This window comes from Pristis pectinata, chromosome 3, assembly GCF_009764475.1.
Source record: "Pristis pectinata isolate sPriPec2 chromosome 3, sPriPec2.1.pri, whole genome shotgun sequence".
NCBI lineage: Eukaryota > Metazoa > Chordata > Chondrichthyes > Rhinopristiformes > Pristidae > Pristis > Pristis pectinata.
In genome coordinates, this window is record NC_067407.1 from 113,210,526 (window position 1) to 113,456,078 (window position 245,553).

General features: G+C 40.4%; 2 protein-coding genes across 12 annotated transcripts in view; both read right to left on the reverse strand.

Annotated features, from left to right (window-relative positions):
* The window catches only part of mrps10 (mitochondrial ribosomal protein S10), an 18,004-nt gene extending 5,671 nt beyond the window's left edge, over window positions 1–12,333 (reverse strand). Inside the window, exons 1-5 of the mRNA XM_052011705.1 lie at window positions 12,249–12,333; window positions 10,957–11,015; window positions 7,238–7,310; window positions 5,251–5,390; window positions 3,752–3,860 (exon numbers count right to left, since the gene is read on the reverse strand). Coding sequence (XP_051867665.1) covers window positions 3,752–3,860; window positions 5,251–5,390; window positions 7,238–7,310; window positions 10,957–11,015; window positions 12,249–12,299 — 432 coding nt within the window. The 5' untranslated portion in view covers window positions 12,300–12,333. The remainder of the gene's footprint in view (window positions 1–3,751; window positions 3,861–5,250; window positions 5,391–7,237; window positions 7,311–10,956; window positions 11,016–12,248) is intronic.
* A 7,754-nt stretch (window positions 12,334–20,087) lies between these two features.
* LOC127568539 (transcriptional-regulating factor 1-like) lies at window positions 20,088–222,321 on the reverse strand. 11 transcript variants are annotated; one of them, XM_052012408.1, is made up of 18 exons: window positions 222,263–222,321; window positions 220,188–220,366; window positions 105,434–105,537; window positions 95,038–95,156; window positions 90,757–92,472; window positions 86,150–86,196; window positions 84,468–84,612; window positions 78,419–78,640; window positions 71,904–72,267; window positions 70,091–70,151; window positions 61,415–61,554; window positions 59,715–59,818; window positions 58,312–58,387; window positions 49,690–49,778; window positions 38,517–38,630; window positions 26,738–26,911; window positions 22,240–22,442; window positions 20,088–22,065 (listed from the first exon to the last, which is right to left on the reverse strand). In XM_052012408.1, the coding sequence occupies exons 5-18, from the start codon at window positions 92,164–92,166 to the stop codon at window positions 21,756–21,758; spliced, it is 3,459 nt and encodes a 1,152-aa protein (XP_051868368.1). In that variant the 5' UTR covers window positions 92,167–92,472; window positions 95,038–95,156; window positions 105,434–105,537; window positions 220,188–220,366; window positions 222,263–222,321; the 3' UTR covers window positions 20,088–21,755. The 11 variants fall into 11 exon arrangements, with proteins under 11 accessions (XP_051868368.1, XP_051868366.1, XP_051868371.1 ...); XM_052012406.1 differs by lacking the exons at window positions 220,188–220,366; window positions 222,263–222,321 and adding exons at window positions 145,617–145,790; window positions 204,706–205,132; XM_052012411.1 differs by lacking the exons at window positions 220,188–220,366; window positions 222,263–222,321 and adding an exon at window positions 204,706–205,132 and having other exon boundaries at window positions 105,515–105,537.
* Window positions 222,322–245,553: the final 23,232 nt, after the last annotated feature.

Genomic DNA, 245,553 nt, shown 5'->3' on the forward strand with positions numbered 1-245,553 from the left:
GGTACTGTTAGGGTGATGGCCTTCCAGAGGAGAGCAGCAACAGCAGCCACATCTGTGGCAGAACGACAGGCTCTGATGTACAGCAGGGGAGGGTGGAGATAAGAAAAGCTGCAGTAATAGGAAACTGCAGTTAAGGGGACAAATAGGAGATTCTGTAGTCACAGACAAGACTCTAGGATGGTACATTCTCTCCTGAGTGCCAGGATCAAGAATATCTCCAAGCAGTTGCAGAACATTCTCAAGGGGGGAAGGTGAGCAGCCAGAAGTGGTTATATACATTGGCACCAATGACATAGGTTGAACAAGGGATGAGGTCCTGCAGAGTGAATATATGCAGTTAGGCAAAAGGTTAAAAAGCAGAACCTCAAGGGGTTGTAATGTCTGGATTACTCCCTGTGCCATGTGCTGGTGAGGGTAGGAATAGGGCATATGAATGCATGGCTGAGGAGCTGGTGCAGGAGGGGGTGATTCAGGTTTCTGGACCATTGGGATCTTTTCTGGGGCAGAGGCGACCTATACAAGAGGGATAGGTTGCACCTGAACTGGAGGGGGACAATATCCTGGCAGGGAAATTTCAGGGCATCGATAGGTACATGGGACTGGGATATTATAGCTATTACAGAAACATAATTGAGGGATAGGCAGGACTGGCAGCTTAATATTCTGGTGTATGGATGTGATAGAGATAGAGGGAAGGGGGAGTTGCATTTTTTGGTGAGGGGGATTCCTGGGGTGGAACTTAGAAATAAGGGGGTGATCAAATTGATGGGATTGTATGATAGCCGCTGCTGCCCCCCCCCCCCCCCCCCCCCAAATAATCAGCAGGAATTAGAGGAAAACGAATGTTGGGAGATCGCATATAGCTGTGAGAATAGTAAGTTATAATAGTAGGTGATTTTAACTTCCCTAATATTGACTGGAACTGCCATAATGCTAAGGACTTGGATGAACCAGAATAAATTAAGTGTGTCCAGGAAAGTTTTCTCATGCAATATTGAGATGGCCTTACTAGAGAGTGGGGAACAGTCAATCTCCTATTGGCAAATGAGGCAGAGCAAATGACTGAAGTGTCAGTGGGGAAGGAGTTTGGGACCAGTGACCATAACTTTAGTTTTCAAATAGTTGTGGACCAGTCCTCTCTTTTTCCATAAGTTAAGGTACTAAATTGGGGAAGGCTAATTTTGATGGCATTGGACAGGAACTTGCAAAGGTTGATTAGGAGAGGCTGTTTGCAGGTAAAGGGATGTTTGGCAAGTGAAATAGGGGAAGTTCAGGGACAGCATGTTCCTGTTAAGAGTGAAGGTCAAAGTGGCAGGATTAGGGAATCCTAATTTACAAAGGATATTGAGGTTCTGGTCAGGAAAAAGGAGGCAAATGTCAGGTATAGGTAGCTGTTATTAAGCAAATCCCTTGAGTATTAAGAGATGTTGGAGTATACTTAAGAGGGAAATCAGGAGGGCTCAAAGAGAACACGAGAAAGCTTTGGCAGATAAATTAAAGGAGAATCCCATGAGATTCTACATCTATATTAAGATCAAAAGGGTAAATAGGGAGAGAGAATAGGTCCCCTTAAAGATCAATGTGGCTGGCTATGTATGGAGCCACAGGAGATGGGTGAGGTCTTAAATGAATATTTCTCATCTGTATTTACCATGGAGAAGGACGTGGAAGCTATGGAATTCTGAGAAGAGAATAGTGATGTCTTGAAACATATCCCCCATACAAAAGAGGTGCTGCCAGTATTAAAGCACATAAAGGTGGATAAATCCCCAAAGGTCAGAATAAATGGATCCTAGGACATTGTGGGAAGGCAGGGAAGAAATTGCTGGGGCCCTGGCTGAGATTTCTGTATTGTCATTAGCCACAGATGTGGTACCAGAAGACTGGAGGGTGGCTAATGTTGTGCCATTATTTAAGAAAGGCTGCAAGGACAAGTCAGGGAACTACAGACTAGTGAGCCTAACATCAGTGGTGGGAAAGTTACTGGCAGGGATTTTGAGAGACAGGATCTGTCTGCATTTGGAAGGGCAAAGACCGTATGACTTGTGTGGGAAATTGTCTCTCACAAATCATGTTTTTTGTTTGAAGAGGTGACCAAGAGGATTGACGAGGGCAGGGTAGTAGATGTTGTCAACATGGAATATAGCAAGACCTTTGACAAAGTCACTCATGGTCTGGAAGGTTAGTAGATCACGAGATCCAGGGTGAGTTGGCCAATTGGATACAAAAATGGCTTAGTAGTAGGAGTCAAAGGGTGGTAGTCGAGGTTTTTATCCCCCAGATTGGAGGCCTGTGACCAGTAGTGGGCCAAAAGGATTGGTGCTGGGTCCTCTGTCATCTATATTGATGATTTGAATGAGGATGAATGTGGCATGATCAATAACTTTGTGGATGATGCCAAATTTGTGGTATCATGGACAATGAAGAAGGTTGTCTAAGATTACAACAGGATCTAGATTAACTGGGAAAGTGGGCCAAGGAATGGCAGATGGAATTTAACTCAGACAAGTATGAAGTGTTGCATTTTGGGAAGTTGAACCAGGGTGGGACTTGCACAGTAAATGGCAAGGCCCTGGAGAACAGACTTAGGGGTACAAGTACATAGTTTCCTGAAAGGTGCGACACAGGTAGACAAGATGGCGTATGGTCAACTTGCCTTCATTGGATAGGGCACTGAGTATAAGAGTTGGGACGTCTTGTTACAGCTGTACAAGATGTTGGTGAGAGCACACTTTGAGTTTTGTATGCAATTCTGTTCACCTAGCTTATAGGAAGGCTGTCATTAAGCTGGAGAGGGTGCAGAAAAGATTCACAAGGATGTTACTGGGACCGGAGGTCGAGTTATAAGGAGAAACTGGATAGACTGGGACTTTTTTCCCTGGAGCATAGGAGCTGAAGAGTGCCCTTCATAGAGGTTTATAAAATTGAGGAGCATAGATAGGGTAGGTAGTTGTAGTCCTTTTACAGCACAGGGGAGCCTGAAACTAGAGGGTATAGTTTTAAGGTCAGAAGGGGAAGGTTTAAAGGGGACCCAAGGGACAACTTTTTTTTTTATAAAGAGGAGGGTGGGTAAATGGAATAAATTGCTGGAGGAAGAGGCGGGTATAATTACAACATCTAAAATGTATCTAGGCAGATACATGGATAGAAAATGTTTAGTGATATGGGCTAAATGCAGGCAAATGGGACTCTCAGGTAGGCAACTTAATCAGCCTGGATGAGTTGGGCTGAAGGACTTAGTTCCATGCTCTATGAAATTGGTAAGGAATGCTTTGAACTGTGAAATCTTACCACAGTAAAACTCTTCTAATCTGGCACATTGGTGCCAGACTAGTAGCTGTAATGAATACTCTCAATTAACTCTTTCTTAAGACATTACACAACAGAATAATAAACTTTCCAGCAAGTTTAAAGGGAATACATCGACTGGGGAGTGCAGTAACTATCACCTGCTGAGCCAGATGGTGAATCATTGGGATTTCCAAATCCTCAGATAACATAATTTTACTGCATCACAAAGAAATGCTCTGGTCATTTGTGTCTGCTCTGCCATTCAATGGAATCATGGCTGACTATCCAAAATTCTGAATACAGTAAAACAATAAGTCCATGCTAATTGGATAATGGATCAAGTATTGCAAAACAAGAAAGCAAATGCAATACAAAATTAATTTGAAGTTTGAATATTTTCATCTATCAGTTGAATATTTGTCGTATTTATTATGTCCTTCGAGCTTTGCCTTTTATTTACCTCTATACATCTGTAGTGTGTCCTCATCTCATATTGAACTCTGTGTTTCTTGAAAATGTGAATAGATTTGAGAAGTGTCAATCTATCAATTTTCCTTGGAGGCTCATACCTTAAAAAAAAGTCAAGTTAATTAAGTATCATGTTAAAGCATATTTAGTTCCATTGACTTTACAAATGCAAGCTATCAACTACATTTTAATGTTCAAAACAATCATGATCTGCAGTATTTGCAGAAAGGATAAATATTGCAGGTGAGGAGAACTAAAAATAGTACAAACCCAAAACAGACCAAATTACACCTATTTTCCATGTTTTGTTGTTGGTGTGTAATTAATGGAATCCATGGAGAACAGTTACAAATACACTTTCTGCAGTGTTTTCATCAATCTGTCAAAAGTCTAGCATGAGATTTGTGAACCCCACTGAAGTTCTCTCCCACTATACACACTTGAATTTTGTCTTTCTGAATCACTGCCGTTACAAAATGTAGACAACACAAAGTAAAAAGTAAACGAAAGCATCTTTCATTGTTCATGCACCACCTGACTCTCACTATTTATCTCTACCAACAAATTATTTTTGAAACTTCCATTTATTACCCCAGGTGGGAACAGGCACAGTCTAGGTGCTCATTTCTTATTTGTACATGAATATTTTGGGATAAATAAATAGTAGATAATATTTTTGTAACAGTAGTGGGACTACTGCTTTTCCTGTCTGAGATCTAGTTGCCTTCCTACCACTGGGATGCAAGTACCTTGCTTGCATTAGTTCAACACCTTTTAATTCCAAGCTAATTTGAGAGAAAATTAACCATATTTTGTCTTTTTCTACTGATAATGAGGATGTTAAAGTGCATCTCGAAGGAGAAGAGAAAAGTAGAGTTTGATAGAATTTAAGAGCTTGGGACGTAGACTACTGAAATCACATCAAAGGGTGGAAAAAAGAAGTTGGCCTTGCCAAAGAGAGCAGAGTACAGTATCTTGGATATCCTGATATGGTTCCTCCTGATGCAAATTGAAAATCTCACTGACAGATTGACCACTGTGTAACATTGATTCTACTTTTTTTTTCAGTTGGAGATTCAAATGCTTAAGTGTAGATGCTGAGAAGAGTTCCATTCTTGACATCAATGTCTCTTGAATACCACAAAAAAAAAATCACAATGAAATAAGCCGTTTTGGGAATATGAAAAATGACAGCTGTAATACTTGGAGGGTCTGGCTTTGTTTTAGTAAAAACATGATTTGACCGAAAACTGAATGCTTTTTCCCCCCACCATAATTTTATGTGTAACATACTATCGACTTGGGACATGGTAAGGGAAGTCTGCACAATTAAACTTGTGGTGCAGATAGAGTATACAGCATTTTCCTTGCCTGCATTATTGAAGTGCATTTGAAGGAAAGGAATACAAGTCCAAATTTGAAAATAATCCACTTGGCATAAAGCTAAAACATTGCAACAAAGGTGTTCAAAGGAGCAATTAAAACACTTACACTTTATCAACAGTGATATTCAGCTCTTTAGCAGCAAGTGTGGCAAAATATTCATAGCTATCCAGTACCATTTTATCGTGGCCTTTTACCAACACACAGATCTTCTTGTAAAGTATATCAAGGTCATCTGTTACTGTTATCTAAATTAACATTGAATCAGAAAAATTACAATTAATAAGTTATTGCAGAAATAGGCTCTAAAAAGAAATGTCAAGTTCCAAAGCAGTCAAATATTCTAACACCTGACCAATTTTTGTTGGTACATATGACTTAGCAAGGAGAATTTATTTATAGAGCACCTTTCATTTCTTACAACAATCCAAAAAGCTTCTCATGAATATTCCCAATTCATTTTGTCTAATATAAAGTTACTAATATTTAGGCAAATACAATAGCCACTCTGCACAAAGATACAAGATTCTCAGCTGTAATCCCTCATCAGTTTCCGCAAACTAACTGAGGTAGTGTGACGTGGCCTTGAAGATAGTGGAAGAAAAAAATTCAATAGGGTAACATGATTCCAATCACCATCTTGTAGAACTTGGATTGACTGCATGTATAGATGGTTCATGAGAAAAGACAAAGGCCGTAACCGAATGGTTAACATAGCCCATGGATTCACTATCCAATGCCAAATGAGTATATTGTCCTGGGGTAACTGTTCTGTGGATTTTTATCCCAATATATGGGGAAATTAGATTAACTTGTTGAATCATTTCCGTTGTCCCTAATGTTATAGAAATAGCATACAGTTACAAAGTTGTTCAAATTAGTTTAGACTAAGCTCGAGTATTGAAACATTGATTAAATGATAACCTTTGAAAATAAAGATTTCATTTTTTTCTTCTACATCTACTGGTCTGATTACATTCTTTTTGTTTAAAAGATTTCCAGTAAACTGCTGAAGCCTTTCAACTTAAATAAGATAGAAAGCCTGCTTCTGTTAGCTGAATGTTAATCTAGAGGAAGTGGTTGACATCTGCAATGGATATCAATTTAGGATACTGCAAAGGAATATTATTAATGTAGAATGGTGGGATTAAAAAGCACTACATGAAAAGGTTAATACCAATACCCTTTCTAGAGGAGGAGAACTGTGGCAGAAATTCACAGGAAATTAAAGCTTTAATTGCTTCTTTGGAAATCTTTTTAACATTTTTCTCAACTCAAACTTAAGATACAGTTAATTATTAATTCTATTTTGACCTTAACTAATGTCTATCAGAGTACTATATGCATAACTAAGCTTCATGCAAAAGTAGAAGCTGGGGTGGGTGAATGGGGGATACGATGCAGATTTATTAAGCTGTTGCTGCCTTGAATGGGGAAATAAAAGCAGGATAAGATTTTTAAAAGTAGGTGTTTGTTAAAATAATGGATTTTGAGTGATACAATGGGTGTTTGAAGTTATGCAATAGTGGAAAGCAGTACATAAATAGCTGACAGACTTCAGAGGAGTTAGGCAAAAAAAAGAGGGCATTGATGAGATTAGATGCTAGAGATTCAGAACAGGACAAGAGAAAGTTCTTTTCAACGAGTTGAGGTTGTGGAATTTGCATTCAGGGCTGAGAACTAGCATTCAACATTAGATTGTATAAGTGGATTAAGGATATGGGAACAAAGTGAGTAATTGAATATTTGCTCACATGTATGGTAAACACTGGGAGGACAGAACTAAGAGACTTGTTTCTTCGTTGCACACTGATAAGAATTTGCTGAAACATTATTTCAAGTATCTTCTGCAAACAAAAACTCAGCATTTTTTTTAGAAGGGACCCAGTTAATTGTGTTTCTCAAAATGCAAATAACTATACAAAATTCTTTTTAAAAGTACAGCTGGGTTTATTCTAATTTAGTCCCAAGTTAAGTAAAACTACCCAATTTGAAATGTAACTCCAGGTTTCACAACAAATCAATACTTAAAATGTATAGCATAGATCTTTAAAAGGGTATCCAAACAATCAGCAAAAAGTACAGGAATCCTTACCAAGGGAACTGTGGAATAGTGTGAAGATGCCCAATGGATTCTTGATGACACAATTGGCAATGGCCTTTTCCTACTGTAGCCAAAACAATGTATACAAAATTAAGTTCATTGGGAAAACAGCATCACAATTTTGCTGAAGCTAAACTGTATTTCAAAAATTCCTTTAAAGACATCTATTTATATAGCATCTTTCAGTTTTCCAGTCATCTCAAAATACTTAACAGTAAATTACTTATGAAGCTCATTACTGTATAGCAAATGTAACAAACAACTGGCAAGAAAGTCCCAGGAACAAAATGCAAGATAAATGACCAAGCAATGTTTTGTTAGTATTGGTTGAAATAACTGCTGGTCCAGATACCAGGGGGAACCATCTTCTCCTCTTCAAAAGTTGTATATTGTCACTTTATATCTGAATAATACTTAAATTTCATTCCAAAGATAAGTTATGGAATCATAACGTCCCTGCTGCTCATTGCACCAATCTACACTAATCCCATTTACCTATATTAGGTTGGTAACCTTCTATGCCTTGGTAATTTAAGTATTTGTCTAAATGTTTCTTAAATTTTGTTAGTATCTGCCTCTACCATTTCTTCAGACAATGTATTCCAAACTCCAACCACACTGTGTGAAAAAAGATTTCTACTATCTACCCTATCTATTCACCTTATTATTTTATATACCTCTTGGCCTTCTCCACTCCAGCCTATCCAGTCTCTCCAATCCAAACAACATTCCAGTGAATCTCCTTTGCACCCTTGCCAGTGCAATCATACCCTTCCTGTAATGCGGTGACTAGAACAGCACACACTGCTCCAGGTATAGCTTAACCATTGTTTTATAAAGTTATAACAGGACGTCCCAGCTCTGAAATTCTTCGCCACAGATGGAAGACAAGCATTCCATCTGCTGCCTTCACCACCTTATCCACATATGCTGCCACTTTCAGGGATCCATGGACCTGCACCCCAAGATCCCTCTGTTCATCCACACTCCCTTTGGCCCTACTATTTATGTCCTACCCTTGTCTTGCCCTCCCAAAATGCATTACCACACACTTGTCAGTATTAAATTCTATTTGCCATTGCTCCATCAAACTTTCCAGCTGATCTATAATCAGGCCTTAGACAACCTTCTTCACTGTTTACGATGCCACCAATTTTGATATCAACTGCAAATGAATCTTAGAACTCTCACTTCCTGTCTCTGAGGTAAGAATGTTGTCACTAAGTCAAGGTAATACTTTTGTTATTAACATACCTTGGAATATCCTTATTAATTTATGAAATGCAGACCACTGGCTTTGCACCTCTAATAATCTTAATTGTGGAACTTGTTAAAATTTCAGCAAAACTTACAACTGTAGAGGATTGTTCAATTCTTTTACTTTTAACTTGCCTGTAGTCTTCTAAAGCTGGTAGTAAACAAGAATAACCCTTTCAGTGTAAAAGAATAAATATGCTTAACAATTTTTCTTAAGATTAGAATAAATTTAGGCTGATTATGTTTGACTTTTGGATCATCCCAATCACAACTCTCTTGCTGCCATCCCAGGCTCAACTGCTACATGGATGTACTCCACACCACAATTTCACAACCTTAACTGTTTGCTTCCTTAACTGTCTATATGATATTCACCAGTAAATGAAAATAAAACTGCAGATGCTTTAAGTCTGAAATATGTCTAAATTTCCTCCAATTAAACAGTGAGAAAACCCTTTTCCACTCTTGTCTCAGATGCCCCATTATCTACCAATTCAAGTTGTTTCTAAAGATGCTGTCTCAGATTCAGCCAGGATCTGTGCAACCTTGGAATAATGCTTCATGCTAAGTTCAGGTATCCATCCCATATTCTTTTGATAGATAATATTATGTAGGTAGAAGTGGCCAGTAGTTCATTTGCTGCTGAAAAATTTTGCTACTTCTGATGTTCTTCTGACCAGCCAGCCCAAACAAACAAGCTCATCTATGGATCAGAGTTCCATATTCTAACACCATTCATTATTGACCTATCATTGCTCCTGGTCCACCAGCATTTCAATTTTGAAATGCTGTGTAAATGTAGGTCATTGTTACTTGACAAAGAGTGAATGAGTACATGAGCCACTTTGCTGGTGTTGCACATTCACAGCTGCAATAACTCAGCACAGATAGCCAACACAGGACTTGGACAATATCCAAACTTGGTGTCGCAAACAGCAGGCAAGAATAACAGCACTAAGCCTTCAGAAATATCCACCTTTGACATGGAAAGGCCTAATCCTGTCATCTTGATTTTAAAAGACTATACCTTTGACCTTTCCTAATGAAAATATATCCTGTGGTTCAGCGAAGTCCTATGTAAATTGCGATTTTGGGGAAACTGTAGATTCCTCAGTAAGACCTCTACCACATTTTGGCCTGAACCATCAGTGCCAAGTGCCACCCTACACACTCCCCTCACACACACACAATTTTAGCTCTGGATACAAGGTGCAAAAAAAGAGACTGCAGAGTGACAGCTGTGGTGCAATGGGAGGTACAGCATGAAGAGGGACTTGTGCGTGCAATCCAGTTCAGCTATCATCAATGGAGAAAGTTGCAGGCAAAATGGACGGCCTGTGAACATTTCAAAGAGATAAGCCACCCCTGAGCGGTAGTCAGTGAACTACCAGGGATGGATTGGGTTTAGTAGTTAAGACTATGCTTCTCCCAGCCAGGCTGCAAGAGGAAGGGAAGCAGGTCTCTTCCTCTAACCCCTGGTATATGTTGCCCCACTCACCACGGATCCTCAATGAGGTATATAAGCTAAAGGCAGCAACTGACTCTCACCAGGAACGACAAGAAACACCACTGTTGGTATGGAATATTTGGAAAAAAATTATTTAGAGCATTTAAGCTGTTTCTTCCCTTTCCTGACCCTGTCTCACCTATATGCCTCCAAATACAAATATGCCTACTGATTTTTACAAATTACTACTTATAATAAAGTCGATATTTTCCAATTTTGTCTGCAACTCAGCCATGTTCATCCTGCAATTTAGTGGGGCCTTATTCATCATTAACCTTAAGCTTAGTTGGACCTGCAATCTAAATATCATCGATACAAAAGATTTGCAAAACAAATTAATGATACGCGTAATAAGCAGGTTAAAAAACAATACCACCCAGAAGGATTAGGGAGGCGGAGTTAATTTTTGAAAATACAAGAGATTTACTATTTAACAACGTAACATTCCCCACCAGTAGTCTGGTTTTTAAAAAATTACGACTTTGTCAATTTGTTTGATAATGTCTAAAAGGTGTGAGGGAGGTGCACAACAATCAGCAAAAAAACAAGACAGATCACCTCAAGTCTTTTGATCTAATGCCACTGCTATCTGTGTACCCAAAAATATTCAGCAAAAAACAAGACCGATCACTTCAAGTCTTTTGATCTAATGCCACTGCTATTTGTGTACCCAAAAATATTCAGCAAAAACAAATCTAAGTTTATAAAATTAGTGTAGAAGTTGTGTATTTTTACTACAAATTTGCTGTTCATGATAGTACAAAAGCATCTCCAAACCAATGCACATTGAGGCTCTCTCCTCCAATACAGGCCAAGTCTTTATTTGGTCTGCAATAACATCAAAGCACTTTCTGCTAATATTGCATATTTATAAACACACAATAAAATTGATTTATGTCATTTTTTTCCCCAAGAAATCTCATCATCTAAAACCTTTAAAACTTACCAAAGGCATACTGCTATCATATTATTGGCAGCATAATTCAAAAGTGGCACACGATCAACCTGAAAGCCAATATTAAAAAAAGTCATTCAAACACATGTACTTTTACTGTTCAAATTAAATAGAGCTAGCACCGAAGTCCCTTTTTCTCCAGGACACATAGCACTGTTTAAACTGCAACATTTACAGATATGTAACATTAGTTCCTCCTGGTTACAGTAAGTTGAACATCTCTTAAATGATACTCTTTCTGGGGAGAAAATATCTTTGAGAGGAAAGGAAAGAAATGAACATTGAGCAAAACAAAACTAAGGAAAACTTGCCTAAAGGCAAATCAAAAAACCTACAGAAGCAAGAAATCTGAAACAGAAAACTGTGGAAGAACTCAGCCATTCTGGCAGCATCCTTGGAAAGAGAAAGAGTCAATGTTTCTGATCTGCGACCCTTTGTCAGAGTTCTGATGAAGGGTCACAAACTCAAAACATTGATTGTTTCTCTTTGTCTTGCTACCTGACTTGCTGAATTTTTTCAGCATTTTCTGCTTTTGTCTTAAAGCAAGGTTTTTAAACAGACAAAAGGAGGAGTGATTTCTTAAGGGAGTTCCAGAGGACAACATTATGATGGCTAAAGGGCCAAGTACTAATGTAGGGGGAGGAGACCTTTGAAATATGCAAGCAGTACTGACAGGAAAAGTTGTGGCAAAGCGAATCAACACAAAGCAGAGTATTTGCTTCTTTACGCGAACAACGCAGTATAAAATAATGAAATCGTAGGTTTTGTGGCAAGATGTACAGAACAGAAAAATTGAAATGCAAGATCTCAGATCTTGTGCTTCATGCAGAGAGTCCATTTGCATAGCCCAGTGGCAGGTATGAGGAAAAGCGAGTAAGACAGTCAAAACAGGGGGGATCGTCACAAGAATTTAAAATTATGAAGCAAGGGGGCAAACTGGAAGGAAAGCAAACTGTTTGCGGTAAGCGAGGATGATCCGGAACGAGGGAAGAGAAGATTGAAAAGGCAGAGATTTAGGGTCGAAAGCAGGAGAAGCTCGGTTGGGTGGTGGGGGGGGGGGGGGGGGATCGGGTGGTCAGATCCGAAGTGGTGACCGTGCCACACCAGGACCCGCTGCCCTCGGTGGACAGAGGATGAAGGGGTCCCACAACAGCGGGCGCACGGGTTTCACACGGCACAAACTCGTCAGCACCCGGCGCCGGGGCTCTCAGTCCCGACCTCGGGAGGCCACGGAAGGCGGGAGCACTGCATGGAGCGAGGGTAGAAGGACGGCGAGTCTTTACCCGGAGCAGCCGCCTGAACACACCACACGCAGCCCGGGCCACCGCCGCCATCTCGTCGAGCGGGCCAGCAGCACTACTTCCGGGTGACGGAGGCCGCCCAATGACGGTGCACAGACCACATGCACAGGGTTCTCCCCCGTCCATCCCGCGGAAACTAATTACAACACCGACATCCAACTCTACCTCGACTGAAACAACGGCAGATGCAAAAAAAAAACTGCAACTGCAAATCGCAAAATAAAAAAAAATGCAGCCATTACTCAGCTGACCGGACAGCACCTGTGGAGAGAGCATCAGCGACTACCCTTCATCACTGACCACGGTCCACGATCACCTGAGTATTGACTGGAGAGTATTGTAGCTACGATCAGCTGGAAAGTACTGTAGCTAAAGCTTTTGTCAAAGAATAACATTTCACTTAAAATATGACCCACATTCCCCTCTTATTTTCCTGGCTGAATTTGGAGAAGATCCCTGCTCAGAAATTAGAGGGAACCCGAAACCCCATCACTCACGGTCCGAAACTTGCAGCTTCATGGCTGATGTGCAGCAGATGTGTCGTCTTCCCCCATCTCCTAGTTTACTGAGATCAACTGCAGTTCTTTTCACACGAAGGATAGCAGATCCTTCCATTTCCTGTTATATGGAACACACAATGAACTTCTTTCCCTCTACGTCCCTCTGATATGGGTCATTCCAAGTTATGGGATTTTACCTTCTCCATATGGTGGTGTATGATTTTTTTAATACAAGGTTTTTGTTTGGAAGCTTTCGGGGAAGTTCTTTTGCCATAAACAGAGCAGTATGTTGTTACTTTGCGTGCTGTATCCAGTTTTAGCTTGAGCTTTAGTTTAGATATGGGTTTGCTTCTTTTAAAATATTTTTTTTCTGAGCTGGATGGCACTGTGGATTCCATTTCGCCGACGACTGCCACCTCCATTTACTCAATGCATTTCCAATATCCATTTTACACATGAACACCATCATCTTCCGTGATACGGATTCTCCGGTTTCCATTATTTTGTTTTGCTCTTTTCATTCTTTTTCCTTCATTTTCTCCGTTTGTTCTCGCTTTTGATTCGCCAGTGGTTGAGCTTCACATAATCTGCACTTTGATCCATTTGCAGGTCATTTTTTTCTCTCTCTGTGAATCATGCTCCATAACATTCATACAAAGGTTGGTTTTTGAGCATTTAGGCTTTTTTCATAATCTGTATACTTGTATCTCCTGTGCTGTGGCTGTATCTGTAGCAAGTGCAGAAGTGAACTCTATTATTCCAGTTAAAACTTTTTGCATATCTATATGTGCTGAGCCCCAAATGACTTGGTCTACTAATGTTCCTTTAATCTACATTTACTTACGCCTAATCATATAGTTCCCCTTACAGTAATTAAAATGTACAATATAATGCCCCCTTTATCAAAGGGGGAATATGAAGTAGTAAATGTGCAATAGAGACTAGGGATGGTCAGCACTCGGGTGGGAGGGAAGAGGCAGTCATGTTGGACAAACTTAATTGAGTTTTTTTGAGTAGGTGACAGATGATTAAGGGGGGTAGGGCAGTGGACGTTGTCTACATGGACTTAATAAAGCTTTTGACAAAGTCCCTCATGGTAGGCTGATCCAGAAGATTAAGGCACATGGGATCTATGGAGACTTTGTAGATTGGATTCTAAATTGTCCTGGCTATAGGACATAGAGGGTAGTGGGGGGGGGGGGGGGGGGGTCTTCTAATTGCAGGTCTATGACCAGAGATGTTCTGCAAGGATCAGTGCTGGGACCATATGATTTGGACAGAAATGTAGGTGGGCTTATGAGTAAATTTGCAGATAAAACAAACATTGATGGACTTCTGGACGGTGAAAAAGATTGTTCAAGGATTCAGCAAGATATAGACCAGTTAGAAATGTGAGCAGAGAAATGGCAGATGGTGTTTAATCTGGCCAAGTGTGAGGTGTTGCACTTTGCTCCTTTGGGAGGAAAGCATGCAGAAAATGGTAGGACCCTTAAGAGTATTCAGACACAAGAGAGATTGCAGATGCTGGAAATCTGGAGCAACACACAGAAAATGCTGGAGGAACTCAGCAGGTCAGGCAGCATTTATAAGGGAAATGAACAGTCGATGTTTCAGGCCAAGGCCCTTCATCAGGGCTGGTTGATGTTTCAGGCCAACTTTAGGAGTATTGACGTACACAGGGATCTTGAAGTGCAAGACCATCGCTCCCTGAAAGTGGCAACACAACTAGATAGGGTGAGAAAGAATGCGAATGGCATGCTTGTCTTCATTGGTTAGGGTGTTGAGCATTAAAAGTAGGGGAGTCATGTTGCAGCTGTATAACACTTTGGTCAGGCTACATTTGAGGCACGGTAGTGTAGCTGTTAGCGTGACGCTTCACAGCGCCAGCGACCCGGGTTCAATTCCCGCCGCTGTCTGTAAGGAGTTTGTACATTCTCCCTGTGTCTGCGTGGGTTTCCTCCGGGTGCTCTGGTTTCCTCCCACATTCCAAAGACATACAAGTTAGGAAGTTGTGGGCATGCTATGTTGGCGCCAGAAGCGTGGCGACACTCGCGGGCTGCCCCCCCCCCCAGAACACTATGCAAAAAATGCATTTCACTGTGTGTTTCGATGTACATGTGACTAATAAAGATCTTATCTATTTCTAGTTACTCTGTTACAGGAAGAATGTGGAGGCCTTGGACAGGGTGCAGAAGAGGTTCACCAGGATGTTGCCTGGATTGGAGAGTATTAGCTCTAAGGAGAGGTTGGACAAACTTAGATTGTTTTCTCTGGAGCGACGGAGTCTGAGGGGTGACCTGATCAAAGTATATAAAAGTATGAGAAGCACAGATAGGATATAAGTCAAAGTCTTTTTCCCAGGGTGGAAATGTCAAATAATCGAAGGCATAGCTTTAAAGTGAGAGGGGGAAAGGTTTAAAGGAGACTTACGTGGCAAGCTTTCCTTTACACATAGAGTGGTAAGTGCCTGGAACACACTGCCAGGGGAGGTGGTGGAAGCAGAGCTGATAGGAATGTTTAAGAGACATTTAGACAGGCACATGAATAGGCAGGGAATTGAGGGATATGGAATATTGGCAGGCAAATGTGCAGTTTGAATTGGTATCATGGTTGGTATCTTTGACCAAAGGGCCCATTCCTGTGCTGTACTGTTCCATGTAGTCAGTTTTCACCTGTGTACTGAAGTGACCTTACTTTACATCTCCACTGCCATGAACATCATTGAATACATTGGGTAGGCAGGCGGATGACACAATATCAAATCATAGATGTGCAAGAACTTGACTTTAGCAAGAGTATCCTGGAAGCTACCCTAAAATCTTACCCAAAATGTTTCATCTTCAACCTTTTCCATTTCGTCTCTGGAAGTTTACTTGGGACCTCCATAATGCACAGCTTCAATTTCATATTTGATCCCAAGTATAATCTGAAAGCTCATTTTGTAGCTAAGTGCCACAATTGCCTATTTTCACCTCTGCAATATCACCCACATCTGCCCTAACTTTGCAGTACTGCTCCAAAACCTCATATGTATTTGTCACTTTCAAGCTCAACCTGACTGCAAATCTACGGAGCTCTTCCAAGCTTAAAGTGACACTCATTCCTGTGTTACAGTACTTTGAATACTATTTCCCTATCAGACTCCAATTCCCCAATGTGCTTCTTCCACAATCACAATAACTTCAAAATTTCCTGCATTTGCAACCTCCTCCTCTTTCCATATGCCCATGATTGAACACAGAACAGTACAGCACAGGAACACGTCCTTTGGCCTACAATGTTGTGCCTAATTAAGGTAATGACACCTAATTAGACTAATCCCTTCTGCCTGCTCATAGTCAATATCCCTGCAATCTCTGCATATTCATGTGCCTAAGAGAACCTTAAATGCTTCTATCATATATGCCTCCACCACCACCCCTAGCAGCACATTCCAGGTACCCACCTCTGTGTAAAAAAATCTTGCCCCACACATCTCCTTTGAACTTTCCCCCCTCACCTAAAATGCATACCCTCTGGTATTAGCTATTTTGACCCTGGGAAAAAGATGCTGGCTCTCTATCTATTCCTCTCATAATTTTATATTCTTCAATCATGTCTCCCCACAGCATCCACCGCTCCAGAGAAGAAAACTCCAGTTCATCCAACCTCTCCTTATAGCACCTGCCCTCTAATCCAGGCAGCATCCTGGTAAACCTCTTCAGCACCCTCACCAAAGCCTCCACATTCTTTGTATAATGGGGTGATCAGAATTGAACACAATACTCCAGATGCAGCCTAACCAGAGTGTTATAAAACTGCAACATAACTTCCTGACTCTTGAACTCAATGCTTCAACTAATAAAGGCAAGCATGCCATATGCCTTCTTTACCACTCTATCAACTAGTGCGCCACTTTCACAGAGAAAGATTGAATTTCTGACTCTGGGCTGTTTTCCATTTCTTTTCCCTGCTCTACTTTCAGCCTCAGAGCCTTTTGTTTTGCCATACACTTTGGGGAAACTCCAGCTATTTTTCATCACTGTGCTCTCCCCACATTAGTCACCTTCCTTAAATGCTCAGTGTTATATTTTCACTATATAGCATTTAGGATGTTTTATGACATTAAAGAAACCACGTAATTGCAGTGTTTGTTAGACATTATTATTTTCACGTTTACTACCTCCATCATGCCTATGCTTCAGTAAAAACATTATTTTTCCTCTTTGTTAAGGCACAGTTGTATTTCTGATCATGAACACTGGAAAACAGAAACAGGTTATTTTCAGTGATGACGAAAAGAAAAACAACTGTGGGCAATGTGACCCTGACTAACTCATTAAACTACATGTATAATTGGATCAAGTTCTTAGTTGTAATGAGCTTCAGGTGTTTGCCGTCTCCCCACTGATGCTGCATTACCATTGACCTTAAAAGGTGAACTGAAGCTAGTGTGGAATGTACAGGACATTCCACATTCTGAATGCTATGCTTACTGCCAAAGTATTATTACCATTTAAATTAATTAAGTCAATGCAACTTCCTTAAATCTAACTTCTTGATGTGTTTAAAATAAAGAAGGTAAAAATTTTCACCTTATTGTATGTTAATCTGCATCAAGCATCAAGGTCAGGCACAGGTTTGACGCACACTGCAATGCTCCTTGAACAACTCCAAGTACAGGACCTGTGTCCAAGTGCTGTTTCCATTGAATACACCAGACGTCCACATTATCAATGCTATTTATAGAGGCTTGGTAATGTTGCAACTAATTTTACTTACCTCCAGGAGAGATACTTTAATCTCAACATTCCTCCATCTCATTCATGCTTAAAGTTTACACACTGTCATTTCCTGCAATTAATAAACAGCAGTCTATTATAATGAATGCACAATGAGGATAATGAAAAACATTAAAAAAACTGTAAATATTCTCATATCCCATCAATTATGGTATAGTTCAATTCCAAGAGGTAATTCATTGTAAATTAATATTAGTGCTTTTTCTACACAATTAAAAAGCTATTTAAAATGAAAGTTATTTGAGCTCCTTTACTTTTGTTGATGTATTTAATTCTTGATACCTCCCCAATATTGTATAATTTTGAACAAAGTACTAAGTACAATGAGGTCATTATTTATGCTGAATTATCGAAGGCAATAAACTCATTTGTCCACAGTTACTCTTCAGAAGAGTGGAGGAAAAATTCTGATGCTTTTTGATCACCACTGGGCACCTGAAAAATACATGGGGTCTAAACTTGTCTGCTGTTTATTGACACAAAAAAGGCTACTTGACTGTACAAATGTAAGCTGAGTGCATGAAAAGCACACAAGATCCAACCGCTATTCATGGTATTTTAGAAAATAATAAAAAGTTTGTATTTACACACCACCTTATTACAACCACTCGAATATCTAAATGTCTCCAATTTTTCATGAACATACTGCACTTCAATATCATCTGATAACACCATGTGGGGTTCCATGTGTATGCTGATGACACCCAGTGCTAACCACCATCTATCTCAACCCCCATACTGTCTCTAATTTGTCACACTCCTTGTCTGATCTCAAAAATTGAGTTTAACTCTTCTAGTACTCTCTTGGAAGGCCAGTCTCCCATCTTCATGAACATAACCTTAAGATCATCCAACAATCTGCCAGAAGTCAAAACTCTACTGTCGCATTCTCCCATCACGGTTGTGCTTGTTGGCCTACAATGGCTCCTAGTCTGGCAATGCGACTTTAAGATTCTTATCCTTGTTTTCATATCACCATAGCATCTCTGATGTTTATTAGCTCCTCCAATTTTGGCCTATTGCACAAATCTTCAGTTTGATCACTTCATTGTAAATGGGTGTGTTCCCAGCTCCCTCAGCCCCAAACTCTGAAATTCCTTCCCTGAACTTGTTCACCAATCTATCCTTCTTTACAACACTTCTTGGAATCCCCTTTGTGCTTTTGTTCACCTGTCCTAATGTCTTATAAGGATCAGGGTTAAATTTTGTTCCGTTATCCTCTGATGAAATGCTTGGAGCATTTTAAACCATTAAATCACCTATTTAAATCCAAGTTATTGTCACTGTTGTTCAGAACCATGGAAATATTTTTGTAATGCAATCATTCCACAAATAACAAATTAGATAATCAGTTAATCCAGTTCATGTCAAAGTTTCAAACCATTTTGTTTTGTGTAAAATGAAAAGCAAAAAAAACCTGCAGGTGCTGGAAGTCTGAAATAAAAAACAGAAAATGCTGGGAACAATCAGCAGATCAAGTAACATCTGTGGATAGAAAAGATAGTTTCAGTGTGAAACTGAGTTTACTGCAGCATTGTAATAAGTAATAGGAAACATCAGGCAGACAGGTTAATATCTACTATAACCAGGAGCAAAGGCAAGAGAACAAAACTGTTACAGTAACTGAAAGAAAGACACTGACAGCAGTAAAATACTTTGAGATGACATTGGAATTAATTTTGTCAGACTGAAATACCAGTGCATTGCATTAAAACTGTAAATTGAAATAGTATATTTAATGGTTTCTACGTTCATTGATGAGACTGACATTCAGCTCTCCATTTTGACTTGGAATATGAAAATAATATTTTAAGAATAGGAAGTAGGTCCCCTATTATTAGGTCCCCTGTTGTCAGGGTGGTTAGTGCACTATGAAATGTAAAAAAAATGTAGGAAATATGGTGTAGTGCCTGGTTGTACTTTCTGCTCAGTTACTAACATTGACAACAATAGAGGTTGTAAGGTGGGACCAAGCAAGAACCAGGCAATCAATTAATTAAAATTTTCCATATATATTTGTTTATACTCCCTATCTCAAAGTTCCAATTTTAAATACAACTGCAAGGAAAAGGATGAAGGAAGCAGATGGTCCATAGACACCCGTCTTGAATGGTACAAGAATTGGAGAAAATAATTCAGGTGAATGCAACTCCACTTTTCCAAAATGACTCATACCTCTTGTGCAGACAAAATAAGTACTTTAAAAAAACATGGAGGAATGCCTCATCATTGTCTGAGGTGTTTTTAACTGTTGTAAATGACTTGCACCAACACAAAGATTTTGTCTCCTGAAATTCAGGAAATATATGTATATTCTTCTTTGACTGGCATCCAATCAGGAAATGAGATACTGGCTCATTTAAGGCAGAAAATGTGTTTTCTATTACCTAATTCTTATAAATATGTAACATTTCTTTCAAAGTGCTGCAATGCTATTGATACAAGTTCCATAGAAGCAGTTAAGAGTTAACAAAGCATTTCTTCACATATTACAAGTTTCTTAAATCTTCATCATTTTCCTGACTCCTATGTGGGGATAATGCTACAAGTACCTTACCCAATTATAACTATTCTTCACATACAGATCTATTTGGCAAATGATTCAAGTGTACGGGGGTGATGCACAAGAAGCTAACCCTGTGTTCATTGTGCCTTCACAAGCATATGTTCCAGAAGGAAACATTAAGTCTAAACAGAAATTGCAGCTAGTTTTTTGCATCCTTCGGTCAAAAAACACAATCTCATTTGAGAACCAATCCAACCCAACCCAAGGCAACGAATTAACTCAAGATCTGCCACAGAGCAGACTGTGCCACTCATTTCCATACTAAATTAACAAGGAAAATTAGGCTATTATAATTCTAAATAGGCACATTTTGGGAAATATTTGCAAATTCTGAGAGCACATACAACTAGCTGGTATCAACAACAAAGACCTCAAGGTCAGTTGGTTATTGCATAGCATAGGATGAATTAGATCGTGGGAATCTAAATGTAATGTATACACTGAGTGTCATGATATGGCCAAGTCAGATTGGTTAGAGGAATTTAGTCTATAGGTTAAAACATCTTCCTTAATGGAATTCTCTTTGAAAATAACTTTTATTTCAGGTACTTTGGAAGGCAAAAAATAAAAATAAATCACTTTCTTTGATTAGTTTAATAGGAAAACAAAAATCAGTTAATCCCATCACATTTCTCTAAAAAAAAGAACCTTGGGTACATTATTCAAACACAACTTGCGAAAGTGAATACTAAATTCACAAGAAAATACTGCCTATTTCAAAGATGCCATCATTTTTAAAAAAAATTATGCAGCCTTCCCAAGAACATGGCACAAAAATCTTCCAAAAGTTTTTTTTTGGCTATACAACTAAAGCATGTTACAAAGTGAAGTCATTCACTGATCTATACATAGTGCTTCATTCATAACGTGACAAATACATCTCATTCAGTTATAGCTGAAAAGTGACTACAAATGTATGGAAGAGTCTCCACACATACTTGAAAAAAACATTTACAGTGCAAATATAAAAAAAATAAATTACATTATGGAGTAAAAGGCATGCAATCTGACCACAATCTGTACCCCCAAATTAATAAAATAAAGCTTTAATAAATTTGTACAACATTGTAATAACAGAAAACAGCCCCAGTGAAAGATCTGCATTCTCTTAGTCATTTTGACACTTTTACTTTCAAAAATATTTCGCTTTTGCAATAGAATTTTGGGATATAAAGTATTTACACCATACCTGCTAGATAACACCAAGGAACAGCAGTTAAATAAATGCGTAAACAAATCAGATTTGACAATTTAAAATATATATAATTTTGAACCTTATTTACAGCTTTTTTTGTTTCATTTTATAGAAAAGTAGACAATTTAATTTCTGAAACTTTCACTCGACAAAAAACCTTTTTAGCAAAAAACCCGTTTGGCTTCAATGCTTCGAAGTAACTCTTAACAAGCAGCTAGAAGGGAAAATAATAGTCTGTAAGGCTTTGTTTAGCCTACGTAAATGTATTAATGACAAAAAGCAAGTCAAGCATCTCCATCTATGTGCAGCTCTCCTGGGAGTCTTCTGCATTCTGCATTTGAACTAGTCTTAGTACTTCCTGATGACTTAAAAACACAAATCGTAGTTTTGTCCAATTTATTGTATTTGAAAATTACTGTGTTATTTTGAAAATTGTTTTAAATACATTTACAATTCATCATCTTGGAGAAATTCTCCATCTTCTCCATCTAAAAGTAGGTCTGTATCCATGACATTTGATTCATCCATTACATCTTCTAATTCCTGAATGATGTCATGATCGTCTACTTCCAAGTGTCGCTTTACCATGCTCATGTGATCTGGATGAAGTAACATGGGTGCTATTGGTGAAGCAGGCCTGGCTATTGTTGCTACTTCAGCAGCTGCAAGAGCTTTCTGTGTCTTCTGACGCTGCTGTTCCTCCTGCTGTCTATGAGTTTTCATGTGAGCATTTCTACTTTTAATCTTGTAGAACATCCTGGAACAAAAAAAATCACACTTAAATCCATGTAGAAACAGTTACATTTAAATAAAAACACTATTTTTCCCACTTAATTGACTATGAAACTGAAAAAAAGAATGAAATTATGCAAAATTCTCAGATAATTAAAATACATGTAATAGCTGGAAAACAAATAATCATCCAACTTACTTTCCACATTCCTTGCAAGGGAAAATTGTAGTAGCATCTGTTTCACCACTAGTTGTGCTGTGCGCTGGAGAGTTCTTGACAGATGTGTAGCCAGGCTGAGATCCTCCTGTTTTAAGTTTAGCCACAGACGCCTGCTTTGGGACCTGGTTTGAACCACCATGAATCCGTGCGTGACCATTTAAAGCCTGTCGGGAGCTGAATATCTAAAGGAAAGGAGAAGCAGCAAACAAAAGATTAACTGTAGTCAGCCTAGTGCTGGAACTTGAAGTCAGTTCCACAATAAAACACATTACAAGTTTAAAAAAAAATCACGGGGGGGGGGGCGCGCGCGGGGTGTACTAGTTGAAATACTAGTTAATGTAGAAAATTAACAAATGATTTAAATGGGTTGGACCACACTTAATTACAGCCGGCAACTTTGTAGGGAATTATCTCTGTTCTCCTACATTCAGCAGGCATGCACAGATGAACTTAACATCCAGCCTCTCAGCTTTAAGCCAAGGATGGCTGGTGTAAGAAGCATGACACTATTCACTTGAGTAAAAAGGTAAATGTCTCCAAGTGGTATACTTATTTTACTTTGTTTTAATGTTTCTATTAATTTACATTATTTTAGGGTTTTATTAATTACATTTATTTTACTTTTTTAACAATTTAAACAGTTTCTAAATTAGGAAAGATGTTAAAAGATTGTCAGGGCACTCAGAGAGCAGGACCTCAGAACACGCAACCCAAGGCTCAGCTGCCACTTGTAGTCAACTCCACTTCACTGGATGACTTTCCAATGCACGGCCTTGTGTATCTGGAACAGATCAGTGTGGGCAGGCAGAAGCTGCAGGTGATGAGTTTGGGCAGCGGATTGAATCCAGGACCATCTGGTCAATTGATTATTTAAGATCTTGCAGAAAATGTACATCAATGATAATTTTCATCATATTAACAGTTATAATATACAAGTGAATAAATAAATCTTCCCAATGCATTTTTCCCTCCCAAAGCATTTTAAAAACTGTTAGTTATATACTTAGAGCAATGGTTCATAACTCTATGAGAAGGCCTAGACTGACAATCTGAAACACATCTGAGATCCATTGATGTGGTGTCCTGAAATGACTAAGATAACTGTGTCGATATCATTCCCATTATGTTCTAACAGTTAGTTGTTCATGAAGTTCAGCAATGGAGTACCAATTTCTTTAAGTTTTCCTACAGGTACTTTGGGAAATCTCCCCACTGAACCTATGCCAAGTTAGAGCCGGCAAAGGTTCTGTGGAAAGGAATCATTCTAAGGAAAATAGGTTTTGGGTAAATGAGTTGACATAAATGTACTTAAATGTATTTAATTGTACCTAAGTGTTATTCAGTGTTCAACTTTTTTTTGGTGAATGATTAATTTTTACAACTTTTAAAAGTCTCCACATTTTAAAAGCATGTTTTATTGAAGTTTTGAACATTTTTGTATGTTTGTGAAAGTCAGAAATATTCAGAGTCTTTTAACATTTATGACAGCCCTACAAGTCTGTGAATGTGGCTCAGCCAGTTGTCAAACCATGTATGTATTGAAGCTCACAATATTCAGCAGTAACACCTTGCACTATGCCGGCCCTTGCTAATCAGGAACTGGCTTTAGAGCCACTATAAGGGAATGGCGATTATAAGCAAGTATATCTTGTCCAACATGCACCAGATTTTCCAAAAAAGATTACATTCCAGTAACATAGAAACCAACTGTAGCATTTATATAGTGCTTCATAGAACTAATTACTTTACATTGCAGTGCTCATTAAGCAGGGAAAAACACATTCATTTAAAATATTTATATGCCTGTATTTCTTCAATGAACGTCTTATAATTTGGTGATGGGGCACTCAATGCATAAATGTACGAGTATATACCTTGCACTGTAAATTAGCCAGAGACAATATCAAACAATCAGAGTGTTGAAGTGAGGTATGCTGAACTTTTGTAGCTATGATTGCCAGTTGCCTTCCTTGTCCAGTGGTCACTGCCCCGGCAAACTGCAGTTGGCTACTGCCGGTGTAACGTTCCAAAAAATTATCCAAATACAGCAATGAATATTAATAGCCAGGATCAGTTCACTTGTGTGCAGGACAAATGGTACTTGTACCTTTGAAGGAGCTTTAATGCCCCGAAGTGAATGGTGCAAATTAACAAATTCTGCTCTTCCTTTCAAAGCAGAGCAGAACATGGGATTTCCTAATGAAATTTGGAGTCTGGTATTGAGGCAACATTTGAACACAATGTTATGTTGTTTGACATTAAACATTCAAATGGACTACAGTAATGAAAGTGTAATACCAAAATTTCCACATAAAGCTTCTATGTAGGTACTGTGCACTTAAAGGACTGACCAGCAGATGGTACCGTCGTTCCACATCCTGCTCTCCCAACATTATTACATTTACAATGTCTACATACACAAAAGTCATACAGACTATTTGACTTCAAGGTTTCAAGACCAGGAAGTTATGCTAGATCTACATAAAACGTTAGCTTGCTTCCACCACCATACTCTACAATCAACATAAAGCTGTACATAAGGTACATTTGCAGTCCTGAACTATTTGCTTTTTTGGTATATGTAAATGACTTGGATTTAAATCAAGAAGTTTGCTAACAAGACCAAAAATGGTAGTGTGGTGAGGAAGAAAGATCTAGGCTTCAGGAATTCATAAGACCATAAGATATAGGAGCAGATTTAGGCCATTCAGCCCATCAAGCCTGCTCTGCCATTCAATCATGGCTGATTTTATCATCCACATTCTCCCTTCTCCCCGTAACCCCTAACCCCCCTTATCAACCTCTGCCTTAAATACACCCAAAGACTTGGCCTCTACAGTGAATTCCACAGATTCACCAACCCCCGGCTAAAGAAATTCCTCCTCATCTCAGCTTTAAAGGGACATCCCTTTATTCTGAGGCTGTGCCCTCGGATCCTAGACTCCCCTACTAATGGAAAAATCTTCTCCACGTCCACTCAATCTGGGCCTTTCAGTATCCGGTAGGTTTCAATGAGATTTCTCCCTCATCCTTGACCAAGAGACATCCTACCAGCCCAGAGACATCAAATATATTAAGCTTTTCATTCCTGGGATCAATGGTTAAGTGGACACAAAAGTGATAAATGGAATCCAAACCAGAGCAGTGTGAGAACAAACAAAGCAAGGGAACATGTGATAAAGCGTAAGATACTGAGAAGAGTGGAGAATCAGGGATGGCAGAGGGGTACTCTTGAAATTAGTGTCCACAAATTCCTAAAGGTAGCAAGAAAGAAAGGTAAAAGAATGGAACACAAGAGCAGGGAGGTCATGCAGGAACTGCAAACACCAGATAGGCCACAGCTGAAGTACTGTGTACAGGTCTGATCACCACAATAGAGAGAAAATGTGACAGCAGAGGAGATTTGCGAGAATGTTTAGACAGGAGGTTTGATAGAGGTGTACAAGATCATGAGTGGTTCAGATAGGGTAAATGGAAGGAATCTGTTCCTATTAGCAGATACTGCAAGGGCAGGGGGGCAACACAGATTTAAAATTTTGGGCAAAGGATACCAGGGGAATGTGAACAAGAACCTTCTTACTTAACTAGTAGTTAGGATCTGAACTTTACTGTATGGAGGTTGGAAACAAAAACAGAATTAATCAGTGCTTCAAAGGGAATTGGATCAGCTCTTGAGAAAAAAGTAATGTACAGGGTTAAAATAAAAAAAATGCAAACACTGGAAATCCAAGTTAAAACAGAAACTGCTGTACTCAGCAGGTCAGGCATCATCTGTGGAATCAATTGCAGGGTTATGAGGAGGGGCAGGGGAATGGATTTGACAAGACTGTTCCACCAGCAACTGGCATAAGTGCAATGGGCTGAATGGTCTCCTTCTCTATGCATCTCCCTCCAGTCTGAACAATAGCAATTCACCGAAACTGTTGTTCATCCCCCGGCCAGTTTCTTAAGTGGTGCTGCTATAACTACCCTTTTCTTCCACGGGCTTCAATTTTGTTATCAATTCTAATACATTGTACTTCATGAAGGACCTTTTGGTTTTCCAATGAACAACATCAGATAAATACACTCATCCACTCTGTTTCCTCATCAAAATAGTCAATCAAGTTTGTCAAATACAGTTTTCCCTTAACAAATCTGTGATGGGTCTCCTCCACTTAATTCATGCTGACCCAGCAATTTGACCAACACACGACCTACGTTACTGAAGTGGAGGCGGGTGGCGAAGGAGGGGTGGATTGAGGATTCTAAACTTCATCTGGGGTTATACTCCTATTTCAGAAAACAATGGACTGGGTCCAACCATGTTCTTGGAGGACTATAATACTTAATTTTGTTTTGGAAATGTGAGCATTGAGAAGGGGCGCAGTAAATGCAAATCTCTGAAGCAGGGAAAAATGTCTGGGAACTCCACCAAACTAAAGCTTTTTATAGAGGATTAGATTCATCTTACATTGAAGCCAAAATTCATACTTACTGCACCACAATTCGGCATTTCACACATAAATGTAGGTCCTTGAACCACTGGCGGCTCCACAGGAACTACTGGCAGTTGCATGGGGGACTTTGGTGCTTCTGTTTTCTCCTCATCTCTATCTGATTTTCTGTCATCATCATCCTCATCCTCCAATTCTTCATCTTCATCACTAAACTAAAGAGAGGAAGCAGAAATTATAATTTATCATCAAAGAGAAAGGAAATGTAATTAAATCTGTAAGGAACGTTTTATGGCTGGAGTTTCCTGGAATTATTTCAAAGATGTTATTGAATGTGATTTATAAACTTGACAGGTGCATACAATTTCAGATGGGAATAAATTCCGTCAACAAACCAGGGCATTTTGAAACTGCCAGCAAAGTGCTGTGCTTATCTTCATATTCCCTTCTGACATAGAAAGAGTCCATTGTGGCCCACTGAGTCTATGCTGGCTCACACAGCAATCCTATCGCCCCACTAATTTTCCCTGTAACCTACCTTCCCCACATTTCCACCAACCACCAGATTCTACCACTTGCCTACATGCTAGGGGTCATCTACAGTGGCCACTTAACCTCCTAACCTGCACAACTTTGGGGTGAGGAGGTAACTGGAGCACCCAGAGGAAACCCATGTGGTTACCGAAAAATTGTGGAACTCCACACAGACAGCACTTGTGGTCAGGATCAAACCCTGGTCACTGCACCTGTGAGGTTTCAGCATGAACTGCTTACATTCTTGAGTATCTTTATAAATGCAAATAGACAAATGCAATGCCAAGTTTTTAAAACAGAAAATATTATACGCTTTGATACTGTGACATTGAAACCCAATGGAGCTACAACACACTTTACTGCAGAGTGGCAGGCACAGGTTGTTTTAACATAGTTGTGTGCATTCAATTTGTAGCACCTACCACCAGGTTCAAGGACAGCTTCTATCCCACTGTTATAAGACTATTGAATGGTTCCCTGGTATGACAAGATGGACTCTTGACCTCACAATCTACCTCATTATGACCTTGCACCTTATTGTCTACCTGCACTGCACTTTCTCTGTAGCTGTGACACTTTACTCTGCATTCTGTATTGTTTTATCTTGTACTACCTCAATGCACTGTGTAATGAATTGATCTGTACGAATGGTATGCAAGACAAGTTTTTCACTGTGCCTTGATATGTGACAATAACAAACCAATTCCAATAAATGGAAGTTTGGGATAACCTAACTGCTCTTTTTGTTTTAAATTTACTTAATCTTTGTTCAACTCTTTTCAATCTGGAAAGTGTTCTGTACATTGCTTTAGTGTGACTCAGCTAGAAAGGGAGAAGAAAAAAAAGTAAAGTACAGGAGCCAATGTTTTTACTCTTGACTGCTATACTGCAAATCCTGCAGGAAATGGGCAAGGCTGAATACAACAGCACAGCGCTTTGATGTGATGATTAATATAAAGGCTTCTTGAGCAAAGATGCAACCCTCAGCACTTTTTTCTCTCTGTTAAGGTAGCTGGATTCCACCAAGGAGTCCATCAGTCATGGTAGCAGAGATTTACTGTAGTCAGACTCATTGCAGCTGTGTGCTGCTTGTGACCCGAGTCACTAAAAAAAAATCTGGAATTCTTAAATAATTAAAATGTTCATGGTAGCTAGAAGTGTTTCATGCAATCACTCATTCTACAATTGACTGAATATTTTCTGGATTTTAAAGTTTAAGTATAGATAATTTAATTTCTAGCTGTTTTCTCCCTCTCAGTTCTAGCATGTCCTGTTCTTTTTTTTAAATTATTCTCTAACTACCCTTATTTTTCTATTACATTGATGGGTTCTAAAATGTTGTTGCACCTGCACAACCTCAGTCCCCACCCTTTCAAAGACACTCCCTTTGTCCTCTCCTTTCCTCCCCCTCTCTGCAAATTAAACACACATTGGTTTTCTCACTTTTCCAGTTCTGATGAAAAGGTACTTGAACAGGTACATGGATAGGAAAGGTTTAGAGGGATATGGGCCAAACACTGGCAAATGGGACTAGGTTAGACGGGAATCTTGGTCGGCATGGACACATTGGACCAAAGGCCCTGTTTCCATGTTGTACGACTCTATGACTCTGAAAGAGTCATTGGCCTGTAATGCTGACAATATTTTTCTCTCTCCACAGATGCTACAGAGAGACATTCCACCACTTAGTTTTTATTTCAGATTTCCAGCATCTATTGTTTTTTGATATTCAATTATAGGTAGCATGTTGGATGATATAATTATTATTTGAATATCATTGGATGGATAGTAGGGTGGTGCAGTAGTTACCGCTACTGCTTCACAGCTTGAGAGACCCATGGTTGAACCTGATCTCAAGTACTGTCTGTGTGGAGGTTTACATGTTGTTCCTATAACTGTGTGGGTTTCCTCCCACATCCAAAGATATGCTGGTAAGTTAATTGGCTAACATAAATTAATCCTAAGAGGAGATAAGTGGCAAAAAATTAAAGGCGAGTCAATTGGCATTGAGAGAGAGCAAGTTGCAGGCCTACAGGGAAGCAAGGACAAGGTGAATGGTTCTGATGGGATTGCTGCACTGGGAACCCGCATGGGCCCAATGGCCTCCTCCAATGTTGTAACAGATAAAATGCCCACCTATATACTTAGCTTTATTAAATATACATGTTGAAATTCTTATCAGTAGTTCAGGTGAGGAATCCAATAAGTAAAGTTGAATTGCAGCATGCCTCATGAGATCCTAAATCAAAGACTGAGCTTTGGCCTTTCCTAATTGACATAGTCCAGCACCAGACTGTTTCTCAAGCCATAAGGGGGAGGGATAAAACTATAGCCTGAGACTGGTGGATTTTCACATCTAGGTTTGAATTTCTTTTTAAATTTTATTTACAGTGTTGGAACAGGCCCTTCCGGCCCAACGAGTCCGCGCCGCCCATTTTAAACCCAAATTAACCTACCCGTACGTCTTTGCAATGTGGGAGGAAACCGGAGCACCCGGAGGAAACCCAAGCAAACACGGGAGAACGTACAAATGCCTTACAGACAGCGACGGGAATTGAACCCTGATCGCTGGCGCTGTAATAGCGTCGCGCTAACCACTACGCTACCGTGCCGCCCCTAATTTGGAAATTACATAGACTGCCGTGTACCCTGATCTTGTAGTTAGTTGTGAACTTACACCCATATCTGCAAAGGCAATTGGAACACACCTCAGCAAAAATATTGGTAATTTAGAAAATTTGCAGCCAATGACCAATGACTTACATTTGTTAATGATTCCAATTTCACACCCCAATCTTGTTTGAAAGCACACCTATGTGATTAATGAAGCAGCTCTTGCGAAATTACCACATATCTGTTAATCAAGTTATTTATACTGTTGACTTAAAAATTATAATAATTTTCAGATATTGGGGTGGGGTGGGATTGGGGGGGGGGCGGGGGGGATAGAATTCATTTCCAAGCAACCATCCTGTATTTTTCAGGGCAAACCTATTAAAAACCAAATGCAAGATCTGGAAAAAGTACATATTGAAAAATTCATTACCCAGTTAACACTGCCTTTAAGCTCCAATGGTCTCCAATAAACTCTTTAAAATGAAATAATTTCTCAATTACATTTACAGATGTACTATCCAGTGACACGAATCATAACAGAAACTGTTAAGGGTCCAGAGATCAGTTAATCAATACAAATATTAAATGTTTTTAAAAATGTTATTCTATTTAAGAAGGAGCTTTCCATCAATTTCTAAATATGAAAGGTAATTACATTCACATCGGTTGAACAGCCAAATCCCAAAGAGAAAGAATCTTTGCTCTAAGGAAATGATCTTGGAGTGATACAGAACAAATCAACCCAGGTCACCACTGCCTTTTTGGGTTTGGTCTAAGTGATAGTGACAAAGAAACACAGCAAATGGGTTGACAATTTTTTTTGATGGTTGGGAGACAGCTCTTCTGTAAGAATAGATCTGGGTTTCAACTTCACAGTAATGAAGAGGGTCTTTGAAACTTTTACCAAGTTAATTTTTACTTAAACAATACACGCTGGAATTTCCAGGAATTGGTAATCACACGTTGTAGATTCAACTAAGTTCAAGTAAATGCTGACCTTGAATAATTTTAGTAAGAAAACTGGTATTCAAAATTTCAATCATTCCAAAATTTATCCTTTTCACAGATTATATTGACAGATCTCACCGTAGAAATGAAAGAACATAACATAAGAAATTTGACGAAGATTATAAAATTTATGAAAGAAAAGTTCACTTTACTAATTTCTCTCAGATCTCATCAGAAAAACTGGAAGAGGCTCCAGGAATGTAATCATACAAAAATATAGCTAATTATTAGACACGACTCATTTTGATAATATTGCAGCAGTGAAATTTAAACCAGCCTAAAAAGGTTTGGAGAGAACAAATCCAACTACTGGAGGAAAGAAGTAATGTATTTCTGTGGGAATGAAGTATAGCCCAATGAATGGAAATACATCGTTGGAATTCAAAGGAATTTGCATATTTAGTTAATATTTTCTTTTTCACTTGGCCTGTTGTTGCTTTAGAAATAATGTTAAGAAATTATCAACACTCTCAACCAGCATATAATTGAAAAAAAAATCAATAGTGCACAGAAGTGAAGATCAGTCACCTTGAAACATAGAAATTAGGCCCATTTGTACACAACTTTCATATATAATCATGAATAAAATAACTTAATCTACTGTTTCTAGATGAAATCATGCCCAACAGGAAATTAGCTTGGGTACTTCTGTACACAATTCATCTTAGTTCTCTGATGTTTCTCTAGCAACCGTTATACACCTTACGATGTCATTAGTGATACACTGCACGCTTCCTTCCTTACCACACAAAACTGAGCTTTTGGGTGCAACCTACAACCTTTGTTGAATTTTCACTGATAAACTAGAAACTGATTTGCTGAGGTCACTAATTAGGTATCAGTTGAAAGCCCTCCATTCGAACATCAATATTTTGCACACAGCATCAGTCAGCCTCAGTTTTTAATACCCAGTATATCCAAAATTGCACTAATGGTTATTCCAACACTAACTGGAGCCTTCTTATATGATGCACATCACAGCCACTTGTTGCCATCTCTGCCTCATTGATTACCTGAGTTATCTGAGCCTCAATGTCACCTGAGTCCACTCGTGGCACAGACCTTGATCAAGGCAGATGATCGCATGGGAGGGGGTTGGCACCTCACATGAACAGAAGATCATGTCCACCTCCCCAATGTTTTTCCTCACTTCCACAGCAGCTTTTCATAGTGAGAGTGCCTTTAAAGTCCAACATGCTTCCCAATAATCAGTGCAACAATCAGGAAGTTCTCTTGGAGACACAAGATACTGCAGAGCAAAAAACAAACTGCTGGAGGGACTTAGTGGGTCAAACAGCATCTGTGGTGGGAGAAGAACTGTTGATGTTTTGGGTTGAGATCTTGCATCAGGGAAGTTCTCTTATTGGGAACTATACAAGTTCCAGTTTTGGACTTCATTCTGGGTGGAAACCGTCATAATGCTTTAAATGGCGTTTTGGCCAATTTCTCAACTTATCTTGTGTGACGGGATTCGGCTTTAGTGCTCTATTCAGCATGGGTTTAGTGCACCAAAAAATGTGCCAAGATGGACACATTTCTCCTTTCACAGATGCTGCCTAGATTACTGGGTATTTCCAGTATCTTCTGTGTTTTTTTATTCCTGTTTTCACCATTTTGTTTTTGAATTGTCTCTGAAAGAAACTAGACTCATGAAACTACTACTGGCTTGCTACGAAAGCAAATTGCTGGAAACAGCAAGGAAGTCAGCATCTGTGGAGGGAGAAGGAGTTCATGTCTCATGTCGTTAACCTTCCATCAGTACTGGGAAATGTTAAACAGGTCTTAAGATGCAGTAAAGGAAGGACTGGACAGAAAGGGAGATATCTGATAGGGTAGCAGGCAACAGAGGTGAAATAACAAAAGGGGGAAATAATGCCAGATAGCAGAAGCCTGAAGGAGTAACCATGGAATATTATACACCTGAACGAATGCAAAAATGGAAACAGGAACCAAAGTTGTCTGGAGTGGAATAATAAATACATAGCAACAGAAGATGCTAGAAACACTCAGCAAGTCCGGCAGCATCTGTGAAAAGAGAAACAGGGTGAGTGTTTTAGGTCAACAGAACTGGCAAAGAGAAAACACAAGTTGGGTTTAAGTTGCAACGAGGTCTGAGATCTCAGAAAAAGTGGTGGCAATGAGCCACAGGCCTGCTGTGATGCCTATATGTCAGTTTTAGCACTGTGGTCAAAGGCAAACTTCTGCGAGGTATTTTCACATGTATATTGTCTATCGCAATGGATGCTAAAGTTCAGCAAGTCATTTTATGCTTCTAAAAAGGGGCCTGTCATCAATAAATTTCTAAGCTAGAGTCTCCATGATTTCCACCTCCTCCACTCTCCAGGGACAAGATGCTGTTTTGGTTCAATAGCAATTCAGAGTAGTACACTGAAGGATCTGCTGACACAGTGTGATGTACTATTTCACCAGTCAGGCTCTGTGGTGGAACGGTTATAAACCACAACGACAAATCCAGACGTTGCATTTCCTGTTCCCCTACAGCCGCATGCGGCTCAGAAGCAAGAACTCTAGTTGGCTTCAAAACTGTTCCAAGTTGCTATTTAAATGTAAACTAAGTTTAGGTCATTGCTTAGAGTAACAAAAAAAATCAATAGCACATATACCGAGTCAACTTAGAGCAGAAACAGGCATTTCCTGAAACAGTAGGTGAAGGTTAAGAATTTTATGAATGAGCCATTACGTTGGCATGGATTTTTCCACATTCCCGACAGCTTCCAGATCAGACTCCCTCTCCTCTGGCTTCTGAACAAGTATGTTTTCCTGGACTGGTCTCTCTCCATTCATTACTGGCTCCAAGTTGGAGTTATGTTCTCTGGTTGACTCCTAACTGGAATTAAATATTTTAGGGCCTTTTGCCCAGTTCTGCTGCCAGTTCTCTTCCAAGAATCCCCACCATAAAGTAGTTTTAGTCTTCTCTCCATCAGGTTTCTGTTTGCATCTTTCATCTTGTTCACTTTCACTGGTTTCGGTTTCCATTTGGTAATTGTTCAGGTGTATAACCATTCCGCAGTTACATCTTCTGCAGACTTTTGTGATCTGGCACTATTTCCCCCTTTTGTCATTTAATCTCTGTTGCCTGTCACCCTATCAAACATCCTCCTATCTGTCCAGTCCTTCCCTACCAGCACCTCCCTTTACTGCATCTTAAAACCTGTTTATCTTTAATATTTCCCAGTTCTGATGAAAAGTTAATGACATGAATTATTAACTCTTTCTCCCTCCACAGTTTCTGCCTTCCTTGCTGTTTCCACAGTTTATCTTCATGGCAAGCCATTAGTTTCATGATACTAATTTTTTCATTAATATCAGATTAATTAATTCACTGAATTTAAATTCCCCAGCTGCTGTGGAGAAAATAGGTGAATAAAAGGCGCGGTTGTTTTCAGCAACTGGTTAGAGTTAGAAAAAACAGAACCAAAAAGGTAATAATCTGTGACTCTTACCTGAGTCACATGCAAATTGGCACAGGGTAAGTAAGATCAGAGAGTTAAATGCATGGCTCAAAGATCGGTGTGGGTGTTGAATTCATGGGACATTAGCACCAGTATTGGGGAAGGAGGGAGCTGTTCTGATGGGATGGGCTCCACCTGAACCATGCTGGGACTGGGCTCCTGGCAAATCATATAACTAGGGCTGCAGATAGGGCTTTAAACTAAATAGTGTGTGGGGGGGGTGGGGGGTGTGTGTGTGTGGTGGATTCAACAGATTGGAAAAGTATAGTTAAAGTAAAAGGGAAGGAGAGTGCAGGAGAGATTACTGAAGTCTCCAGAATAAAGAATAAGATAGGAAATTTAGATAGGGATAAAAATTTAACTTCAGGCAACATGGAGACTAATTTGAGAAGAAGGATGGTGAATACAGGAGTGGAGGTATAATATCTGAATGCACGCAGTATATGAAAGAAGGTAGGTGAGCTCGTAGCACAGTAAGAAACTGGCAGGTATGATGTTGTGGGCATCAGAGTCGTGGTTGAAAGAAGATCACAGCTGGGAGCTAAACATCCAAGGGTACACATCCTATCGAAAAGACAGACAGGTGGGCGGAGGGGGTCGGGTGGCTCTTTTGGTAAAAAAAATTAAATCAAATCCTTAGCAAGAAGTGACATAGGATCAGAAGATGTAGAATCCTTGCAGGTCAGGTTAAGAAACTGCAAGGGTAAAAAGACCCTGATGAAAATTATATACAGGCCTCCAAATAGTAGCCAGGTTGTGGGATACAAATTACAACAGGAGATAGAAAAAGCACGTAAAGAGGGCAATGTTACAGTGATCATGGGGGATTTCAACATGCAGGTAGCTTGGCAAAATCAGGTTGGTACTGAATTCCAACAGAAGGAATTTGTAGAATGCCTAAGAGATGGCTTTTAAGAGAAGCTTGTGGTCGAGCCCACTAGAGAAAAGGCAATTCTGGATTTGGTGTTGTACAATGAACCAGATTTGATTAGGGAGCTTGAGGTAAAGGAAACCTTAGGAGGCAGTGATCATAATATGATTGAATTCACCCTGCAGTTTGAGAGGGAGAAGCTAAAATTGGATGCATTGGTGTGACAGTTGAGTAAAGGTAACTACAGAGGCATGAGAGAGGAGCTGGTCAAAGTTGATTGGAAGGGGACCCTAACAGGAATGACAGTACAGCAGCAATGGCAGGAGTTTCCGGGTGTAATTCGGAAGGCACAGGATCAGTTCATCCCAAAGAAGCAGCAACTGTGGCTGACAAGGGAAGTCAAAGACAGCATAAAAGCAAAAGAGAGGGCATACAATATTGCAAAACTTAGTGGGAAGCTAGAGGATTGGGAAGCTTTTAAAAACCAACAGAAGGCAACTGAAAAACCAATAAAGGGAGAAAAGCTGTAATTATGAAATGGAAGCTGGCCAGTAATATAAAAGAGGATACCAAACGTTTTCCCAGCTATATAAAGAGTAAAAGAGAGCCTAGACTGGACGTCAGACCACTGGAAAATGACGCTGGAGATGGGAACAAAGAGATGGCGGATGAACTGAATAAGTATTTTGCGTCAGTCTTCACTGTGGAAGACACCAGCAACATGCCAGAAATTCGAGAGAATCAGGGGGCAGAAGTAAGTGTAGTTGCTATTACTAAGGCGAAGGTGCTTGGGAAACTGGAAGGTCTGAAGGTAGATAAGTCACCTGGATCATATGAACTACACCCCAGGGTTCTGAAAGGGGTAGCTGAAGAGATTGTGGAGGCATTAGTAGTGATCTTTCAAGAATCACTAGAATCAGGAATGGTTCTGGAGGACTAGAAAAATTGCAAATGTTACTCCACTCTTTAAGAAGGGAGGGAGGCAAGAGACAGGAAATTACAGGCCAGTTAGCCTGACTTCAGTGGTTGGTAAGATGTTAGGGTCCATTATCAAGGATGAGGTTTCAGGGTACTTGGAAACGCATGATAAAATAGGCCGAAGTCAGCATGGTTTCCTTAAGGGGAGATCTTGCCTGACAAAGCTGTTGGAATTCTTTAAGGAAGTAACAGGCAGGATAGGCAAAAGAGAATCAGTGGATGTTGTTTACTTGGATTTTCAGAAGGCCTTTGACAAGGTGCCACATATGAGGCTGCTAAAAAAAATGGGAGCCCATGATATTACAGGAAAGGTACCAGCGTGGATAGACGATTGGCTGACTGGCAGAAGGCAAAGAGTGGGATTAAAAGGGGCCTTTCCGGTTGGCTGCTGGTGACTAGTGGTGTTCCGCAGGGGCCGGTCTTGGGTCCGCTACTTTTCACGTTATATGTTAATGATCTGGATGATGGAATTGATGGCTTTGTGGCCAAATTTGTGGATGATACAAAGATAGGTGGAGGGGCAGGTAGGTGTTGAGGAAGCAGGGAGTCTGCAGAAGGACTTGGACAAGTTGGGAGAATGGTATTGGTATATTATTGTCACTTGTACCGAGGTACAGTGAAAAACTTGTCTTGCATACTGATTGTACAGGTCAATTCATTACACAGTGCAGTTACATTGAGATAGTACAGAGTCCATTGATGTAGTACAGGTAAAAACAGTACAGTACAGAGTAAAGTGTCACAGCTACAGAGAAAGTGCAGTGCAATAAGGTGCGAGGTCACAACAAGGTAGATCGTGAAGTCAGAGTCCATCTCATTGTATAAGGAAACTGTTCAATAGTCTTATCACAGTGGGGTAGAAGCTGTCCTTAAATCTGGTGGTACGTGCCCTCAGGCTCCTGTACCTTCTACCCGATGGAAGAGGAGAGAAGAGAGAATGTCCCAGGTGGTTGGGGTCTTTCATTATGCTGGCTGCTTCACCAAGACAACGAGAGGTAAAGACAGAGTCCAAGGAGGGGACAAAAAGTGGCAGATGGAATACAGTGTAGGCAAGTGTACGGTCATGCACTTTGGTAGAAGGAATAAAGGCTTAGACCATTCTCCAAATGGGGAGCGAAATGAGAAATCGGAGGTGCAAAGGGACTTGGGAGTCCTAGTGCAGGATTCCCCAAAGGTTCACTTGCAGGTTGAGTCGGTAGCAAGGAAGGCAAATGCAATGTTAGCATTCATTTCAAGAGGACTGGAATATAAATGCAAGGATGTAATGCTGAGACTTTATAAGGCTTTGGTCAGACCACATTTGGAGTATTGAGAGTAGTTTTGGGCCCCATATCTAAGGATGGATGTGCTGGCGTTGGAGAGGGTCCAGAGGAGGTTTACAAGAATGATCCTGGTAGTGAAAGGGTTAACATATGAGAAACATTTGATGGTTCTGAGCCTCTACTCGCTGGAGTTTAGAAGGGATGATGGGGGGGATCTCAATGAAACCTACCGAATATTGAAAGGCCTTGAGTGGATGTGGAGAGGATGTTTCCAGTAGTGGGAGAGTCTAGGACCAGAGGGCACAGACTGAGAATAGAAGGACGTCCCTTTAGAACAGAGATGAGAAGGAATTTCTTTAGCCAGAGGCTGGTGAATCCATGGAATTCATTGCCATAGATGGCTGTGGAGGCCAAGTCATTGGGTATATTTAAAGTGGAGGTTGATAGGTTCTTGATTAGTAAGGGCGTCAAAGGTTATGGGGAGAAGGCAGGAGAATGGGGTTGAGAGGGTAAAAAAAAACAGCCATGATCAAATGGCGGAGCAGACTCGAAGGGCCAAATGGCCCAATTCTGCTCCTACGTCTTATGGTCTTATTAAATTCCCTTGTTAAACAGATCAAATAAACAACAATGCCTATTAACCAATGCATTAAGATATTAGTGTGAATCTGAAGTGCTGTTCCCTCACACACCAGATCACAAACCAACAATGTCAGATTCCTCTTTGAAACAACATTAATGTTTAAAGGACTGTCTGTCAATGGTCAAAAAACCAAACAGACTTGATGTTTTTAGTAAGATAAACAGAAAATGCTGTAAATATCAGTGGCGCAATGCTGCCTGGCCTGCTGTTTCTTCCCCCCAGCATTTTCTGTTTACACATCAGATTTCCAACATCAGGCACCTCTGCCTTTTGTACATATTCATTACTCTGTCTATATATTCACATGTTCAACTGTTGCTTAATGTCCAGTAGCTAATTAAGAAATGCTCAGTTTGAAAATGTGCAGTTGTCAAGTAAGTTTTATAGACTTGTAAAATGTTTCACCATTATCTTCACATGATGATTATGACTCACCATTCCCTCTGCTTCCATTTCTGCAAGGCGTGTTCGGTGCTTTCGACCTAATCGCAAGACCTTTTTCCAAGTGTAGTAGTATTCCACACATTGTGCCACTGTCTTTGACTTTACCTGTGGTAAGGTGACAAAGTTATTGGAGATGCATCACAATGAGCCCACAAATATCAACTAAAAGCAGAAATTAGACATTAACCTTTAAAATATGATTGTTTAATATTAAAGGAACGTTACATATGCACATTGCGTGTAATCTGACACAAATGTTGATATTTGCATTGCTTGAAGAAGAGTGATCCTCTTTTACTGACATCACATTCTTTCCAAAGATAGTGATCCATAGTACCAGATAAGTCCATTCCATGTTCTATAATTTCTAGGGTAGGGACATGTTTGGCACAGCTTTGTGGGCCGAAGGGCCTGAATTGTGCTGTAGTTTTTTTTCTATGTTCTACATCCAATGTTGGCAGCTTCTTCAGCACTGGAATTCTTTCCCTGAATCATGTGAAGCTATGCAGCTATTTTTGTTAAACTTACATGACAAACAAACATAATTTAAATCTATGAAAACACACGCAGTAATTGTTATTGCTATTTTCTCTCCCACATTCACTGCAAACACCCATTGCTGACTACAATCAGATAGTTGGTGGGCTTGCTGTATACACATTCACACAAAATCGGCTGCACATATCTGCCAAGATTAGCTTTTCAATGCCCATCCCATAGCCAGTCAGCCCCTTGTGCCTGCTCTGCCATTTAGTGAGATAATGGCTGATCTTCCATCTCAGCATCACTTTTCAGCACTAACCCCATATCCCTTGATTTCTGTAATATCCAAAGATATATCAATCTCTGTCTGAGCCTCCACACATCTCTTGGGTAGAAAATTCCAAAGATTCACTCGCCTCATCTCTTTCCTGAATGGCCAATCGTTTATTTTGAGACCGTGACTGCCAGGTTCTGATACCCAAGTCAGGAAAAAACATCACTATTGCATCTACCCTGTCAGTCTCCATAAGAAAGAAATCACCTCTCATTTTGCAAAACTCAATACAGTTCAGGCCCATTCTGCTTAACCTCTCCTCATAAGACAATATTCCCCTTCAGTCTCCCTCCTTTCTTAAATAGTGGAGTTACATATTTGCAACCTTCTAACATGAAGGAACAATGCTAGAATCAATAAATTTTGGAAAGTGACAACTTGAACATCCACTACCTCCATAAATACCTCTTCCAAAACCTTGGAATTCAGGTCATCAAGTGCTGGGTATTTATCAGATTTCAGTCCCATTAATTTATCAAATATTATTTCTCTGCTAATAGTAATTTCTTTCAATTCCCCATTCACTTTGTTCTCCACCACTTCCAGGAGGTTTTCTATGTCTTCTGTGCAAAAAGCAAAATATTTGTTTTCATATCTCTACCATTTCCTTATTCAGCAATGTAATTTTTCCTGGCCACGTCTGTAAGGGACCCACATAAACTTTTGCTCATCTTTTCCCTTTTCGTATTGTGTTTATGTTTCTTGCTAGATCATTCCTGTATTCTACTTTCTCTTTCCTTATCCATTTCTTGGACTTCCCTTTCTGAAACCTAAATTCTTCCCAATCCTCACGCTTATTGCTCTTTATGGCAATGTTAAATGTTTATCCTTTGATCTTATACTATCTCTAACTTCACATTAGTCTCAGTGGTCCACTTTGGCTGTTGGACTTTTGTGCTTTAAAAGAGATGTGTTTTGCTGTAAACTATGTATAAATTCATTAAGTGTTAGTTATTAACCATCTTCCCTTTTAATGAGGTTTCCCATTCTACCGTAGATAGCTCATCCTTTCGTAGTATCCTTTTGTTTAGACTCAAGTCCCTAGTTTTAGTTTGAACAAAATCATTTGCAATCCTCATGTAAAATTCCAACACATTACGATCATGTTTCCTTACAGCCTTTAACTAACAATTGAACCTTTCTCACTGCACAATATCAGATCTAACTAGCCTGTCTCTGAGTTCCTCGACACACTGAAAAATTCAGTAAAAACATGTCTTATACATTCCATGAAATTGCCCCCCTACACTTACTATTACGAAGCACTCTGGTGAACTACTGCAATGCAGTCGGTAGGTAAGAAGTAGGGATTCTATTTAAATATCACAACCATAGAAAGGCAAAGGAGGAGTGGATTGGAGTACACTGTTGAAAAAGAGGGTAAAATGACATTAAAACCAGAGGTCTGGTGGGGGTGAGAGGTTAGGACTAATGCTCACTCTGGATTTTTTTTAAACAGGTAAAATTTTGATGGTCATCACTAGGTGCAGTAATACACACGTGCCTGCACTCAAATGTCCACGTCCATTCTGACTGCTCTTGTGGGCTGAAGAAAATGATGAAATCTCCTGTCCTCGAGTCTGGAATCTAGGTGACCTCCCTAATGAGGCAGTGAGGAACAAACCGTGGGATGCTGTAGAGATCAGCAACCTGAAGTGAGTCGGAAGCTGAGAGCAACCATAATCTTCATGCGCAAAGCAGTCAAAGAACATATGTGAGACAGTTTTAAAGCCTGCAGAAGGTCACAGATCTTGGTGAGGTCAAAAAGCCAATCTGAGTGCTGGCCCTCTTGGTAGCAAAGATCCAGAGGAAATTGGGTTAGTAAAGCATGGTTGTTATATGAGTAAATAAGAACTGCTGCTTTGAGACAAGCAAGATTGAAAATCTTATTGCATTCAAATTTTGGCCCTTGTACTGCTGCTCACATCACTTAAGGAAGTTCTAAATGGGAGGAGAAAAAGTGACTCCTTGTTAAACTGTCCATGCTACTACATTGTTATACTTACCTACCAACCTTTAAGCTAAATAATTTTTCCCCCACTTCCCACTTACAATTGTTGTCCTTAATTTGTTAACATGAAAGGTTTTCTTTGTTCTAATTTGTTTGGAGCTCATGATCAAAAAAAAGTGCACGTAATTTTATTTTTAGAACCTCAACAAGGCAATTTATTCCAGAGATCTCAGAGGACTAATTTTGTCTAAGACGCTAGTTCGCATGAGTAAAACTGAGGCAGGTAGGGTCCCTAAAGCAACATAGTTGGAAAATGATCAACACCATTACACTAGCAAAAAAAACAAGCACAAAGACTGATGCATCAACATTGACTGTCTTAGTCAGGTCAATTATATGTTTCAGAAAGATTGGAGTCTTGATCATTTAAATTATAAAGAACAATCAGGCAAAGTTTACCAATGCCAGAGTTGCTCATGTTTAAATTAGGAACTTTTCACTCTGCTATTGCTCAGCTAACTTAGATGAAACTGGGAGTCAAACTGGGAGTCAAACCTGGGACCTTCTGGTCTGTGTATTGCAAAGGCCTTCTGCTTCACCACTGAGAATTTAGGAATTAACTGGTTTTCCCTGCTGCATCAATATGCTGTGCCAATTATATCTGAATACTAATTTATTCCCGTACAGGCAACTCCTGTTTGTGGCTGACGGTCAGATAGTTATGCTTCCCTGTAAGGAAGGAGGGAGGGTCAAAAAGCCGATAGCCATGTTACCTGGAGATGCTCCTAATGGCCAGCTACACACAGTGGCTTAAGCAGCACCTTGAGCGCAGGTTGCCTACCAGTCCTTTCTTAGCAATGTTAACCTAAAAGGGAAGGGGAAAAGAAACTCTACTAACTTAACTGCAATATAAAGACTAATTTGTATTTTAAATCTGAAATATTGGAGTGATCAAAATGTCTATTTACAAAAAAAAATCAGTAGAAAACTTCCATGTGAAGTGCAAGTTTGAAGGTACTTGATGTAAACCAGTAGGCCTGAGTCCAATCCAAGAAAGGAGTGAATAAGAGTGAGGGAAAAAGTATCCTTTGGCTAGCCATAGTTGCAAACAAAATACAGATCAAACATCTGTGTACAGAACCCAAAATACAGATTAACTGCCTTCATTCTGTGCAAGAAATGCTTTCACACAATGATGTTTTCTGCTTGGCTCAAAGATCCAACAAACACTTAGGTCATGTTCTTCATATTAACTTAAATTCAAAGTATCCTTGGCTCAATTTCACTTTGATGCCATTCATCCAACTTGCAGCAAATCCTCATTTTCAGGAAGTGAAAAGAAGTTGATAATACTTTTGGGACAACAAAATGAACCCACAGCCAAAGGAAGAAAAATGAGTGAAAGCCATTGAAAGCATGCAGGCATGTGAATGTTTGAATAAGGTGGGTATTCAAAATTGTAGTCTGGATGTTCAAATTTACACACCACAATTAGAGTGATATTAACCGATTAGTGATTAGAATTTCAGATGAAGGATCGTCAATCTGAAAACTCCCCACAGATGCAGCCTGACTTGCTAGCAATTCTAGTATCTTCTATTTTCATAACCAAATGTTTTGCTATCTCCTTATGGAATCAGTCAGCGGACAGTTATTAAATGCTTTGCCTAGGAATTTGATCCACATAATCAGGTAACAATTTGCATTGGAAAGCAAAAAAGACTGCAGATGCTGGTTATCTAAAATAAATATAGGAAATGGTGGAAACACTCATCTGGTTGGATAGTATCTACAGAGGGTGAAATAATTGGTGTTTCAGCCCAAGGACCTTTCAATGGCATGCTGAGTATTTCTAGCATTCTCTGTTTTAGCATCACAAATGCATGCAGGAGTTTATTAACTTAGTGATCACATTATTTATTTCACAATCCAAATCAAGCAAGTATCAACAACCGTTAGTTCTAAGTTCTCGTTTTAAAAAGCAGCCAGAAAACTGTAATATTTTGATGATAATCTGAAAGTGAAATACAATAAACATAGACAGCTATGGATATGCATTCAAAATGCCAAAATGTGCAAAAATGACTTAAGATACTGAAATGTGATATTAAAGTGGATTGCTCTTCTTAGCCAGGGCAGGCACAATGAACGGAATGTACTCCTTGTGTTCCATAAATTTCCCTGATTCTACAATGGCCAGTAAAATGATCGGGACAGAACTCATTTATCACATCCAGTTGCCTGCTCTTGTCACTGAGTACAAGGACAGCACATATAAATTAATCTATTCTGACAGATAGTAATAAGTGCTGCCTGATCCTCAATGGTGAAGACGTGTGACAAACGTTTAATGAATTTTTACATAGTTTACAGCAAACATACATCCCTTTAAGGCACAAAACCCCAACAGGAAAAGTGAGCCACCACAAATAATGTGTGAAATTAAAGAAAGTATTAAACCAAAGGAAAAGGCATTTAACATTGCCAAGAGCAGTAAGCCTGAAGATGGGGTAAATTTCAGATCTCAGCAAAGGGGGACCAAAAAATTAATAAGGAAAGGGAAAGTAGAATGTGGACCTAATGGGATGCAATGCTGTCTAATTTGGGGAGGGGAGGAAAACAAATACAGATTTTAGGAAGTCCTGGACAGCCAGTTGACCTAGCCCTGGTTTAGCCAGTTGTCAAACCCAATGAGGACATACAATGTTTCTGAATCGGCTTGACTTTGGAAAATATAAGCTAACTGATAATTACTAAGAACCCTCAAACCAGTGTGAATATGAGGGAATTACACCAAGGTCCCACTCCACTGCTGGATTCCAAGAGAAATCCAAAACTGGAATGCAACAGGGCATTAACAGCAAGGAGCTGGTGAAGTTCAGGTGGTAATTCTGTGTTTGGTGGTACCTCTACAGGTGTGGCATGGAATGGCTTACATTACCTAGTAAGTTCCAACTCATTACATTTTCTTATTTGATAACTGTAATAACCAGAAGTGAACAGCAGCTTACAGGTCCAAAGCCTCTAATCACACAGCTAAAGGCACTGAGACTGGTGAAGGAGGAGGTAAAAAAATACCAACTAGAACTTCCACTGATGGCAGAGGAATGGATGTCTGCCATTATAAGACAGTTAGGAAGGTGCTAAAACTTAGTCAAAATGATTAGTTACAGGGAGACTTTTTAAAATGATAAAAATAAAATGCTTTCAGAAGGAGTTCGAAAGTGTAGTTTCAAAGTAGCTGAAGGAAACTTTGAATCAGGAAGAATGGAATGGGGTTGGTTTGAATGGCAGAATCTAGTGACCCTGGGAGCATTAGATGGGACCAAAAGCTGAGGGAAATTGAAAAGATGGAGTGGAGCGAGTTGCAGAGGTGGAACTATTTGATTTGTTGATCTATAAAATTTAAGGTTAGAACTCAGTTTTGGGCAAACAATTGGTCAAGGGTTCTCATATCTTGATTCAACCAGAGAAAGTATTGTGAATAGGAAATTGATTGCGAGGGAGCGAAGCTGTGATCTGAGCTGAAAAGAAATTGCCATGGTGTTCCCAATGGCCACATGATGTAATGACTTACCCACAACAGTCAAAACAATCTGCAAGAGCAGGTCACAGGGTAGTAAAAAAAGTAGAAGGGGGTGTTACCTGCACACTTGTATAAGCTGCCCTGGCCTGGGGATAAAAATCACTAATTAACAGCATTTAAAAATTGAAAACATGAAGACAATGAATTTAAATCATAATGAAACAAATGTCTATCAGTAGAATGGATACTGACCGCATAGAAGTCAGATAAATAGTAATAAGTTAAATCTGTGTTACTTCTAACCTTAACGGCTTATTTATCCTGGCATGTCACTCAAGCAATAAATAGTCACCTGTTATCAACAAATAAGAAGTTTCATTTGGATTGCTTTTCTGCTATGATTTGCATATCCTCTGTCAGAGGTTCTTCAGCTCACATATGCAAGTCATCTATTATATTACAAATGATCTTCATATTCTAATGGTATGGCACTTGTGGAGAGTGAACTGGGCTGTACATCATCTCATGTAACGTTCATTGATTCAAGCTCTTTGTCAATTCAAACTGCAGCATGGAATGTTCGTCACATTCTTTGATTTTTACAGTCATCAATTGCCTTCCACATTTGGCATCTTTCTGCATTCTGTGTAAGGCTGTTTTAAATTTGTGAGTCAGCCAAATTCATTTGAGTTATTTCTATTTTTCATACCCGATACTTAGTTCGCTCTACACATCACCGATTTTTTTCCCACTCATCCTTGTCTCTGCATGCAATCTTCCCCTCCCCCCCCCCCCATTTTTTTCCTCCCTATCCTCTCTCTCCTTCTCAAAATACCTGTAACATTGACTCCAATCATGGAGTTTTTTTTTTAAAGCAAAGGAATTCTCCAACCTTGGCTGATTCTCTCACCACTCTGCAGGCTTCTGACACTCCCAGGTACGGGCTTTACAACTTGCTCAACTGTCTGCCATCGTGCGACTCTGCTCCATCATCCTCTTGTGCCCAATCCACTACCACCTATCCTGTATCATCCACCCCGACAGCCAAGTCATTTGGCATATGTCAGGATTGCAGTAACGGCACCAGAACTTAACAAGGCGCAAAGTAATATCAGGGTTCCTGCTAGTGATCATCTGTACATAACTGCAAAACTAAATTCTGTTAGAATGTAATCAAATAACTTTAATTTTGTTTTCCACATCTGGTGGCTATAAAGGAAACAGCTTTCATTAGATTGTCATTGTTTTTAAACTATTATTTTGCCATTTGATGATAATGGCATCTACTGTTCATGAAAAAAGTAGTCTCAATAATGTACTCAAGCACTAAGCTCTTATATAATTGCAAGCGCTAACATGCAGTGCAACAGTCACCAAAATACCACCGAACCCTTCAAAATAATGCCATCAGGTAAGATTGTAAGATAAGATAAAACATATCCTCCTGTAATTGCTCTATAAAAGTAAATGTCAGGGAACTCATTCCTAATCAATAGTACAAAATGGTAGTGATTTCAGTGTGTTTCATACAACCTGCCAAGGATGAATTTCCACATAGTGTTGTTCATTGTACAGTTTGTTTGTTGTAAAAAGTCAATTAATTCACAGTTGTGGGTTACAGTAATGCCTTATCTTGAAATGTAGCTAGTTGGAACCCATCTCTACTTCAGCATTAATGTTTAGCTATGTTCTCTAGATAACAGCTCACTTTTGGAGGGAAGAAAGAGCAAATAATTATCAAGAGTGATTCAGGAAATTCCTCAAGTTATCATCTCCATTTTTAGTATTATTTATAACAAGAGAACCACAACACTTATAAGGCCTAATAATCTGTGTTTAGCCAGTACACACAGGCTGCTTACAAAACTGGAGTATCGGTAAAAAGTGTGAACTCCCAAATTAACAAAGTTCCCTAGCAACCCAATGCAAAAAATAAAGCAGATAGCAGGACCCAGTATAATACTAGGTAAGGCTGTTGAACTTTTGAGGGTTTGAGCAGCGAAAAAAAACTGGCGATGCTGGCAATCTGAAATAAAAGCAGAAAATGTGGAAGTACTCCGGTCAGGCAGAATCAGTGGAGAAAGAAACAGAGCAGCGTTACTGGTCGGTGACCTTTGTGTCCTGCTGAGTATTTCCAGCATACTTCGATCTTGTAAGGCTTTGAAGCGCTAAATGTTTCATATATTGGAATTACATCGTTGGTGGTAGCAGTTATAGTTCACACTTGGTTTGCAAAATAAAAAGTTAAAAAATATTTTGTAGTAAAATTAATGAATATTTCTTTCTCTCAGCCATAAAAATTTTAAGATGGTGACAATTTGTAAACAAATACACGGGAACAAATAGTGCTGGAAATGCAATAGCACGTGAAATACACACATCATCATTTGTATTCCAATCGGTCAGAAAGTTGAAGAGAGCAAGTGACATGCTGTGAGATGAAAATCTCTTCAAATCTCTGGTTGATTTATACCACTGTGCAATTTGCTTCGTATAAAACAACAACGTGCTCTGATCCTCTCTGTTATTTTTAAGGGTATTGGATTAGTTCAATTGCTCAATACACGTCTTCGAAGGTTAGAGCTGGAACATTACTCTTCTTAATACAAGTATCTTTATGGAACATAAGATTTATTAATGTAATAACAAGCAACATCTCTTGCCCAGCAACAGAATAATTTTGGCCCATTCTTATATTGGTCCCAGATGCTATACTGGATTTCAATAAGACTACGATTGATCTGTGACATACCCTGCACTCCTTAATGTTCCTTGATTCCTTTGATTAAGAATATATCAACCAGGATCCATTCACTGAATATCAATTATCATCTGCAGAAAAAGTCCATGTGCTTGTTTCCCTAAGACATTCCTGATAGGATTGGCAATGTCCTTGAAGACTAAATTCCCCAACCAATAGTAAGAGTTTTATCCTACATTGTCAGTTCCCCTTAATGCCCTGCAAACCACAATCAACTCCTTAAATTTCTAAACTGCGTGGAATAAATCAATAGCTGATGTAACTTCTTGATATAATTTAATACCGAGTCCTATTATCAATCTATTAATCCAAGCTGCAAGGTTAATATAAGATTTCTTTATTAGTCACATGTACATCAAAACACACAGTGAAATGCATCTTTTGCGTAGAGTGTCTGGGGGCAGCCCGCAAGTGTCGCCACGCTTCCGAAGCCAACATAGCATGCCCACAACTTCCTAACCTGTACGTCTTTGGAACGTGGGAGGAAACCGGAGCACTCGGACGAAACCCACGCAGACACAGGGAGAACGTACAAACTCCTTATAGACAGTGGCCGGAATTGAACCCGGGTCGCAAGCGCTGTAAAGTATTACGCTAACCGCTACACTACTGTGCCTGCCATCTCCTCGCACCGCAAGTAGTAAGGATATATTGACCTTGCAACATATCTTTAACTGTTACTGTAGGGCTTTTTATTAGTTTTCATTTTTAGCTTGCTTTTTCTCGCCTGTCTAGTCCAGCACTTTTCTCTTTTACACAGCTGGTTAAGGTCTCAGAGACTAGCATCAGAAATCTAACTCCATTTTATGTCTGCTACACGACAATATGCAAACTGGATCAGCAATTCCATCTGCAACATCAGTACTCTATCCAACCTCATTAGCCTAAAACTTCTCTCAAACTTTCTCAATGCAGTAATACATCACATCAACAAGTTTCCTGTTGGACTGAAGCTACTCTACAAGTGGGAAACTGTTCAACGTACATCACCTGTATCCCAATACCAGATCACTCCAACCTGCAGTATGCAGATGATACTAACACATGCACATGCTCAAAGGACAAGCTGCAAGATATCACTGAGCTGCTCACTGAAGCTGATGCAAGAAGGGACCTTACACTAATCAAAGCCCCTCAAGAGTACAACATTGCCACCTGATAACAAACATCTACAACAAAACCTTGGGAAACAAGAAACAACTTTTCACACCTTGGGAGCTACCTCTCAGCAAAGGCAGAACTTCACCATCAACTTCTGTGCATCAGAACAGTCTTTGGGTAGCTGAGCAAAACATGTTTTAAGATCAACATCTCAAACCCAACAGGGTCCACTGGGCAGCAGTGAACCCTGGCCTCCTACATACTTCTAAGAGTTGGACTACTATGGCACTACTATAGCCGGTGCCTAAAAGGACCTTAGAAATGTCACCAATGCTGTGTCGACATAATCCTCCATATGCTCTGGCAGGATGTGAATCAAGCTTGGTGTCACTCCTAGGCCAACATGCCCAGCACTGAAGCTCTAATCACACTCATCAACTTGCCCAGTACCAGACTACCAAAACAGCCATTCCAAGCTCAGTCACTGCAAGAGACAACAAGGTGGATATCAAAAAAATAATTCAAGAATGCTCTCAAGACCTTTTGAAAAAAATGCAACAATCTGACTGACTTGGGCCAATCCCTGGCCCGTGACTGCTCAAAGTGCAGAAGGATCATTCAGAATCTCCATCTGGGAGCATGCAGAAGCCTAGCATAAAACAGTGAGATGAGCACACCACCTCGCAAACCACCTACCCACCCGCGGCTCCCACAAGCACCTCCTGTCATGCTTGTGGCATAAGCTGAGAGTTCCACAATGGCCTCATCAGACACCTCTGAACCCACAGAACTGGAGCAGAAGCATGTCAACATTGACCCAGAGGGACTGCCTAAGAAGAGTTTGCCCTTCCAACCAAAAGAAGCTGAAGGGAGCAGGAAATAAGTTAAACCAATCCCATATCTGAAGAGCTGCTGCTCCAGCAACACAGTATTTTTTGACAGACTCCTACACATGCTTATTATTCTTTTAAATACAGCACTGGACAAGTCCTGCAACAATTCTCTTACCATTTTCTGAACCAGGAAGAAGTCCTTGTTATGTACACTCAGGGCTTTGTTGAACAGCTTCCTTTCCATTGTTGTCCATTTGTCAGAGCCTAAGAACAGAAGAATAGAGTTTATTATACACAGACCATTTCACGACAAGAATGTCTACATTTTCCAATTACTGTAAGTTCCCAAATACAAGGAAACAGTCAGTGCTTGTGTCCTGAAATTTGAGTTTTGCCAGGCTGACACTAGCCTCAATCTTATTATGTGCCTTGTTGTTTGGAACTATTTGTACTCCAGACCTTTTAAAAAAAGAGCATCATATTCAGCTATACATAGGAAAACATCAACAATACAACATAGCAAATTAAAATTACACACCAATGACAACTAAATTTTATGTTCTGCCAGCACAATCAATAAAATATAACAGTAAATTAATTCTGCATGATACATTCCATTGTGCTTTCATCCAAGAAGAATTGACAAACAGCAAAATAGAGCAAGATTGATTATGTTTGTGTTATTTCAATCTTCAGGGAAAAAAATTTTAGAATTGATTAATGGCCTCAGGTTATGTTGCAATTTAGAGCAGGATCTCATTTCACCAAACTGAAAAGGTACTAATAAAATATGACTGAAATATAATGTAGGGGATGATATGGAGCATGTAATCTGTAGATATTTATTACATCATTCTTTCCAGTTTTGTCACAAAATCCTCATTTTAATGTACCTAGCTTTGCTAATGTCTGCCATGTATTAGGTTAATTACATAGTAATGTGACACAAATTAAAAGACACATAATCCACTACTTTTGGCCAAGCTCTTGCCCCCTAAAACAAATGTAGAATAGTTTGGCATGAATGACCCTCTAATGCATTCCAGTGAGGAATTATCTGGTCTCTGCTTTTCATTGTTCCAAACAGAACAGTTAATATCCCAAAACTCATCTAGAATAAATAACTGCATTAGTCAATGAGGGAGACTGAGTCATTATAATGGGCTAGAATTTAATGTTGCCAAAGATGAAAGACAGACTTTCCAATGCCCGTTTAATTTTGCAAGAGAAGTTACTGGACAAGGGAGAATGAAATGATGGGGTGCTGTATAACGACACCTTAAGGCTATTTCCTTAGCATGATCTCACCGAGGTGCTTACAAATGCAGCTAGACAGCCCTGGTACTGAACGAATTCTATTGCCACGAAGGCCAACATACTATTTGCCTTCTTTAACTGCCTGCTGCACCTGCAAGCTTACTCTCATTAACAGCAGTAGAAGGACACACAAGTCTTACTGCACCTCCCCCTTTCCCAATCGATCAATGCTCGGACATCAACTTTCCTGTTTTTGCCAGCAAAATGGAAACCTCACGTTTATCCACATTATCTGCCATACGTGTGCCCATTCCCTCAACCCATCCAAGTCACACATGTAGTTCAGTAAAATATTGGCAAGTAATGAGCATCAGCAGAGATTATACATTCATGATCATCTATGAAGTATTCCAAATAGAGCAGGCTGCAGGAGGGCTCAGTCTTAATGAGATTCCCTGGAAAATCACCTCTCCAATCCTATATCAGGTCAGATCTGGCACAAAGTCAGAGATGAAAATCAAAATAATTGCAGGATGTGGGAAAACTGAAACAAAAACAGAAAATGAATGTTTCTAACATTTTCTGTTTTTAACTAAGAGATCCCATTCAATTCACTGGAGATCATTGGTCTGTGGAATGGTGAAGGCAATTTCTTTTAAAAAAATAAGTTTGTTTTAGTTAAATTTTTGACTCAATGTAATTTTAAATACTTTTTTAAACAGTAAATTTTATTACTTACATAAATTGTAGTAGTTTTTATTGTCTCTGTGATTCAAACATATTTAAAAATAATTAAAAAGCCCCATGGCCTTCTGCCAAAGTTGTTCAGAGCATTCTGGCGAGGGACTTCTGTTGTAAACTTTCCATCCTATGGACCTTTCCACATAACTCCAGAGTCTGGAGGGCCAGTGAGATCAGCCCTCCACTTCTGGCTCAGATAAATGTGGGCAGCTTCACACAGTGGGTAGTGGGTCAAACCCAGGATGATCTGCACCATTATCTCTTGACCAACAGAGCCAGAGTTACCGAATACAATCTTACTTTTACACTGAGAGTTGGTATATTTAGTCTCAAATTATGTTCTGATACGGAGCCAATAATGTGTACACAAATTCTATTTATTTCCCTTCTTAGTTTCCTGCTCTTCTGAAGAGGTTGACATTTTGATGAATAGTGCCTTTGTCCAGCAGCCCATTATTCACAACAGAGGCCTAGTACTGCATTGTGTTGGTAGACTATCCAACTGAAGGTTGAAATCTGAACCAAAACCCGTTTTATCCACTGTCTCCATATCCAGTTCCAAGAGGGTTTAGCAAACATTGAAGAGGAGCAGCAAACCTAAACTGAATATGTTGTAATTTCCTCAACACTAACGGAGGATGAAGAAAAGTAAAAGAATCAGGAGATAGAAATATCACAACTCAGTTCATCGAAAAGAAAATGGGGCAGATCATCTGCTATCCTGAAATCAATGTCCGCCAGTCCCTTGGCCATGCTGTTCCTTTCCCCGTCATCCAGAGCACAACCTTCTGATGGGAGGCTGACTCCCAGATCATTGATGTCAGCCAGCTCATCACAGCAAAACAAAGGTCTCTCTCAGTGGAAGTGGTGAGCTGCAAAACAGAATGCTTTGACGGCTGAAGAGGCCCCACCGCTCGACTAATTAGCTATAAAAACTGTCAGAGATATTGAATGTTTGTAGATGAATTTGAGAGCCACCTTCAAAGTCACTCAGAGCCCATTAAAAATAAAAAAGTTAGAGAAAAAAATAAAATTAAAAAAAGACAAAAGCACACACACACACACACTTAAAATCATTTAAACTAACATAATTAAATGAAATAAAAAGCTCCACTTTCTGTTGACAGCTGATTTTCCTTATATATTTATGGGAACCACTGTATTTGCACCAACTTTAACCTGGCCCAGGCTCAATGGCAGATTTCCCAGCCTGAGAGCTGCAGAAGATTGATGTTGTGCTGAAAGATTCCACATACCACCAATGTCCTAGAACTGGCAGCCTACTGGACCTAAGGTTGTGCTTCGGGCAATGCTCCAGAAAAGCCCAATTATGGGCATGTCTCCATGCAGATCCATGAAGTTCATAGCAAGATATGCCATGATGTTACTTTCATATCTATGATCAGGGGGATAGCAGTTCTGACCCCAACAGTTAACCCTTGATATACGAATCTTACTGAAAACGAGCAAAATATGTTAAAGTTATTACAATTTCTACTTATGCATGCTGTACAGCAGAGGAGATCATTTAGCCCATCGTCTATAGCAGCTCTCTGTGGAGCAGTCCAGTCACTCCCATTCCTCTGCTCTATTCCTGTAGCCCTGTAGATTTATTTCCCTCAATTTAGTTTTGAAATCACTGATCTCCTCTGCTTGCACAATCTTTCAGTGAAATCCAGGTTATTAGCACTTACTGACTGAAAAAAAACTCTCATGTCCCCTCTGTATCTCTTGCCCAAATCCTTAAATCCACGTCTTGTAACATTGGCTTTGTCCATCTTGTCTAAACCTGTCACAATCCTGTACACTTCTTTCAGATCCTTCCTAAAATGTGGTGACCACAAGTGCATGCAATACTCTAGTTGTGACCTAGGCAGAGCTTTAAAGGTTCAGAACAACTTCCTTGACTTTGTATTCAATACTTGCTTTTAAGAAGCGCAAGATCCCATATCCTTTGCAAATTATATCCTGCTACATTCAGAGATGAACCCCCAGGGCCCTCTGTTCCTGTACAAGCTTTAGAATTATGCCAATCAGTCAACACTGCCTCTTCCCAACCTTTCTGCCAAAATGTATCACTTTGCACTTCTCTCCACTAATTTCCATCTATTACTTTTCTACCCGTTACACTGGCCTATGACCTATTGCGTTTGACTGGTAGGTTTGCTGCATCTCAACATTTGGCAACATCAGCAAATTTTGAACTTCCTTTGCATTCCAACATTCAAGTAATTTACATACAACAGAGGTTGGACAACCGACCAAGCACTTATCATAAAGTAGAAAGTAAAATATGAGTTTAGAATTTCCTACCAAGAAATCACACACAGCCTCAATACAGAAGAAATTACAGCATTTTTTTTAGTAATGGACTTTTAAAAAATATTTTATACGATTAAGTTACTAGATATTTCATTCAAATGCTGTTGTTGATTTTAATTACCACAGATAAATTCCTGTGATACCATTTATGGAGAATAACCTATTACTGTCTGTAACTGTTTCATTTTCGGGAATTAAATCAAAGCATTTAAGTTTTATGTGGTGTCATGTTAATGCAAATTCAATTTAATTTAATTTGCAGCAGCTGAACTACAACTGGTTTTAATAAATCAGTTCTTTTAAAATGGGTTTACGTTACCACAGGAAATGGGAAGCAAGGAAAAACTAATCAAGCTGCTGACAGAGGAACAGAAAATGTTGGGAATACTCAGGAAGTCAAGCATATACAAAGACAAAAATAGAGTTGATGTTTCAGGCTGATGACCTCTCATCAGAACTCTCTAGTTTGTCCCTGTTACAGGAAGGGACTGATTTCCACCTTAATTTCTTTACTTTAAAAAACTTTATTTATACAACACAGTAACAGGCCCTTCCGGCCCGACGAGTCCACGCCGCCCATTTTAAACCCATGTTAACCTCCTAACCTGTATGTCTTTGGAATGTGGGGGGAACCGGAGCACCCAGAGGAAATCCAGGCAGACATGGGGAGAACGTACAAATTCCATACAGAGAGCAATGGGAATCAACTGGCCAACCTTCTGTTGCTGCTGTGATGATTGACCTCCGTTTTCTTTCTGGATGTTTTCATTACAATTAACATAGAGTCTGTTGTGTAATCATCTAGTTTCTACCTTTGTTAGTAATGAAGCTGTTACTCCTCAGATTTTCCACCACAAAGAATTCTACATTTCTGTTACAACTGAAAATAAATACATTAATTGCTTCTCCACTGACAAACTCTAGGCTACATGCAATACTCCAGAGAGTGCAAGAGGCATTGCAAGTTATTCATGTATAGAGTTTTCATGTAAGTGAGCAATGGAGGTAATTCTCTGAGTCATTAAACTCTGCAGATGCAGAGCACTTGAAAAGGAACGAGTTGAGAGGGTGACACAGAGAGAATGAAGTAGTAATTACGAGGAAAGGATTTAGATTTTTGAATTATTAACTTAACTAGTTTAGGTACAACTATCAGTCATCCCAACTGGATATATTTTCAAACTTTTCCATTTACATGACCAGTCTGGAAGGAAATAATTCCAACAAAAGCAGAGCTGTACTGTTTCTTTCAGTATATCTGCATACCAATTATGAACATTGTCAATAGACGTTTCCTTAAAAACCAATCAAATTCTACAGCATCAAAGTACTGCAGATAAGGAAAATTTAAATGCCAGAAAATTTGGAACAGAAAATGCCAGAAATATTTGGCAGGGCAGAAGTATCTATGGGGAAATAAAGTTAATGTTTCAGTAGAATACAACCAGATGAGTTACTTCCAGTACTTCCTTTTGTTTTTAAAATCTTGAGTCAAAAACTAGCAGGAGTGAGGAAAATGGACAGAGCTGAGAAACTGCTACCTCAAATAGGAATTAAAAAGCAAATCGAATTACTTATCTGGAAGGAAATTGGGTCCAGCCAAAGTGTAGTTCACCAAACAGATGCAGTATATTAGTTTTAATGAAGACAAAAGAGACTGCAGTTGCTGGAACCCAGAACCAACACAGTACACTGGAAGAACTCAGTTGATCAAGCAGCATCGGCTGAGGCAAAAGATACAAGTCGATGTTTTGGGTGGAGATCATGCATCAGGACTGAGAGGGAAGAGGAAAGGTTGTCAGTATGCAGCAGTACAGGGGAGGGGTGGGATAGAGGCTGGTAAGTGATAGGTGGAACCAGTTTGTGGGGGGGGGGGGGGGGGGAGGGAGGGGGTTCAAAGGAACACAATGGGTGATTACACCAAATGCAGTATAGACCAGATTGGAAGAGGTGCAGGGGAATCTCTGCCTCACCTGGAAGAGCTGTTTTAGGTGCCTGGATGGCGGTGAGGGAAGAAGCGAAGGGACAGGTGTTACACCCCCAACAGTTGCAGGGGAAAGTGCTAAGAGACGGGGAGGGGAGGATGGGAAGGGATGAACAGACCAGGAAGTCACAAAGAGAGTGGTTCCCTGTGAAAGGCAGAAAGGGAAAGGGGGCTGATGAAGATGTGATTGTGGTGGGATAACATTGGAGCTGGTGGAAATGGTGAAAGATGATGTGTTGGATGCAGAGCTGGCTAGGTGAAAGGTCAGGATCCTAATTAACCAGTGGTCTAGTTACAATATGTACATCACTGTTCTATATCTTTTCTTTAGGAGCACTGATGTAATCCTCATCTTCCACTGGCAAAGGAATGGAGGACTGCAGTAAAAACTATTTCATCTGTTTAGGAAGAATAAAGCTTTACTGTAAATGTTGCAATGCTGCTCAAGGTCCCATAAAAGTCTTTTTACACTGTATATTGATGATTTAGATTATGGAGTAAATGGTTTCGTGGCTAAGTTTGCAGATGACACCAAGATAGGTGGAGGAGTATGGGGGTCCTCGTACAGGATACCCTAAAGGTTAACCACCAGGTTGGATCGGCGGTAAGATAAGCAAAGGCTATGTTGGCATTCATTTTGAGAGGTATAATATATAAAAGTAAGGATGTTTTGATGAGGCTCTACGGGGCACTGGTAAGACCTCATTTGGAATACTGTGTGCAGTTTTGGGCCCCTTTTCTTAGGAAGGATGTACTGATGTTGGAGAGGGTTCAGAGAAGATTTACGAGGATGATTCCAGAATGAAAGGGCTTACATACGATGAGCGTTTGTCAGCTCTTGGACTGTATTCATTGGAGTACAGAAGAATGAGAGGAGACCTCAGAAACATTTCGAACGTTGAAAGGACTGGACAGAATAGATGTGGCTAAGTTGTTTCCCTTGGTGGGTGAGTCCAGGGCAAGAGGGCACAGTCTTAGAATTAGAGGGTACCCATTTAGAACACAAATGAGGAGAAATTTCTTTAGCCAGAGGGTTGTGGGTTTATGGAATTCGTTGCCACATACAGCTGTGGAGGCCCGATCATTGGGGGTGTTTAAGGAGGAGATTGATAGGTATCTAATTAGTCACGGTATCAAGGGATATGGGGAAAAGGCTGGGAATTGGGGCTAGATGGGAGAATAGCTCATGGTGAGGTAGTGAGCAGACTCAATGGGCCGAATGGCCAACTTCTGCTCCTTTGTCTTGTGATCTTCTGTGTCCTCCATAGATTCACTAGTCACGTTCAATGCTCTATTGGTGACTTGACTGCACAGAGCAGCTGGCAGATTTTCCCACTGCTCCTGCAAATCCCCCCATCTCCAAACTGTAGGCCATCACCATCTGATGAGTAAGCTATTGTTCAGCAACATTGATGTAATGAAGACTGACTGTAAAAATGCCAAGCTTTGGGCAAATCTCACAAGCAAACACAGCATATGTCCAAACCATTATCTGAATTATGTATTAATACAAAATCCCATTCAGTCAGTTTCAGACACGAAGCAAAGAAATGCTTATCCATCTGATTTTGTTTAGATGTTTGGCAAAGATCGGCTACTTTTGCAGTTTAGGTTATTTATCGTCGGAAAATAGGGTGGCACAGTGGTGCAGTTAGTAGAGCTGATGCCTCACAGTGCCGGAGACCTGGGTTCAATTTTGATGTTGGGTGCTGTCTGCATGGACTTTGCAAGTTCTCCCTGTGACCATGTGGGTTTCCTCTGGCTGCTGCTTTTTCCTCCCACATCCCAGACAATGGCTCCTAATTTTTATTTGAAAGGGACCTCTGCTTACAGAAGCACTGATACTGGACAAGCAGAGTGATAAATCAAGGCCATTGGCACAGTCATGAGATAGTAGTGAGGTGAAATGTCCGCCTTCGATGTGTGTGTAGAAACTGCCCTTGTTTTCAGGTGATGCAGCCGAGCAGCAATATGTAGACCAAAAATCAGTGAACAGAGCAAATATGATGAAAGAAGGACTTGCCTGATGTGTTCTTCTGATAAAGGGAATGCCATTCTAAGCAGGATAGCAGTTTCTACAAAGCCTTTGCCTCGCACAAGTAGATCCACATGTCCAAGTATCATGTAGGGTATTGATTCTCTCATTAGCATAATCACCATAAACTGATGTCTAAAACAGCTAATCAGGTGAAGCAAAAAACTGAAGATGCTGGAAATGCAAAAGCAAATAAAAAAGAAATACTGGAAGCTTTCAGTAGAAGTTCCAGTTTCGATGAAAGGTCCTTGACCCAAAACATTCATTGTTCCTCTCCCCTCTGATGCTGTTTGACCTGCAAAGTGTTTCCAGCATTTCCTGCTGTTAGTCATCACCTAGAATGTTCTTACTACTAAGTAAATAACAAGAGCGTTTAAGAGTCATGACAGATAGCTGTGAAGTCCTGTAGCACAGAGGACACCTTAACCAGTAAGAAATATGTGGAGAAAACTACATACCAGCATAGTGATAATCTGCTAATGGATGGGATTTGGCTTTAATAGGCATCTTCATCAGCAAAATCTCCACAGCCATCTAGCACAACAGGAAACAGAAATATCTTAAAACAGAAATTATTTATTCAATGTTTTGACGTGATTAAGGGATACAATAAGCAAGTGAACCATAAAAGTCATAAAACGTGTCTTATTTTAATCCTCTGAGCCTGTTTCTCCTCGAGTCTATTACTTCTGGCAAGATTTTTGCACTATTAAGGTTATTTACATTCTCTTGTGCTGCATTAAAATGTAACACTTAGAAATGAGTGTTTCCTGGTAACAGACTATGAAATTTCCAAAACCATAGAAAAAAAGGAAGTTGGAATAAGTAGTTTCAGCTATGTAACGACATATGAGTTTGCACATCATTATACTGACAAACCACCACAATCTGCCTCCTTTGTCAGAAATACCACATAGAAATGAACAAAAATGTTAAACCAAATATTACCTGAATTAAATCAACTGGCTATTATGCAAATTGCGTTTAAACCATTATTCCATCCTGGAAGTTCAACCAATGCTCATCAATCCTTCCTTTTGGAAAGTCATCAACAGCATTAGAACACAGCACTATATTGCTATATTGTAGAGATGTTGCAGTGCAAAACATCTTCAAATTTAGCAGCTAAATTGGTAGTTTTGATTCAACACAACAAACAGTCAGACAAAAATCTGTTTAATTGTGGAAAGCAACAGATATCTGCATTTCACATAATCCCCTATTCCATTTAGTGTACTCTTTTTCTTTTTAGCTTCCCATTTTTGATTGTTATTTGGTAACAATATCTGACAGTTTGTGTAAAAAAAATTATGAAGAAGTTGGACTGATGATGTTATCCAATTTATCCTCTTGGCTTTATATAGTAATCTAACAATAGGAAACAAATGATCACACCCTAAATGTTAACCATTTATCTGATGCTAAATATATTGCAGATTGCCAATATTTATTATCTTTCTTGATATTTTTTCAATTCTCCTTTTAGCCATGCAAAGTATACAAAAGATAAACGTGGATGGTTTCTACATAGCTATCATTTGGTAAAATCTACAAAGAAACAATTTAACCAGAATTTTATCAGCTATTCAACAACATTGTTTTATTTATAGAAATAAATCACAATGATCTTGAAGAATGCAGGTTAAATACAAAAAAAATGAGCTGGTGTAAAATCAAATTGAAGAAGCTAGCTTTAATTATAAACAATGTATAAATATTCTAAGATTTGACAATAACTTTAATTTTCCAATGCAAACGTCAGCTATCACTGCACTGCTAGATTTGAAAAGTAGGCCATGCATGCTCTATATCATCTCAGTTAATTACAAGTAATCAGAGTTTGTTTTAATATTGCACTCACCAAAATGTTCCCGCCTGCCTCAAAAAGACAATGCAGGGCAAGTTCTGTATTTGTCCCACCACCTGGTAGCACACTAGAGCAAGCCATGTTCAGCATATCTTCCACTATATTAAAGAAAATTAAGTGTTCATTATTTCTAAACTTAAACAATATCACTGATTTCATAAGCAAGATTAAATACTGCAAAATTATATGATATGATTCGAAGAAGAGATGAATTCTCCTGGTCTACAATTAATCCTTAATCAATATCATTTGACAGATCAATTGATCAGTAAGTAGTGGCCATTGGATCTGCTCTGCAAAAACTGGCTGGATTTTACCAGCACAACTACTTCAAAAATACTCTGCTAGCCACCGAATATTTTTGTGATCATTTGACAATATGGAAAGGCAAGATTTCTTTCAGCGGTAGAAAAGAAAACATAACTGTGGAGTTTCCCTTGAAGAAAGAGAATTGTGGTGAAAGAGATTCTTAAGATGAAGTTGCAATTAAAAAGAATGCAAGAGGTTCAATTGAGCAAGTAACCAATGACAGCTCAAATGTCTTGCATACACTGAACTTAAAATATTGTGGTTAGTTTCCACACCACCCCCCTACCCCCCCAACAGTTGTTGAACTTTGGGCAAAGATGCATTTTCAGTAAAAATTATTTGGTTTCTTTGGATAACGTCTCATTCACATAAAAGTTAAAACAAAACTGGGTTGACAAATCAGTAGTAGATACTGTACTTAAAAGGTAGAATTTCAGACTTGATGTTCAAAGCAAGACATATTCCTGAACAGAGCACCACTGTCAGAGATACCAAGCAAGGAATATACAATATTTTAAAGGGATGAAAATGGGCAGGTATTAAAACAAAACCCTCACCATTCCCCCAAAGATTGACTAAGGGATGATACAAGGCTTACGAAGGCAGCCATCCATTCTTCTCAGAACTGAATATGCCAAGACACAGGTTAACAAAAACAATAATTTTATCGCGTACTCCACCCTGGAGCTCTTATTTCCTCCATTTAGCAACTCATTTTTAACTATGGTTATCCCAATGCAAGGGGCAACAATAGAATGTCAAAGTACCTATACATTGTATAAACTTGTACAGCAAGTGTTCAGCTAGTCTTTTTGCATCTCATGTTCATAGGTACCCTTCTACCTGGAGAGACAAAAATCTGTATGTTTCTCCATCCAGTCCAGAGTTATCAGGATGCAGTATCTTGCTGTCATTCCCATTGAAATTAGCCAACTCAGGAAACAGATATGAAAGCTGAGAGCTTTCTGTTCTGCACAGCCAAGGACAACACAATTCTATCTCAGCTATTTGGACCCATTTCTGTATTTATTTCTTACTAACAGGTACAGTAACAAGTGGATGGGAGAATGAGTATCCTTAAAAAAAGCCTCACCATGAAAGTCAATGAATATTCATTTTTGGCACAGAGCGAGTACAGTCTAACACTAGGTTGTAACTGAGTTTGAAAGAGAAAATCACCAAAATAATCGCAAGTGACATTCTGAACCACAGTTACATCAAATCAAAACCAACATAGCTGTTGTTGTGAGTCTCCAAGAAGCAATAGAAAGATTTAAAACTTGTACTTAGTGGGAGATTCAAGCAAGTCTTCACTTGACAAAAGCGTTTCCCATTGAAGCCATTCTGTGTAATAAGCGACAATGCAAACTATTATCCATTAATACCTTTTTGTTGTACTTCTGGGTTTTCCAACTCACACCAAGGCTTCCACACCAAGTCTGCTTTACAGACATCTTTTTCAGCCAGTGACCTGTCCTGCAAAGTTGGGATCGCTGCTTGAAACCGTAACCCCATGTTGATTCGCCTTAACAAAATATTTTAAAAAGTGTGAGCAATGTAAACAGATATGAAGTGGTAACAAAATTTGTGAAGAGATTTAAGATTTATTAGCAGGACTCACATTTTACAAACTCTCTACTTAAAAAAAATTAACCTGGTAATAAATCAACAATCATTGCTAATTCATAAGAGACATTTCTGTAATTGAAGTAGAAACCTGCATCATTGCAATAGCAAGGGTTAAATCAACAAAGTAATAAAGGAAATCAATTTGAAAGAGTTACAATTTCTACTGGTACTTGTCTTTTACAAAGCCTGCCAGGTAATCAATTTTGTATTTCATTTTGAAATGAATGCATCTTCCCACAGAATCGGCCCGGGAGACGTTGGAGCAGAGGATCCTGACCAGGTACGGACTAAGTACTTAAAAAGTTTGAGTGTTTACGCGGGCTTTTTCCCACAAAATCGGCCTGGGAGACGTTGGAGCAGAGGGGCCCAACCAGGTACGGACTAAGTATTTAAAAAGCTCGTGTGTTGCTGCGGGCTTTTTTTCTCTAGCAGAATTTAGAAGGTCCAATAAAAAGGAGGTCGTGTCAAGCGGAGCGACCATTGTTGGAGTGGACAGAGCCAGAGTGAGTGGCTTTGGCACAACAGGCTTCGGCATCAAGAAGCAGAGGCCATCTGCAATAACACTGGTGAACAGCTGGTAAGTAAGGGTAAGGTTTACTGTTATTGTTATAATTTTTAAGTAGACTACAGCTAGGTAGTAAGAAACATAGTTTCAGATGGAGGGCAAGGTGATGTGCTGCAGCTGCATGATGTGGGAGCTTGTGGACCTGCTGGGGTGCACGGTGACCACACCTGCAGTAAGTGCTTGAGGCTGGAGGAACTTCGGTTCAGAATTGATCAGCTGGAGTCGCAGCTTCAAACACTGTGAAGCATCAGGGAGGGAGAGAGATATGTAGATGCTGTGCATCGGGAGGCAGTCACCCCACTTAGAGCAGGTACTTCTAGGGTCCAGGAGGCAGATAGATGGATGACTGTCGGGAGAGAAAGAGAAAGGGAACAGGCAGACAGTGCAGAGGATCCCGGAGGCTGTTCCCCTCAAAAATAGATATTCTGCTTTGGATGCTGTTGAGGGGGATGACCTACAGGGATCAAGTGGCAGTAGCCAGGTCTCTGGCACTGGGACTGGTCCTGCTGCCCAGAAGGGAAGGGAGGAGAAGAGGAGGGCAATAGTGATAGGGGAAAATCGATAGTCAGGGGAACAGAGAGGAGGTTCTGTGGACATGAGTGAGAATCCCGGATGGTATGTTGCCTCCCAGGTGCCAGGGTCCAGGATGTCTCTGATTGGGTCCACAGCATTCTTGAGCGGGAGGGAAAGCAGCCAGAAGTCGTGGTACACGTTGGTACCAACGACATAGGTAGGAAGGGGGATGGGGTCGGGAAAAGTGAGTTTAGGGAGCTAGGCAGAAGGCTGAAGAACAGGACCTCAAGGGTAGCAATCTCAGGATTGCTGCCAGTGCCAAGTGATAGTGAAGGTAGGAATAGGAGGAGATGGCAAATGAATGCATGGCTGAGGAGTTGGTGCAGGAGGGAAGATTTTAGATTTTTGGATCATTGGGATCTCTTCTGGGGAAGGTGGGACCTGCACAGATTGGATGGGTTACACCTGAACTCGAGGGGGACTAATATCCTTGCAGACAGGTTTGCTAGTGTGATTCGGGAGGGTTTAAACTAGTTTGCAAGGGGGATGGGAACCGGAGGGATAGGTCAGTAGAAGAAGTGCATGGAGTAAAGCCAGATCTAACATATAGAGAGGCTTTGAGGAAGGAGAAGCAGAGTACAGGGTATAAAAGTAGTAAGGTGGATGGGCTAAAGTGCATTTACTTAAATTTAAGATTTAAGATTTCTTTATTAGTCACATGTACATCGAAACACACAGTGAAATACATCTTTTTGCATAGTGATTTGGGGGGCAGCCCACAAGTGTCGCCACGCTTCCGGCGCCAACATAGCATGCCCACAACTTCCTAACCTGTACGTCTTTCAGAATGTGGGAGGAAACTGGAGCACCCGGAGGAAACCCACACAGACATGGGGAGAACGTACAAACTCCTTACAGTGGTGGGATCTGAACCCGGGTCGGTGGCGCTGTAAAGCATTATGCTAACCGGTATCAGGAATAAGGGTGATGAACTGAGAGCTTGGATAAGTACATGGAACTCTGATATTGTGGCTCTTGCAGAGACTTGGCTGTCACCAGAGCAGGAATGGATACTGAATATTCCCGGATCTCAGTGTTTTAAAAGGGACGGGGTGGGGGGGGGGGGGGGGGGGGGGGGTGTGTGGAGGCGGGTGCGCGGGAGAAGAGGAGGAGGGGTGGCGTTACTTGTTAGGGATACTATTACAGCTGCAGAAAAGGTGGATAATGTAGCAGCATCCTCAGTATGGATGGAAGTTAGGAACAAGAGAGGAGCAGTTACTCTACTGGGAGTATTCTATAGGCCCCCTGGTAGCAGCAAGGATACCGAGGAGCAGATTGGGAGGCAGATTTTGGAAAGGTGCAAAAATAACAGGCTTGTTATTATGGGAGACTTCAACTCACCAAATACTGAATGGCACCTGCTTAGTACCAAAGGTTTAGATGGGGCAGCGTTTGTTAAGTGTGTCCAGAATGGATTCCTGTCACAGTATGTTGACAGGCCGACTAGAAGGAATGCCATATTATATCTAGTATTAGGTAGTGAACCGGGTCAGGTGACAGATCTCTCAGTGGGTGAGCGTTTGGGGGACAGTGACCACCACTCCCTAACCTTTAGCATTGTTATGGACAAGGATAGGAGCAAAGAGGACAGGAAGATATTTCACTGGGGAAGGGCAAATTATGAGGCTATAAGGCTAGTACTTGCGAACGTAAATTGGGATGATATTTTTGAAGGGAAATGTTCTATGGAGATGTGGTCATTGTTCAGGGATCTCTTGCAGGATGTGTCCTGCTGAGGCACAGAAAGAAGGCAGCATACATAAGGTTTAGGCAGCAGGGATCAGATAGGGCTCTTGAGGATTATAGGGTAGCAAGGAAGGAACTTAAGAAGGGGCAGAGGAGAGCAAGAAGGGGACATGAAAAGGCATTGGCGAGTAGGGTTAAGGAAAACCCCAGGGTATTTTTCACTTATGTGAAGAGCAGGAGGATGACGGGAGTAAAGGTAGGACCGATTAGGGACAAAGGTGGGAAGATGTGCCTGGAAGTTGTGGAAGTGGGTGAAGTTCTCATTGAATACTTCTCTTCCGTATTCACCAAGGACAGGGGCCTTGATGATGCTGAGGACAGTGTTGGTAAGGTTAATGTTCTAGAGCATGTTGATATCAAGAGAGAGCATGTGTTGGAGCTGTTAGAAAATATTAGGACAGGTAAGTCCCCGGGGCCTGACGGAATATTCCCCAGGCTGCTCCGTGAGGCGAGGGAGGGGATTGCTGAGCCTTTGGCTAGGACATGAGTCCTTGTTGAAGGACGGGAATGGTACCGGAGGATTGGAGGGTGGCAAATGTCATCTTCTTATTTAAAAAGGGTAGTAGGGATAGTCCAGGGAATTATAGACCAGTGAGCCTTACATCTGTGGTGGGCAAGCTGTTGGAAAGGATTCTTAGAGATAAGATTTATGGGCATTTAGAGAAACATGGTCTCATCAGGGACAGCCAGCATGGCTTTGTGAAGGGCAAATCATGTCTCACAAGCCTGATAGGGTTCTTTGAGGAGGTGACCAGGAAGATTGATGAGGGTAGTGCAGTAGATGTGGTCTACATGGATTTTAGTAAGGCATTTGACAAGGTTCCACATGGGAGGCTTCTTCAGGTCAGAGGGCATGGGATCCAGGGAAGCTTGGCCGTGTGGATTCGAATTGGCTTGCCTGTAGAAAGCAGAGGGTTGTAGTGGAGGGAGTGCATTCAGATTGGAGGGCTGTGACTAGCGGTGTCCCACAAGGATCGGTTCTGGGACTTCTGCTTTTTGTGATTTTTGTTAAGACTTGGATGAGGAGGTAGAAGGGTGGGTTGGCAAGTTTGCAGACGACACAAAGATTGGTGGTGTTGTGGATAGTGTGGAGGATTGTCGAAGATTGCAGAGGGACCTTGATAGGATGCAGAGCTGGGCTGAGAAGTGGCAGATGGAGTTCAATCTGGAGAAGTGTGAGATGGTACACTTTGGAAGGACAAACTCCAAGGCAGAGTACAAAGTTAATGGCAGGATCCTGGGTAATGTGAAGGAGCAGAGGAATCTGGGGGTCCATATCCACAGATCCCTGAAGTTGCCTCACAGGTGGATAGGGTAGTTAAGAAAGCTTATGGGATGTTAGCATAAGTTGAGGGATCGAGTTTAAGAGCCGCAAGGTAACGATGCAGCTCTACAAAACTCTGGTTAAACCGCACTTAGAGTACTGTGTCCAGTTCTGGTCGCCTCATTATAGGAAGGATGTGGAAGCGTTGGAAAGGGTGCAGAGGAGATCTACCAGGATGCTATCTGGTTTAGAGAGTATGCATTATCAGGAGAGACTAAGGGAGCTAGGGATTTACTCTTTGGAGAGGAGGAGGATGAGAGGAGACATGCAAGAGGTGTATAAAATATTACGAGGAATAGATAGAGTGGACAGCCAGCGCCTCTTTCCCAGAGCACCAATGCTCAATACAAGAGGGCATGGCTTTAAAGTAATGGGTGGGAAATTCAAGGGAGATATCAGAGGAAGGTTTATTACCCAGAGAGTGGTTGGGGCATGGAATGCGCTGGCTGGGGTGGTGGTGGAGGCAGGTACATTGGTCAAATTCAAGAGATTGCTAGATAAGCAAATGGAGGAATTTAGAATAGAGGGATATGTGGGAGGAAGGGGTTAGATAGTCTTAAGCAAGGCTTAAAGGTCAGCACAACATTGTGGGCTGAAGGGCCTGTATTGTGCTGTACTGTTCTATGATTCTATGATTCCCAATCATTATAAATAAGGAGATGTAAACTGACAAATGGAATTACTCAAAAGACATGGATGTTATTAGGAAGATTAACATCTAACATTCATTCCAGATTCTTCTGAACTCATTACATCAGCAGGTCATTGGCAGTAAAGAGTCAACTGCATTGCCGTGGGTTGGCCAGACTGGTTAAGGACAATACATTTCTTTCCCTAAAGAAATTAATGTTTCTACAAGTTGGAATTTTCATGGTCACCATTGCAAATACTATCTTTTTAATTCCAGTATTCAGTTAATTAACTGAATTTAAATTCCCCAGCTGCCATCGTGGGATTTGAACTTGTGTCACTGGGTCCTCAGTCCAGGCCTCTGGGTTGCTTCTCCTCCAGTATCTTAAACATGATGCTACTGTACCCCTAGATAAATAGGTGCAACATTTCTAATTTACCTTGATTATAAACTGCCAACAGCTAAGGGTTTAACTAACAACTTTTCCAATAAAACTACTTCATTAGAATAAAAAACTATATGATACAAGACTGTAATATTTAGAGTCTTAAATCAAACTCAGCACTAGGATAAATAAAAACTGGAAGTGCTGGACACTCAGAACAGGTCAGGCAGAACCTGTGGAGCAGAGTTAATGTCTCAGGTCAAAGCCCTTTCAATTAGAACTGGAAAAGTGAGAAAACAAGTTGGTTTTCAGTGCAGATTCGGTGGTGGAGGAATAGATAGGACAAAGGGAATCTCTCTGATCGGGTGAGGCCAGGTTTGCAGTGGAGATGCACTGTTTTTTTTAAAGCTGCCTTGACCGATCGATTAATGAAGAGGGTGAGAAAAAAAAAGGACACAAAACAACTGAAATGCAGGTCAGAACTGAAACCAAAAAGAGAATGCTAGAAACACCCAGTAGATCAGACAGATTTTGTGGAAAGAGAAAAGGTGAGTTAATGTTACAGGGGATAACCTTACTACAGAAATGGACAGTTCTGATACAAACAGAAGGAGAATTATCCAAAGTCGTTGAATTCAATATTTAATTCCAGAGGCTGAAATTGGTCTAGACAGAAGATGACCACAGGCAAATAGACCAGAGTGGCAGTGGGACAGAGAATGAAAGTAACAGCAACTGGGAATGGAGGGTTGTAGACCATGTGCAGGCAGTCGGGATTAGTTTAAATTGGCATCAGAGTCAGCACAAACTTTGTAGGCTGAAGGTCCAGTTCCTGTGCTGTACTGTCTGATGTTCTAACTGGAAACTCCCCTTTCAGCAGGCTGTAGAGAGGCTTCTCTTTGCAACGCTATAGTCCACTCTTCCATCTCCCCTTCTCATAGCACTTTCCCATGCAAAATCCTCTTTTACCTCGGCAGGCACGGCAGTGTAGTGGTTAGCGTAACGCTTTACAGCGCCAGTGACCCGGGTTCAATTCCGGCCACTGTCTGTAAGGAGTTTTTACGTCCTGCCCTTGACTGCGTGGGTTTCCTCCGGGTGCTCCGGTTTCCTCCCACATTCCAAAGACGTACAGGTTAGGAAGTTGTGGGCATGCTACGTTGGCGCCGGAAGCGTGGCGACACTTGCAGGCTGCCCCCAGAACACTCTACGCAGAAGGTGCATCTCACTGTGTGTTTCGATGTACATGTGACTAATAAAGATTCCTTATCCCTCTCGCCATTCAAAAGCCAAAAAGGTCCTTTCAAATGAAGCAGCAATTGCCCTGCACTTCTTCCAATTTAGTTTAAAAAAATACATATCAACAGCTTAAATATCAACAGCTTCTTCCCCTCTGCCATTGGATTTCTGAAGTCCACTAACACTACCTCGTTATTCCTCTCTTGCACTACTTGTTTATTTTTGTAACTTACAGTAATTTTTATGCCTTGCACTGTACTGCTGCTGCAAAGCAAGAGATTTCACGATGTATGTCAGTGATAATAAACCTGATTCTGGTCTCCTCCACAATGGAGAAACTAAACACAATGGTCAATTGCTTTGCAGAGCACCTAACTTTAGTCCGCAGGGACAAACTTGAGCTTCCAGCCTCTGCCACTTCAGTCTTCCAGCCCACTCACACTCTGACTTGTCTGTGGTCTCCCAAGGCCCAATGTAAGCTTGAGAAACAGCACCTTATTTTCCCTCTGAGCACATGACAGCCCCCAGGACTCCATAAGGAATTCAATAATCCCAGGTAACTCACTTCCTCTACTAGTATCAGAACTGGCAGGTTCCACTGGAAATCTTAAAAAGAAAAAGCTGAAGCTGCTGGAAATCTAAAGTAAAAGCAGAAACACTCAGTTGGTCAAGCAACATCTGTGGAACTTTAGTTCTGATGATAGGTCTTGGACTTGAAACATGAATTCTGTTTCTTTTTTCACAGATGCTGCCTGACCAGCTGAGAGTTTCCAGCATTTTCTGTTCTTTTTTTTCCAGATTTCCAGTATCTGTAGGTTATTTATTTATTTGCAGGACTGACACTGCACTGCATTTACCTATTTCATGGTATTACAGCAAAGGGTTAGAAAGATACATGTAGTAAAGAATCCTACAGTGTGGATAACAGAAGGAATCAGCTGGTTCATGCAAGATGTACAATTAGATTCAGTATGTTTGGAAATGTCAATGATTTATGCTGGTTAACTGTCTCAAAACAGGCTCTAGGCTATATCGGTTCCAATTCACTGAGAACTGGACTTGGGGTTAATCAGCTTTCAGGTTTTTGTCCAAAACTTAATATTTTAAATTGTTCCTACTGCCACTGTCATCAGTGGCAAACCTGCTTTCATGAAGTGTTGCATAGCACTAACTGCTCTCTACAAAGCCAAGTCAGGGAGTACCTCCACTTCAATTCTACTGCCAAATACATTTCATTTTTCAAATAGAATTGAAATACAAACTTCACACGGCATCCACGGACAACACTAATGTCTGTCAATTCTTTTAAACTACACTGAGCAGTCCAAGTTCCTTAGTTTATTTAAATGTTCATGAAACAAAGCTAGGAAACAGCCATTTCGTCAGGTTCCCAATGCTGTTTCATTTCTGGTTCTCATGAGGAATTATTTTATACAATGTGTCAGAAACACTTGGTAGAATCACAGGACGTTGGACATTCGAGGAGAGGCTGTCTAATTATTCCCAAACACCTAACATCTCCCCACTACCCTGGCAAATCTTTCCCCAATTCCCTTGCAAATATTCTAGAATAAGCTTCAACTAGGAATTGAATTTCAGATCTCAACTTGCTGGGTAAAATATTTTTCTACATCTCACCTCTTTTATCAATCTGTGTCCTCTAGTCGCTGACATTTATGTCCAGGAAAGAGCTTTTCCCTTATTTAGTCCATCAAAAACCTTCATGATTTTTGAGTATCTTTGTTACATTTCCCCCTAAGCTTGTGTGCTCTAACAGCAATAACAACAGCCTTTCCAGTATCTGAAATACCGCACCCTTGGCAGTGTACTGCTATATCTCCCTGTCCTCATCCTCCAAGATGAGACAGTGCAGCACTTCAACAGGAGTTGTTCCTTTCCTGGGTTGGGGAGAGAAATGCACCAGCAAACAGATTTCCCTACTACATTATGATACTTAAAAGTAATCACTTACGGTTCAATGTCAACAGTCTGTTCCCCAGGTCCAGGGGTTATTGTTGTTGCATCAATGCTATCTGAAACCAGGGCAAAGCAGTAATAAGAAGAAATGCTTAGGGCATCTGTCATTTAAAATACAACTTTTTATCTATAAAATTAAAACAAAAGTCAGCAGTTGCTCCTTGCTAAAAAAGGTGAAAGTTTTTATGTTCCATCAGCCTAGTCATTCTTGAGAATATCTGTATTTTATATGAAGATACTGATCAACATAGAGTCTGGTGGAGATAATTTAGTCATCTGAGCCTCTTCAACCATGTAATTGTATCAGAGCAGATGAATATCTTAACTCCATTTATCTATCTTTGCTCCATATCTCTCGGTAAATCTTTTCCTTAATAAAAACTACTTTACCAGTTTTTAAGAAGAATTTTTAATTAACTGACTATTCCCCACATCTTGCGTGAAAGATTTCTGCTAATTATGTGTGAAATGGTGCTTACTCATTTAATTTTGAATGAGTTCTCTCCAATTTTAACATTGTGCCTGCTTGTTTTGACTGATCATGAGAAAGAACAGTTGAACCCTATCCATTCCATCAAATCCTTTTACCTCTGAACACTTAAATCATATGATCTTCAAAATTGAAAAATACAGACAGGTTAATGTAACCAATGCTCATAACTTAAGCCTTTAAGCCCTTCTATTCTAGTGAATCTGTACTGGGCCCCAAGCAAAGTCAATATAGTTTTCCTGAGGTACAGCTACCAAAACTAAACAACATACTCTAGTTGGGTTCTGTTCAACTAAAGCATGATTCCTTCCTCTTCAATTGTAACCCTACTGTGATCTCTTAGTCTTGATTTTATTTTTGTACATGCCTAGGCTTTTAATAAAATATACATGGAATCCTAAGTTCCTTTGCTCCCTGAAGTACATGAGTGTAACATAAATAACTCCACTCCAGTTAATCGTAGAGTTTGATCTGAATTTGGATTTGTACTGCAGTTATAGTTTTATCCCGAGTAACTGATAGATGCAAAACACATCAAAATGCATCCACAGTCAAGCAGTGCTGAGTCTCTAACTCTATGGACAAAGGTAAAACATGGGTAAGTTCACTATATGAAGGTACTTGGCTGTAGTGAATATAGAACATAGAACATTACAGCACAGTACTTGGCTGTAGTGAATATAGAACATAGAACATTACAGCACAGTACAGGCCCTTCGGCCCACGATGTTGTGCCGACATTTTATCCTGTTCTAAGATCTAACTAACCCTTCCCTCCTACATAGCCCTCCATTTTTCTATCATTCATGTGGCTATCTAAGAGTCTCTTAAATGTCCCTAATGTATCTGCCCCCACAACCTCTGCCGGCAGTGCGTTCCATGCACCCACCACTCTGTGTAAAAAAAAAACTTAGCCCTGACATCCCCCTTATACCTTCCTCCAATCATCTTAAAATTATGCCCCCTCGTGTTAGCCATTTTCACCCTGGGAAAAAGTCTCTGACTGTCCACTCGATCTATGCCTCTTATCATCTTGTACACCTCTATCAAGTCACTTCTCATCCTCCTTCTCTCCAAATAAAATTTATTCAACATAAAACAGATCAGAATACAGGTCAGATAGTGGACTGTTCAGGTCTTTTGTAAACTGTAAATTGGAACTAGTTAATCTGCTGGAGTTGGAGAATACTGTTAACTGGCAAAAACAAATCAGAATGACAAAAAATAACTAATATTAGAAAGCAACTAAATTAAAACCTACTTTCACAAAGTGGATAATTCAAGAACTGGACAGTGAAGTTGTACATAAAATACTCACTAGTTCGACCAAGCAGGATACGTGGAGTTAAAGGGGTGATTGGCAGTGTTGGATAAGTGCCACCGTGTGAAGAAGAAATGACACTGCTGAAAAGGCCAGAGCCCTGTCTCACTGGACTTAACATTGGGGGTGGTGTGTAGGGAGGGAGCTCTTGGGTCCTGTCCAGCAGGTGATCTCCCATGACTCTTGGTGAGCGAAGCTGACTTTGGTATAGCGTCGCGCCTGGATACGAAGCAGAGAGGTTGACTAAAGGTGGAGGGATGTAGAGAGGCTCTGGCCTGTGTCGATATTTCTTCTTGTCTTGCCGGGATTTCAAGTTATCTTCTGAATGTGGATCGATGGGTTGACATTTTCGAACAACCTCCTAAAATGTTCATAATTTGAATTTTATTGCTTTTCAGAGAATATTAAACATGTCTAATTTAAAATTGATGTCATATTTATGCATCTGACAGTAACTGCATAACCACAGCAAATTATCAGGAAACATCACTGTATAGGCTCCCTTTTAAGTGAAGGCAATGTCCATTCTATACCAACTGAATAATTCCTTATTGTCCCAACATTAAAAATAAACCTGTAATCAGTTAATGAGGTTTGAAAAAAAAGACAGTAAGGAACAAACACACACACCCATGGAAACTGCAAACCTCAAGCATCTCTAACCACAATAAGACCAATCACAAATCAAAGCAAAGTTCTCAAAATCAAAATGTGGCATTTGATTCTTTACCTCCTTCGATACATCAGTATGGAAAACAAAAGTTAACAATGGAATGCAAACACACCTCTTCCAAAGCTTTATTAATAGGAGCAAAGAAGAATTTTAGCTATGCTCATTGTAACATGCAGGATTAACAGCACTTTTTTTCAAACACAAAGAAAAGACATCAGCATGAGAGCATAATCCATTGACTTCAATGACCTGAGAACGCATCAGTGTTACAGATACACACAAATACAAGCTTTCCTTCCATATTTATGCTGCAGATAATAGTTGCTTTAACACTCAGGAATGGCTGGACTGTGGACTTCAAAACTCAAATGTTGTTTTGGTTTACAACAGTTACTACTACATAATGCAGCTTGCAAATGATATCGGTTTAAGGCCTCCCTTCAACTGAAGGAATTCAGTTTAAGGAGAATCAGCTCACACCAGCAACCTGCAACTGGATGATTTCAAAGTGTGCCTGTGTGTGTAATTGTGCGTATATGTGTAATTGTGCGTATATGTGTGATAGGAGGAGGCCATTTTGCCAATAGAGTCCATCGTGATTTCAAGAAGAACAAAACCCCGTCAATCCCATTCTTCCAGTTTCTATCAAGGACGGGATACAATGGAATTTGTTTCAATCCCATCAAGTTTATTTAATTTATGGATCCCACTTCTCATTTGAAGACTTAGAGGGAGACACCACCAAGTGAATGATGGGATTTATCCATAACATTAAATAAAACATTTACAAAAGTTCACCTTGAGCAGCAGGTGAGGGAAATTAAGTAAATATTTTTCCATGTGTTCTGAAATCGCAACAATTAATTATTGGACCAAGAGGTACAAAAAAGATTAAATAAGAAGATAACAGGAATGAATAATAACAGGATTTAAAATTGCGAGCTGCTGAACAATGCAATGAAGTGGACAGAGATGAAAGAAGAATCTCGTTATGAAGTCCGAAGATATGGGAGAGATATTAAATACTTTACACATTTTTATGAATACTGGTTTGTAGAAGGAAATTTAAATATACTACAGGCATATGTTGTTTTAAATTACAATAGAAAGAAACTGGTCCTAAAAAAATTACATTACATAGGTGGTTAAGTGATCAGGTCCTGGACTCTAGACTTGTCATGTACATTGAGAGGAGACGATACATTTTTCAATCCATCTTTGATCTGAAAATTCTGGAGGACAGTCAACGTAATTGCCATTAAAGTAGAAGGTAAGGATAGATCCAGCAACCAAAGACCAGTCAACTTCATGTTAGTTGTAGGCAAATTCTCAGCATACATGGTGCACTTGAAATTAGCAGTTGGCAGTGAACATCCACCACATATGAAGTCACATTTGAAAACAGAACTGTAAATTTTGGAGAAGTGAATAACTAAAGATGGTAATGCAACAGCTATACTTCATACAAGTTTTAATAAGGTTTCAAATTATGTGCTTCACAGGAGGCTTGTGACAGTTGTCCAGATATGACACAAGAGTGAAAATAGCAACATGGATGTAAAGTTACCCAACATAGGAAATGCATATTACAATCTGTTGCACAAATAGGAGAAAAGTTGGACATGCTTTATCACTGGGATCAGTACTGAGCCTTGTTTTCCGTGAATGTTAAGCATTGAGGCGACACAAAACCAAAGCTTACTATCAACACAGAAGCAGAAAGTTTGGCAAACAGGTAGACAACCTTCAAAGGGCAGAGGGATTAACAAGACAATCAAATATGTCACAGATGCAACTTAAGGTGGACAAGTCAGAGTCAATTCAAGAGTGTGTATTTTGGGAAAAACACTGAAAAGTGGCATTGCAAACAGAAAGAACCAAGTTCAAATATTGATGGGGGTAGGTTAGGTGGTCATTTTAAATTGCTCCTGTTGTACAGATAAATGGTAAAATCTGGATGGAGTTGATGGGAATATAGAAAAATAGGTTACAAGGAAAATGTCATCCAGCATAGATTCAAATGGGCCAAATGGCCTCCTATGTTGCAAAGAAATTAGGAAAACAAAGCCACAAAACTAAAGCAATAACAATTTGATTTTATAAATGAGATAAAGGGCCTTAAAGCAAGGAAGTTTTTGTGAATGTATACAAGGCATTGGCTCGTTCAAAAGTAGAATGCTATGTTCAGCTTTGGAGGATTTTGTTTCAGAATGCCTTCATACTGAACCACTAATTTGACAGAACAATATCATGCATTGAGAAAGCACAGTAGTGAGATATATGAGATACTGATAAAGAAAAGGCTGAGAGAAGACTTTGGGGTGACTAAGATTATTCCTCACAATTGGGAACATCAGTGAAAAGGGGACATTAAATTTAAATTCATGTGTATAAGGAGAGACATTTTTGTAACACAGAAGGTTATCCAGCACAGAACAGTTAAGCAAAAACACCGCATCTTTCAACTATGCAGGTGAAGAAATATTTCAAATCAGCCACCAGAAGTGAATAAATCAGAGGTTAATTTTTGGGTCACTGACGAAAAGAGTGGCACAAGAATAACATGGAAAAGTGTCACACCTTCCTCTTCCCTCTGAGATAATATCTTGTTCTCATCAGATTGGCTGCTTGCTGTGATAAAGCTGTTACCTATTGGACTGGATATCTTGATCAATCTTCATGAAAAACTTAATTCTGCTCATAATCTTTGTAAATAGAGAGTGGACATCCTTAGATATCTTAAGTACCTGCTGCTGTTCTTCTCCACTTCCTGACACTCTCTTAAATTGAAATCTTTGCTAATTCATACTGTTGGCTCACATTTCCTCCCCCCACCCCCGAGTACAAAATGATCTCAATAAAATTCCTCCCTCTATTGTTGCATTCAGAATCTCCTTTGTAATTTGCTTCACTAATAGATTCCTTGGAAGGCAACCTTCAACCTGCTCAGGTCCTGTCCTTATAGTGGGGGCAACCATGGTCATCACTTTCGTTTTCTGCATACCTGTTTTCATACAATCTTAATTGTATGATCCATCTTTGAAATTGTGTTCTTAGTCTGAGAATGTAACCCCTAGTGCTTGACTCACTAACCAGGGATACATTCTCCAAGCATCCAGTTTGTCAAGACCATAAAGAATTTTGTGTACTTCAATGAGATCATCCCATATTCTTGAAACTGGGTTTAGGTTGATTTGAAGTAAACTGAGCAGTAGGGGAACATTTATGTCTTGCAACCCCTCTCTGTGGAACATACGCAAAGGTACCAGGATTGAGATGGTGCCACAGAGCCAGCAAATTTTATAGATTCACAAATCTAAAATGGTCATTTAGGCAGATGCACGAGAGCAGTTGGTGCCCCCTCCACCAGGTATCTGCACAAAGACTTGATACAAGGAAAAAATATAAATTAATGGCCAATGCAACAGATCATTGCAACAATCCTCCATCTAAAGCTCTTTCACAAGATCTGCTCTGACATGAAAGAATTCACTGTTACTTTGTGCTTGCTTTCACAGAGTCATAGGGATCTAAAGCACAGAAACAGGCCCTCAGGCCCACCAAGCCCTTGTTGACCATCAAGAATCCATTTTTACACTAATCCTACCCCAACCCATTTTGTTCCCTCAACTTTCCCCATCAACTCCCGCCAGATTCTACCACCCACATACACACTCGGGGCAATTTATGGCAGTCAATTAACCTGCCAATCTGCAATTTTTTTTTGGGACGTGGGAGGAATCTGGAGCACCTGGTGGAAACACACAGAGACACATCGAGAATGTGCAAACTCCACACAGACAACTATGGAAGTCAGACTTGAACCAAGGCAGCAGCTCTATCAGCTTTACCACTGTGCCACCCATTAGCACCAATGATTGTTTACCCTTCCACAATCAAATTCTGACTCCATATCAGAAATGACTCCTGGTAAACAGGTTGCATATGCAGGACAGTTTATCCAGAGCACAATGCCAGCAAGAAATTTGTATTTGGGAGTATCAATACTATTTTTGTGTTATTTGGTGAAACAAGGAAACGAATGAATAATGTCAATAATTTTGGAGAGTTGATTACATTGCTGCAAGCTTCATCTTTCCAGAACTAAGTAAACAGGTGGTTAGAAATATAGGCAGTTATCCTAGTTACTCGCCAAGTGAAATGAATCACTCCATGAAATGCTGGTTCTGCTTTATAAGGCTGGCTTTGTTTAGACTGTTTCTAGGTAATAAAACAGTAAACCAGAAAAAGAAAGATAATCATTCTGAAAACTAGCAAAGAATTTCATTGTTTTAATGATGACATCATGATAACATCATGAGCATAAAAAAAGTAAAACATTTGGAAAATGTCTTCAAAACACCATTTCCATAAAGGACAGATTCAAGCATTGCTTAAAGACAGAGGTGCAAGGATTACTGAATCTTACTGCTGATTATGTTGCTTAGTTGCTATTCGAGAATGACAGACACTGATAATACAATGAGTATTTTGTTGTTGTTTGAGGTGCTGAAGTAAAATACAATTCAGTATTCTTCATGAGCTCTCTGGAAAAAAAAACGGACAATAGAGCTTCCTACCAACAAAGCGAGAAGCAATTGAATTGCAAATGTAAGAGTACAGGAGCCACACTTTTCAAAGTCACATCAAGGTCAGAAAGACAACAGCATGCAGAGAAAAGCAAACACAGCAAAAATTAATTTGCACATGAATCCCTTTGCATTCCAGGAAAAACCATTTTAGAACCACAAAATAATTAACAATCCAGATCACGTTTGCAACTGCAGGAGTTGTGTGTCTATACACTGGTATCTGGTTAGAGCTACCCTGCAAAGTCACCAATTTGTTATAGTGCTCTTGGTTCTCAAGTCCAACCACTCACTGGTGTTTACCCCCAAGATTCATTGCTATGCTAGAAACCTCGCACAAACACCTGCCCTCTGCTGGTGTTCCTGCAGCAAAGAATCACCCACAGTTGGGTGTGGAGAGTTGACTTGAGGGCTGGAGTGAGCTTGTGGCTGCTCAAGTGCTTAAACGTGGGGCTCGGGGCGAGGCAGGTGTGGGCCACTGCTGGGGACCATGCATTGATAGACCACCCATATCCAAGCGTTTGTCTCATCAGCACCCGTTGGATGTGAAGCTGCTTCTATCTCCCTCTGTTTGGCTGCACCCCTCTCCCCAGCCCAGAGATTTCTCCATGGTAACAAGCTCAATGGTGAGAGCAGTGCAGCCATTCAGAGGAGCAGGCCAGACAAGGGCTGATGAGAGCGACCACAGGATCTGGGAGGTGTGTCAACACACGGTGCAGGTGCTGCTCTTTCCCAGCAGCTGCCCACCTGGGCGAGCCATTCATTTCAGTACTGAGCAGCTGCACTGCTCAGAAGGCCCAGCCAACACCAATGCTCACAGAGCATCTCCGCACTGATTCGTTGCTGTAGGAGCACCAGCAGACGGCAGCAGTTCTCACCAGGTTGCACTGTTATCAACACGTTTTTATTATATATCTAACACTATAATTACCGCCTTTAGTGCTAATTTCATTCTTGTTCCTGGGAACGCACCCTGAGCCCTAAGCGAGGTACCAGTGTATAAATTTTGATATACTTTCAAATTAAAAACCAATGGTCCCTTGCTGGAAAGATCCATTAATTTTATGCTTTATGATTCTAACCTGAGTTGACAATCCAATTTAATGGCCCTTTTCAATAGGCATTTTTAGTAATAGCCTGGGGTGATCAGAAACCCTGCAGCATGTGCCACCATAGTTTTCCATCAGCAAGCAAAGGGTTTCAAACAAAGCAACACTGGCAGGGTCAGTAGCAAGAATGGCAGCACTCACAGAGGATGAGCAGGATTGGGCCACTGTGGGAACGTGTGGTGGAGAATCAGTCATCTTCATGAGGACTGGCATCTCGTCATCTGAAACAGAGTTGGTAGGCTTGTCCTTGGCAATGGTGGCCTGCTTGCTGGCTTCAGCAGGCAGAGGCTTTACAGGCACAGAGACAGGCATGATGATGGGCATGAGGTGATCCACCTCTTTAGGCTGCTTCTCTCCTTCATCCTGTACAGACAACCAAAGGCTTTCAGCCTCAGATATAGAGGGGTCCTACCAAAGCAATACACCTGAGACAGATCAGACAGGATCGAGCATATTCATTAAGTAATATACCCTAACCTTGTAAATGCAGTTCTACCACATGGAGTGAATTTTTAAATACTTAATTTCAACATGTTGGTTCCAAATGTATATAAAAGTGAAAGACCTGTGAGACATTTAATGATTGGTTTGGGTATTGCAGTCTTCTTTCTGTTTCCAATGACAATGCATATAAATAAGGTGTTATATAAATTGTACTCAAAGACAGGTAGTACAATTACATTACTTGAATCTATCAAACACATGATAATTTGTTCCAATATTGCACTATATTTTAATGCTGCAAATGAAATTTCAAACACCAATGGATTCAAATCATTTGTAGATAATTCATACTCTCAATAAATTATTATTACTAAGCAGAGTAACGAACATAACAGAGTACAACCTACCTGTTTGTCCAAGGTTCTCTCGACTGCTTTAGAACTTAAGACTTTAGCCTAGCTCTGAACATGTAAGACTGAGTAAGAGCAGTATTATTGGTATTCTTTTATAGGATGCAAGTGTTGCTGCCGGCAAATAAAAACCACGCTTAGAAGTCAAATTTTTGGTGGCTCATCCGAAATCAGTTTGCTCTCATAATTTCTTTGCTTATAACTTGTCATGGCAATTCACTATCAAGTATAAAGTGCTATTAAGTCATGAAATGTGCTGTTGTTTTGAATTAGATAGTTGGGGGGGGGGGGGGGAAGACAGTGAGGTTGAGGATGATGGTGGCAGGATTGTCCCATTATCCTTAAGAAAGCAATACTCAACCACTCCTGTTCACATTCCAGTACACCCAATAGTACACGCATTTATAGTAAAAGCTGAAGATAATCAGCAGACATGATAAGGGTCGGTGACTTAAAATACTAACTCCGTTCCTCTCTCCACATCTGCAATTCTTCACTTTTACACAGATATATACAGGATGAGGCTCAAGTTGATGCTCATGCAATTTTCATTTCACTTTCTGTAAAGTCATTATGATTCTGCATTTTAATTACTGATTTGTTGACTGTAAGAATACTTCATTCTGATTAGCTGCTAAGACTGCTCAATACCTCCACTTATCCTGAACACCATCGATTCCTTGTTGATGGTGCCACAGTAAAACTGATGATGGAATAGTGGAATTCAGTCCCACAGCTCTCACCAATTCCATTGGGCATCCTTTCCCTCTAATCCCAAAATCTAATCTTACCAAAAACAAATCAGATCAAATGGCATTATAAAAGCGCCTTGACAGCAAATGGGACTGGGCATTCTGAACCATTAAATTTTGAAGATATGGATAAGGCAAGGGCAAAAACTGAAAAGGAAAACAGAACAATAATAATATATTGAGAGTGTGATTAGTTTACAAATTGATCATACCTTAGTACAAATATTCACCCAGTTTTGAGACGAGCGCGAAAAGGTGCCAGTGGCTGCCGACTTTTAAGAAAGCCGCCCATAAAGATTTTGAGAGAATGTGGGATCAAATTCCACTGCTCTGATAGGAGCTTTACTGTGGCATTATTTACAAGGGATGATTGGCCTTCAGAACAAGTTGTCAGGAAATAAATAGCGAAGTTAAAATTACATTTCTAATGATTTTACAGGAAGTGAAATGAAGATTGTGCATACACATGAGATTACAGTAGAGAATTAATTATCATTAAAAATGTTCAAAAAATCTTACATTCTGTGAATCATGGAATGGAAAGAATGACAACCACACATGTAAAAGTAGTTCTTCAGGGCTGGTGAGGTTGTTCAGTGGTTGAAATGACAGAACACTTAAAAATGCAGCAGTGCTTCATTCTACAGGCCATTAACATTTTAAATGATTTTTACAATATGAATAGTGGGTAAAATGTTGAGGTGCACAACAGATTACTGATTCTATGCTGTATCTACAAAGACTGCAAAAGTGGGGTCCATTGAGGAGCAGGACTGCATTGACAGAGATTTCCAGATTTTGCATTCCATTCTGCATGTGTGTATGTTGGAAGTTGCAGAGTTATATGCAGCAATGATGTCAATTAATGACAATTTTGCCATCATCAAAACTGCAAACTCTGGACTAAGGCATTTACTTTCGATTGTGGCTAAACTGAAAATAGAATTCAATCTGATCAGAATGGTTTTCATTATCCTTTTTATTAAAGGATCTGATTTCTTGCAATATTTTAATTACCATGTATAAACAGCAATGATTTGCTTTAAGAATAAAACGTAAAACTTTTAGTTTCTATTTGTGCTGGACAGTTCTGTTCTTCAGATATTCTGACTGAATCCTCCAAGGAACAGAGAAACCTTGGGGAAAAAAAACCTAATTGCTTCTATTGAATGTTAACAGTTTCATTCAATAAAATTCATTCCTCCAAGGTGATTGCAGAAGAATTGCATACAAATGCTACATCTGGTCCTTCCCAGACTCAATTCTATAAAATTCAAATAGACATCAATAAAATAATGGTTTGCAGGTAAAAATAATTTCCACATTAGAATCTCTAGATCCAAACTGGCAAATTCTACCAATATTCAACCTCATCTTTTCAAAACACTTGTGCAGAGATGTATATTTGAGCAAGTGACTGAACTTTGAATATAGATATTCTCCCACCCTCAATTCAAACCAGGGCTCTTCTCGCCTCCAGTATCTTCAATAGAAGCACATTCTTTTGCAGTCTCCCTGGTTGCATCAAACAGTTCTGATGAGTTGCTGTCAACGTCAAATGTTAACTTTTTCTCTCTTCACAGATGCTGCCTGACCAGCTGTGTACTTCCACTCTTTTCTACATTTATATCAGTTTTCCAGAATCTGCAGGTTTTGGTTTGATGCGTTTTCTCCCTCCTCCATTTCAGTATTCTCAATTCACCCTGTCACTCTTCCCTCCCACTCTCACACCTAGTCCTCCAAGTCCTCTTCTGATGAAAGATTCTGGCCCTCTCTTCCTCACCGTCACATCAGTGTCCCTCTTCAGTTCACTGTGTGCCATTTCTCCTCCCTACTTATCACTCTCAGCACAATTCTACCCAGGTCCAGCTGCCAACGACTGATGAGAAAATGATCATTTATTTAAAAAAATTTAATGAGAACATGTAAATCCTGCGGTCGTAACAACTCCCACTTTCAGATGCCACCACAGAGTTATTTCTGTTTGCAACAGGGCCATTGAAAGTTTTTTTCAGAAATGCAAATAGCATCATCATGAGGTGCTGACAGCTGGCATAATTGTAATGCATGTTGCTTCCAGCTATTGAAACAATAGGCATGTTAAATGACACTGTGCTATACTCGACTGTGCTGCAATGGCAGTTTCTTCAATATCTGATTTATTCTACAAATTGCCTTATTGCAAACAATTACACTGAAAAGGTTGATGGGAAACAATGATGAACCCACTTGTAGAGGTAATAATTCAGACAATATAATCAAGAACTAACCCCCTTGTTCCATTCCAATTGGGAAGTATGAACTTAATTTTTTGTAGGAGTGGGTGAACATATGAAACTCTCTCATTTGAATTATCTGGCAACCGACAGCTGTGAAGTCACAGAGATGTAGTGATATTATATCTCAGGGCACAGGCAATGCCAGCAAGGTCACACTTACTACTGACGTGTAGTTTCTGTTAGCGGTGTTGATGTAGGCAAAGCTGCCACCAAGCCACTCTCATACACTCGGGAACAGAAAATAAGACTACACCGATGCGATGTCCAGTCCAGAAAATAATCGGGATATTACTCTGAAATAAGATTGCTCTATTTCCAAACAGGGGTACATTCGCATCATTAATGCAAGACAATAAAGTGCTCCAGATTATTGGAGTTTTCAGAAAGTCAATATTTTAATGGATGCATATATTGAAACCAAAAGTTTCAGCCAGAATAGAAATGGTGGAGTAACTTCCTATGAATTGTGCCTGTAGTGTATGCTGCTGCAAGTAACCGGGATCTTATGTAATGATCCTCCATTTACACTTTTCTATGAAGAAATAATCCATCTTTTATTGAGAAACTTTGTTGTAGCTTGAGTCACCAGTTTAGTATACTGTTGTGTCGTGACTTCTCTTTGAGTAAACAGACTGCTGGAAAATACAATCTGTCTGGGGCAACATCATTACGAAATTCAATGAAACCACTAATCTCTTTGCCTGATAGTGTTGTCAATAGCTGGTCAATGTCTTAATAGATAATATATTACTAAGGCCACATCTGGCAATGGCACAATGCAAAGGTTTTGTCTAGAGTCTTAACGTTATACTGGAGAATAATGCTAAATATCCCCTACCTAATCTCATGTCAGATTCATCCATGTATGGGTATTCAAAAGCATGCTTGCAGTGTCAATATAAAAAAAAGTGGCAAAAATGATTAGCAATTATTATTGCACAGATCTCCCATCACTGTATATACTTGGGGTCTTTTGAATCATAGAGTGAACAGTCCCTTTGACCCAATTCTTCCATGCCAACCAATTTGCCCACCTGAGCTAGTCCCATCTGCCTGCATTTGGCCCTTATGCCTCTAAACCTGTCCTGTTCACGTACCTGTCCAAATGTCTTTTAAATGTTGTAACTGTATCCGCGTCTACCGCTTCCCCTAGCAGCTTGTTCCATGAACCCACCACCTATATGTGAAAAAGTCGCCCCCTCAGGACCCCTTCAAATCTTTCACCTCTCACCTCAAATCTATGCCCTCTAGTTTTAGACTCCCCTACCCTGGGGAAAAGGACTCTATAATTCAACAGTGCGTGCAGTCCAAATACTTTACAAAACAAAGAAATATTCTCTTGCATAAACTAACCATAATTAGGAAGACCTCGAGCTAGATTTTATTCATAGAATTGAGTTAAACCTCCGTCCGAAGACTGGTGAAATAAAGAAACACTTAAAAATTGTGATATTTCTTATTGTTGAAATTGTAAAAATTTAAATTCTGGTCGTAATCCTTTACCTAATCTTGAAGTTTTTTTAAAATAATGCAACCTGTATGATTTTTCATGGAGAGTTCATTGTCCTAATTTTGTGTGGATACAACTGACTTGAATTGTACAGAGTAAACTTATTTCCTGGTTGAGTTTTCATTTGGTGCCTCTTTAGCAAATCCACTCCCTTCTTTTACGATCTCTTTATGACTAACTTCAGTCCCTTTGGTAATAATTCCCACAGTCAGAGGTAATGCAGCTTTCAAGTCCAAGCTCAGTGTACCGTCAGAAAGTTCTGTGCAGACAGAATTTCCCAGACTCACAAGAGACCTGTAGCTGTACCTCCAAGGCATTAGAAATTTATGAGCCAATGCTTAGAAATGAACATGATTGAGAATATATCAGGTTTAGTCTTTGATCAAGTCTGACTGAGCAAGCCTTATCATGCAATAAGTGGGGCACATTGCCTAACTATTGTAATTTGGTTAGATTTAGTAGTCTTGTCTACTTTCCAGTGACTTTTGCACTTGTGCATTGACATCTGCTGAGAACAGGATCAGATTCGGCAATAATTCATTTGATTCTCGGATCGCAGTATACAAATCAATGTTACTAACTTCAATCTAAACAGATCCAAGAGAAAAAGTTTAAAATAGACTAGCATTTGAATTTATTATAATCTGCTCATTTTACAGCTGGTTCTACACAGTGATACTTAGTCCTAATTTATACATTAGCAGAGCAAACAGGAAGCAATGATTTGCACATATAAACAATCAAAGTATTTGGATATACTTTCCTTATACACGAAATAGCAGTATGCTTACTGACCTGTTTAGGAGATGTCCTTTGACCACCATGAGACCTCATATGGCCATTCAAGGCAGGTAGGCTCTTGAATTCCTTGTGGCATATCGTACATATCAGCCTGCTTTTAACATCTATCCTTTCTTGGAAAGGAACTCTGCTTTGGCCACTGTTCAAAGATATAAAGCAGCATCTATGAACAACATTACCTGGCCACTTCTAAAGAGTTAAATTCATATATTAAATTGTCACAGAGCATTGCTAAAATTGAACAGATTATAATACTGAAGAAGCATGCTTACGATTAATCACATGCACAATAAAAATGTCTAATTTCTTAGTGGAATCATAACTCATTTTTAATAGGGGCTGCTTCTATTGTATTGGAAACCTACGATAACAAAAATCATTTACATAGCATCCTTTAATGTACTAGAACCTGCTTTCACAGGAACATCACTGAACAAAAAACTTATTGACAACGTACACAAGGAGATATCAGGACGGAAGTCCAAATGGGAAAGAAAAAGTTTTCTCTCTTTCCCAGTTCTGACAATGATCTGAAATGTCAGCTTTTTCTCTTTTCACAGTTGCTGCCCCTGACTTGCTGAATGTTTCCAGCATTTTCTGTTTTTATTTCAGATTTTCAGCATCTGCAGTTTCTTTTATTTTCATTCAGGCGATCAAATTCAGGCGGTCAAAGAGCAGAAGCTTTAAGAAACATTTTGAAGAGGAAAGAGAGATAGAGACAAAGAAATTTCCTTTCCTCTGAGCTGAGGGCAGTGTGAGCTGAAGACACAGCCACTAATTAAATGCTGTGATGAGCAAAACAGACAGCAGTTACAAAGGGTTGATAGAGTTTGGGTTAACATATCAACTGCCTTGCCAGCCCCATCAAATTCTGATTTATACGCTTAATTAAGTCAGGCTTCTATCAACTTGGTATCGAGTTTGTTTTTAATAGATTACTTTTTCCGTTGAATATTAAATAGTGTATATTATTTACTTTTCAATCTTTGAAATAAAGCAGCCAGCTGACACCAAGTATGAAACAAAAATGTAAATGCTTCCAATCTGAAAGTGACATGAACTGACATCCCAAATATTTAAGTCACAAAGCTTTCTCCCTCTGTGAGAAGTTCCCACACTGGTCAAATTCCCAACTTCTGCACTCTGTTGAAAGTGCACTCTCTGCAGCATAATTTAGAATATTAATCTACTTCTGTGCATTAAAACTACACCTGGTTTAAAAAATGTGGAAAGAACAAACTACAACAAGGGTCCCAAATGCAGTTCGTCTACCTCCACAGCACCTGTCAAATTCTTACAATTTCCTAATAGCTTTATAATTAACTGCACTTCAATATAATCAAAAAATGAGAACTAAAAATTAAGACTAAGGTCACTGATGCTGCAAGAGGCTATTGAACAATGCAAGATATGTCTGGAATAAGGTGGTGCTGGGATGTGCTCTAGTTCAGAAGAATAGAAATAAATGAGGTTGCCTTCGTTTTATGAAACACAACAATTTCTCCACTTTCTTCAACTTTATCCAAGAATGTGCAGAATTATTTTTTTTTACTGCTTTTTTTTTATTTAGGCATTGCTGATGTTGTTAAATTGGAAGGACTTTGTATGAGGCATTGAATATTGTGCCAGTAAAATGGCTTCCTAGATTGCTACATAATGGAATAAAATGACAGTACCTGTGTTCAATGGTCAAGTCTCCTTGCTTCATGTCGGTCAGAGAAATCTGTAAAATGAATAGCACATCTTTCCAGTATATTTTTTCAGCATATCATTTCCTAAACAATAAAATATCCTCATGATAAATAATTTAGCAAAGTTAAATGCATTTATTTTACAAAAAAAGGAGAAAAATAGCTCTCCTTTATGTTGAACTTCTGCAGGTAGTTGATATTATTCTTCATATCACAATTTATTCTGAGGTCTGTCTGTCTGTCTTTCTCTCCCCCACTCCCACTGTAAGGAAGGTGGTGTGGTTGAAGGCCTTCTGGAAGTCCAAATACATAACATCAACTGGTTCAGCCTTATCTACTCTGCACGTTACTACCTCAAAAAGTGCCAACAGATACATCAAACATGATTTCTCTTTCATAAATCCATATGCTCATCTGGCTCTCCTCTGGTTATGATCCCTTCTTCAACAAAAGTAGGAGCCCTGGCAAGTTGGCTAGATAAGGCATGAGTGTTAACAGGTCTACTGTGGGAAGTGCAAAGTCACTGTATATTGGATAATGAAATAACAATACCCAAATACAATTCATCCAGTCATCACAGGCTAGAATACACCAACTAACATGATCTGCTCAGTAGTCAAGAACAAATCCTTTGAAGAACCCCTGTGCAGCAAATTTAATTCTGCACATATTCTACACAACTCTTTTGTTTAACATTACATCAAAATGCTTTTACTTCCATCGTCAACACCATAGTATGGTAATAATTATACTTTATAAAAGTCTAAGTTTCCAATGCTTTTTTGACAGGGAAAAGTAAACAAGTGATAACTTCATAAGAACTGCTTAGTAATAAAAGGAATAATACAAATCAAACTTCATAATTCGAGTAATTCTGTAAAACAGGAAGAAATGTAAAGGATATACCAATTAATTAGGTAAAAAGGTTCCAATCTTGATTGACAAGGAGTTAACAGTGAATTTTTTGTACAAAGTGGTTTCCAAACTGGTACAAAAGAAAACAGATCCAATGAGGAAACCCCACACTACCATTTGTTGCTATTAAATGGGCTATTAGAAGTGATTATACCAAAGGCCAAAGAAATATGAGTTGAAGTAAGACGATTTAAAAAAAAACAAGTAGAACCATACACTCAAGGCCCTGGAAATGTGGCTGTACAGACCATGGTGGTTGGTCAACAGAAGATGGTGCATTGCTTTCCATTTGCTGAAGGGCACAAGAAGTAGAGGTGAAGTTAAGAATTCTCAAGGAATTAAAACAGAACTATTTCAAAAACACCGAGAGTTTGTGATGCGATAAACAAAGGCTTTGGGTGTAAAGTATCCATGTTTTCTTTTATTTTGTTCTCAGGATGCGGCTAACAATGCAAAGACCACATTTGCGATGAACAAAAGAACATCGTGAGATGATGTACGACTCAGATATCACTAGTTCCAGACCATTGCTGTAATTTTCCTTTGAGGTGGTACAGAACAAGTATAGTGCATCCATTAGATGATACAAACTGCAACCAAAGAACACTTGGAGACGCAAGAGACTGCAGATACTGGAATCTGGAGCAAAGTGCTGCCTGACTCAGAGTTCCACCAGCAGTTTTGTTTTTTTTAAAACCACAGAACACTTGCTGTGGAGAAGCAGATTTGGAATTTGGTGGCAGGCACACTAATAAAGGAGACACCTCCGTCGTGGTCTGTGTTGAGGTCCTGGAAATTTTACAGTTGAATGAACCCAGGTAAGGATATTCCTAGCTTGAGGACTGTAGACTGTAAAAAGGTTAACCTGTGCTCCAAATGGAAGTTGCCTGGTTTGGCTGAGAAAAGGAAGTACAAGTGGAAATAGTGAAGTTCCATGCATAATCCTTCATTCTTCATTGGATACAGAAATTGAGTAAGAAGAGTAGATGGATGCAAAAAGCATCCTATCTGGATGCATCACGGCTTGGTCTTGGTATGGCAGCTGCTCTAACCGTGACCGCCAAGAAATTGCAGAGTTATGCTGAGCTGTGTGCACATCACTGAAAGCAACCTTCCCACCATGGACTTTGTCTAAACTTTTCGCTGCCATGGTAAAACAGCCAGCATAATCAAAGATCCCACCCACCCTGGGCATTCTCTCTTCTCCCCTCTCCCATCGGGCAGAAGATACAAAAGTCTGAAAGCACGTACCACCAGGCTCAAGGACAGCTTCTACCCAACATCATAAGACCATTGAATGGTATCCTAGTACGATAAGATAGACTGTTGACCTCACAATCTGCCTTGTTATGACTTTGTACCTTATTGTCTACCTGCACTGCACTTTCTCTGTTGTTGTTATATTTTATTCTGTATTCTATTACTGTCTTACCTTGTACTACCTCAATGCAGTGTGTAATGAATATCTGTACGAACAGAGGGAGAGAGAAGCTACATAGCCTCTAGCCCAACATTGGAGCCAAGGAACGTTTTGGAAATCATGACTTTGGAGCAACTTAACTGTTATTTTGAATGCAATACAGCAAAAAAGGATATTTTAAAACAATTTAACTGTTCTCAAATGAAATAAAATAAAGTTGACAATGACAGTTCGTTTAGTTCCTAGTTAAAAGGGTGATGAGAATAAACTTGTTTAGAAAATTAAAGAGGGAATGGCACATTTGTGCGCAAAACTGAAAACAGAGGTTAGATGTAATCTGCTGCTTTTTCCGCCTCCCCCCCTCCCCTCCCCCTCCCGCCCCCGAGGTTAGAAGAAAATATACAATGTCCCCTAGCTCAGTATCAAGAACAATGTCCTTTTTGATACAAACTAATAGCCTAGACTTGGATGAAGGGAACATGGTTTCAGTTTGTAGATGACACAAATTTCAGAGAAGTCATAAACCATGAAAGGAATAGTAACAGGAAGCCAGAGAAGATGGCAGCTGAAGAGAATGCACAGAATTGTGAAGTAATGTATTCTGGGAGGAAGGAGACAGTGCATTGTAGTTAAACACATCTTTACTGCCCGACAACAAGCTGTATAGGGTAAATACTGAAAAACTGCAGGATGTCTGTGCATCTTCACAGACCAACATCTTCAAGCTGCTCAATGCAGCTTTCTGTTTCCAAAAGCCATGCTGCAGACGCTAAGAGGATCTAGCAGATTTGCATTCAGCACTGAAAACACCAAAGATGTCAAATATCTGGTTGAATGATTAAAACTGTGAAGAGACCAGGATAAATTAATAAAGCTGTTGAAAAGCACGATCGATCCTTGCTTCATAATTAGGGGCATGGAATACTAGGCTAGATAAGGTTATACAAAATCTTTGTAAATAAGGTTCATGTTTCAGTTATAACACTGTGTCTTTGGTCCCCTATACTGAATGGTCCCCTGATGACACAGGCATCTCTGAGAGGCACTGGATAAAATGTGCAATCTGGCTTTAATGAAATATTAGTCAAATTTGTACACGAGAAGAATGAACTTGAAAAATATTGCAAGTCATGTGGGGGAAAGCAGCTAATGCAATAGAGATGCCAAGTTTGTTTTACAATGACAGGAAACTACGTGGCGATAAGACTGAAATTATTCAAAAAATTTGGATGAACAGCTTGAGTCAAAAACATGCAGTTAGATTCCAAACGTGCAAAAGAACAATTATGTGACTATTTGGAAATGTGATGTAATTTGAGCTAGAAAATCAGAAAGCATATTGATAAGTCAAGCAAGTATGAGTCAATTCATGAACACAGCTCAGAGATGAATGAATTTCCACCTGGAATACTGGAACACAATCCGGGTTTTCAAAATACAAGAGTAATTGATACTGCAGCTTCAAAGCAGATTAGTTTGGACTATCTGTGCAACAGACAGTGTGATTAAGAAACCCAGATTTGCTTCATTTTCTCCCTGCTTTTAAAGCAGTTGATAGTATGAGATGTTTTAACTATGATAATAAGACATTCAGTTTGAACTAAAACTGAGAATTGAAATGAAAAACAAATATAGAGATAGGCCAATATACTGCCAAGTTATAGTGCTGGAAGCTTAAACTGCCATGGAAAGGAAACAAGTGAAGGCTAAGCAATAAAGATAAGGATTAGAAGAATATTCTGTAATGCAAGTCAATTTACTTCCCACGTCTGGTAATTAAAGTAAAAAGGGAATGGGGGAAGGAAATCATTTTCAATCTTTCATCAGAAGACAAAATTGAACAGAGTCTGTGATTTGGATGTTTGTACACAAGTTGTGTAAGGCATGAGCTCAAATAGTTATTCTTTACTGCTGCCTGCTTTCTTAAATCCATAATCATTACTGCCTTACCAAGTGCTTGGGAACCTCTTAAAATTTAACATGATGCTATTTCAGTATTTGCAGATAGATGAGAAGGTATAATCTTGTATTTTATATATATTCCTTTGTAGTCCATAAGTGAAGTTTGCCAACAGATTAAAATAATTTTTTTTTGTTTTAAATTATACAGAACATTTAAAATTATAATTATCCTTTCAATGAACAGACTGCTAAAGAACAAATTGCTACACATTTGCAGGACAACTGAAAGATAATAAATATTTTTTTTTCAAACTTTTAGTTCAAAATTTAAATTCAAAGCTATCTGGAATTTTACCTGAGACCACGTATGATTATGAGATTGCTGTTGAGATACCTTGACAGGTGCGTGAGGAATATTAGGTGGTGCTATAAGATGTCTTTGGGGTACCATAGGAGCCCCAGGATGGCTCATCTTACTTAGTTCTTTCCGTGTCGCCTCGTCTGTGACCACTGAGGAAGAGGTGCTTGTATGGAGGCCAAGAGACGTCTGAATCCGACTATCAACGTGGAGTTGTTTCTGTTGCATAGTTTCTTCTGGTTGCTGATGCAACTGATTTTGCTGGTACATGTGCCGATAGTGTGGCTGATCTTGATAGAAATATTGAGAGGGTGCAGCCATCTGAATGTGTTGAGAAGGGTGGGATTGTTCTTGGGAGTACTGTGGCTGCTGAATGGACTTGTGGTTTTGGTCTCTATGATAAGGTGGCGGAGGTTGCATCTGCTGCTGCACCGGTTGCTGTAACTGGCACAAGATCTGCTGCGGCTGATAGAACTGCATCGAGTGCATGTGACGCTGCTGCTGCTGCTGCATGTCCGGCACTGACACATGCTGCTGGGACTGCTGCTGATGAACGAAATATTGTTGCTGCGGCAGCTGCTGAATTGGTTGAGGCAGCACCTGCTGAGCCTGCAGCTGCTGGACATGCGACTGTGTGTGCTGTAGCATTGGCTGTGGTTGCGACTGCATTTGGGCCAATTGCTGGAACTCAAAGTACATCTGTTGCTGCTGCTGCTGATGGATTGCTTGCAAATGTTGCTTCGACTGTGCAATCGGAAAGCCGTGATGCATTTGCTGCGTTGGAGCATGCTGAAATCTCTGCATTGAATGGATAGCAGCCTGTTGCTCAGCTGGAGTTTTCTGTGACAAAAGTTGCCGGAGAGCGCTGTCCCGAACACTCTCGGTTGTCGCAGCCTGGCTCGGCAGGCTTGAGGCAACGCTGTTAGCCTGTTGCATCCTGAGGTTACGATTTGTAAAAACCTGGGTGAAGGAGTCCAACTTGTGCAATACGTCACTAGTCAATTTCTGCGATGACGTGTCATTTGCCGGAGAAGAAAATGAGTAGGAGTATCCATCAGGAGCATCGGCCTGAGCAGAAGAGGTCCACATCATGGAAGGATTACTAAGGTCATTCTGCATTTGAATGTGATTGCCAGCACTGGAATGAGGCCAATTACTTGGCCTTCGTGGTTCTATCATAAGGCTCTTGGTAACTGCTGGCATGGTCCCTGCGACTGCAGCTTCCCTTGAATCTGAAGGAAAATGAGGTGAAGCTGGAGAAGACTGAGATGTGTCCATGCCTGTAGATCCATAGCTATGATTCATATTTCCACTCAGCGGGCTGGATTGTGGCTGTTGCGAATAGTACCTATTTTCTGTACTGTTCACTGTGTGATTCGACTTAAAGGGGGGTTGGTCTCCCATCATTTGTTCTTAAGGCAATTCAATGGTTAAACCACAAATGGATTGCCAAATTTCTTGCAAGATAATGAAAACAAGACAAAAAAAATAAAGGCTTGGAATCCTCAAGTTCCCTGAGAAATATATATATATATATATTTAAAAAAGATACATGGATTTCAAACTGTTAATACAATATTCCTCTCATTTCACGTCTGCAATTCTGAGTCTCGTCATCAAGTCAAGTAGAACCTGGATTGATGCATCACATCTTGATTAAATTGTCTGTGGCACATCGCAAAGTCATCCATTGAAAGCAAAACTTCAACATACCTGCAAAGGAAGTAAAAAGAAGTCAGTGGCAAAATGACACTTTTTTGTTAAATACTCAACAGTTTCTTCCCTTCCACTATCAGATTTCTAAATGATCCATGAACACTACCTCATTACAGTATTCCCTTTTTTTTGCACTAATCATTTATTTTTGTAATTTATACAGTTTTATGTCTTTGTACTGTACTGCTGCCACAAAACAACAAATTTCACATCATATGTCAGTGACAATAAATCTGATTCTGATTCAGAAATATTTTGGTACTCATTAAGGTGAAGGCCATTTGGGCTGGAAGGTAAACTTATTTTACATATAGACAAGACACAAGGTAAAGCTTCCTTTAATCCATCAGTATAAAATGTATTTGCTGTAGGTTTGTAAGATAAGTTATTATGTAGCAGTGAGAAATATTTCCAAAACTTGCCACACAATAATGAGCAACACCGTAATTCATGTCAGTTTTTTTTGCTGTTGATCCAAAAAATGTCCAAAAAAGTTCACTTCATATAGGGAGGGCCTCTGCAATGTGCTCAAGGCTGATGGGAGCATTGGGGGGCAGGGGTGTGGGAGAGGACGGAGGGGAGAACACTTGCATCTCTTCAATCTGAGCTAAATTTAAACCTGGGTCTTAGAGATGAAGGCTGGTGCCTTACCAATTCAACCACATTCCCTGGCAACACATTAATTTAAAAAAATCTGACATGCCAATAGTTTGTGTTATTAGAGGCAGAGAATTGAACGTTTTTGATAGCATCATTAATTTCTGAAGCACTTGAATGCTTATTCAATTAACCATACATTTGAAGTAATTTTTCCTGCTGCCCAGAGGAAGATTGGGCTGATTGTGTGGCAGAAATGATGGAGAGGCCATCAGCACTCACCATAATCATGGAGTCCAATGTACGGCATTTGATACATGCACACACACAACTAAACACAAAGGAAGTTGTGGTTAAATTGCCTTGCTCATGCAGCAGCTGATACCTGACTGAGATATCAGGGTCTAGAACTGCCTTGGCACTGGGAAAGGTGCATTAAGTGTGTAGTACACACTGGGTCAACAAACATCAGCTGATACTCTTCTGTAGCAACATTCAATTGCAAATGAGGCCGTAAGTAATGCATGTAAGAGCAGCCTTGCATGTTTATTGCCCTCAGCAAGTGGAGGAAACAGGCAGATCTCTGGTCTTCGATGAGGCTAAGGGGGGCTGATTGCAAGAAAGAAGTGCAGAGCTTGGGGCGGGGAGATTACAATCTGTCCTAAAAATAATTACTCTTAATCACATCTTTATTTTCCGCAGTTTATTTAGCATTTCGTACATAATTTTTTATTGAATTAACTATTCAAAAGAATTCTGGCTTACACTCTGCAAGTCTGCAATAAGGATACTTCACTCTGATTGGTTAAGAAGATACACAGTTGTTTGTCCTGTTCATACCAGTCCCACCACACCTTCCAGTGCAAAAACCCAAAGAAACTTTGTTTAAGAGCAATGAATGACTAATTTCATTATTCTTCTGTTGAGCTCAAACGAAGCCACAGTTATTAGCTGCCTGTTACTGAAGCATGGTGCTGTAACTGAGAGACATAACGTCAAATCATGGAAGACACAGCATTTTGTTGTGACATCACTTTAACATATTCTAGATTAAGTCCTTTTCCCAGGCAACAACCAATATCAAACATTTTCTCCTGCAAGTTCAAATTCAGCAAAGATATTCATGTTAGTGCAGACGACAAAACAGACTTAAGGAGGGTTTGAAATCTGCTGTGTTGCAGCTAGTAAAACTGTTTTCATTATTTGCTGATACCTCCTGCTTCAGGGTAATTCATGTACCAAACTCCCCTGAAAAAATTAATGGCCACAATGCAGCATTCAATATTTTCACTGACAACAGCTGTAACTTAGTTGGCTGCACTTATAGTTCCGAATCAAAAGGTTCCAGGTTCATGCAGCACTCCAGAGACTTGGGCATTAGAATCTAGACTGATCATCAAACGAGGTATTGAGGCAACAGCATGCCTTTGGATGAGGTACCTTCTGGATGAGATGTTAAATAGCAGCCCTGACTGTCTCTCGGGTGGATCAGATGATCCTATGATGCTAATCCGAAGAACAAGGGAAGTTTGTTCAATGTCCTGGAGAACATTAATCCCATAATCAACTCTTCTAAAACTCATCAGGTCAGAGTTGCTGTTTCTGACAGATTATTGCGTGCAAATGGCTACTGCATTTTCTATAATACAGTTGTGATGGCACTTCAACATGTACTTCATTGGCTATGAAGCACTTTGGAACATTCTGAAAAAGGTATAAATTGTTCGATATGTGTACAAATATGTACCAACTTCTTCAATGTATTGAAGAACTCTTGGTATGTTTGTATAACTGATGAGTATCCTATTTGTTCAATTGAAAACAGAGTCAAACAGAAAACTGCATCATACAGGATCCTTTTCTCCTTGATCAGAGAGGCTTTTTCATAGAAGGTGAGGCAGCACATTATTTTAATTAGAAATCTTGTAGAATACATTGTTCAATGGTATCAAGCAAATTACTTACTAACTGGAGTGCCTTTCATGCTCACTCTGCCAGCAAAAATTATGAAAAATAGATGGATGCCCTCTAGTAACGCGAGGATGTTGCTTGGCATTTAGTTCACATTGAAGAGCTAACATTGCCTGCAATAAAATTAAAGGAGATTATTTAAATTGGTAGGCTATTGAGCCAGAGACACATAAATCCCAGATCACAAAATGGACAAAGGCTATCCCAGCAGTCAATGAAGGGGCAAAAACTACAAATAACATACAGATCATTTTAATATCAAGTGCATTTTCTCAAAACACTGAACATTTAAATAATTAGCTCACGAGCAATAACAAGAAAAGAAAGTGTGATTAAAATTAACTTTATACCTCACTACACTTAGTTTTGGATACAATTCCTTGCAATTCACATGCATATATTTGTGGATCATCTTCCCAAATTAAAATATATACGGGTCCTCCCCAGGTGACAAACGTTCGACTAATACACATTCAAACAAGCACTTGGGAGACCAGGCATTATACATGTTCATTTCCGTCTTGTGAACAGTTCGGGTTACTGTCATATCCAGGGCACTGCAAACTTCTCTTGCTGCTTCAGCATAAATTAACCCTTTAATATGTAAGAGCTATATCTAGACTCATATCATTGTACAATTTATCCAAATCACGTGACAGACCCCCGAGTTCAAGATCTGCAACAGACAAGGTGACAGTACAAATCTCTCCCAATTTTACTAAATGTGTGCATTTACATACATACAGAAAATGACAAAGAAAGGAACTCATTTCTTAAATTTAAGTTTCTAGTTTCACCGAGGGGAAACAAACTGATAACAACAAGCTTTATTTGCAAGTTATAGAACAAAGAATAGTACAGCCCTTTGACCCACGATGTTGTGCCAACCTGTATAAACCTACTCCACAATCAATCTCACCCTTCCCTCCCACACAGCCCATAACCCTCCATTTTTCTTACATCCACGTGTCTATTCAAGAATATCTTAAATGCTCCTATTGTATCATCCTCCACTACTGGTAATGGGTTCCAGGCACCCACCACTCTCTGAGTAAAAAACCTACCTCTGACATCTCCCCTAGACTTTCCTCATCTCACCTTAAACGGTAGCCATCGCCTCCCTGGGGAAAAGGTGCTGGCTGTCCATTCTATCTATGCTTCTCATAACCTCATACACCTCTATCAAGTCGCCTTTCATCCTCCGTCACTCCAAAGAGAAAAGCCCCAGCTTGCTCAACCTTTCCACATGAGACGTGTTCTCTAATCTAGGAAGCATCCTGGTAACTCTCCTCTGCACCCTCTCTAAAGCTTCTGCATTCTTCCGATGGGGTGACCAGAACTGAACAGAATACTTTGTGATATCCAACCAGAGTTTTATAAGCTGCAACATTACCTCGTGGCTCTTGAACTCAATCCCTCAACTAATGAAGACCAGCACACCATATTCCTTCTTAACCATCCTATCAATTTCCATGGCAACTTTGAGGGATCTATGGACTTAAACCCCAAGATCCCTCTATTCCTCCACACTGCTCAGAATCCTGCCATTAACCTTGTACTCCACCTTCAAGTTCGATCTTCCAAAGTGTATCACTTTACACTTTTCCAGATTGAACGCCATATGCCACTTCTTTGCCCAACTCTGCATCCTGTCTATATCCCATTGTAACCTACGACAACCTTCTACACTCTCCACAACACCTCCAATCTTCGTGTTATCTGCAAATTTACTAATCCACCCCTCCACTTCCTCATCCAAGTCATTTATAAAAATCACGAAGAGCAGGGGTCCCAGAACAGATCCCTGCAGAACACCGCTAGTCACCGACCTCCAGGCAGAATACTCTCCATCTACTACCACCCTCTGCCTTCCGTGGGCAAGCCAATTCCGAATCCACGAAGCCAAGTCTCCAATGGATCCCATGCCTCATGACTTTCTGGATGAGCCTACCATGGGGAACCTTCGCAAGTACCTTACTAAAATCCACATACACCATATCCACCGCTCTGCCATCAATTTCTTTAGTCACTTCCTCAAAAAATTTAATTAGGCTCGTGAGACACGACCTGCCCCTCACAAAGCCATGTTGACTATCCCTAATAAGACTGTGCTTCTCTGAATCTCATAAATCCAGTCCCTACGAATCCTTTCCAATAGTTTGCCCACCATTGACATAAGACTCACTGGTCTATAGTTCCCAGGATTATCCCCATTATCTTATCTGAACAACGGAACAACATTTACCATCCTGCAGTCCTCTGGTACCACTCCTGTGGCCAGGGAGGACTCAAAGATCATCTTCAATGCCCCAGCAATCTCCTCCCTCACTTCCTGTCGTAACCTGGGGTATATCCCGACCAGCCTCGGGGACTTATCTATCCTGATGTATTTTTTTTAGAAGCTCAAACGCCGTTTCTTAACCTCAACATGTTCCAGTACATTAGCCTGTTCTACGCTGAGCTCACATTTGTCAAAGTCACTGTCCCTGGTGCAAAATGAAGCAAAGTATTCATTAAGGACCTTCCCTACCTCCGGGCACGTTTCCCATTCCTGAGCGGTCCTACCTTCACTCTCGTCATCCTCCTGTTCTTTACATATGTGTAGAACGTCTTGGGGTTTTCCTTAATCCTACTCGCCAAGGCCTTCTCATGTCCTCTTCTAGCTCTCCTAAGTCCCTTCTTAAGCTCTTTCCTGGCTACCTTATAACACTCAAGAGCCCTGTCTGATTTTTGCTTCCTAAACCTTAAGTATACTTCCTTCTTCCTCTTGACTAAATGTTCCACCTCTCGTCAGCCATGATTCCTTCACCCTACCATCCTTTCCTTGTCGCAGTGGGATAAACCTATCCAGAACCCCATGCAAGTGTTCCCTAAACAATCAACGTTTCCCTGAGGACATGTGTTCCCAATTTACACTCCTAAGTTCCTGCCTGATACCACCATAATTAGCCCTCCCCCGATTAAAAACTGTCCCAAATCATCTGCTCCTATCCTTGTCCATGACTATGCTAAAGGCCAGGAAGTTATGGCCATTATCTCCAAAATGTTCGTCCACTGAGAGGTCTGTCACCTGACCAGTTCTTTGCCTAGTACTAGATCCAGAATGGCCTCTCCTCTAGTTGACCTGTCCACATACTATGTCAGGAATCCTTTCTGAACACACCTAACAAATTCTGACCCGTCTAAACATTTTGCAGTAAGGAGGTGCCAATCAATATTAGGGAAGTTGAAGTCACCCATGATAACAACCCTGTTATTTTTGCACCTTTCCAAAATATGCCTACTTATCTGCTTCTCAGTCCTGATGGCTATTGGGGGGGGGGGGGGGGGTCTGTAGAATACTCCCAATAGAGTGATTGCTCCCTTCCCGTTTCTGACTTCCACCCTCACTGACTCAGTAGACAATCCCTCTACGACGTCCTCCCTTTCTTCAGCTGTGATACTATCCCTGACTAGCAATGCCACTGCCCCCCCACCCCTTTTACCTCCTTCCCTATCCCTTTTGAAACATCTAAATCCCAGAACTTCAAGCAGTCAATCCTGCCCTTGCAACAGCCAAGTCCCTGTAATGGCCTAAAGTTATGCACAATAAACAAGTCATTAAATTAAAACTCAGCAGTTATGATTGAGGAAATTCTTGCAATATTAGGGGACTTGAAAAAACAATTTGGAACATAAAAATTAAGGAAAGAGATTTTCCAATTCTACTTTGTAAGAAGACTCAAAATAAAAGACATGCTCTTCATCAGCAGAACCTATTCAACCACAGACAAACCTTGGATGGGCTCCCAAATCCCTGACTAAGCTGCCAAAGAAACACTCAGCATCATTACATATTGAGGTTGTGTCCGTCACTGGTTAAATGTTTCTCCTTCCACAAATGCTGCCTGATCTGCTTATCGTTTCAGATTTCCTAACTTTGTAATTCTCTTGCATCAGTTGTGGCTCCGTTAGTAGATCCTTCTGGCTTTATCTGAGGGCAAAGACTGTAGTGCAAGGGTTTACACTGACATACAGTGAGGCACCAAGGGACAGCTGCTTTGTCAGAGATGCTTCTTTTGGGATCAGGCATCAATCCAAGAAAACATCTGCTCTTTTATGCAATTGTGAAAGATCTCAAGGGACTATTTTGAAGAGCCTGAAGGACCTTGACAGGGTGGATGTGGAGCAGATGCCTCTTCTTGCGAGAAAACTTAGAACTGGGCATCACCATTTAAAAATAAGGGGTCACTCACTCAAGACAGAGATAAGGCAAAATTTTTCTGAGGTTCAGAGTATTTGGAACTCTTCCTCAAAGGGTGGTGGAAGCAGAGTCTTTGAAATAACTTCAAAGCAAAATTAGATGATGAGAAAGGAAGTGAAAGGTTATTGCAGGTCAGGGTGAATAGGATTTCAATCAGATCAGCCATGATCTTGCTGAATGGTAGAGCAGGCTCGAGTCACGAGATGGCCGAACTCCTGTTCCTTACTCACATGTTCCCAATTCATCCCCGGTGCCCCAGGAACAAGCATTCCTTAACTAATGTTCCTGGAAGCAGATTTCTGCTCACTGTCACCCTGCTCTTTATGGGAGCTTGCTGTGTACAAATTGTCTGCCATTTTTCCCATATATTTTTCATGTAATGACAATTCCTTGCGGTGTCTGTGGGCAAATGACAAATGGCAAGCTTGATCCGGGATTTGGTCAATCTGCAGGAACACGGTGGTGTGGTGGTTAGTGCAACACTATTACAGCATAACGCCATTACAGTGCCAGCGATACTGGTTCAATTCCGGCCAGTGTCTGTAAGGAGTTTATGCGTTCTCCCCACGTCTGCGTGGGTTTCCTCCGGGTGCTCTGGTTTCCTCCCACATTCCAAAGACGCATGGGTTAGGAAGTTGTGGGCATGCTATGTTGGCGCCAGAAGCATGGCGACACTGGGGGCTGCCCCCAGAGCGCTCGATGCAATAGATGCATTTCACTGTGTGTTTTGATGTACGTGTGACTAATAAAGATTTCTTAATATATTTCCCAATGGGATGGGGGGGTGGGGTGGGGGGGGAGAGGGGTGGGGCCTGGCAGGAAATTCCAAAATGGGCCACAACCACACTGAGGAGGCTTTATGAATGCGAATGTGAAAAACCCTGTTTATTTTTCCCAAAAGGCATAATGGAATATAAGAGATAGAAGTTGTAAGAGGCCCTTTAACCCTTCGTCACTCTGTAAGATCATGGCTGCTCTTTTGCCTCAGTGCCAGTTCCTTGCACCAGCCACATATCATTCAATTCCTTTAGAATCATACAGCACCAAAATAAGTCCTTCAGCCCACTGAGTCCACGCCTAACATTGAGCACTAATTTGTAGTAATCCCATTTTTATTCTCCCCACAATTCCCATCAACTCCCCCCCAACATTCCATCACTCACCTACACACTAGGGGCAATTTACACAGGACAATTCATCTATCAACATGTGTCCTTTGGATGTGGAAGGAAACTGGGACACCCGGAGGAAATGCATGAAGCTACAGGGAAAGACTAGACTGCACACAGACAGCACCAGAGGTCAGGATTGAACATGGGTTGCTGCAGCTGTGAATTGGTGGTTCTACTAGCTGCTAAAAAAAACAAATCAATCTCAATATTGAATGTGGAGACACAAGAGACTGCAGGTGCTGGAATATGAAGCAATAAACAATCTGCTAGAGGAACTAAGTGGGCTGAGCAGCATGTGCGGAGAGAAAGGAATCGTCACCGTTTCGGGTCAAAACCCTGCATCAGGACCGAGAGTGGAGAGGGGAGATACCCTGTCCAAAGACTCTACTTACCATCCACACATTTCACCTACCCCACCTGGAATTGGTTCCATCTGCCTTTCACACCTCCCCAAATGGTTCCCTTTATCACATTCCTTACTTAACAGATCCCAGCACTTTGTGTTTCGGCTCATCTCCCTCGAGCAGCCATTTCTCCATTTCCCTGCGCCCCCACCCCACCCACAACCACCTTGCTCCAACTTCCTCTATTTTATGTCTGTCTCCATCTATCATCCACATGTCACTTCTCCCAACTCCACCCCTTCCCCACCTGGCTCAATCTGCTCACCATCCTTCACTACCCCCAACCCCCCACCCAGGGTCCACCAATCACCGTTGGGACCTGTCTCTCCACTCCCACTCTCCTCTTTACACTGGTCATCTCCCCTCTCTGGTCTTAGTCCTGATGCTGAAATGTCAACAACTGCTTTCTCCCAGAGATGCTGCTTGACCTGCTGAGTTCCTCCAGTGGATTGTTTGTTGCTCAGCTTTGAATATTCTCAGCATCCACTGTTTTCACAGGAAAAACCCGAGCATAAAAATGGATAAATCCCCCTGAGCTGATGACCTACATTCTCGGGTTTGGTCGTGGAGATGGTGGATGCTGAACACATATTTTGAATGCAGAACCTCAAACATCCTGCAGCAGTGCAGAGAGACAATGCTGGAGGCAGATAAAGATCAGAACTAATTTACATGAGTTAATGCACAGACTGCCAACCGTGCACAGCATAATCCATCCAGCAAGAAATAATATGAGATCCAGGAAAGGGAAACACAAAGAGAAAATGAAAACATATCAAGAGCCTACATTTGCATTGCTACTTTCATGATCTTGGTAGCCCAAGAATGACATTGATTAATTAGCTTTGTTTAAGCATAGTCAGTAATAATGTTCAAAGAAGCATCCACAGGAAGCCTCTATAATCAACGACGTGATAAATTCAAGTAATTGAAAACATCTGGAATTTAAGAAAACGCTAGACTCAGTAATGATAACCATCAAATCACTAGACTGTTGTAAAAATCTGGGTTCACTAACGTCCTTCAGGGAAATAAATCTGCCGAGTCTGACCTGTATGTAACTCTAGACCCACCAATGTGGGCAAGTCTTGATTGCTTCTTTAGCTTTGGAGCAATTGGGGATGGACAATGATGCCTTAGTATCTTATATACACACCTCCTTCTGTGATATTCATCTATGATGACAATTTATACAGACTTGGTCTCCTCCTTTAAAACTTGTATCCCAGTGATAGTTAAATATTAAAGTAATATCCTTGTTTAGCAATGGTATGGTTGTACTAAAAACTTCCACTCACAGGCATCAACCTTGAAGGGAGATTGATTCAATGCTTCCACCTTCTTCTTCACAGCTCCTCCCATCCCTTCCTCTTTCTCTCATTTCATCTTCTCATTTTCCCCCCACATCTTTTCCATCTCTTACCCATCCAAATAGCTATCCCACATTCCTAAACGCGGTCAAGTAAGGAATGAAATAAATCCTATCATGGAGAGCCTTGAAAAAAAGAGCTCAACATGTTGTAATACAAAACACCTTGGATTAAGTCTACAAAAAATGCACATTTTTTATACAACTGCAAAATTGTTGTGCCACACACAAAAATGGATTTGTGGCAAATGGTAACCAAGATAAAATGCTTCACCTTAACATCAAGTTCAAATTGACACCATACAATGAAATAAGGATGAAGTCGCCTTAAGCAAGAAGCATACCTGCCAGTTATTACATACGGAGAACATACTGTGTGTTTTGGGCATGGATTCCTCTACAGAATTGTAAAGAGATGATCCTGAAGATATATACCACAGCATAAATTTGTTTGTTCACTCCACAAATAACAACTAGTCTGCAAAGTGCTCCCAGCAAATATTATGGTTACAGATTTTCAACGCTTACTGCTTAAATTGCTTGAATCAAGGCACAAGCTGAGACCCAACTTTTTCTAAAGGTTTCTTTGTTCCTGAAACACGAATTTGTGCTTGCATTTCTGGTTTTCAGAGCTATTCAAGAAATAAAGTGCTTCAAGACTCGAGGTTCATTATCATGCAAAAATTGTATGTCACCAATGGCACTTCTGATCTTTTTTAAATCTACCAACAATTTAATTATTTGTTTCAATTCTGATTGACTTTGAATGTTTCTGAGTATCAGGGTCATTCAGCAGCACAGACCTTTCCGACCGTCAAAGGTTTCCTCAGAAGTTTCATGGTTAGGGCTTGTTCTAGCTTGCCCAAGTGACCCAACCATGTTGCCCAAGGCTGGGATCTCTTCAGTTGGGACCAGGGTGTTCCTAGGCAGTACGTTCTTCTTCAGGGACATGCATAGGTTAGTAAGAATCATTTAAATTAAGATTTTGAAGTGACATGTTCAAGTTCCAAACTGAAGTGGCTGCACAAATATTTCCATTGGAACTCACTGTATGAAGTCAAAAAATCCAGACCACTGTTTCCAAACTTTGAAGGCGGCAAAAGGACAGAATTTCTGAGGGAGATAAGGAGCAGGACTTTTAAACTCCTGAGAAAGTACCATGGAACGTGAAAAGATGAACAGTTGGGGACAACCAGCAGACGACACAGTGCATCTGATGTTCAGAAGAATGGAGGAATTCCAAGAAGCACTAACTACAAAAATCACTGATAGCAAGGGATAAGAAAAATTTTGCCTAATAGTAAATCAAGATAAAGAGCAAGGCTAGGAGGCAAAAGGTGGTAAAAATAAAAACTGTAAAAATCAAAATAGCAATTTAAAAGGACAGAATACAAATTATTTTGTAAAATACTTTATACAAGTATCAAAGGCTACAGAAAATCCTGTGAGCAGTTTCTCTGGATGTGCCTGTCCTTTCCTCATTGTATTCCCACTGGAAGATTGAACACCTTAAAAATGTTGCCTTTTTTGATAGGGGAATGAGCCCATCCTTTAGGTGAGAATTTGGAGATTGTCCTCTTGGCAACTTACTAAATGAAGCATTTGACAGGAAGAGAAAGGAGAAGCAATAATGAACTAAACTGCACAATCTTAAAGAGGGCACGGGGCAGACAAGCCTGGGGTTTCGAATAAACAATTTTTGAAAATGCTAATGCAATCATAAAGCTGTTAAAGGGCATCTGGGATGCTTGGCTAGTGGCATGCAGTACAAAAACAGGAAATATATGCTAAATCCTTAAGTCACTGGTCAAGTCTCCACCTCAATGTATGGGTCTGGTAACACTAAAGAAAATTTCTTATCTTTCCTGCACCTTAACTGTATAATTCTGCACTCCCTTACCCTGCTCAACAAATATTTGTGCCACTCATGTTACAAGGAAGATGATGCACTCTTGGAGTATGTGTAGAGGAGATCACCCAGGAGAGGAGACTTCAATTATATGGAGAGGACAGATGTTGAGATTCACTCTCTCCAGTGTGTGTGAGAGAGAGAGACAAAGAGAGAGAGAGAGAAACAGAGAGAGGGAGAGAGAGAGAGAAACAGAGAGAGGGAGAGAGAGAGAGAAACAGAGAGAGGGAGAGAGAGAGAGAAACAGAGAGAGGGAGAGAGAGAGAGAAACAGAGAGAGGAAGAGAGAGAGAGAAACAGAGAGAGGGAGAGAGAGAGAAACAGAGAGAGGGAGAGAGAGAAAGAAACAGAGGGAGGGAGAGAGAGAAAGAAACAGAGGGAGGGAGAGAGAGAAAGAAACAGAGGGAGGGAGAGAGAGAAAGAAACAGAGGGAGGGAGAGAGAGAGAAACAGAGGGAGAGAGAGAGAAACAGAGATACCAGCCTGCTAGTTTCTATCAATGAATGAAAAACAGTAACTGTGTCTGTCACTACAATCCACGTATGGATTTTTGGAGTAATCCAGTGGAGTCCACTCTGTCGTTAACCTGTAGAAGGAAACAGGTATTTGTGTGGACAGCCACGATTCGAATGCTTTTCGGGGTGGCAGATGCTTCGGGAGAAAGTGTTGGAGTAGTCACTGCTGAGTAGACACTGAGGTGTCGTTTGGGTTCCAAAGTGGAACATTTGGATTTCATACTTACTCTCTATATTCTCTCTACGTTTTGCCTTCAGTCAACGATGGCTTTTGAAGAAGTCTTTGCTCACGTTTCACCTTATGGCTTGCTGAACTGAACTTTGAGAACTATTCCTGGACTTGGAGTTTGGGAATTTGCCACACACACACTTCGAGTTTAGTTTTTGGGGTTAATGTTTAAGATTTAACATTTTTACTTCTAACATTCTAACATTTTTACTTTTATTTTTCTTATTATAAGTAGTTATTAATAAAATAGTTTTTAACACATATACATGACCTGGGGTGTTTCTTTTGATGCTGGTTCGTAACATTACCAATATCCTCACAGCCCAAAGGCGGCAAGAACAGTGGGACTACATGGTGTTAACAGAAACATTCATCCTGCATCACTAGTCTGTGGTTTGTGGGCCAAGAAGCACATTAATAAATCACAATTTGGCTCGTAACCTGTTATGGTGAACCATCACCGCCCAGTTGCTTGTCCGTTTTTAAACCTCATTCACGCACTCAAAAAATTTATCTACATCTTGCTGAATCCCAGCATGTGGTTCACCTACCCATGAGACTGAATGCACTATCAAGGACACCACTGTGGTTTGACCGTAAAATCACACCTTTCATTCAGAAGTATCTGTTACCTCTTGAGCAGAGATGCTTTACACTGAAAAGAAACACAAAAGTGAAATTTGAAATATTAACTGCTTTTTAATAAGGCTAGTTTTGTTCTTAATACATGAACACAGCATTTCTAATTTGAGATTTTCCCAAATAAAATATTATTTCTACACAATGCAGAGACTAGACACGAATTGCTTTTTTCAAACTAGTAGTCACTGCATTGGGTTTCTACTTACATTATTTTTATTTATCCAATATTTAGAATATGCAAGTAACATATTCAATATATCAACCTCAGGCAAGTTCTCTGATCAAGACAAGTTAGCAATAAGAATATTTGCAAAACCCAGAATTAAAGGAAGATAGAATCATTATTTACAATTGTTATTATGTCAATTTTATTTTAAAAGATGTGTTCACTGTCTATTTCCTGGGCAAATGCAATGCCACAAGTGATAAGGAGCAATGGAAACTGGAGAGGTTTGTAATTTAATCAAATTGGCCTCAGAACACAAAGAAAAAGCAACTATAAGATAGTTAGCAATACACAAAAAGTGCCGGAGGAACTCAGCAGGTCAGGCAGCATCCATGGAGGGATAAAAAGTTGACATTTCAGGTGGAGATCTTTCATCAGGACTAAATAGTTAGATGCTCCACCTTCAGTTCCCCGCATGTGCAGGTTATTAAAACACATGACAAGGCTCATTTCCCAGCTAAAAACTTACAAAAAATGTTTGTCCCAAGAGCTACATCTTTAACTTTGAAGGAAAAGCGGATAAATCAAGCATTCTTAATATAGCCAAGGTAGGTTTGAATATAAAACAGATTGTCACTTTATATTTTTTTTTAAAAAGCACACTATGGTTTGTAGCTTTCAGCCTAATTCTTGCTTTAGTAAGAAAGCCATAGAATTGTCTTAGCACAGGAGGCAGCCTTTCAGTCCATTGATGAAGGGTCTCGACCTGAAATGTCAACTACCCATTTCCCTCCACAGATACTGCCCGACCTACTGAGTTCTTCCAGCATTTTGTGTGTTGCTCCAGATTCCAGCATCTGCGGTCTTTTGTGTGTTCAGTCCACTGTGTCTGTGCCAGCTTTTTGTAGAGCAATCCAGGCAGCTCCATTCCCCTGCTATGGAATGACAACTCCTTCAATATAGGCCAATGATTACCACAATTCAACATTCAGCTTCTGGCCCACTAATTCAGCTTTCTTTGCACAGAAGGCATCTTTTAAAGAAAAATCTGTAGAGACCAAAGATTTTGCGACAGAATTGGATTTTTTTTTTACAAAGATAATTAACAGCAGAAAAGAAGAAAGAAAGGGGAAGGGCTAATGGAAGGATGAAGGGCTAAAATATGGAGAGGAGATGGGAAGCAAAGTCAAACAAGACTGATTAGGAAAGGATAGGGAGACTATTAAGTCAGTGAGGAAGACATTCTCCATCCAACCTCAATTCCAAATATTGATGACTTCTGTCACAACCAAATCACTCACAAACTGAGAGGAGCAACAAAAAGAGCTATGAGAGAAAAAAGGTAGAGGCTTGAAAATCATAATTTCCTCAAAACCAACAACTTGCTCTTAAAGCAATAGTTCAAACAGACCAAATCTGTAATTGCAGCTAAATGTTACTACATTCTGCAGACTTCTCCACTTCTAGCCCTCATTTGGATATCGCAAGACAATTTAACTCAAAGTACCCCTTCCAATTCAACATGTGCAGTACCAGCTCATCCACTTTGACAGGTAATGAAACCTGTCAAAAAATAAATCAGCAGAGTAAAAGACTATGGAAAAGAGGAAAACAGAGAGAATTGACCTGCAAACCTAAGACTTGATTTCTTGTATCAACATCATACAAGTCAGAAAGATTTCAATGAGCACTATATATAGTGGGCCAATTTTACAGCAAAAGCTTCACAATAGTTTGTATTTTTTTTGAGAGGCTTTGTCCAACATGAAAAGACATGGCGAGTTTAAAAACTGGCTGATGTTAGTAAAACTTTCACTAAAGACGCAGTAGTGACAGTCTGCAGTAAGCACAAGTTGCTGTGTCCTGGGCTCAGACAGTAAGAATATCTATTTGAGAGAGATGACAGAGGTTCCCACAGCAGTGAAACTGGACTCCACTTATAGCTATCACCTTCAGGAAAGAGTGAGAAATGGGAGGAAGCTGGAAACGGAAACTGTTACTGCAAGCTCAAATGGAAGAATAATCAAAGCATAATTATGTACACAAAGCAAGGTTTTTATTTGGACATTTGAAAGTATACAATTCCACATAAAAGGCAGAAAATACAAAAGTTAGAAACATTTCTGGAAACATGAAAGCAAAAGTTTAAAGAATTATGAGAACCAATGTTTCAACTTGCTTTATAAAACAGGTGAGAAAGTATTTATTAATAAAGATGCAATGCATACTAAACTTTAACTTTATTGTTGCCTGTTTCTAAAGGAATCCTATGGAAGGAGGCACAAAGTAATCACCATTTTCACCAACAGTATGTCAGAACTCAAAATTATATTTTGCACATGAAGAGCTGAGATTTTATTAACCAGAAGACAGATGAACTTCACTTCTCTTATGGCTACCTTTACTGATACTAACATGTTCTTGATGCACTTTAAAAATAGGTTAACTTCCACCGAAGCTCCCAAGAGTGTTTTTTGAACCTCAGTGGCCGTGATATTTAAACCAAGGCCCACAATATCTACACACATGGCATCCTCCAGCAAAGATTACTGGAAAGCCATTGGAATTCATCAAAACTAAATGAAGCACCTGACCTGCCAAACCCAAGATTAGTTAATTCAACACAGGCTGACAATCAAACCAGAAATGTTCTCAAAATCATGTCAAAGTAATGCCACTTGCCACACTCATTCCTAAACACCACAGCAATTTGAAGAGGACATGCAAGGTTAAATGCTGAGTCTGAATTACATGGTTCTAGTGTCAGCTTTGCAGAAGAAATCCCACTTTGCCTTTGACTCCACTGAAGTACTCATATGACAAACAGAATTACAATGAATGACAGCAATAACAACCCATTCATCCTTCAGCCTATTCCTATGCTTATGCTCCACATAAACCTTTTTTACTTCACCTATCACCAGAACTGGATATGTTTCCTCTCTCCTGTAGTTATCATGCTTCCTGACAAAAAATCAATGTCATATGACTTGACCACTTTCACGCAAGTAGCTAGACTTAAAAATCCACCAAAAGGTTTTAATTAAACAAAAAAGTTAATTATCTAGATAAAATAAAGATAGAGAATGCAATTGTTGCAATCTCTACGTCACAAAAGATCAGATACCTTAGTTTTTTTTCCAAAAAAACATCAAATACCCATAATGAAAGTCTTTCCAAACTCACTTCAATCACACACCCTTTTTATATTTCCACTTACGGGCAGGACCAGAACTATGGACCACAAATTAGATTAGGACAAGTAAATGCAAGATGGAATTCAGGCTCAGAATGGTTAGAGAGTGGAACCAGATTGACTTCAACAATGAGTTTTTGGAAAGGTTCAGGATTAATTTCCTCAAAACCAACAACTTGCTCTTAAAGCAATAGTTCAAGCAGACCAAATCTGTAATTGCAGCTAAATGTTACAGCATTTTGCAGACTTCTCCACTTCTAACCCTCATTTGGATATCGCAAGATAACATAACTCAAAGTACCCCTTCCAATTCAACATGTGCAGTACCAGCTCCATCCACTTTGACAGGTAATGAAACCTGTCAAAAAATAAATCAGCAGAGTAAAAGACTATGGAATTCGGAATTAAGATTTGAAGATGCTGCGGGCGATTTGCTGCGAGCTATCAAGGGTAAAAAAGCAAGTATTAGTTTCTTCATGGGCAACTGTGAACCTCTAATTGCCGAATGAGAAGACAGACTTCCTCGAAGTACAGTAAGTTAGACAACATTTAGATCAGCTACATAAACTTGGGACATATCCTTTGAGAGAATGCAACTATCTCTGAAAGTGGGTTAGTCAATGAAGTAGTGAATATCACCACTACTCCCTGGTCACTACCTCAGGCTGCTTGGAACCTTCAGCATCAAATTGGATTCAAATTAAATTTTTCACTCTACCGCCACCCAATTCAAGACTGTCTGCTTTCCATCTGCAACATCACCCATCTCCATCCCCGCCTCAGCTGATATGGTGTTAAATCCCTATGTCACACTTGCACTGACTGTAGATTTAACTAGGATGATGCTCTCCTCACCAGCCTCCCAGCTTCCACATTCCGCAAAATATACCATGCAAGATTCTGTCGATTGTATCCAAACCATCTGGTTTGCTGGCCAACATTGGTCCTATTGCTGGACCTTCCAATACCTTAATCTGAAAGATCTCATTCTCCATGTTCAGATTTTCCACAGCCTCACCCTCCTTCAGCAGCCACACCGCCCTTCAAGAAACCTGCATTCAAGGTCTGGCCTATTATTCTTCTCCTATCATTGGCCCACCATTGGCTCGAACTTCTGGTATTTCCTCCCTAAAACTGCAATTTCCACTTCAAAATTCTGTTCTTTTAAAGTGCACCTTGAAATCTAATTCTTTAACCAAGTTTTTATCCCAGCCTGGCATACATCCTTCTGTGATTTGGTGTCAATTTAATCTTACCAATGGTCCTTTGTGGTGCCTCAGATACATCTTACCCTATGTTCTTGAAAATAGAAAGGGTTCAAAGTAATAATTTTGCAATGAAAAGGCCCAATCAGAAAGCTTGTTGCTTTCTTTTCTCCAATGTTCAACTGCAGAGCCATACAAAGAAAATAAAAATGATCTTATCATTTAAGGAAATAAAATTTTGCTGATTTTCAACAGCTGCACAATCATTTGCAACAGCAGGGATGAAACACAAAATGCACCTTTGGGCTTACCATCTGAAGTTTTTAAATTATAAATTCACAATTGGCACTGAAAGTTTGACAAAATAAGAATTACACTCTATCAGGCAGGATACCTTCTAATCAGCCACAATGTTTTCAATGGGAGATTCATCGTTTTGAACTGCTGCAGTTGTTCAATTAAAAGAAACAAATTATGCTTGTAAATGCTCTGTCCTAGACAGTTCTTGGAATTGAGGATGCACAAAACACTGATTTAAAATTCCGTAATATTTTTCAGAAAATTTCAAACAACTACATAGGGTCTGAGGAGAATGGGTGAAAGCATATTTTACCCACTTCCTCCCCACCAACTTTCTCTTGTTTCACTGAGACAAATCATTCTCCAGTATGGAACAGCAGCTACATGTCTACTGAAGAAACATTCACTCCAGCCAAATCTGTGGAAATAAGTCAATGCAAATGCTGGGTGATTGACTGCCCATCAGCTTTCTATTCTAATAGGAAAATACTTCAATGTAACTTAGAGTTCCCCCAGATCACTTAACAAAATACAGAATTCACAGGCCGGAACACTACAGGATAAATCCACAATCTATCATGCCAAAATGCAATAGCCTTCAACAGTACTTTTTAAACAATTGGTCAATAAAATTCATCCAGAATCACACAGAAAATTAAAACACATAATTCACATTGGCTTGGAATAACTGTAAATGGGTTATACTTGATGCTTTCAACACAGAAGACTATGCCCCAAAAGTAAATATGTCATTTCTGATCCTTACCTATTGCCCTTTGTTGGACAGCATTTGACTTCTCATAATCTAGCATTAAGCTGATCCATGTAGTAATCACAGCCATTTCAAATAAAAAAGCTCCTAATATAAGCAATTCCCTTCTTATTGGCTGTTTAAATTATCAAAAAATACTCCTTTTTTTGCCCATCAATGTGGATTTGCAGCATTTTTCTGAATTTCTATGATCAGCGAGAGTACCACAAGATTTATTTCCACCATTATTTTCATTTACAAGGTGCCTCATGCCAAAGACAGCAAAAAGCACCAAGTGAAGCTTCTCAAAAATCACAGCAAAAGCAGCACTATAAACCAACTTTCTCTGGCTGTACAGCAATATGAGATGACTCATAGTTATGAGGTGTATACATATACTTGTGCATCTGGCAATGACTTTGACTTTTGAAAGGTGTTCATAAAATACAAATTTCTTTCAAACCTTCAGGTCTATGGTGAAAACTTTCTCATTATCTCTCCATTCTTAGCCTGGACTCCATCAATGTTGCTGTACCATCCAGTATCAGGCAACCAATGAGCAAGAGCTCCCCCTCTCAACCCAAACACTGAATGGACCATCCTCACTAATTCAACTAAAGACTCCACTAGCCTGCCCATGAGCTGAACAACCAGTCCCACAAACTGTTCATCACCAATTTACATTCACGTCTAAGGTGCTTCAGCCAATTAGATTTCAGGTTGCAAACCTCTGACTGAAGTATTACGGAAATTCTGTTCAATCCAAGAGTAATGAAGTGGAAGCAGCATTCCACTATGCTGCTCTGCTACAATGAGCAAAGTAAAAACGAACCTCAGACATTAACAGTGGTTTTCTTCTTCTTGCCACACTCCGCCCACAGTCCAACAAATTCTCACACTTCATAATATATTCACGCCCAAAATTTACCCATGCAAAATCTTAGCATTTCTGAGATCACCACGCATTCTGGTTCTATGCACCTTTTCCACATGCAAGATTTTCTTCCGAGACTGGCGGAATTATTTCAGCCATAAACAACCTGCGAGAAGCTGTAGCACGCCAGTCTCCCAACTTGAGGTTTGAAGATTCAATCAAAGAAACAGTCCAAATGCAGCATGCCCTGCCGCACACTTGCCATCAACTGGCTTTGGAGTATTGTTTTGAGTAAATCAGGCTACCTCTCTGCTGACTGAAGGTAGTTGCTTAGTGACAACTGGTTCCCATGACAATGCAAAAAATGGGGTAAATAACTGTTATAAAACACGAATCTTGAACCTGCTAACCCATTTAAGGTAAATAGTTGAACCTTTCAATAAGCTAATTCAACCAAGTCATTTTATTATCTGACAGCATATTTCATTTTTAGAGTTTGCTGCTGAGCTCCTTTTAAAATATTTGGGGATGGGTTGCACTATCCATGTGGAATTAATTTTCTTCATTCTTAGTTGCTTCTCATTTTCCTTTCAAAATCCTTGCTTTTATTTGTACTAATGTCAACTAAAAATGAGCAAATGAGGAGATTTTTTCCATGCAGGAAGTTATAACGATCTTGTGAGGTGATCTTACAGATTCAATTGTAACCTTCAAAGATTAATTGAATATAGAACAGGAAAAGATAATAAAGGATGGATAGAGAAATAAACTCTTTTGAAAAGTTAACATAGGATGTTGAATAGCCTTCCAGTGTGCCTCATCACTCCACAAACTCAAGAGATTTCTACACTTTGGATTCCCACAAAAAATGTTGCTTCTTTATATTTAACCAGTTTTACTATTTTTCTGTTAAACGTGCAAACCTGCTCAATTTCAGGCCTCCTTGTCCAACATCAAATTCAGTTTCAACTCCTTAGTTAAGCAACATATTCTAAGAAAGTGCATACAAAGACCTGAACTAGGAGCAGGAATACGCTACTTGGCCCCTCAAGCCTGGCCCAGATTCTGTAAGATCAGAACTGATCTGACAGCAACTTCAACTCCTCATTCCCTCCTTGCGCCAAGTAACCTCTCTCCTCTTTGGTCATCTACTTTGGCCAATAAAGATTTTCAAAGACTCTGCTTACACCACTCTTTTAGGAAGAGAATTACAAAAACTCATTTTTACCTTAACCGGATAATCCCTTACTGTTAAACAATGACCCCTCGTTCTAGATTCTCTCACATGACGAAAATCCTCTTCACGTCCACCTTGTCATGACCCCTCAGAACCTTGAATGCTTCCTTCAAATTCCTTCAACTCTTCTGAACACCAGCAGATGAAAGCCTAACCTTTCTTCATAAAACAACTTGCCCTTTTTAGGTATTAGCCCAGTAGACCTTCTCTTAACTACTTCCAACACTTTAGCATCCTTACTTTCATAAAGAGGCCAAGAGCAAACACCATAGTCATAGAGTCATACAGCATACAAACAGGCCCTTCGGCCCAACTGGTCCATGCCGACCAGAGCATCGTCCCTGCTAACTCCAGTTGCCCGCGTTCAGCCCACAACCTTCCAAGCCCCTCCGCTCCATGTACTTATTAAAATGCCTCTTAAATGTTGCAATTGTACCCACCTTGACCATTTCCTCTGGCAGCTCATTCCAGGCCCTCACCACCCTCTGCATAAACAAGTTACCCCTCGGGTCTCTTTTAAATGTTTCCCCTCTTGTATCTGTGCCCTCTAGTTTTGGACTCCCCCCAACCCTGGGGAAAAGACTGACTGTCCACCTTATCCATACCCCTCATGATTTCACCAACTTCTGAGGTCACCCCTCATTCTCCTACGATCTAAGAAATAAAGATCCAGTGTGGCCAACCTCTCCCTATAACTCAGACCTTCTAGTCCAGGTAGTATCCTTGTAAATCTCTTCTGCACCCGCTGCAGCTCAAGGATGTCTTTCCCATAACAGGGTGACCAAAACTGTACACAACATCCCAAGTGCAGCCTCACCAATGACTTGTATAACTGCAACATAGTGTCCCTACTCCTAAACTCGATGCCCTGACTGATGAAGGCCAGCGTGCTAAACACCTTCTTCACCACCCTGTCTATTTGCATGGCCGCTTTCAGCGAACTGTGCATTTGTACGCCCTGGTCCCTCTGTTCCACAGCACTCGTCAGTGCCCTGCCATTCACTGTACAAGACCTACCTTCGTTTGAATGTCCAAAATGCATCACCTCACACTTATCTAAGTTGAAATCCATTTCCCATTCCTCAGCCCATCTCCCAAACTGATCAAGGTTACAACACCTGCTTCACTATCAACAAGACCCCCTAATTTAGTATCATCAGCAAACTTGCTAATCATGCCATGTACATTCATATCCAAATCATTTACATACACAATGAATAACAGAGGTCCCGACACTGACCCCTGGGGCACTCCACTAGTCACAGACCTCCAGTCGGAGAATCGACCTTCAACCATCACCCTCTGCTTCCTATCATCGAGCCAATTCTGAACCCACCTCGCTAGTTCCCCCTGAATCCCATGCAACCTAACCTTCCAGATCAGCCTGCCACATGGGACCTTGTCCACATAGACAACATCCACTGCCCTACCTTCATCTATCCCCTTAATTAACTCTTCGAAAAACTCCAAAAGATTCATCAGACATGACCTCCCATGCAGAAAACCACGTTGACTATTCCTGATCAGGCCTGGACTACCCATATGATGGCAGATCTTGTCCCTCAGAATTTCCCTCCAGTAACTTCCCTACTCCAGATGCTGTTTCACTAATGACCTAAATAACTGAAACATAAATTCTTTATGTTTGTAATCTACTCCCCTCACAATAAACAGTAACATTCTAGTAGTTTTCTGAATTACTTGCTGTACCTTGTGGGCACCCACTAGGGTCACCTACATAGGGCACTAGGACACCCACATCCTTCTGTATCTCAGAGTTTTGCAATCATTTACCATGTAATATGCTTCTTTAAAGATAATACGCTTCTTCAAGATGATATGCTTATTTTTCCTGCCAAAATGAATATTTTTTTGTTTCTACATTACGCTCCATCTGCCAAACTTAACCTAACTATATCCCTTTGTAGCCTTCTTGTATCCTATTCACATGCTACTTTTACCTATCTTTATATCAGCAGCAAATTTAGTGATGATGCCTTCAGGTCCTACATTCAAGTCACGTACAAAATTATAAAAAGTTGAGGCCTCAGCATCCATCTTTTGGGGCACACCACTTTGTATTCTGCCAAATGAAAAAAAGACTAATTAATCCCAACTCTCAGCTTCTTGCTGGCCGGTCTTCTATCCACTCCAATGCGTCAGCTCTTACATTATGAGCTTTAATTTTCTGCAATATACTTTCAAGATAGGACTTTACCAAATGCCTTGTGAAAATCCAAGACTTACATCCACAGGTTCCCCTTTATCTACAGCACATTAGTTTTTCAAAAAATTCCAATAAACAAGTCAAACATGATTCTCTTCAACTAAACCACGTCAACTTTTACCAATTTCCCCGCCATAATTTCTGCAATAAAAGTTTCAAACATTTTCCCTACGGCAGATATTAAACTATTGGTCTGTAGCTTTCTTTCAGCTTTTTCTCTCTCCTTTTGAATAAAAGAATTACATTAGCTATTTTTGAATCTTTTAGAAACATCTCCAAATCTAGGGTATTTTGGGAAATTCAAACTTTCTCATTAGCCACTTAAGAACAATTTGCTCAATATGGCTGCCCTGGTGACTGTAATTTTCCCAACTTCTTCCTTTCCATCAAATTCCCAATTTACATCCATTTCCAGGACATTACTTGTATCCTCTGCAGCGAAGACTGATGTAAAATACCAGTTTAATTAATTTGCCATCCATATCTATTCTCCAGACCCACTTTCTCAAGGACCAGGGCATACTTGGTTACCTCTTCTTTCAAGTATTTACAGAAACTCTTACCATCTGGGAATAAGCCATTGTTCAAGTTACTCAAAGGCACCAGCATGATTGTGAAAAAAATGACAATTTCTCATCATGGCTTAATGGGCTTGCAAAGGTCAAGAGGGGAGCTAAAGAAACCCAAAGGGTGTACGGGCAAAAACTCATGCTAAAGGTTTTCCTCTCTAAGTTGCAGAGGTAAGAGAAAAGTAATTTGAGGCAGCTCAATGTCGATTAACTGAATTAGATCACATGGGGAAGATTAAAACATCAAGTTACCAATATTCTAGAATGAATGTGATAGAGGGACAACAGGAAGGCAAAAGGTTTAATGGCAACTAGAAAAGAGGTGGTACCACCAATGAAAACAGGCTGCAAGACTGGTCTAAGAAGTTTTAACCAGCAGGTGCACATCAAAAGGGAAAAATAAAGATGACAACCGGGGAGTCAATTACTGACCTGAGAGTTGTAGATGAGAAAGTCCATTGCTGAGGTTGGTGTCGTGATTGCAGTACAAAAATGACTACACTTCAAAATGTTTTATTGGTTCTAAAGCATTTTGGGATGTCCTGAATTCATGAAATCCAAAGTCTTTCTTTGCCTCAGCACAAATCTAAATATGGATTAGCACCTCAGTACTTTGAGAAAAGATTTGGTTGAGGCTTCAGTCACACCCCATTGCCATAAATAGTAAAGCAGAAGAGTGATAGAACAATGACGGAAATAATGCAGTTAAGAATCAGGAAAATTTGTCACAGGTACAAATATTAATAGCAATATATTGATTTGGTATATACATGCACATATATTTACAGAAGTATATATAGGAAAACTGTTTATATCTGTGGAATATATTACTAATACTTCCATTGCAATGATCACAACAAAACTAGAAACATTTTTCATATCGATTGGATTTGTACTTAAATGCTGAAGTGCAAGTACACCTGTGATGTTATTATTTGAGGGTTACAGCATTATCACGATACTTTTACTGGCATCAAATTTAATTGAAAATAATCCCATCAGTGTTTCATCCCAAAATAATTTCCCTGGAGTTTTTGATTACCCAGCAACATTCTTTGAACTAGAATTCCAATCACAAGTGATGGTGGTCAACAAAATGTCCAACAGTAAATTAAATAAATCCTCTCACTCCAAACATGGATTTTATTTAAAGTACTTTGAGCTACATTGCTGGGAGGATAATGGTCAAAGCAAAGCCTGTGGTGGTTCATGGGGAAAGGCCACATCAACCTTCTCAGAATAAAGGGGGAAAACAGGCAACAAGTTGTGGGATTGGGAGCACTGGCTGCATTGTGGGGGAAAAGGTCATGAGAATGTTACGCCTACCCAAGTATGTTGCAGTCAAGTGCGATTTTCTCACTATATGTGCACAAACTAAGGCTAGTGAGAAAACTGCGCTCCTTAATTATATAAATGGATCTTGCTGCAGCTCTTCTTTAATGCAATGAAGAACTTTATCATAACATAACCACCAAATCTTGGTGTGCAAGTAGAAAGTTTATTTCATTTACATAATAATCAGAAGTATCATGAAGACTGCACGGACAAGATTTACACACCTTCCCATGCACTTAGGCAAGCATTATCCGTATCAATCTTTACCATATTCAAAAAAGAACCCACTGCCAAATGTTAAGATGCAAAGCTCTTCTTCCAAGCTAGGTGCTGGGAATTAGCTGGAATCAGTGCACTTCAACATGACTTGCTTGCTATCAGTATCCATTAGAATCAAAGTCAAATGTTTAATCCTTTTGCCATAATGTATTAACCATCCTCCTTCATTACACCCGACATCCAATATACACGATTAGTCATCAATTGCTGGCAATGAATGTTTTGTTATTACAAACTATATATTTAAAAATGGCCAAAAGCCTTACTAATAGCTTTATTGGTAATTCTTCGTCATGGCCACTTAAATACATTAATCTGTTTTTTTGCATAGCAAATCCAAATGGATTATGTATCAACTTGTTGTGTCAATACTGGAAAACAACTTTTTAACCTGATACCGACTCTTGAACTAACACAAACAACTTCACTCAAACTGCTGGTAAACTGCAAGTAGTTTATTCCATTTCCTGTCATGGGAAGAATGTGTAACTCTGTTTCTGGAAATCAACAATGTTTTTGCTTTCTTTCACGGAGCTGGAGTGAGACTCAATGACCAATTATGAAATATCATTACTTCATACAATTGCACTTCATTTTTAAAAACAATGCTCTCATTCCAATTTGTCAATAAAGTTACAATATTCAGTTTATCCAAAATCACAGTCCTCATTAGTGGGAAAACAATAAACATGTTCTTCATTTTCAGTCACGATGCTGATTCGTACCAGTGTATGTTGCGTATGAAGTTCATATTGCCACTTCAGTTTGTTTCCTCAGTGACCAAACTGTTCAGAAATGAGAACACAAATTCTCGTAGTCACTTGAACCACTGGATCATTTTTAGGGAATATAATCAATAGAAGGCACCTACTTCACTGGTAGTTCCTATAAATGGAGATTTGAGGAATACAAACACCTTTTTAACTTTTGGAATTTTCCACTCATCAAAATACAAGTACATCGACCATGACGTAGAATGATACTGTATAGAAAGAGTTGAGTTATGATAGCACTTCAGTAGTTAGCCAATTAATTCCACTCCCTTGTTTATCTCCTGTTACGTTGTCGATATTTTTTGAGCTGCTAAAGGGACATTTAATACCTGTAATACAGCACAGAACAAGTTGATTTTACTGATCTGCCATTAAGATCAAATCCCAGACTTGTTATTTGATGATAAGAAGTAAAAGCCAATTAACTTTAGACTTGTCACATTCCTATCAGCTTTGGGAGCATTATGAGAATCTGTCAATGAAGGTAACTTGGCCTTTGGATAAGTGAGGAAGCATGGATCTCTGGACTACTTCTCCTTAGGGAGTCTCATGGGGAGGGTCAATGGTAACATCCATTCACAAAGTTTGAGGTTGGCTGTGCACCATCTTTGAACAAAGATTGCCATTGCACACTGGTGAATTGGTGCAGCAGGTTGCTGGTATAATGCAAGATGGCTGGAGACCAGGCTCTGCTGCATGGATACATACACACATTCACAAACACACTTGCGGATGCAACCACACACATAACCACTAAAGATTCTCATCATACACAAGCACATTTAATCCACACAAACGGATATAGACAAACAGAGTCACTCACGCCTGCACTCTGTGACCAACTTCCCTGACCCCCCTCCCTCCCTCATATGCAGTTCTCCTTGACTCCATTCCACCCAGTCGTAAATGGAAACAAAAACACAAACAGGTTGAACAACAAAAGGTGTGTGCAATGAAGTGAAAGAAAATGAAGATTTTTGCTGAAGAAACACTTAACAGAAAACCTAGCCTTCTGTACATTCTGCAGAGTTCTATCTTTGGGTAGGACAAAACCACCGGATTTGAGATTGTCGGCACACTACTTTGCATATAGTATTAAGCAATCCCCGTTCAACTTGTGGAGCAGTACAGATGTCGTTTACAGAAACAGTAACTAAAATGAAAAGAAAGCCTGGGGGGACGAGGAAGATATTACTTGGAAATCTGCTCAGACAACAGTGCAATTGAGCACTATGGTTACATGCTTATGCTATTGGGCCAGTAGCCAGAGCTCAAATTTAAATTCACATTAACATAAGCTCATTATTTATTTAAGAAAAATTGGGAAGAGGACTGGTCTCAGTAATGGTTACCATGAAACAATGGGATTGTTGTAAAAACCCATCTGGTTCACTATTGTCCTTTCGAAAGGAAATGTGTTATCCTTACCCAGTCTGGCCTGTATCCAACTGCAGACCACTAATGTGGTCAACACTTAACGGCCTCCTCAGTTCAGGGGCAATCAAGGACAGACAAGGATTGTCCACACCCTGTTAACAGTCAAAGTAAACGACTCCCTGGGTGAGCTGTTTTGCAAGAACCCCTGCAGCATGTACACCAGCTCTGCAGAAAGTACTTTAAAGGAGCTTGAAGGTGATATGCAACACATTGTGAGTATTACATCTTTAGATGAGATGCATGGTGATCTAACTGAAAGCATCTCGAGTGCATTCCAAGACAACAAGGATGCAGGAATATTATAATGGTCAATATGGAGAGTTGAGGACACAGCCCAGTGCATCACGGACACCAGCCTCCTCTCCTTGGATTCTGTCTTTACCTCTCGTTGTCTTGGCGAAGCAGCCAGCATAATCAAAGACACCACCCACCCAGGTCATTCTCTCTTCTGTCCTCTTCCATCGGGTAGAAGATACAGAAGCCTGAGTGCACGTACCACCAGACTTAAGGACATCTTCTACCTCACTGTGATAAGACTATTGAACGGCTCCCTTATACAATGAGATGGACTATGACCTCACGATCTACCTTGTTGTGACCTTGCACCTTATTGCGTTGCACTTTCTCTGCAGCTGTGACACTTTACTCTGTATTGTTATTGTTTTTACCTGTACTACATCAATGCACTAACTCAATGTAACTGCACTGTGTAATGAATTGACCTGTACAATTGGTATGTAAGACAAGCTTTTCACTGTGCCTCGGTACATGCGACAATAATAAACCAATACCAATGGAAATTATGCACATTTTCAATACCACCCTCTCTCCCCAATGTTGCTGGGAAAGGTGTCAACACATTCCAAATACAGGAAGTCCCCAGGTTACGAACACCAGACTTATGAACGCCCGTACTTACAAACGGCGGGAAGAAGGCGCGGAATTGGGCGCAGAACGGTTTGCCTGTCAGTGTTGACTTTTTCCAGGTGATGGAGGTGGCGAATGGCTGGATCATGGATTTCATGTGTTACAGTCTGTACCGCTATTTCGGGGCAGGGATGTTCGAGGAGTTCCGAATGATGAAGGACGCCATGAATGGTCACCAGCCCCCTCTCCCGCTGCCCCCACCCACCATATATCTCTCTCTCTATCTCCCTCCCTATCTATCTATCCAGCACTCGCTCTCCCCCGACAGGTCGTTCCCGGGTAATGACCCAGGTCCGTTTCTACAGATGTCCTTAAGTTGATTTTGTCCGTCAGTCGAAAAATACACAAAATTCACTCGATGTGATAACTGTACCTCCACAGTACTGTACTGTAATGAATGACACCAAACGCACACAAGACTGATGACAGTCTTCACATGTCCCGGCGATAACAAGTTATTATGTGTGGAATTATAATGAAACTGGAATCAAAATTCCATTTGGATCTTAATATATAGCAATAAATAACTGAAGCTTGTAGTGATTTAGGACTAATTGACGCTAGATGTGAACTGTATGCAACTGTTCCGACTTACATACAAATTCACCTTATGAACAGACTCAAAAACGGAACTCGTTCGTAATCCAGGGACTTCCTGATATATGAACTGATGCAAAATAACTGTGACCTGATTCTGTTTCAAGAAGCTGTTCTGAAATTTGAAACCAACCTTCATTTAAGAGGAATTCACAAGCAACACCCATGCCATTTGTTAGGAGCAGTGATGAAGGCTGGCCTTGACTCTTGCTTCTTTTAAGGAGGCGGTGGATTTTACCATTCATGCCACTACTTCATTCAAACAATCATCATACATATATATTAATTAGGCATTTTCCTAAGATAAAGATACCGGGGCACAAGCAATTAATTAAATACATTTTAATCATTCAATATAAATTTTGCATGTGCGCTTGCTATTTTGGCTTTATGGATAAAAAAATCTTATTGACTAATAATTTTCAATAACTGATTTTGATAAGCTCCAATAACAACCAATTCCCTCACGTGTACTTAATCAAAATTAAAGTCCAAAAATTCAAGCCTGAATGGTAACTACTTAACAGGAATGAATTTGAGGACAGCAGTGTTATGCAGCTAAGGTGGAGCTGCACCCTCTAAAGTTCTTGGACTTGGTATTAAGTAAACACACACATTTAATTTGGAATTTTATTTGATCAATACATTTTCTATATTATAAAGCATTTGTAAGACTCAAGGTGAAGGTCAAAAGCAATGAACATTGTGCAGCAAATAAATTCTGTTGCAAAGGTCATGAAGTTTAACAGCTATTTCAAGATGTCTGCTCTTCTGTTCCCCCTCCATCCCCCACAGAGTTGGCTTTACTTGATAAAGATAAATGCAACCAAGAAATTGTATGGTTATTGATCTGATAAACAAATTAAACCCGAGACATTTCATTCTCATGGATGCTGCTAGATCTGCTGCAGAGCATTTCCAGCATTATCTCTTCTAGTAGTCGATGTTGAAATTATACATATTTATTCTAGCTCATTCCATTCACAGTAAGCCAACTCAGCCTAGGCTGTAGCAGTGAAGGAGAATGCAAAATTCAAGTGCAAGTACTAAAATAGGTTCATTTGAGGACACGTGGCAGTACCATAAAACTTTGTTCAGAATATTTTAGGTCTGCTTGTTTTTGTTTAAATTTTATGGCTTTGCCATTTTGGTACAGAGGATGTGGGTTGTCTGTATATTTTGTTTGGTTTAGCATTTGTTTTCTGTGCACCTATGATTGTTTCCAGATAGATTTTAGTTCGTAAAACTGCACTGGCCAGTTACTATACAAAGGTAACTAAATTGTTGGTGCTCTTGGGAGAACTGAAATAATTCTATCTATCCATTTTGTCTGAAGGTGGTAAGCAATAGTTTACACAGAGGTCAATAACCTTGATTTGGTGGCATAAGCAGTGTGTACTACAAGTTGGTAATTCAAACAATTTCAGAGAAGAACTCAAATGAACTAGGCCATGGTTCCTGCAGAGTAAAACAGTATTTTGCTGGCCACAGTAGTTACAAGTTCAATATAGAAGTGGTGCATTTGTTGCTTGAAGATGGAGGCTGGGAGAAAAAGGAGTGACCCGAGACTCAGGAGGCAAGAAGCTGAGCAACAGAAAGTGGAAAAGCATGACAGCAAATATTTGTTTCAACACAATAGAGGCTTTGAGCGAGCTGCAGTGTCTCGGAATGAATGCTGTACAGTAATTGTCAGCATCCACCAAACCACGCAATGTCTCTGACACAGTAACAACAGGAGAAAAAAAAACAAATCAGGGTGAACGTGGGTAGCTGAACACTGTTACAGACAAAAAATAAAGGCTTAACAAAGTGTTTTCCAGGGATTTAGAACACCATCGAAATAAGAGTAAGTGTCTGGATAAGTACATAAATAATACATGTAATTTACTTTTAGACTAAACCTTGCAAATTGGAATATGATTTGATAAGTTAAATTTAGTACAAAAGCCAATGACATGATAGGCAGGTAACGTACACATCCAGCAGATAGATGAATAACAGGGTGAGAGTTCAAACCCCATCTTGACAGCTAGACAACTTTAAAATTCAGTTAATTTAATCAAGTCTGCAATAACAAAGCTAGGATCAACAGTGGAAATCATGGAAAGTCTGTATTTTTGTTTAAAAACCCCAAGCGTTCATCACAGGACTCTTAGCAGCCCTCTGAAATAGCTGAATACACCATTCAGTTAAGCGGAAATTTGGAATGGGCATTAGACACCGAGGGTGCCAGCAGTGCCCACATCCTGTCAACGATTTAGAAAAAGACCATATAGACTAACTATGTGCAAGAATGTAGTCATTCTCACAGATCAACAACTGATATTGAAACACTAATGCAGTGAATGATCCTTTGTTGTCAAATTAATGACTCTCAGAAGCTCATTTTATGATCTATATTCCAGGTCATAGCTATTTGTATTCTATATAGTTAAACATCTCACCTTAGCTATCAATTTTTACAGCAAAACATTTCACATACCAAGTACACTTAGTGTGTACATGTCTGGTACAATATTCACTTTACATGTGTATCTTGGAATCAAGAACTTTGCTTTCAAGTTGTCAGAAATAATTGGTACCATGATAAGTATATCTACACCACTTTTAACACTTCTGTCAAAGCCCCATTAAGGTCTAAGTTTACGATAATACACTCCAAGTGGATTTACCATTCCCTGTAATTAAAAACCTGCATCCCTGGCAACATCTCTTCTTCAGGACTTATTCTTATTCACCTCCCACAGGAAAGAGCCCAAAGTGGCACAAAATATTGTACGTTTCTTATTTGCAAGATTATGCACACAATATAGCCACAGAATGATAGAAATCTGAAAGAAATGATGAAAAATGAGGTAGTAGAGGTTGGGACTTAAAATGCTGAAGCATTTGAACTGAAGGCTACAGAATGACATTTCCATCGGATGCTGGAGATGCTATCTTATATTGACAAAACAAATGAGAGCAAAACTGTGAACAAGAAGAATGAAGACATGAACAATTTTATCTCATCAGTCCAAGGGAAAGAAATAGAATCTTTCAATTATTTAGCTTTATTCAGTGAAAATATTTGACAGAATTCACAATAGAAATGCAGCCTTTTCTGGCTGAGAAGGGAAGGATTTTGAACCAAAACACACTCCTTTAGCTCTCAAGGAGAGCAGGAATCGATTGATAAACAATAAATGGTGCACAGACTCGCCACCCAACCAAAACTGGCAAGTTGGCTCACAACCTATACTGTATGTTATCACTTTGAGTGTCTAGTAACTTTGTGAGGCCTGCACTTACCAACATGTTATTAGGTCTGACCTTTGGCCCCTCCTACCATACCCCTGTGCGTTCATTCTTCTGAATATCAACCTCAAAATTCCATTCTTAGTGTGTTTTTATTTGCCTGTTTGCTTAGACTAGGATTTATTTGTCTGTATACCTGATGTCATTGCATCAACACATACAACGGTACTTACCATACCTATTTTTAGTTTTTATTTCTGAAATACACCACCTCACGTGGTTTGACATTTTTCTGCGATCATGTTTGAGGTTCTCATGCAGTTTCCAAAATCCTTCATCTCAACCTTGCTGCTCCCTTCACCTTATCCCCCCCCCCCCCACCCCCAACCATAGTTCTACCAACTCAATTCCTGAACCAAAACATCACACTTGCTCCTTCATCAATTTTACATTACTTCTGGGTTTAGGCTGGTCAACAGCAGTATTTTCACCATGTGAGCAACATTTATCACACTCCAAACCTTAGGCAGAGTCCTTCTTACTAAATTTTCAGAATTCATAGGTGGTGCCGACTCAATCAGTGCTGGGCCTCAACTATTTACAATTTACATTAATGATTGTGTTGAAAATTCAGAGTATAACATTTCCAGGTTCATTGATGGTACAACGAGTGGCAAGTAAGCTACGAAGAATCTGCACAAGTTAAATGTGTGGGGAAGAAAGTGGCAAATGGAACATAACATAGAGATGTTATGTTCACCATAACATGTTTGAACATAATGTTTGAATGTTTAACCATAATGTTTAACATAATGTTTAACCATAATGTTTGAACACCCCATTCGGAAGAAAATGAAATCAGGATTTTCGTAAAACGTTGGTGAACAGAATGATCTTGGTCTGTTGGTTCATGTGACAAAAGTAACATTCAATTACAGCAAACAACAGGGAAGAAAAATGATATGTTGGTCACTAGTGGAGTACAAGGGGAATGAATTCTTGCTAAAATTGTGCAGAGAGAGATGATGAGACCGCACCTGGAGCACTGCGTACAATTTTGATCTTAAAAACCAACGGTTTGAGGCAGTGTACCACATATTCATTAGATTTATTGATTTGTTAGGGATACGGGTATGTGCTATGAAAGTGAGTGAGTAAAACTGACATAAATGCATTGAAGTTTAGATGAAGAGGTGATCTCAGTAAACTGGGCCTCAAAATACCAGATCTGTCATGACCATACTGAATGGTAGAACAAGTGTTAAGGTATGCTTAAGAAATCAAAAATCCAGAAAACATTTAAATAAGGCAATGTCACATCTGGATCTTCCCTATCCATGGTCTACAAATTGTCTCAGTTTCCAATATCAAAAATGCACAGTTACTTCCTGTTTTTAAAATTCAACACCTGTTCCAGGAGAGCTAAGAGCTGAAAATGCCAGAAACGCTCAGCAGGTCATGTAGCATCTCTGGAAGATAAATACAGTTAACGTTTCAGGTTAATGACCCTTCAGATGCTGCTTCACCCACTGGGTGTTTACAGCAACTTCCGTCTCCTCCTCCTCCCCCCCCCCCCCCCCCACCCGATTTCTGCCATTTTCAGCTTTTGCTTCAAGTTGTTCCAGCAGGGTGAGATTAAGTGCATGGCAATAACTGGTACAAACTGCGCAAACCAAGCATTTTGTTTCTGTGCTAGTTCAAGCATTGGAATTCTGAAATGATGACAGAAAACGCTAAGAATATGCTGCAGCTGTATCACCAGAAAAAGGTGACTTTCATTTTCAGGTAATAAAAACCAGAAGATCTCAAAGTGCAACAGAAATCTTAACCTAGCATTTCTCTTCTCAAATAATGAATGCTTTTCTACAAGTTTCTAGATTTATTGGTTGTTACTCCTGTGATAGTGATGTTTGTATGGATTCGTCAGAATACCTGTGAATGGGGCTCTCATACCCACCCACTTCAGTACTGGCTTGCAAAAAGAATTCTATGATGTTTGGTTATAGGGAGAGCACTCTAACCTCATAAAACATGATAGGGTCAATGTTGAAGTCAGCCGGCAATTTCGCTGTCACCTTGAATTCCTTGTTTGGGCCTATAGCTTTCTTTTAAAAGGAAACTTCACGCGAGGGGTTTGTAAGCACGTCAATAATGTGGGATGATCACCAGACGAATAAAAGAAAATTTAATGGCCCTTAGGCTCTTATAATCCATATTTTGACTAAATTACACGGTGAAGCAGCACGGTAGCGTAGCGGTTAGCGCGACGCTATTACAGTGCCAGCGAACGGGCTTCGATTCCCGTCGCTGTCAGTAAGGAGTTTGTACGTTCTCCTGTGTCTGCGTGTTTCCTCCGGGTGCTCCGGTTTCCCCCCACATTGCAAAAAGACATATGGGTAGGTTAATTTGGGTTTAAAATGGGCGGCATGGACTTGTTGGGCCGGAAGGGCCTGTTACCACGCTGTAAATAAAATTTTTTTAAAAAATTTTTAATTTTAAAAAATGAAATTAAGCCTAGAAATAGGTTACTTGACTGTGCTTTATTGGATATTCTCTCTTTTATTACCCAACTCTTATTTTAAAAGAAAGGTCAAATGCAACACATTGCATTGTAGTGATAGTCACTTTTAACTAACATCCAGTTTCTGAAACTGATACTGTGGTTCATATGCATGACAGCGATTTCCTGTACAAACATTAAGAAAATAATGCACTTCCTCAGTGCTATCCTGAAGTGGGCCTTAGACCAACTGTTAACAATCAAGGAAAGCTGTCAATGCATGCACGTGAAGATCATTACCCCACCCAAAAGAATTCTTGTGTGTGTCCTTTTAAAACAATAAGTGAATGACTCAACACTGACTTTTCTTAAACGTTAAAACAGTTTTTAAAACAGAGCAAAGACAGCTGAAGAGTTTAAGAAAAATTGTCATGAAAAACATTAACCAAGTGCTGTCTGTAATTCACAAGTTGGGTCACAGAACACACTACCAATAATGGTTGGTGACTGGAATGAAAGCTCAAGCAAAAACAGCCTCAAGTGGCTATGATGAATTAAACTGCAAAATACGAATACCTCTGTCTGAATTATATTGAGTTATCAATTCAAGATAGTTGGCCAGAGAAGAAATGTCAATGCAGTACAGCCTGTGGTAGACTTCATTCGAGATCTGAAAGGTGGAAGATGCTGCCCTGTTGTCAGGTTTGATTTGTGATTCACAACTGCAGTCAATGGCAGTTCTTTGGTGTCAAACAATCCAGCAGTAAAACAAAAACGTGGCCGCTCAGCTGAAGTGGATCTGTTGACTTTAGTTGACCTAACTGAGGCAGTAAAGCACAACTATGAGTAAAGTTCCAATGGATGCCAGTATGACCAAAGAAAATTAACTTGGTACAATTTTGTCAATATATTAACAACCCTTGGAAATGTACTCCACTTAAGTTTCCATTCAGTCTCAATATTATCATTATTCCATACAATCCTCCAACATTCTTCTCTCGCTCCCATTTATAGATTCCAAGGTTGACAACATTCCAACTACACCTTCAATGAACAGCCCGTCCTTCCAATGAACCTGGACAGCAGGTACTTCTAACCTTTGACCATTAGAATGGAGTTAACAGGGAGAAATCATACTTTACCATCCATTATATTTTCCATGCAAGAGGTGGCCTTGTTCACATCTCTTTTCCACTCCTCTACTTCTAATAGCCTCGTCTTCACCAGTCCATGCCCTAATTGCTGGAATTTCCCCCTGAACATTTTCAGCTCTAACTTTTGTATGGTGGCATCCGTTAGTCTCACGAGACTATGGATCTGCACATGGAGAGTCTTGCTTCAGTCGGTAGTGGTAGAGCAACGTCTGTTGTGACTGTAGAGGCCTACATGGGAGTGACAGTCTCGGCTGCAGTGACTGCACTTTAAGACGCTGTCCTCCTGTGTTGCTTCGGTGCTGTTTTTCCGGCGAGTGTGCTTTTCTTCAGCAGCTAGCCTCAGCTTCTCTTCTCCTCATTTCAGACCTCTGTGTAGTTCCAGCCTCCAGCGAGAGCGATCGCTTGCAATTTCTTCCCACCTCTCGACGTTCATGTTCAGTGACTTCATATCTCTCTTACAGACATCTTTGAAGCGAAGATGGGGCCGTCCTTGTGCTCTCTTACCGGAGGCCAACTCCCCATACAGCAGGTCTTTCAGGATCCTCCCGTCTGGTATGCGATGTACGTGGCCCAGCCAGTGGAGACGACGTTGTTGAAGCAGGGTGAAGAGGCTGGGTATCTGAGTGCGGGTCAGGACCTCGTTGTTGGCGACTCTGTCAGTCCACTTGATGTCCAGGATGCATCTCAGGCTACGAAGGTGGAAGGCATTAAGATGCCGTTCCTGTCTGGAGTAGAGGCTCCAGGTCTCACTGCTGAGGACGCAGGCCCTGTAGACTGCAACCTTGGTGCATGTTGTCAGCTTTCTGTTCTCCCAGACCTCGCTTTGCCAACCTGGCGAATGTTGAGGCTGCTCGTCCGATCCATCTGTTGATCTCGGAGTCTAGGGAGAGACTGTCCGTGATGATGGAACCAAGGTATGTGAACTCGTGGACTACCTCCAGCTCGTAGTTGTTGATGGTAATGGCAGGGGGGTGCTCAACACCTTGACCCAAAACATTTGTCTTCTTCGGGCTGATGGTCAACCTAAAGTCCTGGCCACTCTTGAGAAGCTGTCCACGAGGCTTTGCAGTTGCTCTTCAGAGTGTGTTGCCAGTGCTGCGTCGTCTGCAAACAACATGTCCCTGATGAGTACTTCACGAACCTTGGTTTTCGCCCTTAGCCGGGCCAGACTAAACAGCATCCCGTCCGATCTGGTGTGGAGGTAGACACCATCTATTGATGTTCCAAAGATGTGCTTCAGCATGACTGCGAAGAAAATGCCGAACAGGGTGGGGGCAAGCACACAGACCTGCTTCACACCACTGCGGATGTTGAAGGCCTCCGAAGAAGAGCCGTCAAACTGAACCACGCCTTTCATGTCTGTGTGGAATGACTGAACTATCCTGAGGAGCCTCGAGGGACAACCAATCCTGGTGAGGATTCTAAACAGGCCGTCTCTGCTCACAAGGTCGAAGGCCTTCGTGAGGTCAATGAAAGTAACGTAGAGCGGTTGTCTTTGCTCTCTGCATTTCTCTTGTAGCTGGCAAAGGGAGAAGATCATGTCAATTGTAGAGCGTTCTGACCTGAAGCCACACTGAGATTCGGGGTATACTTTAACTTTTGCTGTTTCTTTAAATCTCCCTTTGAGAAAGCTCTAATATGTGTTGGAATAAAATACAGTTCCAAAAGAGCCCTTGGAAATTTTCACATTGCTATACAAGTTTTTGATGCTATTACTGTGGTTTTATGAAAGCGGGGGAAGGCAAGATAATATGAGTGACTAATATAATGGATTAAATCTGAGAGCAAGAGGAGAAAATTCTTTTAAATGGTGGGATACTAGTTAATATTGACATACAGAAAGAAATGGGGGACTGGTTCATAAGATGCATAATGTTATCATTCAGGTGGGACAAGCTATTAGGAAGGCAAATGGCAGGATATGCTTTTTGGAAAGAGGTTGGCAATGCAAGATTGGATAGTCTTGCTCCGCACTTGAAGAGGGATTTGGCAATATCACATTTGAAGTATACAGTTTTGGTTTCTTTACCCAACAAAAACTGGTGCAACTAGTGCACTACAAATTACTGACATGAAGGAGTACAAGCAGTTGGCTTTACAAGAACAGAAAATAAAAGTGAAACATAACATTTTGATATGACTGGCTGCGTCCCAGCACTAGGGGGCATAGTTCCAGTAGAAGGGGTCAGACGTATAGGGTTGAGATGAGGAGAAACGTCTTTACTCAGAGGATTGCACATCTTTGGAATTCTCTACCTCATAAGGCTGTGGTTTGGTAGATTCAAGCATAACAATGATAGATTTCCACATAATAAAGGGAATTAAAGAACATAGGGATCGGGCAGCAAAGTTGATTTGTGTTGTACTTTGCCAAATGGAGAAGATGACCCACTCTTGCTTCTATTTTTTTATGCTGTTATGCTATAAAAGGAAATAACATTAATACAGCAAAGTGCTTCACAAACAATTAAATACTTGTGAATTACCATCACTTTAGGTTTAAGCTGACTTTACAGTGCTCTCCACTGTTACACAGGGCAACTGCAAAGAGAATATGGATCAGTAGCATTACTGCTTTGACTATATAGAAAACAACCACCAAAACCAAGAATGCAAGTAATGTTTCAGTTATTGCATTGCAAACCCACTCACTGCTTGGGTTGCTAGCAATTATCCAAAATTTACACACAATAATTATCTTGTTGAGTAATCTTTAAGTTACATTTCCAACATTTTTTGTAATATCATTCATCAAATTAAGCCTGTGTGATTAGCTTTAGTGGCCTGGATCAGAGAAGGGGAAAAAAATAAAGCCACCAGCAGTGTCCCGTTTCTGACTGATCCTGGATTGAAACTCAAATCTATTTCTGGACATGAGGCACAGCACTGCAACATTATGGCAAATAAAACTCCAAAAATTCACCATCTAACATACAGAAAACTGGCCATTTATATATTTTTCATCCCCACCCCATTTCTTCCACCTCCAGAATTCCACATCCAACTGGACTCCTCCTCCTAACCTCACACCCTCTCTCGATCTATTCTTCACTAACTAGTGATACAACATTGACAATTTTTCCACTACCCTTACTGACTCTAACCCATTGATTTTGCAGCACTTTCTTCACTCGGGACCAAGCCTGACACTGCCAGCAAGCCAGATGCCAAGGACGCTGCTGCTGTTGTTTGGTGAACTGATGACGAACTCGCCGAAGCCAAATGTCAGCTCACAGGCACCTCCCTGTACCTCCTAATGGACCATGATCACACCTCAAATCATCAGGCCATTGTCTCCCACACAGTCACTAGCCTCAATTCCTCGGGAGTCTTCCCTCCACACTTGCAGTCCTCTAACCCCACTTCTACCAAGCAGCACTGCCTGTGGAGGCCCATTGTTTCAACCTGCTCTTGCCTCCCAGACTTCCAATCTCCATTTTATTCTTTCTCACCTTTCCTTGTCTCTTCCCACTTACATCTGTGACAATTTTGACAACCTCCACCACTTTGGCAGTTTCCAGTATCCTGGTCCCATGCTGCCCATCTTCAGCAGTAACACCCAATCCCACACTGGATGGACTGGGGGGTATTCTTCCTTGAAGAGAGACCCAACCAGTACCCACACTCACTACCAGTCTCCTTCACCTGGGTGAACTTGTTCTTACATTCAACAACCTCCTCTTCAACCCCACTCGCTATCTAAGTTAAAAACATACCTATGCAAACTCACAAGTGCCAGAAACAAAAAGAATACCTGCCTCTTTATTGGATATGTGGAACAGTCCTTGTTTCAGTCCTGTTCAGGTCTTCTCCCTCAACTCATTTGTGTTACATTGATGACTGTAGTCGTACTGCTGCCTGCATTTGCACAGAACTCAAAAATGTCATTAACTTTGCTGCCCATTTTCACCCTCCATGTTCACAGTCCATCCTTGAACTCTCCCTTCTCTTTCTTGACATCTCCATTTCCAACAGGGACTGGTGAGCAATATCCATATAATCCCATCGACTCCTGTAGCTGCCTCACTTGTACCACCTCGCACCCTGCATCCCATCAGGATTCAATTCCATTCTCTCATTTCTCCATCTCTGTTGCATCTGCTCTGATGATATTTCCCCACCAGTGCATTTAAGTTGTCATACTTTTCCCTTAATCATGGCTTCCCCTCTACCATAGCTGATAGGGCTCTCAACCACATCTCCTGTCCTGTCCTTCTGTTTTCACCCCTTTGTCTCAGACCTGAAATGTTGACATTTTAGATTTATTCTACTATTGCTTTAGAAAGTTCAACTGTAGCTGAGGCATAAGGAATAAAAACAGCAAGGGAAAAAAATCTTAGCATGAAATAATCTCTCATCTAATGCAAAAGAGGGTCTACAATTCATTTTCACGATCCTAACATGGGTTTCTGACAACTGTGAACTTCAAGTTATTTTAATTCTCCAAGTTATCACAGAGTCATAAAGTTATACAGTACAGAAACAGACCCTTTCGTCCAACTTGTCCACGCCGACCAAGTTGTCTCCCGAGCGAGTTCCATTTGCCTGCTTTTGGTCCACATCCCTCTGAACTTTTCCTATCCATGTACCTGTCTAAATGTCCTTTAAATGTCGTAATTATACCCACCTCCACAGCTTCCTCTAGCAGCTCATTCCATTAATGCACCACACTTTGTGCAGAAAAACTTGCCCCTCAGGTCTCCTTTACTTCTTTCCCCTCTCACCTTAAACCTATGTCTCTTAGCTTCCCTACCCTGGAAAAAAAGATTTTGACCACTAACTTTATGTATGCCCCTCGTGTTTTTATCTACCTCTCTAAGGTCACCCCCTCAGCTTACTACACTCAAAGGAAACAAGTCCCAGCCTCTCTGTATAATTCAAGCCGCACAGTCCTGGTAACATCCTCATGAATCCTTTCTGCACCCTTTCCGGCTTAGTGACAGCTCTGGGTGAGAACAGCACACAATACTCCAAGTGTGGTCTCACCAACGTCTTACAAAGCTGTAACGTGACATCCCAACTCTTGTATTCAGTACCCTGATCGATGAAGGCAAGTGTGCAAATGCCTCCCTCACCACCCTATCTACCTATGTCAGGGAACTATGCACCTGTACCCCTTAGTCTCTAAGTTCTACAACACTCTCTAGGGCCATACCATTTACTCTGCAAGTCCTGCCCTGGTTTAAGTTACCAAAGTGTAACACCTCACACCTGACTGAGTTAAATTCCAACTGCCATTCTTTGACCCATTTTCCCAGTTAATCTTGATCCTTTTGTAATCTTAAATAACTACCTTTACTGTCCACTATGCCACCAATTTTGGTGTCATCCACAAACTTACTAACCACGCCAACTACATTCTCATCCAAATTGTTAATATGGATGACAAACAACAATGAACCGAGCACTGATCGCTGCGGCACACCACTAGTTGGTCACAGGTCTCCAATCTGTAAAACGACCCTCCACTGTCACCCTCTGACTCCTTCCACCAATCCAATTTTGTATCCAAGAAGCTCTTTGTCACAGATTTCAAAAATAACGTTGATGTACTGAAATTTTGAAACACCACTTGAAATTTATATTATCTTTTAGAACATAGAACAGTACAGGACAGGAAAAGACCCTTCAGCTCACAATGTTTTGCCAAACCAATAACATTAGTAATAAAATGCCCAACAAAACTCATCCCTACTGCCTACACAATGTCCATATTCTACCATTTCCTTTGCATTTATGTGCCTAAGAGCTTCTTGAACACTCCTGTCATATTTGCCTCCACCACCACCCCAGGCAGCCACCACTCTCTGTGTAAAAAAACCTGCCCTGCACATCTCCTTTTAACTTTCCCCCTCTCATCTTAAATGCATGCCCTCTGGTATTAGAAATTTCAACCTTGGGGAAACCCTGAGCTACCAAAAACATCTTCTGTTAAGCAGTAGGCTCACTCTTCCAATGATATTGCTGTGGAAGCAAATTCAGTTTTGTCAAACATCAATTGCTTTCTTTAAAAGTTACTCACAGTAACATCAAGATTACATTCTTAAAACATTGTTAATAAAAATTCTCCGACTAATATTGAAAAGAATGTTACCTCCCAACTTCAGAAGTTTCCATTTTGTTTGTATTGCACCGTTAGTTAGATCCTCAAAAAGCATAAATAAATTTGTCAAGCTCACTTTCCCTTTCATAAAACTATGCTGTCCCAGTAAAGTCATATTCAGTTTTTCTTGTACCTTGTACCTAAAACACAGAACATTTGTCCTGCTAGGTCCATCCCAGGGGAGTAATCCTATTAATGTGATTCCTGTTCTCCTGATTTCCCTGCCCTACTGCAACTTATTCTCTTTCATAGGCCCTTCAACTCCATTTGATTCTTTCTGCCATTAACCTACATGAAGAGGTTACTGACAGTAGCCAGTTAGCCTGGCACCAGTCTTTTGAGATATGGGCTGAAACCAGAGCATCCATAGGGAGCCTTATGGAGGGAACGAGTAAAACTCTGCACACTCACCAGTGGTCAGGCTTGCACCCAGATCCCTGTAGTTGTGAGGAAGCAGCACCAAGTCGTATGCCACCATGCTCTCCATGCAAGTGCCTTTTTTCCAATTTTCAACAATTGGCTCCAGTGTTTCCCCAACAACTGGCATCAGGCCAACTGGTCTGTGTTTTCATTTTCTCTCTCCTGACCAGACCATTTTTTCTCCTCCTTTCCTGACCAGAGGTGTTTTTTTTCCACTTTTTGATCCTCTGGGAGCACTCTGGAATCTGGGGAACTTTGGTTAATCAAGGATCCATCTTCACTGCAGTTATCCCTCTGAAAACCAAATCGGCTTTTTGTCCCAATTTTTCAAACGGTACTTTGCGTCTTGTGCAGTGAAAGAAGGTAAAATGTAGTCGTTCAGCACCTCAGCCATTTCCTTATTCCCCCATCCCAATTCTTCCCATCTGTCTCAGTCTTTAAAGGAATGACACCTATCTTCATCTTCCTTTTTACACACGTAGTAGAAGCTCTTAGAACCTCTTATACTTCTTGATGAAAACTGATTCTTCTGGTCTGCCAGGTAAAAATTTCCTTTTGTGACCTGCCAACTTATTTAATCCCTTTGGGGAAGTAAACAACCATAAGTAAAATCTGAAATAAATTTGTGATTTCTCACTCCCACATGGAGATGGCCCAAAGCACTAGCCTCAACATTTATTCAACACTGCGAATTTGATACCTCGAATATGGAGTGATGCTACAACGTGCTTCATTTACTTGATCTATCTACAGAGTAGCACAGTTGTGCAAAAGATAGTATCACTGCCTCACAGCTCCAGCAACCCCGGATTCAATCGTGGCCTCCAGTGCTGTCTGTGTGGAGTTTGCATTTTCTCCCTGCAACCAACCGTTTTCCTCCCACATCCCAAAGACATGTGAGCTTGCAGGTTAACTGGCTGTAAATTGCCCCTGGTGTGTGAGTGAGTGTGGAATCTGGGGTGGGGTGGGGGTGGGGTGGGGGGCCCAGATGGGAGTATGGGGAGAATATACTGCAGGGAACATTAGTGGGGGAATGGGATTGCGTAGATTCCATGCACTGAATGGGCCAATGTGGGAAGGAAATATGGAATTACCTGTAATTTCTGCAGCTACTTTATCTCACAAATTTAGTTTGAATTTTTTAAACATATAAAAGGAACTTGTTTTAGTCAACATTTCTTATTTATAAATTCATTAAATGTCAATTACCAAATAATATAAACTCAGATGACTAATTAGGCTTACATCCTTTCTAAGCAACTCAGGAACTTGTTCAAAACACATTATTCATTTACTCTGGCAATGTAAAAGCTATATTTCGAAGACACTCAAACCTTTTTAAAACAGCCACTGCAAAGTCCCAATTCTATCCTCGTGTTCAGTTTTTGAGTCCTGTCTTGCCTGCACAATTCTCCACCTGCTCCAGTACTCCCCAACCATTTGTTTTGTTTCTCAGCACATACTCATCCTACCCAATGAGTTTAACGTGTCCATTTTCATAACAGTGTCAAAGCTTCTGAAGCCTCCAATGCACTTTCATTTTGAAGAACTCAAAGTTTATTCATACCTAAATGAGGTCAGCAATTCATCCTGTCCTATTTATCATACTGTTCATGTTTCTTTGGTAGTTTAGTGCAAACTCTTAAACTTTCACTGTTTCATTGCAAGTATTTGAATCCAAGCTATAGAGATTGTGTCTACGACACAGAATCACGTAACAGAATTGATAGTGAATGTTTAATCACAAAAGCAACCTCCTTCCAATCTTTCCCTGAACCTACCGCAAAAGCTGGAGACCCAGTTGAGACAACACATTGAAACATACACGCGCTGAACTATAACACAGATAATAGTTGCAACATTCATTCTTAGCTTGTTGCCAAGGAAATAAAAGACAAAGGAAGAATTTAAAAATAATTTAAAAATAAAAGCTTCAGACCATATGTACCAAAGATTAATTTTAATTTTCAGACCAAAGATTAATTTTACTTTGAAAACTGGCAAGTGATTGTTTGGAGATTCGTAAATATTCCCTATTCAATTACCCATGATTGGAAATATTTTGGGTTGTCCTGAAGACATGAAAGGAACCTTGCTTCCATGGTCGCAGGATGTTCCACAACCAGTTAGGGACTTCAGAAGTATAGCCATGATAATAATGTATGGAAAGCAACAGCTACAGGCCAACCAGAGGTTAAGAATGCCCAACACAAGGACACCCCTACATACGAACAAGCTCCCACAGTATTATTAAATTCAAAAGTCCGATGTACGTACATACATTCGTTCCTACAAATGGCAAAACTAGTCTCCTCTCCCTCTCTCCACTTTTAGTAATTGTTCTTTCTCAGTCTTTGGTGCTTTTGATGCAATTCATATGTAACTACAGAGGTGGGGTTACCATATCAAGTGATTTTTATGTATTTTCTGATTTACAGACAAAATCCACTTATGGACACATATAAGAACAGAGCTCGTTCGTTACCTGTACAATTCAAGACAGTCTGTACAATTCTTTCAGTGACGTCCTTCAAACAGCAAGGTAAACTGATTTAGTGGTATTGCTGCCAGACCTCTAGACATAGTAATTTTCATGATCTTGTATGTATAGTGCCAAGCAGCCACCTGTGAGATAATAGGCACAAGAGACTGCAGATGCTGGAATATGCAGCAAAAACACAAACTTAGGGGAAAGAACTCAACAGGTCGAGCAGCATCTGTGGGGGGTGGGGTGGGAATTAGTCAGCATTTCAGGTCAAGACTCTGTCTCAGTCCTGATCCAGGGTCTCAACGTGAAACACTGGCAATTCCTCTCCACCCACAGATGCTGCTTGACCCGCAGAGTTCCTGCAGCAGTTTGTTTTTTGTACCCGAGAGATACGACAGGGCGACAGTTGAATATGTCATCCGAGAGATGGCAGCTCACAACAGTACAGCGTTCTTTCAGTACCTTCTGAAATGCCATTGGAAGTATGTAATATAGTCACTAGAACTGGATGGTCCCGTGACCTTCTCACTCAGTAGCAGTACACAAAGCCAAAACTGACATTGAAACCACGTTGAATGTCAGGGAGTAAAAGTGCCTTCAACCCTCCTCCAGATCATTAATATAAAGAGCAAATAATTGAGGGCCAATATCTGATCCTTGGGGCATCCCATCAGTTTTTCAATCCATTGGATTCAATGGCTCCACTTTCCCTGCGCGCTTGAAAATTTCCCACTCCTCTGATCTACTACCCACTTTTGCCGGGTTGTAAGCTCCAGTTTTAAATTTCCTTTCACCACTTTCACTGACTGAGGATGCTTTGTCTTTCTCATGGAATCTCTTTTCTTTAAAATTGGGATGAACTTCCGCTGAGCATTATGAATTGAGATGCTTAAATATTTGTCACTTCACATCCACTGAACTATCCCTCAACCTATTCAACCAGTCCACACCAGACAACTTGATCTTTGTAACTGTCCTTTAATTGAGGACACTGGTTTTGGACCCAGGGTGTTTGCCCTCACACTGTATCTGGAATTCTACCATGTTGTGATCATTTCTTCCAAGAAGATCCTTGACCAAGACTTGATTAATCCTACCTGATTACTCATTACCAAATCTAAAAATGGCATGTTCCCGGTTAAGTTCTGCAACACACTGCTCTAAGAAAGTCTCCGACACACTCCAGAAATTCCTTTGTCACAGTATCCTCAGCAGTTTGAGGAGTCCAATGGATGCTGATTAAAATTATGATAAATTGCTGTTCTCTTCATAGAAACATTTGATATTCCCCTATTCACCCTTTGTCCAACTGAGAGGCAACACCTTGAGGCCACCAGACTATTTCCACTCGTAATGAAAAACACGATGATGCTGGAGGAACTCAGCAGGCCAGGCAGCATCCGTGGAGAAAAGCAAGCGATCAATGTTTTGGGTCAGGACCCTTCTTCAGGACTGAAGATAGGGAAAGGGGAAGCCTAATATATAGGAGGGAAAAGCAGAGCAATGATAGGTAGACAAAAAAGAGGGGAGGCGGGTTAGGCACAGAGCGGTGATAGGTAGATGCAGGTAAGAAATAGCGATAGGCAGGTGCGGGGGAGGAGGGGAGAGTAGATAGCACATGGTCGAGGAGCTGGAGAGCACAGGAGATCACAGAGACGGAGTAGTGAGCGAGGGGATCCACAGAGGCAGAGCAAAACTCCGCCTCCCCTCCTTTCTCCACCTTATCACTGCTCTGCTTTTCCCTCCTACATACTGGGCTTCCCCTTTTCCTATCTTCAGTCCTGGAAGAAGGGTACCGACCTGAAACGTTGACTGCCTGCTTTTGTCCACGGATGCTGCCTGGCCTGATGAGTTCCTCCAGCATCATCATGTTTTTCATCTAGATTACAGCATCTGCAGTCCTTTGTTCCTCTACTTCCACCTAAACCAATCCCACATCACTATCCAAGTGCATCTATATCACTACTCAGCTCCACAATGATACCTTTCTTGTTTAACAATGGTCCCCCACCTTCCTTCCCTTTTGGCCTGTTCTTTTGGAATACTGAATAACCTGGAATATTGAGTTCTCAGTCCTGACCGTCCTGCAACTATGCCCAGTAATAGTTATTACATCAAACTCCTTTATTTCTATTTGTGCTGTCAACTCATTCATCACGTTACATATGCTACATGCACTATGTGCTTTCAGACAGTTTAAAACTTTGACATTTTACAATTTTTACTTATTTTGGATTCACTTTCTGCTACACAGTTTTGTTTATATTTTCTGATAATTCCCATCATGTTTTGATATACTTCTCTCTCAATTCTTTTTGGTTTATTAAACTTCCCGTCACTGGAACCCTCCCCCAACCCCAGCCCCTCCCACCCTGACTAGTTTAAATCCCCCTTGACAATCCTATTTATGTGATTCAAAGATTTCAATGGAACAACCCCCTCCTCCTCCCCAGTACCCCACCAATCAGAATCCATTTCTCCCACAACAGCCTCTGAGCCACGTTTAGTTCTCTCGTCTTACTTACCCCCTCTGCCAATTTGCACGTGGCTCAGTTAGTAATCCAGAAATTATCACCCTTGTGGTTCTTGTTTCCAGCTTTGTCACAAGGTGCTCAAAGGTCCACAGAAGAACCTCCTCCCTAGTTCAACCAATGCTATCAGAGGCTGAGTGAACCACATCAACCAAATTCTCCCCCTCCCACTTCTTCTTTAGCCAAAAAGACAGATGGAAAAGTAAGTTATGTGGAGAACACAAAGAGTCTGCACAGGGATATAGATAGGTTGTATGTGGGCAAAACAATGGCAGGTGGAGTGTTACGTGGCAAATACATGGCTATTGTTTGGAAAAAAGAAAAGTTTGAGAGATTTCCAAATGTTGGGGAGGTCTCCTTGTACCAGATACATGAAGTTAGCATATAGGAACAACAAAAAGAACACCGGTCTAAATTGCAAGGACAATGGAGTGCAAGACTGAGGATAAGAAACAAAACGACTGCAGACGCTGGAATCTAGATGAAAAACACGATGACGCTGGAGCTTGGTGGTGGGGTCCTGTTGGAGTTGGCAGAAGACGGAGGATGTCCTGCCACCACTGAAAACAACTTTGATGAGATCACAGCTGAGGTACTGCATGGTGTTTTGGTCTCATTATTTAAGGGAAGATACATTTGTCTTTGAGATAAGAGTTGGGATGTCATGTTACAGATGCACAATCAGAATCAGGTTTGTTATCACTGATGTACGTTATGAAATTTGTTGCTTTGCAGCATCAGTGCAGTGCAAGACAGAAAAATTACTATAAGTTACAAAAATTAATAAATAGTGCAAAAAAGGAATAACAAGGTAGTGTTCATGGACCATTCAGAAATCTGATGGCAGAGGGGAAGAAGCTGTTCCTCAAACATTGCTTTGGCTGCACTTGGACGGCTGTGTGCAGTTCTGGTCACCACAAGATAGGAAGGACATGATTAAGCTCGAGAGAGTGCAGAAAAGATTCACAAGGATGTTACCTGGATTAGAGAGCTCAAGTTATTAGGAGACCGGACAGGCTTGGTCTGTTTTCCTTGGAGCAAAGGAAGACCAGAGGTGACATGATAGAGGTGTGGAAAATTATGACAGGCATAGATAGGGTAGATGGTCACAGTCCTTTTCCCAGGGTAGGCAAGTCTAAAGCTAAAGGAAATAGGTTTAAGGTGAGAGGGGAAAGATTTAGAAGGAGACCTGAGGGGCAAGATTTTCCACGCAGAGGGTGCATGGGTATATGGAACGAGCTACCAAAGTAAGTGGTAGAGGCAGGTAAACTGTGACATTTAAAAGGCATTTGGACCAATACTCTGACCTGGAAAGGTTTAGAGGGAGATGGGCCAAATGCAGGCAAACGGGATTTGCTTATTAAGCATCCTGGTCAGCATGGACGAGTTGAGCTGAAGAGCCTGTTTCCATGCTGTATAACTCTATGCATCAATGAGATTGTGCAGCCAATGTTCATTAGGTTCATTCCATGGATAAGTGGGTTGTTGTGGGGAATGAGCAAGCTGAGTGGGCTTATACTCCCCAGAGTTCAGAGGTAGAGAAGGTGATGTAATCAAAACACAGGATGTTCTGAGGGAACATGACTGGTTAGAAATGTATTTTTTTTTCCTCATGGGGTTGGGGGGGGGGGGGGGGGGGGGAGGAAAGAAAGGTTCTCAGGATTAAGGGTCAGTTATGGGAGAGATTTCTTCTTTCAGACCATTGTGAATTTTCTACCCAAGAAAGCTGTTGCTGCCAAGTCATCAAGTACATTCAAGGACAAGCTACACAGATTTTTAGACCAGAGGGACCACATGGTTTCCAGGGGATTGGGCAGGAAAATGGAATTGAGGGCTATGATTAAATCGCCACAATCTTTGTGAATGACAGAGTAGGTTTGAGCTGCTCCTTGCCCTACTCCTAAATCGAGTCATATAGCACAAAACGGACCCTTCGGCCCAACACGCCTATGCATATATCATTAAAGGTGAAGATACTTCATCTTTAAAATGAATATTAAGATGACAATTTTACACAACTATTACTTTATGCTTTTTGTGTATTTGGCAGCAAGCTATATTGCAATAGTGAATACACTCAGGCGTATCAATAGCTCCAGCAAGAAGCTAACTTGAGTTTCTATAAACTGCCCAAAAATCAATCTGAAGCAAAAAATTGCAGATGCTGCGATTCACTTGCACTTCTTCCAATATCTGCAATCAGATTGCAATCAGCGCTCACGCTGTGATCTCCTCTGCACCAGAGAAGCCAAATGCAGACTGGGTGACCAGTTTGCAAATACCTCAAGTTCAGTCTTCAAAAGTGACCCTGAGCTTCCAGTAGCTCGTCACTTTAATTTTCCCTCTCATTCCCACTCTGACCTTCCCGCCTCAGCCTCTGACATTATTCAGCTATGCCTAATGTAAGCCTGTGCTCAATAGGCATTTTACAATCCTTGCAACTCAATACTGCATATAACAATTTCAGGCAACTATTGCTTTTTAAAAAAATCTCTCTCCACAGATGTAGCTGTACCTTTCCATTTCAATTTGCACCTCCCCCTCCCCTTGTCTCTGACTTTGGTCTGCACCCTATCAGGGACATTCTGTTTTTATTTCCCCAACTTCCCCCTCTCTGCAATTTAAAACACAATTGTTTTCTCTTTTCAACAGTTCAGGTAAAGGGTTCTTGACCTGAAATTTTGACTCTTTCTCTCCCCACAGATGCTAAATTGACTGCTGCCAGCATTTTTGTTTGCCCAAATGTCTTACTGTTTCCCAGGCAAATGTATATGCAAAATAAATAGGAAACCATTTCAGGGGAAGAATTTAATCTCAAAATTTAAGGGAAAGGCAAGGACACCTTCAAATAATACATTTGGAGGAACTAGGTCTTAAAATACAAGCCCTTCAAAGGGCTATTGTGATGCTAAAGCAAGTCACCTTTATTTTTAATTAAATGGTTTCATAGAATCAGCTGGTGTTCAAGCCATAGAAAATCTAGGACAGAATCAGAATCTACCTTTGGAATAATGCAATACTTCACATTGAAATAAAATGCAATCACCCTATTTTATTTTAAATCTGTGTGGTTAAAATTAAGCCTTTATTTCAGTCAGTCACTGTTGATGGTGACTATCTCATGAGCTGTTGGCAATGCCAAAGCAGTAACCATGTGTATTAAGTCAAATCCGAACTACAGAGCTTTCAAAACCATTTTTTAAAAAAAAACATTGTTGTCAATATTAGGTGTGTCTTACCTCCTTATTTTGACAGCAATGTAAGCACCAGTTGGGTCTGATTTAATCTTCCAAATACCCAATGGAAAATTGCAAAAAAAAAAGCACAGAACAGCACTCAGCGATCAGCATCGTTCTCCCACAGCTTCAAGAGACAATGTAAAACAAAAGTCCCAAGTGATGCCTGAGACGAACCAGTGTCGTGAAGTACTTGGCATTATGTACCATGAAACATGCAGACAACATTCCCACCTAAATGCATTTCAGATCAGGTCTTTTCTCGAAATAATGTTTAACAAGTAGGTCACTAATCTGTTTTCTAGTCAAATGACCAATATCTAGCCAAATACATGTGGTAATTAACCAGCTTTCCCAGACAAATTACTGTCAGACTTATTTAAATGTATTTTTTATGCAGCTGTATTTCTTTTATAGTTTATTGGTGAATATTTAAACACTGCAATTCCAGATATGAAGTATCACGTGTAAATACTGGGCAATAAGCATTTATCAATGTAATGGCAATTCAAACTCAAAACGCTTTGGATTCTTATACAGTTCAGGCTTTTGGTATTTTTAATTAATGCTAATTGCACAATAAAATCATTGCTGCTTATAGCAACTTGAAATAGGTTCCGTTTTGTGTGAACCACTGTTGAATTCATTGCAAGAAATTATATTTTTGTAGAAAAAAGTTTCAACCACAATTTCTGTAAATTCGCTAACATTACTGTACAGTGTAGAGGAAACCTACTAACCACAGAACAGAATCGGGTTACATTTACGTTCTTGGGTTTCACCTACAATAGGGGCCTTGTAAAATTTCCACTACTGCCTTAAGTGTGAATCTGCATGCATGTCGCTCAGTCATTGGAAAGAAAAATGTTCCAAGCACAACGCAGTTTACACGTAAATGGGCACCTTACATTCCATTACTTGCTCTCAATAAGCACTAAGGTGCATCCACATTGGATACAAATGTACAAGGCAAATTTTAACTTGCCACCCACATCTGCTGAACAGCACGTTACATAATCGGAAATGTGTCATGTTGATCTGAGTTCAATCCATTGTACAACATAAAGAAAGATGTTAAAATGGTTTGCAGCAAATTTCTCTTAATTCACTCAATGTGGTAGTAAAATTATATATGAAAGCAAACTCCACCCCGCTCATAATAGTTAATTTTTTTTATTTCATCCAAACATGCACTCCTAGGTCAAAAGTGATTTCGTTTTACTCTGAACATTATTTCACACTCTATATGTACGCATCTTGATACCTTAAATCTGCTTAACAGTTACCTCACAGTAATTGAAACGTTGTGACAGGGTGATAAACAAGTCTTTTAAATATTTCTTAATTATGATAGTGAGAAAGAACTTGAACATAATCCGGTGGTGACGTACAAATTGAATTAATTGGAGGAAAAAAACTACATCCTTCCTTCATCTCACAAATGCTTCACTTTCGTCCTTTCTGCAAACTGAGTATGAAGATAATACATTTTTCTTTCACCAAATTTTCTCTATTCCCTTCAAGATGCTTCGATTTGCCAGGTTGCTGTTCCATGACTGCAGGGTAACATCCAGTGGTTTACTTCCGTTGTCATTAGAGGTACTCCAGCCCAGATGAAGTTTTACAGGTTTATTTGACTCAAGGGATAAAGCAGATGAAACAAATCCTGTTCCCCAGTCCCACCATCAGCCACAACAGTGTGAGACACACACTTCAGCAGCAACTGTCACCTAGGTGGCTGACTTCCTCCTTCCCTAACTGTGATACACGATGTGCATCCACGCCCAACTGACCAGGGAATCTGACAATCTACAGAGCTCAGCCATTCACAGTGTAAAGTCTATGAGGAAGCACCATCAAATTAAATTTTTGAAGCATGATTCTGGAACACAACTAGAAATGCATGTTGCATTTAACGCCTAAATCTTGGAAATGCTGGCAGGAAAATTATATGAATCAACAAAAATTGACACAGAGGGCAGGGATACGTAAACATACAATTAAAAGACTCAACAGTTATTCAAAGCTTTTAGAAAAAGTTTGTAACCTTAAAAATAATGCACATCATTCGAAAATGCCATGTTCCCCTTCCTCTCCAACCCCACCCCCACACAATTTTGGGCACCTAATTTCAGCATTAAGTAAAGCCCTGAATCAGGCACAGCCTAAAGCTCAAATCTACCTTGTATTAATGTGCCTTAAACCTCATAGGAAAGTATTGTGCCCAAGTGGATGAGTTCTTGATCCCCACCCAAATCTGTCAAGTCTATCTGGCTACTGGAAATCACTATGGTTATCAAATATAGGCTGTTTAAAATAATAGTTACAGGAGTGTTGAATGAATATGCCACATTAGAAAAAATCTGATGCATGCAGATTCAACACACCTACCAAACATCTTAATGAAGAGGAAACACCACTCAACAGGAAACTGTACTTTAAGTTTGAGATTTGTAGCAGAGGGTGACCTGACCTCAGATGTGTCATCAGTTAGTGATGGGAAGCACTTTCTCCGCATTGAAGTCAACTAAAATATGTAGGACCACTCACCAAGAGGACTTGCTGTGAAAATTCAAGCACCCAGGCTTGATAGTTACTGGCAGAAACCACAGTGTCAGAGATCACTTGGCTTTGATGTAGGTTTGGTTGAAGGCATAACAAAGAACTGTAAAATATCAAACGACCTCAGAAAATGCAGGAAACACTCAGCGGGTCAGGCAGCATCTGTGGAAAAAAGTAACCGGGTTAATGTTTCGGGTCCAAGTTCCTGACAAAGGGTCTTTAACCTGCAACCTTTACTCTTGTTTCTCTTTCCATGGATGCTGTCTGATCTGCTGAGCGCTTCCAGCGCATTTCTGATTTTAATCAGATTTCCAGGACCTGCTTTTTTAAAAATTTTCATTAACTATCAAACAACCCATTTAATAACACCTGCATTTATTGCACATTGTCGAAAAGAACCAAGTGCCTGAGGAACCAAAGATACCTCCATGACAAATTACAATTTTGTTTTGAACCCAAATTTTGATTTAAAATCAGAGTACTTTTTGACTACTCTCAACTAATAACACATTTATTGCAGAGGCCTATATCAAGCAAGAACAGCGAAGGTTCATCTCACAGTGCATTAGTGGTGAGCAATTCTCCTTCCAGAAAAAAAAAGTATTTTATCAGATCATTTCTGGACAGACTGTTTAGCCATGGAAGGCATGGAAACAAGGTAGACATTGAAAAAAATTGATGCAATTATGATTTTTTTCCCTCCCAACAGTTTTTTCTCTACACTGAGAAATATATAACAAATTCAACAACAGGAATGCACCCCTAACCCCTGGCACTTTCCCCTCCTCTCACAGTAGATGTAACACTTGTCCTTACACCTACTCCCTCACCACCACCCAGAGACCGAAACAGTCCCTCCAGGTGAGGCAAAGGTTTTCATGCACCTCCTCCAACCTTGTCTACTGCATTCGGTGCTCCCAATGTGGCCTCCTCTACATCGGTGAGACCAGGCGCAGACTCTGCGACTGTTTCGCAGAACACCTACGCTCAGTCCGCAATGGCCATCCTGAGCTCCCAATTACAGACCATTTCAACTCCCCTTCCCAATCCCATACTGACCTGTCCATCCTTGACCAACGCAAACTGGAAGAGCAACACGTTATATTCTGCCTGGGTAGTCTACAACCCAATGGCATGAATACTGAGTTTTCCCAATTTTAGGTAACCTCCCCCATCCCTTTTCCTTTCCTTCCCCTCCCCCCCCCACACCACTTTTCCTCCCCTCTCCTTCTGATCCTCCCATTTTTGTCCCCTTTCCCACTCTCCCACCAATCTTTGTCCCCTTTCCCCCACCCGGTTCAAACTGTCATTCACCTCTCCCCTATGGTTCCCATTCTCACCTCCGTTACTTATCCCAATCCAGCTCTGGTAGTGCTTTGTCTTCCTGCTCATCTCTCTCCAGCTGCTGTCTCCTACCTTCACATTCCCCTCCCCCCACCTTGCTCCTCCTGTATTTCTCCCCCCCTGTCTCCATGTCTGTCTCCATCTATCATTCACTTGCCTGTCTTCCAACTCCAACCCCACTTACATCACCTACCTGGCACTACCTGCCTGTCATCTTACACCCTTCCTCAGTCCACCAATCAGCTCAGACTTTTCTTGCCACTCCCCTTCTCCTCTCTATACTGGCCATCTTGCCTCTCCACTCTCAGTCCTGATGCAGGGTTTCGACCCGAAACATCCACAATTTCTCTCCTCCCACAGATGCTGCTCAACCCACTGAGATCCTCCAGCACCTTGTTGTTGCTTCAGTAACATGGATGATTCACTTGGATGACAGCAACAATCAGAGGGGTTAATAACCCTCTTGAGATATTGGAGTACTATTTCAGTATTATTTCTTCCTGTACCTTTAACACCACTTCCCCTCCTTCAGTTTCCCAGAAGATGCCTTAATCTGAAACCACGGTTATAAGCCTACTCTAGTCCTTGTGAACACAATCAGTACAATGCTGAGACACAGGCTGGTTCTTCCTTTCTTCTTCAGGTTTGATCAGACCAATTGCCCAACAGCTTCTATGTTTTTAAAAGGATGCATATTTAAAAGGCTATTCCCAATCATCTTCAAATCACAAGAGCAAACTGACTGAACGCTGTAACAATCCACTGCCGAAATTTCAAAGAGGAATTGTCGTGTTGCATTCATCCCAGATCCTCCTTCATCTGAACCCCAAGTAACAAGCACATGTGAGGAAGGCCTAAACTTGATCAATTCAACATTTTACACTGGGAAAACCTCTTTACTTACACATTTGACTGTTAAAAGCAGAGGAAATTTTAAAAGCAATAAGTATTCTCCTGAACCTTCCCTAAAACCCCTCACCCAATGATTCAGTCACTGGAAAACTCAAATTATAAAATACAAGTTCAATTGCTGAATAAAAATTTCCTTGCTCCTCAGTTTGTTAAACTTGGGTGGCACAGTAGAGAAGTGGTTAGCGCGATGCTATTACAGCGCCAGTGATCGGGGTTCAATTCCTGTCGCTGTCTGTAAGGAGTTTGTACGTTCTCCCGTGTCTGCGTGGGTTTCCTCCGGGTGCTCCGGTTTCCTCCCACATTGCAAAGATGTACGGGTAGGTTAAATGGGTTTAAAATGGGCGGCGCGGACTCATTGGGCTGGAAGGGCCTGTTACCACGCTGTAAATAAAATTTAAAAATTTAATTTTATCTTATAATTGAAACCAAATATACCAAAAAAATAACAGTTTTAGGCATTTATTTTGTTTCACATCTTATGATGAACACAAAGAAAATGTAGGTTGCTGAGAAGGCAACGTGGAAATTAAAAGTTTTCAGAAAACAGAAATAATTTACAGGGACAATCAATTTACAGGGACAATTAAGTCATATAATCTGGCCCAGTCGGGACTTTGATGGTGTCGGACTAGCAGATCTTCCAGTCTGTTGGATGTTATTAATGACCTAACACACTTTGAATTTGCATATAGCATGGTGTTATAATAAATCTTCCAGTTAAACAGGTGTTTAAAGGCAGTGTGGAAACCAGAACCTGGGTGAGTTTTAAGCAGCACAGCAAACAGCACCAGGTGAGCACATTATGAAGACACAAGAGACTACAGATACCAGTTTCTGACCTTAGGTATTACCAAACAGATGGGTAGCAGATTATTAGACTTCTACTGTATATAATCAGAAGTTTACAAGTTTTCACCAAGGCCTTTATAAATGCATTCTCTGAAATTTATGTCGAAGTGACAAATTTGCATTGGAAATAAATAAGTTTTGTGGGCAGAAATGCTCTCTCAAAGCAAAAAAAATTGATTCTTAATGAGATTCAGAAAGGCAAGATATCAATTTTGGTTTGATGAAAAATGTTTGGAAGTAACTTTTATGGAGGCTTAATATTCAGAAACATAAAATGAAGCCTGAAGATCAGGGTACTTTTTATTCTCACCAGTGTTTCCCTCTTAACCCACTACAAACAAACAACCATAACACATCATAAAACCAGATATAGTGTATGATTACTTTGTATTAATTCAATAGAAAGAGCAACCCATGTTGGCATGACAAAAACAGCTAATTTTCTGGAACATCCAATACTAAGTACTGATAAGGAAGTACCAGAGAAAGGAACATAACCATTTATTCTGAAAGAGAACCAACAAGAGAGAAATTGTGGACACGACAGACATGAAATATGAAAAAACATCAAATCACTGGAAGTTGGCATGGCATTTATTTAAATGAAGTGGGAGATGGGAGGGAGGGAGGGAGGGAGGGAGGGAGGGAGATCTCATCAAAGGTGTAAAGATTTTAAAAGGATTGGGGGGCAATCAGACATGAGAAACCAGTCAAAATGATCAGAGTCTGTTCGACAATGCAAACCCCATCGACATCAAGATTTCAAAGGCTTTGATACAATCCAGTACAAGAAGCTGGCCCACACCACAGAAAAGTACGGCACAATAGACAACTATAAGGATGCACTGATAACCAGCCAGAATACAGTAGGCAGACTGGTTACTTATGGTGCTGCATCTGTTTCAGTAGGTAACTGAAGGGGTCCTTCAAGGACCAGCTGCAACCTTTGCCATTCATCACCTGTAGCAGTGAACTGAAGTATAAGCAGAAAGAAGACAGCCCAAAATTTGATAATTACTGCAAATGGTCAAAAGCAGATGGATCAAGTATAGAGGCACTTGGAGGGGGCTGGGAACCCAAACTGACAATCCACAGATTGAACTCTATGTCAATAAATGCAAAGTAGCACAAGGAAAACAGATTGGAAATATAATTCAACATTATTTGTTTACAGGATGCAGAACAGGGATAGGATTTAGGTTAAATCATCTATCTCACAATATCACTATCTTCAGTGTGTAGCAATAATAACCAAGTCAAATAAGACTTGTGCAGACACAAAAAACATTGTATAAATGTGTCTTTTTCTTTGCTCTGTTCCACCCCCCCCCCATTTCTTTCACAATTCTCTGCAACTCTTTTAGCATGCTGCAGCCAATGAAATACCTTTGTAGTGCAAGCACTGCTACAATGTGGGGGGAAAACACAGCAGTAGACTAATAATGATACTGACCAGAAAAGATTGGGAAATGAAAGATGAGAAATAAATACTGGCCCAGGCACTAGGGGAAACTTCCCTGCTCTTCAAAACTGCACTACAGAATCTTTTACATCTACTTCAGAAAGCAGATGGGGTTTCGCTCCAATGTCTCATCTATAAGACAGTACCTCTGGCAATGGAACACTCCTTGAGAACTGTCCAGGAGTGTCAGCCTAGATTTTTGCACTCAAGTCTCTGGAGTGGGACTTGCCCTCCAGCTTTTTAAACTCAATAAGCACACTAGTAACTAGCACAGACCATAAAATGAAACCTGTACTGGTTTGTCCATATCTGGAGCATTGGAGAAACTCAGACCCAAAGTATTTCTGGTCTATAACGTTCAATGTTATCCGTTTCTCTTTCCATAAACACTGTCTAACCTAGTGAGTTTTTTTTTCCACCATTTTCTGATTTTACTACCTTTGAAATTTTGAATTAAATTAGTAGACAGGATCTCCCCTCAAAGCCATGCTGACTATTCCTACCTTTCTGGGTGCAGATGAATCCTGCCCATCAGTTTTTCCAACGTTTCCCACGACATTAGATTCGCCAACCTGCAATTACCTGGCTTATCCCTGCTGCCCTCCTTGAACAACAGCATCACATTTGTTGTACTCTAGTCATCTGGCACCACTTCTGTGGCCAGGGAGATTTGAACATTTCTGTCAGAGCCCCAGCAATCTCCCTTGCCTCCCACAGCAGCCCAGGGTATATCTCGGTTTGGAGTTTATACTACCTGGTACCACAGGCATTCTAAGCAGCAACAACTATAGACAGAACACAGACAAGAGGTGCAGTAGTCTTGCCTCATCTAGTCATGAATGGAGAAGAAAATTTAAATACCGACAGGTGAAGGTGGCTCTACAAATATCCCCATCCTCAACAATGGCTAAACCCTGTGTGTGAATGCAGAAAACAGCAAGTATCACACTACAGATATTATATCCTCTCCTGCTCCAATGGATGATGTATTTTAATCTTCTCTCCCACCTACAATCACAAAAAGTCAGCCTTCAACTGATTGAATTCAGAGTCCACGTGACATCCAGAGGCAGTCGAGTACACTGGACCACATAAAGGCCTTGAGGCCTGCCACCATCTTAGATGCAGTGAAATCTAGTGCCTGAAAATTAACTGCTCCTCCAGCCAAGGCATTCCATTACAGTCTAGACATGGGTATCCATCTGCCAGAGGGAGTAAATGCTCAGGTTAATGGTTTCTGCACAAAAGACAGGACATTCAACAAAAGCAAGTACTATTCTGCCAGCTCTAATCTCAAACAGTAAAGCAAAAGGCGGCTTCATGAGTTGTACCATCAAGAAGCACCAACCTGCTCATTCAAGTCGGACTCAAGCAGGACTTGGCTCCAGAAACCATAACAACCTCAGTCCAAATCTTTAAAAAGGAGCTAAGTTCCAGAAACATGGCAAAAATAACCGGCTTGATGTTAAAGCTGTAACTGACCACAGCTACAAGAAAACGTCAATGGCTGTGTATGCAATGGCACTTGACTCACCCCCAGCTCAACACAACCTTTCCACCATCTGCTAGGTACAAGTCATAAGCAGGACACAAAACCATCCACTTATTTTAGAACGTAGAAAAGTACAGCACAGGAATGGGCCCTTCGGCCCACAACGTCTGCGCCGACCGCAATGCCAAGTCAAACTAACTCTATCTGCCTGCCCGTGATCTGTATCCCTCTATTCCGCCTGTTCGTGCGTGTCCTTGTTTGGATAAATCCAGTTCCAACAACACCAGAGTCATATGAACAAAATAACCCAGTGGCACCACATTCCCCTCCCTGAACATTCACTCCTTCCACAACAGTGCATCTTCATACAGAATGCAACCATCTACATCATTAAAAACAGGAACTCACCAACATTTCATCCGCATCCTCCAAAATCAGCAACTAAGATGGATAAAAGACATAAAAGGCACAGATATGCCATGGCCTGACCGTGGCCTGGTAACAAACTGGCAAATTCCAGGAGCATAACAGCACTGAGAGAATAGTTTTGTCATAACTCGATTGCAGGTGGTTGCACCCTCATGAGCAATAAGGAGTGGGTGTTAGATGCTGACATTGCCAGTGATTCCATCATCCCTTGAAAGAACAGAAGCCATACACTTCTACCCCCAATGGTTGGGTCAGGAAAAAGGTCAATGTGAAACAGTGTACAAAAAATTGAACGGTAGGATTGGGCATAAAAAACCTTGCACTAAAAAGGAAAACTTAAACATACCTATTTGTTGAGGTTTTATAGAGGCTTGCACACATGAAGCAAACCCCAAAATATGTCATTCAGACAGGAGATGATAAACACAATCCTTCCAGTGACCAAATCTGTTGTTGGGCAATGAAAGATATAGCACAGAGGTGACTTATGGAAAAGAATTTCAGTACAGTAAATGGTTGACCCTGTGGCACAGTGCAAGAGCAGAGGAAAGCGAGCAAGAAGGAGAAATCACAATAAATTGTTGTTAGAAGAGCACGAGTAATAAACTGAGACTTAAGGTTGAACAATGATCAAAAAGAAAATGCTGAACACGTATGTGCCAGGAATAGCCACGGAGACGGCTTTGTAAAAAGCCTAGCTATAAGCATAATGAAAGCAGGTTCCATACTTTATCAAATAGGGAAAATGCTCAAATGTGTGTTGTAAAGTTAGGAAAAACTGCAAGCACAAAGAAATCTACTAATAACTCCAAATTTCAGGCCTCCATTGTGGAAAGGGGAACAATCAGCTTTTCCCTCAATAAATTGGTCCAGCAAAACAAATCTGGTTGCAGAGACCCATCAAATAATAAAACATGAGTGGATTTCTAAGATCTTAATGAGATGGTAACATCTCTTTATTAAGTAACTTACAGAACGCCCCACTGCATTCTCGGTCTCTTCCAACAGAGATTTCTAGCCTCAGTACATACTGAATATTTACAGTGGCATGCAAAAGTTTGGGCACCCCTGGTCAAAATTTCTGTTACTATGAATAGCTAAGTGAGTAAAAGATGACCTGGTTTCCAAAAGGCATAAAGTTAAAAATGACACATTTCTTTAATATTTTTAGTAAGATTATTTTTTTATTTCCATCTTTTACAGTTTCAAAATAACAAAAAAGGAAAAGGGCCCGAAGCAAAAGTTTGGGCACCGTGCATGGTCAATACTTAGTAACACCCTCTTTGGCAAGTATCACAGCCTGTAAATGCTTTCTGTAGCCAGCTAAGAGTCTTTCAATTCTTGTTTGGGGGATTTTCGCCCATTCTTCCTTGCAAAAGGCTTCTAGTTCTGTGAGATTCTTGGGCCGTCTTGCATGCACTGCTCTTTTGAGGTCTATCCACAGATTTTCGATGATGTTTAGGTCAGGGGACTGTGAGGGCCATGGCAAAACCTTCAGCTTGTGCCTCTTGAGGTAGTCCATTGTGGATTTTGAGGTGTGTTTAGCATCGTTATCCTGTTGTAGAAGCCATCCTCTTTTCATCTTCGGGTATTTTTTTTTTTACAGATGGTGTGATGCTTGCTTCCAGAATTTGCTGGTATTTAATTGAATTCATTCTTCCCTCTACCAGTGAAATGTTCCCCGTGCCACTGGCTGCAACACAAGCTCAAAGCATGATCGATCCACCCCTGTGCTTAACAGTTGGAGAGGTGTTCTTTTCATGAAATTCTGTACCCTTTTTTCCCCCCAAACTTTCCTGTATCCTCACCACAAAATTTAGTGTCAGAAGTTTGCAAAGGAACATCTAAACAAGCCTGATGCATTTTGGAAACAAGTCCTGTGGACTGATGAAGTTAAAATAGAACTTTCTGGCTGCAATGAGCAAATGTATGTTTGGAGAAAAAGGGTACAGAATTTCATGAAAAGAACACCTCTCCAACTGTTAAGCATGAGGGTGGATCGATCATGCTTTGGGCTTGTGTTGCAGCCAGTGGCACAGGGAACATTTCACTGGTAGAGGGAAGAATGAATTCAATTAAATACCAGCAAATTCTGGAAGCAAACACACCGTAAAAAAGCCGAAGGTGAAAAGAGGATGGCTTCTACAACAGGATAACGATGCTAAACACACCTCAAAATCCACAATGGACTACCTCAAGAGGCACAAGCTGAAGGTTTTGCCATGGCCCTCACAGTCCCCTGACCTAAATATCATAAAAATCTGTGGATAGACCTCAAAAGAGCAGTGCATGCAAGACGGCCAAAGAATCTCACAGAACTAGAAGCCTTTTGCAAGGAAGAATGGGCGAAAATCCCCCAGACAAGAATTGAAAGACTCTTAGCTGGCTGCAGAAAACGTTTACAGGCTGTGATACTTGCCAAAGAGGGTGTTACTAAGTACTGACCATGCAGGGTGCCCAAACTTTTGCTTCGGGCCCTTTTCCTTTTTTGTTATTTTGAAACTGTAAAAGATGGAAATAAAAAAGTAATCTTGCTTAAAATATTAAAAAATTGTGTCATCTTTAACTTTATGCCTTTTGGAAATCAGGTCATCTTTTACTTGCTTAGCTATTCACAGTAACAGAAATTTTGACCAGGGGTGCTCAAACTTTTGCATGCCACTGTAGCAACATCTTCAGTAACATTCACTTTGCTGAAGTTGAACTCCTCAAAGTTCATTTACAGACAACGTTGAGACATTAATATCTGTGATCGAAAAATCTTGCAGATTTGAGCAGTGAACGAACAGCATTCAGTTCCACTGACAAACATTTGATTGTTCAGTGGAATCTTCAAAAGGTTAGGCCATTGTTTTGAGCTGGGGAGTAATATGTTAAATTCTGCTTTTTAAGCACTATTAAGACAATTAAATTCTTTCATCTCTAACAATGGACTCGACACAAAATCTTCACCATACTCACAGCCATGTACAATTCCAATCTTTCTCTTTGCAATGTAATAACTCTGCTGCGCATGTGGAAAAAAAATCACTAGTTTCCAGCTCTTTCCACATCCCTGACAGAAAAATGGGTAATTTTGCATTTCTCACTTGCATTATTTTACACTGAGTGGGGGGGGGGGGGGGGGGGGGGGGGTGCGGAATCTAATGCTATGAACATAGCTTCCATAGTAAGTAAAAAGTCTCAAGACATTTCTTAAAATGTGGTCTTTTCTTTAAAGTAAAGCCTTTGCACTCTCAATACTGCTCCTCCATTTCCTCATACATTCAGGTCAATGTTTTTTGAAAAAAAATTTGACTGTACTCCTTTCAGAGTGGAGTTTGCTCAGGATACATTTTAATCAGCATTAATAAAACATCCATACACCACATTTCATTTAGTTATGTAAAGTGCTGCTACAGGAAAATAAGTTGTGGCTCAACAGTAATTAACGTGCATCACAAGACCTTCTGTAGAAAAAAACTATTCCCTCCTTATATTCCATTCTGGACATCCTCAGACACACAAAACAAAAGCATGGAACAAATCCATAGCAGAGGAAATTAACTAAGAAAGTTCAGTTTTCTCCCGTGTAGAATGGAAGTTGTTGAGTGCTTCCCAGCAGCATGTAAGCGAATTAAGGAGCATCCCCCACCCTGCAACAGTATACACATCCTCATTTCTAGGGAAGGGAAACCTTTGCTTTATTAAATTCAGTGAGCCTCTGTCTGGCCTCCAGCAGAATGAATTTCAAACCACCACAAAATACTGAAAAACAAAACTGAATAGTAAGTGGCATCCCAATTAAATTAAAAATACTTCACCAACACCGATTCAAAGGCATTGCAGTTACTTTGCATATCTGTAGAGGATGGCAGTGGTTAAAGGAAGCTTTCCACCTCAAAATTCAGCAAAGATGCAAAAAAATTCACACATGATGGTTTCAATCTCCACAGTTCTAACGGCACAGCACACGCGAGGCCAATATAAAAAGCAATGCCAAAGAACCCGTGAACCCACAGGCTCAGTAGGATAATTAGTAAATAGAGTAAATTATGCAGTGGGTGATTCTACACCCACTAACCACCACCAGCGTATATGGAGGGAAAAAAATCCTCTCCTCAAAGATGATTAAATAAAAAGGTTCTAATTTAAGCTACAAACAATTCAACGAACAGCAACCTTCCTCCAAGTCATCATTCTCTGGAATAAAAACAATGATGGAAATCCCCAGCAGGTCACACAGCATTTGCAGTGACAGAAGATAGAGTTAAGATTATGGATTGATGGCTTTTCATCAGAACTGACCGACTCAGACAGACAAAAAGATTGGTTATCTGAAATTATTGAATTCAGTGTTGTCATGAGTGCTGTAATATGCCCAGTGGGAAGGTGAGATGCTGTGCCCCAAACTTCAGTTAAACTTTGCTGGAACAGTGTAGGAGGCAAAAAACAGAAGAGAGCGAGAATGGAATGAAGATCTAAACTGAGAGGCAACCGGAAGCTCAGGCTAACCCTTGCAGACTGAACAGAGGTGCTCTACAAAGCAGTCGTCCAGTTGGTATTTAATTTCTTTGATGTAGAGAAGATAGCGCGAGCACAAGATGCATCTGAACCTGGAGGCAGCACGAGTGAGTCTCTGTTTCACCTGGACGGAGAATTTGGGTTCCGGGATACTGGGAAGGGATGAAATAAACAGCGCTGGATCTCCTGCGGTGGGATGGGACTGTGCCAAGTAAAGGGAAATGAACAGCGAGTTGTAGAGGGGACGACAATTTCAGAAAACTCAAGGAGAAGGGAGGTGGAAGATAGTCCTGGTGATGACGTGAAGCTGAAGATGATGGGCATTATGGAGGATGATCTGTTGAACATGGAGCATACTGGGGTGAAAGGTAAGGTCAGTGGGAAACCCATCCTCGGTCTGAGTGGGAGAGGGGATGAGAATGGAAGTGCAGAAAATCGAACAAATGTAGTTGAGAACTATGGTGGAGAGCAAGCTATGGTTAAGGAAAAAGAAAAGCATCTTGGAAGCACTGGTCTGGGAGGCATCACCATTAGAAGAAGCATGAGAGCTGAAGGAACTGGGAAAATGCAATGGAACCTAATAGGAAATAGGGTGGAAGGAGATGTATTCAAGGTAGCTGTGGAAATCTATGGATATTAATCACCAACCTGTTCCCAGAGATGGAGAGAGAGTTGAGAAGGGAAGGGAAGAGTTGAGATGGATCATGTCGAAGTTAGAGTAGTGTGGAAATTGGCAGACAGGGCAGGCACAGTAGTGTAGCGGTTAGCGCAACACTATTACAGCACCAGTGACCAGGGTTCAATTCAGACTGCAATCTGCAAGGAGTTTGTACGTTCTCCCCGTCTGCATGGGTTTCCTCCAGGTGCTCCGGTTTCCTCCCACATTCCAAAGACGTATGGGTTAGGAAGTTGTGCGCATGTTATGTTGGTGCTGGAAGCGTGGTGACACTTGCAGGCTACCCCCAGAACACACTGCGCAAAAGATGCATTTCACTGTGTGTTTTGATGTACATGTGACTAGTAAGGTTATCTTATAATGTTAGGGTTCTGGAAGAGGGCAGGAAGTGGCACCAACAAAACATAAAAGAGGGAGAGGGCCCGAGTGGAAATGAAAGACCGACCATTCCATATATTCCACAAAAGAGACTAGCATACCAAGGACCCATGCAGGTTCCCAAAGAATCTTCAATTTAGAAGGAGTAGAGAGAAAGAAGCCATTCAATGTGAAAAGGCAACTTCCTTGGAGCCATCTCATCGATTAAACGTCAGTGGTTATTTCAGATAATCTTCCAGAAAAACCAGGTCACAAAACAACATGAAAGTATTGTGTGCATCAAAAGTGGAAATCAGGTTGATTTAGCGTAGGGACAAGGTAAATAACTGTAAATAATCGCAATAACATTACCAAACTAGATCTAGGCATTATATAATCACTGAGAGATAAAGTGGGACAATATACGGGACTGAACTGGTCAGAAGACTCAGTGTTTAATTGTGTATTGAGAGCTGAACCAAGGACAGCCAGAAAGTGCACATCTCCAGGGCCCAAATTGTCCCACCGGACTCTCACCCTATTTGAAATGTAATCATGTGATACCAATGGTGCTCCATCAACTGACATACTTGAAACAAACATGATCTCTATATCCAAGGAAAAGCAAAGACAAAACTAGATTAAAGTAGAATGAAAATTCATCACAGCTGACTCAATACGTTGCCTATATATAATCCCAAGGGAAAAAAATATTTTCCCACACTACTTGAATCATACCCATCCCTGAAGTCAAATAGAGCCAATAATTCCCTTAAATCCTTATGCATTAACTTAACAATAACAAAGGTTAATAAAAACAATATAACTCCTCACTTCACTGTATTTTTAACTCAATAAATATAGCATGCACTTCTTAATGTGAAATGTTCTGCATGAATATTCTGCTCCCAATGTAACTTGGGGTATTCACTGTTTTCTGAACCAATGCTGAAATAACCATTGATCCTCTACTAATCCCATTTTATTCTCCCATCATCTCCCAATCATCTGCACACTAGTGGTAAATTAACCTATCAACCTGCAATCTTTGGGATGTGGGAGGAAACAGGAGCAAATGGAAAACCCACACGGTCACAGGGAGAACATACAACGTCCACACAGACAGCATTCAAGATCAGGATTGAATCCAGGTTATTGGAGCTGTGAGGCAGCAGCTCTTGAGCTGTACAATTGTGCCACCCATAATCTTGATTTGCGTTGTCCATCTACAAATCCATTCACGTGACAAAGCTAGTAAAATGCTGAACTATATAAAACAAACAGCAACATGTCAAAGGAACCTGTGATTAAACTTTGCTCTTGATGACCAGAACTATATAATAAGGCTGGTCTGCAACGAAGTGCAGATGTTTATCCCTGGACCTGGAAATAAACATTGACTTATGATGAAAGGAGAATCTTCAATATCCAGTCAGAAAAGATGACGACAAGGACTTGATCTTATCGAGGTGCACGAGGCTGTTAGGAAAAGTAGAACAGGGTTTTGGTTGGGATCCCTCGGGTTTTCCCGCAATCCTCCAGAAATTCATGAAAATGGGGAGAATATTAGCTGGGACAAAATATACTGCACACGCACATGATTGGAGAGCTCAAACGTCACCTCCTCCACCTCACCCAAAGCCACTCACGTACAATCCGTGCTGCCACTGTGTATGCACCAAACTGGAGTCCGCAGCCTGTAGGGTGAAGGGTCTCAGGATCAACTAAATGCCAGAGTTGTCGAGTTTGAAGGTATCAGAAGCATGATGAACATTTTGGATTCATTTCACGAAAAAAAATTCTTTTTTTCTTTGCACTACTTTAAGGTTAAATTGGGTGCATCAATGAGTGACACAAGAATCTAGTGATTTGTGATACATTTAACTTCCAACTTCTAAGCCACATACCCATCTGTGGTTTTGAGTCTGGGTTGCAAAGAATTAAAAAATGAGACAGAAAACATATCTACACATCATGAAATTGATGCAAAAAACAATAAACGGACTGAAGTATTGGAATTGATTTTACAAGTTAAGTTGAAAAAGCTTTCCTGTAAAATCAAGCAGGAACAATGGATTCTAAATTAACAAAAGCAGCCAAACATCAATAAAGTGAGACAACAAACTGTTATAACAGTCTTTTCAATATGTACTTGGAATTTATTAAAAGGTGCAATCTAGATAATTTCAAGGTTAGATTCAAGAGCATAAACAATCCTGGCCAATGATATAGTAACAACTGCAACAACACCCTTCACAATAAATAGAAGAACATGATAGATTAATTACAATATCAAAATCAGCACAGCAGCTCCAAAAATCTGGAACCAGATTCTGTTCACTCCATGCTCTCCGGTTTTGCAGACAAGATCAAAATCTTAATTTTTTTTTCAAAAACACCTTAATCATAGAGCTTCAGCGTTTTTCATTTCTTCAAAACTCAACCCCTTTGCACAGATGGTCATCACTTCACATATCTTTGAATCTTTTCCAAGAGCAGACTTGGTTCTTTCATTGTCATTGTATTGTATCGGTGAATAAAACAAATCAAACAGGGATTCAAATTCATAGCAGCAGAGTGCAAAGCTAGAGATACTGACACAAAGCTATCAGCCATGCATTAGAGCTCCTCTGATCCCCAATGGATAAGGCACCATTTTCTGCAAAGCACTGATTAGAAGCAATATAACCAATGTCAGATGCCCACCCACGACACGGTAGCGTAGCGGTTAGCGCGACATTATTACAGCGCCAGCGATCGGGGTTCGATTCCCGTCGCTGTCTGTAAGGAGTTTGTATGTTCTCCCGTGTCTGCGTGGGTTTCCTCCGGGTGCTCCGGTTTCCTCCCACATTCCAAAGGCGTACGGGTGGGTTAATTTGGGTTTAAAATGGGCGGCGCGGACTCGTTGGGACGGAAGGGCCTGTTACCACGCCATAAGTAAAATTTAAAAAAAAGAACAAGTTATTTAACAGCCACTCATCTGATACCATGTGCACAGAACACAGAGCCAGATTTAAATTGATTTATGACTTCATGTTGAAACCAAAGAATCAAAATATAAATCAGCATTAAGTAGGGGGTTCATCCTGAACTGTGTGCGATCCCCTGCCATATTTTGTTTCCAGCTGCAATCTCTGCCTTGCACCAGAGTCCACTGAATAACAATATAAAACAGGAGGCTATCAAAGTAAACCTGGATATAAAAAAAATGTGAGGTTTAATGAACTTCTCAGAAAAAGTCAGTAAGAATACAATCCTCGGGCACTGAGCAATTGATTTCTGCACTTGAGCCTTCCAGTGACATCCTATAATGATCTAAATTGCCATGGCAATGATCATATTGTTAATTGAAAGGTCTTGCCATTGCATTAATAGACAGTGTTATGATCACAGATTTTCAATTTGTTCATTGTGCAGTAAAATAAATCCCAGCAAGGACTGACAAACTTGATAGTACGTCACTTGTGCCATAATTACCTGGAATTTCTGAATTGTTATAAATGCAGCGTTACAAGACACAGGAGCAAAATTAGGCCATTCAGCCCTTCAAGTTTGCTCTGCCATTCGATCACGGCTGATTTATTTTTCCCTCTCAATCCCATTCTCCTGCCTTCTCACCGTAACCTTTGATGCCCTTACCAGTCAAGAACCTATCAACCTCCGCTTTAACTACACCCAATGACTTGGCCTCCATAGCTGTCTGTGGCAATGAATTCCACAGATTCACCACCCTCTGGCTAAAGAAATTCCTCTTCATCTCTGTTCGAAAGGGATGTCCTTCTATTCTGAGGCTGTGCCCTCTGGTCCTAGACTCTCCCACGACTGGAAACATCCTCTCCACATCCACTGTATCCAGACCTCTCAATATTTGGTAGGTTTCAATGAGGTCCCCCGCTCATCCTTCTAAACTCCAGCAAATACAGGCCCAGATTCAACAAACACTCGTGTTAACCCTTTCATTCCCGGGATCATTCTGGTAAACCTCCTCTGAACTCTCTCCAATGCCAGCACATCTTTTCTTGGAGTATTGTGAGCAGTTTTGGGCCCCATATCTAAATGTGGCTGACCAATGCCTTATAAAGCCTCCGCATTGCATCTTGGTTTTTATATTCTAGTCCTCTCGAAACGAATGCTAACATTGCATTTGCCTTCCTTACTACCGACTCAACCTGCAAGTTAACCTGTAGGGAATCCTGCACTAGGACTCCCAAGTCCCTTTGCATCTCCGACTTCTGAATTCACTCCCAGTTTAGAAAATAGTCTACTCCTTCATTCCTTCTACCAAAGTGCATGACCGTACACTTCCCCACGCTGTATTCCATCTGCCACTTTTTTGCCCATTCTCCCAACCTGTCCAAGTCCTTCTGCAGACTCCCTGCTTCCGCAACACTACCTGCCCCTCCACCTATCTTTGTATTGTTACGGATTAAGTTACTATTTGGTGAATGTCCCTTTAAGACATAGTACAGTAGTGTGCGTGTGCGTTGGTGGCGTTATTACGATTGTTATATTGTTACACACACACACAACTGTACTATGTCTTAAAGGGACACTTACCAAATAGTAACTTAATCCGTAAGTATCATCCGCAAACTAAGCCACAAAGCCCTCAATTCCGTCATTCAGATCAGAAAAGCAGCGGACCCAACACCGACCCCTGCAGAACACCACTAGTCACCAGCAGCCAACCAGGAAAGGCCCCCTTTATTCTCACTTTTTGCCTTCTGCCAGTCAGCCAATCTTCTATCCATACTGGTACCTTTCCTGTAATATCATGGACTCCTATTTTGTTTAGCAGCCTCATGTGTGGCACCTTATCAAAGGCCTTCTGAAAATCCACGTAAACAACATCCACTGACTCTCCTTTGTCTATCCTGCCTGTTACTTCCTCAAAGAATTCCAACAGATTTGTCAGGCAAGATCTCCCCTAAGGAAACCATGCTGACTTCGGCCTACGTTATCATGCATTTCCAAATACCTTGAGACATCATCCTTAATAATAGACTCTAACATCTTACCAACCACTGAAGTCAGGCTAACTGGCCTATAATTTCCTGTCTTTTGCCTCCCTCCCTTCTTAACGAGTGGAGTGACATTTGCAACGTTAACAGATCAATGATGGTGTCAACATAACAGCTCACAACATGCTATAGCTTTCCAACACATACAGTCTCTGTATTTTAATACTGTTGTGTCCAAACTTAAAATTCAACTGCAATGTTACATAACCTTGTCATAAGCTCAGCAGTCCTGCCTCATTCCACCTATACAGTACAATAAAAGCAGAAAATGCTGGAAATACTCAACAGGTCAGGCAGCATCTGCAGAGGGAGAAAATGAGTTAATGTTGCAGGCCGATGACCTCTCAGCTCAGTCCAAAGCTGCTGCTAGTAGATCTCATTGTCAGATTAGGATCATTCACAAGCCAAATCACCAAGAGATGAGCCTTCTTGTCAATATATAACCTCATTAAGTTTTAAATTGTACTTTCTTCACCTATTTTCTTGAAAATTTATCTATGTTTTCTTGGTATTGGTTTATTATTGTCACTTGTACCGAGGTACAATGAAAAACTTATCTTGCATACTGATCATACAGGTCAATTCATTACACAGTGCAGTTACATTGAGTTAGTACAGAGTGCATTGAGGTAGTTCAGATGAAAACAATAACCATACAGAGTAAAGTGTCACAGCTACAGAGAAAGTACAGTGCAGGTAAACAATAAGGTACAAGATCAAAAGGTTCCCTTATTACCCTATTATTTTATCTCAGCTCAAGCTCTGATCAATGTGAAACCTGACAACTTGTCTGGCACAATTCTTCATTAGTAATCCAGCTTGTACCCCAACAGGGTACACTGTTTTGCACAGCTATTAATTTTTTTAATCCAAAGATCAGAGATGGAAAACACAACAGTCGTCTGGGTATTGATGATCACAGAAACTACCACGTTGTTGTAAAAACCCACTGGTTCTTCAGGTCAGGAAATCTGGCTGACACTTAAATGCCCTCTGAAGTGTTCTAGCATTCAATTGTACCATTAATGGTACATTAAAAGTGAGAAAGAATAAAGCTGCACAATCCAACTGATATAAATCTGGCATTTTAAAATTCAGGCATTTCAAAGTTGACCGTTGCACAGTCATCCTTGCAAAGTGTACCTAACATTTGGGGACTGGTAATTTAATTAGGAGAGCTATCCCACAAATTAGTCGAGCGTAACATGACTCAATCATACTCAGAGAATGAGACAATGAGCCAGGCCCTTCCATCACAATCACTGGGTACATTCTGATCTACCAATAGGACAGACCCAGTAGAGGCGATGGCACAGTGGTATATGAGTGGGAGTATTCTTTGGAACGTTCAACATCGACTCCAGACATTGTCTCATTGTATTGGGCACAACATGAGCAAGGACACCTCCTCTTGATTACCATGTTGAATGATACTTGCAAGAAGCACCAACAATATCAAGAGCACAGAATGTACCCTGGGTGGGGACTTGAATATCCTTCAGCAAGAGCGGCTTTGTAACACCACCACCAATTGAACTGGCCAAGTCCTGAAGGACAAAGCTGTCAGACTGGGTTTACAGCAGGTGGCGAGTCAACCAACTTGGCTTTGTCCTCGCTAATCTAACTGCAGCAGATGCATGTGATTGGTTGAAGAGCCTGCTCACTGATGCCCAGTTTGGTTTTTGGTCCAAACATGGATCAAAGAACTGAATTCCAGAGATGGAGTGAGTGAGATTATCCTTTACATCAAACCAGATTTTGACCCAGTGCAGCAGTGTGCAGTGTTCTTCAGTGAGCCGTCCTTAGCTCAACCTGTTTGCAATTCCTCAGCAAGTGAAGCAGCCCGTGCCACATGCAGCAAGATAATAGCAACATTCAGAAACAGGCACATACATGTAACATTGGCGTCACAGAACTGCCGGACAATGGCCATCTCTGACAAGAACGAGTCGAACCAACTACACATGACATTCAATGGCACTAGCATAACTAAATCCCCCAGTATTATTATTTTGGGGGTCACCATTAACAAGAAACTAAATTGAACTAGCCACATAAATACTGTGGCTGCAAGTGCAGGTCAGGAGCTGGGTATCCTGTAATGAATGACTCACACCCTGATATCTCAAGGTTATTCCACAAGACACAAGTTAAAAATATGATAGAATACTCTCTACTTGGCTCGAAGATTGCAGTTCCAACAGCTCTCGTGAAGCTCCACACCATCCAGGACAAAGCAACCCATTAGATGGGTACCCCATCCACCTCCTTAAACATTCATTCTTAACACGACAGGCACACAGTGGTCGTAGTGTGTACCATCTACAAAATGCAGTGCAGTTACTTGCAAAAGCTGCCACAACAGTGCCTCCCATATCCGCTACCTCCACCATCAAAAAATACAAAGCTGCACGTGCATTAGACCACCACCTGCATGTTCCCCTTCTTCACACACTATCCTGACTTGCAAATCTATTGTTGTTGGGTCTAAATCCTGGAAATCCCCACCCAAAAGTGTTATGGAAGTACCTTCAGAAATCCCCACCCAAAAGCCTTCTGAAAGTACCTTCACCTAAAGGACCTGTGGCTCACTGAGGGCAATTATTGAAGGGAAATAAATGCTAACCTTACCACTGAGGCCCAGACCTTGAAAAATGCAGGAAAAAAATAAAAGATTTGGATTCCATGGATTTTCAGCTATTTGGTAGTTGATATGGAATTTCTCCAAAAGCTTTGTGAAACTTCAGATATATCACATCCTGTACAGAGAATCAGAATATTGTGTTAAACCCAGTATGAGTAAATAATTGTTTTTCTCACCAGCAAACTTGAAAAACCAGAATGAAGATTCTGTGTTTCAGAGGAGGATAAAAAGGTAAATGGATTGACCGTGTAAATAGATGTAAAATGGAAGTAATATAGTGGCTATTACAGAGACATAGCTGCAGGGTGACCAGGGATGGGAACTGAACCTCGAGGAGTACTCAATATTAAGGATAGACAAAAGGGGCGAGGAGGCAAAGTAGTGTTGTTGGTAATATAAGGGGCCGAAACTGCTGGTGGGCTTGTACACAGACCCCCAAGCAACAGGAGTGAGGTAGGATTGTACAAAATAGGAAAATAGAGACACATGCAATAAGAATACAATTGCAATTACCAGCGATTTCTGTCTACATAAAGATTGGGCAAAACAAATTAGCAATACAGGCGACATCTGTGTTATGGCTGTTTGGGAATTTGCCTTAACAGAAATGAAAAACAAAATCACTGCACAAAAATTCGCTCTCATGGAATTTGTGTGAAAAAAAATAAACAAATTTTCTTATTTTTCCAACTTGTGTTTCTTGATGCATGTGCAGATGACACAGCTTCGTGTTACAGGAAACTGTGATATGAACCACTTTCTAGGAACACAACTCCCCTGTACTGCAGAGGTCACCTTTCCTGCAAAGGAGCAATCAGAACATAAAACATTACAGTACAGTACAGGCCCTTTGGCCCACAACGTTGTGCCGCCATTTTATCCTGCTCTAAGATCTAACCCTTCCCTCCCACATAGACCCCATTTCTCTACCATTCATGTGTCTATCTAAGAGTCTCTTAAATGTCCCTAATGTATCTGCCCCCACAACCTCTTACCGGCAGTGTGTTCCATGCACCCACCACTCTCTGTGTCAAAAACTTACCCCTGACATCCCCCTTATACCTTTCCTCCAATCACCTTAAAATTATGTCCCCTCTTGTTAGCAATCGTTGCCCTGGGAATAAGTCTCTGACTGTCCATTCAATAATTCTGCATTCACAACTGCTTTTTGGACCAATGTGTCTAGTAACCAACTTGAGAGCGGGCCATTCTGGTCTCGATGCATTAATGAGAAAAAAACATCAACAAAACATCTTGTTATGGGGCTCCATTGCTGAAGAGCAGCCATAATATGGTAGAATTCTTCATATAGATGGAGGAGACAGTGGAATCCGAGATTAGCAGGAGGAGGTATTGGAGGCCTTAAAGTGCGTAAAGGTGGATAAATCCCAGGGCCCCAACCAGGTGATTTATCCACCTTGTGGGATGCCTTAGAGAAGAAATTGCTAAAGCCCTTGCAGAGACTTTTGCTTCATCTCTGGCCACAGCTGAGGTTCTAAAGGACTGGAGAGTGATTAATGTGGTACCACTGTTTAAAAAGGATAGCAAAAACAGCCACGAAACTACAGGCTGGTGAGTCCGACATCAGTAGTGAGTAAATTGCTGGAGGAGATTCTGAGGGACAGGATCCACCAATATTTGGAGAGACAGGGTCTGATTTGAGGCAAGTAAGCACTGTTTTGTGTATGGGAAGCCATGTCTGACAAATCTCTTGGAGTTTTTCAAGGAGGTAACCAGGGGGTAGATGAGGATAAGGCAGTGAATGTTGTCAATATGGACTTTAGCAAGGCCTTTGACAGGTCCCTCATGGCAGGCTAGTCTGGAAAGTTAGATTGCAAGGGATCCAGGGAAGAGATAGCTGACTAGATTCATAACTGGCTCAGTGGTAGGAAGCAGAGGGTGATGGCCGAGGGTTGTTTCTTGGACTGGAGCCCTATATCTACTGGAGTGCTAAAGGGGTCGGTTCTGGGACCTTTGTTGCTTGTAATTTATATAAACGATTTGGATGTGAATGTACAAGGCATGGTTCCTAAGTTTGCAGATGATATTAAAATAGCTGGTGCTGTAAACATAGAAACAGAAAACATAGAAATCCTACAGCACAATTCAGGCCCTTCGGCCCACAAAGCTGTGCTGAACATGTCCCTACCTTAGAAATTACTAGGCTTACCCACAGCCCTCTATTTTTCTAAGCCCCATGTACCTATCCAAAAGTCTCTTAAAAGACCCTATCGTATCCGCCTCCATCACCATTGCCGGCAGCCCATTCCACGCACTCACCACTTTCTGAGTAAGAAACTTACCCCTGACATCTCCTCTATACCTACTCCCCAGCACCTTAAACCTGTGTCCTCTTGTGGCAGTGTAGAAGATAAGGAAAATTACAGGGAATCTCTGATCAGCTAGTTATGTTGGCTGAGGATTGACAAATGGCTTTCAATCCAGATAAATGTGAGGTACTGCCTTTTGGGAGATCAAACCAGGGTAGGATTTATACAGTGAATGGTTGGGACCTGAGGAGTGTAAAGGAGCAGAGGGACCTAGGAGTGCAAGTCATAGTTCGCTGAAAGCAGTATCTCAGGTAGATAGGGTGGTGAAGGGGGTGTATGGCACGCTGACCTTCTTTGGTCAGGGCATTGAGGATAGGAGTTGCAAGTTATGTTGCAATATGCAAGACATTGGGTGAGGCCTCGCTTGGAGTATTGTGTACAGTTTGGTCACCCGTTATAGGAAAGATGTTATTAAAGTAGAAAGTGTAGAAAAGATTTACCAGGATGTTGCCTGGACTCGGGGGGCCTGAGTTACAAGGAGAGGTTGTGTAGACTAGGACTTTATTGCCTGGAGCGTAGGAGATTGAGGGGTACACCTGATAGAGGTATTCAAGATCATGAAGGGCATAGACAGGGTGAAAGCACTTAGTCTTTTTCACAGGGAGGAGGTGCTAAAAACAAGAGGGCATAGGTTGAAGATCAGAAGTGAGATTTAAAAAGGACATCAGAGGCAGCTTCTTCAAGCAAGGGCGCTGTGTATTTGGAATGAGCTGCGAGAAATAGTTGGTTGAGGCGGGCACATTAGCAACATTTAAAAGCCATCTAGATACGTACATGGATAGGAGAGGTTTAGAGGGGTATGGGCAAACATGGGCAGATGGGACTAGTTCACTGGGCAACACAGTTGGCATGGACGAGTTGGGCCAAAGGGCCCATTTCCATGCTGTAAGACCCTATGAATCTCTTAAGGCCCTGAATCTAAATAATAGAAACAATGAAATATAAGACAAAAAGGGAGGAGTGGGGAAAGGAGGGGAAACATTACTACGAGCTTGACAGTGGATAAGCAATGGCATTTAAAGAGCACATTTAAACAGCAAACATTGACTCCTGTTAAGAGTAAAAATAAAACAGGAAAAGTGGCTTAACTGTGGCTTGCAGAAGAAATTAGCAATAGTATTAGATCCAAAGAAGAAAAATACAAAATGGCCAGATAAACTAGCAAACTTGGGACTGATTAAGAGGCAGAAAATAGAGTATGACAGGAAGCTTGCAGAAAGCACAAATACCCACTGTAAAAGCTTCTGTAGATATGTGAAGAAGCTCGTTAAAATGAGCATAGGTCCCCTGGAGTCAGAATCAGTGTGGAGGGGGAGTAATTTATAATAGGGAAGAAAGAAATTGCAGACCAATTAAAGACATGCTTTGGAAAAATGCCGTTAACTAATTTGGTGGCAATAATATTATTATTGGCAGATTATCTGAATGACCATAAATTGGGAAAAGGGGAAGTGAAAAAAGGTTGTGGGTGTCCTTGTGCACCAGTTGATGGAGTAACGATGCGGATGAAGCAGGTGATTAAAGCGGCAAAAGGCACATGGCCTTCATGGTGAAAGGATTCCAGTACAAGAGCGAGAACATCTTGGTGCAATTACACAGGGCCTTGATGAGACCATATCTTCAATACCACGTGTGGTTTTGGTCTCATTATCTGAAACAGGATATTCTAAGAAGGGAGGTCACCAAACCTGATTCCCGGGTTGGTAGGACCGACTATGAGAGACTGGGTTGATTCAGTTTATACCAGTTAGATTTTAGAAGAATAACGAAGGATTTTGTAGAAACCTGCCAAATTTCAATCGGACTGAACTGGCTAAATGCGGACAGGATGTTCCTGATATCAGGGAACTCAAGGATCAGAGGGTCACAGTCTAAGAAGGGGTTAGCCATTTAAGACTGAGACAAGACAATTCTTCTTCCAGTGAATGGTGAAGCTCTGGAATTCTCTACCACAGAAAGCAGTTGAGGCCAAATCATGATATATATTCAAGAACGAATTACATTTTCTTCCTTGGGTGACAGAGGTCAAGCGATATGGGAGGAAGCAGGAACAGGACAGAGAATTTGGATGATCACCCATGATCAAATTGAAAGGCAGATCAGAGTCAAATGGCAGAATGGCCTACTCCAGTTCTCATTTTCTGTTTCTGAAACCTCACTCTTGATTAATTTTGGGTATTGCATTAATGTCTTTTGGGGGAGTTTTACACCGGAAAATAAATAATATGCAGAGAAAAAAAACCCACATGAAATTAGATGCAATTCTCACAGACACCCAAAAAGATATGCAGAGTTGGCTTAACCCAGAACACAGACCAGCACAGCAGAGGAAAAGGACCTTTGGTCCACAATATACTGTGTGTGCTGACCAGGATGCCAATTTAAACTAATCTCATCTGCCTGCACTTGGTCTGTATCTCGCCACCCATCTGCCTGTTCATGGGTCCATTTAAGTGCCTCTTAAACGTTACTATCATATCTTTTAAATTAAAATTAAATTTTACTTACAGCGTGGTAACAGGCCCTTCTGGCCCAACGAGTCCGCGCCGCCCATTTTAAACACAATTAACCTACCTGTACGTCTTTACAATGTGGGAGGAAACCGGAGGAAATTCACGCAGACACGAGAGAACGTACAAACTCCTTACAGTCAGCGACGGGAATCGAACCCCGATCGCTTGCGCTGTAATAGTGTCGCGCTAACCGCTACACTACCTTGCCGCCCTGCTTCTACCACCTTCTCTCGCAGCATGTTTCAGGCACCTACCAGCCTCTGCATAAAAAAATTTGCCGTGCACATCTCCTTTAAAACTTGCCCCCACTCACCTTAAATCCATCCTAGGAAAAATGACCCTATCTACCTCTCCTGATTTTATACACTTCTATCAGGTCACCCCTCAGCTTCTGACACACCAGAGAAAACAACCCAAGTTTGCCCAACCTCTCCTTATAACTATTGCTCTCTGATCCAGGCAACATCCCGATGAACCTCTTTTACACCCTCTTGAAAGCCTCCACATCCTTCCTGTAATGCGGTAACCAGAACTGCACACAATACTCCAAATGTGGCCTAACCAAAGTGTTATACAGCTACAACATGATTTGCCAACTTACTTTACTCAGTGCCTCAACTGATGGAGGAAAGCATGCCATATGCCTTCTTTACCATGCTATCTACGTGTATTGCCACTTTCCAAGATCCCTGCGTATAAGAGTCTTAAGGGTCCCACCCTTTACTGTATACCTTCCTCTTGCATCTCACACTTGTCTGGATTAAACTCTGTTTGCTATTTCTACAACCACGTTTCCAACAGATCTGTATCTTGCTGTATCTTTTGACAATTTTCCTCACTATCCACAATGCCACCAATTTTTGTGTCATCTGCAAACTTACTAATCAGACATAGCAATTTTCAACAGTACAATGATTTTTTTTAAATTATGAGAACTAATTTCTCACCTTATGCATTCATGGGGGTTAAACCCAGAATCTGATAAAAGAGAAACATCGCTAAAGCAATATAGGCAATTACAGATACTAATATAGTGATATGGTCTGAAATAAATGTAGCATTCTTTGTTGTCTCTCTATCAGCAGCGAGAGTTTAATTAACTGATCTGACAGTTAACACCCTTGCTGCATTCCCTTCAGTATATCTACAGTACATCTGTGACAAAACAACTTTGGTCTAAAATTAATCACTCTGCCACTGCAGTATAAATTTGCAAAGTCAACAGTGACAAAGAAGTTGGGGAAATCAGTCAGTGGCACATCAAGTAAGAAGATTCCAGCTTCAATTCCCATTCTAAAGACTTCAGCATTAAATCTAACATGCACTCCAGTAGAGTCCCAAGTGCTACACTGTTGGAGGCACAAAACATGGATGAGACAGTAAACTGTGGTCCCTTCTGCTCCCTCGAATGGGCATTAACAATCCCCGTCATACTTTGAAAATGATGCAGGAGAGGCATCCCTGGTACCTTGGCTATTATTTGTTCTTCAATCAACACCAGGCAGATTATCTTTTTAATCATCTTGCTGTTTCTAGGAACTTGTGTGCAAAATAGCCACTGCATTTCTTGCTTCACAAGTGATGTCTCTTCAAAAATAATTCCTTGGCTATAAAGTGCTCCAAGGCATACTAAAAGAGACATAATAAGTATTATACTGATGCAAGTTCTTTTCAGATTCCTAGAGTGCATTAAGAGTGCCACTGATGGAACTGACTGAAGTTCGAAGTTACTTCCCCATCCAACTTTAAATATCACAATTCGCTCAAGCAAAATGACTTCAACTTCTACAAATGGCCCTTTGAGTAACCTGTTGTGAGGAATAAAACATTATACCATGGATGCAAATGGACAAATGAAATTGTCTCCAAATGAAAATAATCAATTTCCATATTACAAAAGCTTCGCATTCCATTTACAATTATGGAAAACAGCAGAGATTCCAGAACTGATCCCTGTAGAACACTCCTTTTTTTCCCTTCTCTAATTTTCTCCAAGAACAATTTCCCTTATTTGCCAACAACATGTCTGCAAAGTTTCTTCTGCTCACTTTAAATGTTGATATAGTAACCCATTTCAGGGTAAAAAAAAGTCTGAAAATACTGAGAAGTTTCACACTCATGTGAATGGAATCTCAGTGCTGACCAAAACAAGCACTTTGACCTTCTGATCAATAAAGACCATTGCATTATTTCAATTGTTTTATATCTCAGCAAGATAATTAAATAAATATTAAAAGCTTACACACTGTTTCATGATCCATTTGAGTACTCAATCGCCAAACTATCATGGAGAAAGCATCTTTTTATTAAAGATCCAAGCATCTATGTAACCTTGCATATAATTTTCATTTAATTTTTCTTTGTCACCATTCAAGCACATCTTTTTTTTTACTGTGGCTGTTTATCCCTTTAGAAGGTGGTAGACTGGGCCAAAGATAATTCTACAGCCAATGGCTGTCTCCACAGAGAGAAATAACGCTACTTTCTACTGGCTATGACGAAATAATCCGAAGGCAAGGTGGGACCATTTCTCCAGAAATGTTCCTTTACAATGGTACCGAACTCCAAGGCAAATATATATGCAAACACACTAAAACAAAAACACACTAATTCAAGCAGGTACAAATGATTTGATGGTCGTGTGAAAGTGAAGGACAAAAACCAGCGTCCCAAATAACACCCCATTTACCTGCCCATTACCTTCAGGGATCTCGGGACATGCACAACAAGATCTCCTTCTCCCTTAACACTTGCTATCCTGTAATTTATCATATATTCTTTGCCTTCTTTGCTTCCTTAAAATCACCTCAAAATTCTTCAGATTGAATTCTATTTGTCATTTTTGTGTTTACCACAGCAATCTATTGATATGTTCCTGCACCTCGTACCAAAACCCTTTCGCTTTCTCCCACTGCTAATTTTTTCACTTTCTGTTAGACCAAAGGACTTCTAGTTTCCAGCTAAACATGCCATGGCAAGCATGTTGCTAGAATCCATGTACATCACATCAAATGCATAAAAGGCTAGTCACTTGCTACCTCCCCAAAAAATTGAATCAAATTTGTCAAACTCAACCAGTACACTGTACTCAATAAATAAACAAACATTTTGAGAGGCACAGATTAATACCATCTCTCAGTATTTTTCTAATAATTTGTCCACCACCAATGCTGCACTGATTGGTCAGTGGTTACACAGTTTATCCCCCTCTCCTTTTTCAAAGTATGGTACCGTATTAATTGTCTTTCAGTCTGATGACACCACGGAAAACTGATCAGAACTTCTGTCTTTCCTCTCTGGGATGAATTTGGTTTGGGCCTGGCAAATTAAACCCTTTTAAAAGATGCTGGACTCCTTAAATGCCCACTCTTATTGTGTCATTGGGTATTTCACATTCTTCCTCCTTGACGTCAATTCTGCATTATACTTCAACTCTGTGAAGGCAAAGGATGTGTTTAAACCATACTCCAAGCTTTCTGCCTCCAAACACCGGCTATCATTTTGGTACCATTTTATTTTCTAATCTTCTTTCCTATCACAATTTAGAAAGTGTTTTCCTTGATTTTGTTTGCCAATATTTTCCCTCATGCATCCTTTTTGCTTCCTTAGTTTCTTTCTTAATTTCACCCCTGCTAGTTTTATGCTACTTTTGACTTTCTGCAGTGTTGTTCTCAGTGTTTCACGTCAACTTCCCTTTCTCACCTTATCCTACTACTCTGTATATTACTCAGCACCCACAAGGCTCCAGTTTTGGGAGTTTTCTGTAAACATATTTGGCCTGAATTCCCATATTCACCTCCTCAAATTCCTCCCACACTCTGACACTGGTTTCGCTTCGAGTGACTATTGCAGCCTACTTTTGCCAAATTGTATATGAGACTGACGACGCTGGCTATACCCAGGTTTAAAATTTCTACTCTGGATTTACTTTCTTCCAAAACCAGACCCAATCTAACTGAACCAGGGCCACAGCTTCTAAACTGCTTGCCTATAACTACTGTTTACACTTGTCCAAGTTCCTTCCTTTAGACTGTTCAGTACAACTGCCTCTCTTATGGAGCTTGCCACCTATCAATTTGAAAAATTCTCCTAAATGTTAAAACATCAACATTACATGAGCCATTTTCTTCCCGGTTAATGTTAGGGTGGTTGAAATCCTCTACAATTATTGCCTTGTTAGATCTGTACTTTTCAGAAGCTTGTCTATCTATTTGCACTTTTAATCCCCACCCCCGACTGCTTTGAGAAGTAGGCTTGCTCCCCAATTCAACTCAGATGGCCCCATTTATAGCTTTTTATAATGGAGTGACTTTCCTCACAGCTGGGTTTTCTTAAAACACTCCAGCTACACATTTGCCTTTTTAAAAATTGCTTCTCCATCACCTCAGGAAGTCCTGTAACCAGGAATGTTCAGCCAACATTCCTGCCCATCTTTAAACCCTAATTCAGCAGTGATCATATCGTTATGCTCCTACGTATCTACCAATGCCATCAGCTCAATGTCTGAGCACCGAAGTATTAACAATCCAGCAGTCAGAATTTTTTTTTTGTTTCCACTTTCCAGCCTTTTATTCCTCTACCTTCCAGGCTCATTTACTGAACACCCACCTCCTAATTTTGCTTTTTTACCCCTTCTAAAACCTGCCATCAGGTTTCCACATCTCTGTCAACCTAGCTTAAATCCTCCCAATAGCACCAGCAAACCACCCTGCAAGGCGGCCCACTGTGATACAACCCATCCAATTTCTACAGATTCACATCTTCCTAAGAACAGATCATGATGTCCAAAGAATCTAAAAGCTTCCCTGCTGCAATTTCTTCAGCCACGCATTCATTTGCACTAAGCAGCTATTTATGTATTTACTGGCACTTTGAGGTCAGGTTTTGTAATCTCCACCCTAGCTCTCCAAAATCTGCCCACAAGACCTCTTTCAAGCTACGTCACTGGCACAGATATGGGCAACAACATCTAGTTTTTCATCCTCTTTCCCTCAACGTTCTGCAGCCAGTGAAATCCCTAACCCTGGCACCAGGGAGCCAATATCCCCATCTTGAAATTATATCTGTGGTCACAGACACTCCTTCACCACCAATTCTTGAATACCCTGTATCAAGGCTCTCCTGTCCTATGTACCCTCACTCTGGACAGTTGAATCAACCATAATGCCATGGATTGGACTCTGGCTATACATTCCAGAGGAACAATCACTTTCTCCTCTATTGAGATGTGAAAATCCTTTTGAGTCCAGAATGCACTCAGGGGATTCCTGCATCATTTGTCAGGTCCTGATCTGCCTCGCAATCACCTCTTCCCTCTCAGTCCATAGGCAAGCTATGGAGAGACCACTTCTTCAAACGTATTTTTCGTGTAAAGCTCAGCCCCACGCCTGTGTACTAGTGAACCTAGCCCACTGCTCAATAGCCGAAAGTCCAAGAGGATATTTCCTGAACACGTAATCATTCCACATGACACAGGACATACGTTCATCGAGACCGAGGAACCCCACATGCCTCCATTCACCAGAAAAAAGAACCAAGGTGCAATTACTTTCTCAGATCAATACTTGGTTAAACACTGAACACCCAAACTGGTTTATTTAACTAACTGTTATTGAACTCTAACACCATTTACTGATAAGTTTTTGAACAACAAAAACTTCCCGGTTTCAGAACATATATTAATATTGATTGTGAACAATGATTATTACTTTCAGACCACAACCCCTTAAACAACTCTGTCATGTCACTAACTGTTGTCTGAATTACACCAATAATTGGTGGAAAGTTCCAGCGACAGTCTGTGAACAAACACACATACGCATTGTTTGACTTCTTGTTTCATCTATAAGCTTGCAATGGAGATTAAGAACTCACTGATAACACATACTTTACAGTCTTTAATTTTAAGCAGATGTCCTTTATTAGCCTCCCAGTCCAGGCGTTTTTTTCTAGAAGTGTATAGTTTCTGGGAAATCCACTGCGTGGGAGATTGCAGGTAAAGCACTAATGTTTCAGAATACTTGAAGCCCAACTTGAAACCGTAAACAGCTTGCTGATGACACCGGTAAGCATGTATTACCCATTTCCACTCTTTAAAGCAATAATACCCTCTTGATTTTAGTCTGGGCTTGGAGGAATTCAGATGGCGTTTAAAAAACAGCAATGCAAATCAAACAGTACCACTATGCAATAATGAAATTAGAGTGATCCACATTTTGAAAGGTTTGACAACTTTAAATATTTCCAAGTTAAACCAATGTGAAAACACAACTGAAACATTAACAGCTGTATCCTATTTTGTACACAAGACAGTGAAGAAAATGCTGTTGATCACTAAAATTAACTATTGCAGAAATAGAACCTCTACATGCTGAATCAACTAAAACATACAGACTAGTGAAACAAGTGATCACAGCAATATTTATATTTGCACAGTATTATTTCCTTTAATAATTAACATTACGATGCCAATTTAACAATGCATAAAGGATACAGAGAAGTTGAACAATTTGTAAATAAGAAAACTAACAGGTAACCTTAAAACAAGGCCAAGTGAATACACTTTCCTCAGCTTTTTTCCCCCTCACTGTCTCAGTCTCCAATCTTTGTTTCTCTGAATTAAAAAGCATAGAAATCACCTCTCCAAAAAAAAATCTGTAAACATTATTGATCACAGCTTATTAACCTTTCAGGACCAATTTTCTCTTTTTTCACCATTTTATTAGATTTTTCTTAGTTAATCAGAGCCAAATGAATGCTTAATGTTGTATTATTTCACATGTTTAACAACAACAAAAAAGAGTACATTTCAACTATATTTTTTGTAATCCATGTTGGACTCCTCAGTGTGGCCGAAAGTGGTCAGAAATTTGCTTTCCATTTTGTGCTGACTGAGTTTGGTGGAATAACACCAGGGTACAACTTAAACAGTTTTCTCATGTGAATCAGGTTAAAAAAAAAAGCTGTAGCTGTTGCAGATCAGAAATAAAAACAGAAAACTCTGGAAACACTCAAGTCAATAGGATCTATGGAAAGAGAAAGAGTTAACATTTCAGGTCCACGACCTTTTATCTGATGAAGGGTTTTCAACCTGCTTAACTGTTTCTCTTTCCATAGATGCTGCCTGTCATGCTATGTGTTGCCAGCATATCCTACTTTCATCTTTCGTGCAAAGTGAGGATTGGTTGCATTTCAACCACACCCCTTAATAGTTAAGCATCACCATCACCAGGACACAGAAAACAAAGATGGTGCACAAGATTTGTGTGTTTGATGCTTTGGTTTATCTTGCCTTTGAACAGCCTAATTAAAATCTTTATCAGTGGTATTGAGTGTAAAACTCAAGCTCATTTCCTCATGAGTAAGAAGCAAATACCTACGATCAAGATATCTTCTAAATCTGCCAAGGTAACTCAAGTAAAACAAAATCCACCATTCTTCCAAATAACATCTGCTCAAAAATCTAGGGTGAAAAACTGAAGTCTCCATGAATTTTATTTTAAGATAGGAAGATACACACATGGAGAAATACAAGGGACATTCCTGTACAGAATCTAACCACTGTCAACAATATCCAATGGAAACACCTCCAAACAGGGATGAAATTTTCTTGATGCACATTTTTGCCTGCTGAAACAAAAAACAACTAACTGGCATTAAACAGTTTAACAAGGAAAGTTTACTGGTAACATTCTGCTTCTGATATTTTCATAATTCTGGATTAAATTCATCATCAATTTGAGAAGCAACACCATGTAATTGCTAACCATGCATTGCTAACCATGTCTGAGGAGCAGCACGAATTACCCATGAGACTATGGTATTTGGGAATTTGAACAATCATCTGCAGAGCATGACTTAAACGTACAACTCGTTAAAAGGAAATGATCCAAAAGTCCATTCATTTACAAGAAAATGAAAGATGTTCAGTATGTTATGTTTTTCACATCCTCATGATGTCAAAAAGCACCACACAGCCAACTATGAAAAGTGTCACTTCATATACAGAAGTGGCAACCAACACACATGGCAGGATCTCATTCACATATGGAACAGAACTGGAGCAGATTCTTGGGGGATAGTGACCTACTTCTGCTCACAATTCATGTTAGTGCATTAAATAGAACCAAGAGTTACCAAATGAGTTTCCTAACAGAATACAAGAAATAGAAGGACTCGGCCATTCAGCTGATTCTGCCGGCTCCACCATTTCAAAAAAAACACAAGAGAGTCTCAACCATTTTATGCTCAAAACCCAGATAGTGATCCAAGGCTTCTTCATCTCTGCCTTTAATAAACTCAAAGACTGAGCATCAAGAGCCCTTTGGAGCTCAAGAATTCCAAAGATAAGTAACTCTGTATATGAAAGGAATTTCCTACCTCAGTACAAACTAAACAGCAACTTAAACAAATGAAATAATTTCTTTGGCACCCTCTCCAAAAACCTTCGCAGCATTCCAAAAGTATCATATCCAGAACTGGACACAAGACTTCAACCGTGGGTGAAGATTCCTTGTTCTTTCCCTATGCCTCTATTTATAAAGCCCAAAATCCTTTAAGTACTTCGACTAATATTTCAACGTTCCTCATAACTTGAATGAACAGTGCACATGTACTCCCAGATCTTCTTAACTTGAACCACTTTTGAGAGTTGTGTGCTCGATAATCGCCTCTGCTAATATTTCCTCCCGAAATATCACACCTCACATTCTCACCAAGAAATTTCATCTGCCATGTATCCACCAGCCTCCCTCCCTCCCCCTCCATGCCAAGTGAAATCTACTTCTATCCTCCTCACAGTTCTTTCTGCCTCACGTTTTATGTTATCTGCAGCTTTGGAAATTGTGTCCTGTACACCCAAGTTCAAGTCATTCAGATAAAGAAACGTAGCAGCCCCAGTACCTAACCCCTGGGGAACTCCACTCAATCTTTCTCCCCAGACAAAAAAAAATCTTTCACTATTACTGTTCCCTGTTACTTGGCCAATTTTCTATCCACCTTGCTAAACATATTAATCAAAGCACTCCTTTAGTGTCACCATCGTGTCAGGCAACTCAACTCACGGAAGCAAAGGATAGAAGAGGATATTTAAAGTTGGCCTTCAAACTAATCTTCAGATTTACTGACAAATCACCATCACTGAACCAAAATGACAGTCATACACTTTGCCAACAAAGTTTTTATTCATTTTCTCTACCGTGCAAAGCATGCCAGTTATTAACTGTTCAGTTTGCAAAAAGTGAGAGAATAAAGCAATTCCAATACGTAATGGAAGAGGTTCCAATCTAGAGCAGGTCATTGTTCTTGGCCAATGCTGAAGTACATGGAACCATTTTGCATATAAATAATTATTATTTGCAAGCTCAACATCCACACACCACATTGTCACATTTCAGAGGAGTCATTTTCTTCCTTCTTAGTGCAAAATACATGGAATTGGTTCTAAAAAAAACACCGTTGCTTCTAAGCACATGGGTTTGTTTACTAGCTTGGAGCTGACCCAAATATTTAAGTTATGGTAGAAACATGTTCATTTTGCCTTTGGACCTAGCCTCCAAGACGTCAATTTAGATATGACAGTGGCCTTTGAAGACCTTCCAAAGGGCCCACATTGACTACCCAAGTGCTTGGAAGTGCATCACCATAAGCAAAAGGACCATTAACAGATTATAGTAAATCTTCATGACCAAGATGTACAAGATGATAAGAGGCACAGATCAAGTGGACAGTTAGAGACTTTTTCCCAGGGTGACAATGGCTAACACGAGGGGACATAATTTTAAGGTGATTGGAGGAAGGTATAAGAGGGATGTCAGAGGTAAGCTTTATTACACAGAGAGTGGTGGGTGCGTGGAACGCACTGCCAGCAGGGGTGATGGAGACAGACCCATTAGGGACATTTAAGAGACTCTTAGATAGACACATGAATGATAGAAAAATAGGGGGCGATGTGGGAGGGAAATGTTAGATAGATCTTAGAGCAGGATAAATGTCGGCACAACATCGTGGGCCGAAGGGCCTGTACTGTGCTGTAATGTTCTACGTTCAATGGGTTGCCAGTGGAACTCACTTCAGACAACTTTCCATTGTTCTGTTCCAATTTGAGAAATTTATGAACCGCAGAGTACCCTCTCCCATCTCAAAACGGGGAAACAGAACATTCCCATCAATTCGTAAAGATTTTAAAGTAACGGCTAATGGACTACAGGTCGGATAATCTATGCAACACAGAACTGCAACCTTTCCACTGACATGGGACAAAACATACTCCACCTCTGCACATGCTCTGACTCAGATGCAGATGATCCACTGGTTCAGGGCAAGATTACACCTGATGAAGTCACACTTAGAGGAGAGAGACGGGAGGGAGAAAAGATGGCATTTGCAGCTACAACAAGGAAAGATGGTTTCTAGTGAATGCCAAGGGGCAAGTACTCCGACCTCCTGGCCAGGCACCAGTTTCCAGATTGGTTGCAGGAAAAGTCTTAAGTATGGAGAGCCAAGAATTATTTAAAGTCAACAGGAAATTCAGGAAAGTTCACAGAGATTATTTGTTGTTTGCACATGACTCTCAAAATGCAAGGATTAAATGAACATCAAACCACAAGTCGCAATACAAAATCTCTAGAAGAGAATTTCACAGTAAAACACAGCAAAGTGATTGACAGCCCAAGTGGGGTCATCATGATTCCTCAAGTGGGTGGTCAGTCAACATCCGTGGGGAATTTAGAGAGACATCAGTCATACTGGCGCTGCTGAGAAGGTCCCAGAGTGTGAGAAACCTGTGCTGTAGTTCAACTGGTAAATTTTTAAATGTATAAATGTGTGCAACAGTCATTTTGTATTGAAAGGGAGCAGTGCACACAGCAATTTTTTTTTGCAAAATGGGAATTGCTGCATTAAGGTTTCTCCCTCTCAGGAGTGTATCAGGTGGAAGTCATATTTGCAGAAGTTTCCAAAGGCAGTCTGGAGGAGCAATTAGGGCAAGTAGCCATATTTGTTGGAGCTCTATAAGCTTGTTCTACACTTCTCACTACAGTCAAACAGAGAATCCTGATAGTACACTTAGAACTGGAGCTACAGTTGAAGACTGTATTTGGTAACAAAGCAAACTAGTGCATGTTTAAAATGGCACCAAACTGCAGACACTGGAGGTTACCTAGCTCAAATGGCATGGTGTGCAGCAACTACATCAACCAAAGAAATGGGAAAGCCCACTCCCAGTTCTCATTCAGAAATAAGCACTTTCTAATAAAAGTCAGCTGCAATTTTATTGATGCAATCAAAAGTAACTACTGCCTTTCTGCTTACATACCAACTAAATGTAGGCTGCAAAAAGACATCAAGAATCTCCTAGTCTGTATGAATCAACACAAGTGCAATACGTGACATTTACTCATACTGTGCTAAGTTGCTTCCTTGAAATTTGAACTCAGTCTTTATGCCAAAGTTAAGGGGGAGGAGGGGAATCTAAATTACAGTTCTAACTCATACAGCTGGGATAAAATGCAAATTTAATGGGTCAACTTAAATTAAAACTCACCATATAGCTGAAGCACACGACTAAAGCAACCTTTAGACCTATGCTATTAGCAATTCCATCTGGATATTCCACCTTTGCAAACAGGCATAACAGAGTCTGGAACTCTACATGAACTGAGTAGTGTACAAGTTTAAATGGGAAGTCTTCAAGCTTATAGTCAACATTGCAATTTAAAAATGATCAAATACAGCATATGAAGCAATCTGCAATTATTCAACCAAAGACATCAGGGAGCAGCCAATCTATGCATGGATCCGAATGTGCAATTACTAAAAGCAAAAATGCCACTAACTATTAGCCACATATCATTTGGTCCATTCTGATTCTGTTCAGCATAGAAATTCATTCTAAGTTAAAGCACAAAATATTAAAAGGAAAATTAATAACTGCCTAAATTTTAAAAGCTGATTTTATGTTCCAATGTTTCCAAGAACACTAAATTCTTCAGAGAAAGCAGATGTGAGAATTGCTGGCATCAGCTCTTCCTTTTGCAGCCATTTCCTCAAGTGCATACAGATAACTATTCCACTGTTTATAGATATGCATGATCTCATACCCCCCAAGTAAACATAGTTACTGGACTCAAAATTAAAGACAAATGTAAAGTATAATACAGCAAAAAGTTGATCCTTACTCTGCAACTAAGTCTTTAATAGTTGCTAATATCTAATAAATGTAACCAATTATACAAATACATACGACCCCTGTGTTATGGCCATTTGGGTAATGGAAATTCACCCTTAAAGAATTCACATACCACTACCCAAAAATTTGAGCTTCGGACTAAAATTCGTTCTCATTGAATTTATGTCAAAAAATAAATAAATACAAAATGTATTTCTTTCTAACTGCCATTTCTTGCCACACGCGCAGATGACGTGGCATTGTAATACGGAAAATCGTGATATGGACCAACACCCCGTAACGTGGGGTCACCCATGTTCACAAACAGCCATTGTGAAAACTGAAACTTTGAAACTTGGTCTCCAGACTCAAACAGAAGATTAATTTTAAACTCAAGAGCCCAGTTTCCATACCATTTGTCTCTACTGCTAATGTTAAAGTCAGTTTTTGGGAGGGACAGCCACAATACTGGTGACAATTTGTATTAGAAAGCAAATGTCAGAGGCCACCATCACAGTCTGAAATATTCAATTCACAAACTTTTCACAAAAACTTCACCACTGGTCTCTAAACATACCCAGTTTCAAAAATAAAATGCACATTTTATCAAACTATTTCTTAAAAACCTAAGAGGGGCAGGAGTAGACCAGTCTCCTGTTTTGAATTAACTCAATGACTGAACCTCCACAGCCTTCCATGGAAGAGAATTCCCAAGGTTCACCATGAAGAAAATTTCTTCTCACCTCGGTCCTAAATGGCCTACCATTTATCCACTTAAAGCACACTCTGCCATTTTGTACCAAAGTGGATCACCTCACACTTTTCCACATTTTATTCCATCAGCCATGGTTTCACCCACCCACTCAGCCCGCCCAAATCCCCTTGAAGCCTCTCTACATCTTCCTCCGTCATCAATTTTGTCTCTCATACTACTGTCAGCATACTCAGAAATATGACATCCGGTCCCCTCTACCAAAGCATTGGTATCATTTGTGAATTGCAAGGATCCGAACACTGATCCTTGCTGTGCCCCCAGTAGTTACAGCCTGCCAGCCTGGGAAGGATCTGTTTATTCCTAATCTTTGCTTTCATTCTGATAACCATTCTCAATCTGTCCCCCAATTCCATGTGTTCTGACCTTGCTGACGAACTTCCATGTGGAATCTTATCATAAGCCTTCTGAAAATCCAAATACACCACATTCACTGCATCCCCCTTATCTATTCCATCAGTCACATCATTAACGAAATCCATAAGATTAGCAAAACATGATTTTCCTTTCATAAACTCATGCTGACCCTGCTCAATCCTCTTATTCTTTTCAAGGTGTTCTGTGATTACAGCCTTCATTGTAGCTTCACTATCTTCCTTATTACTTGGCAGGACAAGCAGATAAGGTGAGAAAGGCGGCATGCAGCAGTCAGGCCACTGAGTATAAAAGTCAGCAAGTCACGTTGCAGCTGTATAAGACTTTGGTTAGACCACATTTGGAGCATTGTGTGCAGTTCTGTTCACTTCATTAATATCTTTAGATTGAGTAGATCTTTGAGTCTTTTTCCCAGGATGGAAATGTCAAAAGCTAGAGGGCATGGGTTGAGGGAGAGGGGGGTAAAGTTTCTCTGTACCACCCCTTTCAAAATACTGGGGCATGTCAGACCCTGGGGATTTATTGGCTTTCAAGCTCACCACTTTCGCTTGAACTCACTTTTTTCCGTTCCTCATTCTCAGGGGACCTTTGGGTTCCTTAGCATTTTGAATAGGTTTTGTACCTTGGTGATTAAATTCTTTAAACTTACTTCATACTAAATACAGAGTTGTACAGCACAAAAACAGACCTTTTGGCCCAAATGGTCCATGCCAACCAAGATTCCCATCTAAGCTCATCCCATCTGCCTGCATTTGGCCCATATCCCTCTAAACCTTTCCTATCCATGTACCTGTCCAAGTACCTCTTAAATGTTTATTTTCAATGTAGAATAAAATGCATCTTTAGTTTAAAAAGATAAATGCTCTATTTTCTAAATTAACGACAAATTTCTTTTGAGGAAAGAGAGGCTATAATATTAAGACAGAAGCAAGGAGTTCTGTTTCAGTTTTCATGGCCCAAATAAAAGCAGCACCTCCATACCTTTTGGAACAAAGTTCACTCTCTGGACAAATTAAAACATAAAATTTTGGAAACACCCATGGAAAGAGAAAGAGTTAAACTTGAAGCCAAAACTGTTGGTTTGATCTGAAATGTTAACTATGTTTCTCTTTCCATAGATGCTACCTGAATTGCTGAAATTTCCTTGGTTTTTTATTTCACATTTCCAGTATATGCGATTTTTTTTTTAATTGTCATTTACTCTTTGCACATGCTCTCACTTTCTGAAAATTAATTCCCACCACTCCTCCCAATCACACAAGTGAAAGTCCTGACCAAGCTGATATGATGTTCAGTTAAGTGTATGAAGAAACAGCAGTATACTGGACTGGAATGACATCAAAAACAATAGACATGAAACAATTGGTAATGTAAAAACACATCTTACTACCTCATTTAAAAAAAAGGTATTCTGCAGTCCTTCCCCAGTATGGCCTCGACATCCACTCAGACCTTCAGCAATGTGCTTAGCTCCTAAATGATCTCCTGAAACAGCCAAGTGAGCCACTTGGTTCAAGAGCAATTAGGGATGAGTAATAAATGCCAGTCTTGCCAGAGATGCCCACTTCAAATAAAAGTTGAACAAAATGTTTAAGAGCTGCAAGACCTCTTCAGGGACTGTGTGAAGCCATTAATGAGAGATGGGCACAGTAACATAAATGCTAAAAATGTTGTAAAATGTAGTTTACAACTTAGTGTGAGATGTTTCTAAAAGAATGCATTATAAACAAAAATAAGGCCATGGAAAAGAAAGCCTGTTCCCTTAACTATGACATCTCACTTTATTACTTCCCACTTTTCTATTTTGCATCGGGGTCACACTTATGAATTCAAAGCCACTGAACCATTAAAGAGGATAAAAATCAACTTCAGCTTATAGTGCTGAAAATTGATGCATGATTTGCAATCTTATTTGAGAATTGGTAAGAATTGTTATCAATTTAAACATCCACCACTTCGCTCAAATGTTAAATGAAAAAGAAATGGAAATTAAAAAACAGAAAATGCTGGAAATACTCATCAGGTCAGGCAGCATCAATGGAGAAAGAAACAGGTTGGTGAAAATAAATAATTTTTAGATCTGAATTACTTTAAATGTCTTGCCTCTTCAAAATCTTGACTCTTGGCTTTTGGAAGACTTTAGTTTCTGTAAAGCTATCTTGATATATATGTAAAAAGATTTCAATGTCAGTCACTGCAGGTATCCAACAATAACTCGCCCAAGAAACTAGAATACAAATTAGGCACTAATCCCGATGTTCCTGACACTAATATTTTCTTAGTGCAGGCAAGATGGAGGAGGAGGCTCTCATTTTGTACAACTGCAAATACAAATGTTCCTTGTTCTAATTAAATTAATATATCTTGCATGAAAAGTGAGAATACTCCCCCCCCCCCCAAAGAACAAATCAGAAACCATATCACAGATCTCCTCCCGCCAAAGTAAAAACGAGTTCAGCTTCTCGAGCACATCTTGGTCCTAGATTTACACCATTTATTTGGCCATGAAGTGAGTTTGAACAGACAAGAATGCCTTCAGTGAAAAAGAGTAATCTATTACTGCACCAGGAAAATCACCCTCAGAATACAATGTAGCTGTGATTATGAGAATACAACACAGTTCAAGCCACACCTTGATACACATTTGATAAACTTAGCACCTGGAGAGGGAATATGAAAGAAAGCAGTAAAAACATGTTGCCTTCAGTTAAATGACTTGTAGATACCAAGGACACAGTTAAATGACTTGTAGATACCAAGGACACAGTGGATAACAGGTTTAAAATATTCTGATGAGCTAACTGCTTCTCCAGCATGGGGAGAGAGAAAAAGATTATGTTTCCAAACTGCAGCCTAAACCGTAATCTTAACAGAGGCCAAGTAGTTATTATTTAGGGGAGGAATGGAAACAGATTAAAGAAAAACAATTGAATAAAAGGACATCAAATGTTGCTATCATCTGCCCGAATTAGAAGTACTGTACATATCGGACAACTCAAGTCTCAAAACGGCGAAGTTGGTTAATAATTCAAAACTGGGGCTGTACAATTTCCATTAATTAAAAACTTATTCAGGCTGAAACAAAGATGTACAATGATACCATCTCTCTCACCTCCCTTTCAGGGTGTCCAAAAGCACTTTACAGCCAATGGAGCACTTTGTGTAGTTACTGGCACTGCTGCATTGTAGGAACTGCAAGTCATAGAACCAAGTGTTTAATTAAGAACTACGGGAATTAAAAATACATACAAGTGCTGACACGTTATTTTAAAAGTACCTGGAACAAAATGATTACTATTTTGGCTCTTATCTTTCAGATTTATCAGTTTCTTTTTGAAATGCCAGAGAAATGACTCAACATCATCCAAAAACATAGCATCAATTTACGCTTCAGCACTAACAACACCCAGCACTATCTCAACACCAACTCTATTATCTTCGAATTCTCAAACTGCCAAAATTATCACCACCTCCACCGTCCAGTAATATCTGGCCTACACTGACTCTCAGTTATGCAATGTCTCAGTTTTGAAGTCCTCACCAAACTGTTTTCACATTTCTCCATGGTCTCTCTTCTCCCTACCTCTAATCTAGATCCCATGAAAGAGATCAGCACTCCTTTAATTCTAGTCTTTGAATGCAAATTGTTCCTCTCCCTGCAACACTGCAATCTGGTTGCCAAGGCCCTAAACTCTGAAAATACCTTCCAAGACCTCTTGCCTCCCAACTCCTTTGGGATGCTCCTTAAAAATTCTCACTCTGACCAAACAATTTGTCATCTGCTACTTCTCTTTATGGCTTAATATCTAATTTAATTTCATAACACTTACAACGTGCCTTGGTATGCTTTAATACATTAAATCATTGCTGTATAAAAACAAGTCATTATTATTACTGTTACCGCCATTTTTCAAGTTAGAAATGCCATTAACTAGCAGAAAATACCAAAGAAAGAATCTTCCTTATACAAATTAAAAAGCCACACACAGTTTTTAATATTTATTAATGGTGTTCAATTTTATATCTTCATTAATCAACTTTCCTTTTAAAGAGATGACTTCTTCAAAGTTCATTTATCTAAAGTCAATACATCCTTATGGATATAAACTAAATGGGCAACAAAAGCTTTCACATCTTTTAAAGGAATAAAGAATTACAGCATATTCTTAACAAATTTGCCAACTGTTGGGGTAAAAAGCTTATTAAATAAAAAGTACAAAATAATTGAGAGACAAAATTCCTTGTTCATCAGCATACACATTCATTTGCTGCATGAATAAATTCTAGAAAGCCCATTTCCTTTGGGAGTTAATTGCTATGTTGTCAATACTAGGTCATCAGCTGTAAAACAAAAAAAAATCACAACACACATATTCAAAAGGTTATTCTGAAGAAAGTTAACTCCTAAATTTGAAGTGGTTAATGGGAACATATTGCTGTGTTTTATGCCGTAACAGAAAGCCTAAATGGACTGAAATACTTGTGCACTTTGCAAAGTAATCAGGAGTCAAAGGTTCCCATTTCCAGTTGTGTATAGGCAACCACTGCATTACGGCCATTCAGGTAACTGAAAAACACCCTTCGAGAATTCACAAATCACTATACAAATATTGGAGACACAGAATAAAATTTTCTCTCATAGAATTTAAATAAATAAACAAAATTTATTTTATTCAACTTGCATTTCTTGACACATGCACAGATGACAAGGCTTTGTTTCAAAAAACTGTGATATGAACAGTTTTCTCAGAGTACAACCTCCAAAACACTGGGGTTGCCTGTATTCAAATACTCATTGCAATTCACTATGTTACATTTCTTAGATTTTACCTTCAAATTGCGATGTTTTTGGACGATGTCTTAGTTTTTGCCTTCAATCACCCATGCTATCCTTCTGGTAAAAGGTCAGCTACTTGGCCCAATTTTGGCCAGTCAACTGAGTTTGTATCTCCTGCTGGAATAATCGAAGATTTAACTCAAATGGAATTTGTCTCGCAACACAGGCAGTTTATTCACAAATTACTTAAATACAGATGAGGAGGATTCTTTGTCCAAGCCCTATCTGGGCCAAGGTAGCCAATCTCAGTGGAGGGGTGTTGACTGGGGAGTTGAAACTGGCTCCAACTACTCTGGATTGGAGACAAGATGCAGCTAAAATAATTCAATGAATGGCTTCTGCAGGAAATGTGACTGTGTGCTCAAAACCCACAGATAAAATCAAGATTCTGATACTCCCTTAAATTGAACAACCAAACAACACTGCCGAAGAGCTCAGTTCTATTCTTTATATTCTCTATTCTATTCTCTATTCCTTCTCAAGTAGAGAATGATCTATTGCATGCAGTAAGTTATCCTGAGTGGGCAACTTACTGCAAGCAAAGTGGCAGTGGGCAAAGTTCTTGAACCAGTGCACACCTAGATTTTTTTCTGCAGTGCGCTGATGCAACAAAAAGGCTTGCCAGGTCACTTCAGAGGACAGTTAAGAGTTAAGCACATCAGTGTTAGACTGGGATGACATGTTGCCATACTGTTCAAGGAAAGCAGTTTTCCTTCCAATGGAGTGCACTAATGAACAGGTTGCAATTTGACGACAATCTGGCAGTTTGTGGTTACTTTTATAGAAAACAGATCTTTATTTTAATCACGACAAGCTGAACTCAAAATCTTCAATCTGCTAAAACATGGCACCATTATGAAAATTGTGTTTTTACTCCAAATTATTTGGATTCCCCAGTTGTCAGGATGGGTTTCAACAGCACGCGCTTCCAGATCATGACCAGCCTTCAGGATCACCGGTCCAATGGCAACCACCTCCTGACCATTCCCAAGATGGTATTGCAAGGATGTTGCCAGAGATGGAGAATTTTAGCTATGATGAAAGACTGAAAAAAGGCAGATATTTCCTTTTGAAAAGGTAACTCATATTCATGCGCAAAACCATCAAGGCTTTTCTTTTTAAGCGTTTCTGACACATGCACATAATTTGCACAGGGATTCGACATGGAGACACACAGCTTGGGTAGGACCATTCCTCCTTCTCAAAGTTTCCAATGACCAGTGGATAGAGATTTCAATTGTCAGGTAAAAATAAACAAGGGGAAGAGGAGATAAAATGTTTCTGTACCAATGGTTTAGAGGGTCCAAAACAAATACAATGGAAATAGTGAGAGTGACAAACCCTGATCAAATGTAAAAAAAATACCAGGATATGAACCCTGCATTCCATTACCTCTGAGACTTCTGGCCAAAAACTGGTGAGTGGAATTCAGCTAGATAGTGCTAAAAGCCTCTTTGGCATAAACATTCATGATTTTACGTGAATGAAATCTAACGCTGTGTTCTCTGGATTATTAGACTTCTGGGTTGCTAATCCAGTAACATAGCCATTTAGTACTAACAGCTAAGTGGCATCATGGAACTCAGATGCCTTGAATCAATGTTACAGGAATGTGCAAGTTCTGGTTGCTGACTTTCTGATTTCTCTTTCTTAACTTTAACATGCTCGTTTTTAAGAGGCAGAGGCAGAAGCAGAGCCCCCTCTTCCCCCCCCCCCCACCGAGGTTTGGGGCAGTAGCAGAAGTAAAGGCCCCCCCCCACCCAATGGGGTTAGGAGCAGTGGCTCAGTGGGGTTAGGGGCAGTGGCAGGGATGGAGACGACAGCTCCGTAGGGTTAGGGTTAGGGCAATGGCAGAGATGGATAAACCATACGTCCTGGGCAACATCAATGTAGGAGAAGGCATAATCCTTTGGCAGGATATGGTTGGCAAGGAGGAAGCAGGGCAAGCCAATTAAGTCCCTTTCTTGATCAAATGCTTAGAGTATGGTCACAAAACCCTATTTTGTCCAAGAGATTTTGGCACAAGACCTCATGGGCACATCCCCAAACCTGGCACTGTCAATTGTTAGATTATGTCATTGTCCAAGCAAAGGATTACAAGGTAATGCAAGCATCCTACACCATGATAGACACTGATAACTTTTGGACTGACCAGGGCTTAATCTACTTTGTTATCCCCACCAGCCTGGCCCCAAACAACAGCAGCAACAAAAATGTTATCCCAAGAAAATCAATGTCGAAGGTCTCAAGGCTTCAAGATTGCTTTCCCCAGACAGTACCCGAGAGAAAACTAGACAACCCTAACTAACCCAAGCCATAAAATGTCCACGACATCAGGATTGCTAATGAAGTCCAACATATTTAGCACCTGTGAAGAAACTCTTGGTTTCACTACAGCAGAATGACCATGAGAACCAGGAGCTAATTAAATAACAAACAAAAGTAGATCCTGGATTCCACCATACCTCTAGGGAAAGAAATAGCTTCACAAGCACTTGGAAGTCAAGGTCCAACAGAAGCTCCCTGATGCAAAGGACAGATGCTGGGTGGAAATAGTGTGGGAGGCCCAGCAACTCACTAATGACCATGAAATGCATAGATTCTTCAATGTTGTAAAGACCTTCCATGTCCCAAGCACTCAGGGTCCAGCCCACCGAAAGCCAAGGAATAAAATCCTCAAGAACACAAAGGGTGCCAGTAACCAACGGAAGGAACACAACAAGGACTTCCAAACCATGAGTCTGTCATTGACGTGAGTGCCTTTAACTCCATCCACAGCAAATCATCTGGTCCAGCTCCCATGCCACCTCTGACCATATATCAACCTCAAGAAACAAGACCTCAGAATCAAACAGTGATCCCTGCTGAAGTTAAAAAAAAATGAAGAATTTCAGTCAGAAAGCTCCCCACCACAGCCCCTAGTCTTGGAAAGTAGATGACATGTCATATGAACTCAGATGCATAATCGTAACATTTTCAAGAAAAGAGACAAATCCGATGATCGATAGAGAGGACACCCTGGTGTCTGTCACAGAGAGCAGGACGACACAGTGGCACTGCAGGTCACACAGCTGTCTCACAACCCAAGCGACTTGGGTTCAATCCTGACTGCTGATGCTGTCTGTATGGAGTCTGCATGTTCACCCTGTAACTGTATGGGCTTCGTCTGGGTCCTCTGATTACCTCCCCCATACCTCAACGACTTCCTCATTGTTTGATCAACTGGCCACTGCAAAATGGCCCTAATGCAGGTGGGTAGCTGTAGAATGACTGGATTGGTTGGGGAGGGGCAGGAGGAAAGTGTGTGAATGGGCACACATTTCAGAACAGGTTACAGAGAAATAAGTGGGAAGATGGGACTGCTCCGAGAACTGGCACAGAGTTGGTGGGCCAAATGGTCTCCTTCCATGTGGCAATGAAAATAGAAAGTTGTTGCCTCCTTGCAGTAGCTGAAGAACTGCTCCTCACATTGCCCTATGGGAACTCCAAGAGAAATGTGGGAGCAGCATCAACTCCAATTCAAGACTTTTTGACTGCAAAAAGCCTTTGATTTTCAGTTCAGAGGAACTGTGTTGTATTCTTCTCAAATGTGGCTACCTGCAGAAGGAGTCACGCATCTCTCATCTGCTTCGTGATGGAAAACAAGCCATGATCATAACCAACTACAGTTATCCCTGTGCAGACTGGTGTCAGGGAATTAGATAACTCCTAACAAGGACTGGCACTAGCTTGATGGGATGAATGCCCCATTCCAGGCTGTATCTGCAACAATTGGTATTTATAGAGAACCTTTAACGCCACTATGAACCCCACAGTGCTTTACAGCAGCATAGTAAAGCAACAATTAACAGCCTGCCACATGAAGAGAAATTAGGGAAAGGGACCAAATGCCTGGTCAAAGACGTAAAGTGAGGAGGAGTCATGAGAGTTGCATGCTTATTGGTGGAACTTCAGAGCTCAGAACCTTGGCAGCTGACAGCATGTGACCAATGGTGGAAGCCATTAAAATCAGAGATGGTCAAAAGCCCAGAAAAGGACGACAGATATTTCAGAGGGGCATCAGGCTGGTCAAATTCCAGAGATAGGGAACACTCGAGGCAGGAATATCAGAGTACTGCCGTCATACTCTTCCTGATCAGCAGTGCAATACCCTCTCCATTTTGCACCCTCCTCTGTTGCACCTGGACATAGAGCTGCCAGTCCTGCCCTCCCCTCAGCCACATTTCCGTGATTGCAATATCATACTTCCAGATGCCGACCCACACTCTCAGCTCATCCACCTTACCCGTGAGGCTCCTTACATTAAAATAAATGCAGATAACCAGAAGCTACTCGATGAGGAGCAGCCAATTCAATTCTGTGCTGCAAGAAGTGTATGATTCCATGGAACCAAATCACCAAGTAATCAATTTCACCCAGCAGAAGTGGAAACACTGACACCAGCTTGGGTAGATTTTTTTGTGCAGTATTTCAGGAAATCTGGCAGAAGTCTGGTCTTTTAGTTTAGACTCTAGAATGACTGTTTCAAATGAACACAATAGATTATTTGCATTATTTAAAAGAAAGAAGGATGCCCTTACTAACCACATACTCTGAACAAAAGCAAATTGTTCTCTCCATTATTTGCTGTTTGTGGAGCCCATGCTGTGCTCTTGTAGGACACATTTACTAAACAACCATGAGAGTACTCCACATGCAATATACATTGACTACAATTCACTTTTAGAAATTTGGGGCTATATAAATGCAGGCTTTCTTTCTCATTAGTATCTATAGCAGAAGGTAAAGATAATACTGCTGAAAACAAACCACATGATCAGGATACAAATCAACAGACTGAGGAGGACAGTAATAACAAATGAGAATCTCTGAGAAAAACTGTTTTGCAGAAGTGATGGAGGAAGGAGATTAAATAAACTGAATTGCATTATCAGTTGCTTTGACTAGAATTCACTCAGTACCTTGTTTTAAAAGCAAAGACCCCAAAGTAAAACCACACACAACATTCATTCAGCTTGTTCTAAAATAGAGTCACAGAAAGTGATGAGTTAAACTGCACAGAAACCAGCCCAACTCGTCCATGCCAACAAACTGCCTTTCTGAGCTTGTCCTATTTGCCTGCGTTTGGCCCATATCCATCTAAACCTTTACTATTCATGTACCTGTCCAAATATCTTTTAAATATTGTAATAGTATCCACCTCTACCACTTCCTCCAGCAGCTCATTCCATGTACCGACCACCCTCGTGAAAAACTTGCTCCCTGGGTCTCCTTTTTATTTACTTCCCTCTCACCTTAAACCTACACCCTCTTGTTTTTGACTCCCCTACCCTGGGAAAGGGGCTGTGACAACCTACCCTATCTCTGCCCCTCATGATTTAATAAACCTCTATAAGGTCAACCCTCAGCCTCGTTTGTTCCAAAGAAAATAGTTCTAGCCGATCCAGTCTCTCCTTATAATTCAAGCCCTTAAGGCCCAGTAACATCCTTGTGATTATTTTCTGCACCCTCTCTGGCTTAATCACATTCTTCCTATAGCATGACGACCAGAACACAATATTCCAGGTGCAGTCTCAGCAACATCTTGTACACCCCAACTCTTGTATTCAATGTCCTGACCAATGAAGGCAAGTGTGCCAAACAACTTCTTCACCACCCTGTCTACCCGTGTTCCCACTTTTAGGGAACAATGTACTTGTATCCCTTGGTCTCTCTCAACATTCTCCACAACACTCTCCAGGACCCTGCCATTCATTATGTATGTCCTACCATGATTTAACTTAACATGCAATATTTTCACTTGTTCAATTATTTCAGATTTGTGATTTATGCTTTATCGTACATCTGCACATGTACAATGTTTGACAATTAAGAATATGACAGTAAAATTTATCCACTGAACTACCAATCTAAAATTACCATCTCACACCAACATTATGATCGGCAGGACAATGAAGTTACATATTCACATCCGCAGTCTCCATTACAAATGAGAATTTAACATGGATTTGATAATGTAAAAAGGGCATATGCATTCCAAAATGGGTAATTACACTGGCACAGGTCAGTGACTGTGCATTCTGTGGTAAATAATTCACCTCCTGACTCCTCAAAGCCTTTCCACCATCTACAAGGCACATCAGGAGTATACGAAATGCTCACCAATTACGCAAATGAATGGAGTTCCAAAAAATTCTTAAAACTGCTCTACATTATACAGAATGTGGCTGTCCTCAATCAGTAGCCCATTCACCATCCAAAAAAACTCACTCCCTCCACAATGGGTTAGTCTGCGGTGTGTAGCATCTACAAGAACCAAAACACAACCTGCCAAGATTTCTTTGATTGCACTTTCCACCTCCACCACCTGGAATTACAAGAGCAGCAAGCCAATGGAAGTGCCACCATGTTCTAAGACACAAACATCATACTTTGAACCTATAACCTAATTCTTTCATCGCTGCTGGATCAAATCTCTCCACTTAACAGCATTACCAGTTTTCAACACACAGACAATACCAACTTAAGTCAGATTTCTAACACCTTAAGGGAAATTAAGGAAGGGCAAGTTTTAGTTTGAGAGTATTTTTTGTGATATGATTAATCATATAGGCTGGCTTTATCATCATTTGTACCAGCCAACATCAACACAATGTGTTACAAACCTTAACATTTTTACATGTCATACGCTGCATTGGTATTGGTTTATTGTCATCACTGTACAGTGAAAAACTTGTCTTGCATACCGTTCATACAGATCAATTCATCACACAGTGCACTGAGGTAGTACAGGGTAAAAACAATAACGGAATACAGAGTAAAGTGTCACAGCTACAGGGAAGTGCACTGCAGGTAGACAATAAGGTGCAAGGTCAAACAAGGTAGATTGTGAGGTCAAGAGTCCATCTCATCCTATGAGAGAACCGTTCAATAGTCTTATAACAGTGGGGTGAAGCTGTCCTTGAGCCTGGAGGTATGTGCCCTCAGGCTCCTGTTATCTTCTGCCTGGTGGGAGAGGGGAGAAGAGAGAATGAACTGGGTGGGTGGGGTCTTTGATTATGCTGGCTGCTTCACCAAGGCAGCAAAAGGTATAGACAGAGTCCATGAGGGGAGGCTGGTTTCTGTGATATGCTGGGCTGTGTCCACAACTCTGTGCAGTTTCTTGCGGTCGCAGGCAGAGCAGTTGCCGTACCAAGCCGTGATGCATCCAGATAGGATGCTTTCTATGGTACATTGATAAAAGTTGGTGAGTGTTAAAGGGGACATGCCAAATTTCTTTAGCCTCCTGAGGAAGTAGACAACTCTCAATCTGACACACATGAATGAAGTCTAATTAACAACTACCAGCACCTTAGCGTTTGTAAAGCCAAATGGAGCAGAAAAGTTTTGGCAATGATCATGACATTTTTGTTTTGCCTTCCTGTTCCACTTTCCTCAGTTTCCTAATCAATATCTAATCACAGTGTTCCATCAAGATGTTGAGAACAAATCTGTCAAACTTCTCAATTACTGCAAAACATTACAGAGACATGATAAAATGGGCAAGAAATAGAAGGTAGAGGGTTCTTCAACCCTCGTATTTGCTCTGCTCCTCAATGAGATTGCTGCTCATCTTTTACCCCAGCAACATTTTCCTCCACTAACCCCATCTCTCTTAATATGCAAAAGTATATTTATCTCCACCTTCAGTACACTCACTGACTACACCTCCTCGATAGAAAAATCCAAAAAGTCACTACTGCCTGGTTGAAGACATTTTTTCCCACTTCAGTCCTGATGAATTACTTCTTTTGAGATTCACACTCCAACCAGGGAACTGTCAACTCCACATATACCCTCATTCTTCTATAGGCTCAGTCTTCTTTAACCTTTCCTACTTGGACAATCACACCCACCCCCATGTCCATCCCAGGATTCAATCTGTTAAACCTTCACTGCACTCCCTTCTTCACAGGCAACAACTGCAGAGAGAACAGATGAATTAACATCTTAGGACGCGAATCCTCCAAAGTGTTGGATGAGCTTTACCAGGGACACCAAAGTTCAAGTTCATGATTACTGTTACAAAAAAGTTTTAACGCAAGAACACTGACACAAATAGCACCGACTCCCCTACGCAATTTATTTCAGGTCAAAATCATTTTGCTGAAACTTCCAGTCTTTCCAAAGCCCTCTTCTTGCCCTCCTTCCCAGTTCAGGTTCAAATTATGCACATTTTCAACCCTTTGCAGAGTTTTCACCCTGAAGGTTTACATAGATTTACATAGCTCAGAGATGGGCGAGACTTGATGCAAATCTATGGAAATACATCATGTGATCATTTCTCTACCTTCCTTTCTAGATTCCTTGCCAAATCACTCTTTCATGGATTCCTTGCCAAATCACTCTTTGCTGAAAAGAATATTACCTCATTCTATTATCATCAGTGAATCATTTTTGCACCTTTACCAATTAATTCAGATTCCTTTTATAAACAAATATAGAACTGTGTACAGTACTTCTCCCAATCAAAATACAGTACAAAGATAACTTAAAATAATTCAGGTGAGAGAATTTTAGATCATTCATCTCAGAGGTGAATTAAACAAAGACAGCATTCAATAAATAAATGTTAGTACTTATTCATATCGGTATTTTGAAATTATGATCAAGTAACAATTTAGAGCTTGAATAAAACTTAGAATTGGAACTTTATTCCTAAACAGAAAATGCAAGCAATCAAAAAGTTTGAAGCAAGATTGAGAATTCTGCCCCAATCCAAAATGGAGGTTACCATGACTTCAGTTGAAAGTACTGGGTTTAATTTTAAAGGGCAGTTTAATAACTATCGTGCTAACACTAGCTTTAAGTGCAGCAAGAACAAAAATAACATTCAACACGTGTTAAAACAGCTGAACTGTGGTGTGAACACAAATACATTGGCCAAAATTCAGAATTTAGTACTAAGCTGCATAAAGAAAGCCCAGTTTTACACAGGAATAGGTGTAGGCCCCTCAAACTTGTCCATCAATCAATAGATCAGACACAATTTGAACCTTGAATCCATCTTCTACTTTGGTTACTGTGGTCTAACAAACCATCAATTCCCACAATGCAGATTCCATCTGTAACTATTTTCAAACTGCCTAGAAAGGAGGGAGGGAGAATGAGGACAGGGCAGCAAATATTTGCACTCAATCACCGCTTGCCGCTCCCCATAGTCACAAACTACATTTGAGGGCCCACTCCTGATATCCCTTTTAGTCCACCAGATCAGTGGCACAGCTGGTTGAATTGCACTACAGTGCCAGTGTCCTGGGTTCAATCCTGACTTAAGGTGCTCTCTATGTGAAGTTTGTACATTCACTCTTGACTACACAGGTTTCCTCAGGGTACTCCAGTTTCCTCTCACATCTCTAAAGATGTGCAAATTGGCAGGTTAAGAATCCACTGAAAATTGTCTCCTATATGTTGATGAGTGAGAGAATCTGGGGATGGGGGGGGCTGGAGGGGGGAGGAAGAGAACAAAATAGGATTAGTTTAGGATCATTATAAATGGGGGCTTGATAGTCAGTGTAGACTCAGTGGGCCGAAGGACCTGTTTCGGTACTGCATGATTCTATGATTATGACCCAAGTATCTATCTAGGCTTATGCAAGAGCAATAGGGACAGGGGACTGGCTGACCAAAACTAGACACTCATCCAGAAGCAATTAAGGGTTTACGAGTTAATCTCAGAAAAATAAGGCCTCTGAAAATGTTAACTTCGCTTTCTGAGCACACACATCTACGGGCAAGGTCAAAAGCAACCCTCCAGCCAGCACCTCAAAAAAGGTCTGTACAGTACTGAGGTTGCTCTGAAGTGGGCAGCCACATTCGCACAAGACATAGAATCCTGTAAAATTAAACTATATAAAAAATTCATTGAACTGTAAAGATGAAACTACAGCTCCAGACTTGCAATCTAATGGCATTTGCACAATTCCCTGTACAATGTGAAAAAATGCATTACTCAGATATTTCCCTTGAGTTTGTATGTACACTGATCCAAGATCGGTTTAAACAAAAATGTGTGCAGATGTAATCATGATTTCTAAACTCTAATCATTTACTGTGACGAAAGTATTGAACACAAACCATACATTAGCTTTGACATAAAAAAATCCTAAGACTAATGTTAACGATAGAGAAACAACACAGTGATTCTGCAAACCAACTTAATTTCTTCCTTCCTTCCTTTCCTTAAGGCACTAGCCTTCTGCTAGGCGGGGTTCCAAGGCCACAATTGCCTCATTCACATGCCACTGCTCACGTGTGAGCTTTAACAGTGAATGACTGCAAACTATATAACTACCTGGGGGATAACAGGCAAACATTACCTTGTTCTCACCAAATGGCCTTCACATGCAGTATTAGTGCTGGGTTCATAGGAGAGCCATCAGGAGCAGATGCCCAAGTCGACATATGTCCTCCCCAACTACAAATGGCAACCACAGAATTTTGACACTGCTCTGACATTTGTTTTTAATTATTTTTACTTCGATCTTGATGGCAACACAATAATTACATATGCATCAGGTTCTAGCAATGGATGAAGGAAAGTGTAAAGAGAAATAAGGATTTGCTTAAAACTAAAATGTTTGATGTCATGCAACTTAACCTGATTTAATTCTTTGAGATAGTTTATGAACCGAGAAAACATTGCAATAGCTCTAAAATTATCACAGTAAACAAACTCCTTTCATGAGAATGTGGTGAAAAGGACAACTAATCAATCTCTCAAAATGGAGCGCTTGATTGAAGTAAATTGGAGCATAATATTTTTGCTGGTCAATGTGCAACGAAGGGTCATAAATTTATAATTTTCAGCCAAAGAACAACAGGAAAGATTGAAGGCTCCATACACCTGCCGCCACACAAGGTTGGAGGGGTTGGATCAGAATCCATAAATAGCTTACAGAAGGGAAATGGAGAAGTGTGGGGAATGGAATAAGGAATTCAAATCTGTTAACTCTTTCAGAGAGGCAGGACGGGTGCTTTGGGCTTCTTGGCCAACTTCCAAGATTTAATTAGAATGAACAAATTCTAAAACGTGCTATGATTCCAAGTCATCTCTTAGAGACAAATAAACAGATTACTTTACTTATTAATCAATCATATTTGCACTGAACGATGAAATGCAACCCTGCTATTAATGCTCAAAGTGTTAAAAATGCTGTATATCATCCCACATTTTAAAACTGAAATACACGAGGCAACATGTAACTTCACTGAAACTGGTCGGGCAATGGGGTGTAAGAACTTTGTCTGAACCACTGAAAAGTAAAAAGAAAAATCACATAGGATTTATGAATTGACCAAATTTCTAACACAATGAATACCAATACACACCTAGAAAGAATGTTTTGATTTTTCACATGATTTATCTGATGCAGCTTCAGAACTTTGACAAAAAAAGCTCTCACACCTAATCCTGCAGCAGTTAACTACATTTTAAACCAATGACTCTGGCATTGATTCTGAGCACTTTTTTGTTCCACAGAAATAGTATGTCATCCAAACTGACTGTGTTTTAAACTGTTAACTGTTGAAAGTACAGTGGTCTTCTTTTAATACCATAAACTTCCAGCGAAAGGAGACATCACAAATGATCTTATATCATAATCTCAAAAGAGCTAGAAAGGCAGAGTGTGGGTATGAAATTAACAATGGTTTGAATTAAAGTAATAAAGAATGAAGGAGGACCCCAATGGTAAAACTGCTCTGTGGCTCCCCTATCAGTGCAGTTATTTCCGAACAGGAGGAATGGAACATTTACTGAAATGGTGAGGCCCAGTGACCAAACACAAGATCCTGAACTATGTGCTGTGCAAACTGGCTTGGAATATAGACAGCTGAGACTATACACAACCAACAGCTGTTTTATGCCCATGAACTGTAAATTTACATTACACAAACATTTACAGCCTTCAGTCCAACCAGCCATTTCAGGCTGAACGAGTAACCTTAACATACAAACTATCAGAAATACTCTTCTTGAAGCAAACAGTAAAACCTCCAAAGAGGACCACGTACCACTGCCCTCTCCTACCGGATTCCTTCTTCTTCAGCCCTTTGCCGCTTCTACCTATCACCTCTCAGCTTCTTAACTTCTCCTCCCTAACCCACCCCCACCCTCCTACGTTCCCCCCTCACCTGGACTCGCCTTATCACCTGCCTGCATGTACTCCTCCCCCTCCCCCGACCTTCTTATTCCTGCTCCTGCCCTCTTCCTTTCAAGTCCTGATGAAGGGTCTCAACCCGAAATGGCGACTGTTTATTTTAGACACTGTCTGACCTGCTGAGTTCCTCCAGCATTTTGTAAGTATTTGAAATAAATGCCGGGCAAGAAAGGAATTTGCAATTTCCCCACTAATTCTGCAACACTTAAAGTCATCCCTTAAAGTCATTCGCAGCCTTGAAGTTTCGTTGCAGTTCAGTTCACAAGCTTAACATATCTACCAAGTTGAGTATGCACTGCACCTTGAACTACCTTTTGGATTTGAACATGCATGAACAACGATAGATTTTTACTTCTAAGCATGCAAAGCCACAAGTTATCTAACACTCAGGTGAATTAATACACAGTGATGCTTGAATATTAATATTCAACATTCACGGGCATGTTTTGGAGAGTCCCATTACAATATAGAAAAAAATATGAAATGCCAAAACAACTGACATTACATTGTTCCTTAAGCAAGTATTTCACATTTCTTTAACCAAATCATGTGCACAGCAATAAAGATGAAAATATACAATGGAGCAAAAAAAAAAGTGATAATACTGCCATCAGAACAATACGAAACAAGTAAATGGAAAGAGCAAGTTCTGTCATGTGTCCATCAGGGGCAATACATAATCCATTTTTTGCTTTCTGCAGCATTTGTAAGCTAATATTTATGCTAACTCGATGACATGAAAGTTAAACTCAAATTTTTTTTAAAAATCGGCAATAAACCAACAGCTCCCTCAACAATCCTTTTCAAATGTGTTGCTGAAACTAATAAAAATGGATGTATACTTAATTGACTGTAAACTAATGAATTCAAACCAAATTATAAGTATCATCAATATTGAGTACCAGCCCAACCTGATTAAAAGTAGAAAAATGTTGAAGTGCCATTGCAAATCAACAGGACTTCAAATAAATAGGAAGACAATTAGCACAATGAACATTCCCAATCCTGACCATCATATTTCAGCACAAGCCAGGAAGAGTTATTACTAAAGCAGATCTGTATACAACTCATTGTCCCTGGTTATTAATACTGTAATGATAGGTCTTTAAATTACACACCAATGTCCAATATTAATACAGTATGAAATAATTAATGATGTGTAAAGTGCTTCAAAACATTTAGAGCCTGATAGGGACAATATAAATGCAGATTCTTTCTTGGCACCGTGTGTGCTAATGTAATAGTGATGAAAAGAAGCAGAGCTCCCAAAAACCACAGGAATTCCCACGTGCTCAGGAAATCTGGTCTGACCCCACGTTTTCTGGGTTAGTGAGCAAGAATACTTCAACACAAGAAACTGCGCAAATTTCAGAAAGGCATTCATATTTTCTTATGAAACAAACCAAAAAGTACATAGGGTTTAAAGTCAGTAATTTAAAGTCAGTCACTTAATTAAAAAGGTGGTGTTGCAGTTCATGCTGCTGCCTCGCAGCTCCAGCGATCCAGGTTCAACCTAGGCCTCGAGTGCTGTCTTTGCAGAGTTTGCACATTCTCTCCATGACCATCTGGTGCTCCAGTTTCCTCCCCAGTTGAAACAACTTTCCCATCAATCAATTGGCTACTGTAAATTACCCTTTGGTGCAAGTTAACGGCAAAAAAAAGAATTAGGGTGGGGGATGGGGGGGAGGAGTGGAATTGACAGGCATTTATGTTGCAGCAGTGTAGGAAAATAAGGAGAAAGAATGGCACTGATGAGATTGCTCCCCTTGGAGATGGCATAAACCCATTGTGCCAAATGGCCTCCTTCTGTGTTGTTGTTGTTGTGAATACAAGTAGTCCCACAAGTCAAATTTTTTTTAAAAAAACAGCACAAGTGACATATTATAATCATGGATAGCAATCCAGGATGCCACAAAGACCATAAACAAAACCTCTCAAACCTATAACTACTACCCTGAAAGGCAAGGACAGTAGGGATGCACAAATATCATCCCCTCCAAAGTCACACACCATCAAAGTGTGCAAAGGTCACGATGCCTTCAAACACTGTCACTGGATCTACAAAATAGGATTCACAACAGCAGTATGAACATGTTCACTATCCGAACTCAGCAACAGCTTCATGGACAATTAGGCATCCATGTGCTCAAAATCTTCTCCAACCCCTCTCACAACATGAGCTATCCACACTGCCAAAGCTTTATACCAGCCTGTAGTTAACACAACTGCAGGGCAAATGACAGCAGCACAAACTAACTTGCCCACAGCAATATAAAGGGACGGAGGTGGTTTACAGTTGTGTGTAGATCCACTTGGATTGCAACTGAAATACCATGTTCAGTTCCAGGCTCCCCATCGAGGATATGTTGGTCCTGGAGGACATGTTGAAGAGAAAATGAGTGTTCAAGATTGTGCTACATTAAACAAGATCTTTAATAACAGAAGAACAAACAATCTGCTGTAGGAACTGGGGGGGGTGGGTGGGGGGGGGGAAAAGAGGGAGTGACAAGCAGCATCTATGAGGGGAAAGAAATTGCTGATGTTTCAGGCTGAAACACTGCATCAGGACTCAGCCAGCATCTGCAGTCACTTGTGTCTCCTTAAATATAGAGATTGGGATCCAGTTAGAGTTTCAGTGATCTAATCTATGGTGAAAAGGATTTCATGGGGCCAGATAAAGAGCAATTTTCTAATCATGGGGATGTGCAGATGGGAACCAAAACAAAATTAATTTCCAATCACATATCTGCAATGAAGTGTAACATGGAAACATCTAGTAGATTAAGGGTGGCACAGTAGCGCAGCTAGTAGAGTCGGATTCAATCCTGACCTCGAGAACTATCTGTGTGGAAGTTGCACAGTCTCTCTGTGACTGTGTGGGTTTCCTCTCAAAGATGAGCAGGTCGGTCAGTTAATCGGCCACTGTTAATTGCCCCTACTCTGCAGGTGAATGGTGAGATGGGGGGGGGGGAGTTGATGAGAATGGGGGGGTGAATGAAAGTGGGATTACTGAAGGATTAATGAAAATGGCTGTTTGATGGTTGGTATGAACTTGTTGGGCCGAAGAGCCTGCTTCCATACTGTATTTCTCTACGACTCTATCACCACCTGTTTCTCAGCCAAAAAGAAATTCTCCAACATTACAAACTTGTGCAAAATATTTGACTGTATTCCGATTTGAATTGTTGATGGTTGCCTTGACATCTGCATGAAAGAATTTAGTCCTGCAAAAATGTCATCAACAGTACATTTGCCAAAACCTCGTCCAGTCTGAAATCTCAGAAGGCGATCACATATCAAAATAATCCGAAGTTTCCTTTTTTTCTTCTCTTTGCATTGCCCACAGGTTTCTCCTCACAGAAAGGTTCCACAAAAGGATGGCTTCAGCCAGAAGTGCAACTATTGCCAGACGAATCTCACATCGATGCAATTTCGTGAATGCACCAAAAACCAACTGAACTGGCGTTTGATTCACACGAGCAGTAACAAGTTCACCTGACTTTCTTGCCCTTGGAATGTGCGCTTTGCTCAAGAGTTAAGGAACCTGTCATTCGTATTTCCCTGTAAAGAATTTGTCCCGACACAGAAAACAACCCAACAGAATGCTTTTGGAGAAGACTGACGACTTCTGCTTTCAACTCCAGTGAGAACTGTACACCCTGTAACTCCCCGCCCCTTCCTTGCAGTGTTGCAACAAGCTCTATAAAGGCAGGTTATTGCGGGGGGAGGGAGGGGGGCGAAGGCAATCAACTTCCTCCAACTATCCTTGAAAATGACTTTCTTGAGTGCCAACATGCGAGGTTCCGCTAACTTTCTAACCTTTGCAAACACGCACTAAGCGCCTTGCACACAGTAGGAAAAAAATGTGCGCAAAGGAGCAGCAGCACCGGTGCCTGAGGTTGCAACAGCTCCTTGGCCAAGCCCCCGACGCCCGGCTCCGCAGCGCAGCGCGAAGCCCCGCGATGCCTGGTGCCAATGTCAAGGGAGGTTGGACAGCCTCGCACCCCGGCCAGGTAAGTGCACCACCCCCCTGGCCCAATGCAACTCCAAACCACTCAACACGAAATGCATGCACGGCCTCTCCCCGCTGCTGCATACCGACGCCGTGCGGGGGGGGGGGGTGGAATAGACAATCCAACCCGAGAAAAAGTCATCTTTTACCATCACCCAAAAATAGCCTCGAATTCTCACCTACCTTTTGCACTCGCATGCAATCCCTTTGCCCCGCTCGTCAATGCAACAAAAAGGTGACAAGAGCCCAGCTGAGAGCTGCCAATTTATTTCTGCGTGGTGCAAATGACTTAATTTTCTGCAAAAAGTTTCCCCTTCGGTGACTCCCCTGTCTCAGCCGCGACACTTTAGCCTTTTACAGTAGGGCGCGTTGCATCCTGTAAACAGATAACACTACGCGGCCATGTTCAGGAGAATGTAGTGCCCCGTCGCAAAGTTTGCCTTTCGGTCGCTACATGGGAATGGCTGGCGCCCGAGGTCAGCGACTCTGATTCAAAGTTTCTGCCAGCTGAGCAGTGAAGCTCCCGGGGGACTTGTCTCACTGAACGTCAGCAGCACGGAGAGGAAGGGGGAAAAAAACCCTCCGCCGGGATGTCGGGGTCAGAACTTTGCTTGCAAAGCAGGAAGTAAGGTGGCCAGGCTCGCCTCGTCTCAATGCATTGCCACATCTCAGCACTGCCCAGGCACATTCACCCCTCTGGGTCCTGAGCGCGAAAATAACGCACCATTAGCTGATCTAATAACAGTTAAACCTGCATTTACCGTTTAATATAATGGATTTTTTTATATGGGCTCTATGCATCCCTAGCAAAGTCTGCATTTATTGTCAGTCCCCAATTGCCCTTGAACTGAGTCACTCGTTAGATCATTTCAGACTAATTCAGTCACCCGTCTTGTTCATGGTTAAACATTGTCAAATCAGGCAAGGACAGCAGATTTCCTTCGCTACGAGGGTGTGTGTGAACAAAGTGGGTTTATGCAACACTCCCGGAGACACGAGATGCTGGAATCTGGAGCAACCCACACACATACAAAGTGCTGGAGGAACTCAGCACGTCAGGTAGCGTCTATGCAGGGAAATGAACAGTCGACATTTCAGGCCGATACCCTTTATCGGGACTTTGCATTTTGGACTTTGAGTCCTAATGAAGGGTCTCGGCCCAAAACGTCGACTGTTCATTTCCCTCCATAAGTGCTGCCTGACCTGCTGAGTTTCTCCAGCATTTTGTGTGTTATGCAACACTCTAATAGTTTCAGGGTCACCATCATTCTCGATTTATTTTCCAGTTACGTCAAGTGTCACTCACTGCCTATGAGACCATAGCATGCTATCCCACACATTCCTCGTTTATCTTGTGCATCAGGAAGCATGAGATATCCAAGGCCTGAGCACCCATTTTCAGGTGAGAAGCCTGCTTCTTGGGCTCAGTGGGATTTAAACTCCTTTGGGTTTACCAGCAGTTCATGAGTCCCCAGGTCAACACAAGCTGCGTAAAAGGAGTGGCCAGCAATGTTATCCAGCAGAATTGCATCGAGACAAGGAAGAATAATGTGGAGGTCAGACAATCAGGATAAGGCATGATGTGGGACCCACCTGTGCCTGGGACCTGGGAAACTAAGGACTGCAGATGCTGGAATCCAGCATCATTGTGTTTTTCATCTCGGTCCAGGGACCTTGCAAGGCCTGGTCTGATCATCTGGGCCCCAAGTCCTGACCTAGGTCCATCTCCAGATTTAGACACTGGTATAAATAACAGGTGCTGCAACATACTAACTAAATTGGATTTTATAGTCCATATACCCTCTCAGATCTCCTTTAAATCTTACCCCTCTCACCTTAAAGCTATGCCCTCTGGTTCAAGACTCCCCTACCCTGTGGAAAAGATGGAGCATTCACCATATCTATAACCCTCATGATTTGATAAACCTCTGCAAGGTCACCCCTCAGCCTCCTTCACTCCACAGAAAGCAGTCCAAGCATATCCAGTCTCTCCTTGCAACTCAAGCCCTCCAGTCCCAGCAACATCCTCGTGAACCTTTTCTGCACCCTCTCTAGCTTAATTCACATCCTTAAACTGTTTAAAATATTTCCAGTAAATTTTTTATTATTTCTTTTGTTCTGTCCAGTGACTATGTGCTTAAACCAATGGATTATTAACTCTGATCTTTGGGGCTCTCCAGCCACTGATTAATTGTCTTTTGTTAAAATCTACTGATTTGCATTGCATGTAATATGCTAACATGCCTTAGACTTTAGTGTTAATTATGGCATCTACAAGTAATTGTTTGCAAAGTAAATTTTCAAACAAGCTTTTCAGTACTGGTTGGATTAAAAACCTGGAATATTAAATGTCATCACAGATAAAAGATATCAAAGTCTCACTCTTCGACTTTCAATCTCACTCATAAAAAGTGCCAACCTTTGGCATCTCTGATTTTGATTTTTAATCAATTAACTGCCTTAGTTGTTATGGTGGAATTTAAATTCAGGCCTCCAAATTATTAGTACAGCTCTCTGGATTCCTTGTCCAGTATCTTAATCAGTATTGCCCTACCCAAAACTGCATATTATGAGAGTTATGGAAAATTTAAACCAAAACAGTAACTGCATTTCAAAAGTTAGCTCGAAGGCCATACTTTCACAACATCAACATGTCTCAAACACACAATAGAAATGTAGGTTCTTTTTTCAAATGGAATCTTGATAACAGACTGGAATTCCCACAGGGATTTAGCTTGAAATTCTCCCAGAGACAGGAAGAACCCCGACAGATAAGGAAAAAGCAGCTGTTTTCTGCCAACTTTGGAAAAGTTTACCAAAGGTGATTGATAATATTGTGTGGAAATTCTCCCACCCCAAACATATTTAAATAGTTCCTGTGGTAACAATGTCACTAAAAGAGGACAAATAGGTAGTTATCAATCAAGCATGATGGACACATTACACAAAATGTGTAAGATTGATTTTATGCACATCATTTATCTCTAACGATCTTCTACTTAACAGTATTTTCCTGTCAAAATTACTCTGCTCATTTCTGTAATGTTATTTATATCATGTTGTTTCCTCTACTCTTTAAACAGACTATTTTGTGAATTAAATTGATTTTGCTGTAGCAAGTACAGTTTGCTGTGACCCCAGACATCCATCCCACCCTTCCACTTCATCGACAACGTTGGAAATAGATATTGTTATCTTTAAGTTGATTTTGAAACCATTTTTCAATCGCAGTCAGAGTTTATCCACAGAATTCCATATTCATGTAGGTCAGAAAGGACCCAAATTCCATCCTGTAGGTAAGGTAATCCTTTGTGAATAAAAACAAATTTTTTAAAAATGCAGAGAAAGAACTGTTGCACACAACATCACTAACATCAAGAGTCCGAGTAGAGAAATTGAGGGAGAAAGGACTGAAGGAAAGAAGTGTTTGGGGTCTGGTGCAAAGGAAAGGATCTGAGGAAAATGATGTGGGCAGCATTTTGTGTGTATGTGTGCACGCGTTTCTTTGTAGTGTGTGCACGCATGCAACACCAAGTCCACACAGGAGAATTTGGTTTCCATTCATCTGGGCTTCTGCCATTGGACCAGCACCTCACTTCGCAAAGACCTTGTGTTAGCTGGTGTGCAATGGTCACCACAAATTTACAAATAAGACATCTTCCACTGCTTGCAACTGGAGTGGAAGCAGGTCATCCATGCCTAAGACAACAAAGATGTAAACTCCCATTCCACCCAGAAGCCATGAAATCTCCCATGAAAAGCTACAAAAAAAAAGATAATAACTTGAACCAACTAGGTGCAAACAACTGACTGAAACCAGTCCAGAAATACTTAAAATAATTTAAAAGGTAGCTTCAAAAATCAACTAGTCAATATCAGTGAACAAGAGCACTGAATCTCTTGCAATTTTGCTTGTATTTGCCATCCACCAACTAGCAATCTTTTCTGGAAGGAACTGCCTGCCATATGTTAGATGAGGCCAGATTCAGCCCTGGCTGTGATGACCATGTGAGTGATTAGTCTGTGATCTATAGCATGCAGATTAATAAAAATAATTTGGAGAGTGTATTTATGGAACTGTACTTTGTTATGAAGTAAACACCATCAGCAGAGGAATAAAGGGGAGGGGAATAATTGGAGAGGAAACATTTAAAGAGGAAGGTAAAATTTAAGTTCAGCAGGGGTGTAAAATGGGATACCAAATCAGTATCTGTTCAAATTCTCTCTGATTTCCCTTCCACCAAGGTCAATTTGAAGGACAATGGAAAGGTAAATCAGGTGGGCTGTGCAATGTTTAACACCTGCTTTACACTACAAAAGTTGATTTTCATCCCTTGGTCTCTTCACAGGCATCCCCTTCCCATTAAGCATAAAAAAGTAAGAGCAATCAGGCTCCAAAGTGACCAACAGAATGCCAAGAAGATCTGTTCTTAATTTTCTATACTCTGAACACACTAACCAAATAACTGAGCAATTGCAGATCAAGCACATCAATATGTTAAATCCCTTCTGAGAAACACACTTTGATTTTTAAAATCGCATTGTTGCCTGAGGGAATTTACCACATACAAACTGACTGCCAAGTTTCCTACATCTAAGACAAGGACTATCTACAGCAGGTGTTCAAAGCACTGGCGAAGTACCACTAACTTCATCTGCCCAAAATCCTCCTAAACCATTGACAATATCATCTCCCAGGCTGATATCCCCAGTACTGAAACCTTAGTTATGGTCAGTGTGAGCAGGCCACACTGTTCACATCCCTGACACTGGACTCCTGACACATGCACTCGGCTTTGAGCTCCATCACTGCAAGAGATTACCACGTGGATAGAAGAAATGATTCAAGCATGTACTCAAAGCCAGCTTGAAAAGTGCAACATGCTCACCTGTCTGGGAAAATCCCTGACCAAAGTCTGCTCAAAATGGAGAATTATCAGAATGGCACTGAGAACCTCAAGTCGTGATCATGAAGAAGCCTGGCATAAATGGCTAAAGAATCCTTCCAACTCCCAAAATATCTACCAACCCTCCTCATAAAGTATACATGGCAGAGTCCCATCTAGGACTCATCAGGCACTAAAGCAGAAGCAAATCACCCTTGATGCTGAAAGACTACCGAAGAAAAAGAATGATGACAACTGTGAACACATATCAAGAACATATTACTGCCTATAGAGCATTTGTGGAACTCCAGGGTTATTAATGGTGTTAAATAAACATGCCTTTCTTTACTTCTAGGTTATATAATCAATTATTAACAAATGTCAGCAATCTACTCCAAATACTTAGCATAGAGTGAAATAAACAAGCACAAATCTGTAAGCATCATCCTAATTAAAAATAAAATACTCTTAACATCTTTGTATCAGAAAGAGGCCAAGTTTAATCTCTTGCCATTGACCTACAAATTCAGATGTGTAATTTTGAATAATTACAAATGAACAAAGCCCACAGTTCCTTGGGCCTCATTATAAGAGAGCTGTCACTAGCAAAGTCACTGCTAAAATCAGGTCTCTCTGAGATTCCAGCGAGAGAATCTGGAGGTCAAGAGCATGGAGTGTGGCAACGTTGAGCCAGATGCATGAAGCCTGATATGTGATTTTGAAGGCCAGGGCCAGAGTTGCAACTCCATGTCAGGGATGGCAGAGGTTGATGCCAGGGACTGAGTTGGTGGCAGAGAGTAATATACCCATGAAACTAGGATTGTGGTACCAGCAACAAGTGGAGGCTGGTGTTGGAGTTGGAAAGGTCAGAGATTGCTGGGGTCAGGGCCAGAGATCATAATTATGCTATCTGACCAAGGTCAAAACAGTTTGGAAGAGGACACCAAGCCGACACAGGTATTAGAGAATTTTCTTGCATAAGCATGCTAAGGATGTTCTGTTTGACAGTGCCCAATCTGGGGATGGTACACATTCTGCCATATCTTGATAGACCATGTTGCACAGACCAATTTTTAAGCCAATGTTCTCATTTCTAACTCCATCTAATAATTCCACTAGAAGCGATGCACCAATCCACTTGTGGAAGAATGGTACGAGCCTACATGTTATGTACCCAATGACGAAGTGCATGTCATCAGAGAAAGAATTACCATTTGGTCCATGTCCCAAGCTTGGAATAGTACCCTAGCATAAATCAGGAGAAGGAACAAGCGAGAATGCACAAAACAGCAAAAAAACCTGGGTTTCGGCGCCATTTAATCAACATCACCAAAATAATCTCTAAATCAGTACTTAGGTTTGCCATGCCTACTGTAGAGACAGACGATCAATTCTCCATCTTAAAAACCCCATTTATTTTGAGTTAAGTTATCAAATGTGGGTTTCTGGCAAGGCCAGCATTTTCCCCAAGCCAACTGATCTTGAGAATTTGGTGTTGAGCTATTGCAGTTCATCTGGTGCTGTTGGGGAAGATGCTCCAGTATTACTATTAGTGATAGAAAAAATTACAATACATGTCAGTAATTATGAATATGTAGTGATTCTAATGCTGGACTTGTAATCTGGAAGCCTCATCTAATGACTCTTGGGAGTAGCACCCAGATCCCACATGAGTATATATAGCAGCTGAAGTCAGTTTTAAAATATACTGAAGTTAAAATCTGACAGCAGCAGAAGCAACCTTAAAACTATCAGATTTGTCAAAGGAAGTGGACTGGAAATAAAATGTGCTGTATGTGACTTCCAGTACTTACGCTCTCTGTGGTGAGCATTCCTTTCCAAATTTCAGTTGTGCTCAGACATAATTTTAGGAAGAAGATTCCTAGCATCCAGTCAAGTGATATTATCGAATTGGCACATGAGCCTATCACATTGGAGAATTCTGGCAAACAGCAAACTGGGGGCAGGGAGAGGGGATATCAAAATTTAAACCAATCTTTTAAACACATCGTCGTCCACTAAAAGATGGGAACACATACGCAACACCAAAGCAGAAGCTGAAATTTCCTAAACCATTTGATAATAGTTAAAAGAATCATTACATTTAGAATTATTTAGCCAAAGGAAATATGATCCATTCACACAAGTAGAAATCAGGGTTTTTCTCTCTCTCTAGAGAGTTGGTCAAGTAGTTATCGTGAACGAGTTTGCCACTAAAAAATTTAACCATTGGCAAAAAGCATTTTATTTTCACATTATTTTATGCCAAGAGTGATTCATAAATACTTCTCAACAGATCACTGGTTTCCCTTAATTAAAATGGCGAAGGCTACAAAGCAGCAAAACCTGTGGAGGAGTGCTGAATCACCAAGAGTAGCTTTGTTTTTCTCCCTTACCAACTCTACATTCATAGAAATGCCAAAATCTGATGTTATTTGCAAGGTGAAAGCTAACAGTTTTAGCATTACAATGCTAAATCTAAGCTAATACAAATGGATAATATGCACAACCCCAGCCCATGGCACCCCACTCATAGTAACTTGTCAACCCAAACATAATTCATTCATTCTTGCAGTTTTCCATCTCTTAACTAATCATCCATCTACTTTGAAATATTGAAATATTTGTAGAAGCCCAAATAAGGGCTCCAGGGTAACACTTTGCTGAATAACTTTTGGAAATAAATACATCTTACATTTACTGGTTTCATTTTACCTATCTTACTAGTTGTATGCTAAAAAACTATTCTTAGGTTTATCAAGCATATTTTTTTTCATAAGACAATGATTGTCAAATTATTTTTTAAAAATTGCCCCATTATCCTGCCTCAAAAACATTGAGTATTCATCCAACAAAATTACTTGAGATTCCCCATTTTCTCTGTCATTCCCTTTTTGAACGTGGGTTAGATTTGCTGTCTTCAAATATACTGGCATAATTCCAAAACACAAGAAATTTTGAAAGATCACTATCAATGCTTTCAATATCCTTGCAACTTTCTCAGTTCTGCAAGCGTAGGATGTCACAGAAATGGGCACTTCAGCCCAACTCATCCACACTGACCAAGGTGCCTTCCCAAGCTAGTCAGAATCAGTTTTATTATCACTGACATATGTCGTGAAATTTGTTGTTTTGTGGCAGCAATACAATGCAAGACATAAAAATTACATTAAGTTACAAAAATAAATAAACAGTGCAACCAAGGACTAACGAGGTAGTGTTCATGGACTGTTCAGAGATCTGATGGTGGAGGGGAAAGAAGTTGTTCCTGAATCGTCCAGTCCCATTTGCCTTCATTAGACCTATATCCCTTTGAACCTGTTCTATGAACCCATCCAAATGTCTTTTGAATGTTTGTAATTGTACCCGCTTTCAACCACTTCCACTGGCAGTTCGGTCCATATACCCACCATTCTATGTGTGGAAAAACCTGCCCCCAGGTTCCCTTTAAATCTTTCCCCCCTCACCTTAAAGCTATGCCCTCTAGTTATATATGACAAATGACAGGAGACCCAGCACCAATCCCTACACTGGTCACAGGCCTCCAATCTGAAGAACAACCCTCCACTACCACCTTCTGATTTTGTATCCAATTGGCCAGCTCACCTTAGATCCTCCTTCCAAACCAGTTCACCATTTCAGATCCAACCTTTCTCAAGTACTAAGCCTAGCAGTGAATCCCACAACCTGTAGACCTCATTAAACATTTACATAGCACCCTTAATGCAGTGAAACATGATGACATTTCAGAAGATGATTCTCAAATATTAGAGCAGATGATGAAAAATTTTTTTTAAAAAAACATCTTAGGGAGAGGGACAGCAGGAGGAAATTATTGGTTTCTCTTGCTATTAATTGCTCCATTATGTATTTATAAGCACATGAACAAAGTCTTTCTCAATTAAGAAGATTTATGGGAAACATGATTGGTACCCCTGCACAAGGAAAAGGACAAAGACATTGCACAAATTTATCCACCTCTATAATCCAAGTATCTCATTTTATCAGACTGTAACCATTAGCAAGAGAATTTAACTGTTTCCATATGCAGCGATATTCCTTAAAACTGAGTAGTTGTCTCTTGTAGCATGACATAATTTTCTAAAGTCATTATTCAATGCCAAACAAAAAACCCAGGCTCTCTTTGCAGCTGTACTCGTAGTCCACTGTTTCAATAAATACTTACATATAAAATTAAAAAGCAAATTTAAAAAATAAATGCAAAAAATGAAATTATCTTAAGTTCAAACTTCCAGCCATTTGTATGGTTTGTGGTAAAGTCTACACCGAGAGTTTCCATTAACTACTGTAATTTACTGAAACCAAATCACACTGTATTCAATTTGAAAAGTTGAATACAAAAAGTAAAAGCAATACAATAAATAACCAAGGTAGTAAGACATGTCATTTCTTCTTCAGTTTTGTTATGATTCCATCTAGGGATGAGGAGTTCAATGATGGATCAAAGACTATCAATTCCTCTCTGACTTGTCTTCAACTTGCTTCTCTGGCATTAAGTTCTTTGACAAAAGCTTGGCCCATTCTGGCATACCCTGTTTTTTCACTAACCTCAATCCACCATTGGTTCAAAATTTTTATTCAACACTTCTCAATGCTGTTCTCATTTTCTCAAGGCTTAGCATTTTATTTGCAATTCCATTTAACTTCTGCAATTACAGCAAGGTAAGCACTGAAGGAGGACCTTGTTTGGCCCAAAAAACCCCCAATGAAAATAATTCCATTCTCCAGCTCTCAGCATATTGCCTTACAGGTTACAACATATCAGGTTCTAATCCACTGTTTTTAAATGTGATGAAGGATCTGCCGAGAACCTATCATACACACTGGGTGAGAAAAAAAAACACCCAGCTTTCCTCTAAACTTTATACTAATCACAAATCTGTGCGCCTTAATTGTTGACTTATCTACTTTGAGAATGAGGTCCTTCGTATTCATCCTTTTCAATCCTCAACTAACTTTAAACATCTCAATTAAATTTTTCCTCAGCCTCCAGTAAGAACCCCTGCAATGCCAATTGTCCCAACTGTCAAACTCCTTCAGCCCTGAAAGCACACAAATAAATCTCCTTTGCACTCTTTCTACTGCCATCACAACCATCCTGTGGTGTAGAAACCAAAACAGTACTGTTACTGACACCTGACTAACATTTTACACGGAGATGCACGACACTGCAGATGCTGGAACCTGGAACAAAAGAACAAACTACTGGAGGAACTCATCAGGTCAAGCATCTGTGGGGAACGGGGTGGGGGGGGGGAAGAGGGAAAGACATCAAGACCCTATATCAGGACCGAGTGGAAAGGAATATCAAAGGAAGAAAGTACAAAGAGGAGAGAGGGAAGGGTGAACCAGGGGCCAGTAGGTGACAGGTAGACCAAGGAGGGGTGAAGGATGACAGGCAGATGGAGCCAGGTGGGGAGGGAAGGGGTGGAGTTGAGAGATAAAGGCAGGTGAGTGATAGATGGAAGCAAAAAAGGTAGATGGAGCCAGTGTGAGGGAAGGGCAAAGGTGGAGAGAGAGGCTAGAAGGTGATAAGCAGGGACACGAGGGGTACCAGTGCTGGAATCTGATAAGTGAGGAAGATTTTTTTTTTATTAATTTTATTTACAGCGTGGTAACAGGCCCTTCCGGCCCAATGAGTCCGCGCCGCCCATTTTAAACCCAAATTAACCTACCCGTACGTCTTTGCAATGTGGGAGGAAACCCGAGCACCTGGAGGAAACCCACACAGACAGGAGAACGTACAAACTCCTTACAGACAGCGATGGGAATCGAACCCCGATCGCTGGCGCTGTAATAGCGTTGTGCTAACCACTACGCTACCGTACTTTAATAGGAACCATTAGGGGAGAAACGAAGGGCAGATAGGAGAGGGAATTTTGTGGGTAATAAGTGGATGGAAACAAGAGGGGAATTGGTTTATTATTGTCACATGTACCGAGGTACCGTGAAAAACTTGTCTTGCATACTGTTCATACAGATCAATTCATTACACAGTGCACTGAGGTATTACCAGGTAAAATACAGAATAAAGTGTCACAGCTACAGAGAAAGTGTGGCGTAGGTAGACGATGTCAAGGTCATAAAGAGGTTGATTGTGAGGTGAAGAGTCCATCTTATCGCACTAGGGAACCATTCAATAGTTCCCTTGTGCGATAGTGGGATGGAAGTTGTCTTTGAGCCTGGTGGTACGTGCCTTCAGGCATTTGTATCTTCTACCCAGAGAGGGGAGAAGAGAGAACGTCCAGGGTGGGTGGGTCTTTGATTATGCTGGCTGCTTTACCGAGGTAGCGAGAAGTATAGACAAAGTCCATGGAGGGGAGGCTGGTTTCCATGAAACGCTGAGCTGTGTCCACAACTCTGTAGACTGCTTGCAGTCACAGGCAGAGCAGTTACCATACCAAGCAGTGATGCATCTAGATAGTATGCTTTTTATGGTGCATCAATAAAGATTGGTGAGGGTTGACGGGGACATGCCAAATTTCTTTAGCCTCCTAAGTAGAGGCACTGGTGAGCTTTCTCGGCCGGAGCATCTACATGGATGGACCAGGCCAGGTTATTGGTGACGTTCACACCTAGGAATTTGAAGCTCTCAATCCTCTCGACCTCAGCACCATTGATGCAGACAGAAGCATGTGCACCGCCCCCCACTTCCTGAAGTCTATGACCAGCTCTTTTGTTTTGCTGACATTGAAGGAAAAGTTGTTGCATGAAACCACATCACTAGACTATCTCCTTCTTGTACTCAGACTCATCATTATTTGAGATACGGCCCACTACGGTGGTATCATTTGCAAATTTGTGGATGGAGTTACAGCAGAATCTGGCCACACAATCGTGAGAGTATAATGCATAGAGTAGGGGACTGAGGATGCAGTTTTGTGGGGCACCAGTGTTGAGAATAATTGTGGCAGAGGTGTTACGGCCTATCCTTACTGATTGCGGTCTGTTAGTCAGGTAGTCAAGAATCCAGTTGCAAAGGGAGGTGTGGAGTCCCGGGGCAATGGGGTCATTTTGTGGGCAGTAGGCAGAAGGAATTATGATCATCCTGTTCTTATAATCTATGTCTCAGCAAGAAACAAAATATCCTTTATGCCTTCCTAACCAACATCTGTTGGTGGGTATCTGTGAATATGCACTCCAAGATCACTTTCTCTACACTTCTGGATATCATCGTCTACAGTCTCATTTTCTCTCTCCAACTGCTTGACCAAACTTGAAGTCCATCTGCAACTATTTTCTCCACTTAATAAGCCTGTCAATATTTTCTTTCAGTCTCCAACTTTTGTTAGATATAAATTTTAGATTTTTTTTTAAAAATTGAACACATTGCCTATATTTTAATTACCAAATGTTTGCATGGTGCAATGAAAGATATTTCCATTCAACCATACTTAAGACCAGTTCTCAAAATTTAGGCCATTATAAATAGTACATCTTTTGAGTTAATGGTGTGAATTCTATTTCAATCTCAGGGCTAGGATTTCCTTTCAGATCAGTGTTCAACAATGCAGACAGTTGCCTCGGTTTAATTCAAAGGAAATGGACTGTTATAAAAGTGATATGATATCACATTTTCCATAGCCTCAGGTAATCTCTCAGCCAATGGAGTTTAGACACTGGTGAAATATAGGGAACATTGCATCCAATCTGCATACCACAAATCGCAATAAAGGGACCTGCCCAGCTGCTTTTCTTTTTAAAAGTTGATTGAGGGGTACAAATTGGCTGGAATGCACTTGGGATAACACTTCTGCTCTTCTCCAATACAGTGTCAAGTGATCCCTCAACAGGCAACAGTGCCACGGTTTAATCTTTCCTCCAAAAGATGGCAAATCAAACAGTGTGGTGCATTTTTATTTGCTTCACTGGCATAGTTTAGGTCGCTGGAGTGAGATTTGAACCCATAATCTCTAGGTTCAGGTAAGACAACAGCTAACAAAAGGGACACAGACAAGATGGTTGCGACATGAGAAGTGACCATTTGAGAGGGAAGGGTGGAGGAATTAACTGTTGAACCAATTAAAATGGGACAAGATGAAACCCTTGCTTTGAATCAATTGCATCAATGCATATTAAAACATAGGGAAGAGTTATCAGAAGCATTGTCACATACATAATGGAGATGCACAACTTAACTTCGGCATTTGGAAAAACAACAATTACTCCCAAGTATGAATTACACCTAGAAACTGAAATTATAAAGTTAGCACCAATTTCAAAAAGGCAATTCCTTAAATAACAATAAGAGCAGATATGTGGATAAGATGTGCATTGCATCAGGATTTTTTTTTTAGAAACTAGTAAGATTAGTGAACTAATGACTATCAGGAAGAAGGATAACAAGCTGGTCACAAACAGTAAAGAGATAAGAGATTAGACTTGAGGATAGTGACTCAGATCACAGAAGATTGCAAGTGATATTTCACTATGACTGGTGCTTGGACCGCAGCTGTTCAGAAAAATTGATTTGTGCTCAGGAATCATAAATATAAATTCAAGATCTGAAGATTCTATCAAATTGGTGGGGTAGTTATTGCCAAATACAACTCTATCAAATCACAAAGCAGCATTAATAAGCTTGCAGAATGGAACGTAAATAACAAAGTAATTTCAATACAGATCAATGTGTGATTGTGCATTTTGGCAGGAAGAATAAGGATGCATGGAAAATTATGGTTTGTGCGTGGTGGACAAACAAGGGATCCAATGGCAGAGATACAAAAGAAATGGTGATAATTTTTACTCTGCCTAAGGAGAAAATAGAATTGTAGAACAGAAATACTGTGGCAGATTTGATTGGAACCTTGAGACTACATTTCCAGTACAATGAATCATTCTGGTCTCAGTGTTATAAGCTGAGCCAGGGAAGGTGCATAAAAGATTAAGTTTATTGTCATAGGCATACATACAAGGTTAAAAATGCCATGAAAATTAGCTTTTTGCAGCAGCAGCAGAGTACATTTGAAACACAAGTTAGCATAAAGGTTACATAACCTACAGTACATGACAACATGGGAGAGGGAGAGGGAGAGGGAGAGGGAGAGGAGAGAGGGAGAGGGAGGGAGAGGGAGAGGGAGAGGGAGAGGGAGAGGGAGAGGGAGAGGGAGAGGGAGAGGGAGAGGGAGAGGGAGAGGGAGAGGGAGAGGGAGAGGGAGAGGGAGAGGGAGAGGGAGAGGGAGAGGGAGAGGGAGAGGGAGAGGGAGAGGGAGAGGGAGAGGGAGAGGGAGAGGGAGAGGGAGAGGGAGAGGGAGAGGGAGAGGAGAGGGAGAGGGAGAGGGAGAGGGAGAGGGAGAGGGAGAGGGAGAGGAGAGAGAGGGAGGAGATCTGTGTGTTCCGGTTTCTCAGGTTGGTTCAAGAACCTAATGGTAGTGGGGATGAAGCTGTTGTTGAACCTTTAGCAGTGGGTCTTCAGGATCCTCTGCCTCTTGCCTGATGGCAGCATCAAGAGGGCATGGCCTGGATGGTGGGGGTTCCCGATGATGGATGTTACCTTCCAGTCAGATTCACATGGGTGAATGCATAATCGAGAGACTATACTCATGAGCAACTTTTGAACATGAAGGGCTTTTAATCTCCATGCAAATGAAGGCTAAGGGGTAATCTGGTAGAGATATTTTAAAAATATGATAAAGCAATCACTTATCCATTTGTGGACAAGACCAAAACAGGGCAGGATGATTGTCACTGATACTTCTAATGTGGAATTCAGGAAACCTCTTTACACCATGAGTAGTTTGAATGGGAAACTCATTAACAATTTGGGCAGCTGGGAGAGATGCTGCCTCACAGCTCCAGTAACTGGGATTCAGCCCTGACCTCTGCTTGAGTCTGTGTGGAGTTTGCACATTCTCCTGGTGATTGTGTGGGATTCCTTCGGGTGCACTGGTTTCTCCCAGATGCGAGGGTTGGTAGGTTACTTGGCTACTGCCAATTGCCCCTAGTGTAGAGAGTGATGAATCTGGGAGGAGTTGATGGAAATTTGGGGAGAATAAAATGGGATTAGTGTATAGCATTAGTGCAAATAGGTGATGGTCAACTGAAGAGGCAGTTTCCATGCTACGAATTGCTCAGCTTGATTTATAGAGAAGCAGATAAGCACAAGGGGGAAAAGAATAGAAGGCCCTTTTAGTTAAGATTTGAGGAGGCTCATGTGGAGCATAAAAACTGGAACAGAGCAGCTGGACTGAATGGCTTAGAACAGCAGCAAGTGTGCAACTAAACTAAGAGACTTGAAAAACCTTTACAAAAGCTAATAACCCTGAATTCTGCTCAAAATCGTCAAATATACGAACCCCACACCCCTCCCTCCACACACATGCACAACAAAAGAAATTGCTAGTAATGGCAGCTAATGTCTTTTCCAAGCCACCATATTTAAGTGTTTTTGGCTGGAGCTACTGGGCAATGTTAAGCTGCGTACTCACAAAGATGAGAACTAATAAAAGTGAAAGTAAAAGCAAATGCTAAGGTTTGTCTATGACACAATAGGCATGGCACTGGCTCACTGGGGCCTACCAGCATCCACTACACCAAGTTTCCTCAGTGCATTACACCCAAAAATACATGATGTATCTGTGATAATAAAAATGATATTTGCCCAGTCAGTTTGGAACAAAACTTTTCCACATATAAGACACTTGGAATAAAAAGGTATGTGTCACTTTATTTTAGGATCTTTCTATTTTTAAATTGGTCTTTTCATCCAATAAATTCAAGTGTCAAAGGCAGCAGTGCAAGCATTCACGAAAAAGTTACCTTATCATGTACAATCTTCTTTATTGTCCCTAGCAGTCACCAGTGTTGCCTTTTGATCGATGTCTGAATGCATCAGAGAAATCTTCTTTCCATTGGCTACTTTAATGTACTTATCACGTCTTATTCAGGAACACATCAGAAATCTTCACTCATTCCGCAGTCTGAAGGAAGAAACCCATCTGAAAAGCAAAAGACTGCCGATGCCAGCTATCTGGAATAAAAAACTTATAGGGATATTCAGTAGCTCAGGCAGCATCTGAGAGAGAAAAACTGAGTTTATGATACATTTGGATGATCTTGTGTCAGAAGTGGCCAGTTCTCTCTCACACACAGACACAAAGACTGAATTCAACAATTTCAGATAACCAACGTGGAGTCCCAAGGGCTGCAACATCCAAGATGCAAGACGAGGTGCTGTGCTGAACTTATACTGGGCTTTGTTGGAATAAAGGAGGAGGCCAAAGACAGTAGGATGAAGCATTGAGTGACAGGTGACCAGAAGCCCATGGTTACCCTTACAGACTGAACCAAGGTATTCTGTAAAATTGCCACCACTCTGTTGTTTCTCCAATACAAAGGAATCATGAGCACTGAATGCAATATACTCAATTGGCAACATTTTGTTTTAGTTTAAAAAAACTGTCATAATTGTCCCACATTTCCAAAACCCACTCAAAGTTCTTTGCTCTTGCAAATTATTGCCCATTACAAAATGGCATTTCTCTTCAAAATCTCTGAACACATTGCCACCTTCTACCCAATATTCCTGCAACTCCATATTTGAATCAGGTTTCTATCGTCAAGCTCCAATGTCGCTAAAACCAAAGTTGCAAGTAACATCATCTTTATCTGTGCCCAGATGCACTGTTATCCAGGTCTACCTAATTCTGTTAGCAGCTTTCACTCTGTTGACCACGTTATCCTGTTCCAATGTCTTCCTCCTATCTAGTTATGTGGATTTTACTGCGAGTTTCCAACCTAACCTATCCAATGGTGCCCAGTGCAGCTGCAGCAACAGCTTCAATTCACAACTGCTCCTCTACCAATCCACAAGAATTCCCACAGGATGCAAAGGAATCTGGTAAGAGTATTAATACAAAAAGACACAGACGTGGGTAAATGGAGTCAGAGTCATGCAACACAAAGAGGGCCTTTGGCCCATTTTTTTCACTCCATCTGCTGTACCTATCAACACTAATCCCATTTATCCACATCAGGTCCATAGCTTTCTATGCCTTGGCAATTCAAGTACTAGATGCTTCTTAAATGTCACGAGAGTGTCCGTCTCCACCACCTCTTCAGGCAACACATTCCAGACCCCAACCACTCTGGAAAAAAATTCACCCCGAGATCCCTTCTAAACCTCCTACCTCTCATCTTAAACCTGGATAGGTTGGGTTTCTTTTTCCTCAGCAACTTCCTCTGCTGGGAAAGAGAAATCCACTCTATCTAGTCTCTCCTTGTAACAGATATGCTCTAATCCAGGCAACATTCTGGTGAATCTCCTCTGCAACCTCTACAGCACAATCACATCTCTCCTATACTGAAGTGACCAGATCTGCACACAATACACCAGGCTTGACCTAACCAATGTTTTATAAAGTTGTAACATGATGTCCCAGCTCTTGCATTCCATGCCACACTCAATGAAGGCAAGCATCCAATATGCCTTCTTCACCACCTTATCCACCTGTGCTGCCACTTTTTGTACACCAAGGCCCATCTGTTCATCAACACTCCCTCGGGTTCTACCATTTACTGTGTATGACCTACCCTTGTTTGCCCTCTCAAAGCTCAGCACCTTGCACTTGTCAGGATTAAATTCCATTTGCCATTGCTCCACCCTACTTTCCAGCTGGTCTACATCATGCAGCAGCCCGAGGCAACCTTCCTCACTGTTCACAACACCAAATTTCATATCATCTGGAATTAATGTGTAGCTCAGGCATGATCTAACCATGTGGCAGACCAGGCTTGAAGGTCTGAATGGCCTATTCCTGGCCCAGTGTTTCAGTGCTTGTCCCCTTTTCATTACATACTGCAACACATTGAATGTGGAATCCAATCTCCAGTACCTCTGGCAACCCTTCACCACATCTCAACTTCAATCTTCTGCTGTCCAATCAACTTGATAAGCTTCGAACCCTGCACTTAAACAGAGGGGGTAGAAGTCATTTTTAGTCTGCTATTATCAATGCTGACAAAGCACTATGCCTCAAAATGGGACTAGACAATAAAAACAACAACCTCCAACAAAAAAAAATACATGCTGCTGGTGACTGGGAGCTGGTCTTTTAGTTTAAGTATGCATTTCTACATCAGGAATGAAATAAAGATTTAATTTTGACCTATAATAGAACTACAGCAACCTCAGTATAACTTTTTTTGGATTTTAAAGTGCAAATACAGCAATTAAAAAATGCTCAAATACAGTTTAAAACTGGAAGTTCATACATTCTGTTTACACAGCAATGAAGCTTATTTAAATGAATTCTGCTTCAGCTCCAACTTTTTGAAATTACTGAAATCGGGTTTTTGCCTTGTGCTGGAGACAAATTCATTAGGATTCAATTGCAAGAACCAGAAGATGCAGACCCAACTAAGGCGCATTCAAGCAGCTACTCTGGGCCTCGTCTTTGCTGCAATGGAACACCAACTCCCCCCACCAAAAGAAACATAATAAAATGAAATACAGCATTTTCTACCGTATGTTTCAGTTGTCCACTGGTGTTGAAAAGAGCATCAGAATTCAAAAATTGTGGCTAATACTTCATAAATATGTTTTAAAATAAAATGCTTGATTGGTAAACTGTTGTAAGCTATAGAATACAGACAAATATCTGCTATGAAGATGTTTACTGTTGAGTCCACCACTGTTGTCAATTTTTAAATGGACTTTTTCCCCCAAAGAAGGGTTTAGTCAAAGTGGCTGAACCTAAATAACAATGCACACAAATACAAGAGCTCAGCACAGGAAATTACAAATTTACAAGGTTTAGCGCAAGTAAATCTGTTAAAGAGACATATGCATTAAGTATCAGATGGGGAAGACAGGTCACTAAAATCTTAAGACTGATTAAAAAAAATAAATCATAACAAGGGGTATAATAGAAAAACTAAGTTATTTTAAAGCTGAATTCAGCACTGGTGAGATCATATCTGGAGCACTGCATGCAACTTTGGACTTTTTACTTCAAAACAACTGAATTATCAAAAGAGAGGCAAAACATTTAATCCCAAACACTTATGGTAATGGTTAATGAGCACAAATCAACTATCCTTGTCTGAAAAGAGACAGGTGAAATCTGACAGATATACAAAATAATAATAAGCTTGGGCATACTGCATCTAAGATTTTCCACCTTGTACAGGTTTCTAGTAAAGGGTTCATGTTAATAAAGAATAATTAAATGAAGCAGTTGTGCCATGCAGATTATTCCAACTGTAATAAATACATGGAATAGATTGAGCAAGAAACATTAAAAAAAATTTTAAATGAATGACAGATTCTATTGACTGCTAAAGGATGGACAAATGTTCAGGTGGACAAGGTAATTATTCTTCTCGGTTCTGACATGTAAGCATGTACAACTATATCATAACATTGCTTAATTTACAAAATGTTGTATCTGACTTGTAGCAATTAGTTCCAACTTTATTTCAGTTAGAGCAAGAGAGTTATTCTTGAGCAATCTTGAAATAAAATCTAAAGTCACCTATGTCAAAAAAATTCTATTCAGACATAGGCAGAGAGTGCTAGCCTCCCAGAAAGAAGATCACTTCATTCATTTCTAGAATAGAACAGATCAAGAAAATAAATCTAAAATGGTGTATTATCACAAGGTGAAATTTTCTGTGTAAAACATCTTTAATAACATTTTTCAAATGAAGTCTGTACACTGGGATCTTGCAGTTTCCAAATCCATTTTTAGGAGCCAAAGTCAAGCCAAGCAGGCTATAACTCTTAGCATTTGTATATAACCTTCAAGGTTATTTTTAATATTGATAATCAATAAAAATGTTGGGATTTTCTGATTTTGAATTGTACTCATTTGTTTCCCCAAACAATAGAAAACAGACAGAGCCAAGGCATGAAAACATTTTTGAACTTTGACAAATTGTGGACTTTTTGCATGATAGGTTTTGACTGGGAAAATTATTTAAAATAAAATGAAAATTTGTATAATTCTTGTACACCACCAGGTGGGGGAAAATCTATAAATAAAATACATAGGAGGGATGGTTTGTCAGAACTGACATTGTTAGTTACTACTCCATGGAACACCTTTCCCAGTCACGATTCTTCTGTCTCAGGAGTGCAACTTGGGTAATGGTTTTTATCTTGCACTATCCAGGCCTGCATTTTGGTACACACATCTCCAATCCTATTAAACCAGATTAACAATTCAACACAACAAGTTATACAATATTCTATTTTCCTACACCACAAGAATCACACTGCAGCAGTCCTGACAAAATGTTGAGGCATAATATTCCACATACTGTAAATGAGATAACACCCAATGAAAGATCTGCACCCTCATGAATAAAACCAAAGTGAACTCTCTCTGTTATGTACTTATTAAAGAATAAGTAATTCTAACAAGACAAACTGGTGATGCTGATAGTGAGGGGGATAGTCTTCAGCTCCAGAATCATATTAATCAGCTGGTGAGATGGGCAGAGCAATGGCAAATGGAATTTAATCCTGATAATAAGGTGATGCACTTTGGAAGGACTAATAAGGGTAGAACATGCACTATTAATGATAGGGCCCTAGGGAGTACTGAGAAACAGAGGGACTTGGTGTACAAGTCCAAGTATCCCTGAAGGTGGCAGCATAGGTAGATACAGTGGTTTAAAAAAAATGCGCTTGCATTCCTTAGCCAGAGCATAGAATATACCAGCGTGGAGGTTATGGTACAACTTTATAAAACATTGGTGTGGCCACAGGAGTACTGAATAGATTTCTGGTCACCACAAGATAGGAAGGACATATATAATTGCACTGGAGAGGTTGCAGAGGAGATTCACCAGAATGTTGCCTGGGATGGAGAATTATAGGCTAGGTTTGCTTTCCTTGTAGCAGAAGGGGGACAAGGGAGGGACTCGATAAAAAAAAAAGCTACACAAAATTATGAGAGGCAAAGATAAAGCAGAGAGTAGGTAACTTCCCCCCTGCCCCCCACCTTAGTATCCAAAACTGGAGGGCATAGGTTTAAAATGTGTCAAGGGGATTGGAGGAATTCTTTTTAATCCAGAGGGAATCCACAAAGCACAGCTTGAGTGGATGTTGGAGGTGGTTGCCACCACAACATTTAAGTTGTTTCTGGTCAAGCACTTGAATCGCCAGGCTCCAGACCAAGTGCTGGGAAATGGAGTCAGTATAGATGGGTACATAAGAGACTGCAGAAGCTGGAACCAGGTGCAACAAACAGTTTGCTGGAGGAACTCAGTGGTCGAGCAGAATCTGTGGGGTAAAGGAATTGTCGACATTTTGGGTCAAGACCCTGCATCAGGGCTGAGATTGGAGAGGGAAGGTAGCCAGGACAAAGGTGTGGAGGGGTGAGACAAGGTTCAGCAGGTGATAGCTGGACCAAGGAGGGGGCAAGAGATAATGGGCAGATGGAGCCAAGTGGGGAAGGGGGAGGGCTGGAGTTGGGAGACAGAAGCAGGTGGAAGCAGACAAGAAAAAGGCAGATGGCAGAGTTTTGACTTGAAACTTAGACAATTCTGCCCACTGCCCCCCACCTCAAACAGATGCTGCTCAACCTGCTGAGTTCCTCCAGAAGACGGTTTGTTGTTCTGGTATAGATGGGTAATTGGTCAGCATGGATCTGCTTGTTTCTGTGCTGTTTGGCTCTATGACGCTAGTTCTTGTTTTTATGCAATGCAGATGGGAGAGCTCTTTAACTGTTGTGATCAGAACTGAGTTAAATTTGTCACTGATCAGGTTTAAAAAAAAGGCAAGCCAGCTGTTTAGTTTCAACTGAGATAAAGCCAATTTTCCAAGGCTATAAAATAATCACGCAAAAATGCATCAAAATTGATCCTCGCAGGTAAATCAGTGTTGCAGCAATAAGAGGCATTCAAGGAGATACCCAAAGTAAGAAAAAGGATGAGACTCCCATAGCTCCAGTGCACTGGATGTCAAGCAGCCAACAGGGTAGGATAACACTCAAACAAAATGGAAGCTCAAGTCAGATACAAAGGCAACACTGCAGAAAGCCAAGTGAAGTACAAAGTGTGCATATAAAATTGATAGGGAAATTAGGAAAGCAAAGATAATGTGTGGGGATAAAATTGGTCATTAGGTTCAAGGAAAAATAAGATAATTTAATTATATAAAAGACATGAAGATAGCAAAGGAACAAAGAGGACCTTTTACAGACTCAAACTGTCACCTAAATTTGAAAGTGGAAACGACTTGCGAAGAGTAAACATCTGTGAACAGCACAGACATTTCAGTTGAGGAAGAGGAAAGGAGTTTTAGTGTCTTTAAAAGTAGAAAATTAGCATTTGTGAATAAAATGAATCCTTGATTGCAAACAGAAGCAAGACAGGGGAAAAAAAAATCACAGTAGCTCTGACCATCATTTTCTAATTCTTTCTGATTAGAGGTGTGGTGTTGAAATACTGCTACGATTGTTTAAAAGGGGATAAATCAAGTACTTACTGGCCACTCAGCCCAACATCAATGGGAACAGCTACTACTAGAAGATGTTCTGAGGTATAAAATCACTTAAAAAGGCACAGGCTTTTCAAGGAAAATCAGCACAGATTCATTAATGCCAGAGTGATTTCTTTTGGGTGGTAACAAGGCAGGTTGGTACTGTTTACATTTGCCAAGACCTCACTTGGCAGACCAAAATTAGAAATGTAGAAACACATAGGATTCAAGCAAGAGTGACACAGGACCAATGGCAAGAAGCAAAGATTAATGGTCTTCAGGTTTTTTTTTCTGACCGTAAGACCGTTTGCAAGAAGGGGAGGGGCAGGAATTCTGTTGGCCTCAGAGCTCAGGCCCTTACTTTTCACAGTATGTATCAATGGTTAAGTTCAAACCATTATGAAGCAGTTATCCATTCTCACAAAAATTGGTGTGGCTGAGAGAAAGATATCAATGTACTGGTCACTTGGGCAGAAAAGTGGCAAATTTAAATTTATTGTGGAAATGATGCACTTTGGAAAGGGCAAACAAAGCAAGGGAACAGCAATAAATTACAGGAAGTCAGAAGTGTGGAAGGACAAGTCCACATATCCCTTAAGACAAGGGCCAAATGGGATACTTTAGACATTAAGAGCAGGGTGTTCATACTTGAATCCTACAAATACTGGAGTCATACATACAATTCTGGTCACCACACAACCAGAAGGATGTCACAGTACTAGGGCTGGCGCTAGAAAGGTATGCGAGGCCATTGGTAGGGCTTGAGAAATTTAACTAGGAGGAAACAGAAAATAGGTCAATGCAGTTTTCTTTGAGACAGAGGAGGTTTACATGAGGTTAAATGCAATGCATAGATTTATGCAAACACAAAACAAGCCAAATAGAAAAGACCTACATTTCCCTTGGAAAAATGCCAGTAACTTGGGGATAAAGAACAATTGACAAGTTCCACTCCACCACCCCCCACACTCAAACAGAGGTGCCCAAAATGTTGACGCAGGCAAAAATTCTCAATCACATTTAAAATGAGCTCTTGAGCCCTAGAAAGCTAAAGCTGGGAAATGGGATTCATCCGAACAGTTATTCTAGGTTGGCATGAACAAAATGGACTGAAGAGTCTCCCGCATCATAAAGGTCTAAGATTCCAGGAGTTTGGGGATTTTTAGCTTGCAAGGCAAACCAATTAACATGTGAAATATTAATCCTGAAAGAACCATTAACTTTGTGATAGCCCTCTTCTGTCAACATAACATCCACATCTACCATACTATTAATTACTCAGTTATATAATTTACATTTTAGACACAAATGGTATTAATAGCAATTTGTAGTGACAGCAAGAAAAAGGGTCACCTGGCTTCAATGCACTGAAAAAGAAAGCTCTGTTGCTCATTTCCCATAAATTTTACTGGCAGACTAATTGAGCCAGCATAGTTGCAGAAATATTCATTTTTTAATATATACACACTAACAACACGATACAAGATTTCATCTTGGGTAAAATGATTGTGCTTTATCACTAAGGAAGCAAGTAAATGCTAGAAGCTAAACGAGATACAATTAGTAAAATACTGACTCTAGCCTGCTGATTGAATGAACAAGATAGAGAGTGGTTCACAGAATGAACTTCCGACCACATCTGTATCATCACTATTTCCATCTCCATAACATTGCTCAACATTAACCCATTTCATGTTGCCCACACTGAAATGCACTTGCTATATTCTATAAACTGGACAACATTGAAAAATCCTCTGTCCTTGCTCAAGCTAGCCGTTTCCTTCATTATCCTGCCTTGTGCTCACTGACCTTCAATGACGACCAAGTAGCATCTCTATTTTAAAGTTCTCAACATTGTTTTTAAATCCTTTGTATCTATCCAAATTCTCCAAACCCTCTAAGATACCAATGTTGACCACATTCTGGTCTCTTCAGCATCTCAGATTTAATCAGGCCACCATTATGCCCATTCAGTTGCCATTTCCATAAGCTCTCAAATTGCTTCCATACACATCTATGATCAAACTTTTTGCTATTAGCCCAAACACGTCCATATGTGGCATGTTAAATTTTGTTTGAAAACAGTCCTGGGTGAAATACCTTGAATGTTTTATTATATTAAAAGAATGGCATGTAAATCTAAATTGATGTTATTGAATTGGTTTTAACTAAGAGAAAGTACAACTTCTTGACAAAATAAATTATCAATCTTTTTGGTTTCACTAGGCATGCTGCAAGAGCAAGAGGAGGTTTGGCTGATCAGCTCTCTGCTCCTGTCTGAGCCAACTCTTGTGACTTTCCCATTCCAGAATGGAGCAGCCATCTCAAATTGGAAACTTAATGACCTGGAGATATCCAGCGAATCACTTTGGATAGGGCATTGGCAGGCTTAATTTTTCCTTACATCCTGTTGAAGTAAACCACTTAATTCCTTACACTGGCCTCAATCGTAATTAATGCTCATGAAATTTCACGTTTCTATTTTAAAACCACCCTGGTTCTGTTTCAGCCCTGGAATGACAGTCTAATTTCGTGTTTTTTTTTGAATATCTTTAACGATAAATTGAATCAAAAATTCAGTAAGTAGTTTGCTACCAAGGCTTATCTGCTCAGAAGATCTATCTCAAGTTGAAGCTAGTCATCCTTTGAAAACTTCCCCCAGGGAATCAGCTCCACTCAGATTAGCCATCCGATCATTATAGCAAGGCCCACCTTCCTGTGATGCATCGGCTGTTAATACCGTTAAAGGTTTTGATTTTTTCTTAAATGTAACTTTTACAAACGTTCAAACAATACTATTAATTTTATTCTCATTTTTCAAGTGAACACTTGTATAGCTAAATACATTGAAATTAACTTATTAGACAAAAACATGTAAATTATCTTATGCCTATCCTTCTTCCTCAGTTATTTCTCTCTGTTCAAATGGGTGGATTTGTTGTTATGGAGCCAAGTCGTGACCTGTTGCAGGATCATTTGGCAGATTTCCCAGCACGTACTGGAGAACTGCAGAAGTTTGCATTCCATTGCTGGACTCCACAAGGAACTCAACATCGAAGTGCAGCATTTTGCCTGTAGCAGTCAGCTATTGAAGAAATTTCGGATGAGAGTCCTCAACTTACACACTGTTACTATTAAATGCTGGCATTCCTACACAGAATATCCTGATTTTTAAGCAGAAGGTTATTGTATCCTTCTTTTGTAAACTTAATTGCACATGTAAACAAAGAGAATATGGAGTCCAATAAAAGGCATCTTGGACTGAGACCAGGATGGATGTTCTGCATGCAGAAATGTTCAACACTTGGAACTGGTTTCCAGATATGAACGCCAGAGGCAAAAATCAAGGGCACTTAAAAAGCAATTAAATATTCCAGTGGGAAGACCAGAGGGTTCTTGCAGATCAATAATTATCCTGTGATTTCACAATTAAGAGGGAGGAAGAAAAACCAAAAGTCAATGCTTCAGTGACCCCTGCTGGGTTGTCATTTTGTGTTGAGAATGGACAGCGAGAACAGGTAGGATGAGCTGCGATGTCCCAAATGGTTTATGTAGTCTGTTGATACTTATTACATGGGCTTAGAAATGAAGGATACCAACACAGATAGACGGTGGCTATGGACTTATTTTTAACCTAGCAGAATGGCCACTATTCTCAATCGCCTCACAAACATGTTAATTACAATCTGAACAGACCACAGCTCGAAGATATCATAGGCAACAATTACCCACAGTGGGCTAAAGAAGCTTCATTTCATCACTTCACAAAGCTTGAAAGACTGATGCAACGGAACATCAATTCTGTGTTGTCGTGCTGGAGTATGTGGTTGTGTCTGTTAAACTTTAGTTGAGCCATCTCAAAGACCTTGGAGGAAGCAGAATCATTAATTTGAAAACCTCAAAACGCAAAATGAAGGGCTACATAGGGGCTTAGTGTACACCACATCCGGTCCACCTGTTCAATTCTGGACCATCTAAGATTCAGTGACAAACTGCAAAGCAATGCTTTTCAGCTTGTTGCATCCAAGTATAGCTATCTTTTCTGAGAAGAAAAAAAAGATTTAATTACTTTAAATAGCTAATAGAATATCACTACTTCACAATGCTTTCTAGCTCAAATAATAAGTGCAACCATGTGCCCCAAAAAAAATCCATGGAACCCAATGGTGATGAAGCATGTTTACCACTTGGCTTGAAATGCATGTCATGTGGTCTGGTCAAAAGCTACAGTACAAAGCAGGAGCATTCAGCTTATTGTGTCTGTATTGAGTTATAAAATTACATAAAATTACACCTCCCCCATCTGGTTGCATCTGCCCTTCACCTCACCCCAATGGTTCCCATTATCACCTTATCAGATTCCAGCACTGGTTGCCTTTACATTCCCCCTTATCACCCTCCCAGCTGTCTCTACTTCACCCTCTTAAGTCCTGGCTCGATCTTCCTTTTGTTTGTCTGCCTTCACCATCATCCTCCTGCCTCTGTCTCCCAACTCCACCCCTCCCCTACCTGGTTCAATCTGCCCACCATACTTCACCCCACCTTGTTCCACTAATCATCCACTTGCCCGACTCACTACTCCCTCTCCTCTTTATACTATCTCCTCCCTTCGTTCTTGGTCCCGATGCAGGGTTTTGACCCGATAAGCCAACAATTCCCCCCTTCCCCCAAAAGATGCTGCTCAACCTGCCGAGTTCTTCCAGCAGATTGTTGCATAAAATTACACCTTTTGCTCTTTCTCCATTCTGCCATACATTCCCCAACTTTACTTACCTGAAAATTTTGCATCAATGTCTCTCTCATACATTCCCTGTGGCATGCTCCAACAACCAGTATGTAATTCAGTACGCAGAAGTTTCTCTTAACATTTAACTCTTATACTGTTCATGTTCTCTGAAAAGTTAAATAAAACTCAACAGAAATAATAAGGGGTTGGGGGATTAGCAGAGGGAGGGGCTCACCCTGCACTGATGCACAGTGCCAAATTTAGGTTCATTTGAAGACAACTGAAGGCACATTGGGCAAAAAGTCATTCATCCCAAGTGCAAAGAAATTGGAAAACTGCAGGCAATGATTGGGAGTTAAACAATCGTGTTGAAATAAAAAGAAAATACTGCAGATATAATAAATCTGAATTGAGAACAAGATGTAAATACACAGCATATCATACAGCATGTGTCAGAGCTCATGCTTCAGACAAATGACCCTTAATCAGAGGTTACATGTTGAGGTATATTAAAATAGCAACGTTCAACTTCTTTTTAAATTATGCTTGCAACCATACTTAGAATATGTTACATTGCTCCAACCATTTCAGTGCAGAAAAAGGTGTTGCAACAACTGAAAGCACAGTAACCAGAAATGGAGAGATTGAATTGTCAGGAGCATGCATGCTCTGACTGGAAATTAAAAAGGTAATACGGTTGACACAGGACTGCAGATGCTGGAATCTGGAGCTACACACAATCTGCTGGAGGAACTCAGCGGATCGTGCAGCATCTGTGGGGGGGGGGGGGGGGTGGAAGAATTATCAGCATTTCTGGTCAACTCAAAACATCAACAATTCTTTTCTGCCCTACCCCACAGATGCTGCTCAACCCACTCAGTTCTTCCAGCAGATTGTTTGTTGCTTAAGGTGATGTGGTCATTGTTCATTTTAGATTCTAGATAGCTTAGATCATGACAATTACTTTCATCTTACTCAAAACAGTTGCCTTTTTAAGTACAGCCTGCATTTAAAGGGAATAAATTTGAAGTTAATCGGTAGAATCATTAATTGTGATCATCAGTGAAAGTATTTAATTACCACGATTAATCTACAACTCTACTGCTCTCATATTAGATGAACAAGATTGGATTATTTTAATCTTAACCATTTACTTACAAGGACCTGTTCCACCAAATTAATTTTAACTTCTTCCATGATTGATCCCTTCTGAGTCAAGTGAGGTTGGTCAGATTGGGTTGTGATATTACAATAATCTGGAATATCCTCAAATGAGAAAACGGCAAGGTTCTCATTCTTCCACCAATCCCCAAGCACTTACAGGAGGTGCACAGTAAATCATTCCTCACCTTGAAAATCCCATGTTAGAATCAGTCATGAACCACTCTCATAAGAACTACCATTTGAGCAAGTAGCAGTTGATCATAACGAAGCACAAAACCATGCCTCAAAATCGATGCAAAGTATTTCCTCAAGTAAATTATAGATTCATCTTGTAAGCAAATAAAAATGTTTGACATATCAGTGACCGAGCATGAATGCATATCAAGAGCAGCGTAACTAGCTTATCCATTCATTAGGGAACCAAGTTGCATGCCTTTGTAATTGTTTGACTGTCAGGCTAAAACACGTTGGTCACATTGCTGGAACAGCAAGATCTGGAAACAAATACATTGCAGTGTTTCCCAGTTTTACAACAATCAAAATGGGGTGCCATGGTCATTACTGAATTGAATGTTGTCAACAGTATTAAATTTAAAATAACTAAAGCGACAGTTTTTGCTTGCTGCAGTTCCCTGTTAAGATCTTCATTAAATGACTAATTACTTATTATGATAAAGAAAGAGGACAGTCATCCATTGGGGCTATGCCAGCTCCCAGCAGTCTTGTCAGTCCACTCCCCCGTCTCTCCCCGTGGCCCTACAACCCATTCTCTATCATGTGCACAACTCAATTGATTTGCCACTTGTGTACACTAAGGGGTAATTTACAGTAGTCAATAACCTACCAATCCACACAGCCTTGAGATGTGAAACTGGAGCACCCAGAGAGAACACACGTGGGCAGTGAGAGCATGCAAATTCCAGTCAGAACCAGGGGCCAGAATTGAATCCAGGTCCTTGGAGCCAAGGCAGCAGCACAAATTGCTGCACCAGCATGTAAACAGACTAGTTTTGTCTCTCCCTTCGGCAATCTTTCCCAGCCTTTTTCAATGGAAGATATCCATTTTCACACCTGATAAAATATGCATTCTGCTCCCCCACCATTATTGCTTGATGATGACACAAGCTACTATGCTTAAGGAGCTGGCGTTGTCCTTGGATTTCCTGGAGATTGCTTGAAAATTTATGCTGCAGCAGTGTACAATGTTTCTTTTCAAGTTACTTCAGCATTTTTGTGAACTTTCTAATTATATCAATTTTACTGAAACCTCACTGCAATTATGCCCCCATCCCCACACAGAAGGTTCAAGCACCCAAACATGGAACCATTTTGGTTGATTATACAACTGTTTCCATTCTCTGCAACTGCACCTCTTTCTCCAGAAACAATTCAATAAATGTGATAAAAGGTAATACATAGGTCAGGTTAGAAAAATGATTCTGCAAGTTTCTGTGTAACTTTCCCCCTCCCCCAAGTCCAGTCTCATGCTCTGTGGCCGATACTTATTGCCACCAAGAAAATAAGAGATAGTGAATAATTGCTGCTTTCCAGTATCATCCATATTCAAGAATATTTTTTATTAAAATAATCAGTGCCTACACAGGATGGATAGATGCCACCATTTCCAAACATTGTTCAGCATCAACAACTGTATTTGGGAATGGGAGCAATGGGTCAGAGTCAGGAGAGAAATAATGGCTGTTGCAATGGAAGGAGAAGGGCCAGTGGATTAAAAAGCAATGCACAAAGTAGTAACAAGTAATATTTCTATCCAACTTAAACATGCCTATCTAAAGGCATCTGAAAATATTCAGCAACAAAATTGTAAATTATATAGCTGTATCAATTTTCATAATTCAATGCTACCTTTCACTAATCATAATCTCATACAACTTCTACACTCATGTCCTGCCCAACATCGCCCATGAGACAGCATTCAGTGATGGTATCTAGGATTAATCTCATTTTTACACATTAACCCAGGATTACATGAATAAATTCCAATAAAGCCACAAGAACCCATGGGAAATGCATCATCATTCAGTGCCTGAATTCTGAATTCCTGGCATGTATTCCTCAGCATCACAACATATGTAAAAGCACTGAAATCTCTCAGGGATCATGTGCACAACAGGAATTCAAAGTCTGCTACAATGAGTTTAGTGGTCCAACTACACAGATTCACAACATAGTTAATGACAGTCATCCCTGTGTGGCAAACAAATGCAATCTGAATATATTTTCAATTAAGTTCTCCCCATGTACCTGCTGTCATCATTGAAAAGCTGCAGCAACTTAAATATCCTTGAACTCTCTGAGGTCACTTGGCTTTAAATGGCTGGTTCTCCGAATAGAACAAGATGGGGTTGTTCTCCTTGAAGCAAGCAGGCTCTGTGGGGAAAGAGCATTGGGATGCAGCTCTACAAAACTCTGGTTAGATCACACTTGGAGAACTGTGTCCAGTTCTGGTCACCTCATTATAGGAAGGATGTGGAAGCATTGGAAAGGGTGCAGAGGAGATTTACCAGGATGCTGCCTGGATTGGAGAGTATGGATTTTGAGGAGAGACTCAAGGAATTAGGGCTTTACTCATTGGAAAGGAGGAGGATGAGGGGAGACATGATAGAGGTAAACAAAATATTAAGAGGAATAGACAGAGTGGACAGCCAGCACCTCTTTCCCGGGGTACCAATGCTCAATACAAGAGGGCATGGCTTGAAGGTAAATGGGAGGGAAGGTCAAGGGAGATATCAGAGGGAGGTTTTTCACCCAGAGAGTGGTTGGTGCATGGAATGCGCTGCCTGGGGTAGTGGTGGAGGCAGATACGTTGGTCAAGTTCAAGGATTGTTAGATAAGCATATGGAGGAATTTAAAATAGGGGGATATGTGGGAGGAAGGGATTAGTCAGTCTTAGGCGTGGTTTAAAGGTCGGCACAACATGGTGGGCCGAAGGGCCTGTATTGTTCTATGGTTCTATGAATGGATGGACTTGGCTTCAAATAATGTTGCAAACTGGTACCCAAACAGGTAGTAATTTCCAGTTTGGATAAGCTTCAGGAATCTAGCTTTCAGTAACCCACAAGTTTTCAACTGATTAAATACACAATAGTTCCCATTTTCACATATCAATTTACTAGCCTTGACTATGCAAGCCCTTGACCAAGCTGTACTTATGTAAATTAAGTGCATCTTTATGGTGTGAACACTTTACCAGGCATTCAAAAATAATTATATTGCTTGGAAAATGTTAAATATAACAGTTCCAAGTGTTATTAAACATGCAACTGAACAAATAAAATGTTAGAATGGATTATTTTGTTTTCATGAGATTAGAAAACATTGAGATTTATGAAGTGGAAGAAATAAGTTTCCCCACACACGAAGCTTGCAACTGTACAATAAATAGCCTTCATGTAAAATAAACCCAAAAGGTCATTTTGATTAGAACAATGTTTCTTGAAAGGCATGCCCTTTGTTGGAAAAATACATACATTTCCAGTTTCAACACCCACACTTAAATAATATTAAGCTTTCCTAACAATGTGATGTCTACCCAAGAATAGGTCAGTTACAGTTGTGCCATATCAATTTAATTTAAACTTGACATTGAGTTTTAAAAGTAATTAATTTCAGCAAGATCATCTTTGGTGTTTCTAATTCAGGTAACCCCCACGTCAGAGCCTTTTCAGATAACGGAAATTCATGCTTACAGAATTTACAAATTACTACCCAAAAACTGGAGATACAGAATAAAACTCATTCACAGAATGTGAGACGCAAGTAATTTTTTTCCCCCCCAATGCGTGTTTCTTCACGTGTATAGATGATATAATTTTCTATTACGCAAAACTGTGATATGGCCAGTTTTCTAGGAATGTAACCCCTAGCCCCCCCACGACACAGGGTCACCTGTAAAAAGGTTGCTCGGTGTTACTGATTTGCACCATCCTAAGTCAGTGGAGAATATTTCCAGCCAATATTGCAAAATCTACTTTTAATTAAATACTCAAGTGACACAAAAGGTGCACAGTGCACTATTTCTTGAAGCAAATGCTTCAAATGATTAAAATCCAATGTTAAACTTGGAATAATTGTTCGGCTGATAGTTTTCAGGTTTAGTCAAATTTGCTTTCCTACATCTATCTGCACCAGCGTTTGAGGGATTTAGGACAAATCCTCCACTACGTTCAATATCTTCTTAAAAAAGGTTTTATACTATGTTCTGAAAGACAAAGCACAAAATGTGGATCCATTAGAGCCTTTAAAAGAAAAACACAAATTGCACATGAAGAATATTTAACTTGGTTTAGATCATGCTAGTGACAATTCCTGGGTAAAACTACATCCATTAGGAAATTGACCCCAGCAATTCCAGGTACAATTCACGTCAGTGCATCTGACATTTTCTTGGTGTCAGTGGCACAAGTCTGGCAACACACATTTTCTCCCTTCTTGGTATAAATAACTTTTGGGTGCAACCAACTACCTTTGTTGAACACACAAGTCCTCATGCCGAGATCGCCACTGAGATATCAATTGAAAGTTCTGCACTCAGACATTCATATCTTACACAGACCATCTGACATCCTCAGTTTTCACTGCTCATATCTGAACCCTTGTTTTTAATCACCAATCACAGTCTTTTTATCCCATACACATCCAAGCGACAAAATACCATCTCTGCCTCATTGACTAGCCTGCACCGTGCAGTGGTCTGGGGACACTTGCGAGATTTAATCAGTGCAATCGCATGGAGTGTTCCCAGACACATGGGATTACAAATAAAAACAGAAAAAGTTACCAACACACTGCAAGTCAGGCATATCTGCAGAAAGAGGAGCAGAGTTAACACTTAAACTTGGAGATCTGAATGTTCCCAGTTCTGACAAAGGGTTTCCAATCTGAAATATTAACCTTTTCTGGTTCTACAGATGCCAAAGTCGAGTTTATTGTCATATGCACAAGTACATGTATCCACAGGTGCAATGAAAAACTTACTTGCAGCAGCATCACAGGCACAACATTCAAAAGAAAAACACAAATTAAACAAGAATATTTCCAGCATTTTCTATTTTTATATCAGATTTCCAGCATCTGCAGTTTTCTTAATTTTCATTCAGTGATCACAATGCTCCCTCTCAACTCCATAGCAGCTTTTATACAGCTGTTCCATCGCTGCCAATGCAGATTGTTCCTTTAAGGTCTGGTACACTTCCCAGTGATCAGTGCAGCAAGGACAACAGTTGTGAGATTTTCACATAGCTCCTGTCAGGAACTTGCAAAAATTGTGTATAATTTAATGTTTAATTTATGTTTCTGTTGTGAATGCTGCTTATATGATGCCATGTGCCTGTGATGTTGCTGCAAGCAAGTTTTCCCATTGCATCTGTGAATACCTGTACTTGTGTAAGTGACAACAAACTGGACTACGCACTCCTGTTTCAGCACATGATACTGGTGTAAACCACAAAAGTGCCTTTTCACAATTGTGTGTGTGGAACGGATTGGGCATTATTATGAACAGCACAAAGGAGGATGGGTCCTCAGCCCCCTACTACATACTCATGACTGTGTAGCCAGATTCTGCTCTAACTCCATCAACAAGTTTGCAGATGATACCACCATAGTAGGCCGTATCTCAAATAACGATGAGTCGGAGTATGGGAAGGAGATAAAAAGCATAATTAACATGGTGTCATGACAACAGCTTTTCCCTCAATATCAGCAAAACAAAAGAGCTGGTCATTGACTTCAGGAAAGGGGGCGGTGTACATGCACCTGTCTACATCAATGGTGCTGAGGTCGAGAGGGTTGAGGGCTTCAAGTTCCTAGGAGTAAACATCACCAATAGCCTGTCCGGGTCCAACCAGGTGGACGCCACGGCCAAGAAAGCTCACCAGCACCTCTACTTCATCAGGAGGCTAAGAAAATTTGGCATGTCCTCTTTGATGCTCACCAACTTTCATCAATGCATCATAGAAAGCATCCTATCTGGATGCATCATGACTTGGTGTGGCAACTTCTCTGCCTGGAATGGCAAGAAACTGCAGAGAGTTGTGGACACAGCCCAGCACATCACAGAAAGCAGCCTCCCCTTCATGGACTCTGTCTTTTCCTCCTGCTGCCTCGGTGGAGCAGCCAACATACTCAACATAAAGATAAGATCTTTATTAGTCACATGTACATCGAAACACACAGTGAAATACATCTTTTGCATAGCCTGCAAGTGTCACCGTGCTTCCGGCGCCGACAATAGCATGCCCATAACTTCCTAACCTGTACGTCTTTGGAATGTGGGAGGAAACCGGAGCACCCAGAGGAAATCCACACAGACAAGAGGAGAACGTACAAACTCCTTACAAACAGTGGCCGGATTTGAATCCGGGTCACTGGCGCTGTAAAGCATTATGCTACCGTGCCTGCCCCACCCACCTGGGTCATTCTCTCTTCTCCACCCTCCCATCAGGCAGAAGATACAGGAGCCTGAGGGCACATACCACTAGGCTCAAGGACAGCTTCTATCCCACTGTGATAAGACTATTGAACAGCATCAACCTTATACAATGAGATGGACTCTTGACCTCACAACCTACCTTGTTTGACCTTGCACCTTATCATCTACCTGCAATGCACTTCCCTGTAGCTGTGATACCATACTCTGTATTCTGTATTGTTTTTGCCCTGTACTACCTCAATGCACGGTGTAATGAATTGATCTGTACAAACAGTATGTAAGACAAGTTTTTCACTGCACCTCTGTACAAGTGACAATAATAAACCAAAATCCAATATCTAGGCGAAAGTGTTTTCCTTTCAGAAAGATGCCCAAGGATGAGAATGGCAGGAATGTCACTTGAAGAACCCAAGTATGATTTACTCACACGAGCTTACATATAACAGTACAGCACAAAAACAAGCCTCTTGGCCCACGATGTCTGTGCCAACCACGATGCCTATCCAAACTAAACCCATCTGCCTGCACATGGTCTATATCCCTCCATTCCTTCCCTATTGATGTGCATGTTTACATTCCTCTTAAGCATTGCTATTTTAATTGCTTCCATCAGTTCCCTTGACAGCATGTTCCAGGCACCTACCATTTTGTGCAGAAAAAAAGCCTCAGAAATCTCCTTTAAAACCGGGCCCCCCCCCCCCCCCACAACCTTTAAACTATGCCCTGGAAAATAGATTCTATCTACCCTGTCTATGCCTCTCATAATTTTGTATAGTTCTATCAGGTCTCCCCTTAGCCTCCAACACTCCAGAGGAAAGAATCCCAAGTTTGTCCAATGTTTCTTTACAGCTAATTCCCTCCAATTGAGGGAACATCCTGGTGAAGCTCTTCTGCACCCACTACAAAGCCTCCATACCCTTCCTACAAGGCAACAACCAGAAATAAACACAATACACCAAACATAACCTAACCAAAAGTTTTACCTTACTACAAGACCACCTACTTTTACACTCAACACCCTGACCGATGAAGTATGCCATACACCTTCTTTACCACCCTGTGTACTTGTGCTGCCGCTTTCAGGGAGCCATGGACTTGTACCCCAAGATTCCCCTATACATCAATACTCCCAAGGGTCCTGCCATTTTAGCGTATACTTTCCTCTTGCATATCACCACCTGAAGAGCAACCCCTCACACTTGTCAAAACTCCATCTGCCATTTCTCTGCCTACATTTTCCAACTGATCTTGATCTTGCTGAATCCTTTTGACAGCCTTCCTCACTATCCACAAAGCCAATTTTTGTGTTGTCTGCAAACTTACTGATCAGCCCACCCACATTTTTGTGGTCCCAGCACTAATCCTTGCAGAACACCACAGGTCTCTGATCTCCAGCTAGAATAACACCACTACCTCATCTATGGCCACTGACAGCAGAGCAAGTTTAAACAATTTTTCCTAAGCCTTACTATTTGAAAAGGTTTGCTTGCCTGAGCATCAGGGAAGAAGATTCCATGAAGTTCAGGGATCTCTCACTATGAAGTAACAGTAGACTTGAATTTAGCTACTTGCACTGACTTTCAAGCAGTTACACAAAACCTTTGTGAATTAGAAAGTTCTAGAAACCATAAACAGGAACAGAATTAGCAGTCAATATGATAAATGCAAGTTGATTAAAGAAAGCCCGCATTGATTAGTTAAATGAGAATAATGCCTAAATAACCACAGAACAAAAGTGGAATTGAGTCAACCTCAATCCCATGGAACTACCTAAAAAGAGTTTTTGATAAAATAACAGACAGGAAAAGGCAATTGATATGGTTTATATGTGGCCTTCCAATAGATTCATAGCGTTAAACAGCACAGAAACAGGCCTTTTGGCCCAACTCGTCTATGCTGAGACGCCCATCTAAGCTAATCCTATTTGTCTGTGTTTGCCCCTATTTGATAAGGTTCCACATTAGGCTGACAATCAAGATTGAAGACCATGGAATAAAAAAAAAGGGGCTGTAGCAATGACAGAAAATCAGTTGAATACTAAGAAACTGGTAGTACTGCTGCAAGGTTGTTTTTCCCCAAACAGGAGGTTAACGTTGAGTGGAGTTTCTTGGGCATCAGTACAGGGATGATTTTCATAATGTATTTCAACCATTTTTATTTGGGTGTACATGGTCCAATTTCCAAATATTGGATGTGTAACCAACCATGACAAGAACAGTCATCCACTTCAAGGAGTGAGAGATGAGCTGGTGGATTGCGCAGGTGTAATTTAATACTGAGAAATATGAAGCATTACATTTTGATAGGAAGAATGAGAAGCAATATGAACTAGAGGGTACAATTCTAAAAGGAACACAAATTCTAAAAGGGTTACAAGAACATAAGATCAAGGAATATTTGTGCATAGTTTGTTGAAAGTGGCAAAACACGTTAGAAAGTGGTTAAATAAAAAAAAAATGCAGGTTCTTCGACTTTATAATCAGAGGCATCAAGTGCAACAGCAACCTTTTCAAAACATGGGTCTGCCACACATGGAACACCTTGTCCAATCATGGACACCATATGAAAAATACAAAGGCTTTGGTGAAAGTACAGAAGAGATTAACAAACATGATTCCAGGGATGAAGGACTTCTGTTGTGTGGATAAGCAGGGGAAAATACACCTCGGAACAAAGGAAGTTGCAAGGCAATGAGTATTTAAAAATCATTAAATGGAGGGAATCTGTTCCCATTGCTGGAGGAATTAAAAACAAAAAAAAAGTACACAAAATAAAGGTGATTGGCAAAACAAAAACTGACATTTACACTGCAAGGTTAGGGGTTGGAATGCAGTTCCAGCCAGTGTAGTGGAACCACATTCACCACTGAAACAAAAGGGAGCTAGAAAAAGAAAGTTTACAGGGCTTTAGGGAGAGGGTAGGAAAGCTAGATTGTTCTTACACAACACAGGAATGGGTTCCACCTGCAAAATGGCTTCCTTCTGCACTGTGACCATTCTATATTTTTGTGAAAACATTATAACATGAACTTAATAAGTAATAATATATTCTAAACCAAATACCAACAAACAAGGTCATTCAAATTCAGGTCAAACACCATGGTGCAAATAAAATTCGCCTTTAATCTGACATATGCCCTGACTGTTTTAAATAAAGTAAATTCCACCACATGCAGTGGAACGTTTGCTGCTTCAAGCACATCTCCTTCTCAGCCAATCCCTCAAGATCGAGGATGAATTGCTTCCACTTGTATTGTGGGTTCAGAGATGTCAGGTGAGACCAATGTGGGACCACAGGTGAGAGTTGGCAGGTGGTGCAGTGATGCCATTTTCACAGGGCTTCTGTATGCTCCTGATACTCCCTATTTTCCCCCAGAATGGAACCATCCAGAATGCCAATGCTCTACTTTTAACGATTATTGGCCAGTGATTCTTGGAGTCAGTGGGATACAGCAATTTTTCAAGTGAACTTTGAGAACGCTCTCCAAGTTTTTCCTCTGTTCTTGAGGTGTCCGGTGGAGGTAGCCTGGGTCTCAAAAGCACGTGCGTTTCAAATAAAATTTCTTTCGGAGAAATAACATTTCTTTCAGAGCCAACGTAGTCTAAACTTGATAGAGGGAGTCTTAAATCCGGATGAACGTTGACTAAACGCAGAATTCAATTAACAGTGGTTGCTCTGTATGCTTTTGAACAAGGACAAAACTTTCAGAGAGCCACTTTGATAGAGTAAACCAGCGCAAATTGGATTTCGACTTTCGAGTGGAACATTATTCCAACTCAGGAATAAACCGTTTCTCTAAACATCGCCAGGTCGGCATTCGCAGAACGTACAATCCACGAGAAAGAAATTTAAAAAAAAATGAAATGACGAGAACAACTTCATCCTTCTCTCCCAATGAACAACTCAACGCACAAATCGCAACAATCAGTGACCCGAGGTCAGTAAAGCAGGTAAAGTTAATGAGCTGCTGAAAGTTTAGCAACATCGTTCCTTCCATTTCCACACTACACTGGGCTTCTTTCCAATAGCTTGAAATTGAATGATAGGGTCACGAATAACAGCTGTACTTTGTATGGATTCGAAGCGTGGAATCCGTGTCGGGCATTATCAGTACACTGCAAATCCTAATAAGCTGCAAATAGAGCGCAAGTACCCCCGAGAATTACTTCCCCCCGCAAAAATAACTAAAGCAGGTAATTCTACCTACACGTGCACTCTCGATCCGCAGTGTGCACAATCTTGCAATGTCTTTATGTTCTGCATAACTCTACCAAGGGTAAACAAAGTTTAAAATGATTAAGGTATCGTCCGGGCAACTCCCAAAATGAATGCAAACGTTGCATTACATAGTGCCCCCAACACAGTTGCTGTTGCTACTGGGGAAAGATCATTACGTCCCCCAGCAGTGCTCAACGCAACGTACGATTCTAAACATCCAATGCAAAATAAAGGCTCTCGCGGATCACAAACTCTGCAACCAGCTCTTTTCGGCAATGCCGCAATTCCTGGCACTTCCATGCACGCTGCAGGCCTGCAGATCCATTCCAAGACCCGCACGCATGAAAGAATAACAAATCAGATAATGACTGGGCTCTGTCGCCGAAACACTCTTTTGCAACGCCCTCCAAAAAAAAACCGGTAATCTGCGCGACCCTTTGGCAAAATTATGCATGCACAGAACACAATGCGGTCATTTCGTTTTCAACTGTGTGCCAAACACTTACCTTTTTCAAATACTGGCGTTACTCAGAGAACATATGATATGCAACTGCACCCACAATCCTGCAATGCCTTTAAAAAAAATTAAAGGGAGACTGTCCCAGGTGGAGGGCGGGGTGCTGAAGCATTTAATCACCTCATATGATGAACATTATTAAATAATTGTGAATGTTACTCACCGTTGTTAAAGTTCTTCGTGGTATATGAACCATGCAGTGGGTCCGATTGAATTAATTACAGTCTATGCACTCTTTCCGTCAACAAGCAACCTTTCTATGCTATTGGCTTAAGGTAAAGTAACTATAAACTGTAAATTATTTCAACATTTTGAGAAGATAATTTTTAGCTTAGCTGATTGATTTACCCATAATATTTTGTTATAAACACTGCAGAGATGATAAAGGAATGAAAGAGCAAAAATATTGATCAAATAGATAGCTACCCAACCATTTAAAGCTGTATTGAGCCTAAAACGCCAGTTCAAGCAGTGGAAGTCCATTTGAGGGAATACTTGAGTTTCAGGATGAACTGTCTCTGGTTTGCAAGTTATTTACCAATGGCATTGGTTTTGGTAGTGAGATTTAGATTTATTCACAGGATGTTGGTTTTATTGGCAAGACTAGAATTTATTGCTAATTCCTCAGTGCCAGAGAGAAAGTAACGGTGAGCCACTTTCTTGAGCTGCTGCTGCCTTTATGATCAAGGTATTGTAATGGCGCTGTTGGTGAGGGTGTCCCAGTATCTAGAGATTGCAATGATAAAAGAACAGGGGAGACCAAAGAGAAGTATATAAAATTATGAGAGGCATAGATAAGGTAGAACGTCAGAGGTTTTTCCCCCTGGGTAAGAAATATCAATACTAAAGGGCATAGCTTTAAGTTGAGAGAGGGAAAAGTTTAAAGGACATGTGTGGGGCAAGTTGTCTTTTTTTACACAGAGAGTGGTAGGTGCTTGGAACACACTGCCTATGGTGGTGATGGAAGCAGACATGACAGTGGCATTTATGAGACATTGAGACAGGCACGTGAAAGTGGGGGGATATGGATCATACTAGGATGGGATTAGTTTGACATCAGGGTCAGCACAGACATTGTGGGCCAAAAGCCCTGTTCCTGTGCTGTACTGTTCTATGTTCTAATAGCAACATATTTCCCAGTCAGGATATTGTGTAACTTAGAGGGGACGTAGGTAGTAGAGTTCTCTTGTGTCTACTGTGTTGAATATAGAATCAAATTGTTGTGTCACTGGAAGCCATTTGACCCATGGAATCGATGCCAGCTCCCATGAGGCTCATTCCTCTGCTTTGCCCATAGCCCTGCAAATTATTCAGGTGCCTACCCACTTTACTTTTGAAAGTACTGATGGTTATGTTTACACTACCCTTGCAGACATTAAATTGCAAATCATAATTCACATCTCCATCTTACCTTTTGCCAAAAATTTAAATCTTTCCACCTGGTCCCTACTAATAGGAAGAGTTTCCTTCTGTCTACCCTCTTTAAGTCTCCTCTCAAACTTCTTTGTTCTGCAGAACAACCCCAACTTCACCAACCTAATTTTGTAATGAAATCGCTCATCCCTGGGAACATTCAAGTAAATGCCTTTACACTGCCTTTAGAACCTTCACATTCTT

Coding starts and splice junctions, on each gene's coding strand:
- LOC127568539 (XM_052012408.1), bottom strand. CDS start 92,166: ATGATGGGAGACCAACCCCCCTTTAAGTCGAATCACACAGTGAACAGT. Junction 86,197..90,756: donor ATAATCATACGTGGTCTCAG/GTAAAATTCCAG, acceptor TTCATTTTACAG/ATTTCTCTGACCGACATGAA. Junction 61,555..70,090: donor CAGACTGTTGACATTGAACC/GTAAGTGATTAC, acceptor TATTTTGTTAAG/GCGAATCAACATGGGGTTAC.